This window comes from Podarcis cretensis, assembly GCF_951804945.1.
Source record: "Podarcis cretensis genome assembly, chromosome: 17".
Classification (NCBI taxonomy): Eukaryota; Metazoa; Chordata; class Lepidosauria; order Squamata; family Lacertidae; genus Podarcis; species Podarcis cretensis.
Genome location: NC_137187.1, coordinates 12901830 through 13190187, shown reverse-complemented (window position 1 = coordinate 13190187; position 288358 = coordinate 12901830). Strand labels below are relative to the sequence as shown.

General features: G+C 44.1%; 4 protein-coding genes and 4 long non-coding RNA genes across 16 annotated transcripts in view; 2 read left to right on the top strand and 6 right to left on the bottom strand.

The window, feature by feature from the left end:
• Positions 1-2717, bottom strand: part of TAL2 (TAL bHLH transcription factor 2) — a 13000-nt gene extending 10283 nt beyond the window's left edge. The window contains exon 1 of the mRNA XM_079959898.1: positions 2368-2717. The gene's annotated coding sequence lies outside the window, so the exon portion shown is untranslated. The remainder of the gene's footprint in view (positions 1-2367) is intronic.
• Positions 2718-38726: 36009 nt separating this feature from the next.
• On the bottom strand, positions 38727-54054 carry FKTN (fukutin). 2 transcript variants are annotated; one of them, XM_079959584.1, is made up of 10 exons: positions 53928-54054; positions 51824-52027; positions 51281-51340; positions 49653-49856; positions 48792-49069; positions 47599-47731; positions 44512-44641; positions 43921-44054; positions 41699-41826; positions 38727-40957 (listed from the first exon to the last, which is right to left on the bottom strand). In XM_079959584.1, the coding sequence occupies exons 2-10, from the start codon at positions 51926-51928 to the stop codon at positions 40744-40746; spliced, it is 1386 nt and encodes a 461-aa protein (XP_079815710.1). In that variant the 5' UTR covers positions 51929-52027; positions 53928-54054; the 3' UTR covers positions 38727-40743. The 2 variants fall into 2 exon arrangements, with proteins under 2 accessions (XP_079815710.1, XP_079815711.1); XM_079959585.1 differs by lacking the exon at positions 53928-54054 and adding an exon at positions 52275-52805.
• A 2116-nt stretch (positions 54055-56170) lies between these two features.
• Positions 56171-88846, bottom strand: FSD1L (fibronectin type III and SPRY domain containing 1 like). Of its 3 annotated transcripts, XM_079959931.1 has the most exons (14): positions 88654-88846; positions 82651-82746; positions 81902-82033; positions 78583-78684; positions 75113-75135; positions 73535-73656; positions 70959-71168; positions 70531-70629; positions 66838-66967; positions 65075-65107; positions 62972-63072; positions 61572-61823; positions 61337-61425; positions 56171-59829 (listed from the first exon to the last, which is right to left on the bottom strand). In XM_079959931.1, exons 1-14 carry the CDS (start codon positions 88666-88668, stop codon positions 59707-59709), a joined length of 1527 nt encoding a protein of 508 aa, XP_079816057.1. In that variant the 5' UTR covers positions 88669-88846; the 3' UTR covers positions 56171-59706. The 3 variants fall into 3 exon arrangements, with proteins under 3 accessions (XP_079816057.1, XP_079816058.1, XP_079816059.1); XM_079959932.1 differs by lacking the exon at positions 65075-65107; XM_079959933.1 differs by lacking the exon at positions 65075-65107 and having other exon boundaries at positions 62972-63069.
• On the top strand, positions 61830-63073 carry LOC307206666. Its single transcript, XR_013834469.1, has 2 exons — positions 61830-62701; positions 62829-63073. It is a non-coding gene; the product is annotated as an uncharacterized lncRNA (long non-coding RNA).
• Positions 88847-117402: 28556 nt separating the features above from the next.
• On the bottom strand, positions 117403-277421 carry LOC307206637. The gene is made up of 2 exons (XR_013834444.1): positions 277217-277421; positions 117403-120355 (listed from the first exon to the last, which is right to left on the bottom strand). It is a non-coding gene; the product is annotated as an uncharacterized lncRNA (long non-coding RNA).
• SLC44A1 (solute carrier family 44 member 1) lies at positions 121815-205000 on the bottom strand. Of its 2 annotated transcripts, XM_079959382.1 has the most exons (16): positions 204844-204998; positions 178987-179076; positions 176597-176739; positions 167378-167514; positions 160445-160538; positions 150568-150737; positions 147198-147287; positions 144042-144181; positions 141788-141974; positions 139213-139378; positions 135665-135821; positions 134274-134357; positions 133405-133542; positions 131388-131624; positions 129466-129546; positions 121815-121889 (listed from the first exon to the last, which is right to left on the bottom strand). In XM_079959382.1, the coding sequence occupies exons 1-16, from the start codon at positions 204871-204873 to the stop codon at positions 121866-121868; spliced, it is 1968 nt and encodes a 655-aa protein (XP_079815508.1). In that variant the 5' UTR covers positions 204874-204998; the 3' UTR covers positions 121815-121865. The 2 variants fall into 2 exon arrangements, with proteins under 2 accessions (XP_079815508.1, XP_079815507.1); XM_079959381.1 differs by lacking the exon at positions 121815-121889 and having other exon boundaries at positions 129242-129546; positions 204844-205000.
• Positions 208151-224680, bottom strand: LOC307206567. 5 transcript variants are annotated; one of them, XR_013834353.1, is made up of 7 exons: positions 224515-224680; positions 223951-224071; positions 219567-219929; positions 210581-210707; positions 209952-210167; positions 209139-209234; positions 208151-208630 (listed from the first exon to the last, which is right to left on the bottom strand). It is a non-coding gene; the product is annotated as an uncharacterized lncRNA (long non-coding RNA). The 5 variants fall into 5 exon arrangements; XR_013834354.1 differs by lacking the exon at positions 219567-219929 and adding an exon at positions 212090-212295 and having other exon boundaries at positions 209952-210280; XR_013834355.1 differs by lacking the exon at positions 219567-219929 and adding an exon at positions 212090-212295.
• LOC307206643 lies at positions 234257-238523 on the top strand. The gene is made up of 3 exons (XR_013834450.1): positions 234257-234298; positions 234573-234723; positions 238258-238523. It is a non-coding gene; the product is annotated as an uncharacterized lncRNA (long non-coding RNA).
• Positions 277422-288358: the final 10937 nt, after the last annotated feature.

The window sequence follows — 288358 nt, the reverse complement described above, 5'->3', positions numbered from 1 at the left end:
TTGGCCTTAAAAAAAAGTACAGTAATAATGATTTCCCACCATCATATCCAGTTTAGGGTGAAATGAAATGAGACAACGGGGATGTGCAAATAGCTCTTTGGTCTCTGTGAACTTTTACAAACAGCTGTGGCACGAGGGGGGGGGGTGCATCCAGATATAGGGCCACAACGGGGCAGAGACTGTTCATTGCTTCCCCCTCCACTGCATACAAACTGCTCTTCCTATCGAGCTGCTATTTGCCCTGCAAGGAAAAAGCACACATTTTCCTAACAAGCCAAATAACAGCTTGGGAGGTGGCGGTTATAAGGAACAGGACAAGTTAACCCCCTCCCTCCCCGCAATGCTACATTCTCAAACGGATTGCCCGACCCCCTTGCTGCCAATATTTGCAAAGGTTTGCAGTTCTATTTTTCATTATTCTTATTTTATCGCCGAAAAGGATAACCACCTAAAATTCGGGAACCATGCAGATCCAGAATTAAATAACCACCCCCCAAGTCATCAAAGGAAAATAATATCTAAATCACATGGGATGCTTGCTGTATAGTGTTAATTATATTTAATATTTATAAGCTGGTTTTCTATGTGTGTGCACACACAGGCTCAAGTATAAAGAGTTTTCTCTCTGCCCATATCCAGTTTGGCCTTTCTGATGAGAGGGGGCCAGTTCTGAGATTTTTCAGCCAAAAGGTGTTGGCAAATTCTAGCTATATCAAAGTACCTTTTTAAGGTTGGAAGAAATAAGTATGTGCTTAAATCTCTCCTGCTGATGTCAACAGTATTCAAAGGTGTTTCTCCTTATCTGGATTTTGCCCCACATCATAAAAACGTACATATATTATGGAACTCAATTCTGTATATAATAAGGTACTGCCCGTGCTTTTTGGGGGGTAAAAAATAAAAATTTAGGTGCCTTGATAAATGTGCTGTGGGTGCCAGCCCATAATAGCTGCCATGGGCAGGGAAAATAAGAGGTACTCTGTATTGGAAAGTAGGATCACAAAAAAAAGCACTGGGTATTGCAATATGACCACAGAGAATTACATTTTGAGCTGATGTTTTCCACTGGACACTGTATTTATTTTAAGTGGGATGAAAGTCCAAGGACTCTGTTGTTGCTGTTGTTATTATCTTTTAAACGGTGTTTAGGAAAGAATTGACAAAGATAGCTAAATAAGCTATCTTCATATATGTATGCACATACAAAGAACTTGCAACCCAGGCAAGGAATTCATAGCTGTCACTGTCATATACACTCGAAGGGGAGGAAATTCAACAAGACCTGCAAACTGCTCCCAAACACTTTATAGGGAAATGCCATCGAAAGTCCTTTAAATGGAAACATACCCACAGATTTCGGTAGGATAGTTCCATGTAGTATATGCTTAAGACAAGGAATGCAAAGCTACAGATCTGCCTCTTGGGGCACTGAGTGAATCTGTATTAATTAAACACTATAAAAATATTCCACAAGACACATAATGAGCTAGCTACCTTGCATGCTAAAGCATAAGAATTTGTTGCCTGAATATTTCAATAATAAATACGACAGAAACTGTTGAGGCTGCTGTGGTTTAAGAAAGTGGCCCTATCATGTTGTATACATCGCATGTAATGGCATGTAGAATGTAAAGGAAGTCTCAAAGTGTCCGGTTTAGTGGCATTTTCCACCCAAGGGTGTACGTGATTTTAACACACCACATGGTTTTAAATGCTAAACTCTTGAAAGCTTCCAGAATTTCAGTCGGTTGTTGATATTCCCTGTTTCTTCACAATTGTCATTGTTATTATTATGCATTAAATTTGTATACTATCCTATACCAGAAGGTCTCAGGGCGGTTCACAACATAAAAACGCAAAACAAAAACAAAAACGAGAACAACCCAATAATACCCACCTCCCCGTCAAATTCCATGCAATCTCAGCTGTGGAATGTTATTCAGACGGACAAAATGAGAACAGTTCCACTGCCGGTCTCTTAACTGCAGTGCTTATGCCACAATGTCAGCAGCAATGTGGGAAAGAGCAGAGGATACAACCGTCTCACTCCAGGTCTGAATTTAGTCACCTGTGAAGGAGCAGCCCTTTTCAGACATAACCGGAGCCATGTGCCACCATCACCTGATGAGTGTCAAAAGGAAGCCGTCAAGATTCTTACTCCTTCCCCAGCACCAAATTCAGCACGGATGTCTAAAAAGGCATTCCAGGGAAACCACCCAGCAATGCCCACAAAGCCTTTTGGTTTTGGGAAAAGTGGGAATGTGTGCACATTTGGGAAAGTTGCATAAAAGACTAAAATGCTTTAAAAATAAAAATATAAATCTAAGAAGGAAAAACCACACACACATAATAAGCAAAGTAACTTACCTTTTCCAAAGCTGATCTTGCAGAAGTGTTCTCCTGCAGTCCAAGTTCGCTCTGGCTGCTCCCGGTACTTTGCTCTCCCAGCTCTGAGACGCAAGAGCTGCTCTCTCTCCTGACAATCCAGCCAATTGCCGGTCCCTGCCTGCTGCCTCCTTTATAGAACGCCAGATCCTTTGTCTGGCGCGTGTCACCACTAGTGCTAGCGATCCAGGGAGCTTATTCCGTATCTCCTGGGAGATCCTTTTCATGCTGCAGCTTCTTGCTCTTCCTAGAATTCTAGCCCATGCTAGAATAGGTGGACAAGACAGCTTTGGAGCTTTGTTCTGAAATGCCAAGAGGTTTGGATTCAAACGCTAAGGGGGGAAAAACACCAGACAGGCTATTTTTGCAAAAGGCTGTAAGTGGCTGGCGGTTGGCAATGTGATGCTTTCTAGGTGTTGTTGGACTCCCATCAGCCCCCAGCCAGCATGGTCAATGGTCAGGGATGATGGATGTTGGGGGTCAGCATCTTGCCTTCCCCAGCCATAGCCTATTGAACTCAGCAGGGTTTTATAGGAGCTGAGCTTCGTTTAAGTCTGGGCTTAGGAATCAGGCAGCGGGGGGGCAGGGGGGGGCTCAGCCCTGGAATTGATTTCCAAGTGCCTGGAGTGTTAGCATGGCAAAGGAAGCACCTCTGAGCATGTGCAAAGTATCCAGCAACCACCAAACATCATTGTGCGCCTGGCCTTTTGAGCGGGGAGAAGCTTGGAGACCAGTAAGGGCAGCTTGGAGTCACGCTCAGAAACCTGGCAATGCTCTTTTTAGAAACTAATCGCCAGAATACAACACTTGTGGGAAAACACCGGTGTGGAAAATGCCTCGTGGGATGTAATTTTTTTAAAAGGAACAGGAATGGTTGTCGAAGAAAGCAAAACAAAGGAGACGCACGCTACTCTGGAGACCCGCGGAGGCTGTTTGTAATCACAACGTTTTTCCGTGTATCGTTCAGAGATGTGTGCACCAAATAGTTCACATAACTGCAGCCCAGGGACACATGTACATAGGTATGCAGCTACAAACAGGGGAAGGGCTGCAGGTCTGTTCAAGCTCAGACCTTGTGTGGGGTAACTCCAGTTTCAAACCCTGGCACCCACATTTAAATGGGTTTGGGGGGGGGTCCTAGGTATTCCTCTGGTCACAAACCCTCAACAACATGGGTAGGCAAACTAAGGCCCGGGGGCCAGATCCAGCCCAATCGCCTTCTAAATCCAGCCTGCAGATGGTCTGGGAATCAGCGTGTTTTTACATGAGTAGAATGTGTCCTTTTATTTAAAATGCATCTCTGGATTATTTGTGGGGCATTGGAATTCATTCATTTTTTCCCCCTTCAAAATATAGTCCGGCCCCCCACAAGGTCTGAGGGACAATGGGCCGGCCCCCTGCTGAAAAAGTCTGCTGACCCCTGCTCAAGAGCTTCTGCCACCTAGACTGTAACTGAAGGAGATGCACTGATTCTCTGACCTCCGGCTTATAGTATGGCAACTTCAAAATGTTCAGTCGGTAACAACCGTCACACAACAACTCAGACGATAGCCACCCCCACCCTTGGTGACTGGCCTTTAGTCTACAGGGTTTAGATGTTGGTTGCAGCAAAGCATGAGAGGAGAAAGAGCTTCCCTCCTCTCAGCCATCCTCTGTATTGTATTACTATGCTATGGTGTTCAATGCTTGTAAAGGTAAAGGTAAAGGGACCCCTGACCATTAGGTCCAGTCGTGGCCGACTCTGGGGTTGTGGCGCTCATCTCACTTTATTGGGCGAGGGAGCCAGCGTACAGCTTCCGGATCATGTGGCCAGCATGACTAAGCCGCTTCTGGTGAACCAGAGCAGCACATGGAAACGCCGTTTACCTTCCCGCCGGAGCGGTACCTATTTATCTACTTGTACTTTGACGTGCTTTCGAACTGCTAGGTTGGCAGGAGCAGGGACCGAGCAAAGGGAGCTCACCCTATCGCAGGGATTCGAACCACCGGCCGAAATATTGGGAATTAATAGAAAAAATTGGAGACAAATGGAGGTTGCAGAGCTTGGAGAAATTAAAGAATAAGGTGCAAGATTGGTTACATTACGCCCAAATCCAAGAGGTTTTTAAATTGGACAAAAAGATAGGATTCCAGGTGGAGAAGTCGAAATTAGAGACAGAATTGTTGGAACCAAAGACTAAGGTATTGTCGAGAATGTATAACTTGCTGCTTAAATGGAATACACAGGATGAGACTGTTAAATCAGCCATGATAAAATGGGCCCAGGATATAGGGTATAACATTATGTTTGAGGACTGGGAAAGGTTATGGACCACCGGAATAAAATTCACGGCATGCAATGCTTTGAAGGAGAATATTATGAAAATGATATATAGGTGGTACATGACCCCAGTCAAGCTTGCAAAAATATATCACCTGTCTGATAATAAATGTTGGAAATGCAGAGAGGCTGAGGGGACATTCTTTCACCTCTGGTGGACATGCCCTAAAGTGAAAGCCTTCTGGGAAATGATCTATAATGAACTAAAAAAGGTATTTAAATATACCTTTGTTAAGAAACCGGAGGTCTTCCTCTTGGGCATTGTCGGCCAGAAAGTGTTAAAGAAGGACAGAAGCTTCTTTATGTACGCGACAACAGCAGCAAGAATACTCATTGCAAAGTACTGGAAGACACAAGACTTGCCCACACTGGAAGAGTGGCAGACGCAATTGATAGACTATATGGAACTGGCTGAAATGACTGGCAGAATCCGAGACTTGGGAGAAGAAACAATGGAAGAGGACTGGAAGAAGTTTAAGGACTATCTACAAAAATATTATAAGTTGTATGAATGTTAAGTATTTGCACGATTTAGAAAATACCAGCTCCAGCAAATAGGCTTTGTAAAATAGAAAATTAAGTTATAAGTAAGAAAAGGTCAAAATTTAAGGCAATACTTTGTTTAATTTTAAGGTATGAGTAATTGATAAAAATTACTTTAAATTTAGAAGTATAATATTTGGAAAGTACAAAATAAGGTATGAAATAAGGTAATAATTTGCTGACATTCTGATTATAAATAATGCAGGGTAAGGAGACGCGAGGAAGTCCAGTTAGTTATATAAGAAAAGCTTTATTGAACGGTTGGTTATATTTTTCTCTTCTTTCTTTTTTATTATGTATTTTGAAAATTTAATAAAATATTTATAAAAAAAAAAAAAGGGATTCGAACCACCGACCTTCTGATTGGCAAGTTCGAGGCTCTGTGGTTTAACCCACAGCGCCACCCGTGTCCCTTCAATGCTTGTAGAAGGGTGCTAATAATTTTGTAAGTAAGTCCAATAGGTAGACTGATACCTTGGATAAGGTGTGTTCTGAAGTGCCTTGAGGCAGACCTTCTCACCTGGCACACTGAGTTGAGTGAGCTCTGTCCTGCTGCAATAGCTAAAAAATTAACTCCAGGTCCCTAAATCTGGATGCTGGACTTGGAAATAATTTGCTTGGTTCTGTGGTTTATTCAACAGGTGGTTGTTCCTCACCTGGCTAATGAACAAGGTGGTGATTTTCTTACCACAGTTGGTGGCCCGACAGTGGAAGCCGGCCGGCCCACGAGGGCAAATGGCTCATGCCTCACCAACCTCTCTGCTCTCAGACAGCCCCCACCTGCCTGTCTTCTTACTTAAATCCAGATGAGGGGAAGTCGCTGGCTGTCAGTCTCAGTATTTCGCTGTACAGAAGCATACCCTCCAACATGCCTCAGATGAAAATATGAAGATTTCTCACCCTCCCCAACTGCCCCTCCTCAACCCCCCATTTTTTGTCTTTCCCCCAGAGCATTTCCTATCAGAAACAGGGCAAGTGCCACCACCGCTTCACCAAAAGGTAAAAAAAGGTAAAGGACCCCTAGGTGGTTACATCCAGTCAAAGGCAACTATGGGGTTGCAGCGCTCATCTTGCTTTCAGGCTGAGGGAGACGGCGATTGTCCACAGACAGCTTTCCAGGTCATGTGGCCAGCATGACTAAACCGTTTCTGGCACAACAGAACACTGTGACGGAAACCAGACCACCGTGTGGAAACGCCGTTTACCTTCCTGCCACTGATGTGCTTTCGAACAGCGAGGTTGGCAGGAGCTGGGACAGAGCAATGGGAGCTCACTCCGTTGCAGGGATTCAAACTGCCAACCTTCCGATTGGCAAGCCCAAGAGGCTCAGTGGTTTAGACTACAGCGCCACCCACATCCCTACACCGCTTCACCAATGAGACACAGCACACATGCCTTCAGCCATCATGAGAAAACCCTTAACCTCAATTTTATTCTGTTTTATTCTTTGGTAGATATACAAAGAGAAAAACACACACCCATAAAAATTTTTTTAGAAAGGGGCAAGATTAGACACAGACACACAAAATATATATTTTAAATAAAGAAACTCCCCCTTTCTTCTCGTCCAGGATGGTCCTGCCCTCTGCCTGCTCCCCAGAGGTTGCACGTCACATGCCTCAGGTTCAGCAGCCTCTCGTCTGTTTCGCTTGCTCTCCAGGAGTTGCTACAAGCTGCCCAAGGAAGGAGGCCGACAGCAGTCGCCATGGAGTGGCCTTGAAAATGATTCTCCCTTGCCACCACAGCTACTTGGGACAAGGGCCGGCTCATCTTCCTTCCCAAGCTTGACAGCAGCAACACTGGCAGGAAGGGGAGGGGGCGTTCCAGGGTCAAATCAGAAGCCAGGATGGCTTTCATAATTCCAGGACTGTTGCTGGAAAATCGGGACACTTGGAGGGAGGAGAGCAAAACTAGAATTAGCTGGCTCTGCCTGTCATTGGCTCCTGGCTCTAACCTGCTGTGGGTCTCCCAGTCTTAGCAGCTACCAGTCTCAAAGAACACACAAGATGTAACCTGTTATGTATTGAAGTTCTCACCCTGGGCCAGCAGGGGGATACTGTAGATAGTTTTCACTCAGGTCCACATGTGCAAATAAGGGATTGAAAGTGATGTTCAGTGATTGGATAGTTACAGAAAGTGGTTACTGTTGTGTTGTAGTGGAGCTCTATATAAGCAGGCTGGCTGAACCCTTCAGTTCAGTTCTGTTCTGGCCTGTGAATAAACAAGAGCTGTTTGAAGAATTGCTGTGTTGTCTGATATGTTCACCCACAACTTAACATAACCGGCTGTACTTTTGAATAAATAAGGTCTTGTCTTAGACTCTGTGAAAGGATTCTGTGGAACTGTAACAACCCTTCATGTGGATTATTGGACTCTATGAACAGACAGGTGGAATAGATATTTATACATGTATGGACCTTATGCATGAACTGACTAGACAATGAACTGGTCCACTGGGTCTTCTGCTTTTTTCGTTGAACTTTATGAGACTTCCGTTGAAATCTACAATTTGACACAATGAACAGTATACCTTATTTATTCAAAAGTACAGCCGGTTACGTCTCGTGTGTTTATTGAGTATGTTTCATGTAACCACAGGTTTGTTGTTGTTGTTTTACCAGTCTCAAAGGGCACCAGCCACCACTGCAGTTCCAGTTGCGTTGCAAACTTTGCTGCCTCTGCTCCTTGCAACCCCCTGGCTTTTCTGACATGGGGCGGGAGGGGTGAAAATGAGCTGGCTCCCTCCTCTTATGCCTTGAGCTGATGCTCATTGCGCAGAAACCAGCATGGAGATAAATAGCTAAATAAATAGATGTGATTGAACACGTTTGTATGCCTCTCTTCAGTAGGGAGGCGGGAGCCAGACACAGCTTACAAATATCAATAAGAAAACAGTCCCTGCTTTTCACATTTATAACCCTTAAGACTTGGTGCAGAAGGAAAGAGGATGGGGAGGGAGGGGGTCAGACCCCGGATCTGAGTTACAGAGTTATTGTAACTCCAGCTGGAATGGAAAGAGCTCAAGGATAAGAGGAGCTGGAGGCTGCTGGTCTCTTTGCTGAGCTGATGGGGAGGCCCTGCATGCAGCCCAATCTCTCCTTCTTCTGCTGTAGCCTGACAGAGTGGCTGCTGTTACCTCTCCACACCGAACGGCTGCAAATGAAGCTGCTGCTCAAGGCACAACAGCAGAGGTCAGCTGTAAAGCAGGCTACCTTAGTGGCATATCGTGGATTGCCAGTGCCTGGGGCTGCATGAAGGGGGTAGGAGGGAGGGAGAGGTCGCTTCCTGGTTATGGAGAAGCTGTTTTCAATGACACCCAGCAATGGAAGCGCCCAGCGGTACTGAGGCAGCACCAGGTGTTGAAATTTTGCTCCCCTAAAATTTTTGTGCCCAGGGCAACTGCCCCTGTGGCCCACCACCACGCTATGCCACTGGGGTACCCTATCTGATACTAAGCAGCTTGGCACCTATTATTACTCCTAGTCCTACTCCTACTTCTCCTTCTTTGGCTGTCTTGCTTTTAATGCCCTTTTTTGTAGCCAAGCCTGCACACCTGGATTGGTCCATGGTCCACCTGACATCAATTGATCAACCTTTGATTTTCAGTCCTGAGCAGGCAGCAGAAGCACGGCTTACTGAGCCCCTGACAAGCTGCAAGACCTGGGTGGCAAGCCACATTCAGCTTGATGAATGACAAGTTGTGGCAGGCCTGCCCTGTGGTACGAAACAACTAATCCTTAAGGTTCATTTCATCTGATCCTGACTCCCTTTTCACTATCGTAAGTGCCCAGAAGGTATCAGGCTTGGAAACTCAGGAAAAGTGCAGGAGAAGTTGAACCTGGCTTAGTTAGCATGTCCCAGAAACACAAACTATACTGTACTGCCTGGAAGCCCACACCTTACCATGATGTGCATACCAGACACACATTAAAACATGCATTTTGAAGCATGTAGCTGAATCCTACCAACTTCAAAAAAAAAAAAGGTAAGCACAGACCCTCCAAGTGTTCCTATTTTCCAGAGATGTCCCTGATTTAGAGAAGCAATCACAGTTTCTGATTTGATCTTGGAATGTCCCACTTGTCCTTAGGATGTCCCGTTTTCAGTGGAGAAATGTTGGTGGCTGTGGAGTTATCTGACCCCCGAGCTGTCTGAAGGCAATCCTGGATAGGGAAAATTTTTAAATATTTAATGTTTTCTTATGTTTTTTTATATATATTGGAAGCTGCCCAGAGCGGCTGGGACAACCCAGTAAGATGTGCGGGGTATAAACAGTAAAATTATCACTAGGGAATGAGACCATCCCTAAGGCTGCCTTTAATTAGAAGGAGGAGAGTTGTCCTAGTGGGCAACAAATAGCCAGAGAAAAAAATAATGGACCTTTCTTCTCCAAAACTGACCTAAAGCATTTAAGCTTCTTCGGTTCTTTTTAAAAGGGATTGTTCTTTTGCAAGCTCTTCAAAGGAGAAAATGTTTTCTTCTTTTCAGAGAGGGAAGGGGTGGAAAAAAGAAAGTAGTGGAAAATAAGAAAAGCTACACTTCTTTGAAAGGAGTTGCAAAAGGAAGTTACCTCTGGAAAGAGCTAAAGAAACTCAAAACAAATTCACTCTGCAATCGTTTTGCATGTGTCCTGCCACCGAGTCCAAAGAGAGCTGCAATCCTATGTCACACTCATCAGGAAAGGTGATATAGAACGGCAAGTTCGAGAATAAAAAGCAGGGCTTTATATTTATCTTTCTTTGGTCCGAGCATCCTGAATTGGTGCCTCTGCCGTGAAATAAAAAATAGTGAAGGCAGAATTGAAAACCCATCCACCTAGATCATTGAAATAAGTCACCCACGAAAGGGTTTAAAACATCTTGGTTTATTTTAACACTGCCCAGAATGTCAACACTTCAAATTTCAGTGGTTTGGAAATACAGGCCACACATTCTTGTGATTGCAAGTTCCTTCTCCTGCAGGACTAAATTGAGGCTGGTCTCTTTTCTCATGGTAAATTAGAGCAGCAGCTCTCCCCTCTGAAAGCTGTGTCAACTGCTTCATTTAGAACAAGTGTTATGTTAACTAATCCCCCACTAGCCCATTTGAAAAGGGCCTTTGGCCTCCACAGAAGCCTCATTTCCATCTAATTTACATTGGAAAGTTGCCAAAAGCACCTCCAGTGTGTAACCTCCTCCAGATCATTATTTACCCACAGCCTGCAGCGCTGAGATATTCCAGCCAGGAATATCTAATATGGGAGAGAAGGTTTGCTCTGTACGAAAAGAGATGGACAACCATTTGCATCTGTAAAATTGTGGACGAGCAAATCTATCCTGCCTCCTGACGTCCCACAAGCAAAGGTTTCGACTTCTACTGAATCCGCTGAAATCATTTAAAACCACAAAAAATAAACTGAGGGTCCGCTGAGATGATATGGTACTACAGTCGTACCTTGGTTTTCAAACAGCTTAGTTCTCAAACGTTTTGGCTCCCGAACACTGCCAACCGGGAAATGACTGTTCCGGTTTGCGAACTATTTTTGGAAGCCGAACATCCAACGGGGCTTCCACGGCTTCCGATTGGCTGCAAGAGCTTCCTGCGGCCAATCAGAAGCCACGCTTTGGTTTCCAAACGTTTTGGGAGTCAAAAGGACTTCTGGAACGGATTCTGTTTGACTTCCAAGGTACGGCTGTACTTGTAAACATTTTGGCAGAAATCATGAAACACATTTAGCAGTGATCAGATGTGCAAAGGATTGCATTTTCTTCCTATAATGGAATTTTGAAGTTTTCCATGAGGACTAGTGTACTGCGGTGGTTGAGAGAAAGGTAGACAGACTAGAAGTCTACAGTTCAAATCTTGCCTCTCTTCCAAGAACTGCCCAGGTAACCTCACACCAGGGGTCAGCAACCTAAGGCCCATGGTGGCCCAACAAGTGGCCCATGGGGGTTGTTTAACCGGCCCATGGATCCTTGCTCCGTCAGCTCCCATGCACCGTGCTAAACCGGCATGGAGCAGAGCAGGAGCCGCCTTGTGGGACGCTGGCCGGCTTCCCATTGGCTGCAGGAAGCTCCTGCAGCCAATGGGAAGCTGTGCACACCTCCTCTGTGCTGGAAGGAGCGCCAGAAATAGTGTTTGCGCGCACATGCATGCATGTGTGCACACACACACTCCGGTCCACCGCGGCGACAGCGGGACTCTGAACCGGCCCAAGCCCCAAAACCTTTGCCAACCCTTGCCTTAGACTATATTTCAGTTCAGCTCAACCCTCAGTAATACTGGCGTAGAGGTTTGAAGTTTCAAAACTGGTTGGCGTCCATCTATCTTGGGGGACAATGGAAGAGTGCACATTTGAGGATGAAGTCAAACTGCTGGGAGACTTACAGCGCCTGCCGTGGCTGTAGAGACTGATACGGGAGAGACATGTTTTGTTGCAGCTGGGGCAGATGAAGGCATCAGGTTGTGCTGATGCATAGGTGGCAGCTCCTGAGGGCTAAGGCACTTTGGAGCCCCCAAATGTTTTTTTTAAGGGGCCCGGGGCCCCTCAGTGTTCAGAGGGCATTTGGCTCTGCCCCCTGTCTCCTCGTGACGTCACTCACGTAACATCAGGACGTTCTGCATGTGACGTCAGGATGTCCCATCGGGTCCTCTCAATCGTCTTGAGAAGCTGGCACCTCTGCGCTGCTGCATGTGAATCACTGCATTTCTTCTTCCTGCACTTTCCCCAGATATCATTCCTCCCTCTGGTCACAAGGGATACAAGACCTGGCCGTCTGTCTCCAGGCACTGCAGTTGTCTGCAAGGTATTCCCACATGGCAGAGTTAACGCTGCCAGCCTTCATGTCGTGTTTGCAGGCGACTTTTGCTATGTAGCACCGGTGTGACTTCTTTACCTCTCTTTCCTTATTAATTTGTCACATACCGACTTTGAAAAGCAACAGAAGCACACACAAAAATTCCTTAGTAATCATTTTCTGCAGTTTGGCTTCTCATTGCTTCAGCTCTTTGAATGAGAACACCCAGCTCCTGTTCTTCTGCTACAATGGCATGCTCTATTGTCCATGCCAGAAGTGGATGTCAAGGGGAGAGGGCTATTGGCTTGCTTCTGTTTCATTACGTAGTTTGTGTTCTCATTTTGTATTTTTATGTTGTAAACTGTCCTGTGATCTTTGAGGAAAGGGCAGTTTACTAATTTAATCAATCAATTAAATTAATTACTAATTTACTAAATTAATTACTAAATTAGAAGGAAGGAAGGAAGGAAGGAAGGAAGGAAGGAAGGAAGGAAGGATAACCTCAGCTCCACCATAATCCATAATGATGGAGTAAGAGCAATATTCACCCACCCAAGCATATTTTCCCTGCTCTCTTCTTAAATTAAAGGAATGCATCACCCTAAGTTTTCATTGTTATTTTACTGAAAAAGACTTTTTAATGGGTTGGATCTAAAATGTCACCTCTTCCACAAAGTGCAACTCTGTTGAACAGACGTTCCTTCGGTTCACAAATTGAAAATGTTGGATCCAGCGCATTGTTGTTTCATCCTTCATTGTAAATAACTTTGGAAATCATTTCTGAATGTGAATGTAAAAGCTGCATTATCACTAGATTACCTGACTTTAAAAAAAAGAAAGTTTGGAGGAAGCCACTGAGGCCAGGTCTATTACTACATGGTAGTTGAACAGAGCCTCCTTATTCAGAAGCAAATACACCGATTACTGGGGGCAAACGGAGAATGGCTGACACCTTCTGCTAAGCCTTTGGGAAGACTGGATGGTGGAAAAAGGAGGAGGAGGAGTTTGGATTTGGATATCCTGCTTTATCACTACCCTAAGGAGTCTCAAAGTGGCTACCAATCTCCTTTCCCTCCCTCCTTCCCTCCCTCACAACAAACACTCTGTGAGGTGAGTGAGGCTGAGAGACTTCAGAGACGTGTGACTAGCCCAAGGTCACCCAGCAGCTGCATGTGGAGGAGCAGGGAATCGAACCCAGTTCACCAGATTACAAGTCCACCGCTCTTAACCACTACACCACACTGGAAACAGAGTGTATGACTAGTTGGGCCTTCAGTCTGAAGCACTAAAGCAAATGATGCTTCTTATTCTCCAGACGAGCTCTATAGTTGTCCCATTGTGGATGCATTAGGTACTGGCTGATAAATGCTTCCTTTCCAGGGGCACTTTTACAGAGGGGAAGGGGGATGAAGTTTCAGGATGGAGGAGCAAGATTCTCAGTTAGATTCATTACATTCAGGATTTAAGTTTTATTAATATTTTTAATTATTCATCAATTCCACCCTTGAAATATTGTTTCCCCCGGGGCAGCTTCCACAAATGGCATTTTGCTTTCAAAAGCATCCGTTGAATCTTTACACCTCCTAACACGCTTAGCTATGTGCTCCACGTTTTGCTGGTGGTGGTGCAGTTGCCAGTGAAGCAAAAGGAATTTGCTGTTTTGGTAAAGGTAAAGGTAAAGGTACCCCTGCCCATACGGGCCAGTCTTGACAGACTCTGGGGTTGTGCGCCCATCTCACTTAAGAGGCCAGGGGCCAGCGCTGTCCGGAGACACTTCCGGGTCACGTGGCCAGCGTGACATCGCTGCTCTGGCGAGCCAGAGCCGCACACGGAAATGCCGTTTACCTTCCCGCTGGTAAGCGGTCCCTATTTATCTACTTGCACCCGGAGGTGCTTTCGAACTGCTAGGTTGGCAGGCGCTGGGACCGAGCAGCGGGAGCGCACCCCGCCGCAGGGATTTGAACCGCTGACCTTTCGATCGGCAAGTCCTAGGCGCTGAGGCTTTAACCCACAGCGCCACCTGCGTCCCTTGCTGTTTTGGTAGGTGCATGCAAATAGTCGTCTGTTTCGTTGTTTCTAGCAGTATTCAGGAATACACGTGGCCTTGAGAAATAAATCTTATGAGATCTGAAACCCGGAGTGTGGAATGGCAGAAGGATACTTAGGGTCAGCTTCATATTCCCCCTAAATTGTATGCCCCCCAAACTATCTAAGGAGTATGAACTCCAAAGTTACATACTATGGGGTCAGTGGAATCAACTGGTCGGGGAATAATTCTTTATGGGCAGAAGACAGATCTATTTGTCAGTGGAGACTGGTCCATTAGAGTGAATGGGACCCTCCTCCAGCAACCGGAGCCTGCAATCAGCTAGTTCAGTCGCCTGTTTATCTTCATACTTACAACCATGTGGCACTGGATGTCAACAGCAAGGAACATGGTAAAAAACCAGAATTAGTTGGAACTGTCATTGGCTCCACCTAGGGGTGGTGTTAAGACTTCCAGAAGGCTGTTCCTCACCTGGTTGCAGCAAGAGCAGAGCAGACACTGTAGAGTCCTTTTAAATAAATTTATTCATTCATAACAGCAAAAGAGAAAAAAACGCAGCAAGCCCTGAAAATGGTATTGCTCCAACTAAGCTCCTCCTCCCTTCTTCCTAGCAACAGCATCTCCCAGTACAATGGCTGCTCGTAGCCCATTGTCTCTGAGTCCTCTCTGTTCCTGCACTCTTCAAGAACGCCGAGTTCTGGGAGAAGGGGGATCCCTTTATTGGCGGAGGGAGCCGGTGTACAGCATGTGGCCAGCATGACTAAGCCGCTTCTGGTGAACCAGAGCAGTGCACGGAAACGCCGTTTACCTTCCTGCTGGAGTGGTACCTATTTATCTACTTGCACTTTCACGTGCTTTCGAACTGCTAGGTTGGCAGGATCAGGGCCCAAGCAACAGGAGCTCACCCCATCGCAGGGATTTGAACCGCTGACCTTCTGATCAGCAAGTCCTAGGCTTTGTGGTTTAACCCACAGCGCCACCTGTGTCCCACCCTTCGTCTAGTACTTCCCAGCTTTTCGGTTCATCTATGTCTGAGCGGTGACCTTCCTCAGCCCCCTCAAACCCCTGCTGTAAATCAATGCTGCGTTCCTCTTCTCCTGCAGTGTCAGGTAGCAGGATTTCTACCATTCCTCCTCCATCTCTCCCTCTTGAGTCCAATCCCTGACAGGTGGCCACTCTGCCTTCCATCCCACCTGTCCCAAGGAGCATCAGCTACCACTGCTCTTGGTGAGCTCACTGATTTGCTTTTAAAAATAAGATTACGGCTAACCCTTCTTTTGAGCTGAGTCCAATTTATGAGTGTGAGGGGAATGAACTTCATTAGCCAATGAGAAGCTTGTTTCACAAACGACCAATGCCGTGTTTACCCTTCACAACTGTTGGACACCTCCCATCATCCATGGCTGGTGGCCATGCTGTCTGGGGATGATGGAAGTGAAGCCCAGCCACACCACTGCTTTATACAAGAAAAATAATAATCACTACTGGCACCATCGCTGCCCATCCCGCTCCAATGCGTGGTAACGGGCAATGCTTACCAAAGGAGGAAAGGGCACTTGCGCTGATTCACAAGCTCTGGGGCTGAGCTTGGAGCGATTCATTAGCAACGAGAGCTTGTTCAGGCTGAACTTCAAGCCTGGCATCAACTCACGGGCTTCAACATTAATGTGCAGGATACATTAATGTGCAGGATTGGAATTCTCCTCTCGTCATTCAGCAGCGCAGCACATGAATACTAGTAAGGAGGGAATTAAGATCCTTTTCTTTTTGTGATTGCTATGGATTCTCCACGTTTTGGAAGCTCTGTCCATAATAGGTAAGTAGACTACCTATAAGGCAAACATGGAGCCTGCCCCAATACACTGTCAAATGAAAATCCCAGTGGATAGCAATACACTTCTCACAGGCAACAAATCATAGATAATCCGACACATTGGTGGACTGAATTCATCCCTATCAAAACAGCGCCATCTGCATCACAACGTACCTCACATTAGCTTGCTTCAATTATCTTATTCATTAAACGCAGAAGGGGATTTTTTTGCTATCTGGCAACATCACATCAATGCAACGCCATGTGGTTTCAACAGGAACCAGGATGCCTTCCTCGTTTTGTCCTGCTCACCCAGTGAATGGCTGCATCGCCTATACAGTCAAACCTTGGTCGTCAAACACAATCCGTTCCAGAAGACCATTTGACTTCCAAAACGCTCAACAACCAAGGCACAGCTTCTGATTGGTTGCAAGAGCTTCTTGTAATCAAGTGGAAGCTGCGTCAGACGTTTGGGTCCCGTAAAACGTTCGAAAACTGGAGCATTTACTTCACTGTTCAGGAGGCAAAATGTTCGAAAATGGAGCAGTTTGAGAACCGAGGTTTGACTGTAATTTCCCAGACTAGAGGATAGCAACCAAGCCGTACTGACTTGGGAGCAAGTATCATTAGGTTCGCATACCCTCCAACATTTCTCTGATGAAAATAGGGATGTCCTATTCCATAATAATAATAATAATAATAATAATACAGTGGTACCTCGGGTTAAGAACTTAATTCGTTCTGGAGGTCTGTTCTTAACCTGAAACTGTTCTTAACCTGAGGTACCACTTTAGCTAATGGGGCCTCCCGCTGCTGCCGCACGATTTCTGTCCTCATCCTGAAGCAAAGTTCTTAACCTGAGGTACTATTTCTTGGTTAGCAGAGTCTGTAACCTGAAGCGTCTGTAACCTGAAGTGTCTGTAACCCAAGATACCACTGTAATAATAATTAATAATAATAATAATTTTGTACCCCGTCCCCCTGACTGGATTGCCCCAGCCACTCAGAGGCTTCCAACACATGTAAAAACACAATAAAACATTTTTTAAAAACTTCCCTGTACAGGGCTGCCTTCAGATGTCTTCTAAAGGTTGCATAGTTACTTATCTCCTTGGCTTAGGGGTCGCATAACTCTATACCCTCCAACATTTCTCCGATGAATATAGGGATGTCCTATGGAAAAGCGGGACATTCCGGGATGAAATCAGAAACCGGGATGGCTTCTGTGAATCTAGGACTTTCCCTGGAAAATAGGGACACTTGGAGAGTCTATGGTCCTTCCCATTGGGTATCTGCTGAGACACTTGGCCCTACAAGGGGTGCAATGGTCTCGATCTGGAGTCTCCAGGTCCTGGTCCTCTTTTCTGTCACTGCCAGTCATCTCTAAGCATGCAAGCAACTGCCTATTTCAGACATTTTCGCCCTCCAAACCAAAAGCAAGAAAGAACCTAAGAGTCATGCTTTCGGCTGTGGTTGTTAGGATATAGTTCCATTCTACCTTAAGAGGGACAGGCATAACTGTTGTGTGTCACATGCCTGTTTACTTCCAGCACAGTCTGCTGGGAACTTCCGTTTTGTATATTGCTATTTGCTCTGACACGAAGGGAAGCAGATATGTTTTTCCTTTGTTCCTGCTGCTGAATAAATGCTGTAATATGCTTACACATATCTCTGTCCACCACTTCCACTGTGAGGATTTATCACTCTGCTGATAAGAGCGTGCACGGCTTCTAAACGTATCTGAGGCTCGTGTCGCTGATTGATGCTATACCGGAGATCACTGTGCCGCCGGCCGGTGACTGGAGCAAGCTGGGGAACCTGCCAAATGCCCCCGTCTCCCCGGCAGTATCCCAACGTAGTAGCCTCCACATGAACCCCCTGTACCACATACTGCATTAGGTGAGTGTTGAAAGGGTGAGTAGAGTGTCTGAACCAGGATCAAGTCTCTACGACAGGGTTTCCCCAAACTTGGGCCTCCAGCTGTTTTTGGACTACAACTCCCGTCATCCCTAGCTAGCAGGACCAGTGGTCAGGGATGATGGGAACTGTAGTCCAAAAACAGCTGGAGGCCCAAGTTTGGGAAGCCCTGCTTTAGCGTACCACCACATCTTGCCATCTTCTGTCATTTAAAGTGGCCCAAGCTTTTATTATGGCATCCTCAAGGATAATCCAAAGAGATCAGTTAAAGGTCACACACACACACACACACACACACACAGATCAGTCCAACTTCGATAGCCACCTTCCTCCCTCTGCTTGGCTCTGCCTCGCCTGCACAGCCCCCACCTGCCACTCTTGAAGGGCTTGGCAGCCCTGCAGGTGCAGGTCTCTCTCTCCAGCGTGGTGAGAGCTATGAATAGTAAAGGTTTTTCGCTCAAGCACATGGAGGCTGTTTAGCAGCCATTGGATAATCCCCAGTTAATCAGATTATGCAAATTCTTCCTTCAAGCCCCCTCGCCCTTCTCCCCCACTTTCTAAAATGAGAAATTTAGCCGTGCTAAAGAAAAACCTCAAGTAGCACGAAGATTCGGCTCTGCCAACTCCACGCTTTCACCCACAAATGCATCCTCCCACTATATATATATATATATATATATATATATATAATCACTATCTATCTATCTATCTATCTATATATATATATATAAAAAATCACAAGGCCTCTAAGAGAGATAGTAGCCACTCTGTAAGAATGAGCAACTGGAAGCCTTTGGGGGGAAACCCAGCCCTATGCTTTGTGCCCTAGTTGTGAGACAGGAGACAAAAGAGGTGCAAGGCAGGGGTGATGTCTATATTGGTATTAGTTGCTATTTTAAAAAACAGATTTTAAAAATTGCTTGGCACAAGATATCAATGGAGCACACAAGATAAAACACAAAAGGTACAAAAGTCTAAAAAGACACACATACCAAAACCCATCACTATAGCTCTGCATCTAATATTTCACAAATGGCCACGCCTTCTCCGGCAGGAAGGTAAACGGCGTTTCCGTACGTTGCTCTGGTTCGCCAGAAGCGGCTTAGTCATGCTGGACACATGACCCGGAAACTGTACACCGGCTCCCTCGGCCAATAAAGCGAGATGAGCACCGCAACCCCTGAGTCGTCCGCAACTGGACCTAATGGTCAGGGGTCCCTTTACCTTTACCTTTCCTGAATAAGAAATGGATACAGTACACTCCTAAACATTAATTCGCTTTACACCTATCTGGCAACTCATTCCAGAGTGCTGGAGCTGCAGTACTAAAAGCCCAGTTTCTAATACAAACTAAGCACATCTCTGGGATATTTGGTACTCTCAGCAATGCCCTATCTCAGGGGTGTACCTGCTGGGCAGGGAGGCAGTCCTTAAGGTAATTTGGTCCTGAGTTATAGCACTGGAACTGGCAAACACAGCGGCGTAGCGTGGGTTGTCAGCACCCGGGGCAAGGCAAGTAATTTGCGCCCCCTAACTCGGGGCAAGGCAAGTAATTTGCGCCCCTAACCCCTAACCTGCCGCCGCTGCCAGCTTCTTCTTGCTGCTGCCTGGGCTGGGGTATTTACGGTAAGGTAGCCACGGCGGCGGCAGTGGGTCCGTGTCAGGTGATCTGAGGCGAGTTGCCACTGGCGCTGCCGCCCAAACGACGCCGCTTGCCCGGAGGAGGAGGAGGACAGAGAGGCGAGGAAAATGCAACATGGCCCAGCAGCTGCAGCAGCGGCAGCGGTGGGGCTGTGAGGAGGGGCTGCCTGGCGCGCCCTCCAAGGCCCTGATGTGCGGGGACCGCGGCGAGCGCTGAGAGCCGCTGCCTGCCGGACGCCTTCAGCCCAGACGCGCGCACAGCTCGTCGGTTCCATGAGACATGGGGCTCTGCTACAGCCTGCGCCCGAGGCTCTTCGGCGACTCCGGAGGCGGCGAGCGCCCCCCCCCCCCCGATGTTGCACCCGGTGCGGCCGGCCCCCCCTGCACCCCCCACGCTACACCACTGGGCAAACAGGATACCTGGAGCTCTAAGGTTACCAGATTTTCTTCAATGAATCCGGGGACACTTTTCAACTTCAATGGATTTTTGTATAAGGACTGGTTTGTAAATCCGGGGACGTCTGGTAACCTTACATTACACCCCACTCATTTCTCAAAGAGTTATTCTGGCAAAAGTAGTTCCTGAAAGAGATCATTACAGATTTAGATCTTGCTCAAGGAGATATTATTCAAGCTTTGTTTACAGAACCTCACAGACAAAAGATCTGTATCTATATATCTATCAATATCCATATCTGTTCCTGCTTATTTCCCCGTCGTTTATTTATTTGGGGAAAGATGGACAGTGTTCAAAGACTAACTAACAAACTGAGACCAGGTGAGCCCTGCATGCTGTAGGTTCAAGAGACTTCCAGCCCCCCCCCCCCATATCATAATCTCGATTTGGTAGAGTCGATAACATTAGGATTATCACGTCAAAACTTGTATTTCTTGAAACAGGGTGATCAGACTGCTATAGCAATCTCCCCCTACCCCTGATGCAAGTCCTTTCCTCTGCTCAATCCTATCCCTGTTCATATACCGTATTTTTCGCTCTATAAGACGCACCAGACCACAAGATGCACCTAGTTTTTGGAGGAGGAAAACAAGAAAAAAAATATTCTGAATCTCAGAAGCCAGAACAGCAAGAGGGATTGTTGCGCAGTGAAAGCAGCAATCCCTCTTGCTGTTCTGGCTTCTGTGATAGCTGCGCAGCCTGCATTCGCTCCATAAGATGCACACACATTTCCCCTTACTTTTTAGAAGGGAAAAAAATGAGTCTTATAGAGCAAAAAATATGGTACCTGCTTGCAACAGCAGGTGGTGACTAGGCAGCAAAAGGTGAAGAAGATGCAGTTTCTTCATCTCCTTTTTTCAGTACTAAAGAATCTCCAGATTACGATCTGGCAACCCTAACCAATCCCAATTCTAATCAAAAATAGAATGATAAATGTGCATACCTCAGACCAGTGGTCAAAATGAAGGTTTCTGTGCCTGGAAGATGAGTCTGCAAGACTTGAGAGGGTCAAAATAATCCAAAACCGTTGCTTAAAGCACACCTGCAACATCCGTGGGTGAATCCACAAGGCAATTGATCAAAAGATGTTTTGCATGTGCCAAAGGACAGTTGTCCCTTTGATTCATTTTTCTTGTTGTTTTGCACGCAGCTATACTTTTTCATTTGTGCATGGAAATGTCCTTTGGTGTTGCGGTAAATTGCTGGAGGCGCTACAACAGGTGCGGTTTGCAAATCCTGATGTAAAGAGCCCTTGTTTTCCCTCCTCTTACTAGGAGGAATCTCAGAATGCTTCTATCCCAATTTAAGAAAAGGCATGGGGAACTCCAGGGAAGTGGGTGGTGCTGTGGGTTAAACCACAGAGCCTAGGACTTGCTGATCAGAAGGTCAGCGGTTCGAATCCCCGCAACGGGGTGAGCTCCCGTTGCTCGGTCCCTGCTCCTGCCAACCTAGCAGTTCGAAAGCACATCAAAGTGCAAGTAGATAAATAGGTACTGCTCCAGCGGGAAGGTAAACAGCGTTTCCGTGCGCTGCTCTGGTTCACCAGAAGCAGCTTAGTCATGCTGGCCACATGACCCGGAAGCTGTATGCCGGCTCCCTCGGCCAATAAAGCGAGATGAGCGCCGCAACCCCAGAGTCGGTCACGACTGGACCTAATGGTCAGGGGTCCCTTTACCTTTACCTATGGGGAACTCCAGCATAGGAAAGTAGAAATGTGCCTGTGTGTGCGCGCACGCACACACATGCATGTGTACCTATACAAACACCCCTGCACTTCAGTGCCAGATTACCAAATAGGCAGAGTTGACACCGGCCTACGAGCCCCACTCCTAATCTAAATAATATTGATTGGCTCTTGCAAGAAAATTACAATCGAGTTTTCTTAGTTCAGTGTTATTCCACTAGAGCATGTGCACAAGAAACCTCCAGATACAAAGCTTTCTGTCAGTTAGTCTGTCGCGAGTTTCCGTCGACTCCAGATCCTAGTAGAATATTCACAAGTAGAAGCATAAATATTGTTTGTCGTCGCTCTTGTGAGCGCTCCCCCCCCCCCAAGATTTCAACTGCCTAGGGGCCTCCACAGGGTTTAATCTGGCACCCCTGCACTTGAATATAAAGAATCTTTCTTACTGTAGTACACATCAACGGCTGCCACCTGCGTGAAGTAACTCTTTGGATTCCAGTTAATATACTTGCCACAAACCCTACAATCTCCCTCAGATAAGAAGGAGAACATTTCTCACTCCCTGACCCTTCTTGACCCCATTTTCTGTCCTTCCCCACCCTGCACAGCATTTCCTATCAGAAGAAGAAGGGCAAGTGCCACCATTGTTGCACCAATGGGACACAGAACATGCACACCGTCCTCAGAAAACCCCATGGCCCTGATTTGATTTTATTACAGTCGTACCTCGGTTTACGAACATTTCGGAAGTCGAACGCTTCGGTTTTCAAATGCCAAAAACCCAAAGGTAAATGCTTCCATTTTCGAACGCACCTCAAAAGTCGAACGGCTTCCACTGAGTGCCCCCCCCCCCCATTTTCTCTATTGAATTTGCAGGCCGCCCTTTGCGCCTCAGTTTTTGAAGGTTTCGGAAGTCAAAAGGTCTTCTAGAACTGAGTACAGTGGTACCTCTGGTTGCAAATGGGATCCGTTCCGGAGGCCTGTGCGCAACATGAAAAGAACACAAGCCGCATCGGCGCATCGGCGCACGCGTGATTTGCGATTCATCGCTTCTGTGCATACGTGTGACGTCATTTTGCGCGTCTGCGCATGCGTGAGCGGCAAAACCAGGAAGTAACCCTTTCCGGTAGTTCCGGGTCGCCGCGGGTCGTAACCTGAAAGAACGTAACATGAAGCAGACGTAACATGAGGTATGACTGTATGTTCGAAAACCGAGGTACCACTGTATTTGGTAGATTTGCAACAAACAAACAAAAAAAAGGAAAACACACACCATTTTAGAAAGGGGCAAGATAAGCATTTGAAACAATAATAATCACAACTCCTTGCACTCTGCTCTGCCCATTCTTCCTGCCGGGGCGGCCCTACCCTCAACCTGCCCCTCATGTAGCTGGCACATGCTGTGGGGCTGGGGCTTAGCGGCAGCAGCCTCCCCGCCCCCCCTGCCTGCTCTCCAGCAGCCACTACAAGCTGCCGAAGGGAAGAGGCCGGCCACAGCAGCTGTGGAGAAGCAACGAGATGCTCTCTCGCAGTGGCTGGCACCATCATGGTCGTCACTTGGGACAAACGCCGGCTCCTTCTCCTCCCCGAGCTCAGTGCTGGTAGCGCTGGTGGGGAAAATAGGGACATCCCTGGATCAAACCAGAAACCAAGGTGGCTTTGATAATTCCGGGACTGTCCCTGGAAAATCAGGACGCTTGGAGGATATGTTGTTCTGTGCTAACTGGTTCGTGCAGGAAAAAAGGGTATGTTTCAGTTACAGTTGTCCCATGCCATTTAAAGGTTGAAACCAACACTTTTAATTGCACTCAGAAATGCTGGAGATCAGTGCCGCTGTTTAACAACCAGTGAGATGCTACCTACATCCACACCCAGTTGCTGTATTGTGCACTAACTAAACAACCTGCACAGGCAGCCGTATGTGCAGGGCAGGGCACTAACGTTAGCGAGATGTTACCAGTGACTGGGCTCTATCCGGCAGCAAGTACACGTTGGCCGAAATTAAATGAGTTCAAAAGAGCAGATTTTTCACTGCTCGTTGAAAGGCTAATAGCAACTGGGTCAGGACAGAGAGCATTCCAAAGTCGCAGCTTCGCTGAGAAAGTTCTCTGGCAAGATTTGATTTAAAAATATAATAAAATATCCATAAAGCTAGGGCCCTACCAACCGGGTAGGTCTATAATGGATGACATGCTCTTGTATTAAGCTTCTCCCCACATTCTTTTCCATGCTAAATGCCAGCAACTTGCACATAAAAGGGGGAAAGGCTCCCATTGCTATTAAATAAATGCAGTTGGGCGGTGTATTATGTGTTTTCTGAGAACTTCTCAGATGTCTTTTTATCTTCGGCCTCCCGCCTCCGATTGAGCCGAAGCCTACACAAGAGGCACAAAACCCACAGCAGATAAATAAAAGATTCCCTCGAACAGCAGGTACTCTTCGCACCATAAATTCTCAGCCCATGAAAAGCTGCAAACAACAGCCGTTGCTTCCTCACATTGCACAGACACAGTCACACACAAAGCTCCAGCGGCAGAGGTTGCCGTGCCAAGAAGCAGAGGCAGTTGCCAGCCAAGAGGTGGGCCTTTTCAAAGGGCATTGGCCAAGCAGCAGCGTTTGTGAGCTGCCCCTGTAATGCTGAAAACTGTCATTATTCCATTCCTGAAGGATTTACGTGTAAAGGTCAGCTAGCATGAATCCGTCACCTGTTAATCTCGGTTCAGTCCTCTGCTAGGGTTGCGGTTTGAGTCTGGATCTGAGAAATTGCTGGATGACTATGAAGCAAAGTTGTCTCAGGGCAAGTCAATATGGATACAGTGGTACCTCAGATTACATACGCTTCAGGTTACATACGCTTCAGGTTGCAGACTCCGCTAACCCAGAAATAGTGCTTCAGGTTAAGAACTTTGCTTCAGGATGAGAACAGAAATTGTGCTCCGGTGGCGCGGCGGCAGCAGGAGGCCCCATTAGCTACAGTGGTGCTTCAGGTTAAGAACAGTTTCAGGTTAAGAACAGACATCCAGAACGAATTAAGTACCACTGTATAACAAATACCTACATGTGCTAAATAATCAGACATTTAACTGTTCTCAGGCTGTTTGAATTAGCTAGGTTGTAAAACTGTACTTTTCACATTCCTAAATCCTGTTTTGAGGATTAATTTCCCTAAAACGCACAAGCCAGTTCCTCACATTTCAGTAGCAATGCCGTAGTATTCCCCCTACTTTACAATTATCAGCTTCGCTTGTCATATTTAATGGCTCTTAACGCTTGCAAGTAATATTTGCATAATCAATGCAGCAACATTAATGCAATTAACATGAACATATGGCCTATTCGCACAAAATTCCGCAAACCAGCCTTCATAGGGAGAAGCCTCCAGGTGGCTGTAGCAGCTATCATAAGGTATAGCTAATACAGCAGCCTAAAGAAAGCCCTCTTCCACCCCTCACTCAGGAGCATCTCACTTGCTTGTTCATCAGCCATTCACCTTCCAAGGCTCCCTGAAGCAGGAGACAAAAATAAGGACATTTCTGCAGCTTCCTTTTTGCTGTGACGTTCTTGTTCTTCTCTGCTTGCTACTGCCACAAGAAGCTGCATGCAACTCCTGAGCCGGTGCTGCCAGAGGTTAAGCAAATGGATAAAAACTGGAACGCGTCCAGAGGAGGGCAACCAAAATGGTCAAAGGCCTGGAAACGATGCCTTATGAGGAACGGCTAAGGGAGCTGGGCATGTTTAGCCTGGAGAAGAGGAGGTTAAGGGGTGATATGATAGCCATGTTCAAATATATAAAAGGATGTCACATAGAGGAGGGAGAAAGGTTGTTTTCCTGCTGCTCCAGAGAAGCGGACACGGAGCAATGGATCCAAACTACAAGAAAGAAGATTCCACTAAACATCAGGAAGAACTTCCTGACAGTAAGAGCTGTTCGACAGTGGAATTTGCTGCCAAGGAGTGTGGTGGAGTCTCCTTCTTTGGAGGTCTTTAAGCAGAGGCTTGACAACCATATGCCAGGAGTGCTCTGATGGTGTTTCCTGCTTGGCAGGGGGTTGGACTCAATGGCCCTTGTGGTCTCTTCCAACTCTATGATTCTATGATTCTATGATAAGTGGCAGCACTGCCAAGGGCTCTCCATGGGCATGTAGAGCGGCTGTCCAAACTAGTCACTGCTACAGTCACTTAGAGTCTTCTTCACATGTGAACCAGCCGTAGTGACAAGGAGGCCGTCTGTTCTAAAGTACAGGAATTTCAATGGGAAACTGGAAAATGGGAATTGCACGGACATCCTGCAAGCAAGGATACAAATTATGAGATAGTTCAGCAGTGATATTAGCACTGTAGATCATATACCTTTAAATGGATTACTATGTTAAATACGATGTTAAATAAGTAAATGTACAAGTGAGGGTTATTAAACATCAGCACTAGTGCATTTTGGAGTAAATGTGAGAGAATTTACAGTTAAATGAACAAAGTGCACCCGCCATTTGGTATTAGAAGGAATTTTAAATATTTGCTTTTCCATTCTCTGTTGCTGACTAGAACAAAATAGCTGTGGAAAATAAACAAGTGTGCCTTTAACAACAATCCATAACCCACACTGGCATCCTAATTGATGAATAAACTTAAGCTTGCAACTCTTAAAAAAAAAAAACAACCTGACTTATAACATATCAGCTATGATACTGTTAAATCCAAAAACAGATGACAAGGTTTTGCTTTGTTTGTATGAGAACTAAACGTGATTTTAAGAGATTCTGTATTTATTCCACATTTGCCTCTGATAAACAGAGGTTTATGCACACAGGTGCCCCAAGACATTTTTTTCACACACACACTTCCCCCCCAACCCCCCCCCCCCCAAAAAAAAATTACAGCACATAGTACCCAAACCAATCAATAAATTTTGTTACAATGAATTTCATAAGTGCCTCTCTCTGGGTGTCCAAAACACAATAAAAAGTAGACAAACAATGAAACACATAACTTCCATTTCAGTGCACCCAACATCAGCTTACCTGAGATGGTCACCTCACTGAAAACCTAGATGGCCCCTCCAGACATCTTTTTTATTGTGCACTGATGATTATTGGAACTCATTGTGGTATTGGGGTGGTTAGACATAATCCCTCTTTCAATACTGTTCATGCCCTGCAAACGTTTTAGGGCAGTCATACTGCTTCATTTCCCACCTGTCTGTGTTCCACCAAGTCCTGCTGAAATCAGGCAACTCTGTACACCACAAGTGTTTGGGCTTACCGGTAATTTCTTTTGCCTAGCTTTCATTGCACCATAGGACAAGACCGCCCTTCCAGATGGGAATATGCCATGACACTGGGGGAGTGTTGCAGAGTGATGTGTGAATGGTCCAGTATAAATGCACTATTAAGGCAGTGTTTTTGCATCAATTATCTGAGGTCATAAGAAGAGCCAGGGGCGTATGAAGTGGGAGGCGGAGGGGGTGGTCTGCCCCGGGTGCCACTCTTGGGGGGGTGACAAGATGGCCCCTGCCTCCCCCCAGCTGTAGAGTGGCCGAGGGCGCATGCAGTCCGTATGGGCTGCTGCTCTCACACACCGTCTATATGTGTGTCCATATGGGATGCCTCTTGCACGTCGACCATACAGGCTGCCGCGCATGCGCACTCCGTAAAGGATGCTGCGCATGCGCAGTCCATACGGGATTACGGTCGCCGTGCATGCTATGAGTAAGTCTGAAAACAGGACCAGCGTGGAACAACACAGCTTGTGGACTATCCTCACAACAAAAACACAATCATCAGCATGGAGAGGCCTTCTGCTTGCCCAGAGATAACACCGGGGCAAAATAGGAAAGGTGTGTGAACAGGTTGGGAAGCAAAGCTTTTCTCAAAAACCGCCATCTCCAGCCTCAAAATGAATTTTGAGCATTTCTGGCTGTGAAATAGGTATGACATTCCTGTTGAAGATTTTGTGGCTCTGCTATACAGTATACCGGTGTGCATTCATAGGCCCTCCAACTGTCCCAATTTTCCAGGGACAGTCCTAGATTTACAGAAGCTGTCCCAGTTTCTAATTTGATCCTGGAATGGCCCGCTTTCCCTTAGGACGTCCCTATTTTTATCAGAGAAATGTTGGAGAGTATGGAGTTATGCGACCCCCAAGCCAAGGAGATAAGTAACTATGCAACCTTTAGAAGATATCTGAAGGCAGCCCTGTATAGGGAAGGTTTTTTATGTTTAATTAAAATATTTTTTATATGTTGGAAGCCGTATAGAGTGGTTAGGGTTATCCAGCCAAATGAGTGGGGTACAAATAAAATTTAATAATAATAATAATAATAATAATAATAATAATAATAATAATAATACAGTGGTACCTTGGTTCTCAAACTTATTCCATTCTGGGAGTCAGTTCGACTCTCAAAACCTTTTGACAACCAAGACATGGCTTCTGATTGGCTGCAGGAGCTTTCTGTAGAAGCAGCGTCGGATGTTCAGCTTCCAACAAAAGTTCACAAACTGGAAACTCACTACTGGGTTTATCTAGTTGTTCGAGTACCAAGGTACCACTGTACTATTATTGAATAGGACGTCCCTATGTTCATCAGAGAAATGTTGGAAGGCCTTCATTCAAATGTCTGGCTCCCCTTGTTTCTCTGTCTCATCCTTTCCCATCAGCTTGCTCTGAAAATGTGAAGCGACTGTTCAGAAAGCGTAAGGCAGGCCTCGTGTTACATGACTTGAGAAATCAGAATCCCCATTCAGACCGTTGCCAGTAAATGGCAGCAATTGCTAGGGGATTTGGAGAGCGGGGGCAGGGGGGGGAGAGAGAGAGAGAGAATGGAAGGAGGAAGAGAAAAAGTGGAAGAAAAGGAGGGGGGGAAGAGGGTTTGTGTTTGGCTCTTCATTCTCTATTCATTGTGAAATGGGGATCACTCTAGCTAACTGGCCCAGAGAGATAAGGGTTTCAGACAATCTGCGTTAGGCTGATAAGGACGGCTTGCATTGCGGAAAGATTATTTGTTAAGAACCTTGGTGGAGTAAAATATACAGTCAAAGGCCTTATCGCTGGAACTCATTACCCATTCACACACATGGTCACCGTCACCAATTTTTCTATAAACACAAATCATCCGCTTGTAGCCGAACAACACAGGGATGATATACATGCATTGGTTGGGGGGAGGGGGAGACCAGAGATGGGGAAGGGAGGAGAGGAAATGAGCACATGCTTAGGACTCCTACAGCCACCACCATTTCTCCCATTGTTTGAAGCCGCCATTCTCATTTAACCATTTTTTTAAAAATAAAAGAGGACATATTCTTGTCCATCCTCGATGCTTCTTAACCACAGAGCTAGCCAAAGCTGAAAGTTGCTTCTCACTATTCAGTTTTATTTGAATGGTATAGCTCATTCCAGGGGCAGTTCTTTTTCCTTGTGGCAAGAGTGAGTGCTAGAGATTTTCGGCATTTTACAATACCTGTTTCCTTATACAAGCTAATAGCTATGTCCTACCTCCCCTGGCTTGGGAGAAAAGCAATGACAAACCTAGACAGCATCTTAAAAAGCAGAGACATCACCTTGCCAGCAAAGGTCCGTATAGTAAAAGCTATGGTTTTCCCAGTAGTGATGTATGGAAGTGAGAGCTGGACCAACAAGAAGGCTGATCACCGAAGAATTGATGCTTCTGAATTATGGTGCTGGAGGAGACTCTTGAGAGTCCCATGGACTGCAAGAAGATCAAACCTCTCCGTTCTGAAGGAAATCAGCCCTGAGTGCTCACTGGAAGGACAGATCCTGAAGCTGAGGTTCCAATACTTTGTCCACCTCATGAGAAGAGAAGACTGCCTGGGAAAGACCCTGATGTTGGGAAAGATGGAGGGCACAAGGAGAAGGGGATGACAGAGGACGAGATGGTTGGACAGTGTTCTTGAAGCTACCAGCATGAGTTTGACCAAACTGTGGGAGGCAGTGGAAGACAGGAGTGCCTGGTGTGCTCTGGGTCACGAAGAGTCAGACACGACTAAACGACTAAACAACAACAACAACCTCCCCTGGCAAAGGCAGTATGCTTCTGAGTACCAGTTGCTAGAAGCAGCAAGAAGGAAAGGTGCTGTCATGTTCAGGTTACTGCTTGCTGGTTGTGCATGCGCAACTGATTACCCATGCTGAACTAGGTGAGCCACTGGTCTGAACCCATCGGTTTGTCTTATCTTCACAGGATTGCGAAGTTGGGCTCTGTTCCACAGTGCTGATGGTTCTCATTTTGAGTAGATTTTGCCAATGTTATCAGAGGTAGCAAGGCAACATGGACCATCAGCTCCCCGCAAAGTCAGTGGAGATTGCTCCATTAGGGTGAATGGGCACTGCCCCACCCATTCAAGTTGTCTTCAGCCAGTGCTGTTGGTTAGAGCATGGTGCTAATCATGCTAAGGTTGCAGGCTCAATTCCTGTATGGGAAAGCTGCATATTCCTGCATTGCAGAGGTTGGACTAAATGATCCTCAGGGTCCCTTCCGACTCAAAAAATTATATTCTATGATTCTTACAACCCGACAGGCCTTCCAAGTGTCCTGATTTCCCACGGACAGTTCCAGAACTACAGAAGGCATCCCGGTTTTTGATCTGATCCCAGAATGTCCCACTTTTCCTTTTTCCTCCATGTCTTGATTCTGAGTCAAAATGCTTCCTCCGTGTTTCAGGGAATAATTAAAAAGTGATGTTTCTGTAGGTGCAAAAACGGAGTCTGTTTATCCTGGAGATAAAATCCCCACACCAAATGAAGGAAATGGTGAAGCTGGCACACAAAGCCCTCCCTATAATTTTGAAGGAAAATGTCACCAATCCACTTTAAATTATTTCATTGCGATGCTTCTGCTGCCTGCCATTTCTTAGGAAACACAGGGAGTGTTGAGTCCTTTCTTGTAAACAGAGCCTTACGCTGCCTATACTGAAGTAAGTCTCATTGTATTCCATGGAGCCGACTCCAAAGTAACTGGGTCGAGACAGGGGAGCCTTACACTGCAATCTGAAGCATTTTCACTCAGAATCAAGTCTCACTGAGTTCCTTAGGATTTGCGCTCTGGTATGTTCCTGACTGGGATGCGGGTGGCACTGTGGGTTAAACCACAGAGCCTAGGACTTGCCGATCAGAAGGTCGGCGGTTCGAATCCACGTGACGGGGTGAGTTCCCATTGCTCAGTCCCTGCTCCTGCCAACCTAGCAGTTCGAAAGCATGTCAAAGTGTAAGTAGATAAATAGGTACCGCTCTGGTGGGAAGGTAAATGGCGTTTCCATGTGCTGCTCTGGTTCGCCAGAAGCGGCTTAGTCATGCTGGCCACATGACCTGGAAGCTGTACGCCGGCTCCCTTGGCCAGTAAAGCGAGATGAGCGCCGCAACCCCAGAGTCAGTCACGACTGGACCTAATGGTCAGGGGTCCCTTTACCTTTACGTTCCTGACTCAAGGTAGCTTACAACTACAATTTTATTTCATTCCATGCGATAGGTCTTTTGAAAATTTTGATAACCCTGTGGTAGTTTTGGTTTCGCTTTTGTTTGCGGAGCACCAATTGGGAACCGCTGTGCTAAACAACCTGGCTCTTTGACAACCTTTCAAGCTCAGCTGCATAAACCAACCGATCAAGAGGGCACTATATCTCTGCCTCGCAAATGTACAAAACAAGGCCAGAGTCAACAATATGAGCTGTGTCCACCTTGAAACGTTTTTGTTCCTTTTCATGCTTATTTTGCCGATTTCCTATAGAGAAGACGGGCGATTTGGGGAACAGAAGCTGAAAGGCAAATAAATTCCCCAGGAGACCTGGCACCATATGCCTGATGAGCCCACTGAGTCAAACCTTGGACCTGTCCAAATGGTCGGGCTGGGCTTTTGTCTTTGGCGACATCTATTAAAAGCGGCTCTCCAGTGTTTGCTCAGAGCATCCTCTTTCCAGGCAGCTGGGCAAAAACACGACAAAGCGGACAACCCAGGCCGATTAGAGGAGTCCAAAATGTAAACATGGAGACTTTTCATCCAAGAGAAGCAGCTACAGAAGTGCAGATGAGGCTGCTAACACACAGAGAGAGTGTGTGTATAATTGGGGTATAATGTCAGTTCAAGATGAGAGGCTACAAAAGTCAAACAAGCAGTTTGAATCTACTATATAGCTGCACTTAAGGGCCTTGACTTTCTATACCGCCTGAAAGGCCAAAAGTGGCATTAATTAGCTAATTTAGAAAGGGAATGGGGGGGGGGGCAATTCAATTCTGAAACAAGCCTAGGAATGGAAAGAAGTTAATAGGGGCTTTATATTAGGACTGCCATTTCAAAGTTTTGTTGTAAGGGTGGAGAGATTTCTGGGCGAAGGATCAACTCTGAAAATGGAATGGAAATTAAAAGCACCTTCAAAAAGTAGTGGTTGCTTTTGATAGCCAATGCGGGTGGCGCTGTGGGTTAAACCACAGAGCCTAGGACTTGCCGATCAGAAGGTTGGCGGTTTGAATCCCCGCGATGGGGTGAGCTCCCGTTGTTCAGTCCCTGCTCCTGCCAACCTAGCAGTTTGAAAGCACGTCAAAGTACAAGTAGATAAATAGGTACCGTTCTGGTGGGAAGGTAAACGGCGTTTCCGTGCGCTGCTCTGGTTCACCAGAAGCGGCTTAGTCCTGCTGGCCACATGACCTAGAAGCTGTACGCCAGCTCCCTCAGCCAATAAAGCGAGATGAGCGCCACAATCCCAGAGTCGGCCCGACTGGACCTAATGGTCAGGGGTCCCTTTACCTTTACCCTTTAACTACCAAATATATAGGTGTTCATGAGATCAGCTATGTGGGTTCACTGAAAAGAAAGGAAGCGGAGGCAATGTTGGGTTGGGGTCCCATTTGCCTCTCCCAGAATGACATCTTTGGGCATTGCCACTACTTGAAGAGGACATCTCCGTAGCTTTCCAGCCAACGTCTTGCACAGAAAGGCAAGGTTTTCTAAGCAGACGTAGGGCAACCACCTCAGGCTGTGCATTTGGGGTGCCATTGAAGGGTGCAGAGTACACCCGACAGAACTACCTGCTCCATACCCTCCAACATTTCTCCAATGAAAACAGGGGCGTCCTAAGGAAAAGCGGGACATTCCAGGATCAAATCAGAAACCCAGGCAACCTCTGTAAATTTGGGGCTGTCCCTGGGAAGTAGGGAGACTTGGAGGGCCTAGCAGAGCCACCAAATCTTCTGCTACTCAAATCGTTGGAAATTCTGTATAATTCTCCCTCGCTGCGAGAAGTGAGGTTACAGGGAACCAGGCAGAGGGCCTTCTCGGCAGTGGCGCCCTCCCTGTGGAACGTCCTCCGGTCAGATGTCAAGGAGATAAAGAACTACACAACTTCTAGAAGACATCTGAAGGAAAGCCCTGTACCAGGAAGTTTTTAATGTTTTACTATGTTTTTAAATGTGCTGTGCTGCCCAGAGTGGGTGGGGGAACCCAGCAAGATGGGTGGGGTATGAATTATAAAATTATTGTTTTATTAAATTTGAATACCGCCCTTCATCTGTAGCTTTCACAACATAAGAATACGAAATTAAAAAAACACAATAAGAGAGTCTTAAGGTAAAGGTACCCCTGCCCGTACGGGCCAGTCTTGACAGACTCTGGGGTTGTGCGCCCATCTCGCTCAAGAGGCCGAGGGCCAGCGCTGTCCGGAGACACTTCCGGGTCACGTGGCCAGCGTGACATCGCTGCTCTGGCCAGAGCCAGAGCCCGAGCCAGAGCCGCACACGGAAACACCGTTTACCTTCCCGCTGGTAAGCGGTCCGTATTTATCTACTTGCACCCGGGGGTGCTTTCGAACTGCTAGGTTGGCAGGCGCTGGGACCGAGCAACGGGAGCACACCCCGCCGCGGGGATTCGAACCGCCGACCTTTTGATCGGCAAGCCCTAGGCGCTGAGGCTTTTACCCACAGCACCACCCGCCCTGCTCAATTTCTAAGGAACTGAATAAAAACTGGTTTGTGCATGGATCCCTTCTAAAAAGAGCACCCCTTTCACAATTAAAATGTGTCTACATCTGCATCAGCTGATGACGTAACCACATTCATGGGCTCCTGCTTTATGCCAACCGTTAGTGCAAGCAGAGAAATGCATGCAATGACATCAATAATAATAATAATTTATTTCTATCCTGCCCATCTGGCTGGGTTTCCCCAGCCACTCTGGCCGGCTCCCAACAAAAGATTAAAAATACATTAAAACATCAGTCATTAAAAACTTCCCTAAACAGGGCTGCCTTCAGATGTCTTCTAAACGTCAGATAGTTGTTTATTTCCTTGACATCTGATAGGAGGGCGTTCCACAGGGCGGGCGCCACCACCAAGAAGGCCCTCTGCCTGGTTCCCTGTAACCTCACTTCTCGCAGTGAGGGAACTGCCAGAAGGCCCTCGGAGCTGGACCTCAGTGCCCGGGGCTGAACTATGGGGGTGGAGATGCTCCTTCAGATATACTGGGCCGAGGCTGTTTAGGGCATCACAACATGGGACAGGGGAAGCATTTGTACAGACTTCTAAGGGCAGAAGGGGAGGGATTTTGGTGCACGGGTGACATTAGTACGTGTAGCCATGCCCTAAATTAACTGCTTCTGAATCCTCCCTCCTTTCAGTCCATTTGCTTGGTCTTTACAGAGGGCAGAAGTATTTTTAGCAGGACACTGGAAAACCCCAGCAGTACCATATATTTAGATCCTGGACTCAGATTTGCATTTATAGCCAGCCTGTCTAAAGCATCTGGCGTCTCATGACAAATGAAAGTGTCACTGTGCACTGTGTGTTTTGCATAACCTCTCTCTCTCCCCCAGCACCATTTTGAAATTCCTAGCAAGAAAGCCTTGTCTGTGGATATCAGATGTAAGCAAAACATGTGTACATCTATAGTAGATACTGAGAATACTGATGAAAACTGAAGCCAGGATATCTGGTTTCTTTACTTATTTGTATGGCATTGCTCTCAAATATTTAGCATTCAGAATGAAACGTTTTCAAATTATGCAAGGATGTATTCCCTTACCTGTGCTAGTTTCTCCCAGTACAGGTGTGAAGCAACAGAAATGGCACATACCAAACTGCCCGGATTTTGAAGTGCTCTTACATTTTTCTCCAGTGTTGAGATCCTTTTCTCAGTTCCTCAGTTGAAGGCGACCCGGAAACTACAACTAATCCAGAATGCGGCAGCTAGACTGGTGACTGGGAGAGGCCGCCGAGACCATAGAACACCGGTCTTGAAAGACCTACATTGGCACCCAGTACATTTTTGAGCACAATTCAAAGTGTTGGTGCTGACCTTTAAAGCCCTAAACGGCCTCGGTCCTGTATACCTGAAGGAGCATCTCCACCCCCATCGTTCCACCCGGACACTGAGGTCCAGTACTGAGGGCCTTCTGGCGGTTCCCTCACTGTGAGAAGTGAGGTTACAGGGAACCAGGCAGAGGGCCTTCTCAGTAGTGGCGCCCGCCTTGTGAAACGCCCTCCCACCAGATGTCAAAGAAATAAACAACTACCTGACATTCAGAAGATATCTGAGGCAGTCCTGTATCGGGAAGGTTTTAATGACTGATGTTTTAATCTATTTTTAATCTTTTGTTGGTAGCCACCCAAAGTGGCTGGGGAAACCCAGCCAGATGGGCGGGGTATAAATAATAAATTATTATTATTATTATTATTATTATTATTATTATTATTATTATTATTATTATTATTCCTAAGGTTCTGGATTGCATAGCTGCCAAAACACTGCATTCGAGTATTTTCTGGTGTTAAATCCCCCTTGAATTTCAGCATAATTGCTGAAATATCCTCACAAATATACTACCAAAGCTGAACACGCTTTGGTGAGCCACAGTACCACTGGTGAATCCTCACCTGTCATCATCATTTGACTGCCAACCAAAACAGAGAAGCCCTTCAAATATGTAAAAGAAACCATGTTGGCATGCTATTATTTCGAATCTGGGAGACACCGAGCTCTACTTCAGTATGGTATGATTTAAAAAATGAATTCACTTTGAAACACAGTCATACCTTGGTTTTCGAACAGCTTAGTTCTTGAACGTTTTGGTTCCCAAGCACCGCAAACCCGGAAGTGACTCTGTTCTGGTTTGCGAACTATTTTTGGAAGCTGAACGTCCCAGCGGGACTTCCGTTTCGCTTTGATTTCCGAACGTTTTGGAAGTCGAACGGACTTCCGGAACGGATTCCGTTCGACTTCCAAGGTACCACTATAAAAGCAAGGAGGCTTCTTGAGGCCTGCCTCATGGGGGAAGTAGCTGTTGTAGTTAAAACTGGTTGCATAGTGAAGATGTGGAGATGATGTCATAGGGCACATGCATCGAACGGAGTTCATATGCACAGGTACTCTTAGATTTTCTCAGCTGGGTTACTAGGGTCGCAGGGGTGTGGCCAAGTTATGTTCTTTTCTGAGTCTTCCTTCCTTGCAAAGACACTGTGCATACTTGAGCACTGCAGCTTTACAAAAGGCTCAGCACCTAACTAAACTGAAGTGTCTTACTTTGGTTCAAAAGGTGTCCCTGCTATCACAGTTGAAATTCATACAGAGGCCAAAGTCAGAACGCAAGTGCTAAAGACACCAGGTCTCTATGTCCAGATCACAAGCGTCCAGATCAAGGGAAGTAATCGTACCACTCTATTCTGCCTTGCTGGGACCACACCTGGAATACCGTGTCCAATTCTGGGCACCATGATTTAGGAAGGATGCTGACAAGCCAGAACGTGTGCAGAGAAGGGCAACCAAGATGATCGAGGGTCTGGAAACCAAGCTTTACGAGGAGCGCTTGAAGGTAGCTGGGTATGTTTAGCCTGGAAAAGAGGAGACTGAGAGGACAGACGATTTGTTGTTGTTGTTTAGTCGTTTAGTTGATTAGTTGTGTCCGACTCTTCGTGACCCCATGGACCAGAGCACGCCAGGCACTCCTGTCTTCCACTGCCTCCCGCAGTTTGGTCAGACTCATGTTTGTAGCTTCGAGAACACTGTCCAACCATCTCGTCCTCTGTCGTCCCCTTCTCCTTGTGCCCTCCATCTTTCCCAACATCAGGGTCTTTTCCAGGGAGTCTTCTCTTCTCATGAGGTGGCCGAAGTATTGGAGCCTCAGCTTCATGATCTGTCCTTCCAGTGAGCACTCAGGGCTGATTTGCTTCAGAATGGATACCTTTGATCTTCTTGCAGTCCATGGGACTCTCAAGAGTCTCCTCCAGCACCATAATTCAAAAGCATCCATTCTTCGGCGATCAGCCTTCTTGATGGTCCAGCTCTCACTTCCATACATCACTACTGGGAAAACCATGGCTTTAACTATACAGTACGGACCTTTGTTGGCAAGGTGATGTCTCTGATAGCCACCTTCAAATATCCTCCAGGGCTGTCACATGGAAGAGGGAACAAGCTTGTTTTCTCCTGCTCTGGAGAGTAGGGCTCAAACCAGAACTTTCTGACAGTAAGAGCTGTTCAAGAGCGGAATGGTCTCCCTTGGGAGGGTGTGGACTCTCATTCCTTGGAGGTTTTTAAGCAGAGACTGGATGGCCATCTGCCATGGATGATTTAGCTGATGTTTCTCTATTGCAGGGGATTGGACTAAATCAGGGGTCGACAAGGTTTATCTTGCCTGGGCCGGATCGGTCCTGCAGAGATCCCTCTGTGGGCTGGATCATGCGTGCATGCGTCTGCATGCCCTTGATTTTCGGCGTCTGCATGCCTGCGATTTTCGGCACCGCAGTAGTGAGTCCCTGCGCTACACTGCACTGGTTTAGCGCAGTGCGTGAGTGGGCGTTAGGGTCAGGGCGTTAGAGTGGGCCTTAGGTTGGTGACCCCTGGACTAGAAGATCCTTGGTGGCCCTTCCAACTCTACAGTTCTATGATTCTGTATCAAGGCCGTTCTCTAAGACCAAACACTCCAATTCTCCCATCTCAGCTCAGAGGCTTCTAGCATTAGCGGAGAAACACATGCATGCCTTCTCTCTCTTCAAGGGTCTCAATCCATACTTCCAAATACTCATCAAAATTCAGTCATTAAATTAACAGCAAGGCAGTCCTCACTCAATCACCAAAATATATCCATTTTTGACTCTTCATTTAAACCAGTCAGTTAAATACAGTTCATTCGGCAATTTTCAAGGTTAGATTAAATTAATAATTCAAAATTGACCAGCAATAATAAATTCTTCTACTATTAAAGTTCTTCCAGAAATTAATTTCCTCACATGGATTTACTCTACAAATTCATTCATTCCATAATGGGCTCAGAAACCCTCAGCCAAGTCAATTAACTAAGCTCATTTTACCTGACAATCAAACGGAGGTGAGAAAAGCAAGATTTCTGTACTGTGCCTTGACTGGTTCTTAGGAACAAAAATCTATACCTTGTTTTGAAACACACTAAATTTTAAAAATAGAAACGCAGCACTGCAGCTGCATTGGCACTAATAGTTGAAAAGGCAAGCTGGTAAAGGAAGCCTGATCTTACTTAGCATTATATTTTCAGAAATTAAGAAGATAAAGAGGACATATACAGGCTATACCAGGATATATAGCAAGTTTAACTATGTTGTTGTCTATCATGCATGCGTTGTTGCTGTTTTTGTATATATGACAAATGTAACCTTAAAACAAGAACATTGCTGAGCACTAACTGCACATTATAAACATATTTGCCAAAGGCATAGATTTTGATCTTCCATATTCTGAATAAATGTGACATTTTACTAAGTCTCTTTTCATAAGTTTATTTTAAAAGTTCAGAACGTATGTATTAAGTTTAAAGCCTTCTTCAGATTATTTTGTAGTGAGTAACATCCTGAAATCTAGGTTAAAAGCGTACCTCTGCATGACAAGTACATTAAAACCTTCGTCCCAAATCCAGAAGAGTTACTTGATACTAACTTGTCATATTGATTTCAATAGGACAGAAGGAACAACCAACTCTTCCTTGACAGGAGCCACCGACAAGAAGAGCATCATCATACATTGTACAAAACAGCAAACAACTTCGTCAATAAGTTAAAACACAATATTGTACGTGGATCATTTAAATACTATTCGTTTTAGTGAGGGGACATGCATTAGTACCTTCTCTCTTTTTCCTTATACACACAAGATAAATAGTGTTGTTTCTTTAAAAAAAATATTCACATTTTCTGCCCACAAATAGAAATGTCTACATTATTGTGCTTTGTATAACAGAGCTCCAAACAATGCAAAACAGACTTCAGGCCACAGTGAGCCACGTACAAATAAAATATACTGAGAACTTCTTCAGAGATAACAGTATTTCACTTCGTCCTGATCGTCAGTTTCAAATCTCTTTGAACTGCTGCCCATAATAAGGGATGTGACAAATTATTTTTGATTTTTTTTTTTTTTTGGTACAATGCTCCCCCCCCCCTCCAAGTTATCTCCTAACGATGGGGACATGGCAGAAAAGTCTTGATCTGTGGTTAAAGGTCAATGATACACTATTAAAAGCAGCACTATTTTTCTAGAAAAATAGATGCCTGAACTCACCTCGTTCTCTTAGAAGGGGAATGGTGCCCACCTGAGAGTTCCAGCTGGGGGGGAAAACCCTGATTAAAAGTAGTATGGGTTGCTATTTTCCCATGAGTGAAATCCCACTGGGAACATCTGTAAAAAGGAGCCATGTTGGGATGTGGTCCCCTTTTCAATGCTCTATGAGAATAAGAGGCTCTTCTGCCTCCGTGAGTCACCTACCCCTACATCCTATTTCCTGTAATGACCAACTGGGAACCTCAAGGAAGTCCACAAGCTCTTCTTAAATACTTAATGCAATAGACCAAGGGTGGCCAGCATCTGTATTCTGAGCGGCCATACTGCATTGCCAACGAGTAAGCTGCGAAGGGCTCTCACCCGCCAGCAAGGCTCCCTCAAAAGTGGTCCTGAGTGGGGGCTTCAAGAAAAACCTGGACTCGAGAGGTCGGAAAGAAGCTATGAGCAATTTAGGTGAAAGGGGACCATTTGAGTCAGATGGCCATCCAAGTAGGTGACATCATTTCCTCCTACTTTCAGATCTATTAGCTGCTAAAGTGATACCAGACCCTGTAGATTCAAACACAGGCTTTAACTAACAACCCATCTGTGGGATGTGATACATAGATAACAGTCAAATACAACATTCCTTGTTTTCCGAGAGTGGACTTGCAAGGGAATGTTTGGTCCAGCCACTTCCTGTTTCCTCCTGGCCTGGGGCATACTTCCTCTTGCATGTGACCAGAGGTGGGCATGGCTTTACCTGGGCAGGTAACAAAAGCACAAGGCACGCAACCCTCCTCCCTCTCTTTTCCATCTTCCTTTTGTTGTGTGAACTGCGGTCACTGGGATTAACCCCCCCTTATGGGGTAGATCCATATGTATATACTTTGTAACTAAGTCTGCCTTCAGGGATCCATCTGTGAACTGAATGTGTGAGTAAACTTATACACATTACACAAGACTGTGTCGTGTCTATTCTTTTAGGAGGGATATAAAAGGGTCATACCAGGAATCTAATATTGAGAAGCTTAAACAAGCTTGCAACAAGCTATCCGCTGTGCATTTAAAAGGGGAATGTAAAACTCTGCTAAATTACAGAACTTGCTAGCACAAGTTAGGAAGGATATTATTAAACAATATATCCTCTCCTGCCTCCCTGAACATTCCCACAAAAACTTCCATTTCGACTAAGCACCCAAAGCCACTGCTAAATAGTCCATGGCTTGCCATACAACTGGTACCACCCACCTGTGTTTTTCCAGTTCTGGGCAGAGAGTGACACCCAGAGATTCAGCGAGCTGTGGTGTAGACATGAATGGTGGGCTATATTTGGTGACCCTTAGTTTGGGCAGAATAGGCAACTTTTTTCTTAACTTAGGGACATTTGCTGCAACAAATGTTCAAAATGGCCCAGTATTCCTTTTTCCTTACATACAACTTTTATGTAGCTTATTCCCCACCCCGCCCCCCATCCTCAGCTGTAGAAAAGAGTTCTTCAGAGTTCCTGAAGCAGGACATCCATTTGCTTGTGCGTTGACCAACTGAACAGTGAACACATCTTTTACAGCATTTCCTTTGGAAATGGCTGAAGCATTCCACAATCGAAGATGCCTTGTGGGCAACATAAATACATGTCATTGTTTTAAATTGGTCAGTAGAGTTGAATGACTTCTTCCCATTCGTTGATAGGCCAGATCCCATTGGGCTGGACGTTGGGTGGAGAGTTTTTCCAGTCCCACATCTTCACGGGTATCTTCCACTCTTTACCGTAGTTGGCTTCGATGTAGTGGAGAGTTTCACATGGCACACGTACCTTGAGTTCTACGAACTCAGTCCAACATAGCGTAAATTTGGGAAACAGATACCTGTGTCGCAGAAAAAGAACAGGAAGGTCAATGATGAAGGAAAGGGGCTTTGTAATCCAATCAGTGAAATGTGGTGCGACTTCGTAGAATCTGCATACAGATAATGTTGTAAGAATTCTGGGATTGAGTAAAAGTGTCTGCATCCAGATTGCATATTGCAGAATTTGGGCTTAAATGGCTTCTACAACTACGTACTAAACACCTTTGCATGACTTATACAGACGTACCTTGGTTTTCGAACAGCTTAGTTCTTCTTCCTGCAGCCAATCAGAAGCCGTGCTTTGGTTTTCGAATATTTTGGAAGTCGAACGGACTTCAGGAATGGATTCCGTTCAACTTCCAACGTACGACTGTACTGGCAAATTTGGGTTGAACAATTATAGTTAACCAAGAGGGTCCTGCACAACAAACCCACTTCCCACAAATGCCTGAATTTTTGCAATGGGAAAACTCACTAGAAAACGTGGGGAAAAGCTTGCCTAACCTTGCTGCAAACCAATCAGAATGAAATGCTCATTAAATAGCCAACAATGTCCATTCTCCCTGCAAACAAATCGAGATGAATGCTGAACAGGTCCCCCAAAAGTGGTTTGAAAAAGTGGTATGCAATTCCCTCGTGGTTTATGGTTTTTATATTGGTGGTAGAATGAAGCTGCACTACACTAATTGCTAAGAATATCTCATGCTGAAGTTTGTCAAGCTCTATTTCCTTCCCCCACAGACGCCAAGTCTGACTCATACTTGAATTTCTTGCCCGATTTGGCCTGAGTTCCGCCATTCCACACGTGGTCATCCTCTTCATAGAAGAAAAATATATCGAGCTTTACTTCATCCTCTCCTTGAAAGGAGAGCTCCAAGCTGTCTTTAACCTGTAAGGTAGACAGGAAAAAGGCACCTTACATGACACAGATAATATTAAAAGAGGCTGCAAAAGTCAAACACTGCAAACATACAAGAGGGACACATGCCAGATCTTTGTGCAATGATTTTTAGGCACAAATGACATGATACATGTTTGAGTTTTCTTTATTTTATTTTTTTCTGTTACAAAAGCATGCTTAAAATAAAGCAGCATCTGCTGTGGAGAACCCAATCTGCACCACGCTCCCAATCTGGATTGGGGATCCTGCACCAAGTCTCCTGTTGAAAACCTTCCCAGACGACTTGCCTACCCAAGTACTGCTTGCACTATATGGCACCCTAGGGGTTGGGGAACTAGCAGCCGCGGCAGAAAAGGGTATGCTTTGGCAGGAAACAAGAGGCCAGTTGGGACCTCACTCCAGACTGAGAGCTGGCGCTTCTTCAGAATAAAAGAAGATAGTTTAAGCATGCATTTTTAAAAACTCATAACCTGTAACTGGGCTTTGTAAAGAAAACCAAGACTGTTCTAACAGTTTGGGCTCTTTAGTCACACCAGGATTTAATGGCCTGTTCGAAACCACCTTATCCATATACAAATAAACATTTGTTCGTGGTTATCAGGTATACTGTATGAGAAGACTATTTATATATCCAGCCTTTCCCCCAAGAAGCTCAAGGTGGCATACATTTTTGCCGGGCCTGATGCTCAGGATGCCTAGAGGTCTGTGGAGTGGGGGGGGGGTGTCGTTTATGGGTTTGTGTTAAAGTCAAGTTTTAATTTCAGAGAGCCTTCATTTTTTGCTGTTACTGGTATGAACGCTTTGCATCTTTATTGCTGGACTTTATCATGACTTATGTAACGACTGCTTACTTTTATTGCATGCTTGTTTTAATTTATGGCTTATTGCTGCTTTTGCAACTAAGTAAATCTTTTGGTGTGGTAAGCTGTGATATATCAATATATCGCCCAAAACCAGTTTGAAGTCCATATCATGATATTGGTTCCTTAATTTTTGACCTGGCAATATATCATGAATGAGGGTGGGTGGGTGTGTGCACGCGCACGTGCACGCTCTATGCAAAAATCACAATGTGAGGGAAGCTTTTAATGTTTGATGGATTACTGTATTTTACTATTTTGTTGGAAGCTGCCCCGAGTGACTGGGGAAGCCCAGCCAGAAGAGCGGGGTATAAATAATAAATTATTATTATTAATGCCTCTACATAGCTTCATCCTTATTTCAGACATCGTGGTATATCAGAATATCACAATGTTTAATTGTTGATATATCACGATGTTGAAAACCAGAAATTGCCCAGCCCTGTAAGCCTATAAGGAACACGGGTGGTGCTGTGGGTTAAACCACAGAGCCTAGGACTTGCCGATCAGAAGGTCAGTGGTTTGAATCCCCGCAACGGGGTGAGCTCCCGTTGCTCAGTCCGTGCTCCTGCCAACCTAGCAGTTCAAAAGTAGATAAATAGGTACCGCTCCAGTGGGAAGGTAAACGGTGTTTCCGTGCGCTTCTCTGGTTCATCAGAAGAGGCTGAGTCATGCTGGCCACATGACCAGTGTACACAACACTGAGAAACGTGGACAAGTGGTGTATGGCAGCTTCACATGCAAATCACAGGGGGAAATGAAGGCCTTTCCCTCTGTGCTGTACGCCCTCTGTGCTGTACGCCAGCTCCCTCGGCCAATAAAGCAAGACAAGCGCCGCAACCCCAGAGGTTAGGCCACGACTGGACCTAATGGTCTGGGGTCCCTTTACCTTTACAAGCCTATAAGCTGGTTTGAGCATGGAAAGGCAGCATACAAATAAACAATGCTGTTGATACATGGTTCTGTCCTCCCACCCACTTTGTCCTTACAACAATCCTGCAAGGTAGGCTGACTAAGAGTGATAGCGACTGGGACCCTGGGTCACTCAGCAACCTTCATGACTGCGAAGAGATCTGAACCCAGATCTCCCCAGTCCAGCATCTACTGCTCCATGGTAGCTCTTCCAATATTTTCTTGCTGTTAGAGCCTGGCATTGCAGACCCTGGAAAGGAGGGGTTACAAACAGGGCAAAGTGCCCACGTCAAGTGTGTCATCCACCAACCTTGCCAAACTTGTGCTTTAGCGGCAATCCTGCCTTCTGAAATGCTGGAATGATATCTGGCTGGTAGTCTTGAATGAAAATCCCCAAGTCCACATCTTTGCTGTAAGGAATAATATTGCACTGCCTGTACCAACCTGAAAACACAACAGTTTGGTGAGTTTCATGGCAGAAAGCTGGCACAGTACAGACCCAAGCCCACAAAATCTACCAGCCTATGAAGATTTCTCCTAGTTTGCTGGAGACTTGCAGAGGGGATGGCAAAGGCTGTAAGGATATGGTGGCGAAGTGGGGTTAGGGAGTGGAGCAAGTTAAGGGTCGCAGTGCCTAGTTCTCTCCCATCACTACATAAAGAAGACTGATGACCTTCTTTCCAGGGACATTCCAAAATTTCGGCGAGTGCAGGGGTGTTTAAGGCTTAAGCCATTTAACCATACATGTTTCAAGCTGTTTTGGTTCATATTTCAGTTTTGGAATATGAAAATGTGTCTCTGCACGTCTGTGGATTTTGCAGCACCTGTTAAGACACCCCTGAGTAACTGAATGCATTCAGTTCTCAATCTTAGCGACCAAACGTGACCACAAGCTCCTTACCCAGGCAAGTTCCACTGCTCAGCCAGAATCTGACTCCTAAACTGTTTAATGTCAGAGAAGCAAGATGGAGCAAGGCCTTGGCTTTCTTTCTGAATTCGACAGCATCCAGAGATACATCATCAGGGTACAGCTGAAAAATAAAAGGGAAATTGTAAATGACTCTTGTATTATTTTCATACAGTCAAGTGTTTACAGCTCCCACCAAACTACTTTTTTCTGCTGTTCCAGTATTTTAACTTTTGTTATGTTTTAAAGTCGAGTTGTAATTTTCCTTGATTTTTCTAGTTTTATCTTTTTGTATATCGCTTTGAAGTCTTTTACAATCAAGTGGTATATACATTTTCTGAAATAAATAAATCAATATTTAATGAACTTCAAGATATGTTCAAACCCAGGTAAATAACCATTTTTAATACAGATTTTTTTTTCTATGCCAGTATCTACTGCCGTAGCACAGAAGATACTATTATTTTCCTGCTTTCCTATATAAGATAGATTCACCTTTGTTTCCATGCACTGGATTTTCATTCTTTGGCGCCACCAAGTGTTAAAGGATTATAGCAAATCTTATTTATCAGTATTGTACTGTGGCTGGCTTCGGGACTATAATATTATGCTACCAGTGGGCTGGATGGGTAAAGGGGTTCATAGGTTTCAAGCTATTTCCATTAACATTTAAATCTGAAACAGGACTCTGGGGCCAGGAAGCAAAGAACCATGCAGATATTTCTATGTACCAAGGGGAGCTTTGACTTGTGATTCATGAACAGCACTCTTCCACACTTTACAGCAAACAATGTTTCTAACTGTAATTCATTGGACCTTGGAATACATATGAGTAAATAATTATTTAAACATGAGCCACTTAAGAGATCAGAAGCTAGCTTCACCACCATTGCTTATCTCTGGAGGTAAAAAAAAAAAAGGTAAAGGACCCCTGGACGGTTCAGTCCAGTCAAAGGCGACTATGGGGTTGCGGCGCTCATCTCCGCTTTCAGGCCGAGGGAGCCAGCATTTGTTAATAGACAACTTTCCAGGTCATGTGGCAGCACGACTAAACTGCTTCTGGCGCAGCGGAGAACCGTGACGGAAACCAGAGCACACAGAAACGCTATTTACCCTCCTGTCGCAGTGGTATCTATCTACTTGCACTGGTATGCTTTCGAACTGCTAGGTTGCTGGTCGGGGACAGAGGGTGGCGCTTGGGGGGGAATTGTCATCGCGCCACTCCTTGGTGTGTGGTGTGTGGGTGCGATACTCTACCCGATGCTTTTCAACATCTTTATGCGCCCCCTCGCCCAGCTTGTCCGGAGTTTTGGGCTGGGTTGCCATCAGTATGCCGATGACACCCAACTCTATCTGTTGATGGATGGCCATCCTGACTCGGCCCCAGACACACTGACCAGAAGTCTGGAAGCTGTGGCTGGATGGTTACGTGGGAGCCGGTTGAAGCTAAATCCTTCGAAGACAGAGGTCCTGTGGCTGGGATGGGACGATATGGGATTGGGGGGGCAACTCCCATCTCTTGCGGGGGCGCAATTAGTGCCAGCACCGTCCGTTAAGAGTTTGGGTGTAATCTTCGATACCTCCCTCTCCATGGAGGCGCAGATTGCAGCTATAACAAAGGTGGCATTTTTCCATCTCCGCCAAGCTAAGCAGTTGGCTCCTTACCTCTCTCGCCCTGACCTAGCCACTGTGATCCACGCGACGGTCACCTCCAGACTGGATTATTGTAACTCGCTCTACATGGGGTTGCCCTTGAGACTGACCCAGAAACTCCAGCGGGTGCAGAATGCTGCAGCGAGACTCCTTACGGGGTCTTCGCTGCGAGATCACATTCACCCGGTGCTATACCAGCTGCACTGGCTCCCGGTGGAGTACAGGATCATGTTTAAAGTGCTGGTTTTAACCTTTAAAGCCCTATATGGCCTAGGACCCTCGTACCTACGGGACCGCCTCTCCTGGTATGCCCCACAGAGAAACTTACAGTCTTCAAATAAAAACATCTTGAAGGTCCAGGCCACAGAGAAGTTAGGCTGGCCTCAACTAGAGCCAGGGCTTTTTCGGCTGTGGCTCCGACCTGGTGGAACACTCTGTCACAAGAGACTAGGACCCTGAGGGACTTGACATGTTTCCGCAGGGCCTGCAAGACAGAGCTGTTCCGCCAGGCCTTTGGCCAGGGCACAGCCTGACTCCCTCCCTCGGCAATCTTCATGGAGCTCTGGCCCAATGGTGGCCAGTGGCTTGAATTTAATTTTATAATGAATGATTTTAGAGTGTTGTTTGTGTTGTACTTTTGTACTGTTTTATTGTTGCTAGCCGCCCTGAGCCCGGCTTCGGCTGGGGAGGGCGGGATATAAATAAAATTTATTATTATTATTGCTGGGAAAGAGCAACAGGAGCTCACCCCGTCGTGGGGATTCGAACCGCCGACCTTCTGATCAGCAAGCCCAAGAGGCTCAGTGGTTTAGACCACAGTGCCACTCACGTCTTATCTCTGTAGTATCCATATAGCATATATAAATCAGCAAGGCAGGAGGAGTTAAATCAGGATTGCACAAATCACAATCCAGCCATGTACCGAAACAGCTCACTGTCTGCTTGACTACAACCCTCTCCTTTTATTTTCACAATCAGAGGCAAGCCGTTTAGCAGGCCACTGCATGTGGCTCATAGGCAGATTTGGGCTTGGTGGGTCATAGGGTGTGCAAGTCTGCAGTAGGATATTTTCATATGATTCTACAGTCTGGGAACAAAGGCATCCATCCACACAAGTCTAGATCAGTGTTTCCCAAACTTGGGTCCTCCATCTGTTTTTGGTTTTTTTGGACTACAACTCCCATCATCCCTAGCTAGCAGGACCAATGATCAGGGATGACGGGAATTTAGTCCAAAAAACAAACAAACAAAAACAGCCAGTGACCCAAGTTTGGGAAACCCTGATCTAGATATACTAGCATTCCCATTCAAGCATGTTAACTCTGACAACAACAGCCATTTTAACCCTGGGGTGGTGGGGGAAACCAGGCAAGCAACACTGGAAAATATTTCACATTTTGGGTGAAATGCTACTTGATAACCACTAACCTGGAAGAAAGATCGAGCTTCTCTGTACCTACATTCAATAAACCTGGAGTGGGACCTTTCCTCTAGGAACTGAGATGGCTCTTTTGGAATCTGGACTGTCAACCCATCAAGGGAAACACTTATTAGTTCTAGCCTGTAACAAAGAAGGAAAGAGTTACATTAACCTGGCCAGAAAACAAGAGCAACTTTCATGTCTGGAAGGTGAAACGAAATGAAACACAGGAGCAGCTGCAGTCGCTTCATTTGTAAAGGCTGCAGATTATCTATTTTCACCCAACTACTCCAAAATAACTCATTCCATTTGGACCAAACAAGGTGTTCTGAAGCTGTTCAGCCTATCTGCACCAACAAGAAACAAATGCCTGCAATGGGAAGGCGGAATGGAAAGAGTAAAACAGCACCATGCTCTCATCCAGCTGAATCCCTTTAGCCAAATGGATCAAGGACTCTGCCATACAGTGGACTCTTAGGTTATGTTACCTTCGGGTAACATAACTTTCGGGTTGCAAACACGGCAAACCCGGAAGAGCACAGAAGCGCTCTGTGCGTCGTGCGCATGCACAGAAGCACTCTATTGCGCTGCACGTGTCCACAGAAGCAGTTCCACTAGATGCAGACTTTTGGGAGCACATAAGGACCCCCGGAATGAATTAAGTTCATATCCAGAGGGTCTGCTGTACTAGAAACAACCCATCAGATACAAGGGCAGAGGTACATTACTTGCCTAATGAAAGATTTATCTGAGTGCCTTTTCCCCTTGGGGGACCAAACTTATTTTCAGCTACTTGCATTTAAGGATGTGTTGCAACATGATGAGCAACAAGCTGTTTATTTCCCAGCTATTTCTTCTGTTTGGCCCCGTTTTGAAGCCTCACAGGCCAGTGGCAACCACCTCCTGGTGGTAAAGGATTTCCCAAGTTTAAGATGCATTTATCTGGCCTGTCCTGATTTTATAGCCAAACATCATCACTGCACGATTCCCTGTTCTAGTATCATGCATCAGGTTGGGAGAAGAATATTGTCGGATCATGAATGTAAAACTTTTCTCCATTGCTGTAATCTCATTGACTTCAGAAATCCTGCACATCTGATTTCATTCGTCGTTCAGCAAGGATACAAGGCAAGCTGTGTGCTTTGTATGAAAAACTTGTGCATCAAATAGAAACAGAAAACACTGCCCTGCCATTTCTTACTTGTCGTAGGCTCCCGGGTAGCGGCCAAATGGCAACTTCCGAAAAGGTACAAACTTCCGGTCCATATGTCGCTTCAGCCGCAGCTGTCCGTGCCAGAGGTAGTTCCCGCTCCTCTCATAAAAGACCACCAGATGGATGGCATGCGCTGCCAGTCTGAAAATGTAGTGTAAGGGAATCTCCGTCCCAGAGAGGTCGTCCATCCCTTCTAGTCGTGGGTCTTTGCTCTGAATCTTTAGCCACTGGAAACCCACTCTCTCAGCAGCTCGAAACAGGCCCACCTGAAATTGACACACTGCATTTTGGCTCAGTATATTAAACACACACACACACACACACACACACACACACAGTCCTGCTTTGCAAAGCACTTGCTCTTCTGTTTCAAAATGAAACAGAAACCCCTCTCTATGGTAATGCAATTATTCTTACAATCTCCTTTTTAGTTCTAATAAATACACTTAACCAACTTACTTGGCTTCACATAGTTCTCTGAATACCACTTAGCATTTATTTTCATACACTTATTTAAGTGTAAAAAGTGTATTAAAACCTCTTTTGTGCTTTTCTGCAGTTTTCCTCCTGAGTAACAATACCATCTGTTAAGATATGAAAGCCAAAACAAAAAAAACCACAACCTTCAAATATGAACCACAGAGAGACACACTCCATCTGTTGCTGTTATGAGGTACCTTCTAAGAAACATTTGCCTTGTGGTCAAGTCACTCACCATATGACTCCCCCTTTCTCAAAAATTCCTGAGAAATGCACCATAAATGTTTTGATATTTTGTCTCTATGCTTACTCAATCTAACAGTTACAAAGTTCAGCATAGATAGGTAAATGAAGATGAGACAAATTTACCTCAAGTTTCCAGGCTTTGTCCAGGACGGCAAAGGTGGTGAAGTCCCGTCGAGCACAGAGGTATCTGCATTCTGAGTGTCTGCTATCAGGAGAGGTCCTGAGCTGCTTCAAGTCTGTGTCAATTAGTCCCAGAAGCAATGGATCAATCAGATGCACAGGTATGTTGTGACTGGACATCAAACTAATGAATTTCTTAACAGCGTGCTGTGTAAAGAGACAGGAAAGGGGAAAAAATATCTTTAAAAAGCTTTTGAAGACCCCTAAGTCAATAAAGTATAGGGACGCGGGTGGCGCTGTGGGTTAAACCACAGAGCATAGGGCTTGCTGATCAGAAAGTTGGCGGTTCGAATCCCCGCGACAGAGTGAGCTCCCATCGCTCGGTCCCTGCTCCTGCCAACCTAGCTGTTTGACTTGCACGTCAAAGTGCAAGTAGATAAATAGGTACCCCTCCGGCAAGAAGGTAAACGGCGTTTCCGTGCGCTGCTCTGGTTCACCAGAAGCAGCTTAGTCATGCTGGCCACATGACCCGGAAGCTGTACGCCGGCTCCCTCGGCCAATAAAGAGAGATAAGCGCCACAACCCCAGAGTCGGTCACGACTGGATCTAATGGTCAGGAGTCCCTTTACCTTTTAAGTCAATAAAGTAACAATAATGGGTATCATACTGATCAAAGCAGCAAAAGAGATCTTATACATCTTATACTCAGGGCTGCCTCTGAGGACAGTTCAGAAACTTCAGCTAGTGCAGAATTCAGTGGCCACGCTGCTCACTGGAGCAAGACGGTTTGGGCATATTACACCGATCCTGGTCTGACTGCGCTGGCTACCGATTAGTTTCTGTGCCCAATTCAAAGTGCTGGTTTTGACCTATAAAGCCTTAAATGGCTCAGGACTGCAATACCTCTTCCCTGTGCCTCCTCCTTGAGAGGTCCAGAGGGTGGCAACATGAGAACAGGCCTTCTCTGCAGTAGCTGTGGAATGCTCTCCCTAGGGAAGTTTGCCTGGTGCCTTCATTATACACCTTTAGGTGGCAGGCAAAAACATTCCATTTTAACCAGGCCTTTGGCTGACCTAATCAACATCCTATACCCTTTAAAATGTGGCTCTTTTAGGGGGGTGTTATTGGGACGCAGGTGGCGCTGTGGGTTAAAGCCTCAGCGCCTAGGGCTTGCCGATCGAAAGGTCGGCGGTTCGAATCCCTGCGGCGGGGTGCGCTCCCGCTGCTCGGTCCCAGCGCCTGCCAACCTAGCAGTTCGAAAGCACCTCCGGGTGCAAGTAGATAAATAGGGACTGCTTACCAGCGGGAAGGTAAATGGCGTTTCCGTGTGCGACTCTGGCTCGCCAGAGCAGCGATGTCACGCTGGCCACGTAACCCGGAAGTGTCTCCGGACAGCGCTGGCCCCTGGCCTCTTAAGTGAGATGGGCGCACAACCCCAGAGTCTGTCAAGACTGGCCCGTATGGGCAGGGGTACCTTTACCTTTACTTTATTGGATTATTGTTTTTATTTTTATTTCCTATATTGTGACCTTTTTTGTGACCCGCCCTGAGACCTCCAAGTGTGGGGCGGTATATAAATTCAATAAATAATAAAAATATAATAAAAATACTTTCAGAGCAAAAGTACTTACCCACTGACTACTGTCTTGTCCTGCTTTGTTCCCTTTAAACTTGGGGAAAACAGCTCCATTCTAACAAAACCAAACAACAGAGAAGAGGCTTTGCAAGTCAAGTCCTGGTGCTACCACCAAGACAAATGAGAAGTGAAGCCTTGGTGATATTTTTCAAAAATATTGCATTTTTTAAATATATTTGAACTAATCTATTTTCAGCTCAAAGAGTACACACTTCCTCTGTTGACTAATTTTCTGACATACTACATTGGAATCAAACTATAAAGATAGCAATGGAGCTAGAAAGCTCCACTCCACCTGACCAGAAAATGGCCAGACCGTAACCTGGAACATATGAAATCTGACTTTAACCATGTTTAAGCCATATTGATTTCATTGGAATTTACTACCAAGCAAGAATATTCAATAACAAGCAAGTCTCAATCTCGCGTCTCCCATCTTATTTTAACAAATCATTATAAACACTTGTTTGGATTCGTTCTGCTGAATGTAGCTGTGTGATGGTGTTGTTGTTTTTAAGTGGGCTGCCAGAGTTCTTACCCTTGGTGATAAATAGTATTTATAATAGTACAGCTGGAACAGGAGAAAGACTGAGCTTGTCAAAGTAAGAAGGCCCAAAACCACGTTCTTGTTAATTCTCTGCATTAGTCTTCAGGGCTCTCTTGACTACCAGTTGAAAGCAGGAGCTTCGTTCTTCTCATCTTTTCAAGTAGCCTACCAACGTCTCTCCAGTGGAAAATAAAGCTGGGGAAAAGGGGAGGGGGGGAACTTGAATTCAATGAAGTGTTTGTAACAGTTTTATATAAACGAGAATCATTGTTGTGTGCAAAGAACATTAATGCTTGTTCGAATTACTTTTAAGACTCTTAACAATGAGAAACATCGAAGTGCTTGTGTGAATCCCTGTTGGTTAGTAGCATAACACAGCTAGGTTCTCAGATTCCCCCCTCTCCACTTTCTCCCAAAAGTGTTTGAAAAAGGAAGAGCTAACCTTTTTTGGGTGCTTGAAGACAACATCCCTCTAGGGAAATGCACTATTCAGGGGGTTATATTCCCCTCCTGACTCATTCAGTGATCAGTCTGATGACAGGGACAGAGAATTTGCATCCTCATCAGGGTGATGGGCAGAGCAGAGAGGGATAAACCTCTCCACCAAATCCCAGTGCCATGTCTACTTTTAATCACTCCCTCCCTTTAAATTATTACTGTCTGTGCTAAAAATCAATGGGGTTTTGCTGGTGGTAGTGTCACATTGAGTAATTCCTACCTGCAACACACTATCAAAGGTACAAAGCAATCATAAACCAAGTTTGTTATTTCGGGGCTTGTCATGGGCTCCCACATCCGGTGCTTAAAGCACATTCAATGCACATCTCTCCCCCTGCCTCCAAAGAATCCTAGAAACTGTTGCTTAAAGGTGCTGGGAACTGTAGCTTTCCCCTCACAGAGCTACAGTTCCCAGCAGCTTCTCACGTACACACGCCCTTCCATCAGATGTCAAGGAGATAAAGAACTACACAACCTTTAGAACACATCTGAAGGAAAGCCTTGTATCAGGAAGTTTTTAATGCTTGACATTTTACTATGTTTTTATATGTGCTGCGCTGCCCAGGGTGGCTGGGGAAACCCAGCCAGATGGGTGGGGTATGAATTATAAAATTATTTTATTTTATTACATTTGAATACCACCCGTCATCTGCAGATGTCACAACATAAGAATACGAGATAAAAAAAACAAGGGGATAAACAACTGCACAACGTTTAGAAGACATCTGAAGGCAGCCCTGTTTAGGGAAGTTTTTAATGTTTTATCGTGTTTTTAATACTTTGTCGGAAGCTGCCTTAGAGTGGCTGCGGAAACCCAGTCAGATGGGCGGGGTATAAATAATAAATTATTATTAATAATAATAAGCTAAGCAGCCAAACGGCTCCTTAAACCAGAGTTACAGTGGCCAAAACACAGTGCCTGTTTGCCATTTTGGAGCCGAACAGCTCAAAAGCTGTGTATTTCCAATACAACTTTTGGGGGTTTCCAGTTGCGCAGGTAAAAATGTTGTGGATAGAATTCGACAGGATGTGTTGTTAAGTGTGTGGAAACTGGGAAGATCCAAGGCGCCTCCAAGGTGGCAAAATGCGCCTGGTGAATTTTGAATGGGGGCGGCGGGGTTGGGCTACATGACCTTCACGGGTCCCTCGCAACCTTGCAACTTCTCTCCTCCTCAGCCGCCTCTCAACATCTATTATCATCCTCCTCTGATGAGGCTGGATTTTAATATTTTAATATTTTAATGTTTCAATATTTTAATGTTGTATTTTAATCTTGTTTTTAAGTTGTATTCATTCAACTTGTTTTTATTATTGCTTGTTAGCCGCCCTGAGCCCGGCCTTGGCTGGGGAGGGTGGGGTATAAATCAAAATTATTATTATTATTATTATTATTATTATTATTATTATTATTTATCCGCGGGGAAGAAACCTCCCCGTTTAACTTTATTTAGCAGCTGCTTCATCTTGTCGCCCCCCCCCAACCTTGTCCCTGGGGCAGCGTTAAAAGAGGAGCCTGAGGCGAGCCCAGCGAGAAAGCCGCCCCACTAAAAAAGCAAACACGCCTCATAGGAACTGCCTTCCTCCCTGTCCCTCTTACCTGACGGTGCGCCAGGAAGGTAGGAGCCGAGCGACGGGCTTCTGCCGTAAAGCGAAGCCCGCCCTTTACGGCACCGGCAGCCTCAGGGCGGCGCGAGGAGAACATAGAGTTAAGACGGGAGGGAGGGAAGAGTCCGTTTACGAAGGCGCGCAGGTTGCCTTTTTTTCCCTTGAAACCTCATTTCCGGTTCCCGTTTGAAGGGCCTCTCTGTTTGCAGGGAGGGACGGAAAGCGGGGGGTGGAGTTGTGGCCCGCACTGTTCGGTGGGGAGCCGGAGGTGTTGCGTCGCTGCACTCAGACCCTCTTTTTGGGGGGGGGGGGAATTAAAGCTGACGCCCGGTGTGCGCGTGCGTGGAAGATGCTGCGTCCTCAGCTGTTCCCAACAAGCCGCAGCTCCCAACGTGTCTGAGGCTGCTGGGAGCATAAAGGGGGCGGGGGGGGGGGAGGTCCCTTCGGTTTGACTTCACCCCCTGGAGGTGCACTGCGTTGCCTCTCGATGTAGATGGAGGCCGACATCAGGCGGACCTTTTGGTTACCTTTTCATAGATGTTTGACAACTGGATACACTAAAAATAAAATTAATAATAATAAACTATATTAGCAAAGTTAAGAGGGGACACCCACCCTGAAATCTTGCACTCAGGAAGTATGTGTTTATTTTTGCACATGCTGTGCGGAGTCCTGCAGCTCTTTTAATAAATTAATAATAATAATAATAATAGTAATAATAATAATAATAATAATTTATTATAATAATTTATTATAATTAACACGGTGGAAGGCACCAGTTTGAAAATGGGAAACACACATTGAGGCAGCTACACCTCAGTTCATTCATTCATTCTGATCCTAGAATGGTATGAGTTGGTCCAGTTGGAAGGGACCCAGAAGTAGACTAAAAAGCATCCCTGGCACGTGGCCATCCAACCACCGATTTAAAAAAAAACCTTCAAGGAAGGAGAGTCGTCCACCTTCTTAGTCGTCATTTTGTAATTTCATACGATTTTTATACCGCTTGACTTAAAAACAAAACAAAAACTCGCACACCTCAAAGTGGTTTACTAAAAGATGAAAAAACATGGGGGGGGGGGGAGATGACCACAGTCCTACTTTAAAAGCATGCAAGAGAAAATACTGAAACAGATTAAAATTACTTAAAACTTTCTAAGGTAGGCTCATCTAGACAAATGTTTTCCGCAGGCACCGAAAGGAGCACAGCGAAGGGGCCTGCTTTATTTCAATAGGCAGAGAGTTACATTTTTTCAGGTGAGGTTGCAGCGCAAGGACTGGAAATGCTACTTGTAACAACTATTTGCAAAAACAAAACCCAAAGCACCATGCAATCCTAGCAGCTGTTCTAAACTCAGGTCAAGCAGGACACCTTCATCCTAGGCTAAAAAATGGAAGAGTCTAATCTACACTTAATTACTGACAAGCTGTGCCATAATAGTAGTTTAAAAAACAAAAACAAAACCCCATTTGGAACTAAATCGGTTTTTCTCATCCGAGAGCTACTGGAAGCCTGATCCAGCACTACAACTATACAAATAATATGGTTCCCCAATACATATCTTTAAACTAGTTAAGCCCCATGTCTGAAAAGATTGAATATGTGCACAGCAGCCTCATCGGCAATTACTATTAGCCCAACAATGTTTTCGGTTGTTTCCCCTTCACTATTACCTATGTTACTACCAATAGCACCGTATATATTAAGCCGTAGCTGTCAACTTTTCCCTTTTCTTGCGAGGAATCCTATTTGGAATAAGGGAATTTCCCTTTAAAAAGGGGAAACATTAACAGCTATGTATTAAGCACCAGATCAATAACTCACATACATTAAAGACAGCAAGTGTCACTCTATTTTCAGATACAGTTGCCCTCTCTGGTGAAAGAATGAAAAGGTGCAGGAATAATTCAACTAAATATTACTAGCCTCCCTATTATCCAAGTTTGCTTTATATGTCTGCTAAAACCGCCCAAGAGTTAAAGCATTGAGTTACAGCATTTATTTACAGCATTTACTATATATTGTTTTTCAGGCAGACCTCCCAAAGCAGTTTACATAAACATATTTTGTTGTAAAATATAATTACATAATATATTAAAATACTTGTTTAGGAAAAGCTGTTACTGCTGCTTCTCCCCTCCCAAGGCAACAGCAATGTTCAGGCAAAGATCTTCCATACCCAAAGAAAGCTACTATAGCATATTATCCTCAGAAAAAGCACGACAAAAGATGTATACGAGTTTTCAAAAGTTTATTAATACAAAACCCCTGCAAGATGTGTTTGACTTAAAGACACAGCAAATTAAAACACTCCATGGGCTCTAAGGCACCCCAGTTGTACAGTGTTGTGGTAGGTAGGGTTGTTGTCCGAGGGTACTTGACAAGGATGAAGAGCAAAGCACTGGGTACCTGAAGTCAGTGCACAATTTCCCCATTTAGGAAGTTCAATGTGACAGCAGAATATCAATATGCTTTCTTATCTCAATACTTTACACTAGGAGAGAAATAAGAGCCATTTTGAAAAGGCACATGCCGAAGTGTTTTACCGGTGGTGAAAACGAGCAGCCCACCTGCAGAGAGAAGCCGCTGATTTGTACAGTACTAAGGGAGGAAAACGCGGCTTAAGTTTCCCTTTCAAGTCAGTAGTCTTCCAGAACACTTCAGTTTAATTCCAAGGACAAAAGTAACGACCAGAAAATATAGGGTCAACCAAGTGTGCCAATCGCATAGTAACAAAGTCAGTTGATATACCACACCAAGTTCTCACTTGCATAATTAAAATGCCAACATTTGCCGAATTAGTTTGCCTCAAAACTGTTCCTATATCACAGAAAGGAATCCTGTCCTAAGAGGCAAGGGAGAGAACAGGCAGCCTTATAGGAGTATTTCTGCTTCCTTTAATAAAAGGAGAATGTATTATGTTCATTACATAGCCCTCAAACTTAAACTGAATTATTAAGACTGTATTGTATAGTCACTGTATAACCATTCCACTCTTACACCCTTAAAATGCCATTCATAATACGGTTTTGTGAATTGGGCTTTCAGCTGCTCTTCAGAAACCTCTAAGCAGATTCACATAGTTTTGGATTTAAACCCAATTGTGAATTACATTTGCTACTTTATTATACAAAAGGGAGTCAAGTTGTGTTACATGATTATGTCACAGTAGACAATTCCATAATTTCTGTAAACTAAATTAACAATACACGTTTTCTTCTTGCTGTAAATATACAAAAAAAACCACCTTTCATTAGCTACAAATACAAAAATACTTCAAATTTTACAACGAGTAAGCAGACAAATTATATACACACTATGCCTTGTTTGTAACCAATCTAGCATATCTACCTGAAGAGTAAACACAATCAAATAATTGTTTTGCTCAAAACCATCAAACTGAGTAATTTGCTTTGCTCAATTGCACCAATTTCTGCATGCTTGCCACAGAATGCAAACCTATCAATGTTGTCAGTTCAAGTTTCATAAACAATATCTAAAGTGCTTAAGGCATTTCCTCGTGTCACCATACTCTAATTCCTTAAACTGATATGGAACTACCCAGCTGGGCAGCCAACAGAAGCACCTATGCCTCAGATTGTTCCACTAGCAGTAATGTTCCTCCGATAAGGATAACCCACCGCTCCAAATGTATGTTTCCCAATACATGTCAAACCTCTAAACACTAGTACTGCATCTGGAATAAATATTGCAGATCCACTGAGTTGTGGAAAATTCACAGAGATGCCTGCATAATTCAGTAGAACTTGCAACTGTGAAGTATTCAGTCGATTCAGAGTCTGGATCACACTTGACAGTTAGCAGATGCAACCATTTTAAGACAGTTAAATGCCTCTATTAACTGTACATAGAACAAAGGCCTTACTCCAAAATATGTAATTCCGAGAGTATAGCAGCTTGATTCTGACTAGTTAGAAGCCCATTTATACTGGTCAAAGCATCATAAAGGTATTTACCACATTATATTTTCTTCCTAGAAGTAGTTGTCATGTTATCTGCATTGGGCATAACAAGCCAGTTATCAAAACATCTTTATTTCACAAATCAAATATGCGAAGAATAAAAATGTGAACTTAAGTGCTGCAAATACAAAGGTATACAAAGCAGAACTACATTAAGGGTCTTACAGAACAAACACATTATTACAATGGGATAAATACTGGGTTCCTTGATTGTTAGAAGACTGGGTAGAACATGGTGTTTAAGGAGTTCTTAGGACATGAGACATTTTACTGTGATTTGCTACTTTTTTGCAAGAGGGACAATTGAGTAAACAGACTGGATTAATGTAGCCATTCAGGGATTCTGAGGAAACAATTTACATGGTTCAGTTGGGAAAGTTGAACATTCAAACTCAATTCTTAACACTTCAAAGACAACTGCAGGTAACCATTTCTCACGAGTGAAAAATGCTCAGATGCACTTTATTTAAAAGTTTGTTTCATACTATTCTGCGAAATTTCTCAAGAGTGAGACAGTAGATCACAGAATGTAAAAAACAACAACACCCCAAAACCCTAGTACCAGGTTCTATGATGGAGAAATTAATAGGGAGCCAAGCTCAAAATGTTCAAAGGTTGGAAGTTACCATAAAATCTGAACATGCCTCTACATTCTTAATATATGCTTCCGACATCACGCAGGAAACTCAGAACTTATGGTGCCTTTAAAACTGGAATGTACAATCCACTTTCAAAATCTACAGGAAAAGTGCTTTAGAGGTTTGAAGATAACATCATTCCGGACATTTACCATGTTACAAAACTAAGATGTCTGATGCATCTAGCAGTTGACTAGGTACAGTATATTATTTTGAGCCTCTGGAGCAGTTTTCAGGGCACAGCCTAGAAACTAAAGATGTGGCAACAAGCCATTAACTTACAGATAAGAATGGCTGGCGAAACATGACTTAATTCTAAGCGTACACTTAACCTCAAAAAAGTGTACCATGTGAAGTACACACTGAAACTGGCTGACAATACAAAAAAATGGGACTTAAACTGCCTCATTACTGAGCTCAGGTGATTTAACAGAGGAAAATGGAAGCACTTCAAAAAGCTCCTTAAGCTGACTAGTCAGAAATACTACAATCTCTTCCATTCCTCAAAGCCTTTTTCATGGTTAATGGACACTGTCCAAATACCAGTTTAAAATGCACTACTTGAGATGACTGTGTAGTTCTCGGCAATGTTATTCATGGTGCCCAACTGCGTAAAAACTACCCTGAATCAAAGGACAGTGATCAAAACCTAAGTATTTGTACCACACACCACCACCACCTTTTCATTACACTGAGTTATGGAAAGTTAGACTGGCTTTTTTAGATGGCTCTCATTTTTAAAGCTTCTGTGTATTACCCTCCAGCTCATCTCCTTTTCCGGGGTCAAGGAGTGAGTGTTAGAAACCTAGACAGAAGAAAAGCAAGGAAGGCCTTTTAGACCAAGATCATACTTGCCTTTGTTGCGTGTTATACTGAAGTTATCTGTCAAGAATCCGTAAGACAAGTAGTCAAACTTAGTCTAACAGTAGTAGATAGCTACAATCTCAAATACCCAATTCTCTTTTTTAAAAAAGATCAGTCTATTTTCCTATTACACTGCAGATTCACAGTACACTCCTGCTAACGTTTTGGTTCAGCCCCACTAGTGGTGCTTAGGCCTCAGAAGTAGCAGGAACACATTAAAGCATTGCTCAAAAGCTCTTTGAGTAACACCTGCAAAGAAAAAGCAGTTAACATGAAGTGAAAATATCATTGGGCAACATTGGTTAGGCTGCTGGCTGAACCGCTTAATCCATTTTCGCTCTTCTGCAGTGTTTTCACGGCACTTGGCACCTGCAGTCCTGTTGTCAAGGTGAGACCACCACACCAAACCTAGAAAACCGATATATAAAAGATGAGGGGTCATCAGTGCTCTCTTCTTGCTCAGAGTCAATTAAAATCATGGCAATCACTGTATATCACAGCATTTTTCTGTCTGTTCCCCGAGTATGTTGAAACCCCTATCTTCTCTATAACTGGCCCTGTTTCACCAAAGAGCTGACCAGGGGAACAGTGAGAATGACAATGATTAACAGTGTTGTCACTTTTTGAAAAATTAAGAGGCTCAAATCCAGTTTAGCCATAGTTATATTCTGAAACAGTTGCTCTGAACTGCTTAAACAGTGTCGCCTTTTCTACTTTTAAAATCTACTGTAAATATAAAACTAAAACTCAGGTGAGGAAATTCTCGCTATCTATCGTATTTTTCGCCCTATAGGACGCACCATCCCATAAGGCGCACCTAGTTTTTTGGGGGGGAAATAAAGGGAAAAAAAATTATTTCCCCCCAGGCGCGGGGCTGGGGCGGGGGAGGCCCAAGCTTCCCCCGACCCCAGTCCCCAAACAGGCAGCTCTCTGCAAGCCGTGGGAGCCCAGCGCTGGCTCCCGCTGCTTACTGAGAGGTCCGCGAAGCCTGGAGAGCGAGAGGGGTCAGTGCGCACCGACCCCTCTCGCTCTCCAGGCTTCAGCAAAAGCCTGCATTCGTCCCATAGGACGCACACACATTTCCCCTTCATTTTTGGAGGGGAAAAAGTGCGTCCTATAGGGCAAAAAATACGGTATATAGAGAGGAGGCTGACAGTTTGGCATTTTCTTAAGTTTCTAACACAAGGTGGGGTGGGGCGGGAAGTCTAGTTTCAACAGTGTTCTATATTACACTCCAGCTCCCATTCAAGTTTGTTTTAAGGGAGAAAAATTCACAACTCTACTTTAAAAACATACAAATGTTAAAATACTAAAACAGATAAAATTACTTCAACTTTCTAAGTATCTGGGTAGGCTCATCTAAACAGGAGAAGGTCTGTGATGTATATTCAGAACAAATATAAAATTCTGCTCCCAGGCAATTTTGTATAAGTTATGCACATTGTTTTGCAGCTACGAGTGCTAGAGTTATAATACATTGCTTTTTTCAAAAGTGTAAGCTAGAGATTTTCAGGGATCTGCGCATCTTGTCCTCCTCCAAATACTGCTGGACTCCAACTCCCATCAGCCCCAGACAGCACAGGCAAAGGTCAGGGATAATGGGAGTTACAGTCCAGCAACATTTGAAGGGTTAGCCACTCCTGCATTTCCCCATTTGAGGTTTCTCTTCTTCAGGCATATACAGAGCCCTGGAGGTAGTCATCAAAGTGGCTGCCAGTTTTTCCTGGAGCAACCAAGTTTAATAAGCATATAAACATGTTTAGAGGTCAGACAGTGACGCATCAATAACCCGAAAGCATCTGTGACATTCGATGCAAGTCTTTTCCACATTATGAAATTATTCCTAAAAGTAACTGTAGAAAAATAGCCCTTGAAGCAGAAATGATGGAATGAGTTAAATTAGGTAGGTACTGACCATGAAACCTGGTAGTAGCGGCTGGGTGAATTTTGTTTTGAAGGTGTACAACAACTGCTTTGAGCTTGCGTTATAGAAAGAGAGCTGACCTGCAGAGATAAAAGCATGTTAATACTTCTAAAAGAGTTCAGGTTATGTGTAACATTTGTCTTTTCCTTAATACACGTTCTCAGAAGGTAAAGGAGTAACACTATTTCAGCTCTCTCATGCATAGTTCTGAGGACTCCCAAGTTACCTCCATCAAAGTCGCAATAGACTCCTATCCTGTCTGGAACCAGGACATCTAGCGATTTTGCTTTGTTGTTGTGTTTGGCTGCAAATGTAGTCTGCAGCCAGTTGTTCACATGCACGCACCAGCTTGTATTAGTCTTCCCTAGCTGGTCAAATTTCCCCAAATTTTTATACGCTACTCCCACACTATAGGATTTGCAATCCTTCTGGGCTTTCACTTCCCAGTAGTGTTGCCCGTTCTCAATAGTAGTATCTCCTGTAATGAAACAGAGAAGGAACAATGAACACTTCCAAATAAACTTGTGCTGCCTAGAGCTCAAGAGTAAACACAAATTGTTCAAGGATAAGACCCATAACTGATTGAGTAGAGATTTCATTAGCCAGTGAAAATCCCCAATCTTTTTGGTGTTGTAGAAATCGGGCATAGGGAACCTTTGGCTCTCCAGATGTTGCAGAACTACAACTCCCAATATCCCCAGCCGTGCTTGATAAAGAGTTGGCAAGAGCTGTAGTTCAACAACATGGGGAGAGGACCAAAGGTTTCCCACTCCAGTGCAGATCATAATGATAAAAACTAAGAAAGCTTATCCCCCCCCAAAAAAAACACCCTTTCCCACAATGCACATGACAAGGAACTCCTAAGTCACTTACTCTCAGCAGCTAAAAATATCATAACCAGACCCTATCAGGAGTGAACATAAACCACTGGTACCAAAAAGTATGGGAAACTGCCCTACCAGAAAAATTAACCAAAAAATGTAAAACTAGCATGGGGACAAGCAAAAGAGGACACCTTCGCGCCGGTGTGGCTTCCCTTTACCACATATATAGCACAACAAGATAATGACCTACCCCCCGCATACAAATTAATATGGCTAATCTGGACACAACAATCCTGCCCCCCCCCCAAACAAACCATACTACAACCAACCAAACATAAGCAAGCAAGCTTTGGGCCCTCCCATCTCTCAACATGACAATAACCCCCCCCCCAAATAATTATATAAAGAACCTACCCACGAGATGCTGCCACAGAAACTCTGCATTATACAATAGAATGAAAAGACCATTATCCTCCTCAACCCTCTTCCTCTTTTCTCCCAATGTCTAAGGAAATAGTGTCTCACACCAAATGTAAACAAACTGAAAATAATAATAATAATAATAATAATAATAATAATAATAATAATAATAATAATTTATTTGTACCCCGCCCATCTGGCTGGGTTTCCCCAGCCACTCTGGGCGGCTTCCAACAGAGATGAAAAAGATTTTATGAATTGAAAGTGGAGGTGCTATATGTACTTTTCCTTGTTTGTTTTTTTTTGTATCACAAATAATTAATAAAAATTTAATAATAATAATAATAATAGTTTAGAAGTATTATTTTTAAAAAAACCTTACCCAACACTGTGTACGATTCCCCAGTAAATCTATCTCTGCTGCCCCTTATCAAAGGTGAACGTGAGCTAACAGATGATCGCTTTGGGGAAGGAGTTCCACTTCTGTAAGATGACAAGAAATGAGTTTGTTCTGCACTGCAGTATGCAACCATGACTACAACAGCATACAAGCAAAGGCACCAAGTTAGTATTTTTAAAATCCAGTTTTAGACTGTTTCACAGAAGCATTTATGGTCACAGATGGCTCACATGCTGTTAGAGGGGTCTGTTCAGGTAGCCATGCTTAAAGTCTCTATATCCATACAAATAGCCATGCACAGGAGAGGCTACCAGTAGAAAAAAACATGCTAAGACAACAGAAAAGCTACTATTACTGAAGACTAGGAGGGATATGTGCAGGGTAGGAATGAGTGAACTTGAAGTGTAATTCTGGGGGGGGGGGGAGGTGTCCCATTGATCCGATTAGAAATGAGTTATTTTAAAATAAGATAGAAACCCAGTCCCAATACATTAGCCATCTTCCCCACACCTCTGGTCGCATGAATGTTGAAGTGGCATGAATAGAGCAGATATAGCATTTACTGTTTTCAGAATGAAGTTCTACTGTGAATTCTTAAGACATTTAAACGCAACACTGAAAAGGCCTTTGAACAAACGAAATGTATTAAAGGAAAGTTACTTACCAAAAGAAAAAAAGAAATAAGTGAAAGCATGAAAAGACAGCAAAGCCAAGAAATTAAAAGCATATATTCAGGGGGGGAAAGGAAGGGGACACACCACAGTGTTTGACCCTACTCCAAGTACATTGTTACTAGGAAGCCTACTACTTTCTGCTTTCTATCATAAAAGCAACACGTTAGGTTTGCTGCCAGGTTATGTAGAAAAATAGCATGTTTGTCCAAAAGATGCTGCAATTGATACAAGGAAGGCACAAACTCAGAATAACTTCCCGCTTCTACCAGATCTACCAAAATGCTGACATGCTATTTTTCAGGTAAGTGCTCCAAGTTCCCTTCACCCAGAAGATGTCCTTAATATTAGCAGCCTTTACAGGTACACAATTGCATTTATAATATTTTATATTTGGTACATTTGAAGACATGATTCAATACAAGCCGAATTCTCTGCGTTTAATTGTACTGTTGCCATGCCAACATGCATGCTGGTTTTGTTTTGATAAGCCACTGTGGAACTAACTAATGCAATTTCTATGGTGTTTTATTTGTTCGTGTAACATCAAAAAATAGCAAGTTCTTTGGACAACGTGCATTCTCAAAAGAAAAACACACATTGTAATTGCAAAATGCCAAAATACTCGCTTGGCCCGGAAAGCCAGTCTAACTTCCAATTCTGTATGCCTAACTCAAGTACCTGCATCTCCAGAGGGAAGAATACACAAGGGCTGAAATCTATACTGCAGGTGATACACGGAGACCAAATAGCCTTGTCCCCTTCTCCAGTAATGCTACAAAACAAAGCATCATGCTGCAAAATGATCCACCTCACTTGATTGGCTACTGCTTGCAGAGGTTGGGACCATGCAGTGCAAAAACTCAACGCTCCTTCTTGAAATAAAATTACTTAAAGCAGAGAATGTAAGACTGAAGGGCAGGGTCAGAAAAAGCCAGAATCTGCCTTTAAAGATTGTGAAGGATTTCTGTATTTAAAGGATGCAGTTATGTCTGTTTAGTGCTGGCAGAATCAAATATCCCCATTTATTGCAGACTACAAAGTGACAGACTAGGCCTATGGTCCCATTACAATTGGGGAAACAGCCCAGTGTGTACCATAAAATACCAGAGGCATTAGCTTGCTGGCAACTGGTGCATTTTGCGCTGCCTATGTTTAATGTTAGCGGTTCTCATTTCTGTAAATTGTCGAAACTTATATACTGACTTGGTGATTTTACAGAAAGGCAGTTTGAACGGTAAATACAAAAGTTGACAAATAAGGGGGGGAGAAGGATCTAAACAACAAACAGTAGCTTGTCTACTGGTAAAGGCTGCTGGATTGATTCATGCTAACTCTAGAGAGCAAGAATTGAAAGGAAAATATTGGAGAGTAAAAAGCTGAACCCTATGGCTATGAAGAGGCACACTGTCACCTTGTATTGTTCTTCAGAAGGGTAATCTGGCAACTGTCAGACAAAAATAGGTAATTAAAAAGCTACTTCGTGGCTACACACAGACTTATTTTTAAAAATATATATATATTTGTATTTAAAACCACTACAAAACTATTCTGATAACTATTAATAACTGTATGCTGTTCACAGACTTACAAAAAGAAAACACCCACTTGCTTACAAATTGAAATTTAACCAAAATGGTTTAAGAAGGCTGCATAAAATAGGTGTGGAATCTATTAAGCCCTATTTGAGTTTTATAGCCTTTTTACCTCTTGAACTTAATGTGTTACCTGTTCCCTGTTCACAGCTGGGGTGGGGGTGACATGAAATACGTTCCTATTACTGAGACTACGGATGTATAAAGTTTCCCAGGCCTGGAGCCTCCTCCTCCCTCTTACGAAAAATACTTCCTGGGAAGTAAAAAAGTGGTCTGGGTATTTGGGGTTGGCAATAGCTCACTTGACAAGAATACATCTACCTGCTCCCAGACAATACTATTCCTATAGTGTAGGAGAGCACATCCCTGTCACTTATGCAATACACTTATGCAACAGCTTAGTTGTCGAACATTTTCCGGAAGCCGAACATCCGACGCGCCTTCCGCTTGAGTGCAGGAAGCCCCTACAGCCAAATGGAAGCCGTGCCTTGGTTTTCGAATTGTTTCAGGAGTCAAACGGACTCCCGGAACAGATTAAGTTCGAGAAACCAAGGTACCACTGTATTTTGGTATGTGGCAATTGTGGAAGCTTATGGTATGCCAACAAACCCCCAACATTTGAATCCACCTTGGAGGAGGAGAGGACAGAGGGTGAAGAAAGAGCCATGAGTGAAGAGGGAGCCTTTCCCCATCCTCAGGACCCTCTGGGAAACTCCACTAACCTGGGTGGGGAGAGAGCAGCTGAATGGGACACAGGATGAGAGTGAGGATGTGCCAGAAGGAAAATGAATTGATATTGATTCATATATGTTAGTAACTTTGTACTAATGTAACCTTTTCATATGTAACTGAGATTTTGTAATATTTTGTTTAATTGGCTGTTGCTGCTCCTTTTTTTGTACAGCACTTAAGAGCTGTTTTTAATATATTAAGTGGTGTAGAAGTTAAATAATCTAATCTATTTGGAGAACATAAATTATTATTTAGGCCAACACAATCATCTCAGAAAAGCTCCCCAACAGATTTTGTTTTTGCAGGCCAGACTTTCTAACTTGCTAGAAATATATCAAATGATTTTTTTTACAAAAATAAATTAAATTTCATTTCTCTAATTTACACAGAAAAAGATGCTTCTAGAGAGCTCATGATTTGTGCATAGGTCATATGACTGAATCACATAAGGGTTAAATTCTTAACCCTAAGAAGAATATGACTGCTAGTATTTTTCAGCAGGGGTAATCGTTTTTAGTAATTTGCCCATGTTAGGGAAAAAACAAAACCAGAGCTACCTTGCAACACTGTCACTTTTTCCAGAAAAAGAAATTCCCCATTTCCAATACAGGTTTCAAGGTTATTCTCTTCAATAGCTGCCTCAAAACTTTACCAGCAAGTATGCTATAGTGCCAAATACATTAAGTTTAGTGTGAATGGATTCATTAAGTTTATAGCAAAATGAATAATCTCTTTTGCATAGGAAGACTTCCTACCTGATAGACCAAACTTCTATTTGCTGCAACAGCCTTTAAATATGACATCTACAAGTTACTTGATTTGATCAGAGGAGGAGCTCAGTTTCCCTTACCTGCCTTTGTTCTCTTTTCCTTTAATTTTGTTTTCTTGGCTTTTGCCTCCTGTAGAATCCCACTCCACATAGGAATCTTCAACTTTCAAGTTAAGATGAGACGATGAACCATCCAGGTTAAATATAAGAGCTGCCCAGAGAAAAGATGCAGATCAAAAGGTTTGTCACACCTTTTCTGAATGCAAAGAGTGAAGAAGTTAACATATTTAGATAGGCTGCCCAGGTTCCCTTCCTAAGACAAGTCTACTTCTGATGCTATACTTCCAATTATTATTTTTTAAATGCTTACTCCACCTGCCTGCTTTTATTTTAGAGAAAAATCAACCATAGTGCCCTAATTCAGAATATTGCATCATAGGACCACAGAATCGTAGAGCTGAAGGGACTCCCAAGGGTCATCTAGTCTAACCCCCTGCAATGCACGTGGCCTGTATGGGAATTGAACCCATAACCTTGGCATTAACAGCACTACACTCTAACCAACTGAGCTAACTGCTGCTTGCTTTTGATCTGGATTGCATGAATTAATATTGCTCCCTCCCACTCTGCTCTGAACCCGCCTCCCCCCCCCCAAAAAAAAAACCCCTGATATCTACTACAAACAGCACCTTGGGTGCGAACAGTCTGGAAAGTGCTGTTTTCTGCAGTAAATCAGCACTGGAGCATGTTCTAGATTAGGGGCCCTTGGCTGCTTTGTCTCCAAATTATGAGCATGCTTTTTGAAAATGCTAGCTAATGTCCTGTGCAGTTTGGCCCTTAATTTACAGTGACAGGGTGTGCATTTTGTTCTGAAAGGTAGAGCCTAGTTCTCAGTTTTAATCTGGGGAGGGGGGAAATCAGTATGTAGGGCAATTCTTTATGTTAACTGTCAAGGCTGTCGGTTTGCCAGCAGAGCTGCACAGCAGGGATGGGGGAGCTGGGTCCAGCCAGGGGACCAGATCGTTCTCTCTCCCACTGTCCAAGGATCCATCTGTCAATCACCTGACATCACAATGCCAGGTGACCTGCTTTTGTTTGCAAGGCTTGAAATCAAACTGAGTAGGTAGAGACACAGCCCACAAAGCAATGCTGATCAGCAGCCCCTGCAAAAACCCTTTCAGCTTAGCTCCACATCTGATATCATATATTGACACCACGTACTGGGCAAATGGGCATGGCTTGGCTAAAAGGGAGGCCTGTAGGCTTGTTGTCCCACAGCATTCTTCAAGTAATAGGTTTATAAAAGTTCTTATGACTAAAGGCAGAATACAACAAGTTATTTTCAAAGCCAACTAAGAGATGCCACTGTAAGCAAGCATGGTAATTTGATCGGCAGAGCATTAGAAGATAGAGGTTATTAAAAAAAGTACTAGCATCAAATCTTTCATGGGTGAAGCCAAATGTGTAACAGGCAGAACTTAATATATGGAAGTAATATAACAGAAATAGCTACGTTTTACCCAAGAGATATATTCAAGAAGCTTTCTAGCTTTTACTGACACTCAGAAAATGACAATGAGGTAGGTAGTAACTCTTCCAGAGTTTTTAATACAACAAAGCAGTCAGACTGAGTCACTGCTCCTCGCTGGAATTTGTTGTGGGGTAAATTTAATCTTTGTTACTGCCAACTAAGCAGAATAATTGAGGCTATGTTGCTGTGTTTGCCTTCATTTTTGGAAGCTAAACAATATGTGTCACACTAAACAGACTCTATTCAATTAGAATGCATTAGACACGGTTCTTTAGTATTTCACAGAATACAAGAATTGAAATTCCTCTGTGAAAGGTCAACAGTATGTTTAAGCAATGCCGAACTTGATGATTCTACCAGGCAAATGCTCACTAAGAGCACTGTAAACGCATAGTTTTGAAGGTCAACTAGAAATGCTCACCTATCACCAAAATGGGAATAAGGTACAGCTCTAAGAGTGGCATACGTTGAAAAGGCTTGAATAGTTCCAGTTGTTATATAGCAGACATGGAAAGTTTTCCTAATGCCCAAAGATAGTAGATGTGAAGCTGAGCAATGCAACTCCCTAAAATGTATGGCAATAGTTCTAATTTTAGAAGTGCAACATTTGGTGATACAACCCATTACAAATATAAATCTGCAAGCTCATTTGCCGACAAGCCAAGTTCTTTTTAAATATGGAGATTGTTATGGAGATTGTTGCCTTGCACTCTGTTTTTGCCTTGCTAGGATTATAATCCAGTGCTTCAAAGATGTCCTCTGACTTAAAAATTCAGAGTGCTTTTTTATACCTTACAGTAGCAATTTACCACTAAAAGCTTTCTAGAATTTTTCTTTCACCAATGTGCAAGTACAGAGACACAACTGGTAATTTCATATGGAATAAGTAAACTGATCTGACTGATCTGTGCATTAGCCCTCTGCTGATGACATCTTTAGCACACTCACATGCAACCCAGGCATGTACAAGTTGTCATAAATTGAAAATAAATCCCAAAGCTGGTTGGGAAAACTGACCCCTATACTAGTGGTGCACTTTGCAAGCCACTCAATGACATCATTAAGAACACTTCTCATCTACTGGACTACACTGGCAGCGCTTCTGCATTTCAATGAATCGTCCTGCTATTTTTAAAAATATAAACATTAAAATAGATGAGCAATATAGGATCCGTGGGCAAACAATCTGCAGCTTCTTGACTTTTCTGAAGAAATATCCTGAGCATGATTCAATACGCTGGGAGGCTGCTTGCAACACTTCTGGTAATATTTATGCAGCCATATTATGCCACTCAGGTGGAACTGGTGATATATGTGTTTGTGTCACTCACAGGGTGAGAGGCATTTTAAGAATCAACAGAACATAAGGTTTCAACACTTATGACAGACAATGATCCCAATCTCTATCATGGGATAGGAAGAAAAGGTACCAGGCTCTTCACTGTTATATCAAATGCACCAATATGAGGCCATAGCAGGATAAAAGTCTGAGAAAGAATCAGGCACATCAGCAAAAAGCCATGTTGTTTTACCTGTCCTCAAGTAAGTGAGCTAACAGTGTGAATCTGCTTTGGCAACATATTCCAGTCTGCAGCACTGAGACTTCATAAAGATGGCAAGAAAGCCATTAATGCCTCCCTAGCAGCTGACTAACTTGCAGGCCAGGAAAGCTAACAAAATCTCACTACTGTTTTGGCTCAAGTATAGCACAAAGAAAGCTAAAATATTTTACTGCTGCAGGGCCACAAACAAATCCACCATGTGCCTCACAATTGGTTAAATGGTTGCATGGCTTTAAACAGATGGCTTAAAATTGGTAAATTTTTGTCAACTGCATATCATAGCAGTTATTTACTGAAGGGCTTTAGGATGAAATAATCTGCACCGTTTATCAAGTGGGAGTGGCACTACTTAGCACCTCCATCTCTAATCAGTGCCATCTCCCTATGCTAGAATTTGTTTAGAAGGCGTATGTGCCCTCAGGTTAGTGTTTCTCCTGGTACCATGTCAACAATTTTAAATAGCAGCCCTTTAGACAGTGCAAATACTGTAGTCCTCTGCTTCAATCCTTTCCTTCAATTCACTTAAATCGGCTTTTGGGCCTAACAACTGGAGGTACGTTAAGGTACACAGCTGCTTGTCTAAAACAACACTGTACATTTTATAGCCAAGATGGCATTTGAGAATGCATTTCCTATATTCAAGCCACTATATGGTCCTAGTTCTTAGCTATCCAGTTTTACCTTTCGTCTCTAAAGTCACTGGATCAGAATAATCCCCAGCCACGGCCTTGTTGCAAGCTCTGACACGGAAGTTCATGTATTTTGAGTCAAACCTCAGACCTGAAAGAGAGAAGCTCTTCAGACATCCACTACCATTAAAATGAACAAAAAAAATTTAGCCCTATAAAGGAGGAACGGTATATGTATACTGTTTTAAAGTGCTGCTTCTCCCAAGCTACAGACAAATTTAAGTACTATATCAATATTAGCTGAAGTGGAGGAAACTGAATGAGATCAGATCTCCATTTATCATGCTGGGAGTGCAAAACATTTGCAAATGCAGGCTTCAAACCAGATGGGGGAGCTGACATTAAAAGATTCCCATGAAAAAGTATGAAGCTCATGTTACAACTCAAGTCAATTTGGAGGGAACAGAAAAATAAAATTACCTGATAATGTATATTCAGTGCCCTTAATGTAGTCCACAGATTCCCAGCACCTCTCGTCCTTTATTCGAGGAAGCCCATCAAAGTTGGTTTTCCTGTATTCTAGTATATAGTGATCAATTTTGTTGTCTTCTTCTGTCATTTGCCATGAAATCGTTACGGAGTTGTCAGCCACAATACAATCTGCTAGAACTATCTCTGGAGCTCTGGGCACTGTTAAGGAAATAAAACAGATCACTGGTAAACCCAACTGCCACCTACATACTGATCTTGTACTCTTGGCAAGATCCAGAGGGGTGAGCACTGACTTAAGCACAAAAAGACAGACTTAACTCAGCTAAGATTAAAAACAAAATCCTATGGCTAAGGTTTGACCTGATCACTTTTATGTACTGCCCGATCCTATGCATTAATATTTAGAATTAAGTCCAGTGGGATGGTGTGCGCACAGTTCTAAACTATGTGCATTCGTTCTGTGATGAGTCTTAAAGTGTTTTTGCCTGCCTTAGTTATTGACTTCTGTTTCAGGTTGACCTTTTTTAAAAACGCAATCCAGTAAGGCTTGTGCTTAAGGGATCAAACAGCTACTGGAACAAATATGCAATGCCAAGGAACATTCCCCAAAACAGTTTTAAAGGTTTGGTGTTTGAGTGCCACCATGTGTGAGGAATGCAACATCTTCCTCTCATTCTCTCTCACACACAGAGAGGAAGAGGAGAGGTAGATGGGGAGGAGGAGGGAGAGAGCAAGGTTCCCTACAACTATTATAGCACAGCAGAGTAAGAGTGTCCCCTTCTTCAGGGGTAAAAGCCCCAAGACTTTTAGACTAGCTAAATATTTAATCCCAGAGATTACTATTTTCTCTTAATTGGGAAAGCTGAAAAAGAAGTTTGCTACATTCAAATTCAAACACGGGGTGGATAAAGGTCTGTTTCTGATATATATATTTTTGTTTTCTGCTAGAGAGGGGGAGAAAGAGAAGCAGGAACAATGAGAAGCTGTCAAAGACACAAATCAATAAGTATTTTGACATTCTGGACTGAGGTGTCAGCAAGACAGTCAGTATGAAATGTCAAAAGTTAGGAATGTCAGAAGACTCACTTTGGGTTTCATCATTTAAAGCTGAGCTGTTTTAGCCATCAGTTAGAATTAGTGTCCAATGCAAACACTCAGAACTGCACAAAGTCTTTATACCAAAGGATCCCAAACAATTAATCATCCACAAGATAAAATCAGATTTGAAATCCTGACAGTTTTAATTTGATATTTCAATACAAAGTCTTAGATTATCCTTGCATGAGCAAACTCAGGCACAAAAATACTACTTGCGGAGTGGCTGTGCAAAATAGGGGAACTTGTATCCTTGCCAAACCTCTGCAAAAATACATTTGCAGCATCTGAGTCTCAGTGGCCCAGAGTGCCTTCCATCAGCTTCGGCTGGTGATCCCACTATGCCCCTATACACCTTTAGGCGGCAGGCAAAAACGTTCCTTTTTAACCAGGCCTTTGGTTGCTTTGATTTTAAAATGTGGGTTGGGGGGGTAGGTTATTGGGTTGTTATTTTGGTTATATATTTTGTCGTTTTATATTTTGTTCTTTGAACCGCCCTGAGACCTCCAGGTATAGGGCAGTATACAAATTCAAAAAATAAATAATAAAATTAAGATAAATAATAATAATAATAGTCTGATGGGCAGCTTAAGTAAGCTCCAGTATTATATCTGTGAGCTATGAGTTTAGACCCAGAGTGGCTAGCCCTTTTCTGGCAGAGGGTTGCCATAATCTATGGACAAGACCCCAGCACCTGCATGTCGAAGCTGTCATGTTGAGAAATGAAGTTTTCAAGGCTGCCTTCAAAAAGGCTCCCCCATCACCTATTTCAAATTGCTTCTCTTGTTCATTATTCATGATAACTCAATGAAAAATAAATTTGAAGAACCTTAAAAATAAATTTGGGGAAGTCAGCCGGGGGGGGGGGGTTCCAAATCCCTTTGGTTCGCTGCAGAGGACCCACAGAACAATCTGCTTTAAAAAAAAATTTTTTTGAAGTTTTAAATGGAACAAACTTAGGGAGGATTTTCAGGTGCACAATAAACACAAGAACTATGGAAGCAATTAAGAAATAGTTAACCTTTTAGCATCAAAGCTGGGGAATCACAGAAGTAGTCAATATTAAATAATATTCTTACTTTTTTCAAAAGTAAGAAATCTGGGGGGGATCATGGGGGCCACAAAAGACCTTTGGAGGGCCAGATACAGTCCACCAACTAGCCACCTCTTGTTGAACTCTGTAAACTTACAAATGTATTTCTTGTTTGTCATGTACACAGCTACCAACCTCTCTGCCACTCTCCCTTTGCCGATATGTCCTATCTGGATGTGAAGTGAGGAGAGTGTTCACCTTTGTCCCACACTCACTTTAAATATATACAAAACGATACACTGTGGGAAGTGGGAGGAGAGCATTTCACACTCACCCATAGGCATCTTTACAGCAAAAGGGAAGATTATTCCTCACCTCTTTGGAAACACGGCAGCAGTATTCCAAAGAGCTCAATGCTGTGCAGACTTATTTTTACCTGGCAAAAACTTTAGAGCCTGGAGCATATGCCTTTCTTGAGAGAAGTCCACCATCAGGTGCGTCATGTTGTCACTCACTTTGGGTTTCAAGGACAGGCGGAACGCTGGAGCCATTGTGACTCTAAAGGGTAGAAATCAGGTAAAAATCATTCAGGCAGGAGCCAAAAACAACAGACAGGGAAGACAGGGGTTTCAATGTTTTAAAATGTCTAGATAAAAAGTGAAGCCGATACTGGAGCTTGGCACTTCACCAAACTATACCAAAACCTTTATTTAGATTGACTACTGATGACAAGTTGAGTCAGAACAAATCTTTTGAGGGGCTTCAGGCTGGGGGATTTTCCATAGACCTCTCAGCCACCCAAGCTACCATGCTGAGGGTTTGTCTTTGTAACTATCCACTTCTGCTCCTGCAACATCTTAAGGATAGAGTGTCGGAAATCAAGCCTATATCGGGAGTAACTGGCAACACTCCCAGGCACCCGGCTTCATTCAAAACCACTCTGTGGAAGCTTCACAAGGCTTATAACTTCTGGACGCCTGCTGATGCTATGAGCAGCAACTTGGCAAGTTTCCAGGACCCCACTCTAAAGAGGCATGAAGGGCTCAATGTGATGGTCAAGTTGCACACAATGCCTCTAACCCGTTAACATAAGGTTGACTATCATCAGCTGGTGTTTTCTTGGCAGCATGCTCCTAGTAACCAATGCCTGGCTTGGCCCTTAATAGTAAAGACTCGTTTCAGAAAGAGGAGTCCATAGATGATAAAGCTTAAACATAAAAGTGAGCATATGAAAGAGCAGGGAGTCTTGGTATAACACAATAGTAAGTGAAGTGTCTATTAAGCAAAAGCTGAGAAATGTTCTTGAGTGCCACTGGAAGTCTTCTCAGTCCCTGCCCAAATCTGAGCATAATTCAGGTGTATGACATGGAAGTATTATGTCTTACATGTAGCCTATCTTTCTCTATTCTTAGCCTGAGGTATTAGAATAATAACAAAGGTGAGCATTACAAGTTAAAACTGAAAAGTTTTACATTTCTGCACTTTGGATGTTTGGGGGCGGCACCAAATTCCAACTATACATATGTGAACGTGTTTCAATGGTTTTGGGAACAGATAAGGGACAAGTGTACCATTTTCTGATTTTTCTAGTAACCATGCTGTTTAACTAAAATCCAGCTCAAATTATGTTGCCTTAACAAGTTATGATATCCCATAAGTGAGGCCTACATACCATATCAAACCAACATTGGCCTCCTGTGCCACTTCCAAATTAAATTTGAAATGGCACCTATTTTAAGGGATCAGCATTAAGTATCATTTTTTCCCCTTCCAAACACATTTGTTTAAAAATGTGCCTGTGTTCTTTTGTCGCTGAATGAAATTTCACACACCACACAGGGAGAAGGAAGTGTAAAGCCAAAACACAGCAGTGTTGTCCTATCAGCATGCAAAACTTAATTTAATATTTTAGTTGCATGAATCTTAAGTGAAAACTGTTAAGAATTACTTAGCCAGAATCTTCAACGACAATTATGGAAGACTAGGAACAGAAACAAATAAGTTGGTACTGTACCTATCCTTGATCTGTCTGGCAGCCTTGAGGTGCATCAGGAAGAAGAGAGAGAAGGTAATTAATAGTTTCATGCAAGTTTCATCTGCAGTAACATGCAAGAAAGAGTTAGAGTTATCAATCTCACAGATGTCCAGCTCGGTTTCAAAAACCAACTCAGAATTTTACCACTGAAGACCTGCCTCATAAGCCATTGTTAATACAAAGCTATTAGAAATTCAGCAACAAGCAAAAAAATAAAAAGGAATTTCAACAAGCCACGCTAAACTAATTCCGTATGACACTGTCATCAAATCTCTGTGCTCTATTTTTAATGTGATCGGGCCAAGTGACATTTGAGTGTTTCGTTGGGCATGTCAGCAATTAGGTAGTGAGTAAGTGTTAGATTTGTGCCAGAGTTGAACCATTTCCACCATACTCCTCCATGAATATTAAGCACAATATCTTTCCACAAACCGCCTTGATCAAAGCAATTTTTGAATTCAGCGAGTTTTATCATTCAACTGGCCCTAGGCAACAAAATGTTGTTATCGGTGGCAAGAAATACTGGAATGCACCCCAAATTCTTATACTCTAGTGAACATGCTCTGGCCTGGCTAGATAGGGTTTCTTGTCTGGCCCACAGATAATTAATGTTTCAAAATAGTATAACAAGTAAGTGACACAACATAGAATCCGAATTAAGAAACTAAAACATCAGCTTCATATACGTTTAAAAGTTGTTTGCTATTACAACTATCACAAATACAGTAGAAATTAGGACATTGCCATCTCTGTTTGCCAACAAAAATTAAAGAGTTTTAAATTTTGATCTGCGGTCCCTTTCATGGCACGGGGGTACTTTGCAAACATTTTTATCTTCATTCCTTATGTACTGAACACAGGAAAAGACTATGTATTAAGATTTTATATGTTATCACCACAAACAGTGTCTTAGGTGATAAGATGACCAATCGGAACAAAACAGAAAATAAAACATCCTCACCTGTCATCTGAGATACTGTGAACCACAACAACTTGCCCAAGATCACTAACTTCAAATTAGGGAAGCTGTTGCTTCCTGCATCTCAAACTCAATGCTATCTGCACCATGAATGAAAATGCTTCCACAATGTTTTCCTCTCCTATCTCCCAACTAGACCATCTTAAAATGCAAGTTACAAAACCAGAAGCAGATATTCTAAGCAAAGTCCCCCTGCAACCACCCAGAATGGTTGCTTAAGTTGCTTATTGCATAAATAATTAAAAGTTGTTAGATCAAAGCAGAGATTACTATAATGAATTTAGCTGGAAGGGAATGCAGTCTTCTGCAACAAGCATTGTGTGTCTGCTACCTCAGCAGTTATACGTAGTGCAGTATCTTTCATGGCAAATTTATTCACCATTTACTTTGATAGTCACAAGGTAAGGCTGAAGAGTAGCAATTATACATGACCATTGAAAGGTATATAAAGTCCGCTTTCATGATAAGTCTTTACTCTGACCACAAAAGCAACAGCAATCCTTTTCTCTCTGAGCTACCCTATCCCTCAATTCAACCCAGGTGATTTTCAGAATTGCTTCAGAAAATCTCAGTATGAAATGGCTACCCTGAGAATTATTTGAGAGCCAAATTAACCTTGTTACAGCAGGCAAGTATGATTTGGTCATAGTCCACAAATAACTTGCTAGTACAGAAAAGGCTGAAAAGCAACTTTTCAAACATGCAGACATGTATTAAAAAAGTTTACAAATCCAAGCTATTTTGTATCTATGGCTGTTTGGCAGGCACAAAAACATAGGGCAAAAAAATCCAATAATTAGGATTTGTTGTCGGGCATAGCAAGGTGGAAACAATCCAAGAACTGAGAACAAGGAACCTGGATGAAGTCCAGGGGAAACAGTGTAACAAATGGAAAGGAACTGTGATGAAACAGTGTAGCATCAGCTAGCCCTAGTCAAAAACTAGGATAGGCATTAATGGTGAACAAACAGAACCTGAGGAGCAAGTTTCATAATTCTGTTTTCGCCTTGGGTTTAATTTCCAGGGAAATAACGCAAACAATTTCAGATGAGCTTGTTAAAAGTATAAAAACAAAGTTCAAATGCAGCCCTTCAACAAAAGAGCAGAACAAATTCAGATTTTGATGGATCATTTGGAATTCTTTCATATATCAGTTTAAGCATTGCCTGCCCTTGATTGGATCATTCAGCTTCCTTTCCAACCAATGTACAAGGAACATGGTTCGGAGTCAATGTAGCATTGCTAATGCACATCAGCTGGAGGCATGATGCACTGACTGGCAAAGCCAACGTAATAAATCTATTTAACACACAGAGGCAACTTAATGCATTGCCAAGTTTGTGTTTCTAAAAGTAGATTATTTTGCCTACTATATTCCCATTTAGCAGTTAGTCAATCATTTTATTAGCTGGATCTACAGAAATGCCAGAAGGGGCCCTCTCCCTAAGGTCAGAAGATTCTGCTGTTTTGAGAACCATCAGAAATATCAGGCAGAGGCACCTTCCAAGAATAGAGAACACAGTCACAGAAGGTGGCTCTGCCTAATTTGGGGGTTTCCTCCTCCCCCCAAGCCCACTCCATTCATGAAGGTTCCCTGATCCTGGTAGGGTAGGCAGAGGGCTGCTGGGAAGGTTTGTGGCAAAAAAAGTCACTCCCTTCTACCAGTGTTTCTCCGGATCCAACCATATAGCAGAGACAATACTGATGACCTACTAATATTGAGCACAACATGCTTGCTGTGTGTAAATTTTCTATCAAGTATGTGAATGAACAAACGTAATTCTCTGCAGGTACCTAATAAAATTATGCAAGCATTATGTCATCTTAATTTTCCTGTTAATTTTTTTTAGCAACTGAGCACTCTTAAAACACTCTGAACTATAATTGCACAGACCAATTCAGCTTCTATGGGTGTTAGCCTATAGGCAGTATCCAACTAAACAGTTCCACAAGCAAAGCACTTTTGGCTGTACAGTCGTACCTCGGTCTAAGAACAGTCCTGTTAACGAACGATTTGGGCAACACACTCTGCAAAACCAGAAATAGGTTTTTGAACGGAAGCCGACTGGTGGAAGGAAGCCTCATTGGGGAAAGCGTGTCTCGGTTTAAGAATGTTTTTGGTGTAAGAATGGACTTCCAGAACGGATGAAGTTCATAAACAAAGGTACCACTGTACAATATAACTTCTCCTCCCACTCCTCAAACACACCCTATAGTTCTCATTTCATTCATGAAAACTACTACCTACTGATTACAAAACCAGTAATCAGAATAGTACTATTATCCTGGGGTAGTCTGAATACATGTACTTGAAATGCTCAGAAGGTAATGTTGATCACTCCAGAGATTCTAATCAGCTCCACAATAAGTCCTCCACAATGTTTACTACACAATGTATAAGTAGTTGCAGGCAAACGGCATGCAATTAAATAGCATCTCTCCTTTTCTTCATGTCAGAACACTTTTATACCTTTGAAAATTCCTCAGGGTCCTTTATGTCCAGTGAACGAGCAGCAAATTCCAACAGTTCTTCAGAGTTCTCCAGGGCATTACTACATTGGCTAAGTTGATTCTAGGAACATAACAGAAAGCTGTTCAGTAAGCCAGTCCATACAGAAGTTATTAAGAGAGCACAGGGCTATCTTCTCTCCACCCCAAAAAAAATTCCAGATGCCCATTACTGGCAAATGGATGAGGCCCTTATGGAACACATGCTAAAGAAGGTCTCAAGTTCAATCCTTGGCGTATTTAGTGTAGAGTGTAAACAAAAAGATATTAGCATGAAACACAATAAAAAAACCCGAACATGCAGTATTGGGGGAGAAAACCTTTCTGGCAGAGGAAAATAAGACAGAGTTCTCTCTGCGGAACTCAGCCCCCTCTGCAATCAATTGTACACCCACACAGGTTTATTCCCCACCCACCCCATAAATGTATGAACATAAAAAGACACTCCCGGCTGAGTACTATGTACTTTGGCACGCCAAATTCAAGGTAACACAGCTTTTTATCTTAGTCTATGAAGAGTGAAGCTCAATAAAAGGTGTGATCTACTCCAGGAAGTGCACCAAGTGTAGGCCGGAGAATTCTGAAGAAGTGTGTTCTAGAATGCCTGTTCTTGAGTTTTCACAGTTTTAGATCCCAGCGTCTTTACTCCCTTACGTGATGCTGGATACGCGACTATAAGGTTCAGGGGGTGTCATAGGCTATTAGGTGACAGTATAGGCATACAGTATTAAGGTTCCATGTCATGTTGCTCAATACAACAGTACAGTATTGACAAACAAGGTTTCCAACTACCTGAGTCTTGGCAATTCATGAAGCAGAGTTCTCTTTCCTTGCTTACTGTATTGCATGGTGAGATTACCAGACATTTTACTATCTAACCCAGGGTGGTCCAACTCACGGCCCACGAGGACTTTTTTGGTGCCCTTGGCAACATTCAAGAAAAATCATATTGAAAGCTTGGGGAGGGGGAGTGTCATGCATTGTTACCGAAAGTGCATAAATCTGTTTGTGCATTAAACTTGTTTAAGAATTTTAGGGATTATATTTAATATACTACTGATAAATTTAATTAAATATAGTAACCGTGTATATTAAATAATATTAAATGTATCACAAACATTTTAATTTACAATGTGGAAATTTAATTCAGTGTGGCCTATGAATTCTGTGTCAAAGTCTTCTTACGGCTCATGTTTGTTGAGACTGCCCTGATCTAACCAGATGCTGTTGGTGTGTTTTAATATTTCAAATACTGTATATTCATCGCTGGAGAGACAGGTCAGCTGCTGTATCTGTATTGTCAAAAGCCACATGTGCACCAGTGATTTAAGAGGTGAAGTTATTTGACAGCATCTGGTACACCAAGATTCTGAATTATACCAAAATTCCATGATCAAGTTGAACTAACTAACTTTGTATACATTTAGCACGTTTTACTGTGTGATAAGCTTTAAGCTGTCAGAAGGAGGTATAATTCTTTCAAGGAACAGGGTGAAAGAATCAGCTATGGTGACTAACACAGCCATGAAAACACAACTGTGGCTACTTGCAAACCATGAAAAATTGTGCTCTACCAAGAACAGCTCGGATAATTCAGTTGGAAGAGCATTAGACTCAGGGTTGTGGGTTTGAGCCCTACGTTGGGCAAAAGATTTCTGCATTGCAATGGGCGGGACTAAATGACCCTTGTGGTCCCTTCCAATTCTAATATTCGATGATTCTTAGCTAGTACAAGCACATTCCAGTTCTCCTTTGGTATGAGGCCTCACAGATTGCCAGGATTACAAAGAGAAGTCAGATGCCATGTTTCCAATACTGTTTTACACACACAGTGAAGCTGTAGACATGAGGAGCAAGAGCAGCCCAAATTAATCTCACATTTACTAATTCCATTCTGTACTTCCATCTGCTGGCCATACTTAGACTTCCAGCCCTGTGTCGATAAATCTCTGAATCCATTGAAAAATAAGTTGGAGACATTAGGGAAACCTCCTTTCCTCACTTTCTGCCCAGCCTATATATTAGAGCAATGCTGCTCCCTGTAAAAAACTGAAGAGTGTCCTTTCTGGACAGCCTTGGGACAGTTTTGTTTAACCACTATTGCAGGAAAATACTGGACTCCAATATGCTTTTTCCAAAAAGTTCTAAGCAGTTTGTTTTGTTTTCTGCCTTTTGTGGTTTGTCACATATTTTATTGAAACATGGGAAATGAATATTTTAGTAAGACAAATAAAAATAGTTAAGGAAATCTAGGCAACTAAGCATCTGAATCAATTTGCTCCAAAAATTAAACATTACACGGAGCAGACTGAAGATAACTGCCTCCCTGGATAAGTTACATGTGTAAAACTCAACTCAAAGAACAGAACTGGATGCAATCAATTTAAGTCTCATATCAAACTCTTAAAGCATAAGTGCTAATCAGAAGTCTGGAAAGTGTAACTGCTTTTCATATATGAAAACTGAACTGTGCAAGCTATCCAAGCCTACTGGCTTCTATTTCATTTAATTAATGTGCTGACAAAGGGGTTTTAAGCACGTTTGGTACAGAGAAAGGCTTTATGCAATCTAATATTGGCAACTTAGTGTTGTTGGCAGCTTTGGTCATTGCTGTATTTTCCTTCAAGGATAATGCGGCATCAGCCAAAATAATTTGATTGAGATGTTAAAAATATGTGTATAAACCATGTACATTCAAACAGAAAGCATTCTGTACACTATGCCTATTAGCTAGCATTTTTCTTCATTTTTTAAGTCTGCCACAAAGCTTGAATTCAGAGTCCTGTATTGTAGCCCAGCAACTAAAGAAACAAGAGTTACACATTCCTGCTGCCTACATGTAGCTGACAAGTCTTTCATGCAGGGAACACAGGGCCAAAACTGAAAGTCAATTTTTAAGTTTGCTCTCTGCGCTTGTTGGCAGAAATAAAAACTCCAGGAGTCTAATAGGAAGAGGCATGCACCAAGGCACGTGAAGTAATCCTCACTCACTCAAGAGTGCTCCAGGAATTCCAAAGAACTGAGAGGGGTTGTGTGGTCATTTGCATGTCAACATTCAAAACACAACCTACTTTTACAGAAGTACCACAGAGAAGGTTACGACAAGTGCAAAGCGAGTGAAATGTTTGCAGAAGCTTACAGAATTTAAAGTGTTTTAGAAAGCAAACTTGTGCTGCGTGCAAAGCTAATTAAGTGACAGTCTACTAATTTAATTAGCCCACATTTCCCTATCCTAACAGAGCTTGAGAGTTCTACTACAAAATCATCAGAAACCTAATTACCTGAAGTTCTTGGGTTTTATGAGCTTGTTCTTGCTTGATACTAGTTGACATGCTCTCCTTCATCTCGTCGAGTATTGCATATAAGCCATCAAACTCCTCATCCAACTCAGCAATTACATTGGAAGAATTAGCCTGTAAACAAAATTTCAGTTATGAGTTGTGCTGTCAGATTTTGTCTATTTCTTCAGCACAAACTATAAAATGTAATAAGCATCACAGAACCTTGTTCTTATCACAGTAGCGTACTTCCATTTCCTTAATATAATAAAGGATACTGCAGATCATTATCAATACATATAGTAATATTCACAGGCTTGCCCTTTTTCTTTAGTCATCCTGGCCCAAAGAAATCACTATCACACGGGTCCCTGGCTGTTGTTGAACTACAACACCCATCATCCCTAGCTAGCAGGACCAGTGGTTAGGGATGATGGGAGTTGTAGTCCAAAAACAGCTTGACTTAGCAGTATTATTGAATTATTTTGACACATTTTCATTCATATACACACACACACACACACACACACACAGAGAGAGAGAGAGAGAGAGAGAGAGAGAGAGAGAGAGAAAGAAACAGACCTGGCTTCAGAGAATAAGGATGTGTACCCATGAATAAACTCACATGACTTGCACAGCCATTATCTAGGTTTGGCCCTTGGCCTATATGGTTTGCAACTGCAGTATTAAAGAAAACGACACTGTTTAGAGAAGCCCTTTCAGCTTTGAACGTAATGAGCTCTACAACCTACCTGTACACCTTTTAAAGTGTGATTTAGAGTTTCAATGAAGTTTTGGATTTCATCATTTTTGTGGGCCAATGTGGAGATAATCCTCTGCAGAGCTTCCTAGAATTAGAAGAGTACATTTAATTAATATATGCAAGGTCATATTACCTTGGTGTATATACCCTTCTTGCTTCTGTACTGTGCTTTTGCACTATACAAGCCTGTAACTGAAATAATTTCATTTGGTTACATTTATTGTTTGTAATGTTTAACAAAAACAACAATGTCAAAAACTGTTTACTTCAACGCAGCAACACTGGTGAGGTCAGACAGACTTGCATGTTTAATAGCAAGTGGCTTAATAGCTACCATAGTCAGGTGTAATTGGAACCAATACTATTCAGAGTTATTGACTTGTTTGTTTTTTGCAAATGATTCAGTTAAGACCTTTTTTAATTTAAAAGCATTGATAAACTCCTTAATATTTTAAAAATCTCTAAGCACTGTAGAACACAAAAATGTATTATTAGAACAAATGTGGCACATAACTAGTAATATAAAGGCATACAAACACAAAAGCAAGAAGTCAGTGAATTCAAACAAAGAAAGACAGGGACCAATATTAAGCGTCAGGGAAAGCCTGGAGCAACCCAATGTGCTTTTACAAGACTTCTGAAGCAACTGACAGTTGTTGCTGCATGTATGTTGGAGACAAGGGAATTCCGCAACTGTGGAAGATGGCCATTTTTGGGTCACTGGCATATTATATCCTACAGAGTGCAGAACCACTAGCACAATTTCCCCAGGTGATCTAAGTGATATTATATACCTCTTAGGTTAAGCCTTAGTTCCTATAAGCATAACTGTCAGTTTGTACAAGTCAGAACACGCTCATCTGTTCTTATTTGGATTTATTAGAACCCATTTAGTCTTACAACATAGAAATAGTTTTATATCCATATACAGAGAAGCAATAGCTAATTTGAGGGCAAAGATTTCTATTTGAAAGGTGCCAAGACAGTTCATTGCACAGTCAACTCCTAAAATACAAACATACCATGTTGTGTTATTTTCATTTACCAACTGTCTCACCCTAAACAAGGTTTGAGAATGAAGCTTAAGTTAGAAGATGAACTTCATCAAATGAAAGTACAGACAATGAAGAACAACTTTTACATTTCAGTGCTGGTTTACTGTGTAAAACAGATGAAAACCCTACAGTTAAGTGCTACTTAAGCAGCAAGCGTGGTAATTTGTCATTTTCATACATGTAGTAATACAATTTTTTATAACAAAACGTACACCATTATAGGCATATTGTTCTTATTCTCTTAAATCACGGGTGTCAAACACAAGGCCCGCGGGCCAAATCCGGCCCGCCAGACCTCGTCATGTGGCCCGTGTAGCCGCCGCCAGCCTTCACCTTTTATTCTTTTTTTTTTTTGACACAAGAAAGCCGCCTCTTCAGCGCATGCGCGGCAGCCTACAAGCCAGAGAACGTCTACCCTCTAGCGGCGCCGGCCATTCTACACAGGAAACCTCCACTTTACATGCATTCAGGAAACCTCCACTTGTTTTTATATTGAGCGCATGTTGAGTCCTATAGATACAACCGGCCCTTTGAGGGTGACCAAACTGCTGATGCGGCCCCCGATGAATTTGAGTTTGACACCCCTGTCTTAAATAGATCCAGCAATATTTTACTAGCTAGATTAGCACTGAAGTTATGTGTTCTAAATACAAGAAGCCACAAGGTAAGGTTGTCCAGTTCCCTCTTGACAGTTTGAGAAGAAAGTGATTACCTCTGGATGAATCTACTACTACTCATGCATTATGCTAGTAAGAGAACCAAGAAATTCATTAGAAAAACCAGACATCAACCTCTGTACATAGGACCAGACTAGGTTCTAATTCTAATTATTCATACTAAATATTAACCAAGGCTTAAAATTAATCCATATATTCATGATCACTTCAGAACAAAAAACTAGAGTTGTAGCCAATTTCCACATTAACTGGAATACAGAAACAACTAATACTTTTACAGTATAGAAAGTCATGCAGCTAGTATCAGACAGCAACTCACTTGATTTAACTATGCTTTTACCTGGGCAATTCCCAAGTTACATCCTCTTCCGGTGGTCTGATGGTAGCATATTTCTTCCTCTAGATGCACACATTTAACCTTGCTCAACTTGCTTTATACTGAATTATTAATAGGAGTTTCTTCTGTTGCCTAGCACATTGTCCTACTTTATCAGGTCAGTATATTCACATATAAACATGAGATTTAAGAAGATTTTGTAGGATTATATATGCAATGGTCTCCTTCACTGTGCAACTCAACTCTCACAAAATCTACCCCACACAGCTATATATAGTTATTTGTCTCATAAAGCCTCTGGGTCAAAGGGAATCAGGATAGACATTTAATGTACTATCATACAAATAGTTCATTCCTTTCTAAATTACAGTTTGATGATGTATCCAGTATAAATGGATTAGCAATTGAGTATTTTTCTTTATCCCAAAGTATCGGGCTCTCTTCCACCTCTTGATCTAAGACAATAACCATAAATTCTGCACACTCTGTGCATATTGCACTCTTTGTTGGCCAAACACAGCAACAGCTAGGAAACATGTTTTATTTAAATACATAATCACTACAAGATCTACTATGATGTGTGGTTAAGTGTTACATCATTGGTAGAAAGGAAACAGCATCCTATACAGAGCCTAGCAGCACAGGAATCTTAACCTTTTTCTATGACTTTAAAAGGATGGTGCCACTTTGAGATGTAGTGTTTTCTCCTGTGTACAAGGTAGAGTAGCCAACCCCACAATTACTCTACTGGATGCACAATCATGATCAATCACGAGAAAAAAATTAAGCCAGTGCTGTATAGTTGAGCAAGTATTAGGAAGAATCCAGTATTAGAGGTTTCAGGTGAACTGTCTAAATATTCATTTGGTAGGTTATGAAGTGATCCACATATATTCCCCAGCCTATGATGTCAGATGGTTGAAGGCAACATAAGCAGATTCATTTACCAGAAAGGTTATTGACATATCTAACTGCTCTTTCCCCTACTTCCCCCTTTCCTTCTTGAAGAGGCAGAGTAAAGCATCTCAGAACTGAATGGTTCAGAACTGAACAAAATTAGACAATTAGATGTTTCAGGAGTCATCCCCCTGCCAATCCAGTCTACATCCACTTACTCTTTCCAATGAACTTCAAGCAGCATATATTAAGTTCTTACTACGAAGCAAATCCCTGTAGTACAAATAGAATGCAAATAAATTTAGAGTAGTTGTTCATACTACAGAGCAAACCGATGTGGGAATAGAGAGGATGTCAAGCACCCATTTTTCCAGCCACCAAAATTCACTTTAACATTTGAAAATTCTTACCCTCCTCTTCAGCTAAAAGGCTCCCAGAGTGGCTCAGATAGATCAATTGCAAGACAATACATATTTAGTTATGTGCTTTAAAACACTGCTTAAATAATCTGCCCTAAACACTTGTAACCCTTTGGTGTGTCCTTTCACCAGAAGTCTACATAGCCCCACTTTGCTGACCTTTTAAGGATATTCATTCTGGTCTGCCTTTGGTTAATGTTAGTTCACCCTGTATGCTTTTACCTGAGGCTGTATCTGCTGCTATTCCAATATAACTATTTGTTGTTTTAATGTTTCATGTATTGAATTTTTACTGTTTTTAAGGTCTGTTTTGTATTTTAAAGTGTGCTGTGATTTCCTTTGTGAGGACTTTTACCCTAAAAAGTAAACTAAAATTCTATTCAATAAAGAGACAGCCAGCTGTTTCGAGTACAGATGTCCTACTTGGGATTCATTTACCCCCAAATAAGAATGTTATCCTCATTATACGCTGTATGTTTGAGAAGATTTATCTGTAATGAGGTTACAGCCAATTTTCAGTGCAAACCCAACATTCTGGGTTTAAGTTTACAATACCTTGTTAACCCACAGATTTCAAGTCACGCATCCAAATATGAATGTTTTGGTTACACAGCCTCAATACAGCTACAGTCTGCATTTCTTGCCAATGGTTTAAATGAAATGCAAGGTGAATGGCCCTTACTGTAGGACAGAACACATGAGTAGAATGCTTGGGAAATTAGAGAAAGTCCTATTTAATATTAAAAAGTGTTTAATAAGTACTTTAAGGCAGGGGTTGTCAATACCGGCCCCTGCAAATGTTTTGGAATACAACTAATCAGACTCAGTCAACACATCTGATGATCAGGAATGATGGGAGTTGTAGTTCAACAACATCTAGAGGGCAACACATTAGCTACTTCTGTTTTAAGGTCATAAATTAATTCATGCGAGAAGTGAAATTAGAACCAGTACTTCATATCTCGTGGCTCATTTTCTTACCCAGTATATTAAAATAACAGGTCAAATTACAGTTCAGTCCTATGCATGCCAACTCAGAATCCTGTTCCACTGAGTTTACTTCCAGGTAGTGAGTACAGGATTGCAGTCATACGTGAAATATTTCTATGCTGCTTTTAAAAAAAAAACAAAAACAAATTAAACTGACAAATAGTGACTGATTAGTCCTTCGCTTCCATTGTCACCAACTACCCAAAAGGTTGTATTTAAAAAATGAACCTCAGAGGTTTACTTAAATCACATGGAAGTATTACAAATGTACTTCCTATGTGCTGCTCCATGAAACTGGGAAACCCACCAAGAATAAAATGATATTCCACTAAAATAATTAAGTCATCTTAGCTAATAAGCAGTTCCATTTAAATTGCTCATGCATGTTAGTAAACTCAGTGTGGAGTAAGTAAAAAAAGTGACACTGTTGACAAATGTTTTATGATTCATATGTACTGACACAGATGCGTATTTTGAGAATCCTAACCCAACTTTATTTGAATACTTTTTGCAAGTTATAATGCGTAATTATTTTCTCCTTGTTTAGTGCAAGAAAAACTTTGCATCACTCTTCAGTTTTTTAAGAAGAAGAGACAGGCAGGAGGAGGAGGAGGAGATTGGCAACCTAACTCAGAAACCTTACTGTGTTCAAGCGCACACATACTTGGTAGTCCAAGCGTGTTTACTCAAGAGTAAATTCAGCACGGCCTACTATGTAGTCAATGGATTTAGGATGGCAGTCTAGCACCGCAATCCTATGAATCCCTATTAGCTAGCACGCTGAACATAACGGTAGCAAGAAGGGAAAACAGTTGACATCATACCTTTTATTGGGATCAACTGAAAAGCCACAAAAACGCTGAGCAAGCTGTTGTAATCACCGGAACTCTTTGTTAAGCCAAAAAACAAAAAAAAACCAAACACAAAGAAGTGGGGGGGGGGGAGAGAGAGAGAAAGAAAGAAAGGAAGAAAGAGGAAAAGGGTACTGCTGTGCAGGGAAACGCCACATTTGCAGGGTTCAAAACAAACGGCTTTTAAAAGAGGTGGTTCCCCGCATTTCAGGTCAAGGAGGATAAAATAGGGTCCCCGAAAGGCGTGGGAAAGCCGCAGAAGAAAGCGGGTGGGGGGGGGGAAGAGGGCTAACAAGACAGAGGCAACCCGGCAAGCCACTCATTCACACCCTCCCCTTTCCCTGCATGCACAATCCGCCCGCCTCGGACACCATCCCCGGGGCTTGCTTACTTAGCCTGCAAGGTGCAACGACAAGGAAGCCCGGCAGCTTGCATTGCTGGGGCGTGAGCGCGCGTATATGCTCGCAGGCAGCAACAACCATTGCAATTCCATTGTTTTTGCAAGCCACCCGTGAATGCCGCGTTCCCACGAGCATTTTGCGCGCGTCAGGGGTTCCGCGTAAAAACAAAAAACGGGGGGGGGGGGGAGATATCCACCACACTCGTCTGAGAGACTCCTCCAGACACTCGCGGGGTGGGGAGTCCCCCCTTTCTCCTCCTGAGGGGAAAAGGCGCCTCTTTCCCCTCACAAACCAGAGCGGTGGGAATAGCTCCTGCACAAGACGACGACGACGCCCACCATGACCAGCCCCTCAAACCCGCTCACCTTCTGCGCCTCCATGGTGCGGACGAGCAGGAGCTACTCCCAGGGGTTTAAAGGGCGGGGGAGCAGCGAAAGGACGAAGGCCGACCCGCCTCCCTGAGCCCTGACGGCGAATGCTTCGCGGGAGAGGCGCGCAGGGCTACTAATAGCGGCAGCCGCGCGACCCCAGCAGCCTGAGGGCGGGCGTCAGAGCGCGCCACGCCCAGGACGACGGCGACGCCGCCGCCGCCTTGCCCTCGCATGCGCAGTGGCGAGCGGCGCCGGGAAGGGAAGGAGGGAGGGTGGGGCGCGCAGTGGAGAGCGCATGCGCGGGTGTTCTGTTGCTGAGCGCGCGAGTGTGTGTGGTGTTTTTCCGCTGGTTTGGTCTCGCTTCTCCATACCTGATAGCACTTTTTGTCTACTTGATGAAGCCATGGCCCGATCTGAAAAATACAATTTTTTAGGTTGCAAAACTACATAAAAATAAAGAAAAATTAAGTTTGCAGAACAATAATTTCCATGTGGTTAGGGGTAGATCTGTAGCACCCTGCTTGTGGTTAACGCTTAGCTGGAATGAAATATTCAACGCAGCAATAGAGAAATTAAAATAGTAATTTATTTGTCAGACAAATAAATATGAGGCACAGTGGTATATGGTTACCAAGCTCTGGCCTGGCCTCTTGCCATTCTGGCCAGCACTTATATTTCCTTAATCCAGCCCCCTTGCTCCTCCTGTGGCTGCCTCTGTCCAATCAGCCTGGTTGAAATTCCTATTGGCTGTTTGCTAGAACCAATCACAAAAGATACACCCATTTCCTCTTGCCTTTTATGGAAAATAAAAAGCTATATATTCTTCTATCTATAAATGACAAATAAGTAGTAATATATCTTACATGTGTCTCAACAAGGAATCTTAATTACCAGCTCACCTCTTGCCCTCCTTGCCCTCCAAAACAGATAATTAATCTTGAATTTTTATCTTATGCATGTCAAGGATTGAGTTCACATCAACATTGAGAGATCTCCTTCATTTGAAGGTTTCTAAACAAAAGGCCTGACAACCATATATCAGGAGTGCTCGATTGGCGTCTTCTGTCTGGCAAGGGGCTTGGCTGGTGCCTGACTTAATTTCAGGATAGTTACAACTCTTACAACTATATGAAATAAGAATCTAGCATTTCTTAAATCCTTTGCATAATTATATTTAAACTAATATATTTAATACATAAACAACCTTTTAAAAGGAAAAGAAATCTTAAAAGGATCTTAGTTTAAGAAAGAAACAGCTTTAGAAAAGTCTTCCAAAAAATGTTCTCTTTCTGCCAGCTAGATGCTTTTTCACTGCTCTTGACCTTCTTAACCTTAGGAAGAAGATATGGCTCATTTTACTATTTATCCACCCTTAATTTGTAGGGTCAGTGTAACCTTGGCTGTCAGCCTGTAATTCCCTTTTTACGACTTTGAGAATTGTTTTCTGCTATAAATCAGGGGGGCCCCTTGTCTAGGAGTAAAAATATCTTGCCAAGGTTTTTAGGCAACTGGTCTTCTGCCTGGCATAAAATATTTGAAAATCATTAAGCTTTTTAAGATACAGGCCCTGATCAAACATATAAGCTTTAATAAAAATGCAGGCTTATGATTAGATGCCTCAGATCAACGGATCAGTGCCATAGCTGTCAACTTACAGATTTGAAAATAAGGGACTAGCAGCCTTGAAAATAAGGGACCAGCAGCCAAAATAAGGGACCTGCAACCTCACCTGTTCCAGGCACTCCAGTCTTCCTGTCCCCCTGCAGTCTGGTCAAACTCATGCTGGTAGCTTCCAGAACACTGTCCAACCAACTTTGTAACCAGAGGTTCAACTGAATAGAATCTGAATCACATGCACCACAAGGCCTATGCAGCCTCAATTTAAGATGGCTCCCCGGCCTGGCTTTGCACTGCAAAGTTTGCAGCAGCACGTGCAACAAAATGGCATCCAGCATTCAAAAAACCCCTCAGCTTGCATTAACTAGCCACACACAAGGCATGCAAGCTCCACCCCCCAGTCGTTCTTAGACTTCTTATTGGGTGAGCAACACAGCCAAGCAACACAGTGGCCGGCAGGGAGGGAGGGAGAGGAGCTGCTTCCTTTGAAATTTAAGGGACATCATTTAAGGGACATTTAAGGGACATCCATAAATAAGGGACAGTAGCGGGACATGGCGCTGGAATAAGGGACTGTCCCTTCAAATAAGGGACACTTGACAGCTATGATCAGTGTCCGCTTATCCTCAGTGTAAATATGACATATCAGCAAAAGGGGGAAATTGTAAGTTAACTATAGCATGTACACGAAAATTGATTTCAGATTTGAAATCAGCATTGAAAGAACATATAAGAACAGTTGAAAAATTTCATGCAACAGAAAATGGAAAAAAAAAATATTGTTCCCCAGTGTAGGCAAACAGCAAAGGTCGGGCACCTGCCCTACCTGTCTGGTTATGAGAAGTGTTCTGTGCATGGAGAGAGAGGGCAGTTCTTGCTGCTGCTGCTGCTGCTGCTGCTGCCCCCTTGCAGAACAGAACTGTTCCTAAGCCAATAAATAAATATTTTAGAGCAGTGGTTCCCAATGGGTGTAGCCCACACAGTGCAGGATTTACATACAGTATAAGCTAAACAAGCTATACCTTAGGGCCCTGCTCTCTTGGAGGCCCCCCAAAAAATTAAAGGAAAAAACCTGGATGTACATTTCCAAAATATAAGATAAAAAACAAATGAAATAAAACCTACGTACAGCAACAGTGGCAAATGGCTTTAGATACTTATTAGGTCCGTAAATTACCATATAGCATATATTCAACACAAAAAACAACAACAATTTGCTGTTGGCAAAGGACAGCTGGACATATAAAGGGCCCCATTACCTTCAGTAGCTTCGGGCCTCATCAAGCCTAAATCCAGCCCTGAGTCCACCTATGGTGTCTGTGGCGTAATAGATAAAGTGGACACTCGGGTTGCAAACGTGATCCATGCGGGAGGCACGTTCGCAACCCGCAGGGCTGGGTCTGCGCACGCGCGGGTTGTGATTCGGCATTTCTGCGCACGCGCGACTGCTGAAACTCGGAAGTAACCCGTTCCGGTACTTCCAGGTTTTGGCGCGTTCGTAACCCTGAAGCATCTGTAACCCAAGGTATGACTGTACTACCGTAGAGATATCAACATTTTTAAAAGTAGAGGGTCCATGGCTTGACTGGGGGGGGAGGGGGTGTTCTACAGTACTAACCTAATTGGGAACAGCTGTTTTAGAGTTTGGGTGGATACAGAAAAGTCCCCAGCCCCATTGTTTTAATTATTATTATTATTTTATTAGATTTATATACAGCTCTTCATCACAAGATCTCAGGGCGGTTCACAAGATAGAAATAAAAGGTAAAAGCACAAATAAATAGTTAAAATGAAAACAGTAAAGCACTAGCACTCCCACAAACACACTTTAAAGGCAGAGGAATATTAAATCAGCCAAAGTCCTGGTTGAAGAGGAATGTTTCTGCCTGGCCCCCAAAAGTGTATAATGAAGAGGCGAACCTCGCTGGAGAGAGCGTTCCACAAACGGAGCAACTGCAGGAAAGGCTTGTTCTTGAAAGATTGCATATTACTACTACTACTACTACTACTGAGGGACGCAGGTGGCACTGTGGGTCAAACCACAGAGCCTAGGAACCTGCCGATCAGAAGGTCGGCGGTTCGAATCCGTGCGACGGGGTGAGCTCCCGTTGTTCAGTCCCACTCCTGCCAACCTAGCAGTTCGAAAGCACGTCAAAGTGCAAGTAGATAAATAGGTACTGCTCCGGCAGAAAGGTAAACGGCGTTTCCATACGCTGCTCTGGCTCACCAGAAGCGGCTTAGTCATGCTGGCCACATGACCCGGAAGCTGTACGCCGGCTCCCTCGGCCAATGAAGTGAGATGAGTGCCGCAACCCCAGAGTCGGCCACGACTGGACCTAATGGTCAGGGGTCCCTTTACCTTTACCTTTGCTACTACAGTGGTACCTCTGGTTATGTACTTAATTCGTTCCGGAGGTCCGTTCTTAACCTGAAACTGTTCTTAACCTGAAGCACCACTTTAGCTAATGGGGCCTCCCGCTGCTAATGCACCGCCGCCATGTGATTTATGTTCTCATCCTGAAGCAAATTCCTTAACCCGAGGTACTATTTCTGGGTTAGCAGAGTCTGTAACCTGAAGCGTATGTAACCTGAAGTGTATGTAACCCAAGGTACCACTGTACTTGTTGTTGTTGTTTAGTCGTTTAGTCGTGACCCCATGAACCAGAGCACGCCAGGCACTTCTGTCCTCCACTGCCTCCCGCAGTTTGATCAAACTCATGCTGGTAGCTTCAAGAACACCATCCAACCATCTCATCCTCTGTCGTCCCCTTCTCCTTGTGCCCTCCATCTTTCCCAACATCAGGGTCTTTTCCTGGGAGTCTTCTCTTCTCATGAGGTGGCCAAAGTATTGGAGCCTCAGCTTCACAATCTGTCCTTCCAGTGAGCACTCAGGGCTGATTTGCTTCAGAATGGATACCTTTGATCTTCTTGCAGTCCATGGGACTCTCAAGAGTCTCCTCCAGCATCATAATTCAAAAGCATCAATTCTTCGGCGATCAGCCTTCTTTATGGTCCAGCTCTTACTTCCATACATCACTACTACTATTAAGTTTGTATTCCACCGCTCATCTGTAGGTCACAGGGCGGTTTGCAACATAAAAATACAAAATGAAAATGCTTAATACATAATGCATAATAAAGCCAAAGCAAACCAATAACCAACTCCCTCCCACAGGCATATTTCAAAGGTCATAGAATGTTAATCAGCCAAATGCCTGGTTGAAGAGAAACACTGTCACCAGCCATGAAGGTACCAGGTGAGCCTCCTTGGGCAGAGCATTCCACCAGTGTCATATTTTGTTATCATCATCATTAAATCCTTGCATGTTGTGAAGACTCGCTGTGCAGCCAGCAAGGCACTCTTGGGGGCTGCTTTCCCCTTTAAACCTGCTGTGATACGACACAGTGGGCTGATGTTGCAGAAGCAGAAGCACAACGCCCTCATGGGTGTGTGGAATTAAAGCACACCTTGGGTTCTGGCCATTAAGGGGGACAGGGAGGGGTGGGAAGATGATGTGACTTGATAATGGCAAGCTTGTTCAAGGCATTTTATATGTTCCTTATTCATTGGCATTTCTAAGTTGTGGGTATCAAGATAAACAATAGATTCAACAGAACTAAGATTCCTTCAAGAGGCCCTGGTAAAGGACAATCTGAGAAGACCAGTGGAAAGAGGAAGTTTGAAACACAGCTGAAGAGCATTTAATAGTGGAAGTAAAGCAGCCTAGTCTTCTACAAGGAAGGAAATGCATCAGAAAAAAAAATTGCCAAAAAACAGGCTTTTGCAAAAAAATAAAAAAATAAAAAATGGCAGCTATCTTTTCAGACTGGCAATCAGCAGCTAAGAATCAACAGAAAATTGGGGGGGGGGGGTGTCAATAAACCTAACTGGAGATTATTAATGAAGGGAATGCTGCCAATAAGACATCATATAAAAGTGAAAATGGAAAACTATGCAAAAAAAGGCCACATGGGCTACTCTTCATTTTCTTCCGCAGTTGCAGTTGATAATGACAAGACGCTTCTAGATGTTTCGTGGAACTGCTGCTCTTTGTTCACACAAAACTTTCACAGCATCCACACATCACCACTGGCACAAAAATGCCAGGCCATATTTGATTCAGATATATTTTAATGGAAAAGCAGATTTTTTTGAAATAACAACAGCTGTCACCAATAACCCACTTGCAATATCTGGGCAACCCATTTGCTATCAGAGACACGGAAATCTAGGAATAATACTGAATGTGACCATAGAACTTAATGGAGTCCTACTATTCAGCAAAATGAGAGAGAGAAGCAGAGAAGTCTACTTCACTGCTCTTGGAAACTAGAGACTGTGGTGACGACAGAGCTGATGAAACAGAAAATATGGATTGTGGCACAGTTGTGCTCCCTCACCGAGCCTGTCACTTAAGGATTTCCCAGTGCCTTATCCTCCATTCCCTACAGGTGCAGGAGTCGCCTCCAATTCCCAGTGCATATGTTGAGGAAAAGCTGCTGTCTGGCACCTTGACAGCCCATCCCCTCCTTGCCATGGCCACCTGGCATGCTTCATCTTCATGCCCCTGGCCATTTTCCTGGCTGGGTAGCATTCATTCTATTGGCTGGACAGAGCCACTTGCCCACTGGAACCCACTTGGATAAAAGGCTCCTAAAACAAGTTATGTGCCAACATCCTTTTCTCTTGACCCCCCTCCATCTACAACTGCTGCCAGAAGCTGCCAATGCCAGAGGTGACTGTTGAGAGTTAGTTTTGCTATGTCATCTTGCATAGACCAAGATGCTGGTGTTTGGTTTTATTTTCATTTTGATCTGCCTAGTGCTGTTCCTCCATATTTCCCTGTCCTGACATTTATCCAGTGAAAAATAGGGATTTCCTATTCCATAATTTTATTTTTATAATTATTATACCCCACCCATCTGATTGGGTTGCCCCAGCCTAGGGCTGCCATACGTCCTGATTTTCCCAAATATGACCAGGATTTTATAGGCAGAACTGAAATGGCAATGAATCTCCAAAAGGTGGCGCTTATTATAAAAAAACACACAAAAAACTCAACAACTTTCAGGATGTCCTGGTTTTTACTTTTTGAAATATGGCAACCCTACCCCAGCCAGGCTTCCAACATCTATTAAAAACATAACAAAACATTAAACATTTAAAAACTTCCCTATACAGGGCTGCCTTCAGATGTCTTCTGAAGGTTGTATAGTTACTTATCTCCTTGGCTTGGGGGTTGCATAACTCCATACCCTCCAACATTTCTCCGATGAAATTAGGGATGTCCTAAGGGATGACTTCTGTAAATCCAGGACTGTCCCTGGAAAACAGGGACACTTGGAGGGTCTGGAATTGGATGTCTAGGCAGTTCTAGTTTCTGGACACACTTCAAGGCCTGCTGTTTCCCCCTGTTGCTCAGACCCACTGGGACACAAGACTGGTTGTTAAGGTGCCAGGGAGAGTAAGAAGGGAAACAGGCTCAAGTTCCCAAGCAGGGGACTTGGAATTTCACCGGCTGTTTCCCTACTCCTGAGGAGACCACTGTGAGTCAGTTGAAATCTGGTGCCCCATGCTCTAGGGGTGGTGGCAAGCAAAGAGAAGGAGAAATAAAGGGCAGTACCATCTGCTACTTGGACAAGAATATCATGAGAAGAGAAGACTCCCTGGAAAAGACCCTGATGTTGGGAAAGATGGAGGGCACAAGGAGAAGGGGACGACAGAGGATGAGATGGTTGGACAGTGTTCTTGAAGCTACCAGCATGAGTTTGACCAAACTGTGGGAGGCAGTGGAAGACAGGAGTGCCTGGCGTGCTCTGGTCCAGGGGGTCACGAAGAGTTGGATACGACTAAACGACTAAACAACAACAATCAGTGTTACCACTTTCACTAGAAAAGATGGAGGACATGAGACAACAAATGTAGTTTCACAGCTGCAAGGAAGTAACCGTCAACTTACCTACTATTACAGACCATATGTGGCACAATAAATCAGCCTAGCAATGTAGAGAGAGAATTTTTTGAATCTGTTGCCAGCCACCAGAAACAACATATTTATTTTCAGGGCTCTCAAAGCTTATTAAATGAAAACAGCAGAGTAGAAAGTGTGACTTTAAAAACAGTTGTTTTTCAATGGGGAAAAAAAAATCTCCCCCCAGTTACTTTTCCTGAAAGCAACATTTCTTGTGCTTTCTGTTCTAAGGGACATTTCTGTGTGAAGGATATCTCCTCATCAGATTTTATTTGCCCAGTTGTAAGTTGCTCTTACGACAACAAGGAACTTTGCTTGTTTTTATCGTGTTTTCTGTATGTTGCGTTTTGCCTGTACCTCCTGCATACTGCCCTGGTATCTCCGTAAATGAAGAGGAGTTTATTTTTTAAAAAAAACCATAATTGTCCTACAGCATGCTTTCAAAATACATCCCTGTCAATTGCACTGTATGAAACGGCAGTCTGCACACCATTGCATGATGCCTTTGTGTTTGTGCACATCCGCTTAATATGGGTGTGCTCTGGAGAGAGGATAATCCACTCCCTCCACTTAGAAATTTAACTTCTAGGATATACTGAGAGGCAGCTGAGCCCTGATGAATGACAACTTGAGCAACTCACACTAATAAGGTTTTAATGAGGTATCCCCAAAAGGCAGAAACAAAGGAGGAGGATTTACCAGGGACAAGGATCAGGAAAGAAGGACTGTCTTCGGCATATGGGGACAACATATGCAGCATGAGAACTGGCGCATCAAACACTTCATAGCGCCATTAATGTTCATGCCTGTTTATTTAAGGCAAAATAAGCATCAGTTGATGGCTCAAATGATTATTTCTTTTTCAAAACTGCAGGAGAGAAAAAAATACCATATTTTTTGCTCTATAAGACTCACTTTTTCCCTCCTAAAAAGTAAGGGGAAATGTGTGTGCGTCTTATGGAGCGAATGCAGGCTGCGCAGCTATCACAGAAGCCAGAACAGCAAGAGGGATTGCTGCTTTCACTGCGCAACGATCCCTCTTGCTGTTCTGGCTTCTGAGATTCAGAATTTTTTTTTTATTGTTTTCCTCCTCCAAAAACTAGGTGCGTCTTGTGGTCTGGTGCGTCTTATAGAGCGAAAAATACAGTACCTTCCCGAGTTCTGCAGAATGGCAATATCTTCTGCAAAAACATCTGTTCATCTGATATGGCCATGAGGACCTTAGTGCCTCTGAATCTATTGGCGGGGCCTAGCTGCCTCCGTGTTCTGAGCCTGGACTATATTTATAGAGAACGCTTTTGGATAAGGCTAAATTTGACCTCGGTTGTTGAGGGTGAAGGGCATCGTTGAGCTGCAATGCCCAGAGTATGGAAGAAAATGGGCCTTCAAAGTGTGGTTGACTTCCGTGGACATCAGGTTTCCTTAATGTAGCAAAAAACAAATGAATAAAAAACACTTATTGCCTGTTTCAATTACATATTTCAGGTGTGGACAATAGTTGGCACTGTGGCACATCCCAGTGGATTTACTCCTGAGGAAATATTAGCGGAATTATGCTGCATGGCCTAAACCACTCTCTTCCAAAGTTTCCTGCTCCCAGCACCCATTAAGCACCTCATAGTGCTCGACACCTCCATTAAACTGTATGACTTGAACAGTTAAGCAGAAGCTTCCCACCATGTGTCTCTAGGCAGAAGGTTTTTCTGCTTTCTGTGCCAGAAATATGTACCAGTAAAAGCATGCAGACAGTTACAGTGGCATATATTTATAACACTGGGAGCAAATACAAAAATAAAACTGGCGTTCTGTATGAATTTCTACATGCAGGTCTAAATATAAAATCAATTCCTGTAGATCTCAGCATGTTTAGGATTGCAGCCTCAACTCCCAGTCTGAAAAAGAAAAATTATAATGAACAAATGTGCCAGCACCTGCACACTGCCCTCTGCTGTTTGGACTATTCATTGGGCTCTGTGCTTATTTCAGTGGGGATTGCTTGCTAATAAAGGTTCGCAGCCAGGGCTGGCCCACCCATGAGGCAAGGTGAGGCAGCTGCTTCAGGCGGCAGAATGAACAGGGGCAGCAGATCTGGCCTCCAAGGAATGCTTTGCCCACTTCCACAGTGGCAGTGACGGCTGTGGCGAGCTCCTTCCAGGTTGGATCTGCTGTCTTCTCAGCTGTCTCCCACCCTTGTTCCTGATGTAGATCTTCCCTCACCCCTTCTTCCCTGGCCAGGGGTGGGGATGCCATTTTGTGGTTCGCCTCAGGTGCCAAAATGTATTGGGCTGGCCCTGTCCACAGCACTGCAAGTAATTCTTCCTGTCAGCCTTCTCTCTGCAACAGAAATATTTAAACAACCAATGACATCCAACAACTGTTAAAAGTGTGTTGAGGAGGGATTATTGAGTTGCTCTTGTTTTTTGTAAATGTATTTTGTGTTTTTATTTTGCAATTTTATGTTGTGAACTGCCCTGAGACCAGCAGGTATAGGGCGGTATGCAGATTTTAACAACAACAACAACTCTATAAGGTAGGTCAGTATTTAAGATTATTGAGAGACTGTGTAACTTGCTTAGAACACACTAAATGAATGCTAATTTTATGCATTGCCCTTTTCCTATATGGACAAAGTGCTTCAGGCACATTAGGAGATAAGTAACTATGCAACCTTTAGAAGACATCTGAAGGCATCCCTGTACTGGGAAGTTTTTTTTAATGTTTAATGTCATATTATGTTTTTATATATGTTGGAATCTGCCCAGAGTGGCTGGGGCAACTCAGTCATGTTGTTGTTGTTGTTGTTGTTGTTGTTGTTGTTGTTGTTGTTGTTACTATTATTATTAAAATTTGTATACTGTCCTATTCCTGCAGGTCTCAGGGCAGGTCACAAAGGGTGTTGGATGTCAATCAGCCCAAGACCTAGTTAAAGAGGAGCATTTTTGCCCAGTGCCTAAATATGCGGGGTATTATTATTATTATTATTATTATTATTATTATTATTATTATTGACATCCCTATTTTCATCAGAGAAATGTTGGAGGGTATGCATTATTTCAGTGATCTTCCCAACAGTCCTATAAGGGACACATGTATGAACGGCCACAGCTACCAGCGTTGCTCTCAGGAAGAAAAGAGTAGTATTCTAGCAATGATGAAACATGTCTGTGATATGAATGATGTGTAGGACTTTGCTTTCCATACAAGTCCAAACACTAGTGAGTGTGGAGCAAGACTGAGCAGAGGAACTGTGGCTTTCTCTTACGTGTGCTGTTAATATAAAACAAACTTGTTAAAATTAGTCATAAGTACATCTTTCCATGCCTCTTACTCTTCCAACCCAGGGGAGGCAGGGCGTGGAGCATGAAGGATCTTCACATACATCACGGATGCCCAAATGCTAATATTCCTGTAGGGCCAATCTTGCTATTTGTGGCTTCCTTCAGTAAATAAACAGTCTCCAGCTGATGCTGCAGTACTAGGCTCTGGAAACAAATGTTTCAACCAATTAGAACACAGGATTTCCTAAAGCTATTATGCAACAAGGATTATCCGCTGCCCTGTTAACAGGCTGAAGCCACTCTAATCTTATTCTTGCCCTGCAGGCCAGCTCCTCAACCTCTTGAAAAACTGAGAAGCTAAATATATATATTTGAGCTGTGCATATAAAGAGCTGTTGAGCTAGGATACGATCTAAACTAAAGCAAGATAGGAGACAGGATGCCTGTTTTGTTTTGTTTTTGCACCCGGGCCTGTTTAGAGTTCCCCAAAGTTTCTCATCAGGCTATAAAACTTAAAGAAGACATAGAAAGAATTGAAAGTACTATATTTGCTGAATCTCATTTTTCTATCTTTCTCTTTTTACCTCTTTTCTACTCTTATTTGTTTATTTCTTTTTCTTTCTCTCCCCCCACCCCCGACTTTTTGTGTTTTTATTGTATCTAGATAAAAGTCTTGGTTTGGTTAAAAAAAGGGGGGAAGATATTAAACTTTGTATTTTTCTCTATAAACCCTAATAATTTTTTAAGGCTATAATACTTAAAGCAGAGGTTTGTGAAGCTTGAAAAGCTTTAGCACTGTATTGTCATATTTAACAATACAGGGGTATCTCGGTATACAAACTTAATCCGTTCCTGAAGTCCATTCTTAAACTGAAACCGTTCTTAAACTGAGGGGTGCTTTCCCTAATGAGGCCTCCCACTGCTGGTGCCCTTCCACCGAGCAACGGGAGCTCACCCCGTCGCAGGGATTCAAACCGCCGACCTTTTGATCGGCAAGTCCTAGGCTCTGTGGTTTAACCCACAGCGCCACCCGCATCCCTTCAAGATCAAGTAGTTGTAGACAAAACACGTTATCTATTAGCCTCCCCTGTCCCTTATTTTGGGGTCTGCCTCAATATGTCTTGGGTTACTAGTTGGCGTCTTCATTGTGCGCTTTGCCGCTGCTGTGATTACATGATTGTGGAGCAGGTTCAACTGTTATAGGTCCCTGGCAATTTATGAGCCTTGAACTACCACTTAACATTTCAACCAGCACTGTAGCGAAACCCTTAGGGGGAAATGCAGGCTGTCTTAAGAAATTTGTCACAGGGAAAGTTACTTCTACTTGGGCAGCTGTAGCTCTTGTACAATGCCTTCCAGCCTTTGCCGATGTACTGAAATGTTCATTCCTCTGATGTTGTCCTTATCCTAAACTTAGAGCTCAGGTGATAAATGAAAACCGGAGTAACCTTTTCAGCAACTAATGTTTACCTTTTTAAAAAAGTCCCATCGAGTACAATGAGAGTGTCAGATAAAAGTGTGCTTACCAGCAAAATCCTTTACATGTCTTCTCAGAAGTGACTCTCAGACTTATGTCTAGGTAAGTGTGCATAGCATTGTAGCCTAAATCTGACATGTGTAGGATTTAACTTTGGCCGGCTAGTGCTTCAAATAATAATGTTATTGTTTGTACCCTGCCCATCTGACTGGGTTGCCCCCAAATAAATAGCATAGGATAGTCAGGGGAATTTAGAGTTTCTCAGACAATAAAACGTTTTATAAGACAATGGTGGGAATTTGATGGCTCCATGAAATGTCAAACAGATTGCACAATTTATTTCAGGTTTAAACTCCTTTTTAACCTCCCACTCCACCAGTGGTGCCAACTTGAATGAAATATTTGGGGGACAGCAGGTAACCCCCTCCCCTGCATAATTGATCACATGATGTACTGCATGCACACCATTTGAATAACAATGCTTATCAACTTGGGGGGGGCAAAGACCCCTCCGCCTCTGGGAGTTGGCTCCTATGCACCCCAAATAATAATAATAATAATAATAATAATAATAATAATAATGTGTTATTTTACCCCACCCATCTGGCTCTGTTTCCCCAGCCACTCATTAGATCCATACAAATAATATTTTCTTATTATCACAACAGCTTTACAAGAGAGATCACTGCCCCTCCCAATTTTTAGCTAGACAATTAAGCCTGAGATAGTGACTGCATTCAGGCTTAACAGCAGAGCTAACCCTAGTTTATTGATATATGTTCAGGAAACCATGAGCCTTTTAGTTTGCATGGAAGTTCCTTCCCCTTCCTTCCTCTGTATATAAGGGGCGAAAGTTGGAAGCATTTGCTTTTCACAAACAGGAAACTATACTTTGTTGTTATGTCTGAATGTGGCAAACTATGCTTTGTACAAAGCAGAATCAAATCAAGGTTTGGGGTCCTGATTTCTGGCAATCTGTGTGGAATCTATGGTTTGTACAAGCCATAGTTTATTGCATTCGAATGCAGTGACAAACTACGGTAGTTGCAACTAAGTAGAAGTTGGAGTTTTTAGTCTCATGCATGGGGGAAGGGAGGAGGGATCAGCAAGCATGAGGCATTTCTTGTGCAAGAACTGGCAACCTATTTTTTGCTGCTAAGTCCAAATGCAGCTAGTAACTTTTGCCCCTTAATTCCTCCAAGTAAGGCTGAAATCCTCTACCCACATACCTAGGCACAAGCCCTATTGAACTTAAAGGGACTTAATTCTGAATATACATGAATGGGATATTCAGAGGAACAGTATATTGTCTCCAACAGGGGAGGGGGAGCATAGCCACTGTGGCTGGTAGCCCCCAATGGCTGTATCCCTCCGTGAATTTGCCTATTCAAGTCCATCCAAGTTGGGGGCCTCCTCCCCAACAGCTTGTGTGTTTGGGGAGCGTATTATAGATTCAGCATTTGATATTGCAGAGTTTATGGTGTCCTTTCTGGACTCTGCAGTGGATTCCTCATCCAAGATGCCCTAGGTGCCAACTCTTTTGTTTATTTGGATGGCAGGTTAGAACACGGTTGTTTGCCTAGGCTTTTGGAAACGACTAGTGTGTGGCTGGGATTTTTACAGAGATGGTAGTTTTAAGCAACTTTATAATTTTATCTGTTTGAATGTTTAGCATTATGCACTTGTCCGTTTACGTACGTTTTATTGTACCCTGCCCTCAGATCATGTTGGGCTATGAATATTTAAAATAAAATTATCAGACAATAAGACGAATACCCAGCAGAGGGTGCTATGAGATTACAACTTTAATCTTGGTAGGTAGTTCATTGCTCATTTTGGGTTTTCCAGGAATTGTGGACTTAAAAAAATGTAGTAATCAGAGGTGGCCAACGTGGCACGTTGTCCCAGATGTTGTCAGACCACAGTTTCCACCATCCCTCACTATTGGCCATACTAGCAAGGACTGATAGGAACTGAAGTACCCTGGATATGTCTAGTGAAATGGATCTCCTCATTTCTAGGTCTCTGTTGACTTCTCATGGTGGCCTGAGCATTAAAGGTAAAGGTAAAGGGACCCCTGACCATTAGGTCCAGTCGTGGCTGACTCTGGGGTTGCGGCGTTCATCTCATTTTACTGGCCGAGGGAGCCGGCGTACAGCTTCCGGGTCATGTGGCCAGCATGACTAAGCCGCTTCTGGTGAACCAGAGCAACGCATGGAAATGCCGTTTACCTTCCCACTGGAGCGGTACCTATTTATCTACTTGCACTTTGACGTGCTTTCGAACTGCTAGGTTGGCAGGAGCAGGGACCGAGCAACGGGAGCTCATCCCATCGCGGGGATTTGAACCGCCGACCTTATGATCAGCAAGTCCTAGGCTCTGTGGTTTAACCCACAGTGCCACCCACATCCCAGCCTGAGCATTAGTAATATATAAAAGGTTTCTCAAAAACCTAAACTGATGGTCTGTCTTGTTAACCACCTGATTGCTTCCTTGAGCAAAATCTCACTGGGTGAACTAGGATCCTTCATCTCATTTAGAAAGCTCAGACTCAGGTGGATGTACAAGGGGAAAAGTCTCAGCACTTTTACTCCCTCGAGTAACAGGGCTAGGAAGCAGAATGGAGGCAGACAGGGTTTGCTTCGTTCAGCAGGATCTCTGCTGCAACCTGCAGGGGGCAAGCGCTGACTTCAGTGCCACTGCAGCAGCTTTAGCCTTGATGATGTTGATTTAAGCATCCAGAGACCATGCAGTCTTCTGATAAACTAACAGACCTGGTCAAGGACTGCAAAAGAGGCCAGGTCATGTCCCCGCACAGCTATTGCAAGGAGAATGATGAATTCTCTCCTGATCTTGTGTCAGGCCAGTCATTGAGCAGGATCTTATCTGCTCTGGATACTTCCAGCTCCCATAGGGTCCTTGATGGTCTGGCTAGGGCTCAGATCAGGCACTTGGACAACTGTCTGTGGGAAACAAATATTGACAGTTAACCCTTTCTAAAACGGGAGTAGACCGGAATTGGGTCAACGACTCGTAGGAATTATAGTGTACAAAAAAACAACAACTGCTGAGTCTGCCAATGTCCTATCAGATGATACAAGCCCAGCACTCTGTCTGCTGCATTACTCTGGATTACTGACGTTCATAAAAGCTTGTGCCACAATTAACATTTTTGTTCTTATGGGTTTTGATAAACACATGACGGATGTAAGGAAGTTGCAGTTTTCAGCACTTTATATTATAATAATAATTATTATTTTTTAAAAAAGAGGTCTAGTGCTTCCAAGACAAGGACCTAGATATTGCAAATATGACTCAGTCAGTACACAGTGTTTTCTACTAATGTTTATGACAGTCTGGGCGTTTTCTGGGGGTACAGTCCAACGTTGCACTAAAGCGATAGTCCCATCATTTCTGCTTGCCAGATGGATCAACCTCTCTTCTCCCAGTATGCCCTTTGGTAGCTGTTATGAGAATTCTAAGGTCTAAGATATAAAATAAATGTTCAGAAATGTACCAGGCAAACACATACATAAATATATAAACCACATGTCTGAAACAGTACATGAAAACAGTCCTAAAGCCATTTTGACTCTTTTGACCTCATTTTGACCTCGAATATTCCTCTGCAGTTTGGATGGAAATGGGAAAAGCCTCTCCATTGTCTCTGTGATGACAAATCCTGCCTTAAGGGCACATTTGGGTATGAACAGGGTGAGCCTGTGACCTGGACTCAGGAATTAAGTATTTATCATCACAAAAGGATGGCCAGAGTGTCCAGGTAAACCCATTAACAGGTTTCCTGCCAGAGAGGATTCTGCTGTAGACTGCCCCTTCTGTGATGTATTGTGGGGTGGCCTTGAGCTACAGGGTGGCAATTTCAAAAGTCTATATAAGGGCTTGCACACCATTGTTCTGGGTTCCTCCTCCCTCCTGCGTGGGGAGGGGGGTGAGCACCCTGTTGCATCAGTTTAATAAAGATCAGGCTTACTAGCTGCTTTGCTTCTCAATATTCTCTGGTTGGCCTCTGTTCTTTTCTCCTACCAATAGGGAACCCACTTAAGGACTCTATACGGCTCTTGGGTACGCCATAAGGGAAAAGGAACAGTTTTTTTTTTCTTATAACAGTAGCCTTTTCCTCCATTAGTTTGCCTAATTTCACAGCTGTCCAAACTGGTGACTGTCACTATAACCTGTGGGGGCAAATGCCATTGGCTGTGCAACTGTGTGACAAGTAAGTCGATAAGTCGATCCGACACTTCCTCTAGGTTTCTCTTCATGGAAATGTCCTGTCCAGGGAGCATAGACAGAGTTGCATGAAGACCTAGAGTTACCCAGAGTTCTTGGGTTGTGGTGGACTATAACGCTAAAAGGGGGGAAGAAGGGGGGGTGTTAGACAGAACCAAAATAACTTGGCCTCCTTTGATTACAGAGATACGGTGAAAAGCAGGCATAGGCAAACTCGGCCCTCCAGATGTTTTGGGACTACAACTCCCACCATCCCTGACCACTGGTCCTGTTAGCTAGGGATGATGGGAGTTGTAGTCCCAAAACATCTGGAGAGCCAAGTTTGCCTATCCCTGGTGAAAAGGGTGAATAGGATTTTTCTGTCTATGTCCAGCTAATGCATTTCGCTTTGCCTGTGGTCAGCCAGCCAAGGACAGTCAAAGTTTGGCTTTGTGTTTGCCACCTGACAAAGCATGTCTAGAATCAGGACACTTCAATGCTCAATTCTCAGTGTGTTGCTAACCGGCTATTTTACAACTTAATTTGCAAAGGCTCATTGCCTCATTCACACTTGCGGTTTATCCCTACTGATCTGCCATTCAGTCTTAGCTGGAGTGTGAACACAGCTGCTCAGGCAATTGACAATGCCACATGCATGCGAGATCCGGCAGCTTTTCTCCCCAGATTAATTAACCTGAAATAACTTGGGAGACCCATTACATATTGGCATGCACCAAACAGGTGGACTGTCTAGGCAGCTCCTTAGCTTGTCTTTAAGGTGCAAAGCCATGCAAACTTACCTAGGAGCAAGCCCTGTTCAACCCAGTGGGACTTATTTCTGAGTAGGCAAGCATAGAATTAGGCTGTTAAATGCCGTTTTAGGAGACTTTGATCTTTCATATTATTTTTTTCAGCTGAATTCTGCCTTTCCTCCAAAGGGCTCCGGGTGGTGTGCAGGGTGTTATTCTGTTTCATCAAATTGATCTTATGAGGTGAGCTAAGGTTCGCCAGAAGTGGCTTAGTCATGCTGGCCACATGACCCGGAAGCTGTACGCCGGCTCCCTCAGCCAGTAAAGCAAGATGAGCAGCACAACCCCAGAGTCATCTGTGACTGGACCTAACAGTCAGGGGTCCCTTTACCTTTTTTTAAGGTGAAAAACAGGGACTAGTTCTTTATCTCTCTCCTTCCACCCAAAAGCTGCGATAAGGTGGTGAGAAAACATGACCAGCAGTAGAATGAGCAAGAAGGGCCTTCTCTGTAGTGGCGCCCTCCCCGTGGAACACCTTCCCTTCAGATGTCAAGGAAATAAACAACTATCTGACTTTTAGAAGACATCTGAAGGCAGCCCTCTATTGGGAAGTTTTTAATGTTTGATGTTTTAGTATGTTCTGATATATGCTGTGAGCCACCCAGAGTGGCTGGGGAAACCCAGGCAGGTGGGTGGGGTATAAACAATGAATTATTTTTATTATTTTTATTATTTTTATTAATTATTACCCTTTCACCTCACACACAGCGTTCCCAATGCAAATTGTGCCCCTTTACATTTTGGGGGCTGGGAAAGAACCCAGACTTACAGGCTGTTAGAAAGGTAGAAAGTTGTTCTGGGACTGGGTCTGCGTACAAAGCATGTGTCTAAGCCTGCATATTTAAAACACGTGACTTTTCCAAAGAAATCCTGGGAATTGTGCCCTTTGAGGGGTAAACTATAGTTCCCATGATTCTTGGGGGGGGGGACACACTACTTTGTAATTTGGCTCTGGGTAATCCACAAATTGTTTCGCGCAAGTACACAGCCAGTGGCGCCGTCAAAGTGAGGCTTTTTGAGAAGATGTGTTTGGGTCACATCTTCACTCAATGCATCAGGACTGACTGACAACATCTTGTAAATAATGGTCTTACAAGGGCCTCTCCACTTAAGTCCAGAGTGGAAAAGAGAGATGGGGAACCTTTGCTTCAGAACTCTATAAATGAAAGTGGTGCCTTGGTAGACTTAAGTAATTTTAGAACCTTTGCACACATACACCCCATATGTTTCTGAACTACAACTCCCATCAGCCCTAGCAAGCAAGGCCGTATGCAAGCTTTTGATTTCTCCAGCATTCTTCAACAGGCTAAATAGCAAATAAATGGGCCAGTTATGTGTGTAGTTTTGACTGATGGTAATGCTAAATCCCTGTCTGCCTCCTGTAAGTATCTTAAGATGGATAGACTGGGAAACAGCAGACATTCAAATTATGCTGCATTGGGTACCATTTAATATAAATGATGTTGCATTAGAGGATCAAACCTATCCATTCTGAAGGAAATCAGCCCTGAGTGCTCACTGGAAGGACAGATCCTGAAGCTGAGGCTCCAATACTTTGGTCACCTCATTAGAAGAGAAGACTCCCTGGAAAAGACCCGAAGTTGGGAAAGATGGAGGGCACAAGGAGAAGGGGACGACAGAAGACGAGATGGCTGGACAGTGTTCTCAAAGCTACCAGCATGAGTTTGACCAAACTGCGGGAGGCAGTGGAAGACAGGAGTGCCTGGCGTGCTCTGGTGCATGGGGTCACGAAGAGTCGGACATGACTAAATGACTAAACAACAACAATGTTGTATTATGTACTATTTAGGCATCATGTTGCACTGATATCTCTTCTTGAGAAACAGAAGCATGCAGAAGTCTGTTTCCCTAGCTGGGCAAATACAAAACCCTGCACTTATCTAGGCCTCCTGTTCTGAAGGTGAAAAACACAGGCTCCTTTGGAGGTGGATAAAAAGAGAACAGAGAAACTAGCTTTTGTGTTATCAAAGGTAGAGCTTAATTGTAGGTGGACTGGATGTGTTACGAAAAAACAAACAAACCCAAATGAAACCAAACTCAGTAGCTTTACTTAGCAGGTGGAGGAAATTAACATAGTTAAACTGGTTACCTATTTGCAGCAATGAGGTTGGTTGTATTGGAACCACCACAATTAACCCTCTCTCACCTGTTTGCCATCAAGCCTGCCGAAGAGTTTTGGAGACCTTGGAATCTTGAACATAATTCTGTGATGTTCTGGCCAGCCAATTAAAGGCATTGCCCTAATGTGAAGTTTTCAGAGCAGCCGAGTCACTTCGCTTTCCCTTTCCTTTCCATGCTTCAATTTTGTGTCAGTAATTGCCATCTCAGGCTAAAAACTATTTCATGCCCACTTGCAATGCAGTGATTGGCTAATCTAGCCATTTAGCTGGAATCTTTGTAATTCTCCCAACTTTTTAGCATCGCCAGACACTGTGATTACTGGACCAAGGAAATGATATGAGATTAAGCTGTGCCCATTTGAAAACACCACGATGCGCAGGCCTTATCACATTTGCCCTGAGGCTGCTGAATATTGGGAGCACGCATTCAGATAGTTGTACACAACTGACCCCCTCACACCCAGGCTGGTTTTTCCCCAGGCAGAATATTTTTATAAATAATATCTGTATCACATCTATATCACATTGAGTTTACAGCTGATTTACAATGGTTACTTACTCCTATGACAGCTTTTGGTAGTTGCCACCACACTGTTGAGTTTTCCCGTGATTACATACCCTTCAACATTTCTCCGATGAAAATAGGGACATCCTATTCTATTATTATTATTATTATTACCTGAAGGAGCGTCTCCACCCTCATTGTTCTGCCCAGATGCTGAGGTCCAGCGCCAAGGGCCTTCTGGTGGTTCCCTCATTGCGAGAAGGAAAGCTACAGGGAACCAGGCAGAGGGCCTTCTTGATAGTGGCGCCTGCCCTGTGGAATGCCCTCCCATCTGATGTCAAATAAATAAACAACTATCTGACGTTTAGAAGACATTTTTAATGTGTGACATTTTAATGTATATTTTTAAACTTTGTTGGAAGCCGCCCAGAGTGGCTGGGGAAACCCAGCCAGATGGTCGGGGTACAAATAATAATAATTATTTATTATTATTATTATTATTATTATTATTATTATTATTACCCTGCCCATCTGACTGGGTTGCCCCAGCCACTCTGGGTGGCCTCCAGCATATATAAAAACATAATAAAACATTTAAAACATTTAAAAAACCTTCCCTATACAGGGTTGCCTTCAGATGGCTAGGTGGGCAAATAACTCCATACCCTCCAACATTTCTCCAATGAAAATAGGGATGTACTAGGGAAAAGCAGGACATTCTGGGATCAAATCAGAAACTGGGATGGCTTCTGTAAATCTGGGGCTGTCCCTGGAAAATCAGGACACTTGGGAGAGTCTGAGGGTGGGGCCTGGTAAGAGGCCCAGGGGCCAGATAGGGCACATTTGGCCCCACTCCTGCTCTACTGACTTGCCACTTGGCTTTTCTCCTCTTTTGAGGAATCTTGCAGCCTCTCTCCTCATCCTAAAGACCGAGAAGTGGAGCAGGAAAGAAGTGGAGGGTAGCTTTCTTTTCTTCCTTAGATTAAGCCATAAAGTAACTATCAGTAAGGTAATTAGCAATTAAAATAGCTGCTCATTATGTAATACATTCTTTCCCGTATGAAATATGTAGGCAATGCTTTCAAGGTAGCAGATTAAAAAAGAAAAGCAGACATTAGCTTGCTTGGAGACTTAGGAAGAACAGCAGCCTCTGTAGAGCGACACCTTTGCAGTTCCCCTGTGGGCTCTTGGCTTCTTGCCTAAAGCATATTAAGTTACTACGGAGGCACTGCTACACGAATTCTAAGGTGTCAAAAACAATAAAATAAATGTTCATAAATACACAGCGTGGGCACACATACATAAGGTACATAAACCATATTCTGAAATGGTGCAGGCCAGCAATCCGGAAGCCATTTTGACTCTCTTAAATGACCCCAGGTATTTCTCTGCAGTAGAAGGATGTATCCGGGAAAGAATGCCTTTCCAAAATAGTTCTTTTGCCTGTAAATCCTGTAAATAAATAAATTGCTATAAACTGCTTGGGTTTAAGGGACTTGTCCCTCTGCAAAACTGAGTCTGGCAAGTATCTGTTAAGTGGAGCAGACATGTCAATAGAGCATCTTTCTGTGTATTAATAGGTGTAAATTTATGAACGGGGATTCAGGAACTAAGGTATTTCCCATTTCGAAAGGATGGCCCAGATTGGCTAAGATAGGGCAATCAGCAAACCTTATCGGATATCTTGACAGACAGGAGACAAGCCACACTCTCAAATTTCTGTTGCAGACTGCCTCTTTCTGTGACAAGTGTCTGATGCTCTTTGGGTGGTCCTTGACTAAGGGGCAGGGCAATTTCTGAAGCCTTTAGAGTTCTTGCATACCTTTGTTCAGGATCCACCTCCTACCAAAGGACAGGGAAACTTGTTGCAACAGAATAATAAAGATCTGCCTTGCTTTCACCAAATCCCATCTCAGCTCATTGGTCTGACTGATAATAAACTTGGAAAAATCTGACTGATGCCTATCTGGAGGCATGCTATGGAATGCCTTGAAGTGAAAAGGAATCTTCTCCTGTGTGGTGTGCATGTAAAACTGGGGCCATAGGAACAATTTGTTTCAAAGCTATCCTTCTTTTGGACAGCGTTGGTCAAAAATGGCCACATTTAGCTCCAGGATCTTGGGAAATTTTCTAGGCAAAGCACTAATGCTCAAACTGCAACATTGGGAAATGGCTGCAGGTCAAGCCTAGATGTTCTGATGTTCTGGTACTTGTTCTGATGTAAACAAAATCTGCTCCTTTTCCCTTATGGGGTGTCCAAGAGCCCATATAGAGTCCTTAAGTGGGTTCCCAACAGTAGAAGAAAATAACAGAGGCCAACCAGAGAATATTGAGAAGCAAGGCAGATAGTAAGCCTGATCTTTATTGAACTGTTGCAACAGGGTCCTCACTCACCACATGCAGGAGGGAGGTGGAACCCAGAACAGTGGTGCGCAAGCCCTTATATAAACTTTTGAAATTGCCACCCTGTAGCCCAAGACCACCCCAAAAAACACCATACATACATCACAGAAGGGGTGGTCTAAAGCAGAATCCTGTCTGGCAAGGGTCAATGATTGGATTACCTGGGCAGTCTGGCCATTCTTTTGTGATGGTTAATACTTTAGTTCCTGAATCCAGGTCACAGGCTCACCCTATTCATACCCAAATGTGCTCTTAAGGCAGGATTTGTGAGCACAGAGACAACGGGGAGGCTTTTCCCATTTCCACCCAAACTGCAGAGGAATATTTGAGGTCACTGAAAGAGTCAAAATGGTTTTCCTATACTGTTTCAGACATGTGGTTTATATATTTATGTATGTGTTTGCCTGGTACATTTATAAACATTTAATTTATATATTTGAGACCTTACATTCTTATAACAATTATTTAAAAACAAAATAAGTGGAACGCTTCCAGTTTTACTGCCAGCCATTGAACCAGGTAGCAGAAGCAAGTGTAACATGCCAACAAGGCCTAAGGACTGCAGCCTCTAGCTGGCCCTGCCTTCCAAGATGTTGCCTTTGTAATTAATAGTACCAGATACGCTGCTGTGTTTCTAGAAAGCTGGCAGGGCTGAAGTTGACAGAGCCAAGTGGTTTCAGCCTTGACAAACTGTGAATGACTTCCGAACCTAAATAGAAATCTCCTCAGGGCACCATTGTACAAATTAGAAGGCACTGAGACTTGAAGCAAAGATAAATGGCATTGTTTGGGCCACGGAGAACTTACAAGGCTGTGCAGAAGCTGGAATCCTCTACCTCACATCTGATGGAGGGGTCTCTAGCCCACAAAAAGCGATGCCTATTGGTGGTTAAGGGGCCAGAAGACAATGGCCTTTGCCACACATTTTATTATGTTAATAGTAATGTTGTTGTTGGCGTCGATCTGTCTCCAGAGACAATGGAGTCTCTGGGAGTGAAGTCAAATGTCTGCATTAGCAGCAGCGGAGTGAAGCAGACCTGGGCGGTGTGTATGGATGTCCTGGGCTGCCCAGATGCCAATGATGCTCCGCTTCATTGATGTGATCCAAAGGAAAGCAGAGCAATATGTTTGGCACTAGCTTGGCTGCAAGGAGTTGCTGGAAGGAGGTTACCATCCAAAGCACCAGCCAATTGTCTTAGGGACCCCAATCTGGATTTCTGTAGGGTTCGCCAAACTTGGCCCTCCAGATGTTTTGGGACTGCAACTCCCATCATCCCTAGCTAACAGGGCAGGTCAGGGATGATGGGAATTGTAGTCCCAAAACATCTGGCGGGCCAAGTTGGGCCATGCCTGGTTTAGCCTTTTATTTCTCCCAAAGTGGAGGTGTCATAGTCCTATGCTGTCAGCCATGGCAGAGCTCAGTGGAGGGAGAAGCCAGCCAACCAGTCGAGTCTCAGGGGGATACTTGCCTGGAGGCAGAGTCTGTATACAAGGTGCAGTCCAGTCCTATCCTAAGGTCAGGAGTATCTCAGTTCACATAGTCAGATGATCGGGGCCAAGAAAGCCAAGGGTCCAAGTCACAAGAAGTAGCAAGGTCTGGCCATGGATGATGAATGTTGTTTCCAGCAACTAACTGAGGCTGCTTAAGAAAGCTGGAGCCAGCTGGTTCTCAGGAGGAGCAAGAAGGCTGATCAGCAGCAGGTGGAGTCACTTCTGAGCAGGTGAAGCCGACTCCTGGCCCATGGCAGGAGGCAAGGCAGTGGGTATGGATTTTTCCTTAGCCATTCTTTCCTGAAGCCTTTCTTGTGGATGAGTATGGCCACAAGGTAGTGGAGGTTTGGTATTGGAGTTTTTCTTCTCCTAGATGGGCTAACTTCCCAGGTTGATGAGCCCCACCTGCCCCTCTACATGCAGAAACCACCACCTTGACTGTTGTACCTACTATTGGTCTTGTCCATCCAATCTGCTGGAGCCTCTTTTCACATACAGGGGATGTCCCTAACTCACCAAGAGTTTGAGACCCATTGACTATCCTCTCTTGGTTTAGCTAGCCTGTCAAAGCCATTCCTGGGGTGCGGTCACCGTTGCATGCTGGCAGCTTCTAGGAGCCACAGATGCATGCTCAGTGCAAGGTGAGGACCAAAGGGGGACAAACTACCCCAGAAGGAGCACGATGTGTCCCCCACCAGAGGTACTACCCCTCCTCTGACACCCCATACACCCAATGTTGATAGTAGTAATAACAATAATGCTAACCGTATTTTAAACTTTTGCCCTTGGCTGATGTAAAAGGTCCATTGGTAAAAATGTGCATTCATCTGTATATAAAGGCCCATTCCTAAGCTCTGTCACATGATAGCAACAATAGCAATAAAAATGAAGGAACCATAAAGTTGAGGGCTATAATACAGCAAGGATGGTCCACGATGGTGCTCATGACATTCTAGACAGGGACAAAACCTGCAATCACAAGGGACACATTTAGTCTGCATCTCAGGGCTGATCTTAAGTACCGTATTTTTCGCTCTATAAGACGCACCAGACCATAAGACACACCTAGCTTTTGGAGGAGGAAAACAAGAAAAAAAAATATTCCGAATCTCAGAAGCCAGAACAGCAAGAGGAATCGCTGCGCAGTGAAAGCAGCAATCCCTCTTGCTGTTCTGGCTTCTGGGATAGCTGCGCAGCCTGCATTCGCTCCATAAGACGCACACACATTTCCTCTTACTTTTTAGGAGGGAAAAAGTGAGTCTTATAGAGCAAAAAATACGGTATAACCTTTGGCTTTCATGGGACAAAGTAGAAAATGATTGCAATCTAGACCTTGAAACTTGCTGAAAACTAACCGTTTCTTCCCAAAACTTGATGTTCCGGACACCAGGAAGACATTCAGCATTTACAAAGGCCATCTAACAAGACTAAAATGACATGGGCCCCTATAACTTCAAGCAGGCTTCAAAAGTCGTCGTCTTTTCCACCCCAAGCATCACTGCTTAACTGGTCATCATTCCTCTCTGTCCCAGCATTGAAGTATAAGATAGTACACTAGCCAGGACTGAAGTTGGTACCAGGTGCGCTGAATAAGGTTGAATGTGATTTCCCCCTCCCCCTTTTTGCATGACATGGGCCTCGGTATTTGGGAAACAAGTGATAACTGCAAGTTCACCACCTAAGAGGTCTGTGACGTGTCTCTGTGCTCATCACTACACTGGATGCTCCAGGTTCTTTGCGGTACATTGGCCCTTGCCGTACCCTTGGCTAGAAAGCCTTATTTTTTGTCAAATGTCACATTCCTTCTGCAGAGAGGGAGAGAAGTGATCTGTTGGACAGAACCATGAGCATCAAGGCAGAAGCCAGCAGTGGCGCAACCAGAGCCAATAGTACAGTGGTACTTTGGTACTTGAACGGCTTGGCTCCTGAACAAATCGGTGCCTGAAACCTGGAAACGTTCCAGTTTGCAAACGTTTTTCTTTCGATTGAGTGCAGGAAGCTCCTGCAACCAATCGGAAGCCGCGCCTTGGTTTTCAAACAATTTCAGGAGTCGAACGGACTCCTGGAACGTATTTAGTTTGAGAACCAAGGCACCACTGTATGTGTCGTCTTCTTCTTCATCCCTCTCTTTTCACCATCCCTTCCCTCTTTCTTCTTTGGGGATGGCCAATCATTTTGCCAAGGATCTGAACTAATCATTTGGCCAAGAACCAGAGCTTTCCCCCCCCAGCCCGAACTCTCTAGAACTCAGTTCTGGCACTTCTCAGGTGGTGGACACCATTGCCATTCTAAGAGAACAAGGGATGTGTCCATGTTGAGTTCCAGCACTTCTTTTTCTACCCTTCATCCTTGAATCCTGTACTTCATCAGCCACCACTGGACATTTTGAAAGTTCAGTTTAAACATGACTCACTTCCACTTTCTATCTCATATTTTAAAAATTGCTTATGAAAACACCCTCTGGTCTCGGTCCCCCCCTCTCCAAAATGGTTATTGTATTGCACTCCGGAATGCTGTGTGCCTCAAACCACCACCCTAAAAATGACATTTGACAGATGAAATAAACTCATTTAGGAGTAGTTAGTTCCACAGCATGTGGTTCCCCAACATATGCAGGAGGCCTGAGTTGCTTGACTGGTGTGATGAAAACCATCCATAATTCAGCGGATTTTCGCAATGGTCTGGACTGCACGCAACACTCTCCGATAAATTAAAACCCCTTAGGTGAGAAATCCTTGCTTAAGTGGCTTGCGGTAAACAAAGGAGGCAGGAGATGGCTCCGCTCGGCTTGTTCCAGTTAATTAGACCATTTGGGAGGAGCAAATGAAGCAAACATACACCAGAAAGGTTGACAGAAATGCCCTACAGAGCAGACAACGCTACACGGATGGGAGATGTGCAAGTCTTTCTCTGATTGGGCTGCAACAGAGCCAAACTCTTTGCCCTGCAAATCAGTGAATAGCTTGGTTCATTGCTGAACCTATTCAGGTAGCTGCTCGAAACAGAGCACAGCAAAGTGAGGGAGACAGCGCTCTGGGGCTGCATTGAAAAATTTATGCCTGGAAAACTCTGGATGGGGCCCAAAGCCCATCCCATCCCCTTGGGTTGCGGGGAGCAATTTACTCTTAGGGCTTCTTGCAGGGCGCTGGCTTTTAAAGTGCACCTGCTATCTGCCCTCTAGCAAACTCACAAAGACCTTGGGAGGGCAGATAGGCTTTCTGCTTGTTAAAGATGAAAGGCAAAATCAATCCAAGTTGCTTCACAGAGCTGATTGAAGGCAGCTAAGAATACTACCTCATCAAGCTCTTCCCTCTCTGCCCACTTGCAAACTACAGAGCCAGATCCTTAGATGCAATCAAGGCAAGCAGCTCATCAGATGGTGGAATTGTTCCTGGACTGTACCACTTCAGGCCGAAGGTGGTCACTTACATGAGTCAGTTATCTTCCGCACTGAAACCAAACAAGCCCATTCGTGGAAAACTAGATGGTCCAAGAGAATGGCTCAAGTCTAGCTTTATTCCCAGTGTGTTATCTTTCCATATTTTCCATGCGGAAGCCTGAAAATGCCACCCCTTATCTGCAGTCTGAAGTAGTTCAGCCTGGAAAAGTTTTAGCATGTCGTTAACCTATTATATAGACCAGGTTTGCACCAGGGGAGCTACTCTGCTCAAGGCTTTTTCTCTAGGTGGTTTAGTTTGGTCAGAATCCAATATACACTTACCAGAAGTAAATACATAAAAAGATTTATAAAAAAAACCCTGTCCAGTAGCACCTTAGAGACCAACTAAGTTTGTTCGTGGTATAAGCTTTGGTGTGCATGCACACTTCTTCAGATACACTCTAAGCTTTTCGTGCATGTACACGAAAGCTTATACCAAGAAGAAACTTAGTTGGTCTCTAAGGTGCTACTGGACAATTTTTTTATTTTGTTATATATTTCGACTGCATCAGACCAACATGGCAACCTCCCTGAATCCAGAAGTAAATACATTAAAAAGATAAAGGTACCCCTTCCCGTACGGGCCAGTCTTGACAGACTCTGGGGTTGTGCGCCCATCTCACTTAAGAGGCCGGGGGCCAGCGCTGTCCGGAGACACTTCCAGGTCACGTGGCCAGCGTGACATCGCTGCTCTGGCGAGCCAGAGCCGCACACGGAAACGCCGTTTACCTTCCCGCTGGTAAGCGGTCCCTATTTATCTACTTGCACCCGGAGGTGCTTTCGAACTGCTAGGTTGGCAGGCGCTGGGACCGAGCAGCGGGAGCGCACCCCGCCGCAGGGATTCGAACCGCCGACCTTTCGATCGGCAAGCCCTAGGCGCTGAGGCTTTAACCCACAGCGCCACCTGCGTCCCGAGCGCCACTGGTAAATGAGCCACCATAGCCGTGAAAAATTGTGTCTTGGGCTTTTTAGACTCATCTGCCCACTTAGTATCTGAAACCAAAGGGCCAGATGCGAATTTTGTCCCAGCTCTACTACCCTACTGAGAAAACACAAAAGGGCTGCACTATTTAATTGTTCTAATCATTAGATTATGAATCTTAAACTTTAAGCGATTAATTGGAAGGGGCTGAGACTTAAGGACACACAAGTTAAGGTTAGTGTTCTAATACATTAATACTTGGCCAAGTATACTGATATGTCTACACTCAGAAGTGTATCTGAGAAGTGTCTGGGCTTCAGGTAGCATGACCAGAACACCTGCACATGGATGAACACCTGGGGGCATGGGTTCACACATCAGCTGCCATTTGCACCGTAGCGTCTTTTGAAGATTGCAGCTGCCTGAGGGAAGTAATAGCCACAAAACTTTTTAAACACCATGTTAAGAAACCAAATTTATTTGTAAAACAGGACCTGTATATAAAAATGCTGCACAATCAAGGTATACAAAAATACAAAATTTTTGTTTCTGATTACAATTCTAGTTGCAAGTTCAAACTCCGGAAAAGCATCTCTCTTTTCCAAGGGCTTCCGACAAGCAGGGAACACAAGCTGGTGGGACCTGGCAACGCAGGTGTTCGGATGATGTCCAAGGTGAGCCAAATCCAAGCCTCCCGTCTCGAGTGATCCTTTCTAAAACAGGTTAACGGCAGTTAACCTCAGAGGAGCTGCATATAAGTGACCCATTTTCCTTGCTTTGGGATCCAGCCTCTGTGGTTTTCAACCTGCTGAGCCCAGGTCTTCTTCCCACTGTTGTTGCCATACTCCTAGTAACCGAAGCAAACGGTGTCCAAAACCCAGTGCCACGGCAGAGCCACGGCACTTCCTCCAACAAATTAAGGCTCCTCTTTATTCTCCTCCTAAATATCCTTACAGTAACATGTAATATATACATTAAAAGAGACTTAAAGCAGTGCTCTAGTTTAAGCCTAGACTAACGCCTTGGTTCCTGCTAACACACATGCATTCAATGTTGATTCATGTCAAAACACCTAATGAAGATTTCATGGCAATAATTATGTTGGAAAAGTTAAGCACGTTGGGTTATAGTGTTAGCAGGAACGGAGGCTAATCTAGTTTCCTAGTCTTAAAATGTACTTCCATGATTGGTTTCTGTGACCGACCGAGAAAGGATTATTGCCCCCCCCCCATTTTTTAAAACTTGTCCTGAAATTTATTGCAAGTAGTCTGAAAAGGTTTTAAGATGTCAGATGATTTGTAAAAATGAAACTGAACCGTTTAGTTACACAGCAAAGACCACCGATTAATTACAGAATGCTATGTTTCCTTCAGCAGCAATTTTAAAAGGTCTGATCCTTTGAAAGGAAGCACAGAATCAAAACAGCCATTTATAATAAAAAAATTGGTGGCCATTCAACTCTACTGGGTGTCTGCACCCATTTAGCTAAGCTTATCTAGAACAATAGCTCTCTTTTTCCAAAAAAGAAAGAAAGAAAAAGATTCTCTTAAGGAGTGATCCATCCATTGAGGCATTACTTCTCTCTCTCTCTCTCCCCACATTTGCATTTAGTGCAATAAAGTTTAAAAATTCTGCTCTGAAATATTTAACTTTACATTAACAAAAATAGTTCTTTTAAAAAAATTGTAACAAAACGGAATATATCGCATAAACAGATCATGAAATTATTCTCTGCAATTACACTGTAAGCATTTACTATTACAATAAGCCAAACAATGGAATATTAGCATTCATTATGTAGTTTAAAGTCTCAGGAATGAAGAAAGGAATTTAACACATATAAAAATGGTCAAGTTCTTATTACTGGATAAATGAAAGCTACTTAACTCGTAATGAAGTTCTTCAGGAGGCCTCTGTGCATTTGCATTAATGGGGATTGAGCCCTGTCAAACTTTGGAAGCTTCTGGAAAGCAATGTCTATCTGTAAAGGTCCCACTCTCTGGCCTACACAAGCGGCAGGTGCGGTGCCTACAATTGTTCCTGTTCGACTTCAGACTACAGGGCGAGATGTCAGGGAGAAGAGTTCTAGCCCAGCCTGACATGCTAGTCTTCTACATACGGTGACTGGGCTTGTTCAAACATGTGACCTACACACACAAACACAAATACGCCTTGCTATTTAAAATGGTATAGTTCAAAAGCAGTCTTGCTACCTGACCTGCTGTATGAGAAAGCCATGTAAGGAATGCAGAGAGCACTCTCAGTTCTTTCCTACGAGAACCTTGCACTGTTAAACTAGGACATACCGTATTTTTTGCTCTATAAGACTCACTTTTTCCCTCCTAAAAAGTAAGGGGAAATGTGTGTGCGTCTTATGGAGCGAATGCAGGCTGCACAGCTATCCCAGAAGCCAGAACAGCAAGAGGGATTGCTGCTTTCACTGTGCTGCGATCCCTCTTGCTGTTCTGGCTTCTGAGATTCAGATTTTTTTTTTCTTGTTTTCCTCCTCCAAAAACTAGGTGCGTCTTGTGGTCTGGTGCATCTTATAGAGCAAAAAATACAGTACATTTAATGGGAAGCCTGTCTACCTAGAAAGGGCTCTCTCTCTCTAAGAAATCCCAGTTACTTAAAGAGCTGGTGTAGTGTAAGATTTTAACCTCTGAAGGAATTTCGAGGCACCAGATCAAGCCTTTGAAAGTTAGGCTCTCAGGGATGGGCGAAAATGTTGCCTTTTAGTTTCAGAGAGCAGGCAGCAGGTCTCTCATTTCCCGTCTTAGTGGTGCGTAACCACAGCGCTAAGATCAGAGATAAGCCTCTGCCCGCTCTCTCACAGCAAAAGGCAGCAGCCAAGATTTCCAGTTAATGTTAGTGCTATGGTGCTGAGTGCTGAGACCCCATATAGGAGAACCAATAGCATTAAGGGATCTTAACACTTAAGCCGTCAAGTGAGTGACAGGTAGACGCAGTTGGCCCAAAATGGCCTTGCGGGTTAAATTCAGGTGGCCTAGCAGTTCCCCGCTGCTGATCTACAGGCATAAAATGGCTGTACTGTAAACTGAACGTCCTCAATTCTTTCAATGAAGAACCCCAAGAGATATTCCCACGTGTTTTCACTATGGTAAGGAACAGCCAGAAACGAACAGCAGAACTACGTCCAAGGATAGGGGCTATACCAACTTCCTAGGGACTGGAAAGATCGGAGGCGATTTAAAGTGCAATATGGGTGGAGTAGAAGGGCCACTGAACCCTTCTCTCTTAGCGTTTTTTGTCTCTCATCTCCTTTTCTCTGGGTGGGGACCAAGATTTTGGATGGGGGGCTATGGACTGAAGCAGTTTTTGGAGGGGGGGGGAGCATCAACATCCTTCTGCAAGCCAATGCCATGCTTCAAATACCCCACTCCCTATACAGTGGTACCTCGGGTTAAGTACTTAATTCGTTCCGGAGGTCCGTTCTTAACCTGAAACTGTTCTTAACCTCAAGCACCACTTTAGCTAATGGGGCTTCCTGCTGCCGCCAGAGCATGATTTCTGTTCTTATCCTGAAGCAAAGTTCTTAACCTGAAGCACTATTTCTGGGTTAGCGGAGTCTGTAATCTGAAGTGTATGTAACCCGAGGTATAAGCATTTGGTGTGCTCAAGCATACGGCCTCTGCCACCACAACATGTGTCTCACCACTCCAATAACCAAGATAGCAGCTCGATCCTTCCTTCTCGGAGTGTGGGAAAGGTAGAAAAGGACAAAAATATTGCTATCTGGAAGTTTCTGAAGTATTCATGTGGCACTCAGGTACCATGAGCATTGAATGCACAGAGGCCACTTCAAGAACTGCTTTAGATACTAAGGCAGTGACATTATTCCCCACCCCACCCGCAAAAGATTTGTCTGCTCTTCCCCACCGTACTCCACTAATAACCAACCGTACAATGAAAACCAAGACCGAGAAATGGTTTCAACCGTAAAGAGAAACTTAAATGACTTACAGTACATAATTTTTCTTTTTGTGTATAGTTGTGTATGGTCTCTCTCCATGAGGTCATGGATGAACAGTAATGTATATATCTGAGGCCGAGCTATTGAAGCCTGCTGTCCAACTGCTTATTTAAAGAGTTTGCGTAGTTCAAAGGAACAATGATGTGCAAAGGACGATACTGAACTCAAGGGGAAATGATAAGGTGAAAGAGGACAAAAATTGCATAATATAAAACTCATCCTCCCTCATATGCCTTTAGTTTGTCCTTCACAGATTCAGGGGCTGTCTCAATATCTAAATACCTGAGGAGTTGGTTAGGTTTTCTTAAAAATGTGTTAGATATATATTGTCTAATGTGTTAATGAGGAAAAAAACTGGATTAAGTTGAACTTACTGGATCTTATTACCATCCCATCGCGAAAAAGCAAGCAAAATCCAACCTGATTAATGTATTATTCATCCCAGTTCTTTTTTTAAAAAAAAATCTATGAAGGATTTCCCCCTCCAGAACAGTCATTATCCATTGAGTTTTAAAGATTTATGCTCATTAAAATAACCACGAGGGAAAATTATTTGACCCACTTACGTTATTCCAAATCGGCAATCTTACACGATTCTTTTAAAATATTATGGAATCCTTCTCCAACTTGTGAAATATCTCAGTCAGATTACAATCATAGCACTGCCACAAACCACAATGGTTTAGAATTTGAAATGGAGCAATGATAAAAGTTGCTTGTAAAAGCCACCCGTATGAAAAGAGTACATGTTTCACAAAAATAATCATTAAAAAAGTATTAAATCCCTGTTCCTTTTCTCTGATTTTGGCTGCTTTTTAAATAATATATATATATATATATAGATATATAGAGAGAGATAGATAAGATAAGATAAGATAAGATAAGATAGATATTGTTTTGGAATGTTGATGGTTTCCATAATGGCTGACCAGCTTCAAGATGAACTTGCTCCAGAGGCCTGGAAAATATAAATAAGTCAAAAAGGAAGTTAGGAAATGATTAAAAAAAGACACTGATGTTTACAGGCAGAAAAGCACCATCATAACCAGCACAGTAATTTTGAAAAGTTATCTGCATTTGAAATTCAAGCCGGCAAATTTAATGTAGTGGATTAATTTACTAAAGAATTGGAGGAGGGGAGAGAAATGTTGGTTTTTGCAACAGAATATCCTCAAAAAAATGTGCGTACAGAAGTCTCGCTATATGGCAGTTCTTAGGAAATTCTACAATGTTTCATTAATTAATTGTGCTGGTAACTTACAGTGTGCTGTGTAATTACCAGGCATTTAATTTAATAATGCTTGTCTGATTTCCCCTAGTATTCTGATATTAAAAAGCCTCCATATATATATATATATATATATATATATATATATATATATGAGAAAATGCCTTTGTGGAGCTCTTTTGAAACTTTAGCAATCGACACTAACATAAAGGAAGCATAATACTGTACAAAATTCTCAGCAGGCAGAATATTCCAACAGTGGGAAGAGGCGATGGCACATACCTGGCTTTCTGCTTTCAGTGTTGCTATGACTTACTGGGAGGAAGATGGGCAAGGCAGGGGCGCAGTGCAAACACCAGCAGGGGGCACTGGATTGGCTCTGCCAGTGCATTTGCACCATGCTGAACCTCACTGGTGATGGAAAATCAAGTAAACTCTGTTGCCCCTTCTTGCTGACCAGGGACCTGCATTGAAACTATGGTTTTATTCTAAGGGATACAGTCAGACTGGCTCATACTTTCATCTAGGGTGAGAATGTCCAACAATGCAGGAGTTTGGGGAAATGGTTGCTGATTACTACCAGAATTTTATCCAGATTAGTCTACTGCAGGTAACTCCCAAAGCTATGTTTCCTCATCATTTTGAACCTAATGACCATGGATTCCTGCATATACCTTCTTAAGCAATCACATACAGCAACAAAGTTTCATATAGCACGCAATCTAAAGTGTCCAAACAACCATCTAAATGCCAGTGGCTGAATAAAATCTGGGAGGCATATGTACAAACTTAACCAATGAGGAATCCTGGTTTTTAAAAAGATATTATGGTACCATGGTTTCTGTTCATTTTCTATATGCAAACCCTTAAAACTTCTAATCAAATTTCAATAAAGTACAAATGTCCATCTTATACTGATATACATGCCATATATAACTTATATATAAACACCCTATGGTGTTTGTGGGAAGGGGTTTATTGGTTTGTTTTTGTTATGCATTTTGTGTTCTTGCTTTGTATTTTTTATGTTGTGAACCACACTGTGATCTTCAGATGAAGGATGGTATACCAATTAAATTAATAATAATATAGTTAGTGAGCTAGTTCTCCCAAAGCACAATATATAGTAAGGATTGTAATCAGTGAGTTTCTTAATTCCTTTAGTAACCTTGCTGTGTTGTGCATATGTAGAGCTGAGTTTGGGTTTCTTTTTAACTCTGTTTCAAAATAAAATTCCATTAAAGTAACACACACACACACACACTTTTTAGAAATGATACTGTTCGTATATGCTTCTTTTTTCAAGCCACAGCAAAGGCCAGGATCCAAACGTCTACTTTTCATGTCTGGTGGTGTTTAAAAAACAACAACACCTCAGAGTTTCAAAAACGGTTTGCCACAAATTATGGTGGAGCTGCTTTTCAGGAAGCAGAAGACTGCATAGCCCTTGTCTGCGCAGAACCAGTTCTCGGAATCCTGCTCAAAGTTAAAAACAACAACTAATTTTAATAAACTTGTGAGCCACGAATTAGGGACACCGAAAAGCTCTCTGAGAATCAAAATTCAGTCAACAGCCTACAACCCCCCCCCCAACTTTAGAATTAGAAGGCTTTTCACCAAAGCCAGACTAAATGTCTTCCCCTCTGCAGTGCTGGATGGTAGGTTGAGAGGAGTTCCCTACCAGGACAGACTTTGCTCGTGTGCTCAAGACATCGATTCCATAAATCATATTTTGTTGCATTGTGCGAAGTATGAGCAGGCCAGGGCTGAACTGATACTACCGTTGCTGGTGCCTTTCCCGGGAAAATCAGAGGCTCACTATGTCAGGTTCCTACTGGAAGACCGGACAAAAGCTAGAACGTTGGCAGTGGCAAAGTTTTTATTGGTGGTTGCAAGAACAAATGAGCCCTATATTCTAAACAAAGTGCTTGATTAACCTGGAGGTAGGCTGTATGAACTCTGTATTGATTTGTAATGTTTTGTTGGGTCTCTGGACCGTAATAAAGATTGTTGTTGTTGTTGTTGTTGTTAAAGATTGTTGTTGTTGTTGTTGTTGTTGTTGTAAAATTTAAAAAGTTCACCACCCTAGCATTTTGGAAAGATGCTCAGATGCCTGCCTTGGTTGAATAATTAGATCAGTTTCTCTACTAATTGAACGAAGTGGATCCAAACGAAACAAACTACTGTATTTTTCGCTCTATAACACGCACCCGACCATAACACGCACGTAGTTTTTAGAGGAGGAAAATCCGTAGGCATGCCACCCGTAGGCATTCCCTCCATAACACGCACAGACATTTCCCCTTACTTTCTAGGAGGAAAAAAGTGAGAGTTATGGTGCAAAAAATACGGTACTTCATGTTTCAAATGCAACAGGCTCTCACAATCTCAGAAGGCTCTGGAAAGCATTTTGCTTGTCTATCAACTGAGAATTTACTAAAGCCTATTTCAGATTTGTAGGTGGCTCTTCATTCGGTGAGCTGAGGTTGGCTTATGTGATGTTGATCCCATTTTATCCTCACAACCCCATGAGGCAAGTTAGGCTGAGAGAGTGCCGGTGGCCCCCAAAGGCACCCAGCTAAGCTTCTTGACAGAGCTGGTTGTGTTCCTGATCCAAAGCTCACACCTTGTCCACGTCACAATACGGAACCACACGGTCTGTGATACACAACCATGTGACGGAAACAATTTGAACACTTCCCTGCTTCCTCAGCTTTTGTACAGGTGTGTGAGAAAATTCTCCCTGTTGCTTGGCAGCAACGGAAGTCATCAACATGCATTCTGTGGTAAGTCATCATTTGGTAAATGGTCAGCTGCATTCAGTCTTTGCTTATTATATTTATAACTTTATTCAGTTGCCTTCACATGTGAACGACAAGCATTAATAAAATGTGCAAGTAAAGAACAACTAGCCAAGTGCCATGGAAAATCAATTGGTCTGGTTGTGAAAAGGTGCCTTATAAATAGTTAAGTTAATAAATAAAATAGCTACAAAATATATGTAGGCCTAATCAGTGCTTTTTTCCTTAAAAAAATGTTTAGGGTTAGGTACTTTTGGCTGCTCCCTCTCTCCTCGCACCCTTCCTCCCCTCCCAAACCCTGGATGAGGGACTCGAGGTGGCGGCGCTGAGAGGATGGGACCCCAGCAGCAGTGGGGTCGGCTTGAGCGAGGAGGGGCGAGTGTTCGCCAGCTTGAGCGAGGAGGAGCAGTGCCAGTGCCTCCACTACGGCCACCTCAGACTCCCCTCCCCAGGCACCAGCGGGGAGAATGATGGAGCTCCAGTCCGCCCTGCTACTGGGAAGACAGCTGGCATTTCGGTCCATCAGTTGGGGCAACACTAAATGTTTAGGGGTACGTGTACCCGCCGCGTACCCCCAGAAAGAAAGCAGTGGGTCTAATTCTGATGACAGAGAATCTGCTTCCGTGTGGCTTATGCTTTTTGCCATTTGCATGAGAACCACTGTATGCATGTACCAACACCTATAATAAGTATTACGTCTGTTAATAGCCCAGCTTCTTTCTTTTCTTTTCTTTTTTTTGGCCGTTTTATTTTTAATAATTGAAAATAACCAATCTTCCCCTTAAAATAAAAGTATGACATTTTAAAATTTCTAGTATTATCTAAAAAGTCATGAAAAAAATATTCCTGGGTAATATTGTATATATTTATGTGCTAGTGTACATAATATATACATACACAGACACCTTTTAAAATTTTAGTCAGTTTTAACACAATTTGTATAAACAATCAATCTGATCACATCGTAAACATAAGAATCTCACACTTTTCCTGCAGTTTCCTTGAATCCTTTAACCCAATTATACATTTTGCCTAAGGATCCCAACAGTGCATTAATTGTTTTTACTACAAAGTACTAGTAGAGATTATTTTTCAGAACAGTGTATATTTAGAACATAGATTCATAAGCATAATTGAAAAATGTATGCTGCACTGACACTAAAAACTTTTCTACAGCATCGGTTTTCAGTCCTTGGCACAATAAACAGAGATTTGATTGATACGAGAATGAAGATCTGAAAAATTAGACATATTAGTCAAACTTTTTCCAATGTGGATATATATATATATCTACATAGTGTGATTTTTCTCTTTGGCTGAACCTAGATAAACCAACAAGCTGCACTAGGTTTGTTTGTACAAAGCTGTGTGCCCAATTAATAGCCCAGCTTCCCCAAGCACAGTTTTAGATGCGGTAGTGACAGCATTTTTTGGAAGGATGCTACATTGCCCTGGTCACCATGGGTCACGGTTGGGCCTCCGAGTTTATCTGCATGCTGCTTCCCTCTCTCTCTTTTCACAGCAGCAGAAACAGCAGGGTTGTGGCTGGGATGGGAAAAAGAAGAGGAAGGGATGGGTGGAGAAGAGGAAACTGGCGAGAGCAGTGGAGGGAGCAAGACTGGGTCTGATCAAAAGAGTCTGTGGACCTGCTGATTAGACCTAGAGGCCTCTCCACTTGTTTATTTTGTCTTTTTCTTTTTTGGTGAACAAGTCAAGATCATAAAACACATTTTGATCTTGGCTTGTTTGAACTAACTCTAAGCAGTTTGGGTTTGGATGTATCAGGAAGCAAGGGCTTCTGATCTTCACACAGCTACGCCAAGAGAAGAGAGAAAGGAGCAGCATGCAAGCCTGAGGACTGTGCAGAGTTATTTGTTGTTTAGCATTATGTTCCTAAGAAAATAATGTTAATTTTTAGCTTCAGCTTCAAACTGTAGCAATCAAGGATATCGAGAGAATTGGCAGATCCCTGAGCAAACATGCGAAAGGAATATTAGAACTTCCTTGCTGAATCAGATCAAATATCTATCTAGTCAAATATTCTGTTTCCAGCCTTGATCATGCAGAAGCTCCCAGAAAACTCAAAAGCAGAGCACCCCCTATTGCTGGCCCCCAAACATCTGGCACGCAGTTATTAGAAGTCTACAGCCTCTGCACACTTAGGTCTCATTCTGAGTTATCATTCATTACTAGTAGCCTCTGAGAAACCGAACTTTCATGAATTTATCTAATGACTTTCAGGAGGCATCTATGTTCATGTTTAATACAGCAGCTACGTCAATGTGTTAATTGTGCTCTATGAAGCAATATCTCCTTGTGTTTGGCATGGACCTACTGCCAATCCGTTTTATTGAGTTCTACTGTTCTAGGGTCTCTCACAACTTCATAAACATGCATTGGTGTTGCCCTCTGTTTTGAGTGCTATTCCGTGGTCACCCTACCATATTGTCTTCAGGCTAGTTCATATCCTCAGACAAATTAGCCACATGGGTGCCAGCACATGGGTACACTTTTAGCAATTATTACATTAATTATGTTGTATGCTTAGTTAGCCAGCAACTAGTCTTTCATTTTCAGCTCCTTAGACCCCCTAAAGTCTAATGCATGGTTTAAGACCATTGAAGAGCAAAGTGCAGGATCTTCTCAATTAACTCTCATGTCAGACTTAGAAACTATTTGTGATAGCTGTCATTTACACTGATTATATCAACTAATCTTACAAGCTAGTTTACAAATGCATTTGTATCAACTCATTTTTTGATAACCCACAGCCAAACATTAGACCTGCTTTGAGTGAAAAGGAGGGATCAAATTATGGGGAGGGGGGGACCCTTAATGAAATCCACAGGCCCCTGCCCCATGTCAAATCATGCCCACCTATGCATTTGAAAAAGAAGAGCACTGCCAACTGAGCACCGGTGAAAAGGAATCAGTTAATACAGCTTTTCCCAATTTTGGGTCCCCAGGTATGAATGGACTACAAATCCCATTATCCCTGACCATCAGCCATGCTGGTGGACATGATGGGGGTTGTAGTTCATTAACATCTGGGGACTTGAGGTTGGAGAAACCTGGTTTAAGAGCTGGGTTAAGAGTTCTCAGTTTTTCAAGGGAGATTATAAGGGTCCAACATCTAATTCTGAGAGGTATGAGCTCATTTGTATGTTATTCTTGCCAAGTCAATGTATCTGGCTGCAAAAATTTGACCCAACATATAGTATGGACCAGCCACAAGTATTATATTGTGGCAGGGGGACGGGACATGTTGCTTCAGTATCGCTATCAATATGGAGTACATGGAATATATAATTTCTTCACACTGTTTCCTGGCTTTCTCTTATCACCAAGAATTTAATGACTTATCAAAAAGTTACTGCATGTTAAAATGGAATAAGGACGTGTTTGAAGTGAGGGAGCCCAAATCCACATTTCTCCACCAGGCACAATGTTGAAACGCAGAAAGAACAATGACAAAGAGAGAAGAATTAGGAGAAATGTTACTTTAGCAGGTTGAAAGGAGTAACTGTATCAACTTCCTTGATGATGGAGGAATGCGTGGAAACTTAAAAAAATGAGTGTTTAAGCATCAAAATCAGGCTGAAGTGAATTGGCTTATGTGGCTGGAAATAAACAGGGAATTGAACAAGCTAGAATCACTCCAAATCACCTCAGAACTTATCAGCCAGATGTATCAGGTACCCAGAGGCAGCAAAGTGGAGTGGAGGGAGGTCAAGTGACTCACAGAGATAGCCACTGTGCCTTCCAGAATCCTATTAGCAACTCAGTGTAATATCTTATTTTCCAACAAAGGGATGGTAAATGTCAAGTTAAAACCATGGACTAAGTTTTGAAACCCTACCACAAAAGGATACCTGGGCACATAGTTATATATGTTTCATATTGACTGTTTCCCTCACTCTATGTATACAACCCAAAGGTACCGTATTTTTTGCTCTATAAGACTCACTTTTTCCCTCCTAAAAAGTAAGGGGAAATGTGTGTGCGTCTTATGGAGCGAATGCAGGCTGCACAGCTATCACAGAAGCCAGAACAGCAAGAGGGATTGCTGCTTTCACTGCGCAGCGATCCCTCTTGCTGTTCTGGCTTCTGAGATTCAGAATATTTTTTTTTCTTGTTTTGGTCCTCCAAAAACTAGGTGCATCTTGTGGCCTGGTGCGTCTTACAGAGCGAAAAATACGTAATTTTGAGTACCAGTAACATCACTACTGAGAGAATTCGGTTGTGCTCTGGGGTTAGAGAAACACAGTAGAAGCATGAAGATACAGTTCCTTTCAGCTTACTTTTATGGGAGATGGTCTCAGCTGTGACAAAAACTCTGCCATCCAGGTGATAGGCAAGCTCACAAACAAAAAAAGCAGAACATCCTGAGTGACACAAACGACAAAGACTTCTCCTGAAGAAGCATAGTCAGTGAAAACAGAAAGGGACAGGAAGTACACGTGAAACTCTTGGAAGACAGCAGCCACTTCTTCCAGAGGACCTACCATTGGTTTGAGCTCCCTGCCTTCGGCTCCAACTCCCCTGCCAGCTTCCTTCATTGCTTTTCTGCTGTTCTCCACAAATTCCTGAAAGACGGTAAGGAAAAGGTCCTCCATCATGACTCATGATCATAGAAAATCATTCTTCAGTTGGGAGGGTTGGGGCCCAATACTGAGCCTCATCTAAGATGGGTCACAATAGCAGCAGTACTGCCAACCTAGCAGTTCGAAAGCACGCCAGTGCAAGTAGATAAATAGGTAAAGGTAAACGGTGTTTCTGTGCACGCTGGCTTCTGTCACGGTGTCCCGTTGCGCCAGAAGCGGTTTAGTCATGCTGGCCACATGACCCAGAAAGCTGTCTGCGGACAAATGCTGGCTCCCTCGGCCTGAAAGCAAGAGGAGTGCTGCACCCCATAGTCGCCTTTGACTGGACTTAACCGTCCAGGGCTCTTTTACCTTTACCCTTTTACTACTGCCATGTAAGCAGATGATAAAATATTTAAGAAATGGTTCCCCCAAATGCGTGTTTGGGTTGGATCTGAAATGGTTGAAGACTACAGTTTTTGGAACACTGGAGAAGATGGTGGAGAGAATTTTCCTCCCTTGATTTCACTTCCATGCTTTTTAAGAGCTGCCAGGAGGTATGATAGGTACTCGGTTCTCTTCCCCTGTGTTACGAGACCCGGGCTTCCAGATAGGGAAATCCAGTCTCTGTCAGCCAGACCACAGAACTACCACCCACTGTCCTACTATTTTCATGACCTCTCCCCAGTGCCAGCCGGGTTGCTTGGGCAAGGGGTACACTCCTGATATGCTTGTTGGGTACCCTCCTCCTCTGGTTGCCCTGGGACATTATTGCCCATGCTCTTGTAAATATTACAAGATGATGAGTTGGCTTGCAAGTAATGTCAAACCACACTTTGGTGCTGCAGGAATAAATCTGGTACTTGTGCACCCTCCCTCCCTCTCTCCACATGCTCTCTGCTTTAATGATTGTTGTTTGTTTATTACACTACTATCCACTCTTCCTCCAATGAACTCAGGGTCGCGTGCAAGGTTGTCCATCTCCATGTCAGTCTCACAACAATCCTGTGATGTGACTGGCCTTGAGGCTCCCCAGGGAACTTCATGGCCGAGTGGTGATATATAAACCACTTTGTCCCCACTCCTAACTTGACACTCTTGAGCATTAGTTTTCCATTAGTTGTGTTCTGGTTTGTGTCAAAGAACAGTTTACCACAATATCTAAAGCAGAAAACCATGGTGCAGTGGTACCTCGGGTTACATATGCTTCAGGTTACAGACTCTGCTAACCCAGAAATATTACCTCGGGTTAAGAACTTTGCTTCAGGATAAGAACAGAAATTGTGCTCCGGCAGCGTGGCAGCAGCAAGAGGCCCCATTAGCTAAAGTGGTGCTTCAGATTAAGAGCAGTTTTAGGTTAAGAACAGACCTCCAGAACGAATTAAGTTCTTAACCCGAGGTACCACTGTATGCTGTTTCCCTGCAAAAATATGGTTGAGGGTCCAGCAAGATTCCCTTGTGCTTGCTTCTTCAGCAGAGCAAGCAGCTACAGCACAGAACCCTCAAAGAAGCAACTGATTGAGTACATGGCTCTCTCCCCCATATATACTGTATATCTTTATCTTACTGGACTGTTGCCATTAGGATCTATCTATCTATCTATCTATCTATCTATCTATCTATCTATCTATCTTTCTGGACTGCCATCACAGGAAACAAGAACTGAACTTTCAAGCACCTTCCTACGTGCTAGATTTATATGCTAAGAAAATACAGTGGCCCACAAATAGACAAGCCAAATGATGAAGCAAACCAGAACAGAGTTCCTCCTATCACTACTCTTAAGCTCTTTTCACTACACGATTCCTTGTATTCAGAAGCACACCACATTCTAAAGAACTTACCATAAGAACTTTATCCATGTAGAACTCCTTCCCAGGGCTGCCATCGTTATACTTGGTGTCAATGGCAAAACATAAGAAGAGGACGTCCACGACCATTTCATAAATGGATAGGAAGCAGTGAGCGACTAAGAATGCAAACAGGCAGACAATGATGAGCGGCAGCACCCACACCGTGTAGTCCCGTTGGTAGTTCAGCAGCATGATCCCTGCCAGGCCCGTGCAGCACACTATTAGAACCTGAAGAGCAGACAGAGAGCAAACACAGTTGATGAGGAATATCACAAGCTTCTCGGTGTTGCCAAGCCTCCACTTAAACCAGATCTGGAGAAGAGAGGGAGATACAGAAACCTCCCTGCAGAGGCAATTGTGGTCCTTTGCCTTTTTAGAATGGGTGGCATACGCATGTCATAAAATGTGTATGAAACACACATGGAGATTCATTATTTAATTTCAAAACATTTCACAAATACACACACTGAGGGGTAGCTGAAGTTGTTTCTTAAGTCATACCTATTCTAGAGAACAGCAGCAAGAAAGCATACTGTGATCATTTCGGTAAAAAAATGGGTATGGGTGTGTGGCAAGTATCTCAAGATGACGACTACGCTGCTCTCTGAATCATTAGATTTCTCCGATCTCTTTTCTCACTTGTAGAAGGAAAGTGCTCCTTCTCCCTAAGAATCTTTAGTACATGTTTTTGAAAAGTAATGGAAACCATTTCAAAGTTTCTTTCAGAAACATTTCCCCAAGAAATACATGTTAGTTTCATAAAACTTGATTTTCAGTGCATTTCCCGGCACAAATCTTGTTTTTTTAATGATAACATCGTGCAGAAATAGATCGTTGCATCTTACTTCCATCTGTATCTTTGCTTAAGTTGAAAAGCAGAGCTCGTCTGGTATGGGTGGCAGTGTTTCACTGACATTAACGGAGAGTGTTCTGCAGAGCTAATGTCAGCATTTCCCATCGTTCTTTTATTTTCAGCCATCTGAAAAACGTGTTCCCCCTGCCTCAAGGGAGACCTTCATGGTACATGTCAAATCCATTCTAAGCAAACCTCACTGTGCACTCCAGTCCCCCTAAGGCCATTATATCTAATTATGCGCTCACTCCTACCGCGACTTATTGATTTGTTTATTTGGGGGATTACAAAGTCTCCGCTTGGAAGTTGGGTTGGTTGCAGTACGAATTAATGCACAAAGAGCAGGAGGGAAGGAATTCATAAGTAGGACCCTAATGCCATGAGGTGGCGGTAGACATATTTGTCTTTGAAGACTGGTGCAAAGAGCACTGCAGTCAAAGAAAACGTGCTTTGAAATAGGAAAAAAAAATACGGTTTGCAGCAAAAGTTAAGATCAAAACTGAACCATCTGGGACTTCAGAAAGAGACGTTTTGGAGTCAAGGGCCAAATCATAAACTTTCAAATATTTAGAAAAATAAAGGCTCCTTTTTACTCCTCAACATGGATAATGTCTGCATTCCTATAGTCATTCATCCTGGCCAGTTCCTCCTAGCTACAGCCATTGAAATGGTCAGACTGGCTCATCCTTTGGTTTATCTTCCAAGAGGAAAGTGAAAGCAAAAGAACACTAGCTGGGTTGGGTGAATGCCGTGATTCTGCAAAAGTACAGGATGTGGTCTCAGGTGAAGAATTCAGCTTCCTAAGAATCTCAGTCTGCAATTAACTGCCCCCCCTGTCAGAATTATCAGAATTTCTTCCCCCCACTTTGGGCTCGACTGAGCAATTGCATGGTGTTTCTCTTTCTGGATTTTAATTGTTTGATTAGTGATGATTTGTTTCACTGTTGTTTGTTGTTAACCACCTTGAATATTACTCTGTTTGTTGTTAACCACCTTGAATATTACTCTGGTAGGCAAAAAGGCAAGAGGGAAATTAGAACTGTGCTTACAAGCAATTACCAGTGTTACCCTCTGGGCACAGAGTACAGACTGCCCTGCAGTGTGCAAGAGAAAGAGACTGTTTGAGGAGAACTTCCATTTTTTGCACAGCCTTACCTTTCCTAGAAAGAGCATGAAGTCTCCCACTGTGTTTATGGCAGCCACTCGCAGAGCGTTCTCCACTAGTATCACAAAGGCATCCTTTGCTGAGGTGCAGAAGTTGGTGCTGTTGATAGCTGTGGCTGTATATGCATTCTGGGGAAAGAGAGGCAGAATGCCATTTGGTTAGATTCTCTTCCACTCAAACTCCCTGACATCTAAGACCTTCATAGACATTAACGTGAGTTTTTGATGGATACAACCCTTCACTTAGTCACCGTCGTAGCAAACAGTGAAGGTCTGTGCAAGATCTGATGAACAGACCAAAAAGATAATCTAGATAAATTGGGGAGGGGGGGTGTTATTATCTGGCCCTTCCTGCACATAGAACAGGACGCAACACGCCAGGTTCACCATTAAACTGTCCATTAAACACCCACCCACCTCCATGTTATCAAAGGAAACTTGTGTATGATATAGTTTGTCCACTGCAATTCATTGTGGGTGTTCTGCAGATGAGGACCATCCACAAATGCTCACTTTCTAAAATGCCTGGTGTTTTAAGATTTTCACTCTTATTGCAAGGCATACAAACTGTAATAGACCCATATTTAAGCATTGCACAAAATGTGCTTTAGCTCATATGCAACAGTGTCATGATGGCTTCTCCTCCAAAACATTAGACTTGTTCTTCTTTACAGCCAAGGAACCTCTGAGAGACTACAATGCACTTTAATTTCAGTAAAGGCTCTATTCTTGCAGTCCGTACCTGCATTCAAACGTTAACATACCATTCAGCATCTTTCAGTTTAGAGCCGATTGCAAGAAGGTTGAAGTTAAACTTTCCAGCTTTTGAAAAGGAATGCCAGGGAAATATAAATTCTTACCTGATTTAGGTAAGTCAGGCACTTTTCTAAACACCAAAGGCAGCAAATGCAGGCTTTCAACATACATCTAGCGCAGGCATTTTCCTAAGATGGGGAGAACGGCGACAACAAAATGGAAATAATAATCAGAGAAAACATTAAATTGCATTAAGTGCTAGGGCATGGGTTGGTATCTAAATGGTAAGTAGTTTCATATACAAGTCTCAATTTACACATATGCTTCCTCTGTAACAAAGGGTTCAGAGCCCAGCTTTAATACAATGGCTCCTGTAATTGGTGGTCACGTAAGACCAAGTCAAACATGCAAAAAAAGCTTCTTTTTCCCGCCATGAGGGAGAGAAGTCATGTGGAAGTTGGGATCAGGCAAAGAAACCTAAGTTTAACCCAGGCAGTACACGGAGACAGTTCATAGCTATTTCCACAGTTGTGGTGACCAAAGTTATTCCTGCAATTGTGGAAATGGCCCTCTCTGTGTCTAGCCTGGTTCATGTTGAGACACCATCACTCCAGAGGAAGAATTGTGTGGTGGAAAAAGTGGTTGGTGATCATGCCTGAATCAACCCACAGATCATACGGGACAAGGCTTTGGGGCACACCCTCCTCATTATCTAGACTCTTGTAGTGGCCAAGAATCTCACCATCCACTTTCCTGTAGAAAGTCATGAAGAAAGCTTGCCAAAAGCTCTCAGAAGCCTGGCTTCATTTCTTTATCCACAACCTGAAAATTCTGCTGTGTTGACAAGAACACTGAGATCCCTCCTTTGTATTTGAAACGGCCAGCCACATCATACTGTGACACAGCCTTTATTTTTGACAACCCCTTTTTGAACAGGCTGAGCTTTAAATCATTACAGAAGTCTAAAAAGGTAGTACAAGAGTTTCTGCCAACATCTGGACCAGTGTTTTCCAAACTCGGGTCTCCAGCCGTTTTTGGACCGCAATTCCCATCATCCCTGATCACTGCTCCTGCTAGCTAGGGATGCTGGGAGTCCAAAAACAGCTGGAGACTTAAGTTTGGGAAACACTGATCTTGACTATTAAATTGTCCAAATGACATTCTAAAGATATATGTGCATTTTCTAAATGTGCATTTAGTTAAATAATAAAAAAATCAAGCCCCAACAAAAACTGTTTTTTGCCCCTTTTCTGCACTACCCCCAAATAGGTGTTTTTGCCACTTTTGCTTCAGAAGGCTTGTTTTACTCACGAGGGAGAGAAGGCAACTCTCCCTTTTAAACAAGAGGTATATCTGGCCTGTCACTTTGGGGAGCAAAATGCTGAACTAGATCAGTTTTGGGGACCCAGCCGGGCTGTTCTTATGCTCTATTTACATTTTTCATCTGTCAGTTCCACCAATGGCCCACACCTCTATAGCAAAGTGTTCCCCTTACTTTTCCTTTGACTTGGGTATGAATATACATGAGTATCATTCGTGGAATCTTCACTAAGGTAATAATGAAAGACCCTTTAGCCACAGTTCCTAGGTGGTAACAAATCAAGCGATTGACAGACGCCAGAATAGGTGTGAATGGCAGATTCCGTTTTTCTCTGTAGAGAGAAATTTAAAAATACAAAAACAGTGACAACAGATAGCATCAGCAGACAAAAACAGGTAGCAACAATGTTACTCAGAGGCCAACCTGAGATGTGAAGGACCCTACAATGGTAGTTCTGTAGTGAGTCTCAGCAATCATTAAGACCTCTGTCCATAAAGCCCAAGAAACAAAGAGACTAAAGGGATTCTTGATTAAGAAGGCAGAACTATCTAGTAACGTGTCTTGTCCATTGCAGCGTTAACTGATATCATGTGTTTTCTTGTTCAAATTAATTTTTTACATATCGCATTATGGCAGCCCCTTGCTGGCTTTGAGATGGCTATGAAGTTCTGCTTCATTAACAGAAAATAAGATTTTGATTTCACACAGAACTGATCCAATCGTCTCCATATACTACGGCAGACAAAATGATGGCACCAATTTCGTAAAAGTATCAAAAGACACAAACCAAGCTAACCAGGATCTGAAACCAGGATTTTAGAGCCTGGTTAGTAAACTGAGATCCAACCACAGTTTCCCCATTCAGATGTAACAGGAAACTGTGATTTAGATTATCCACAACAGAAGCACATCATTTATTAAGCTGAGATTTTCCATCTGGCTGTTAAAGGAGATCCAGGTGTGTCATGATCTTATTGAAGGAGTGAAATTGATTCAAAGAACTGATATGTGTGTTTAGCTATCTAGACCAAAACAATCAGAGTGTCAGGTTATACATATTACGGGGCTAAAATAAACTAACAGTTTAGATCAGTTTTTCCCAAACTTGGGTCTCCAGTTGTTGTTGGACCACAACTCCCATCATCCCTGACCATTGGTCCTGCTAGCTAGGGATGCTGGGAGGTGTAGTCCAAAAACAGCTGGAGACCCAAGTTTTGGAAACACTGGTTTAGATGAAAGACAAACCTATCCACTTCAAATTAAACCACTAGTACGCTTGGGTAAAAATCCTACAAACCGGACACTAGTTTTCACCTGTGCTTAAAACATCTCATGTGGTCTTTATCCTCTGCTCTGCCTCTTTGCCCATTCTTCTCCTTTCAGATAGGACTGCAATTCATTTCTTAAAAACATAGCTTTAAGAATTATGCAAGTATTCTTGATGAACACTCACAAAAAGTCCCTGACAGAAATAGCAAAGAACATGCAAAATTTGGGTTGTTTACAAACAGGCCTGTGAATGAACAACGGCTGAATTCAAGAGAGAGAGAAGCTTAAGGCATGGTTAGGCAAACTAAGGCCCAGGGCTGGATCCGGCCCAGTCGCCTTCTAAATCTGGCTCATGGACGGTCCGGGAATCAGCATGCTTTTACATGAGTAGAATGTGCCCTTTTATTTAAAATGCATCTCTGAGTTATTTGTGGGGCCTGCCTGGTGTTTTTACATGAGCAGAATGTGAGCTTTTATTTAAAATGCATCTCTGGGTTTATTTGTGGGGCATAGGAATTCGTTCATTCCCCCCCCCCCAAAAAAAAATATAGTCCAGTTCCCCACAAGGTCTGAGGGACAGTGAGTGGACCGGCCCATGGCTGAAAAAGCTTGCTGACCCCTGGCTTAAGGTATATGACAGAAATTAAACCACGCGAAGTCACAATGAGGAACCTGTTTCCTCAGGAGCCCAGGATGTAACTTTCATCCATTTTATGCACTTGGGAGTGGTCCACTTGTATGAGGAGCATAAAATGAGAGAGACTGTCAGAGAGACAGCCAGAGACTGTGGAAGACGCCAGTGGACACATACTGTTCTCATAAAAACAAAAAAGCCCTCTCTGGTGACACCTGAAGATGTCTAAATTCACGAAGAGACTGGAAAGAGAGTCAATACCCTCATTTAGGGGAATACTTTCAATCTACAAGCAGTGGTTTGTTGGTTTTAGTGTGCTTTCAGCATTTTAAGCTGCTGTAAATGGAAATGTTGCATTGGTATAGTTCATTCCCTTGAGTTTTACAAGCAAAGTGATTTATAATCATCATCTTTGGGTGCTTTAATAAATGTAAGAGAACTTTTGATTTAGAGTTATATTTATAATATAAATAATATCACATTTGATAAATCCCCCCTTCCTATACTGAATTTTATTCACGTTAGACAGGGAACTACTCCCTTAAACCCTGAAGGGAACAGTCTTCTGTCTAACTTAAATTAAATAATCTGAAGAATGGTGATTCTTAACAAAATGCACCCTCTCTCATTTGAGACTTGTTTTGACCCACTGCATAGGTCAGGGGTCAGCAAACTTTTTCAGCAGGGGGCCGGTCCACTGTCCCTCAGACCTTTTGGCGGGGGCCGGACTATATTTTGAAGAAGAAAAAAATGAATGAATTCCTATGCCGCACAAATAACCCAGAGATGCATTTTAAATAAAAGCACATATTCTACTCATGTAAAAACACCAGGCAGGCCCCATAAATAACCCAGAGAGGCATTTTAAATAAAAGAGCACATTCTACTCATGTAAAAACACGCTGATTCCTGGACCGTCCACGGGCCACATTGAGAAGACAATTGGGCCGGATCCGGCCCCCGTGCCTTAGTTTGCCTACCCATGGCATGGGTCATACAGATCAGAACAGCGTAACTGCAGGGGTGGGTGGACGACAGTGCTCTCTGTTGCTCATCTAACATACAATATATATTTTTTGTACTTAGCATTTTTTCATATTTAGCCTACAGGCCTCAGCAAACAAAGCACCACACCCAGCAGTATTGAACTTTGATCACCTCTGATATAGTCACACACTAGTCATATGCTAAACAGTCACTGCAGACGTATCAGATCCAATATTGACCAAGGTGCTGTTTACACAGAAACTGTGTCCTAGGTGAATAATCGAATGGACTGTATTGGAGCGAATGCATTTATAACAGATCAAAACCAGCCAAGCACATTACTGGAGGCTTTGCCTTTGAGTTTCATATTCTCATTGGGACGCGGGTGGCGCTGTGGGTAAAAGCCTCAGCGCCTAGGACTTGCTGATCGAAAGGTCGGCGGTTCGAATCCCCGTGGCGGGGTGCGCTCCCGTCGTTCGGTCCCAGCACCTGCCAACCTAGCAGTTCGAACGCACCCCCAGGTGCAAGTAGATAAATAGGGACCGCTTACTAGCGGGAAGGTAAACGGCGTTCCGTGTGCTGCGCTGGCTTGCCAGATGCAGCTTGTCACGCTGGCCACGTGACCCAGAAGTGTCTGCGGACAGCGCTGGCTCCCGGCCTATAGAGTGAGATGAGCGCACAACCCTAGAGTCTGTCAAGACTGGCCCGTACGGGCAGGGGTACCTTTACCTTGACCTTCATATTCTCATTACACCATCTGCCCATGCCCTGTTTACTTCTGAGGTTTTAGAGAACCAGCCTCTCGTGATTAAATTGCCCCGGAATCGCTCACCTTGTAAAATAATATGTCACAACGGCTCCTGCTACAGTCATCTGTTGACAGGCAAGGATGAATTCACTGATCCAAACTAATCCCACGACGTGATACCACCACATGTACCTCAGTGGGCCTGCAACTTGGAACTCTACAAAGCCCTGGTCGTTTTTGACAGGGCTACCTAGAAGCAGAAATAAGGAGCAAGGGAGAAAGGCATTCAAAATAGCCATTCCACAGCAACACAACATGTTTAATATCGGCACAAAAGAATTATGCTCATGGAGCAACTCCTCGCTTTATGAGGCAGAGGTATATTCTACAGGTATTTCAAAAATAAAACAAAAACAAAAAACCACTGTCTTTCTGTCTTTTAAAAAAAAGAACTCCAAAGGTGGCAAACGTATCTCAATTTTTTAAAAAAAACAAACATTATGACAAATCAAGTAACATTAAGATTTGCTAAATTACACTTAAAGCAGCCAGGATATAGACACTACATTATCCTATAGCCTCCACATGCTCTATAGAATCATAGAATTGTAGACTTGATAGGGTCATCTAGTCCAACCTCCTGCAATGTGGGAATCTTTTGCCCAACATGGGACTTGAACCCCCGACCTTGAGATTAAGAGTCTCATGCTCAACGGACTGAGCTACTGAGGCAGAAGGCCAGCAATAATGGGTCCAAAAGGGCTTCTTTCAGGAGGCCATTTCAGAATGATGGTGCCACAAAGCAGAAATGTCCCTCTGCTAACTCATAAAGAGTGGGGAATGCAGAAGGATCTGAACTTAATCTAAGCTGGGCTGGGGTCCCTCCTGCCTGTGGGTCTCATGGCGGCTAACAGATTGAGATTGAATCCTGACAAGACAGAAGTACTGTTTTTGGGGGACAGGAGGCGGGCAGGTGTGGAGGATTCCCTGGTCCTGAATGGGGTAACTTGTGCCCCTGAAGGACCAGGTGCGCTGCCCGGGAGTCATTTTGGACTCACAGCTGTCCATGGAGGCACAGGTCAAATCCGTGTCCAGGACAGCTGTGTACCAGCTCCATCTGGTACGCAGGCTGAGACCCTATCTGCCTGCGGACTGCCTCGCCAGAGTGGTGCATGCTCTGGTTATCTCCCGCTTGGACTACTGCAATGCGCTCTATGTGGGGCTACCTTTGAAGGTGTCCCGGAAACTACAACTAATCCAGAACACGGCAGCCAGACTGGTGACTGGGAGTGGCCGCCGAGACCATATAACACCGGTCTTGAAAGACCTACATTGGTTCCCAGTACGTTTCCGAGCACAATTCAAAGTTTTGGTGCTGACCTTTAAAGCCCTAAACGGCCTCGGTCCAGTATATCTGAAGGAGCGTCTCCACCCCCATCGTTCTACCCGGACACTGAGGTCCAGCACCGAGGGTCTTCTGGCAGTTCCCTCACTGCAAGAAGCCAAGTTACAGGGAACCAGGCAGAGGGCCTTCTCGGTAGTGGCGCCCGCCCTGTGGAACGCCCTCCCACCAGATGTCAAAGAGAACAACTAGACTTTTAGAAGACATTTGAAGGCAGCCCTGTTTAGGGAAGCTTTTAATTTTTGATGTATCACAGTATTTTAATATTCTTTTGGAAGCTGCCCAGAGTGGCTCGGGAAGCCCAGCCAGATGGGCGGGGTATAAATAATAAATTATTATTATTATTATTATTAGGCCTACCAAGCTCCCCCACCAACACCTGATATATCGTGCACACGTCTTACACCTTACACGATACATGACATCAGGTTTGGAGTGGGTAAAGACCCGGATCTGCCAAAGGGGGTTTGCAGGAACCGCCAATCAGCTGATCAGAGGCCTGGGCAAAGGCGTGGGCACTGCAGGCTCCGACGATCAGCTGATTGTCGGGTCCGCAAAGCGCCATGCACAGCAATGTGCAAGCGCTCATGGTCAGCTGGTGGTTGGGTCTTGCAACCCGCAGTTGCACGGTGCTTGCTGTTCTGATTTCAAGCAGTTTTTGACTTCAAACTGTGTGTGCAAAAACATGCTGCCCACCTGTCAGACTTGGTCTGGGGGTGAGGTGAGGGAGATAGAAATCTGGCCTGCCAGCCAGAACCAGCTCCTCACCCCTGATTAGGCAGGTAAGAGACAATCCTTCAGCTATTCTAGTAGTGGACTGTTCAGGACCTTAAAAGCTAAATCAGCACTATAATTGGGCTAAGAAACAAATCAGCAAAGGGTGAAGAATTTTAAATATTGGTGAAAGGCATTCACTATCGCAGATCACAGAAAATAAAAGGGCTGTCATATTCAGGATTGGCTGGAGTTTTCAAATGCTTTTCCTGCAGACACAAAGCAGGAAAGTTCAGTGCCTGCCTTTAACATCCATGCGCACCTGCTGCAAAGCCACAGCTCAATATGCTCATACATAAAGATCAGCCATGCTGCATTTAACAGTACTCATGCCTTGTTTTGTTTTCATTTATTTTAATGCAGACTCATTTACTTGGCTGAATTTCATTTGATTCAGTCAATAGAGAAGAGCGACACTAACACTTTATGAGGTTGCCAAAAAGAAGGAGAAAGGAATTATGAAATTGTGCGGGATTTATATACCTGTGGTTCCTAGGAAGAGCAAGACCGCAATCCAATAGATCCAGAAGAGCATGAGGGCAAAAAACGTCCAAAATGGCTGGAAGACGAGTAGTGGCAGGTGAATGAAGACCTTGCCAGCCACGTGGAACAAGGCAATGGTGAGAGATACTCGCTTGCGCATAACTAACATTATCAACAGTAAGATAACCTGCAAAAGGAAGGAGAACTTGATTTAGATGAATTTTACCTACTGAGACAAGACTCAAAAGTCTCACCCACAGCTCCGAAATTTAATTTTATATGTAATGTTCCTAGCCTTAGTCTTCATTACAAAATGTATGAAGTCATCCTGACTTCATGAGCCACCTTCTAAAATAATGGGTGCATTTATGGGCATCACAGCACATCACTGGTCAGAGAAACCTGAGCCCGCCCACCAATTGATGCAGCCCTTTTGCTGCCCACCAGTATTTCAAAAAGTGGTAACTTACTGAAGTGTGTATCTAACCAAGGATATTTCACTATACTTCCACTTCCTTACATTTCTGGTTTAAGAGCAATGCTTACAGTCATACCTCGGGTTGAATGCGCTTCGGGTTGAGCGCGTTCGAGTTGTGCTCCGCAACGGAGTGCGTTACTTCCGGGTTTCACCGCTTGCGCAGACGCTCAAAATGACGTCACGCACATGCGCAGAAGCGGCGAAAAGCAACGCGCACATGTGCAGATGTGTCATCGCTAGTTACGTTTGCTTCTAGATGCGAACGGGGCTCCGGAACAGATCCTGTTCGTATCCAGAGGTACCACTGTACATCACTATGCAGATGAACACTACCACTAGCTTCATATGTAAATTTAAGCTTTTATTATTTTATATATCCCTCTCCTTGCCTCCAAACTCATCCTTCTCATGCTAAAAACAAGACAAAAACCCTTCAGTACCACTGACACCTGTCCATCTCTCACTCACACAGAGAAACCAAACAACCATAATGTTGGTATAACTGCACTGCTGTCAATGGATTTCTATGGGCTGGTTCACATAAGATCTCAGTGTCAGCAGCGGAGAAAGCCACTTGGGCGCCTGGGGCGGCACGCCCATACATACAGAACGAGGCAAGCCTGTGGGGCCACCAGAGTCTGCCTGCCTCCTCCCAGTCAGCCGCCTTACAGCTGGGGGGGGGGGAGGCAGCGGGCAGCGTGGAGTCTGCGTGTGCCCAAGCCACCGCGTCACTCCCAGGAGAGACGTGTGGCTCGGGCGCGTTGCAGGCCCCATGGTGAGTGCCACCCGGCATTTTGTCACCCCCCCCAGTGGCGACACCCGCACCCCCTTCTTCCGCCCCTGCACAGTGCTTAGTTTCACATTTGGCAAAATGCAGGAGCAAACATTGGCTTTGTGCACTTTCCCTACCAAGTACAGTGGTGCCCCGCAAGACGAACGCCTCGCAAGACGGAAAACCCGCTAGACGAAAGGGTTTTCCGTTTTGGAGGCGCTTCGCAAAACGAATTTCCCTATGGGCTTGCTTTGCAAGACGAAAATGTCTTGCGAGTTCCTGCGGGTTTTTTTCCCTTTTTCCCCCCTTTACCTAAGCCGTTAAGCCGCTTATCAGCTGATCCGCTGATAAGCCGCTTAACAGCTGATCGCTAAAAGCCGCTAAACCGCTAATAGCGCTAATCCGCTAAGCTGTCAATGGGCTTGCTTCGCAAGACGAAAAAACCGCTATACGAAGAGCCTCACGGAACGGATTAATTTCGTCTTGCGAGGCACCACTGTATAGAGCTCATAAGGTGAATTGGGAGAAAGGGGCACATGGGTGACATGAGAGGGACATATGCACTACGGGTTGCATCAACTAATTTTTACTCAGAAAAGACCCATTGAAATGAATGCATCTTTGCTGATCGTGTCCATTAATTTTCATTAATTCCAGAATCTCAGTATGACTGATGTTGGATACAGTCCAATGTCCTAATTGATGCGGCAGGTTCCAGGCCCTGTGGAAGGCAGCAAAAAAGCCTGCCTGCCTTCTTCCTGCACAGAAAACCTACCTGATACTCCACAACATACGAGGGTTGCTTCACTTTTTCCTACAGGGACTAGGGGGGAAGGCCCGTACCTGTGTACAGCATCACACATATGAATTGCAAATGCTTACTGCATGAATGAGAAAGCTGTCATTTGCAGCCGTGAAGCTGAATACTTTGCTTCCTGCTCTGGCCTACACAGATATGCAGCATGTGTCAAGGAGCCCTGACTCCACAGCTATTAAATACGTACCGTGAAGACTGTAGCTGCAATGGCATAGATCAGAAGGGCCTGACGATTGTCTTTGGCTATTTGAAGCTGATCAACTGTAAGAGTATCGCTAGGAGACTTCCGCTGCTTGGCGTACAACCACCACAATACTCCTGTACCACCTGTGCTCACGAAGAAGAAGATATTGTGCATTTCAGTTTCACAGCACATGTGTAATAACGTATAAGGAGCACAATTATCTTGGCCAGTTTCATCCTTTACCAGGCTGGATTCAGACTTATCTGCTGCAACATAAATGTCAGGACGGTGTGGCATTCTGATATCGCAAAAGACAACTGATCAAAGAGGCCTTGCTTTGTACAAGACATCTTGCCACAGCTATGTTGCTGTTCCGTAATTAGAAGCTGAGGAGTTCCAGGCAAGAAAAGGTTATACACAGGAATTATTAACTAAGACACTCAATAGGCTAGGATAGGATGATCGGCACGAACCAGAATCGCAACTGGCACCTCTCCCTGAAGCCTGCTCATAGATGTCTCTCTATTTCTTGAGGCCTTGCTTTTCATTCCACCTTCATCACTGGTGAGAACTAAGAGGGCTGTGTTTTTTTAAGCTGGGATCAATGGAGCATCCATTTGCCCTCCCCCCCCCCAATTCATTTTTTACCTCAGCTGAACTTCTCAGTTCCCTTGGGTGGATGCTGTTTTTGCTGCAATGATAACTTGACAGGAGACAACCATCTTAACTGCTTAATACTCTTTCAACTATTGTTTTCCCTGGTCCTTTGTATCCTGCTTTGAGCACATTCTGTTTGCTGGAAACTGAAACTCAGAATTCTATAAATAAATTGCCCTCTTCTCCGATCTCCAAATCATCTTGCCCAAGGATCCTGAGGTGGGAAGGGTTATCTGCTTCCTCCTCCAACTGCTGGCTTGAAGAAAACTGCTGTTTGTGGGTGGCTTTTCACAAATGCCTCATGCCAATATTGATGCAGCGCAGCAATACAATTAGGGCAAAGACAGCCAAAGAACACTCTTGTAATTTTATTGCTTTTTATCTTGTATCGCTATATTTCCCTTGCCTGCTTCTTTTGCACTTTCCTATTCAGTGAAGTCTTATTCCCTGAAATCATCAATGGGAGGTGATTGTGGAATGTAAATATTGCCAATGCTTTGTCCCTTTATTTTTCTTCCTAATAATTGGCCGCATCCTCATTCAGTCCCATAAATCCTTAAACCAAATGGATATTGCTCCCATGGGCATAGCTTTAATAGTGCTACAATGGCTGCAAATCAATTGTTTCTGAAGTGGAAGGTGAATGGTTTTAAAGGAAGCAAGAAGGACAAAGGGAAGCATCACTTCCCTACTGATCTCTTCCAGTGTCTCTCTTTAAAGGCAGGAAAATGAACTCCCATCTTTGCAATGCTCATAGAACAACCCAGGAGGACGTATGCGCCCCATTCTCGAGTCATGCCTCAACATTTGCCTGAGCAGACAAATGCCAGTGTGTGGACAGAGGAAGGGAACATACACAAGCCCCACTTCAACAATGCCATTGTGTGCACCCCCCCACCCTTGGCTCTGTCCCTGACCTTCCCAGCGTTGCACAGGCTTCACTTGAACACAAGTAAAGTCTTCTAGGTGATCAGGGACCCTGCTTTATCTGGGACTCTGATCACTCATATTCAAATGTACACAAGTAGAAGCTCCATGCAGTGATTACCTGTGCAACATGGGAAGGGCAGGGGCTGGATGAGGCCCATTACAACGTTGGGAACGAGGCTTGCACGTGATCTGGATTCTGGCAGATAGTTAACCATAGCTAAGGGACCATTTGGATAGAGGGTGTCTGGCATAGGACCACACTAGTTAAAAAACCCACAAACACACAAACATATGGGATTTTCTAAATCCATTTCAATTGGGGTTTAGGCCCAGTTCTGGCACATAAACTGCTTTGGTCGCCCTGCATTTGTTGGGGGAGAGACAGGGGAAATATGTCCTAGTTAATTCTCCTCGAACTCTTAGCGGCTTTCAGTATCATCAACCATAGTATCTGCCTGGAGAAGCTGTATGAGTTGGGGGTAGGTATACCTGTATACCTGAAGGAGCGTCTCCACTGCCATCATTCAGCCCAGAAACTGAGATCCAGTGCCGAGGGCCTTCTGGCGGTTCCCTCATTGTGAGAAGTGAGGTTACAGGGAACCAGACAGAGGGCCTTCTCGGTAGTGGCACCCACCCTGTGGAACACCCTCCCTTCAGATGTGAAGGAAATAAGCAGCTATCCTATCTTTAAAAGACATCTGAAGGCAGCCCTGTTCAGGGAAGTTTTTAATATTTAACACTGTATTGTTTTTAACACTTGATTGGGAGCCGCCCAGAGTGGCTGGGGAAATTCAGCCAGATGGGCGGGGTATAAATAATAAATTATTATATTATTATTATTATAGGTGTCATCACTTTGCGGTGCTTCCAGTCCTACTTGGGAGCTCAACAACCAGAGGGTGTTGCTTGCGGAGTGCTTTTCAACCCCATGGAGCCTTCAGTGTGGAGCTCCTCGGGGCTCAATTTGATCCCCTGTGTTATTTAACATCTATGTGAAACTGCTGAGTGGGGCCATCCAGAGTTTTGGAGGACGTTGTCAGCAATATGACGATAACATACAGCTCTACTTCTCCGTTATGTCTGCAGGAGAGGCAGTGGATGTGCCTTGGTAATGGATTGGATGAGAGCCAACAAACTGCAGCTCAATCCAGATAAGACTGAGGAACTGTTAGTGGGTGGTTCCCTAGACTGGATGGATGGGAGGTTGCCTGCTCTTGAAGGGGTTACACGCTCTCTGAAGGAGTGGGTATGTAGCTTGGCAGTACTCCTGAATCCTTTGCTGCCGCTTGAGGCTCAGTTGGTTCCTTCACTGCAAGAAGTGAGGTTACAGGGAACCAGAGAGAGGTAGTGGCGTCCGCCCTGTGGAACACCCTTCCATCAGATGCCAAGGAAATAAACAACTATCTGTCTTTCAGAAAACATCTGAAGGCAGCCCTGTATAGGGAAGTTTTTAATATCTGATGTCTTACTGTGTTTTAATTTGTTGGAAGCCACCCAGAGTGGCTAGGGCAACCCAATCATCATCATCATCATCACTACCATCATCATCATCGACCAGCTTCAGCAACTTACCAAGTGATCCCAGAACAACAAGAATTGTTAAAATCCAAACAAGTACTCTTGAAATGTATCTTATTATCACCATCATAATCATGGAAAGCACTGCAGAAAACAAAAGAAAATAAGAAGGGTAATTATTTAAAATGGAAACAGCAAAAACAAAAAAAGGAGACTTTATTAATACAAATACAGTTGAATTCACTTTTTAACTGTTTGTACAAAAATGTACAAGATAAACTAGCTATCCTACTCAGTGTCTGATTTGCCAGTTAAACAAACCAACCCTATATGAACATTTACACATCATGGGACATATGTATATAACAGAGAGATGCAGACACATACAATGACAGAACTAATGTTGACATGATAGAACTGCAACTTTATTATCATGAGTTGCAAAAATACTGCACAACTCATGTTGAGCACAACCCAAAAAGTTGCATGCAGACACACACATGCTCAAAAAGCACAATTATTATGACAAGTATGAATTAAGATGTCAAGATTGTGATAAGAACCACATGCTACTTTATGCTTGAGCTGCGTTTTTCAGGAGAGGTCATTAAATAAGATCTTTTCACTGTCAATCTTCTACTTGTCTAGCTCTTTGTTGATTTGGAACATGAGGGTCTTGTCTCTTGGCACTTAGGATCATAATGCCATCAAGGGCGAGTTTCTCCTACAAACTACACTGCCTTGGAAAAGCATGAAGGAGCTTCAATGGCTTCCAGGCTGCAGGTATAATTTGGGAGGTGGCCACTATTCCTGAAAGGAACCTGGTTGGTCATTCACATCAAACAAACCAAGTTTGTTTATGTGTGTGCAAATGTAGAGGTATACTATAGCAAAAGCCTAAAATTAGCAAGTATCCAAAAACACAGAAGAACAGGTGAATGCTGACAATCACTTAAATCTGACTCAGAACATACACCAGTGAATACTGATAAAATGGGGAAATGTCTACCTGTTTTCAGACATTTAGTAACTTCAACCGGGATTGTCAACATTCACACATGCATGCCAGCATTCACCGACATTTGGAATATTCACTGCTACATGAAATGTGAAGGCTTTTAAGTAAAAATCAGCTACACTGACCGTAACTTGGCAACAATCATGCAAAATCAATTTAACTTAGTTGCCAAGTTTCAGAGGTCTACATTTCCACTATTCCTCCCAAGGAGATGAGTTTAACATGCTTGTGCTTCGTGGTTATTTTAACTGTCTATTAATCTTATTGTAACAGGCCTTGATCAATAACTGATGTAATCATCCCCCCCCCCCATGGGGGTATATAACAGCTGGGCCAGTTTGGTTTCCATTTTTAATCAATGGAGTTTTCCATCGGCTTTTTCTATTCTATTCAGTCATCAGATTAGTATATGTTTAAACAGAAACTTTAGTATTAATAATTAGGAGCTGTAGGTGAAATTCTGCTTGCGTGACAGGATTTCTTCTTCTTTTACCCCTCTGGCAAGTCCTCCATGTGCCGCGATCTGCTTTAGAGGGTCTCTCAACTTTCTGAAGCAGATTTGAGGGGACTGCAGGTGGAATGAGAGGTCCACAAGCAGAGTCTCATCTGCAGACAAATGGGCACCATTGGATACTATGCAATATGTTTTGGCAAAGGATTAACACTGGAATTGCTGTTGCTGGCTTCTGTCTGGGTTAATTCATACCAAAACTCCAATGTCACGTAATAATGCAAGTATTGTTTTTATTCCAACTCTGCACAAAATTAAGAAGAGGCTTTAGCTACGGCTGCAATCTCTAATCTATTTAATCGATTATTCAAGTAAGTAGTTGATCAATCACTGAAAGCCAATTTTAATTAAAACTGCACTGAATGTTCACCCTTGAACATTTAAAGTTAAAGTGAAGTTTTATAGGGGGACGAGCATTCTGCCCAAACCTGCTCTTTATTGCAGTCTTTTCCTCTCTATTGCTGTTTCTGTGCCATTTTTTTAATTAAAAAAAAAAAATTCTTTCTCCTTTGCTACATAATCTCAGCCAATTGAGGATCATGTAAAATGATAACATCCTAGAGCCAATCAGATTTGACTACAGGGTGATGCCAAGGAAAGCAAAACTGTGCTGCCCTCATTCTAAAGCCAACCCAGCTGTACCCATGCCAGAATGTGCTTCAGAATGCCCATTCAAGTATGCTGTGTCTCATTGAGAGCAGGCAGAGAACGTCTACACTTGGATGAACATCCCAGGACACTTTCTGATGTGCATCTGGGTCTGTGCTCTCCTATTGCTGCATTTATATGACTTCATTTACCGTATTTTTCGCTCTATAAGACGCATCTGACCATAAGACACACCTAGTTTTTAGAGGAGGAAAGCAAGAAAAAAAATATTCTGAATCAAATGTTGTTGAAGAGGCTTTGCGTGGCTATCCCTGAAGCCAGAACAGCAAGAGGAATTGCTGTTCTGGCTTCAGCGATAGCTGCACAGCCTGCATTCGTTCCATAAGATGCACACACATTTCCCCTTACTTTTAAGGAGGGGGAAAGTGTGTCTTATAGAGCAAAAAATACGGTATATGACTTCAAGTGTCCTCTCAACTGTCACTGAAAAGGTTATATTTTGAGGGGGGCATGTGTGTGTCAGCTCTGCTCTCATTTGAAATAATCAGATAAAATTTTAATTCATGGGACTAGAACATAAGGTACATTTAATTCTTTTTTAGGGTTAGTTAGGTATGTTTCAGAAACAGAGAATAGGAGAGTTATGAAATATGGGCCTTTTCTTCCAATAATGATTGATAGCCTTTGTTTATTAAAGTGCAAGCTCCACAATTCATGCAATCATGATCAAAAAGGGCAGCTATACTAAAGCTACGATAATGTTCACATTTACTTAAATGATATTTTCATTGACTTCTTGTTTTGCTTTGCAAGATCTCTGAGGGAGCACCTTACATGTGGTTCTCAGGCGATCTCCCACTGAACTGGGAGACTGATCAACTAAATAAAAGAATAAAAATATCAGCCCTACTTTTAACCCAAGTCCCTGAAGATATTAAGGGTTAAGTATCAACATTCACTTAGCAATCTGAACCCAAAGCTTAAACCCAAGTCTTATGAATACTGTACACTTGGGAGGTTGTTTTAAAGGAAAGCAGAGGGTTCAATGACAGTGACGCAGAGCTGAGTCAAAATCCCCACATTAGTTACATATAAGGAGAGTCAAATGCACATACATGTTAAAAAAAACATTTAATTCAGCTGCTGGGTAGGAAATATAATTTGGAATCGTCTGCTATAATAGCGAATACTGAACATGCTTTATTTCCACATTGTGGGGACAGAAGATGTTCACATTCTCCTGTTGCAGTACTGTAGAAATAGCTAAGAACGAGAAAAACAATTACCTAGTGATAACAAGCAAAGTCCCAATATAATCTCTCTGCAGGTCATTACTCCACTAATCAGCCTGTGCAAGACACTACTGTCACTGACAAAGGTGATCAGGGCCTCTGCAAACTTGGCATAGCAGGAAATGTTCACAGGAGCACAGCGATGGAAGAATGGAATAGGTGCACTGGTGATACAAGGAAAAAAAAAATCAGAAAAAAAAATTACTCCTAGGTAATATAAATGCCACATCAACACACAAATGGAAGGTGGAACTGATGCAGTACACTCCACCCTCGTAAACATCTAACCAAGAGCTGCAAGGTTAACGGAAAGGTGCTGCTGTAAATGGAGATGACTGTAATGGGTCGTGATGCCGTTTTTAAAAAACCAAGATATCCCAAGAAGAGGGTGGAGTGCACATTCTGATGTTTCCCGTCCCATCAACTCAGAACACAGAGCAAAACCCATCAGCCCCCAATACAATTTATTTATTTATTTATTAAAAATACACCGCTAGTCCAATATGTCTAGATACAATTAATTACGTGTAGCGTAGAAGTTTTGAGACATTTCCAGAAAATATTCAGAGTGTGGTGAGCCTCGGGCAGACAATTTTCTGTAACTCCCAGAAGTAAGGCTGCTCACCTTAGACTCTACAGAGACTGCAGCATGACATAAAGGAAGTTCAGGGCGTTTACATGTATACAGTGGTACCTCAGGTTACATACGCTTCAGGTTACGGACTCCGCTAACCCAGAAATAGTGCTTCAGGTTAAGAACTTTGCTTCAGGATGAGAACAGAAATCGTGCTCTGGCGGCGCGGCGGCAGCAGGAGGCCCCATTAGCTAAAGTGGTGCTTCAGGTTAAGAACAGACCTCCGGAACGAATTAAGTACTTAACCTGAGGTACCACTGTACATACCAGGGACCAGGACAATTCCCCTGCGGGCAGCAGCTAATACATTCTCCACCTACAGCGCCACGTACAATACTGAATACTGCTCCGAAAGCTCTGTCGATATTCAGCGGCAGGTTGGGTAAGGGAAAAACAGAGATAGGGCTGTGGGGGTTGGGGAGGGAGTCCTGGATGTTCTCGGTGCACATGTGCATATGATTATGGTTACCAGATTTTTTTCAATGAATCCGGGGACATTTTTTTTTTTTGCAGCTGAGTAGCAACAGGGAGTCAGTAGTGGGGATGGTGAGGCAAAAGACCCTGCGCCCAAGCACACATGCATGTTGTATAAAAGTGCAAAGCCCTTCTTTCACACCCTGTGAAACATAAATGCGCAGAGTTTTTTTAAAAACTGGGGAACGGCATGCTGCCTACCTGTGACTCCCGAGGCTTCCCTGATCTCCTTCCCCCTTCCCCCTTTGTTTTGACAGATCAGGGGAGGCTCAGGAGTCATGGATGGGTGGCCGTTGCCCAGGAGGGGCCAGCCTGGTAGTGCAGTTGGCTCTGGCTGGCTTCAGGAGCTGCTCATTGCCGTGGCGCAGGAAAAATGGTGGGCGCCATGGCAGCGGGCAGCTCCTGAAGCCAGCCAGAGCCAACTGCACTAACAGGCTGGCTCCGGGCTGCCGAGGCTGCCACTGCCATGTTTCCCGGGGACAGATTTGCAAATTTGGGGGCATTCCGGGGACGGAATTTGTCCGGGGACAGATTTGCAAATCCGGGGACTGTCCCCAGGAACCGGAGATGTCTGGTAACCCTAATGTAGATCTCTATGTAAAACTCCTTAGATCAAAGTGGGCAACCTTTTAGCCCCTAAGGGCTATATGGGCACACAGGCGGTGCATGCCAGTGGTGTGCTCTGGGCATGCACGCCCACACACACTCCACATATCTCACACAAACATTATTCCCTCCACTCTTTCACAAACACCCTCCACACACCGGTGCAATATACCTAGAATTCCAGGCCTAATTCTGCAGCTACCAAGCCCAAAGTCTCAAACACAACCATTTGTTTTGCTTTATCCTTATCAAGGAGTCTGGTTAATGACTGTTTCAACTCCGCTATAGCCAAGCAGGAGGGGAAATGCCTTCAAAAGCAGGGGTCCCAATGGCACTAGCCTCCCGGGGCAGAGAAGGGAAGATTTCCTTCCACCCCAGCACAGAACAGAACGTGTTCCTCCCAGCCTGTCAAACAGTTGTTTGGCAGGCTGAGAGGAGCATGATGTACACATGCACCTTCTCATGATTTATGTTGATGTCCTGTGCTCTTCCTTGCGATTGTACTCAGCTCAGCTTGGGCAACTGGCAACACTCTTTACAGGATGCTTGGGCCGGCTGCATGGGAGGCCTGTGTCGATCACATGAGACCTGCTGGCCACTGATTGATTTAGATCATGGGTAGGCAACCTAAGGCCCGGGGGCCGGATCCGGGAATCAGCATGTTTTTATATGAGTAGAATGTGCCCTTTTATTTAAAATGCATCTCCGGGTTATTTGTGGGGCCTGCCTGGTGTTTTTACATGAGTACAATGTGTGCTTTTATTTAAAATGAATCTCTGGGTTATTTGTGGGACATTGGTTCATTTTTTTTAAAAAATCAAAATATAGTCCAGCCCCCCACAAGGTCTGAGGGACAGTGAACTGGGCTCCTCCTCAGTTAGGTCCTGGTTTTAAGATTTCCACTGATGTTAGAACAAAAAGGTGTCCAACAATTGTAGCAAAATATCATTAAGAAAGAACTGTGTCGGAATGCCAAACATAGCTGACCTTCCCTAAATATTTTATTTCAATGCTGAAGTCTCCTACTTTGACATACCATAGCTAAATACAAATTTTGGTCCCAGTTTATAATATTATTCCATGTGCTGCAAAAGCATTGCTGAAGTTGTGCTTCGGCAGTGGTGCCGAAGTACCAACTTCTTGCTTTTGCAATAATATCCAAATCTCTACCGTAAAGAATGTTATGGAAATTCCACATTTCAGTCATCAATATGTTGCATGGAATTAGGGCCTACGGATAAAAGCACAACTTCCTGGCGTGTTAATGTTCCCATCAACCCCCATTCTTCCTACACAGAAAGCAGCATTGCTGCCACCAAAATATATACCAGACTGTCAAACCTATTTTTATTTCCCTTTGCAAAGAGAGAAGCTTTCGCATTTCTATTTGCAAGACACTCGACTTTCTAATTGGAATCAATGAACAGAATTACTCTTTCATATGCAAAGGGAGCTTTATTTAACCTCTAGGCTCTTCTGTCTCTGAATCAGTTCCTGCTGTCTTGCTTGCCAGGTTCAAGCAAGTTATGGCAAGCTGAGTATGCAATGCCTTTTGAGTCCTCGATGGGAAGTCTTTCAAAAAATGCTCAACCTTCGCTTCATGCAGGCAGAGTTGAATATGCTGCCTTCAACAAATCCCTTTCGCGATTTATTACTTAATCACTCACAAACATACTTAACACTCATTGTCTAATTATTATCCCCAAATTGAGAGGAAATTGCAACTTGCCACATCTAGAGAATTTTTAGAGCCTCCATTTCCACAGAGCTGACAAGCAGTTCTAAAGTGTAAGCTCTCAAGCGAGCTGCAATGACTAAAGCGTAGTTTGTGCAGATGGGAGTGCTAAAACTTCCTTGGCTTGTACAACTTCAGATTGCAAAGGCAAGCGAGGCCACAGAGTCAGCAGCACACCTTCCTGCTCCTCTAGGTAAAGGGACCCCTGACAATTAGGTCCAGTCGTGGCCGACTCTGGGGGTTGCGACGCTCATCTTGCTTTATTGGCCGAGGGAGCCGGCGTACAGCTTCCGGGTCATGTGGCCAGCCACTTCTGGCGAACCAGAGAAGCACACGGAAACGCCGTTTACCTTCCCGCCAGAGTGGTACCTATTTATCTACTTGCACTTTGACGTGCTTTTGAACTGCTAGGTTGGCAGGAGCAGGGACCAAGCAACGGGAGCTCACCCCGTCGCGGGATTCGAACCGCTGACCTTCTGATTGGCAAGTCCTAGGCTCTGTAGTTTAACCCACAGCGCTACCCACGTCCCATGCTCCTCTACTGAAGCCCTATTTAGGAGTTCATTTCCAAATGCCTGAAGGGGCCAGTGAGAACCTCACCCTTTCTACATCATGTCCACCACCACCAACACCCTCCCCAGCAAAAACGCGATCACCTCAGCCTGAAGGGAGCTGTTCCAGGATGCATGGAGTTCCTGATGCTGTCCTGTGCATGATGAGGGGGAAGATATAAAATCCCTGAAGCTGTTTGTTTTGCAAAAAGCAATTCTAACCGTAAGTATTACCATTATGTAAGAGTCATTTCACTTAATTCGGAATACTTTCTTACGAAACACCATACTTTCTAAAACTTTAGCTGTACAGTCAAACCTCGGAACCCGAAAGTAATCCGTTCCAGAAGACAGTTCTATTTCCAAAATGTTTGAGTTCCTGGGCACGGCTTCCGATTGGTTGCAAGAGCTTCTTGCACTCAAGCGGAAGCTGCGTTGGACGTTCCGAGTTCCAAGGAAAGTTTGAAAACCGGAACACTTACTTCTGGGTTTTTGGCGTTTGGGAACTGCAACGTTCGACAACTGAGCCATTCAAGTTCTGTGGGTTGACTGTATATAGAAAATATACACTTGAGGCAGGAGGATCCCAGTTTCTATGGAAGAAATCTTACCTAGCTCTCATACAACACTGGAGAAAAACACTCAAATATATTGTGGCATTAGGTCCTGTCTATTAGCAACTGCTTCATCTGGATACACCTGAGGAAGCGACAAGATAGTAGGCCTTGTTCTACTTGCTTGGCTATGAAACTAGCTGCATTTGGCTCTTCTCCTCTTTGAACTGTCACCTTTGGGCGGGGGGCCATTCCACCGGGCTACATTTGAGAGAGAGAGGGAGAGAGGTGAGAGTGCTTCTGTTTGAGCTGGCTATCGCAAGAATGATTTGGGAAGCTGAAGAACTGGGGTCGAGATTTACCTCTCTGTCCGCTTCTCCTTTATTAAAATGTGCTTGTTTCATTTTACAATATTTGCAGGACACCCTACAACAAAACGTTCAATGCGACTAACAATGTAAAGCAGAACAAGTAGGAAGCCAAAACAAAAACAAAAACAAATAACAGGAAAGCAAATGTGTTCTGTCTGCTATATTGTAACGTTATAGGCTGACATTATCTTGTTTTTTTATCTTTGTGCAGCGCTTGGGATACTTTAGATGTTATTTAATAATAATAATAGTAGTAGTAGCAGTAATAATAATAATAATAATAATGATGATGATGATGTTATATCTATTATTACTATATTTTACTATAAATATTATTACTATATATATTTATACTCTGCCTTTTTCCCTGACATGAGTCAATATAGCTTACAGATAAAAACAAGAATTGCCAAAATATAGGGGGGAAATCATTAAAAACAAGTGAGCATTAATAGAATTAAAAATATATAGATTTAAAAACATACACATAATTACAGCAATAACAGCACCTGTTATTAAAATAATAAATGAGTAACATAAAAATAAACATGAATAAACATTTTCATTACTTATGAATTCACAACTTGACTGAGAGAAAGGCACATGAGTCGAAACATTAGGTACCAAATTTTAGGATTCTTCTCCACCCAAAATACTCACTGCTGAGAGCAAAGTTTTCACAATTTCCTCCCTATAAAGGGATTTTTGTGGGAAGCAACATATTAAAGATAAAACTTATAAAACTTTGCTCATGTAGTGGGCAGTGTGAACAAATGCTCTTAAACGTGGTTTTGTTTTTCTATCTTTACAATGTGAACAGCAGATTCACAACTTCTGTTATCAGAGAATTACACAAATGTCAAAGATTTGCCACTAGCCAAGGCCCATGAAGTGGAATAGTTTGCACATGATTTGCATGTTGGTGCAATTTTACGAGGAAATAATTGTTTTTGAAGCAGCATAGCATAGGTGAGCTGCTCCTCCTGAAACTTCCCTCCATTTTGAAAGCAGTCTGCTATGCAGCACTGGGCGGCTTGACTTCTGTTTGAGGAAGAGCAAGCGTAAAGCCACCTTGGCGTCGCTAAAACCAATTTCATGGTTGTTTAGGTACTAGCCACAACCCTTTGTTGGTAGGGCAGGCCTGACCCAGCATAAGGCAAAATGAAGCAGTTGCCTCAGGCGGCAGATACTGAGAAGCAGGGAGTGGACACAGATGCATGTGTTACACAGCCTGCTCCATGCCCTATAACATGGGCAGGCAAACTAAGGCCCAGGGGCCAGATCCAGCGCAATCGCCTTCTAAATATGGCCCGCAGACAGTCTGGGAATTAGCGTGTTTTTACATGAGTAGAATGTGTCCTTTTATTTAAAATGCATCTCTGGGTTATTTGCGGGGCTTAGGAATTCATTCATTTTTTTTCTTCAAAATATAGTCCGGCCCCCCACAAGGTCTGAAGGACAGTGGACCGGCCCCCCGCTGAAAAAGTTTGCTGCCCCATGCCCTATAAGCTAGCCTGCTGTCCTCAGGTGCAGTGGAAGACAGTACAGTGGTACCTTGGGTTACAGACGCTTCAGGTTACAGCCTCCGCTAACCCAGAAATAGTGTTTCAGGTTAAGAACTTTGCTTCAGGATGAGAACAGAAATCGGGCTCCGGCGGTGCCGCAGCAGCAGGAGGCCCCATTAGCTAAAGTGGTGCTTCAGGTTAAGAACAGTTTCAGGTTAAGAACGGACCTCAGGAACGGATTAAGTACCGTATTTTGCCTTCTATAACACGCAGATTTTTTCTCCTAAAAAGGAAGGGGAAATGTCCGTGCGTGTTATTGAGCGAATGTGTGGTCCCTGGAGCCAATTGGTGCGAGGGGAGGCAAAAAAAAGCAGGCAAAAATCAAACCGCTCGTCTCCTAGAAGGAAAACTTGAAAAGAGGAAGCAGCTGCTTTCCTGCATTCTGCCTCAGGGTCTTACTGCCCACCCACCTCTGTTTCCTTGCTGTGTTTGCTCAAACGGAACAAAGAGCAGGGAAAGCCCCTCCCCTCCAGGCAAGCAGAGGGGAAAGCTGAAAACATGCAGAAGGGAGAGAGAGAGAGAGAGAGAGAGAGAGAGAGAGAGAGAGAGCGTGAGCTGGCTGGCTTGGGTGGGTAGGTGAGGGAAAACTTTTGCCTTCCTTTCCTCCCTACCCCTCTCCTGCATTCTTAGCCAGCTGCTTCTCTGCACACCCCTCTCCTGCTCCTTGTCCCTTCTGTGTTTTTCCTTCCCTCCCCACTTAAAATGTGGTTAAAAAGCATGGATCCACATGGATCCTCAGGATCTTTGCATTGGGTCAGCCCAAATTCACCATCAGATCACATAGCATGTCCATGGCTACAGCCTGCCCCCCCAAAATCACGCACCCACTGTTGCCTGGGGCTGCAATGGTGCAAAAATGTGGTTAAAAAGCATGGATCCTCAGGATCTTTGCATTGGGTCAGCCCAAATTCACCATCAGATCACATAGCATGTCCATGGCTACAGCCTGCCCCCCAAAAATCACGCACCCACTGTTGCCTGGGGCTGCAATGGTGCAAAAACGTGGTTAAAAAGCATGGATCTACATGGATCCTCAGGATCTTTGCATTCAGTCACCCCAAATTCACCATCAGATCATATAGCATGTCCATGGTTACAGCCTGCCCCCCAAAAATCACGCACCCACTGTTGCCTGGGGCTGCAATGGTGCAAAAACGTGGTTACAAAACATGGATCCACATGGATCCTCAGGATCTTTGCATTGGGTCAGCCCAAATTCACCATCAGAGCACATAGCATGTCCATGGCTACAGCCTGCCCCCAAAAAATCACGCACCCACTGTTGCCTGGGGCTGCAATGGTGCAAAAACGTGGTTACAAAGCATGGATCCACAGGGATTCTCAGGATTTTTGCATTGGATCACCCCAAATTCACCATCAGATCACATGTCTGTGGCCACAGCATGAAGCACAAAAATGATACATCCACTGTTTCATTCAGAATGTTTTTCCCCTTGTTTTCCTCCTCTAAAAACGATGTGCGTGTTATGGTCAGGTGCGTGTTATAGAGCGAAAAATACGGTACTTAACCCGAGATACCACTGTATTCTGGCCCCATTGTTAAAATAAGATTCAACTGCCAATCTGGCCGGCTTCTGTAAATGGCATAGGGGTAGGTGCCATCTTGTCCTTTGCCTCAGGCGGCAAAATCTCTTGATCCAGGACTACTCTTGCTCAGATACGGCCTTGTCCTCTGCAACCCCAAATTTACCATAGCTAGCCATTACTACACTGAACTCCCTTTTGCTGAAGCCAGGGATTATCTACTACCTGGTTTTATGTGTAGGAGACAAAATCTAACTTTGCTATAATGAATAAAAAATGAGGTCAGTGGTTACTACATGATGTCTTGGAATAAATGGGACTCTTGAGAATCCAGCGCATGAGACTAATTTCTATTTCAGGAGTTCTGACTCTGGTAGGTGTGAGATGTGCTGCCCCTTTTTTTAATAACGAACAGAATAATAAATTTATTCAAAGTGACCCTCTGTTCTTTTATTAATGGCTGTTGATTATATCCAGGGATATTACATGTCTTAATGGAATTGCAACTTCTCTCAAGTATAATCCTTCGTTTAATAATGTTCTGAGCTCTGTATGGGCGGGAGGGATTCTACATTAATACACACACACACACACACACACACTTACTTTCCAACACATGGATGCATACATACATATTCAGACCTTCATTTTTACCACGGCATACAAGGTTTTTTGGGAAGGCAAAAGCTCCATAAAACATTAGCATCAAAAATGAGCCTGAAAAACAGAAAGAAGTCTGGGGGGGGGTGGAATTCTCCCCCTGTGCCCATTTCACTTTTCAAAAGCTTCCTATCTGGCCCCTTATTACACTGTTTTGCAGTTATTTCAGGGAAAATAAAATATAACCTATCGCTGTCACTTTTACTAATAATAGGTTTTCTTTAATCCAAATTATTGGATCAAATAAACCATAACACAAACTACAGAACTGGTTAGGGCTGCCATAAGTTGGGGGTTTTCCTGGACGCTTTACACTTAGGAATACGGGGAAAGAAAATGAAATTAAAGTTTCTGAATTTAAAAATTAAAATTGAGTTTTGCAGATATCATTCCCTAAAAGCTTTGTTTACTTTCTGTGCTGATGAGGGGAAAAGGCTTGAATGCAAGAGAACTGCTCATAAACTCAAGCAATCCAACCATTTTAGAGATTTGGGGATTAGAATCAGTCAGAAATTATCTGTTTGAATGTTCAGACCGAATAACCAGTTTTAATTTTTCATTAAGTGGCCTTCACTTTCCTTCAGTTATGAGGCTATATGCTGATCAGACAAGCTCAGTAAACTACGAGCAGTGTCAAAGGTTGTTTCCAGATTAGATGTTAAACCGTGGGTACAAAGGGGATCCCTGCATAGCTATGACTCTAGTTTTCCACATTCTAGACTGAGAAACTCAGGAGCAGGATGTTAGGGGTCCAACAAAAACCAGCCAACAAACCAAGTGTCACTCAGTGAAATAAAAGAGAAGACACAACAGTTCTGTCACAATTGACAAAGAACCATTCTCATGCACGTGCATCAAACACGCCCCTAAGCTGTTTATAGCAGAGCATCCTAAAAGCGCTAAACTCCTCCAAGTTCCAGGCTGAGTGGTGGCAGCAGTATCAATATAAGACATTTTCCAATGTATTTTTAAATGCTGTCTTAACTTGTAAAGTGTATCAGATAAGAAACTGGTCCTTTTCCTTAGACAAGGGCATTAAAGGGAACACCTATAAATATACCCTGTGGCTCCATGCTGAACTAGCAATAAGGCTGCTGAGTCATTTTATCTCATATTAACAACAACAAAAGTTATGTTTTGACACAAGAATGAGACACAAAGCAGTCATTTCATTACCTCTCCGGAACTGGGAGCTTGGGGCAAAGCTTGGCAGCCCTTGGGTCTGTAGTGTATTCAGATGGCTTTAGTTCATAACTACACAAAGTGGAGCCTGTTTAAAGAAAAAAGAAAGGGAGAAAATGGAAAACATGACTTGAGGAGGAATGATCCACCACATCCATTGATATTATAAGCATGAACAGCTTTAGCGGCAGGGAAGCTAGATCTACAAAATACCAATTTTTCAAAGCTAAAGCCTCCCCCCCCCCACAAGCCTAGTTCTCCCCAAGAAAGAACTGGTGTAGTAGTTTACACCTGCAATAGCTCCCCACCCGCCTCTACGAATAAAGAGAATCAGGATCTAACCCAATGGATCAAAAGATTATGGAACTCTCCATTCCGCTAGCTGAGTTTGAGCCCCATAGCTAGTGGAGATAAAGCAGCATGCTTCTCCTAAATAATGCCACCCTCTGTGAACTGAAGCAAGCCACCGAATCCCATAGCTTTAAACTTGTATCAAGGGGTGACAAGTTATAAGTAGGAATGGCAGAAGGGCATTAAACATTCATGCCGCAGAGCTCACAGTAGATCAAGTTTTTTTATCACTGTACATTTTAAGCGTGCTCCCTTTTATCAGCTGCAGAGCCCCTAGGCCTAGTGTGTCTATCTGGAGGCAGTTACGTTTCTGGGTTGCAAGAAAGCCGCTGAAAAGGCTTCCCTGAGTAGCAAGGTCTCTGTGGGGAAGAAATGGAGATGGCACAATCTATTTGCACATTCAGAGCTTGTTGTCCTGGCAGTTCTCAAACTTTCGCATTTCCACTGAACTCTTTGGACTCTCCAGCAACCGCTCAAGAGAAGTGGATTTCAAACTCCGTGACCTTTTGGAAACCCGTTCTGTAGCTACCGTATTTTTCGCTCTATAAGACACACCAGACCATAAGACCCACCTAATTTTTGGAAGAGGAAAACAAGGGAAAAAAATTCTGAATCGCAGAAGCCAGGACAGCTGCGCAGCAATCCTGCTGGCTGTCCTGGCTTCTTGCTTGGCTGCGCGCAGCCTCTCCCGGGCAGGGGATGAAGGCTCCCACTGCCCAGGAGAGGCTGCGCATGCTAAGGCTCCTTCAAGAGCCATGCTCCCTTTAAAGAGCGTGCGGAGTGTGTGTGTGGCTCCTCAGGGAAAAGCCCCCAAGAGCAGCATACACGCTCCATGCGGCTCTTTAAAGGGAGCGCTGAGCAGAGCCTCCCGCCAGCATTCGCTCCATAAGATGCACACACATTTCCCCTTACTTTTAGGAGGGGAAAAGTGAGTCTTATAGAGCGAAAAATACAGTATTTATCAGTGCAGGAACCACTACACCGAAACCCTGCACGCTACAGGTGATTCGGACAGTGGCATAGTGTGGGGGTGGCCACAGGGGCAATTGCCCCGGGCACAAAATTGTTTGGGGGTGCAAAATTTCAACACCCAGTGCTGCCTCAATACAACTGCATGCTTCCTGTGCTCCGTTGAAAATGGCTTCTTTAAGAAGTGACCTCTCCTGACAACAGAGTGACTCTTCTTATCCCTGCAGCTGCAATCTCCTGGGTGACGCAGACACCATTAGGCTGTTGAACGTGCATGCCTACAGTTTTGCTCCCTCTCACCCCCCCCCATCCATGTGGCCCCGGGCACTGGTAACCCATGCTATGCCACTGGATTCCGAGGCACTTACTGGAGTGCAGTCTCCATTTGCGGGACCTACCAGACTTTCTGGGGCTACAAAGAGGACAACCTAAAGCAAACCCACCCTTCTCCATGACCTGTGCATTTTGGTCAAAGATTGGTTATGGTGGACAACTTAATTTTTGCCGTTGCTGATATTTTTCTGGAAGAATCTTGATAAAACCCCTGGTTCCCAGAAACATGGTCCTTGCTACTGACCGCACACGAGTTTACACAAGACTTACCAAATAGAAGCTCTTCTCCATCATTTTTCCATGGTGAAGCTTCATTGAAATGAACAGATTGTTCATATTCATATTTTAAGAATTATTGGAAAATACATAGTTATTTAAATTCCTCTTCTTACAGTGATCCAACTCTGCTGAAGCATATTCACAACAAAGCTTTACCAAGAAGGAATGAGGGAATTGTCATCACATGCCGACATTTCCTTCTTTTTACATGATCACAGATTCCTTTGGAATTACTCCACAGTTGTCAAACTCCTGACTCAAAAACTAGCTTCACAACAGAGGTTAATACAGAGAAGATTTTTTTTTTAATTACAGCAGACAAAAGTTGTACCAGAATACTGCAAAGAAATCCTTTTTTGACCAGGTAAAGACCCTAAACCCTAGCTACCGAGACACAGAGAATCAGGGTGGAGGGAGGAGAGTATCAAAAATAACAGGAAAGTTTATGAAAAATCTTTGCAAGGTTTGTGATCTTCAAGTCATCAAAAAGCACCTGCAGGTTGAGCGTTTTAGTATAAGAAACAGTCCAATTTCTCCCACTTCTTGACAATCCCTCTGTACATTTTTAATGGACCTAAAATGTGCTCAAAAGTGTTTTTCGTTCACTTTGTGATAGGCAGTCGCTGATATAAACACGATCCATTAAGAAAAGGTACCGCCCCTCTCAGCAGCCAAGCACATTGTTTCAAGTTTCTTTCCCCCACAAAGTCTTTTTATATTGTCTCTATAAATGTACATGACAGCACTGACAGATACAGACAGTCCTAGGCTATTACGAAGGACGCTGAAGAAGACCCCCATACAATACCACTGAACCGTGAAATATCAAACCAAAACATCTTATGTATCCATTACAACTTCTCAAAATTGCATTTCTGTTGAAATGACAGCTTGGGGGCTACATGCCATCTGGCAAAAATCCAAAGGTTACAAGAAGCCGTTTTCCCCCATAGCACCTTTGACTACTTCTCCTAGGCAACGACCCCATTCACACCGTATTTTTCAGTGTATAAGACAATGCTTTTTGCTAAATTTTGTTAGTCAAAAATTGGGGGTCATCTTATTCATGGAACAAACGGTATTTCCTTGATTTTCCCACGGCTGCCGTGAAAGCTTCTGCTTCACTCAGTGGGCAGCATTGGTGTCCTGCGGAAAGCTCAACAACTTTGAGTAACTTCTTAAGTTCTTAGTTTTGGATTTTTTTAAAAAATATAGGTCATCTTATACATGGAAAAATACGGTACTTATGAGAAAATATGGCAGAAATTAGCAGGGTTTGCTTAAAATAACCCCATGCCTAGGACTGATTTGGTACTAAGAATTGCCTTCGGTGACAATTTATTGGCTCTGATATTAAATTTGATTGGCTTTGATTAAATTTGACAAGTTAAATTTAATTAAAATGCAACTGTTGTTCACCTTGGGATACTCAGGTCTAGATAATGCCGTACTAAATCTAGCATAGATTTAAGCCTCTCTCTTCTTAAACCAGGAGGCTCTGTAATAATTTTCTCTAGAGACAAATACAACTCGGTTACTTAGACATCGGTAGCATATCTTAACATCTCTAAAGGATTTCCAGTAAACCAGAAGCATGGGATATGTAGACGTGTCACTTAAGACCGATTCTCACAACTCCCACTGAAAGTTTCAAACTATCTTAGGTCACAAAGAAACCTTAAAGGTGGCTCTGCAGCCAAATCCAGGAGTCAAAGATGCAATTCATTCCGTTTCAAGTCTCCATTGGTGGGAAAATTGCTGAAGCCACAACAGCTCAATTTAACATGGATCAAAGCAAGAAAGTGATTATATTGTTGTTTAGTCGTTTAGTCGTGTCCGACTCTTTGTGACCCCATGGACCAGAGCGCGCCAGGCACTCCTGTCTCCCACTGCCTCCCGCAGTTTGGTCAAACTCATGCTGGTAGCTTCGAGAACACTGTCCAACCACCTCGTCCTCTGTCGTCCCCTTCTCCTTGTGCTCTCCATCTTTCCCAACATCAGGGTCTTTTCCAGGGAGTCTTCTCTTCTCATGAGGTGGCCAATGTATTGGAGCATCAGCTTTAGGATCTGTCCTTCCAGTGAGCACTCAGGGCTGATTCCCTTCAGAATGGATAGGTTTGATCTTCTTGCAGTCCCTGGGACTCTCAAGAGTCTTCCAGCACCATAATTCAAAAGCATCGATTCTTCGGCGATCAGCTTTCTTTATGGTCCAGCTCTCACTTCCATACATTACTACTGGGAAAATCATGGCTTTAACTATACAGACCTTTGTTGGCAAGGTGATATCTCTGCTTTTTAAGATGCTGTCTAGGTTTGTCATTGCTTTTCTGCCAAGAAGCAGGCGTCTTTTAATTTCGTGACTGCTGCATATATATATATATATATGTATGTATGTATGTATGTATGTAGTAAGAACCAAAATCAATTTTTTAGAAGTCAACGTGACTACATATTTTTATATTCCAACACCACAGGGCAGAGAAAATCCTTCACTACTGTTGGTAACATAATAAATTAAGTGTTGAATGATTGGTTATGATTATAAGCTGTGGGAGATGAGAAACTTCTCAACTTGTCTTTTGTTAGCCCAGCTAATTGAAAATGCCTGTATTTAATAACTCCAGGTTTTCCTTTCTTATGCCTGTATTTAGTAACTCCAGGTTTTCAATCAGTCAAACTGCCACTACGGTGGCAGGAGAGACAGGTTTTATTGAAGGTGGGGAAGATGAAGGCATCCAGTTTTGCAGCTACAACCTAATATTTATATACCCTTTAATGATATTTCACCTCCGTTTCATTTTGCTGCAAACCTAATGCCCAACACTTCAAGGCACTGAATTGCTTCAGAAACAATGCTAAACCATGTTTTGGTGTTAATACCAAAAAAAGTCTTAAGTCTTGGGTTCACATGTGGCCTCCTTCCCTCATGTGCAGTGATTTCTGCACTTCCTTTGTAGTTCTTCACAAACCCTTGTTTTGTTATTTTCTCTGAAATGGAAAAAATGGTTTGTTTCAAGCCTGGTTTGTGGTCTTGGATTGTGGGCAAACAATGGTTTGCACAAACCATATTTGCCTGGTTTGAATGTAACTGCAAGCATGATTTGCTACTTAAACAGAAGTGAGGGAAGAAAACAGGGTATGCAAGGGAAGGAGAGAGAAGAGACTACTCAAGCACGGGCTTCCTTCATGTTGCACCAAAGCATAATGGCCCACAATTTATTGTACCTATCTATTAAGCAGAAAGTCTGTAAAAACTCAATTACAAACCCTAAACCAGAAATTTTCCCATTTCTACAAGGCAGTCAAAATGTTTCCAGTTAAATAAATCAGATTCCAAAGTATTTTAATTATGAAAACTTAACTAAGTCTCCCCTAACAATAATGTCCGTAAGAAATCTTTCAGTGATATTCCATTTTTCTTGATTACTTTATCAACACGTTCAATGCACCCAGTGGTTTGTCCCAACCCTCAGCGCTTGCATCTACTTTCTGGTACGCTTACTTCAAACACAAGCAGTTGCCCCCGCAAGGTCACACAAAGTGAAGAGAGATTAGTGTGTCTTTTCTGATAAAATCCAATGCCTTGGTTTAGGATTAACGTGCTAATGCTAATTTAAAAACCTGAGAGGGCTGGCAGAGGAGAGCAGAACTCTGAGGGAAGGGGAAGCTTTTTAAAATAAGAAGAGAAATGGGAATATCACATTATTAAAGAAGCATTTTTCAGCAAAATATTAATATTGTTCGTTTGTCACACAGAGTCAGAAATACTGGTTTTGGGCTAGCAGAACATGATTATTCTCACAGAGGCCTGGGCATCTCCTGAATCAGGGGAGACTATCATCATCATCATCATCATCTGTACACCTCCCTATTCCTGTAGATCTCAGAATGGTTCATAACATAAAAAAGATGCAGGAACTAGGGAGAGAGCCTGTTTGGGATAGGTTGTGTCCCCCTGAAGGAACAGGAATGTAGCCTGAGGATCTAACAGACCAGGGATGTCCAACAGGTTGATCACGATCTACTGGTGAGGTTTTGGGAAATCGCGGTCGATCGCTGGGTCCCTTTCCTTAGCATTGGTAAAATGGAATCTTGCATGATTTGCAGAATGGAAGATGGAGTACACTCAGTGAAGCTGTTTGTTTCCCCAGCCTAAAAATTAGGGCTTTCCTCCTCCCTAAAAAAAAGGTTAACAACTTTGAACCCCCCAAAAAACAGGGGTAGATCACTGCCAGTTTTTAATTCTGTAAGTAGATCGCAGTCTCTTGGTAGTTGGCCACCGCTCTAATAGGTAATCAGTGCCGTTCTATCAACACCAGTGTAATATGTGCACTTCTCACAAATGTCTCACAAAGCATCCTAGCAGCTGCATTTTGCACTAACTACAGCTTCCAAACCAGATACAAGGGTGGCCCCACATACAGTGCATTACAGTAGTCTGTAATCATGCACACACATTATAGCAGGAACTTAGAGAAGCAGAAAAACCTCTTCTTAGATAGTGGACCACTTTGTTTACTTTTTTTAAAAAAAACATGCTCTCTGATTAATTTATTCCATGAAAATTTCTATACTGCTGGCTTGTAAGAAACAACAACCAACCTTAGAGGGGTTTACAAAAAGATAAAGCAATAAAACTGACAAAAATTCACAACTGTACTTTAAAACATACAAAAGTTTTAAAGGGACAGTTAAAATACAGTGGAACCTCTATTTGCGACCATAATCCGTTCCGGAGGTCCGTCTGGAGGTCGAAACGGGTCGCTGGGAGAGGCGCCATTGTGCGCAGGTACGGGTGGCGATTGCCCGCTCCTGTGCATGCGCAAACGGCGGCAAACCCACCGGTTACTTCCGGGTTTGCCACGGTCACGACTTGCAATGACTGTAAGAAGAGGGGGTGGTAAGTAGAGGTTCGACTGTACTAAGACAGTTTTATAGCCCTCTATAATACTGAGCAGAAATAGAAACAGCACTGTTGTTGTTTTTTTGCCTTACCATTAATCTCTGCAAAATTCTGAACATCAGCCAGGGTTTTCAACTCCTTCCGTGGACATGCTGATACGCAAAGAGCGATGGACTTGATCTTCCGTTTCACCAGATCTACATTGCATGGCTCCAAAAAGAACACGTACCTTTAAGAAAACACACACACCGAAACATTCAGAATGGATCAAAAACAGACTTAAAAAGGATTTCTGTCTAGAGATATCCTACCAGTAAGGAAACTCCCAAATCGCTAAACAAACTTTCTTCATTTTAAAACTTGTAACCTTTCCCTTTCAGAAGTACGCTATTCACCCAGAATTTAGTAGTGGCTTCCCCCTGCCCCTTTTCCTTTCGAAATGGCACTAAAATCTTCATAAGATGAAGTGCAGCCCCTTCACAATGATGGCTGCATGTCTGGCTATATAAACCATCACCAAAAGGCAAAGAGATAATATATGGAAATAAGGCACTGTTGGCAACTTACATCTCATCTGCTAAAGTACACCATTATCTCTCATTCCTCCTTGGGCTCTCAGGGGGCAGTGGGATGTGTGTGGCATTTCTAGCTACATTTTAAAGGAACACCATACTTTAAAAGTTTATTTCTGGGCGTACCAATAGGATATTCAGCAAAAAAATCTGGCAGCCACACAACACCTGAAGCTGACCATAATTATTTCCTAAATGCTTTTCATTTTCCTGAGAATGGACTCAGCGAGTGCCAAGTTTAGAGAATGATTCACCAGATACTGTAGCAGGGAAGCTTGAAATGTGATACAGAAAAGTAGCAACTTGCTGCAATCGATTGTTCACAGTTACAGATTGATCTCTAGCACATTAAAGAGGATGCCGTCACACACAGCTCCATCTATCCTTTGTAATTGAAGTCACAATGTAAGCACTGAGTGTTTACTCCACATCAATGTCTTCAGGATGATCCTGGCCATCCCACCTCACCGCCCACCCACCCCTGTTAAAATACCAAGCAAAAGTCAATTAGTAAAATTATATTGGTAACTTGAAAGCAAAACAGAGATCCCAATGTGTTCCGATGGATAAGCATTACGGAAAACAGCTTCTTATTTTAAATAGATTTTCCACATGACTGATTTGTAATTCAATGGGTAACTTCAGCACATTTTCCCGAAAGATAACTTCGGGTACCCGATTCCCCCCACCCCCGACAATAGCTTAAATTAACTTATCTTAGAAAACTGTGTGATTTTCGTCGTTTAACAAGTTTTGTGAAACCAGCAGTAAGTGCCAGAACCCAATGTCAACTGGAATTCATTTGGATCTATAAAATAATGCATGCACTTTCCTCGAGAGAATAAATATGAACTGATAAAAGCTTGTAAACAAAGGCAGAATCTGTTTGCGCACTTTTTAAAAAGAAAATCACCAGAAGTGTGTTATTATAATATATGGTTTTATTTACACATATATACAATCTGGGCATAGGATGGAAGGACTTAGAGCATCAACACTCCAACAGATCTTGGCTCCCTTTGGTTTCCAGGGAGGCCTCTGAATCCTGAGAAAGTCAAGCTTCTACGTCTCCTTTTTTTTGTTTCCAGGTTCAGCTACACTCATTCCTGGCCTATTGTTCTCCTTCCTAGGATGAGTGGCACCTAGCCAGTTGAGGTGAGAAAAGGCACACTCCCGGAAACATTTCCAGTTGTCTCTATGGAAACACATTTGTTCTGCACCAACTTCTTCACACGTGCAGACAAGATGCTTAACAGATTTGGCCAGAGCCAAATGATCTTGAATTCCCTCTGCTACTACCATAGGCTCGGTTGGGATCCAGGGGCATTATCTAAACCAGAGGGGTCCAATGTGTGGCCCTCAAGGACTTCTTTGGTGGCCTTCAGCAGCATTTGACACCCACCCACACTTACACCCTGCAGCCCTCATGCTGGTTTCCCAAAGCCAGGGAAGCAAGGCGCTGGGCTTTGGGAAGGAGGCATGAAGGCTCCAAGAGGGTCCTAGAGTCCTCCCAGCTTCTTCCCAAAGTCTAGTTAGCACTTTCGCAGCATTGGGAAGGAGTTGGGAGGGCTCTAGGACCTCCTCACAGCCTCACACCTCCTTCTGAATGTCCCAGAGCAGGCATCCCCAAACTTGACGCTCCAGCTGTTTTGGGACTACAACTCCCATCATCCCTAGCTAACAGGACTAGTGGTCAGGGATGATGGGAATTGTGGTCCCAAAACAGCTGGAGGGCCGAGTTTGGGGATGCCTGCCCCAGAGCTTGCTTAAGACAGCTTTGGGAAGGTAGCATGAGGGCCGGGGAGGGGATGTCAATTTTGGGCCTCGTTACCTGCACCGCTGCAATGTGTAGCCCATGGGTTCCATGGCAAAGTGGCCCGCTTGGTATGAAAAGTTGGACCACCTTGTTAAACCAACCCCCAGTCCTATATCACTGCACCTGATCATTTATTTCCTTTGCTATTATAGTATCTGTCCCACAGTGAATATTCCCCAGCCAATCAACAGCCTGCACATTTCCTTTCACCTACAGACATGGCGCAATTTGATTGCAGAGGTTTCCTTTTAAAGCACAAATTTACTGTGCAGCATTTCGTTAAATATGTACAAGGCTAACCAAGATTTGGGGAAAGAGTTCTTTAGCTCCTTCACTTGTATTACGGTCATGCTACTGGGAAAGGATGCCTTATGCGCATACAAATCAGGAATCAAAAACTTTTCCACATTAACGATTTAAGAGCTTGCCTATTTTAAGTCGGGAACACGACTGCAGTGACCAAGTCCGTCTTGAATCTGAGCTTTAAGGTACATGCTCCCTAGGTTTTCCGATTTCATTGATTTTCTGCAATTCCTCTAGACAGCTCTATACTGTCAAATGAGCATAGCGCAGAAACACCAAACAGTTTGCTCGATTAGAGTCTCAGGACAATTCCAGAGGCAAGCGTGGTCATATAACGGCTGCTTTGCACACATCGCTAAGCCTTGATTTAGCATTACGCAGACAAGTCTCAGTCAGCATGAGTGAAGTGTGCGGCTTGCATGCATCTCCTCTTCTATCCTTCTGCATGGACAGGAAAAGATCTTCTGGGGAGTTACTTTCACAGAATCTTGGCTTAGTTTTATCTGCAAACCAGGAATACTGGTTGAAAACAAACACTAGTTAGCTGCTAAACAAGTCAATCTTAAACCACAGGTTTAAAAACTTGCTTCTTTAGCAGTTAACCATAGTTCCTTTTAAATTGGGATTCTTGGTTTGCATGTAAAACTAAGCCAAGATTCTTTGAAACTGAAAGTAAACTTGGCAAAACCAAGTTTTTAAATCACCAGATTAAAAAAATTGCTCATATTCTTAGATAAGAGGGGGTGAAGCTAAAAAATCAGGACTGTTGCCTAAAGCCACTTGATAACTTTGAACGGGGATTTTCCTAGCTCACAGGCCATCCATGGCACTCGTTGCTTCTGTGTTACACTAGCTCTCTTCGAAACAAATTGCATATCAGTTTCATATATTCTAGGGTATCTGAAGGGACAAGGAAGGCAATAGGGAACAGTCATTATGATCTCCCAGGGTACTGGAAGAGGAGATTGTCCAAAGCAGCCTTGCCTTAAATGTTGCTCTTCAGATGTTGTTGGAGTCCAATCCCCATCAATCCCTACCAGCCTGGAATGATGGGAGCTGTAGTTCAAAAACATCTGGAAGGCACCAAGTTGGTCCAAGAAGAAGAAGAAGAAGAAGAAGAGTTTGGATTTGATATCCCGCTTTATCACTACCCGAAGGAGTCTCAAAGTGGCTAACATTCTCCTTTCCCTTCCTCCCCCACAACAAACACTCTGTGAGGTGAGTGGGGCTGAGAGACTTCAGAGAAGTGTGACCAGCCCAAGGTCACCCAGCAGCTGCATGTGGAGGAGCGGAGACGCGAACCCGGTTCACCAGATTACGAGACTACCGCTCTTAACCACTACACCACACTGGCTCAAGGGATGGGGAGTTGGTCCAAGGGGGTGGGTGGGTTTAAGTTTAAAATGGAATTAGAAGGGTTCTCAGGCAGAAACCTTTTTCATTTATTTTTGAGAAGGAAAATAAGATTTCTGTGTTTCAAATTCACTAGATGTTCTGAATCATTACATTTTCTGAAATGGAAAAATTCTACCCATCGAACTATTTTACATCCAGGGATAGTGGGAAGCAAGTCAAGAAACTCGCAAAAAAGAAGAAGTTGTGGCCTTTTTGCTGCCTGTCTTCAGTTACACGTAATATTTCCATCTCTTTAAGAAATAAGCATTTTTCACATTCTGCCTTATATGGATGGAAAAGATGACATTTAAAAAAAACAGATTTTTAATAAACATTTGGACCAAAAAAGGAAGAATATGAAAAAAAAATCTGTACAATAAAAATCTTGCAATAAAACCATCTGCTACGTTAGCTGCTGAGCAGATGGATAACTTTTTGTGGCAATCTCAAGGAAATATATAGTGTATTAATTGCTAGTACTGTTTTATGGAGCACATTTTATTTCCTATAGGCCAAAAGGTTGTGTGTTCCATGGAAAGGTGATGACTGATATAAGGCATAAATAATTTGGTAAGAAGTGACTAGTACTTGTCTTTTGAGATGGGTCCCTGAATATAAATTAAACAAGCTCAGAGTAGGGAGCCTCTTTCGAGCTAGCTGACCTAACCGGAAGAGTCTGCGACCAGAAGGAGGAGGAGTATCAGGAAGAGTGGATTAAATTTAATCATTATTTAGTTAAATATGTTAAGTTAAATTAACTGAAAACAGCTTGCAGATACTTAATTGGCTTAAGATTTTATTTATGTTAAGTGATGAAATAATATGTTTAATTTCATAAAGTGAAGATTTAAGGATGTTAATGTTTAAGTTAAATTTTATAAGAATTGTGATTTGGGAAACCGTTAAAAGGATATGCAATGAAATTCAACCAAGGGGAAGTGGGGAAGTCACTTAACAAAGTTAATAAGGGAAATTTTTCAATAAGGCTATGATTTATGTTTGTTTGTCTCATGTGTTTGTTTGTTTATAATACTGTGGAAACCAATATTTTTTTTTTTGGAAAAAAACCCAAAAAAACAGAGTAGGGAGCCTCTAGTCCACAAGCAGAAAGTGACCCTCCAGATTTCTCCTGGTACTCACCCTAGGCCACGCCCCTCTCCCCAGTTCACACCCCCAGGCCACACCCCATTCTCAGGCCACACCCCCTAAAAAGCCCTGATCTGTGTCCCCCTCGGGGGCTTTTGTGTCAATGAGCTGGGATAATGTCTCCTGCTTACCTGCAGCTGCTGGGTGGGGTTGCATGGCTTTTGCATGGTTGGAAGGTAGCTGTGGCGATCACACAGGGCCCCCGGACGTTTGACGGCCTATTGACCCTGTGCCACGACTGTCATTGCTTTCTTCACTGCCACCAACCCGTTTCTCACGAGGACACACGGAGTCCAGTCAGTTGTTAACATTAACAAATAATCAAGCTTATTTTTATAGGCATGAACAAGCATATAGTTACAGGTTTTTTTTCTTGGCAGTTTCTTAATCTTAGTTCCTTAACTGTCCTATTCGTTCCTAACAACTTCAAACTGATTATCCCAACTAACTACCGTATTTTTTGCCCTATAGGATGCACCATCCCATAAGGCGCACCTAGTTTTTTTTTTTGGGGGGGGGGGAATAAAGGGGGAAAAAATTATTTCCCCCCCAGGTGCAGGGCTGGGGCGGGGGAAGCCCGAGCTTCCCCCGACCCCAGCCCCCAGAACAGGCAACTTTCCACAAGCCGTGGGAGTCCGACGCCGGGCTCCCACGTCTTGCGGAGAGCCACGCGAAGTCTGGGAGTGCTGAACGCAGCGTGCCCAGCCTTCAGCATGCAGGCAACTCTCTGCAAGCCGCGGGAGCCCGCCGCGGGCTCCCACGGCTTGCGGAGATCTGCGCAAAGCCTGGAGAGCGAGAGGGGTCAGTGCGCACCGACCCCTCTCACTCTCCAGGCTTCAGCGAATGCCTGCATTCGCCCCATAGGACGTACACACATTTCCCCTTCATTTTTGGAGGGGAAAAAGTGCGTCCTATGGGGCGAAAAATACGGTATCTATCTGACTCCACCTAACAATTCCTCTCACTTCCTCACAACACAACTCCACCAACCCACAGACTATTCCTCCCTCTTCCTTCTCCAACTCCCCACTCTCAACTGACTTCCACACAACTCCAACTCTCACTCTAACTCCTCCTATCAGTTTCCACTGGCCAATCACATCACACTCATTTTAACCCTTTCCTTATGACCCACCTAGGAGGCAAACGCCACAGTAGCCTACAGTACAAAGGTAAGAATTGCATCTGTTGCTCTCCCCATGTCTGGCTGCAGCCAGCGGTGGAGCTAGCCGCTCGGCTACCCGGAGCAGCCAGATGCCGTGCACTTGGGGGCGGGGCGATCTGCCCGGAGGGGGGGGGCGATCAGCGCGGCAGTGATCCACCCTGGGGGGATTTTGTCACCCCCCCCCCAGGGATGATACCTGGGGTGAACTGCCCCCACCTTGCTCTGCCCCTGGCTGTGGCTCCACCCACCACTGGCAATAAGCTCCCAGAAGGCTGTGCATAGGGAATAATAATAATAATAATTGTTATTTATACCCCGCCCATCTGGCTGGGCTTCCGCAGCCACTCTGGGCAGCTTCCAAAAAAAATATTAAAATACTGTAATACATCAAACATTAAAAGCTTCCATAAACAGGGCTGCTGTTTCCGAGCACAATTCAAAGTGTTGGTGCTGACCTTTAAAGCCCTAAATGGCCTTGGTCCAGTATATCTGAAGGAGCGTTTCCACCCCCATCGTTCTACCCAGACACTGAAGTCCAGCTCTGAGGGCCTTCTGGCGGTACCTTCACTGCGAGAAGCCAAGTTACAGGGAACCAGGCAGAGGGCCTTCTTGGTAGTGGCACCTGCCCTGTGGAACGCCCTCCCACCAGATGTCAAAGAGAACAACTACCAGACTTTTAGAATGAGACCCTCAGGGGGTCCCAATCTGTACTATCTAAGTCTCTTGTCTTAATCCCTGTCTGGGGTTCGCTGTGTACTTTCCTTGGGGAGAAATTCTGGGAGGCTAAAAACTGGAAAGTTCAAGCGCCTCAGACCAATGAAAACCCCATTTTGAAGACAGAGTCAAGAATCAGTTTCTTTGTAGCTTTTCGAAAAGTGGTAGTTTTTATTACTTCTGCACCGTTTGCTCCCTGTGTCTCGCTTTCAACATCTGAACTGCACACAGGGTAAAAGTCAGCATAGCCATATTGTCACTGCACTAAAACGTGACTGAAGTTGAAAAGGGGTTGAATTCTGTTACCACACATTATGCCACAACGAAAGGTAGCGCAAGAAGAAATTTCACAAAGTCATAGAGACAAATCTTGTTTCTTCCAAGCATCATTGCTTTCTGCATCAATGCCTGCATGGCTTCTATCAAATTTCATTTTCTCATTCACTGAATATATATTTTGCTTTTCAAAGGACTCTGAATTTTAGAGAAAGGAGGAAAGCCAAAAGACATGCCTAATAATGGAAACTGATAGAATCCAACTGAATTATAACCTATCTTTACCGTATATTGCATCCACACCTTTGACCTTCCCCATTATGCTGCTGCTGCTCCCTTATTCCTTTCATTTTGGGCGACTTTTGGCCAGCTAACAATGGCAAGCAGTTACAGGACTAAACAGGAAGGTACCATAGCATGGTTCTCTTTGACTGCAATTAATGCTGTCTTAGTGTGTCCAACAGTTTATATCCTTGTTACTTTACAGCATATCTAGAGCTAAAGCCCTGTATATGCACACACACTCAGTTCTAGTGACCGGCCTAGGTCCAATACCTATCCCTGTTCCTTTGCATCATCTCTATTGTTTGATTTTCAATAGGATGTCCTTCACATTTGCAATGGAAAGGACTTAGGTCGTTCTTAAGTATTGTTCCTCAAAGGTCCACATACATACACTTCAGCTATCTCAGAGCCCTTTAAATGTTCTTGAGCTACATAAACTCTGCCTTGCATCACATGACCCTGAAAATATATTCCAAGGCTCCCATAATACTAAAACAGCTAAGGGCTTTTCTACAGCACAAGCTCAAGCTGATTTGTTGTTGTTTAGTCATGTCCGACTCTTCCTGACTCCATGGACCAGAGCATGCCAGGCACTCCTGTCTTCCACTGCCTCCCGCAGTTTGGTCAGACTCATGCTGGGAGCTTCGAGAACAAGCTGATTAATGGTCTTTATCTATCCTCACTGAACTGTAGTCAGGTAAGCAACAGAGAATTCACTGCATTTTCAGCAATGATGTGGGTCTTCCAGAAAAGCTTGAATTAGAAAAGTTGCCTTTAGGTACTTTGCATCAGAAAATGTTCAATTTGGTTATATTGTCTAAACACCAAATCAGTTATTGCATATGTTACTATTATGAAAAGTCAATTTTTTGTTTTACAGCTCTTATTTTAGAAAAGTGTTGTTTGTTGTTCACATTGCTAAATTATTTTTAAATGGGGATATGTTCAATTTGCATCAGAAAATGTTTGTGATGTCCAAGAGAGTAATCTGATTTAGCATGCTTATTTTACATATATTTAGTAAAACCAAAGCCTCTGAAACTGCCTTACTTAATATCACATTTGCAACTGGTATCAATTCACTGTTACTAATGAACTTATGAACTTCACTGTTCATTCACCATTCACTGTTACTAATGAACTAACGAACTTCGCAGAAAAATTTCAACCCCATGCCACTACTTCACAGAAAACAATTCCTTTGGCGAAGACTAAACTGGCATATCACTAATATAAGTGCTAAAATGGTGTGTAGCATATATATTAATATGAATTCTCCACAACAGAACTGAATTACAAAAACATAATTTTGTAAGTAGTTCAGGAAACCCTGGAGAGGTACTAAGAACTCAGCACTATCTAAACACACAGAAGCATCAAAGGGATTCTAAATTGAAATTTCAGAGTACATGGTTCACAAGTATGAAAGCCAGGAACACATTAAAGATGCACAAGTACCCAGGTACAAGAAGTGTTCATGAGAAAGTGACCACTTGACATAAAACTATGGCGTCCACACTTACAGTAAGAAATGCATTAATGTTCTCCCTAATCTTGCCACCCACAGCCAAAATGAAAGAAAACTATATTCCATCAGTTAATGAAACAACTGTAGCAGTAATTGGACCCCATTACTCACTTCTTTTTTGTGAGGTCTAAGCCACTGTTGTCTATTCCATCTATTTTTATATTCTTCTGTCCACAGATATTTCCGTAACTATCATATCCTGAAACCAATCTTGCAGCTGCTCCGGTAGCTATTGAAAAGCCACAAATAAGACCCTGGGAAGAAATGAGATGAGAATGAAAGCTTTCCATGGCAAACTGTATTAAAAAGGACCATTCTTTTTAACAGCAGCTTTGTGATATGTTCCCCACAGAGATATATAAAACAAAAATTACTCCTATCTTGCTTTCATCCTTATTTCAGGATCTTTTAAAAAGGAAAAGTGCCCCCCCCAAAAAAAACCCTCTGTAGCATCATGCGAAGTATGAATATATACCAGTTACATAAAGGCGGTCAAATTAAAACTCTGTGTTGAGAGAGAGAATCTGATGCATAAGAAATCTAGATGCATCTTGCTCTGAGTTGTCACAAACTTCCTAAAATAGGTTTGTGAACTGCATGAGTTTTAAAAACAGGGCTGCTTTCAGAAGTTCAGGTAATGGTGGAGACCAGCAGTACACATTATAAGTCATATATAATATGGCTGGCTGTGACCCCTCCTTTCGGATAAACATCTTGCACTAGTGGTGCTCATGCCCTAGGGATTTTCAGGCTGGGCTACAGGCACATGATATGGGGCTGACCCATTGCACTCTATATGAGGCTAAGCTCCTGAAGGTACTACAGAAGCAGCAGCTAGTGCAGAATGCAGCTGCTGGCCTATTGACAGGTACAACAGGCAGAGAAATCATGTTATGCCGATTCTCAGCATTTGCTACCATTTAGCTTCTTGGTGCAATTCAAAGTGCTGGAGATTGTTCTTAAACCTCTAAACACTTTACATCTATTGATGGGGACCACCTCACTACTGGAAAGACTCTGTTCCACGTGCCTTCTATTAAAGGTAAAGGTAAAGGGACCCCTGACCATTAGGTCCAGTCGTGGCCGACTCTGGGGTTGCGGTGCTCATCTTGCTTTATTGGCCGAGGAAGCCAGCGTACAGCTTCCGAGTCATGTGGCCAGCATGACTGAGCCGCTTCTGGCGAACCAGAGCAGCACACGGAAACGCCATTTACCTTCCCGCCAGAGCGGTACCTATTTATCTACTTGCACTTTGACGTGCTTTCGAACTGCTAGGTTGGCAGGAGCAGGGACCGAGCAATGGGAGCTCACCCCGTTGCAGGGATTAGAACTGCCAACCTTCCGATCGGCAAGTCCTAGGCTCTGTGGTTTAACCCACAGCGCCACCCACGTCCCAGCCTTCTATCAGGAAGGGAAAAATGAAGAGTGATGAAAAGGAGTTTCCTCTGAGCCAGTGTTTCCCCAAACTTGGGTCTCCAGATGTTTTTGGACTACAACTCCCATCATCCCTAGCCATAGCTGTCAAATTTTCCCTTTTCTTGCGAGGAATCCTATTCGGAATAAGGGAATTCCCTTAAAAAAGGGAAGTGTTGACAGCTATGTCCCTAGCTAGGAGGACCAATGGTCAGGAATGATGGGAAATGTAGTAAAAAAACCCCAAACAGCTGGAGACCTAGATTTGGGAAACACTGCTCTATGTGATCACATGAGAACAACTGAAAAGTCTCTAGGACTCATCTGGCAATATTCTTGCACTGCTTTTGAGTGGAATCCAGCAGAATACTAAGGCACAAGGGTTTCCACTTGCACAGTGGAACATTGTCCCCCAACTACTGCCCCTGCACGCCCCAAAATTCTGTTCTTGGAGTTCCCTCAATGCTCTGGAGCAGATTTGGGAAGCCTGCAGGGCACAAATGGGGAGAGGAAGAAATTCTTGCACTGAGAAGTGAATACCGTAGTGTATTCCCCCAGGCTTTTAGCATTCAAGTGTTAACTTTGGCATGATGGTAAGGAGAGGGCAATTGTATTGCAATGGTGCTGGATGCAGTACTTAATTTCAGTATGTGGTTTTATTGTTGTATTTTAATGTATGCAACTGCCTTAAGGTCTTAAAGAAAGGCAGTCAAAAAGTTCTGAAAAATAAAAGCAAATTGTAGTTCAATGAAAGTTTGAGAATTTTTTTAAAAAAATAATTGTTGGTGCCAGCATGTTTTAAAGCAGTGTTCAGATAAGTAGGTCAGCATTCTACAATAAGAGGTGTGTTGGCAGAAGGGGAACTGTTGTGTAATTTCTAATGCACAAAATACACTGATCTCAGAGTTGTGTGGAAGCCAGTCACATTAGTATTTTATCACAGCCATTTAACATCACACACAAACACACACACACACACACACACACACACACACACACACAACCCTGTACCCTAAATAAAGGTTTCTACAAGGAGCCCCTTAAAAAAACGTCCTGCGCTGATTCCCCTTTAGAGCTGTGTTACTTACCATGCCGACACAAAAGAGAATGAACAGCAACAGCCATGGGATATCTGTGCAGCTGCGATCCTCCAGGGGCTTCCACTCTCGCTTGGAGCTCTAGTATTTTTGGACGGGACAAGGAGAAAAAGAGGATGGAGAAAAGAGAAAGGTTATGCAAGACTAGTCAGAGTCAGACTGTTCTGCGAAAAATAAAAAATGCAACTTAAATAATATTCTCAGACACCGAGTCTATCACTGGTTATTCTACTGCAGACCTCCTGTTGGGTGGGCTCCAACACTGCTAGGCTTCAACGTCCCAGAACAGCTGGAAATTAATTCCTATGCTTTTTATCACTGTCAGGAGCAGCAATAAAACCACCAGTGCAAATAGTTCAACAGCCGGACACTAATTCAGACATGCGTGTGTACCACCTGATGGGAATAAAAAACAGATTGTGAAGCTGTGCTAGAAATTATTTTTTTTACATCTGTTTTTGATCCCTTTTGTGAATCATTTGATCACACGGCATCTGATCATCAACAAAATGTAACTGTCTGATCTGCAAATGTTCTTTTTACACATGGTACAATAAGCATGTCAGTGATCAATCAGAAGCACTGCATTAGTAGTGAAACCCTAATGTATTTATTCTTGTATAAATATTCAATGTGAACACAGCCATGGACCTACATTAATTTTCAAACACATATACATCAATTCTTCGATGCATGAAAACTAATGTCAAGGCTATACCATCATCAAACTCGCATTCTGAAACATGTGACCTGGGCAAGATTTTTGTGCAAGATAAATACCCTACCATCTCATACACCCTTAGGTAGAACTTCCAATATTTCACCATTGTGCTTTTAAAAAGAGCAGAATTGAATTTGGTGGGAAGTTATCTAGTCAAGGCACTCCAGCAAGAACCTACCAAAAGAGCAAAGGGAAAAGAAGGCAGGGGTGAAAGACATCGTTTCTGTATCCCTGGCTGGAGCAGAAAATGGGAAACCAGCCTGGTCAATCAAGACATTAGTAATTTCAGCATCCCTCCGCAGCCTCTGTACATACAGTAATCTTCTTTACAAGAGGGATAAACAAATAAGCTATTCACAAACTCCTCAGTCTGAACACTACAGGCAGGATTAGCTGCAATAGAGACAAAAAGAGACATACAACTAATAAAAGGAATCGTTTTTCATTGCTGAAGATGAGGACGGGGTGCTTTTGCAATTTTTGGTGAGCAGGAACAAAGGAGGCCAAAGCTTAAAGGGGTGAGATTGAAAACAATCCACACTATTTAGATTGGGCCACTTGATGATTTTAAGGTATTATCTTTAACAGCAAAATGAAATTAAGAAGGTATAATAAGACAAGATAATACTCAAACTTGTCTGAATCTGTGGCAGGTGCTCAATGAATGCAAAGCTACTGTTTCTGGTAGCTAGAATTTCTCCATTAAGGCTCATTTAGATTTATAGTCAACTGTATCAGGCTCTAGACAAGTAGCAATACTTCATCCACCATCACAAAGCAAGGGATCATTATTATTGTACTACAAATGGAGAAACTGAGTTTTTAGTGACCACACTCCAGATGCAAAGGTCGCACCAACCAGCCATTTTGTTTGAACTGCATTTTAAATTCTTCTGACAACTCAAATGTTTCCTCTTTGCTTCCTCCTAAGCAACACTCACAACGAAGTTCTAAACTATTTATTAAAACATGCTTCGGGGACATAAGTAATGGGAGCACTTCAAAGGAACCCCAAATGATAAGCATGTTCATAATTTGCACATCCAGATCAACTAGCAAAGAGTCAATAGGTGAGCTGGAATTCAAACTCCAGACCCGTTTCAATTAATCACAAGCACTTTATCCTCCTGCCCAGAGACCTGCTAGCTAACAAGCTCCTTAAGAGGCTTTCATTTTCATGACCACCTGTCTTCTATTTATCCATGCATGCCATGTGCACATACATCCACACACACACTAAAATCCTTTACTAATTGGAGAACCACATGCTAGATGTAAGCCAAATGAAAAGTGTGCATACAGATTATAGCTAAGTTGTCAAGAGGTTTTATTAAAAACTGACATTTCTTACCCCACATATTTTCCTGACGCTGTTTCTTTACCAGCAGACGCTGCTTGTGCAAGATCCTCTGATCAGCAGGTGCTGACAGAATGGGGGCGAGGAAAGGAGAAGGCAAGCTCCTTCCCCAGTCATGGTGGCAGCTGACAGCGCCAGGGGATGTGTAGTAGAAGGACTAATTTCTCTCTCGGTGTTAAGGAAAGAGGTAGTCCAGCTAGCTCCAGGTCTGTAAATGTAAACGTGCAAATCCTACTCCAACCAGTGCGTGCTAATTCTTAATATATACTCATACAATGCACCTGACAAAGCTGGCCTCAATGTGAACTCCAGCAATAGCCTATTACACTAGATTTATGCCGAGTGAACTTCAGCTTGCTCTGCTCTGCTGACTGTACCCTGGGCAATAAGCCACGGCATTTTGCAAAGCAGTTTCAAAAGCATGACTCTGAAAAAGCAAATGCTATTTGATTCATTTTTTCCTTCTTATTCTGTACACAGCCATTTCATGTTGTCCATGATTCCTTCTGTCCAATTACCAGCTCCGCCACTTTTCTTTTTCTAGAAAAAGAGGTGCTGGAACTCACCATGAACTCTGCTCCTGTTCTCTTATAATGGCAATGGTGCACACCTGAGAGGTGCCAGAACTGAGTTCCAGTGAGTTCTGGCTGAAAAGAAGCCCTGACTCCATCATTGTTTTCGGCAAGCTGATCCCCTATCCCCAAAGTTCTTCTGTAACTGCTTAAATAAAATAATCGTAGGTTTTTTTCCAGTTTACCCCTATCTCCATTCTGCCCTCTATTGTTTCCCTTGTGTCTATATTTAGATTATAAGCCCCCCAGAGGAAGGGACTTGTCAAACCTGTTCTTTGTAAAGTGCAGCCTTTGGGATCAGAGCCACTCCACATTTTTCTGTGTGTTACAAGATGCGGTGCTGCAATCAGAAAGGCTTCAGGTGGCCTGAGCAGAGGAGACAGGCAGGTGTAGAATTTGTAATACATGGGCAGACCAAGAGGAAAAGAGCAGATCTAAAACTAGCAGAAGTGGAGCAGGGTTGGCTCTTCATCACCCGCCTTAAAGATTCAGGAGGATTCTGGCTAGCAATGTCTGCTGCCCAGCTTAAAATGCTGAAGTTCTCTTCACATACTATGGCACAATGGCACAGGCAATAGGGAACAAGAATATGGTCCACAGGGCTCCTGGCTTCTTGGAACACCATTGCATTTAAGACTGGGCAACTTTCTCAGCCCACATCTTCCATCTACCGCATTTTTCGCTCTATAGGACACACGTTTTCCCCTCCAAAAATTAAGGAGAAATGTGTGTGCGTCCTATGGAGCGAATGCAGGCTCTTTGGCTTCAGCGATAGCAACGCGAAGCCGGGAGAGCAAGACTCTCCTGGCTTCAGCGAAAGGAACCTGAAGCCTCCAGAGCGCAGCAGGAACTCGCGCTGCGCTCCGGAGGCTTCGGGTTCCTTTTGCTGAAGCCAGGAGAGCAAGACTCACCTAGCTTCAGCAGAGAGGGAGAGCTGCGCAGCGCCCCTTCAGTGAAGCGGGAGGAGAAATGGAAGGGGCTCCATTTCTCCTGCTGCTTCGCTGAAGGGGCGCTGAGCAGAGAGGGGGAGATTTTTTTTTCTTGTTCTCCCCCTCTAAAACAAGGTGCGTCCTATAGAGCGAAAAATACAGTATTTCCTTGGTTCAGAAGTGAGTGCCATTGTTTATGCAGTATAAACAGCACTACTCAGCCACAGAGGGGAGGTATCATCATGCTCGGGGGGGGGGGGGGTGACAGGGGAGAAGACAACACCCATGTTTGCAGGAAGTAGCAAAACACATTTAGGGGAACAAAGCCTAAGGAAGTGGGAGAACCCAAAACAGCCTAACAGAGTGTGCTCAGTGGGGATGTGAAACTAACTATTGGGCGCGGGTGAGGTGGAAAGCCAGTCAGGAGAAGGGATGGAATAGTGTATCATGGAGAAGGGTATAGCCAGGGGTGCCAACTTGAATATAATATTCAATGCATGCACACCATTTGAATGGCAATGCCCATCAACTTGGGGTGGGGGGGCAGCCCTCTCAAATATTTTATTGGGAGGACCGAAGGGACCTCGACCCCTATGAATTGGCTCCTATGGGCATAGCTAAGCAGCTACAACAATGAACATATTCTCACTGAAACCCCACCTGTTTATAACCCGAGTACTATAGAAGCTTAATATTTAGGTTTTAGCCATTTTTGAACCTATCTTCTGCACTATTCTTTGTGTTGAATGTTGCCACTGTACATTCAACACTGTGCTGACCTTTAAAACCCTAAACAGCCTCAGTCCTGTATACCTGAAGGAGCGTCTCCACCCCCATCGTTCAGCCCAGACAATGAGATGCAGCGCCGAGGGCCTTCTGGCGGTTCCCTCATTGTGAGAAGTGAGGTTACAGGGAACCAGACAGAGGGCCTTCTCAATAGTAGCGCCCACCCTATGGAACACCCTCCCTTCAGATGTGAAGGAAATAAGCAACTATCCTATCTTTAAAAGACATCTGAAGGCAGCCCTGTTCAGGGATTTTTTAAATATTTAACGCTGTACTGTTTTTAACACTTGATTGGGAGCCGCCCAGAGTGGCCGGGGAAACTCAGCCAGATGGGCGGGGTATAAATAATAAATTATTATTATTATTATTATTATTATTATTATTATTATTATTCACTGCTATTCTCTGTATCTGAAGCCATTTAGTTTTCTGAAAAGAAAGAACCTTACGAACACCTCACCAGGAGGTAAGTTTTCATGGGCTAGCATCCACTTATCATATGCATGAAGTGTAATGCTTGGCTGACAGGAATATATCCAAATGAGCGTAAGGGGTGTGTGGAATGCGATAGCTGAAGTTAAATGGAAATGAAATGTAAAACTGCGGCAGTTCAAGCTGAGCTTAAACATAAGCAAAATAAGCTCAGTGACCCTTCACAACAGGAAACTATTGTCTCTGTTGAGATCCCAGTAAAGATAATTGAAATCACGTTGCAATTCAGCAGTTTCATGATGGGGTTTCCTTTTCACACTCCTTTTGTTCCGTCAGTAACAATTGCAGTAGGCTTAAATGTCCTAATACTACTGGTTTCTATTGCCATTTCCAATGTCAGGTTTGTGTCCATTTATTCTTTTGCACACAGCCTGGCGAGTTGCAACGAGCCCAGCTACTGCCCTGGAAACTGACTGATCTGCGAAGTCTCGCAACATTCCTACTAAAAAAAAGGAGCGTTTGGAAATTCATATGGCAATTCCTCCAAAGGAAGAAAGCAATAACAATAAGGCTTTCCATTCTCTTGTGCATTCCACCTGCAAATGCAATCATGTAATAGGATTTTTTTAAAGCCAATGAATGGAAAAGCTGGAAAGGGATTTGGGAGTTCAAGCAATCGCTCGCAGTTACCCCTGCGTAATCCGCTTCATTGCTTGGTCCATTGAGAACAGCTCACTTTCAAAGGGGGGGGGGAAATAGGTGTGGTTCTAACAGGTGGTTGAAAGGTCACATGGATGAATTAAATCCACACCCATGATTTTCAACGTTGCGTCACATTAAGCCTTATTGCTACACGCCCCCCTGCACTTGCATGATTAAGACTGCAGATAACCCTGCTAATCCAAGCTATTTAACCACTATTCCCTTTACTCCCCGAGACATCAGAAGTGCTGAAATGAAATCGTGTGTGCAATAAACACAAAAATACTTCCCGGCTTAAAACTATGCTCATTCCAGCAATTTTAATATTTCATTTATGAACAACACATCGTTTTAATCCAAGTATTATTATTACACGCTCTGCAGCAGTTCATTTTGCCCTTTCGTTACTGAAGCACCATAAAGCCGCAGCTGACAAGCCTGGCCAGCTGCCCAAAGTGATTTCAGCCTCTCCTCTCAGCACAGACCAGAATAAGCACTACAGTTTGCCCTGCCAGTTACCACAGTGAAACGGTTTCCCTTCAAAAGGACCCACGCATGGGGTGGGGTGAACATTTCGTTATGGCCTGGAGATGCAGGGGGAGAAACCCACTACCCAGACCCCACAAAGTGTGCCTATTTTCCAGTCCCAGATTTACAGAAGCCGTCCGGGTCTCTCATTTTCATTGGAGAAATGTTGGAGGGTATGGAGTTATGAAACCCCAAGCTATCTGAAGGCAGCCCTGTATAGGAAATGATTTTTTTAAAAAATGTTTAGGTTTTTTTTAATATGTTGGAAGCTGCCCAGAGTGGTTGGGGCAACCCAGTCAGATACGTGGGGTATAAATAGTAAAAATATTGCTGTTGTTGTTAAATAAGTAAAGGTAAAGGGACCCCTGACTATTAGGTCCAGTAGTGACCAACTCTGGGGTTACAGCGCTCATCTCGCTTTATTGGCTGAGGGAGCCAGCATTTGTCCGCAGACAGCTTCCAGGTCATGTGGCCAGCATGACCAAGCTGCTTCCGGCGAACCAGAGCAGCGCACGGAAATGCTGTTTACCTCCCCACTGGAGCGGTACCTATTTATCTACTTGCACTTTGTTGTGCTTTCGAACTGCTAGGTTGGCAGGAGCATGGACCGAGCAACAGGAGCTCACCCCGTCACGGGGATTCGAACCGCCGACCTTCTGATCGGCAAGTCCTAGGCTCTGTGGTTTAACCCACAGCGCCACCCACGTCCCGTTGTTATTAAATAGGACATCTCTATTTTCATTGGAGAAATGTTGGAGGGTGTGCATTACCATGAGGGGGGAAACTGAGGTTATATTGTATAACATGCTTGATGATGATGGAAACTTTCCCCCTGTATATATGTACTTCCAGGCAAAATTTCATGAGATTTGCTCGACCCAATCAGAAGCAGCATTAGACCATAGCAAGCAGCATTCTAAAACAGAAGCTTGTTAGCCCGGACAATAGAACTGAGAGTGTGTGCATATACAGGACTTTAGCCCTGGATATGCTGTAAACAAGGATATATACTGTTGGACACATTGAGACAGCATTAATTGCAGTCAAAGAGAACCATGCTATGGTACCTTCCTGTTTAGTCCTATAACTGCTTGCCACTGTTAGCTGGCCAAAATTCACCCAAAATGAAAAGAACAAGGGAGCAGTGACTGTAAAATGGGGGAATGCAATATATGGTAAATATAGGTTATAATTCAGTTGGCTTCTATCAGTTTCCCTTATTAGGAATGTCTTTTGGCTGCCATATCTAACTATAAACACAACTAAGGCAGTCAGAAACATAAGTGGGCTAAACAAAGGAAACAAAATGTAGCTAAACACCACCAATCGATCCTCTAGTTTTTCAAAACAGACAAAGCTTTCTGTAGTCTGGCTCAGGCAATATAGTAACTAGGGAAGTAGATGAACAAAAACAGTATGTAAACGATTCCAGTGTAGGGACCGTGTCTATGGCAACTGATGAGGAAGCAAAGTTGCCAGATAAAATGCCAATTATATATATATATATATATGTCTCTCTCTCTCTCTCTCTCTCTCTCTCTCTCTGTGTGTGTGTGTGTGTGTGTGTGTGTGTGTGTAATAGCACCATAAGCAATGTTAACATATGATTTTACAATGAAAAGATCTAGAAAAATAAAGCTTTAAAACCGTCTTTGTGTGTGTCCCAGTCAGCATGGCCAATGATTCAAGGATGGCAAGATTTGTAGCCCAAAATTTCTGAAGGGCACCAAACTGGAGAAAGTTGCTGCAGAATCATTCGTCTCATTCCCACTGATACTTTTTTTTAATACAGCCATGCAGGAGCACGGAAATACAGGTGCTCACTGAAATTGCTTGTGAGCACCTGTGGTGCCTGGAGGAAAGACAGGTGACTGCAATAACCCATTTGATACACTGAACATTGCTATCACAGTGGCAAAAACATGCTGGGGGAGCCACAAGAGACATCAGCAGCAGTCCAGGTGTGAAAGTGCCATCCTATTATGATGACTCTTCTGTCTGCTGCTTGATATGGCCCAGAGGTTCAGAAGCAGAGCAGCGTGTGAAACATCTGGAAATTGGGCCAGGGGAGACCTGAAAACACCGTTTCCCTTGTGACTCTTGCATCTGCTGCCAACAGCTGTAAACCTCATAACCGGCAGCCCAGGTGAGGAATCCCTGCCCCGTGAGAGACATGAACTTCTATTTTCATCATTGCTAAATGTTGTAAGCCACTTTGAGAACTTCTGTAATTATACGAGATATAAGTATTTAAAATAAAATATGAATGAAGTGTGAAACTGAAACTCTTTCTAGTGGGTTCTTAATCTTAATGCCTCTCTACCTTTCTCTGCTGAATGCCAAGATCATACACCAGCCGCACATGCAGACACATTTCTTTATTCCAGACACACTCTTGTGACTGATGTATTCCCCATTCTCCAGAGTTTTAAGAGCAGTGTGAACTGCATTTTAGCCACTAGATTTACAGTAGGATTACTTGTCTTTGTTCTCAGCAAATGTATCCGAAACAGGAATGGTTCTTATGCAAAAGGAAAGGAAAAGGAAAATAGCAACATGGTTCTCAGCACAGATGCTTGCTCTCACAGTTATTATGCACACTGGAATATATAGCACAAAGTGTGCCAATATATTTTTAGTTTTCCTTTTATTTGTTTTCCTCTGATAAACACCTGGGGCAAGTCAGAAGGAGAGCATACAGGGCAAAGTTCTTAAAACATCACTTTGAAAGTTGCGTGTTCTCAAGTTATACAAGGTAAGAATCATTCTCATCATCAACGAAAGCAAAGGACTTATTGGCCCCCAAATGTAGATACGACAGGGGAATAAAATAGACTAGCAGCAAAATTACTGAAACTGCATAGTAAAGAACGGAGATAGGATTTTGGATAACCATTACTGTAGCCAAAGTGCTGCTAATGTTTTCCCCCCTCCCTGCAAAGACTCAAGAATTGTGTCCCAAATATGCATGAAGGACAGAAGTCAGTGTGGAAATCAGAAGAATTAGTGGGACACACATAGGAAGAAGGGAAAAAAACATTGGGTGGAACAGAATATAAACAACTTTTAACAGCAAGTAACATTTAGATGATAAATAAGGAGGGCTGTCAAAGTTTAAATATAATACAAGCATGTTTTGTGGTAGGGTAGTTTCTGGGGGAAAAGTCATTTTCTTCAAGAATTAGCCTTGGATTCTTCAAACAGTGAACATAACTGAGAAAGAAGATAACAATACGTGTGTATAAAATGCCTTTTCCATTAATACCTTTGTAGACCGACCTCCCCTTCCTTTGAAAGAGTGAAAATTTTCCTTATATTCTAAGAGTACTCTCTAGCTGTTCAAGAATCCAGAAATTACTATGCAACTGACTGCAATAATTCCCCAAAGAATTAGCCTTTTCAGTAACACAGAATGGATTGGAGCAAAACCAAATGCACTGGAAAGAAGACTGACAAGGCAAACTAAGATTTCTACACCCAGGGTTCCCAAAGTTCTGCTGTCCCGTGGGAAACGTTACTAGAAAAGACAGACACTTTATACACTGAACCTTTCCTCACGGTCCCAAGCAATCTGAAGAAACATGTTCCAGTAAAAGAAAAAAGAAAAAAGGCCGATGCTTCAGAATAATACAAAAGCACAACAGTTTTATCAACTAGACCAGAAATTTGGACTCAGACTGCCTTTTAGTAACCCAACACTGGAGCTAAAGCGCAAAAATGCAAAAATCTCAGGTAGGAGATTAGATAACAGTAGCAAGGCTGTATGACTCAAACACTGATAGACACAAAATGAAGGCATAATAAGCAGTGATCCAAGCGCAGTAACACAAAATGCCCTAGAGTTGAGCCTTCTCAGTACATGAGGCTCAAATTGAGGAGGGGGGTGTGCATTCTAGGTGTGCCTTTTCCACCCCTGAACATGGCCGGCCCACTCATGAGACAAGGTGAGGTGACCACCTCAGGCAGTGGGATCCACAGGGGCATAGATCCAGCCACCAAGAAAAACATTGCCTGCTGCTGCCGCCGCTGCCACCGCAATGGCAGCAACAGCTGTGGTGTGTCCTTGGGGGCCTCCTCTTCAGCAGCGCCCCCCCAATGCCGCCTCTACAATGGCCTCTTGGCAAATAGGAGGCACCGCTGGTCTCCTCCCATCCTTGTTCCTGATGCAGATCTTTATTCCCCCCCCCCCCTTCTTTCCTTGGCCAGAAGAAGCAGGAAGCATTTTGTGGTTTGTCTCAGCTGCCCAAACGCCCCTGAACTTCCCCCACTGAGTGAGGTGGTCTGAAAGGGGCTCCTTAGCTCCTTCAGGGGAAAGCATGCAAAAGTCTCTGCGCAATGAGGAATTCTGTTATTGCAGAATGCCCTATTGCAGAGAGGCTTCCAAGCAGATTTAGACAGACACACTTAGAAGATCCCTTCCGATCATCCCACGCTAAAAGGGAAGGTGGAATAGGTGGGGGCACCCTCCCCCCTTGTGGCGTTCCCATGGAGCCCCCGTTCGTCTCATGGGCTACTGACCCGTACACCACTAATCCGCTGCCACCAACCAGGTCCTCCCTGGTAAATCACTTCAGTCTCAGTCAGGTTCTCAAATAAGAGTGTAGTTTATTTCAGACACAAACAAACTTTAACTGCATTCCAAACGTTGTTACTCTTTACCTTCTTAGTCTTGTTTTATCCTGTCTCTCTCTCTCTTCTACGCCCTCACACAAGAACCCACTGCACTGTCTCTCTATTTCCAACTGCCTGCCAACTGCTTTTCCAACTGCCTTTCCCAACCAACCCACCCACTAAAACCAACAAACTAACCACCAACAACTAACTCAAACCTTGGGCTAAGCCCTTTTATATACGGGAAGGCTCTGCCTCCGGCTTTCCTATTGGTTTACATATTAACTCTTTCTCTCTCCCTGTACAGACATTTTTCAAACGAACGGGCAAATGCCACACCCTCTTCTCTAGTTTGAGCCCTCACATGCCAAATTTCGCTCTGAGGGAAAGGGAACTGGCAACTGTGCATTCATAGTGCAACTGCCACGTACAATGAGTTTATGCAAGACTCACATTACGTACGTGGCATACTGCCTGCAATTTGAACACTGCCTGCAATTTGAACACAACCTCCTGCATGCCTTTTAAAACTTTGGTCTTTATCGCTTCACTCCAGTATGGGAATCTTCAAGCAGTCATTAAAAAAAAACAAAAAAAAACCCGGACTTGTGAACTTCAGGAAAGTTGCCTTCTCCCTTGGCTCACAGCAACATCCCACTATTTTTAAAAAGGGGGTTGTTTTTTATGGTTCCCCAATGACTCCACACTTCCTCCTCACACAGAAAACTCAGGAACTTAATATATGGCTATTTTGTCGGGACACACAGAAGGAAGCATGCAGTTGCTTCCTAAATTCACTGAACTCTGGGGCGTGCTGTAAAATATCCAATATGTTCCATCAAGGACAGTCTTGTTCTTTGATGGGCAATGCAAATCACGCCAGGGTGTTTTTCTCCAAATGTTTTCTCAAGGAAGAAGAAGAAAAAAACCTCGGTACTTTCAGCTGTTTAGATCACTCCACTATTGATCAAAGAAACGTTCATTCTTTATGAGTTTTAGCTGAAGTTAACAAGATAAGTACTATCCTGAGGCAGTGCTTCAGAGGCACAAGGAATCATTAGGTGACGAATCTGAAAAGTTGTGCATGCTTTGTATTGTCATGTAATTCATGCCATGCAGAGATGCTAAGCAACCTCCAATATTTCAAAGCACTAAAAGGAGTGCATTATTACTACAGAGCATTACACGTATACATCTGAGAGTTCCCTTGCTCTGTACACTACTTTTGGAAATGCTTGGCATCATTTAAGTGGAATTTTGAGAGTATGACCTTGCACTTAAGGGATGTATTATTAATGGTGATAATGAGACTGGGGAAGCGTGTTTACAATCGAGTTGCCTATTTCCATCCGTTACTGTCATGCTCACCCTGTGCCTCGATATACCACCTGCTTGTCAGCCCCTCGGCTGAGTCAATCACATTATCATGTTCTCACCAGGTTAGTGCATCCAATTGCAGGCATGACAAATTATGACTGTCTTTATCAATTTGGAAGGAAATGGCATTCAAGCCATCCTCAAAGCACGGAAACGTGCAGTTCAGGTAACCTTAATGAAACAATAACAGCATACTTCTGCACTGTGACTTTCAGAAATCAGAGCGGGGCAGGGGAGAGATGGAAGGGCAGTTAAAGGGACCCCTGACCATTAGGTCCAGTCGTGGCCGACTCTGGGGTTGTGGCGCTCATCTCACTTTATTGGCCAAGGGAGCTGGCGTACAGCTTCCGGGTCATGTGGCCAGCATGACTAAGCCGCTTCTGGTGAACCAGAGCAGCGCACGTAAACACCGTTTACCTTCCCGCTGGAGCGGTACCTATTTATCTACTTGCACTTTGACATGCTTTCGAACTGCTAGGTTGGCAGGAGGAAGGGCAGTTATATCATTGTAAAAGAGCTCTAGCCTGAAAAATTAAGCCAGTATTAAGTAATTTTAATTCATTCAGGAGCAGATATCTCCCTATTGATGATTCAAAACAATCTCTTTTATTTGCAAGGAAGGAAGTAGAAACTGGATCCAACAGAGCTTTGAGCATGACCCAAGTGTAAAGGTAAAGGATGCCTGGATGGTTAAGTCCAGTCAAAGGCGACTACGGGGTTGCGGCGCTCATCTCGCTTTCAGGTCGAGGGTGCCGGCGTTTGTCCACAGACAGCTTTCCAGGTCATATGGTAAGCATGACTAAACCGCTTCTGGCACAATGGAACGCCATAACGGAAACCAGAGCGCACAGAAACACCGTTTACCTTCCCACCGCAGCAGTACCTATTTATCTACTTGCACTGGTGTGCTTTCTAACTGCTAGGTTGGCAGAAGCTGGAACAGGGCAACAGGAGCTCACCCCGTCGCAGGAATTCAAACCGCCAACCTTCTGATCAGTAAGCCCAAGTGTAGATAAGCTTCCCCATTCAGTTCAAGAGCTGAGGAATAATCAGTGTACACATCTGCTCACATAAGGATCAACTCACTTCCACAAAGAGGCTTAGTATCCCTTCTCCCTATCAGCCTAGATAGCTTAGTTGGTTAGAGCAGCCATAGGCAACCTTGGCCCTCCAGATGCTTTGGGACTCCCATCATCCCTGACCACTGGTCCTGTTAGCTAGGGATGATGGGAGTTGTAGTCCCAAAACATCTGGAGAGCTGAGGTTGCCTATGCCTGGGTTAGAGTGTGGTGCTGATCATACCAAGGTTGCAGGTTCATTCCCTGTATTGGACAGCTGCCTGTTCCTGCACTGTAGCAGGTTGGGCCCTCAGACCTATGATTCTATCAGAATACTTTTGAGCATGCCTCAGCTGAACAACAATCCCCTGGGCAAGCTCCACTTCTCCCTTTCCCATGGAAAGAAGCTGGCAGGATTCCTGGCTGCCCAAAGCAGCTCAGCTCCACAAAAAAGCTAGGGATTTGAAAAACACAATTTTTCATTTGGCAACTGAGGCCAACTACGAACTGTGGACACTGCATCTTCATTATCAATATTTTTTTGATGAAAAGATACTAAGTTGCTCTTACAGATCGATAAATATGGTGGTAGCATACCAAGGTTCTGTATATGTTGAACCTTTGGGTCATGAAAAATGCACAAGGATACAGGAGAGGTTAGGAGGAAAGGATCAGCAGGAGTCGCGGGCTGTAGCAAACCTCCGTCAAATTACTGTATTTTTCGCCCTATAGGACGCACCTTTTCCCCTCCCAAAATGAAGGGGAAATGTGTGTGCGTCCTATGGGGCAAATGCAGGCTTCAGGAAGCTATCCGCAAGCCGTGGGAGAGCTGCCACGGCTTTTGGAGAGCTGTCTGCACCCCGAAGCCTGGGGGCGCACTGATCTCAGCGCCCCTCAGGCTTCAGGCTTCGCGCAGCTCTTCCATGGCTTGTGGAGAGCTGCCTGTTCTGGGGGCTGGGGTCAAGGGAAGCTCGAGCTTCCCCCGCCCCAGCCCCGTGCTTAGGGGGGAAAATATTTTTTCCCCTTTATTCCCCCCCCCAAAAAAAACCTAGGTGCGCCCTATGGGCCGGTGCGCCTTATGTGCCGAAAAATATGGTAACTTGAAAAGGCTTTAGCAATATTGTTAAAAAGTTACTTAACAGTAACATCCACACACTGGTGACATTTCAGTTCAACAGCACACAGAGAAAATGTGCAATTTCACCCTCGGGGCCAGGGTTTAAAGAAAATTCCTGACCAAATGATATCCCCCCCCCCCCTTCCTCAGGTTGAATGAGTCCTTTGTCAATCTGGAGACATTTCTTACCCTTTTGTGATTTTTAAGGCTAAAATTTCAGGAGACAAACCACCATAATTTTTGTGAAACCTCGTGATCCCATTCTATACTGCAGAAGAAGTAATGATCTTGCCATCAAATGCAGGCTCCTTTCAAAGTAATATTTCAGCAGTCTTTGAACTGATTTGTCAATGGGAAGAGAATGCTGAATAAAACCTGACAATTTTAGAAGCAGGCTGTGAACTTTTAATTCAGGGAACATTTTGTTATTTCTGCTACCTGAGACTGGTAGTGTGAAGTTTGTCATGGTGACAGTTTTAGGCATTACATGGAACTTCGACTAAAATAAGACACGTAGTTCTTGTATTTTCTGTTTCAAGTGACTGTGGCTTTATGGTCATAACATGACCACTATAAATGGCTCAAGAGGCGAGTGAAAGGAGATATGATAGCCATCTTCAAATATCTGAAGGGCTGTCAAATGGAGGATAGAACAAGCTTGTTTTCTCCTGCTCTGGAAGGTAGGACTCAAACCAATGGCTTCAAATTGCAGGAAAGGAGTTTCCAACTAGACATACGGAAAAGCTTTCTGACAGTAAGAGCTGTTTGACAGTGGAAGGGTCTCCCTCAGGAAGTTGTGCTCAATCCGCTGCAGCTGGTCTTCATATGCAGGGAAAGTCCCTAATTCACCAAGGACCCATCAGCTACCCTCACCTGGTTTAGCTGGCCAGTCAAAGCCATTCCCAGGGTGTGGCTGCTGTTGCATGCTAGAAGCCACAGGTGAGAGCTGAGTTCAGCGTGGGGACGAAAGGGGGACAAACTACTCCAGAAGGAGCATGATGTGTCCCCCACCAGAGGTACTGCCCCTCCCCTAACACCCAATATACCCAGGCCACAAACATCACAGCTGCAAACTAACAACATTCACAGAACTTCAGTCTTCTTCCCTTGATAAACTATTCTGAAACAGGTATCTGAAGAAGTGTGCTTGCACACAAAAGCTTATACCAAGAACAAACTTAGTTGGTCTCTAAGGTACTACTGGACAATTTTTTAATTTTTTAAAAATATATTATTCTGAAACAGTTCTCAGAGTGACTGTGGAGCTATGGATTAAAGTCCCATTGATTCCCTCCATTCTTTTTTTAACCCCCTAATCTATCAGGTTACAATTTGTTAGTATTCAAGCAGCAGTGACAATAATATCTGACAAATAATGTTTCGCAATTCAAGGGGAGGTTGAGGGGGAATGTGTATAGTGCTGCAGAATACTATTCTATTTATTTAATGCTCATCATGCTCATTAAAGAGCAGAGAAATAGCCTTGCCCCTGACCAAAATGCTTACAACTCAAGGTAGACAGGACAAAGCCGCCTGAAGAACAATTCTTGCTGTCATCACTGGATAGTGCAAACTCCTGACACACTTTTTTCAATACCTGAGAACTGGCAAGCTATTATCTCGTCTACTCTCAGTTAAACATACTTACGGTAGTTGCTTCAGCTTTCTCTGCCATTGTTCTGTCTTTTCCTGAAATATGTTTAAAGTGTCAAATCTTTCTAGAGTTTTGAGAACAAAGTAAGATGCTTACATTTGATCCAGTGAAGTTTTGGAATCAGTGCTATATAAATCAGGAATAGTGTATCCTAAATCTTAGACCAGTTGCTTCTATTAATGCAATCTAAAACTGATTAGCCTGTTGTGTTATTCACTCAATAACTTTTCAAACCTACTTATTAATGATTCGGCTTCACCAGTTATTTTCCATCTGGAGGAACAAACCTGGGTTTATCACAGAATGTTTGGCTGCAGCTGCTTGTGATCTGATGACTGTAACTGTATGATGTTCCTTCAAATATTTCCATCTCACAGTTTCTTTAGGTATACCTCTGTGATTGTCGCAAGTGAATGATTAAATCTATGCACATTCAATTTATCCTGATTGATCATTGTTTTGGCAGCCCTGCTTTCTAATTTAATAAGATAATTTTGTGCTTTGACCAGTCCTTGCAGCAGAAACTTGGGTCATTTCACAAATGGGGAAATGTACACTGTCTTACCTATTTAACCACCCCAACCAATGAGGTTGATGTGGACCTCATCAGCCATACAAAATATTTGTAAAAATTGCTAGAAAAACTGAACCACTTCATATTCCAGGTACTCCCCAACAATTATGGGGTCAGTTTACACATGATAATAGCATTAATTTACAGAACCAGTTGCTGGCAGCATAATAATGGAAGATTTCTTTGTTTACTGTAAGTCCATTTTCTTAAGCGTTCCAAGCACGCCGTCACTTATATTTTACAGTCGCATTTTATAGCTCAACTACGTGGCATTCTTCAGTGCCCCATAACTGAATTTAATATTACTGTTTATCAATAAGAATCCCAAGAGTTGCAATCTCCCCGTTGTTTTTTGCACTTGGGTGCACATGTCTAATATTTTTACTTACTAAAAAGGAGATTTGCAAAGCTCTCACAGTCAGTTTCACCTTCAGGATATCTTAATCAGATAAAACCAAAGACAGGTAATTTCCCCTTGCATGACACCCAATTACCTATTTCCCCTCGGAGCATTTCCTCCTAAAAAGTGTATTATGTATCCTATGAAGGCTCACACATTAATTCAAGAATTAAATAGATGGTTGGAGAATTATTTTCAAAGTTCAACGCTCCACCCCGAACAGACCACATGAAAGAGGTTCGGCTGGTTGCTGTGGCATTTATATCCGTCAGGGAAGTTGATCAGCAGATGGTACCATACTGTGGACAGAGATAGTGCCCTGAAGCCATCGTGATTGGCATGGTACTAACAGTCTGAAGAAAAACTGTCAGACTACTTTAAGCCATTAACATCTTCTTCAATTATCTTCTATTGCCACAACTGTTTCATTACAAAGAAGGCAGAGAGTTTTGGAGCTAAGCTAGATGTGACGGGGCAGCCATCTAGTTGTCTGGCCTATTCACACATGAAGTAAGGAACATGCTGGGGGAAGAAAGTAAAACATGCCCCCTGCCCTACCATGCTGTGCTCGGTTACTTAAAAAGCACTTTCCTCCCATCCTGCCACATTTCCAGGATGAGCAAAACTAGGAGAAAGATACTTAAAGCAGTGGAGCACAGATAAGAGGAACAGGGAAAAGGGAGAAGGTTTTGCTCTCTCCATACTGTCTTTTTCAAGGACTAGACAACTCCACCAGCAGGAGGGGCAGAACGGGGGTCCCTGAATGGGGGTGCCTGGTTCGCGCCCCCTCAAAATTGTGCACCCAGGGCCACGGCCCCCCTTCCCCCGCTTACTACACCCCTGCCCTCACACTTATTTAGCCCTAAGTTTCACATTTCAGTTGTTACCACCTAGAGCAGAAGACTCATGTACACTACGTAGAGTTGTACTGCCTGCACGTGCTCTTGTTGCGTCTTAATTTCCCACCAAGAAAGGTTTGAGGTATTCCAACTTTCATTATAAGAGTCAAACAACAGATCCATGATTTTCAAGCTTTATACCCTCAGGGAAGAACCCTTTCGATCGTCCGGCTACAAATCCCTGTGGGTTGCAGAGAATTCAGACATGCATTCTAAAGCATATTTCCAGTTTATCTGGGACATCAGCCAGGCCTGCGGAGCCTCACCACTGCCCTAAACACGCAGAGACATGCCCAATAATTCCCTGCTGCTAGGTATTGCTGGGGAAGATCTGTAGAGGCAGGCAAGCTAACCTTCAGGAAAGCTGAAGAACTCCAGGATTCCCAGGAACACAGCTGGAAGACGGGGATGGATTAGATCTTATCAGCCAACTCCACCACCAGCTCAGGCATTGAAGCTCTAAGAACAAAGCCTTGTAGTCTAAATAGCCTTGTAACATGCTGGAACAGAATACCAATTCAATATCTACCGGTATGTAGATATACCTAGACTCTCTTTTTTTAAGTAGATAAATAATTTGTTCAAATTTTAGATTAATACAGTACCTGCTGTACTGTCTAGACACTGGCAAATTATAGGTATACTACTAGTTCCACATTTCTATGCCATTTTCCCCAGTCAAAATCTTAAAGTGAAAAAAATCTCAGTCACTTCATCAGGCAAAATAAATCAAGTATGAAACGTATCAATTTATTAGAAGAAAAAAAACAGAGAATTACCCGGTAAGTTCAGTACCACAAAACTCCCACTACTTTCTTTAGAAGATGAGTAGCCCTCAGAACCTTTATAGACTACCTGGAGGCCCCTCATCCCAAAAACAAATTAAATGGGCATGGTAAGAGTCCTATTCAACAGGCAACCCTACAAAGGTTGCTAACATCTAAGCATTAGGACTAAGCATCTCCAAGCATGCACACAGAGTCTTTGTTAGGTGAACGATTCTTTGCAAGTGCCCTATAGAAACTGACGTTTTGTACCACGGCTTTCACTGAGAATGGCAGCGGCCCAACAGGTGAGTCCTGCCTGAGAAGTGGCTGGTAGTAATTAGACAAAAATTCTAACTCTATTCTGGCTGGACCAACTGACTAATTTATCCAGTATCTGGGAGACCACCATTCAGCCTCCCTGAACAGCCCTTACAAATAGTTCCCTAAGGGCAGAGTTGCTTGGAACGGCCTTGACTTTCACAGTATGAAGACTTCACACAGCAATTGTCTGCACCGAAGTACAACTGCAGCCACAACTAGACCTGTGAGTTCTTCCTTCAAACACACTCCTAAGCCCCATGTTCCTGTCCAGAGACTGCAGAAACTGAACAAATGACAAATAGAACAGATGAGGCAATGAAGTGGTGTTGCGAAGGCAAAGTCCAGAAGCATTTTGGAAGGGGCTCTAAGGGCAAGTACAGTGGTAGAACTCCATCTTTACTGGAGAAGTGAATTTCACATTTAATGAGACCACTGGCGGAAAGACTGCATTATAAAATAAAAAGCCACATTGCTAGGAATGACTGGAAAATCATCAGTAAGGAGAAGAAAATAATATTTGAAACTTCAGAAGGAAGCAGCATTCAAAATTTGCCAGGCGCATTTTGCACCTAGCTATCAGCCACTTGAGACGAAGCGAAGATGCTTGGGTGCCAGAATGGCGCGTGACGACTCCACCATCTGGAGGTACATGCCTGGGGATCCTTGGATCTTGACTGTTTTCACACACAAGAAACACATCCTTCAGAATTCTATGCATTATATTTTATCTGCACAATCAGAACGAATGTCAGGAACCAAAAAGTCATATTGAAAAATACGACTTTCGAGCTGCCTGGCCCAAAAATCTCAACCAGGCATTCCATTTTGGCGACTGCAACCCTGATTTAAGGAGTCACTTGGGGCCTAGCTTATATATCTGAGTTTCTATCACTGGAAGGAACCTATAAGTTTTTTTAAAAAAAGCAGTGGCTAAAAAGCACAAGGCTAACAAACAAAGCATCTTGCAGCACCTCAAAGATTTAATGTATTTATAATACAGCATAAGCTTTTCGTGTAGTACATTGAAATGTATCCTGAGCTACCAGAATATATATGCATAGTTTGCAGGAAAGATTATAAACAGAGGTCAGAGAAAAACGAAATGCAGAAAAGTACACATAATTACATAATTTATTTTCTTTACTTATTTTTAAAATGTATTTATACCCTGCTTTTCTCCCAGGCTAGGATAATTAACTGTGATAATTCACAAAGAGTTATTGATACATCCTGGACACTTAACATATGTTATAAAAATCCTTTGTCTCCATTCAGTCCTCAGCTGACAGCCCTGGACTTCTTGCCATATAGCAATTCAACACTTGCACAGCGCAGCCTCCCTTTGAAGTTCCTATTTTTTCAAGTGTGGCCATTTTAAGGTCATTTACAAAGTATCCTGGGAGGATGAAATGTCCTTCTGCTGGTTTTTATAATACTGTCACACCAGATCTGTGCCCATTTGTGGCCTGTTTGTGCTATGTAGAATGTGCAAAGCATTGCTGGCAGCCCTTTGTGGATGACATTTTTAAGGCCTGTAATAAAGTTGCCAGAGTAAACCTAGGGGTAGAGTTGGCATCTGGGTCTGCTGCAGAATTGCCACAGGGTGTATGTTATCAACAACTGTTTTCATAGAATCACAGAATGACCACCACCACAAAAGGTGACAATGCCACGCACTTACCGTATTTTTTGCTCTATAAGACTCACTTTTTCCCTCCTAAAAAGTAAGGGGAAATGTGTGTGCGTCTTATGGAGCAAATGCAGGCTGCGCAGCTAACCCAGAAGCCAGAACAGCAAGAGGGATTGCTGCTTTCACTGCGTAGCGATCCCTCTTGCTGTTCTGGCTTCTGAGATTCAGATATTTTTTTTTCTTGTTTTCCTCCTCCAAAAACTAGGGGCGTCTTATGGTCTGGTGCGTCTTATGGAGCGAAAAATACGGTATATTACCTGTAACTCAGGATCTGATGAAGTGTATGGTCACTTCATGCATCTGATGAAGTGGCCTCTTGCCCACCAAAGCTTATGCCATAATATATTTGTTGGGTCTTTAAGGTTGCGCAATAATTCATTGCAACAGGGGTGCCTGTTGGGAAAGAGATTACAAGGATCCTACAAGGCTGGATGACACGGCCAACTCCTTGTAGAAAGTGCCTTGCAGACCAGAAAAAGGTCAGGACGACAGCAAGCAAACTTGAGCAAAATGGAGATTTCATACAAGAATTTCAATGGAAAAGATTAAGGGAACAATCCCAGCTCCTGCCTGGGAAATGGCGGGTCTGAATGGAGCCCTGGAGCCACTTCCAATGTGGCGATCTGCTGCTCATGATGCCAAGGATGGAAGGTGAGGGAGAGGAACCAGCTCCAGAATGGCACAGAAGACAGATCTGGATCAGATAAGAAGAAGAGTTTGGATTTGATATCCCGCCTTTCACTCCCTTTAAGGAATCTCAAAGCGGCTTCCATTCTCCTTTCCCTTCCTTCCCCACAACAAACACTCTGTGAGGTGAGTGGGGCTGAGAGACTTCAGAGAAGTGTGACTGGCCCAAGGTCACCCAGCAGCTGCATGTGGAGGAGCGGAGACGCGAACCCAGTTCCCCAGATTACGAGACTACCGCTCTTAACCACTACACCACACTGGACTGTAGTAGCTGGACTGGCTTAAGACTCGTCAGATTGTTGGCTGGCCAGGTTCTACCCCTTCCTCACCCCAAACTGCCCCATTTTGGGAGATTATGCTGACTACTGACTGTGATACCTCCCTGCCTACAAAGGGATACTTCCACCACGTTCAAACCCTTGCTAGTGGAGCAAATCAGTGGTTTGGATCCATGGAAGAGGATTCCCAAATTAAGCTGCCTGAAAAACATTAGCAAACATGATCTAAGACAGCAGGAAAAACCAAGTATGTTATTATATCGTAAGAAAGCCAAAAAAAATACTTGTACTGCAAGGATAACAAAGCAGAACAAAGTACGGCAGAAAAAGCTTTACATGAAAGAATAAGGAAAATTAGATGGGTAAGCAAATATTAATGACAAGGTTTCTTGCCTTCTCCTACAGCAGATTAAATTCAACCATAGTTTATGTTTTTAAAGGGTAGTTGAGCAAAGATCAATAAATTCAGAGTAAGGAAATAAATTTGAGTGTAGGCTGTTGTTTTTAACTACTATTATGGGAAGGCAAAGGAGAAGAACATAAAGAAAAGGAAGAGCCTTTGAGACAAGAAGAAAGACTTGAATAACAAGGTTATGAGCAGAACAATCATTGAGAACAATCATCTGCAAACAAGCATAATTGGAAATACTACTTCCACAAAGCAGTAGAGGCAAAACGCACAAGAATATTGTAATGGTCAAAATTAGAAAAGGGGGTAATCTAGCAATTTGATAGAAGAGACAGATACAAGCAGGCCATGAGGCACACAGAGGATTCAACCTGAGGAGAAAGCCAGACAGAAAAAGAAAACCCCGAATGTTGAAAAACTGTGTATATCATGTAAAGAACATGTAATAATAAGAAGCAAGGAACAAACTGAACAACCTGAGTTGCTAATATTAAGCCGCTATCAGGAAAGTTAATTTGTTCAAACTTACTCAACTAATACATGTTTGTTTTTCAACACTGTTGATTCAAAAATATGGAATTATGGAGCTGAATGGAACCAAAAAGCCACTGAGTGATCCAGTGCCTGCTGTCACAATGCAGGGCCATCTGCTGATCAATCCAAATCACAGGGGCACACGGTCTCATAATCACAGAGCAGACACACTGCATAATGGATGCCAACCAAGCAGAGAGTTTTAGAAGGTTCAGAGAAGTGAATCACACTACATGGTATAAGAGAAGGCAAAAATATGCTCACTGACATTATGAAAAGGAAGGGAACCATTAAGGGAAGGGGATAAGAAGGTTTTGGATACCAGCCTCCAAGACTAATGATGGTTAAGATGATAGCAAGCTGAGAACGGGCTAGGTCCAATTTGTTCAGCCGTCAACAACTTGCAGGTTTTAAAGCAGTAAATTGGAGTAGTGAGTGGAGTTATTTACTGTGGTTTGAATCTAATAGGACGACAATATAACCATGGCAAATAAAAATTGGCTAAAGCTAAGAGAAGGAAAAGAGAATGGGCAGAAAACCAGAAGCCCCTCTATGCATGTTACTTGGACTGAAAAAAGAACAAGAAAACCCAAACCACTTGGGTTCAAACCTCTAACTTTTCTGAACATAAAAACATGCATGACTAAATATGTATCGAATGGATCAGTGCAGGGATCAGAAAATGATAGTCATCACAATGCTGCTTTATCACAGGTTGGGTGCTGCGCATTCTAACAGGTACATTATGTTTGTAGTATATATATTCCAACAGCAGACCTAGGTTCCCACGCTTATTCACAAAGATGCTACCATTATACAGTCTTCTTGTCAGTTTCGTCATTGGCTACTGAAGTCTCTCTCCAGAGGGCCTAGAGAAAGATGGCATTCTACAGAAGGAATAGATGAGTATGGATAGTGGGAGAGATAGAATACAATACACTGACAAATTGCCTCTTATTCATACAGGCACAAAAATGACAGAAAATAATCTGAACAGAACTGTAACAAATTAGCCTTGCCTATCATTAGACAATGAAGACTTCACACCCATCCTTCAAGAATGGAGAATGTATCTACAAGTTCATCTGTTATCCTTATGAATATTCCACCTGGTAAAGTTACTGGCACCTCTCTAATGCTGTCCTCACAATGCTATCCTCACAATTACTAGCACCAGTTTTGAACATGCTGTGGAAGTAATCCACCCTTTTACCACCAAGGTTCCATGTAGAAAAATCAAAATGTCTTAAAACTTAAGCGATAATTAGTCCATGTGAAGAGGTCTTGAATGCCTCCCTCAGAGAGTGCCAATAAAGGTAGACAACAAAAGTCCTGTTGGATTATAGGAATATGGTATAGTGGTTAGAGGGCTGTACCTGGATGTGGGGCATTCTGCTTGGCTTTGGACAATTCATTATAGTTCAGTGGAGCCTACCTCAAAAGATTGCAAGGCTAAAACAGAATAAGAAGGATAGGATCTAGATCAGGGGTCAGCAAACTTTTTCAGCAAGGGGCTGGTCCACTGTCCCTGAGACCTTGTGGGGAGCCAGACTATATTGGGGAAGGGAATAATGAACGAATTCCTATGCCCCACAAATAACCCAGAGATGCATTTTAAATAAAAGCACACGTTCTACTCATGTAAAAACACCAGGCAGGCCCCACAAATAACCCAGAGATGCATTTTAAATAAAAGGGCACATGCTACTCATGTAAAAACATGCTGATTCCCGGACCGTCCATGGGCCGGATTGGAAGGCAATTGGGCTGAATCTGTCCCCCGGGCCTTAGTTTGCCTAACCATGATCTAGATGAAATAAAGAGCAGGATGCAGGCATGCTTCTCATGAAGGATGGATAAGCAATGTGGGTTGTTAAAGCAAGCACAAGTGGTATAATGATGGGATGGAACTGGGGTGGGGGGCACAAAGTAGATGAAGAAAGATAAAAAATGGCAAGGATACAGCTTTGTGGAGTATTTCAAAATATACAGGCACTGCTGCAGAGAGTGAGGCAAAGGACATACTCTTACAGAGGATGAAGCTGTCAGTGTGGCTACCAGCCACAATAGCTATGTTCTGCCTCTGCTGTTGCCTCTGCCGGCTGCTTGGGATCACAAGAGAGAAGCACACGGTTGCAATCACTGGCCCCTGTGAGAAAAGGATGCTGGACTAGATGGTCCTTTGGCCTTATGGATATTAAATTAAGCAGATGGGGATGGGTTAGGAGAAAAGGCACTTTTTGAGTGTGTCTGGCAGTGTGCAACAAGGCTGTGCACAGTTTAGCAAGAAGGCTAAAGCTTAGGAAGGCTGCTTATGAAATGTTCCCTAAGAGGTGACTTGGAAAGAGACATTTCAACACCAGGGTTCCTACAGGCCAAAGGGGAAGGCATGTAGCTCAGTGGCAAAGCATCTGCCTTGCATGCAGAAGGCTCCTGATTCTATCCATTGCATCTTCCAGTAGGACTGGGAGAGTATCTTTGCCTGGAACTCTGGCAAAGCCACTGCCAGTCAAGTGTAGACAATTCTCTGCCGGATGAACCAATGGTCTGACTCAGTGAATAAGGCAGCTTCCTATGCTCCTAAGAAACACCACACCACAATCCAAAGGGTCCACGTATGCAGCAATGGGTCAACGAAAGTTCATACGGACTCAAGGAAAGGAGAACTGCAGATACCAAGGCAGCAAAAACAAGAGGTGAGACAGGCATCCGTTTAGCGATTCGAGCGGGGGAGGAATTGCTTATGCTCATTCCTCCTACCAGTTGGTAAAGAAACACTTGAAAACAAGCAGCTGCAGGAGGGATGCATTTGCAAGACTGCTTTTGATTCTGTTCCCTTCTCCTTTAACGTGCGCTGTCCGTTTCGCCTCTCCTTTGCTTCGGGCACTTTTAAAGGCTGCCCCCCCCCAACCGATATTATTTATAAATTAATGCCAGGGTCAGAATGGTCGTGACTGGAGGGTGGCAGCAGCGGCAGAGACAATCCAACTGCTAGATTATGACACACCAGGGTTGCAACCGGAGAGTCCTTTCCGAGCAGGCGTGGGTGACAGTAGATGATGGGGCTTAGGAGGCTTCTCCCCCCCCCCTGAAAAAAAAACCAACCCAAAACCAAAATCCTATTCCATTTCGGTTGCATAAGTTTATGCCAACCTAGTCCAGAATCTCCAGGAAGAAAAGGAGGAGAAATGAGGGGGTTGAGGATGTAACCAAAAAAAAAAAAAAAAAAAATCTGGATAAATATAAACATGCCAAGGTGTAAACTGGGAAAAGGGGGGGGGGTGAAGAATTGACGCAAATTGGAAGGGGATGGAAGAGAAGCGCGGGCAGGGCAAGACTAAGAACCTGGAATAAAATAAAATAAAAGGTGGAGGAGCTTCTATTTGGGGTGCTGTTAAGGACGGGGGGGGGGGGGTTCCTGCCCTCGCCTCCCCTCCTGACTCACCTGAGAGGCGGCGCTCCCGCAGCAGCCCATGGCGGGCTCGGGGCTGGGTCTCTGCCGCGGGCTCCCGGCATCCAAGCGCCGCGATTCCCCGGCCGCCCGCCCGGCCCCAGGGCGACGGCGACGGCGGCGGCAAGGCGGCGGGGAAAGGGCGGAGGAGGGAGCGGGAGAGAAGCGGGGGGGGGGGGGGGAGAGCTGGGCTGCTGGCTCCTCCGCCGCCTGCCGCCGCCCCGAGGGCTCGCCCGCCCGCTTGTCCGCAGCGGCGCCCCGGAGGATCCCTTCGCCGAGGCGGCTCCTTAGCTCCTCAGCATCCCTCCTCCTCTTCCTCCTTCTCCTCCTCCTCCTCCTCCTCCCGCATCCCGGCGGCAGCGTCGCGCGGCGCTCCTGGGGGCGGGGCTTGGCGCGGGCGAGGAGGGAGGAGGGAGGAGAAGCAGCAGCAGCAGCAGCAGCAGCAACACAACAGCAGGCGGCCGCCTTCGCCAGCCAACCAAACCAACCAACCAGGCAGCAGCCCCGCGACCTAGAAACAGCCCCGGAACTCTCCGCCCCGGGGATGCGGGGGAGAGCCGAGCCCAATTGCGAAGAGGCACAAGAGCGCTTACTGCGGGCAACGGGAAGGGCTATACTATAGCGCCGCAATGGAACGTTATGAAGAGCGGGCGGGCGGCGAGCGCGGCGGGGGTGTCCCGTCCGCTAAACGTGCCCGGCTCACTTCCGGCGTATCATTATTGCTTGCTTTCCCTTTTTCTCTCTCCTTTTCTTCTGTTTCGCTTGACGCACCTCCTGCTTTTTTCTGTTTCCTTTTTGCAGGAGGGGGAAAGAGTGGAGCGAAGTGCTTAGCAGCGCGCTGGCTCGGGACAACAACGGTTGTTGTTGTTGTTGCTATTGCTGCTGCTTTAATCTCCTGATATGATGCCTGCGTGACCTTGGGAAAGCGCCTTGCACTCCTTTTTCCTGTGTTATTCATAGGAATATCATTTCCCTATACCCTTCGGTTGCGTCGTCACCTTTGCGTCTCTCCTATGGCGGACAGGTTGGGAAAGGAGCAGGGGAGCGAGAGGGAAACCGGGGTGGGTGGACGCAGAGGCACAGCTCGTCAGAACCCAGTGATTTTTAAGGGGGGGGGGTAGGGAAGTCAAGTTGCTCATTTTTAATTCGAAAGGCAGCGATCGTGGTTTTAAAGCTAAAAACACAGTGGGCAAGGACCGTGGTTATTTTAAGTCAACGGAGAGCAATCGTGGTATTAAAGCTGTAACAGATCGGCTATCCTTTTGTGGGGCGGGGGGAGGAACAGGGGTGTTCTCGTCACAATTATTGCCAAGAAAGCTTTAAGTTTATTCCAGACTCAAAGAGCAGAGAGTTTGCACCTTCGGAGAGGTTTAAAATGAATGCACACCATGCATTTAAAGCACATTGCCTCCTCTCCCCCCTCACAAGAATCCTGAAAACTGTCATTTACCCTTCACAGAGTGACAGGTCCCAGCTGCCTTAACAAACTATACTTCCTAGGGTTCCGTGGGGAGGGTGTCATGTGCTTTACATGTACGGTGTATACACTTACTGGGTTTACATGTTTAAATTGTCACTGTTTCGGTGCATGTGTGCACGCATGAAGCAGCTTTGTGGATTTCTCAGCAAATATCCAGATCACCACTCTCCACCTGCTGAAAAATCTTAGAAAAAGTGGATTGCATTTACAATGAGAAACAATTTGGGCACATACAATATTTTACAAGACCACAAACCTATTGTGAGGGTCAACCCATGTTGACTCCAAAGCATGAAAACGGGTAATGAGAAATCTTCTCTGTATAACATTTCCCCCTACAGGGTGTCAAACATGAGGGAAAGGCAATTCTGAAATTACAAATGCTTATATCTTCACCTGCATTATCCTTGCCTTTCTACATGAATCCCAAAGCCATGCTTTCGTTGATTAAGCAGTATGTAACTCTCACTAAATAAATACAGCACCAGAATTCTTATCAAACACAGATTTAAAATCTGAACCAGAGAAAACTTCCAAAGTTTTCTTTCCCTACCCACCATCCACTACCCTTCCCCTTAAAGCTCTTTTTGACTGAGCAGTGGCAGCATATGATAGGCATTGTTTCAAAATAGATTAAGGGTGGGGGAAAGCCCCACTGAACACAGTGAGACTTACTTCTGAGCAAATATGTATAAGATTGCTCTGCAAGTGAGAGGCATAATAGTCAAGATTAGACTGTATGAGAATAAGCCATTTGGGCACATCTACACAACAAGCTTAGGACATCCCTACACATGTCAACTCAGAAGGAAGTCTCGTTGAATTCACTGGGACTTATTCTCAAGTAAGTGGACACGGAACAGCAGCCTCAATAATCATTTGCTCTGTCTAATGAATCCTATAAACTTGTATTGTGAGAAAAGCTAAGGAGCATTAACAGAATTCTCAGCACTCACACCAAACAGCAGTTCCCAGTATCCTTTAGGAAAGCCATGAGAGTAAATATGTTATATAAATGGCACTGCATTTATAGTGCAGAAAGAAGTATGAGATCATTCACAATGTAATAAATAATTATCTCTCTTTTTTATTACTGTAAGCCACCAAGCCATAAACAACTCAGAAACTGACAAATGTCTCCTTAACGTCCAACACCCTTCTGAAAAGGCATTTACTGTATATTTAGCATCTGGTAATATGCAGATTTATATAGATCTGTTGATTGCCTTGTAGCTGATTAATTGATCAACTAATTAAAACATTCTTTAATTGATTGACAGCTCTAGTAAATAGTCTTCTTGTGACAGACACCTTAGAAATTGACTCTAAATTGATAGAAGCCTATAAAAATGCAGCTCACGATAAATCTCTCTCAGGGATCCTGCATTCTCAGCCTGTCGCCAGGCAAAGCAGTCTGTAGGGCATCATGAGGGAATCCTAGTCATGTTTAAAGGTAAAGGTAAAGGTACCCCTGCCCGTACGGGCCAGTCTTGACAGACTCTGGGGTTGTGCGCCCATCTCACTTAAGAGGCCAGGGGCCAGCGCTGTCCGGAGACACTTCCGGGTCACGTGGCCAGCGTGACATCGCTGCTCTGGCGAGCCAGAGCCGCACACGGAAACGCCGTTTACCTTCCCGCTGGTAAGCGGTCCCTATTTATCTACTTGCACCCGGAGGTGCTTTCGAACTGCTAGGTTGGCAGGCGCTGGGACCGAGCAGCGGGAGCGCACCCCGCCGCAGGGATTCGAACCGCCGACCTTTCGATCGGCAAGTCCTAGGCGCTGAGGCTTTAACCCACAGCGCCACCTGCATCCCTAAGTCATGTTTACTAAGCAGTAAGTTCCACTACAGTCAGTGGAGTTTACTCCCTACTAGGCCTGCATGATATCTGGTTTTCATCATCACGATATATCACCAGCTAAATATATATCGGTATCTCGTTATATCACAATATATATCTGCAGTGACGGAGGGCCTCTCTGGGCCTCCCTGTGGTGGCAGAGGGGCCTGCCATACCTTCCTGCAGCAGCGGAGATTGTGCCACACTTCTCTGCAGCGGCAGAGGCTCCCTGTGGTGGCAGAGGGTGTGGTGTGCTTCTCTCATCATCTGAAAGCTTTACAAGGTGGGGTGGATCCTCAGGATTTTATCACTATTTGGTGAACTTCCACAACACATATGAACAAACAATCACTTTGTCTCATGTATCCATGCAAGTATGACTTAACTTGTTGGAACTTGTAAGATACTTTCTTTTGGTCCAGGCGGGTGAGCAATATCTTGCCTTTGTCTGCTCTGTCAGGATCTATACACAGGGGGAAAAACATTATAAATAAGTCATAAATTAAATTGTTATAACAAAGGGGGGGGGACGATGTAAAATCGCATAGACAAAGTTTTGTATTCTACAGCACCATCTGGTGTCACATGTTTATAACATAGTTATACCATTGTAACGACAGGACCCGGGTGGCGCTGTGGGTTAAACCACAGAGCCTAGGACTTGCCAATCAGAAGGTTGGCGGTTCGAATCCCCGCGACAGGGTGAGCTCCTGTTGCTCGGTTCCTGCTCCTGCCAGCCTAGCAGTTCAAAAACACATCAAAGTGCAAGTAGATAAATAGGTACCGCTCCAGCGGGAAGGTAAACGGCGTTTCCGTGTGCTGCTCTGGTTCGCCAGAAGCGGCTCAGTCATGCTGGCCACATGACCTGGAAGCTGTATGCCGGCTCCCTCGGCCAAGAAAGCGAGATGAGCGCCACAACCCCAGAGTCGGCCACGACTGGACCTAATGTTCAGGGGTCCCTTTATCTTTACCATTGTAACATGGCTAATGTAGCTGAGTCATCTGTCTTTGACAACACTCTTTTTACCTGGTCATTAACCCTCACACTCTTGTCTTCTTCAATAGCACTGTGAAGGAAGAACACAGGTTTCTCTCTTTATTTCTATGCTGTATCCTTACATTTTGTATACGTACAGATATATTAATAGAAATAAAGAAACAACAGAAGCAAGCAACTGAAGGCTGGAACTAGAATACTAATGAGGCAGGCACTACTACTCAAGAACCAATGTGGTGTGAGTGGTTAGAGTGCTGGACTAGGAACCCTGGGAGGCCAGGGTTCAAATTTTCAGCTTATTGGATGACTTTGGGCCAGCCACTGTCCTTCAGCCCAGCCTATCCTGCAGGATTATTGCGAAGATCAGATGGAGAGGGGAGAACCACATACACCACCCTGAGCGACTTGAAGGAAACGTGGTGTGTAAATTTAATAATAAAGGTAAAGGGACCCCTGGCCATTAAGTCCAGTCACAGACGACTCTGGGGTTGTGGCACTTATCTCACTTTACTGGCCAAGGGAGCCGGCGTACAGCTTCCGGGTCATGTGGCCAGCATGACTAAGCTGCTTCTGGAGAACCAGAGCAACACATGGAAACGTCGCTTACCTTCCTGCCGGAGTGGTACCTATTTATCTACTTGCACTTTGACATGCCTTCGAACTGCTAGGTTGGCAGGAGCTGGGACAGAGCAATGGACCGATCGGCAAGGACCCTAGACTCTGTGGTTTAGACCACAGCGCCACCTGCGTCCCCCAAATGTGATAATAAACTTAATGAAATAAAGACCTCAGTAGGGTTCTGGACAGCACTGAAGCAGTACCCTCTTTGTCTCAGAACTCCTGCAGGTTCTCTGTAGCACCGGATCCCTCCCCGATAGCCGCTTCTTGCTGCTGGTTAGCTCAGGAGATATTCCATGGCCTGTGAGTTCACAGTCTGAATACAGGACAAGTCGTTAACCTGGCTCAGTGGCAGGATAACTCAGTCAAACTTACCCGAAACGCACTATCAGAACGAGAAGACAAGACTTGTATTATTATAGCCATTCTATAAATACAGACCAATCGGAAGCGCAGAGAAGCCAGATGACAGGATGATAGAATCATTTTGCAGTCATCCTAAATAGAACAGATTTGCATGTGAGGAATGAATCATGATGGGAGAAGAATCCTTAGATGCTAATAGCAAGTGTCTTCACCTCTTTGGAATTAGCCCTGACACCTTTTCAGGAGATACAGAGCTTCTCCTCCTCTTAAAACCTAGGTGCTCATAACACTGTCAACAGAAGGTATGCAACTGAAGTGTCTTGCCCTCTGTGTGATGCTAATACACTGGTAGCACAAATATCGCTATTATGGCGTGGTTAAGTAGTGATTTTTTTTGCTAAGATTAGGACGTTGCCATTGGCTTTCACTTACCCTAATCTGATCTGCCTAAAGATCAGTGGTTTTATCCTTTCCCATTGGTTTTCGCTTGCCACTAAATAACTGGTTACATTTCACCGGGTCCAGAGATGATGTGCCAACAAGCCAGAGAGACCCAACTCTGGAATGATATAAAGTACCTTTCATGTTTGATAAGCATTGTATATGTGGGCAGGAGAAAGGATCTCACCCTCCTACTGTGCTCTCAACAACTTCCTAACTATTTTTATTCAAGAAAGCAGAATATGGTGAACAGGGGGCAGGGGAGGCAGCAAAGTCCTCATATATTTTGTGCTATATCTTGAATAATAGTCTGAAGACGGGCACCAACTTATTTATTAAAGTATCTAATGCAAATGGTGTGGTATTAAACAGATAATCAACCTATAAAGGTAAAGGTACCCCTGATTGTTAGGCCCAGTCGCAAATGACTCTGGGGTTGCACGCTCATCTCGTTTTATAGGCCAAGGGAGCCGCCGTTTGTCCACAGACGGCTTCCGGGTCATGTGGCCAGCATGACTAAGCCGCTTCTGGCAAACCAGAGCAGCGCATGGAAATGCCGTTTACCTTCCCGCTGCAGTGGTACCTACCATATTTATCTACTTGCACTTTGACATGCTTTCGAACTGCTAAGTGGGCAGGAGCAGGGACCGAGCAATGGGAGCTCACCCCGTTGCGGGGATTCGAACCGCCAACCTTCTGATCGGCAGAAGGTTAAACCTAGGCTCTGTGGTTTAACCCACAGCACCACCCACATCCCTCTCTGGGTGGGTTACGCACTCACAAAATGACTGAGGCAGGACTAAACCGCTTCTGGCGCAATGGGGCACCATGACAGAAACCAGAGCGCACAGAAACGCCACTTGCCTTCTCACTGCAGCGGTACCTATTTATCTACTTGCACTGGTGTGCAAGACTCTCCCGGCTTCAGCGAAAGGAACCCGAAGCGTTTGGAGCGCAGCACGAGGTGGGACCTCGTGCTTCACTCCAAAGGCTTCGGGGTTAGCTGTGCAAAGCCTCCGCAGGGCAGCGGGGTGAAGGCTGTCTCTGAAGCCAGAACAGTGAGACGGAGCGCTGCGCAGCATCTCGCTGTTCTAGCTTGGAGATGCCGGGGATTTATGGGGAAACCCCGGGCTTCCCCCTTCAGCCCCGACACTGATTTGATTCAAAATATTTTTTGCTTGTTTTCCTCCTCTAAAAACTAGGTGCGTCCTTTGCTCAGGTGCAAAAAATACGGTAGGTACCACTGCACGGGAAGGTAAACAGCGTTTCCATGTGCTCTGCGGAAGCACAGTGTCCCAATGCACCTAAGACAGTGGGTGAGGCACTCCAGGAAGCAGAGCCTAGTTCACTAGCTGGCCAGGTGGGGAAGGACGCAAGTGATTCCTCAGCTGGGGCACCTGCCTCATCAAGCGCAGAAGCTGCAATCAACAGACACAATATAAGAAGGCAGCAGAGCTGAGGTACTGTGTCTATCCACCTGCCCATGTTGAGGGACCTCACCTGGGATTCTCCTCAGACCTTCATGGGTTTCTACTTCCAGATTGACTCTGGTCTGTATCCTGACTGCTGAACTGCCATACTGGCGTACTTGGACTGACCCTGGACTGCGTTTCCTGATCTTTGAACTTGGCTTGTATGGATTGGCTTTTGGACTTGGAACTTTGCCTTGGCACGCTGTCCGCCAGGTAGGCCAGGGGATCAGGACACTTGAAAAGATAAAATACAACAAATAAAGCCAATTTAAAAACAGGGGTGGTGTGGTGTTAAAACTGTGAACAATACAATTACATAAAAAGCATATTCAGTAAAATATGAATAAGGACAAGTCCTATCCACCCTGCTAAAAGATAAGCACAGCCATAGGAAACAATAGTAATAGCTTTATTTATATGGTGCCCATCTGACTGGGTTGCCGCAGCCACTCTTGGCTGCCTTCAGATGTCTTTATTGCCAAAGGTCTTGGTAAACAAAAAAGCCTTCGCCTGGTGCCTAAAGACCGACAAGAATGGCACCAGGCATGTCTCCCACCACACCATAAAGGCCTGTTCTCATGTGGGCACCCTCTGCACCTGTCTTGGGTTGGGCTCCTGGAGAAGGGCCTCTGATGAAGACCACAAGGTCTGGGCTGGTTCATATAGGGAGAAATAACCTCCATGTTCAATTGCCTGGTCACTTCAGTGCTAAGCCTGAACCCCTGCCAACGTACCAACTACCCAAAGCTTCTCCACATGTCTCCATGCGGAGTCTGAGGCTCAAAACTAAGTTATGTCCCTTAGGGACACTTATGTGGAAGGAAATCCAACTGAACAGAGTACAAGATGCTCTCCATGTCACACATGAGGGGCAGGACTCGGGAAGTTAACACACCTCCTCTGGCTCTTAGAACAATTTCTCTGCCCCTTGTTGTTGTTGTTTAGCCGTTTAGTCGTGTCCGACTCTTCGTGACCCCATGGACCAGTGCCCTGCCCCTTAGCTGGTCCTGATAAGATGCTTCTCTCTGTTACTTGTCTCCTTCTACTTCCACAGCGTTCCCATTTCATCAATTTGGGCTTCACTTAGCCCCTCCAAAGGCCTCAGCTAGCAGGAGAGAGACACATTTTTATATGTGGTTCATTTGGAACAGGCCACTAAACATTTGTCACTGCCTATCATCCTGACATATTGAATCTAAGGCACCAGGAACTATATACATATACATAAACACACACACATCTTCCTCAGAGCAGCTCCTTGTGAAAGTCAAACTCATGCCAGATAGTGACAGGATAGCTGCCTTATTTTAATTTATTTGCTGTTGCTTAATTTACTTGGCTTGCATGCACAGCCAGGAAAACGCCATTTGTTTTGGCGAGGTGAGGAAAAGTTCCGTGTGACCCAAATGAGCTGCTGAAAACGGAACACAATCTTTCTTGCGCAGACAGTATCATCATAATACATTATTAGCCATTGTGATCTTCTATCATTCCACTCTGGGAGAATTATGGCTGTGGCACTGAGGATGTAAAGCTACAGGCTGAGCACTGCTTGCTACAAATCTCTCGCAAAGCTCTTGCAATAAATCTCCAAGAGAAAAGTCATTTAAAGAAAGGAGCGGGGGGGGGGGGTGTAGGATGACACTAAGGGGAGCTGTCATTTGTTTTCTTAGGGAAGAGGGGACAAGCAGCTGTGAAGGGACACTACGTACTCTTAACGTCGCAGAAGGTGGCAGCATTCATCACGGCAAAAGCAACGTTCTCGGTGGAGGGCAAGCATGGAGGGGAAGCAATATCCAGCCCCCTTGCCCACAGACCTGTGAAATAAATGGCTCTTCTTGATAAAATCATTTCTCTTCCTTTTATTAGCTACACAGGAGACCACGAGTGATTTGGCCATTTCCGACGCTGAGAACCTGTGTGCGCACACCTTGATGGAATTCACCCCGCAAAGAATCATCCGCCGTTCCCTCGTTGGCATGCCTGCTCACCAAAAACTATAGCAGTGGCTTTTGTGGGGTTAAAACAGAATTACGTCGGAAGAAGAAGAAGAAGAAGAAGAGGAGGAGGAGGAGGAGGAGGAGGAGGAGGAGGAGGAGGAGGAGGAGGAGTTTGGATTTGATATCCCGCTTTATCACTACCCTAAGGAGTCTCAAAGCGGCTAACATTCTCCTTTCCCTTACTCCCTCACAACAAACACTCTGTGAGGTGAGTGGGGCTGAGTGACTTCAGAGAAGTGTGACTAGCCCAAGGTCACCAGCAGCTGCATGTGGAGGAGCAGGGAAGCGAACCCGGTTCACCAGATTACAAGACTACCGCTCTTAACCACTACACCACACTGTCTCTCATAGGTTTGGAAGCCTATAAGAGATTCCTCAACAAAAAGGTAAGCAATTACACTCGAGCCACATCCTACACAAAGCTGTCAGATCAGTATTATTTACCTGAACTTTAGAAGAGCTCTGCTGGATCAGCCCAAAGGCCTGCATTCCGTTCTCACTATGAGCAAGCAGATTCCTAAGGGAAGTCCACCGGTACCATAACCTGCTCCCAATTCTGCCAGCTGGAATTGAGGCAGACTGCCTCGGATGCTGAAGGTCAGAGGGAGCCTTCTGAAGTCCTACCCTCCCATTTTATTTATTTTCATTTATTTATTAAATTTGTAGACCACCCTTCATCCTAAGATCACAGCATAAAACTGCAATATAAAAACACAAAATACATAATAGAAACAAACAATAAAACCCACCACAACAAACACATTTAAAATGACATAGGATGTTAATCAGCCCAAGGCCTGGTTGAAGAGGAATGTTTTTGCCTGGTACCTAAAGGTGTATAACGAAGGTGAGCCAGGCGAGCCTCTTTGGGGAGATTATTCATCATCAACAATTTTTAAAAAATTTATATGCCACCTATCTGGAAATGTAGGGGACAGAACGTGAGATTGAAAAACAATTAGGAACGGGGAGAAACTGAAATTCTCATATTCTCTCATCCCTGTAGACATATGATTCTAGGTCTTCAGTATGACCCATTGGCTAGGCTCCTGTTACTCTCAGGTGCTAGGACAAAGTGGATAAAAAGTGCTACCTATGAAGTAGACATGAATGCCCTTCAACAGGCTGAAGCCCACATAACTGATAAGCTGCTCAGCAGGAACACCTAATCCCAAAGCCAGTAATTCCTAAAGTGTTGGGATGTAAGAGTACTGTTAGAGTGTCTCAGGAATTAAAGGCCACAGGTGAAAGGTGCAACTTTCTCAGTGCATGTCAGCATGCTTCATTACCCTGGAAGGAGAAGCCCCATCAGGAAGAAAACATCTGGAGAGAGAGAGAGTGAGTTTTGGGGAGGCTGCATGGGTGAAGTTCGGCACCCTCTTGATCCAGCCCGTATTGTGCTGGTGCCATTTAGCCTCTTTGTCCCCTGCCCTATCAAAATGTGCAGTGAGATGATTCTGACACACAGGTCTATCACCTGTCACATCTGCTTTGCCCCTTACAAGCACAAGATAAATTGTTCCTGAAAGCCCAGGGCTTTCCTGTATCCCTTCCCCCCTCCGCCTCAAGGAGCGTAAGTCCTGATCGTTTTGTGAACATCCCCTCCCTGCTGCCCTGCTCTATCAATTCTTGCTTATCTGGAGACTGTATTAGATATCAATTCTTTTTTAAAAAAAAAAAAAATTATTAACAGGCCAATCACATCACATTATCCAAATCACATTAGTTCCAAATTATACAGCCAAATTTTAAATTTTGTTGGGGGTACCCATACATCAAGCTCCGAACGAGTCCAAACATCACTTATACTGCTGCTTTAATTAAACAGTTCTATCCAGTTCAATCCAGATAGTCCTTTATTACTTTCTTCATCTTCTTGTTGTTATTGTATATTCCTTTCTTTGCGATCTCTGATAATTTTCACAAGCAGATTGGAAACAGGCATCCTCTGTGTGGGTTTTGCACTCTCCAAAAATCATATCGCTCAGGGACAGCCGCTATTCCATGCTTCCATAAAAAAATAAATCTTCGGTCTGTCCTTTACTTTTCTCAGACTTGCCGAGTATATCAGGAGGCTCTGTCAGGTCAAGATTACATTCCAACATTCCTTCTCATTCCAATGGTCCTGATTCTCCTCCCCCTGTCCTTCTTTCTCCGGCAAGCCTGTCTTTTTTATATATATATATATAATTTTTTATTAGGTTTTCACATTTTATACACACACACACAACAAAAACAAAAACAAAACATATATAATTTCATACTCTTACTTTCTTTACCCTCTTTCCTTGACTTCCCCCACCCCCTCTTCATACATCCCAATTCCAATAATTAATTCAGCAAGTTCTTATCTCTCATCTTTAACATATTATTATTATTTTTAAAACTTAACTCTTTTTACTTATCCACATTTAACTTATCCAATTCTCTTATAAACATTAAATCTTTTTTCTAAGGTCGACCTAATTTCCCTCCCACGAATTTCTCCCTTTATATTTTAATTAATTATATGTCATAATGGCCAAATACAAAAATCATAAAATTTTAAAATTCTGTTCTCCCCTCCCTCCCTACCCCGGTTTCCATCCCTTATGTCCACAGAAACAGTTCCTAGCCCGGATTCCTCACATCCGAGGCCTTCAAGTCTCTGTCAGTCTCTCTCCGCCGATTTTGTTGGTAACCCTTTTTGTTGGTCCTCAGGTCTCGAAGGAGTTCAGTCGCAGTCACACCAAGTTTTCTTCCATCCAAAATACTTAAAAGCAGTTGCTGCAAAAGGTCAGCTGCTCTCCCATACTCAAAGAGGAAGTCCCAATCATATTTCTTTATTCTTTTAAATTCCAGTATTCCAGGTACTCCAGGGACTTCCTCCTTCATCTTTCTCATCTTTCTCAGATTTGTAATCCGAAGATCTTCTTCTTTATTTCCTGACAATATAGGCTTCTGATTGGTATTTTCCTTTTCCGCTCCTTCTTTCCTCTCCACCTGTTCCAAAAATGTCTCTTCTGGTTCAGCTGCAGATTTCTTATTAGTCAAATCCTTTATGCATTCAGCAGAGTTGTTTGTTGTAGAATTCAAGGTCATAAGTTCTTTGTTCATAGCCGTACTCTGCTCTTGCAGGATTCCCACGAGAAAAAACATTTTTTCTATCTCTGCCAGTAATTTTCCCTCTGCAGCCATTGTAATGTCTCTAGTTCCCCCTAGGGGGATTCCAATTACTTGATAGTCCTTTTCCAACAGTCCGTTACTTATTGTTTATAGCTACATTGTTTCCAACCACCTCAGTTCAAATGCAACACTTTTAATTCAGAGAGTTATTAAGTAACAAAGTTCTTAACTTTAACCGCCCGTTTGACAGCTCCTTTGACAGCTGTCAAACTCCTTATTCTTTTTCCTCCGGCTTACGCACAGGACACTCCCGGGTTCGGGGGGGGGGTTACACAAAAGCTTCCAAAATTCCTCACTTTCTCTCCAGCACAAAGACTTCTTCTGTCAAATTCATTGAAGTATCTTTTATCTGACACCAAAAACAATACTCTCCACCTTAGTTCTCCAATCCTTGCTTTAGATCGTTTGTAGGTAGGGGGGGTGCGGACTTCCCTTTAGCACATCCCCCGATTGTACCGAATTCAAAGGTATAAATTTTAAAGTCCAGATTCCAATCTACTCACGGGTTGTTTATTTTCCAGCTCGAATTTTGGGAAAAAAGTCAGCGCTCTCCGACCATGGCTCGCGGCTACGCTCCACTGAAGTAGCGGTCTACTCACAGCACCACGCCGCTCCCCGTACCCTCTCCGTAGCCTTTAAAAAGGCTCTTCGTGGGTCGGGGAAGGCGCTTAAAGGTGCCCGCCGAGTCACCAAGTCTGCAGGCTTCCGCGCCTGCGGTTTCTAAGGGTCCCCGCGTCGCCGGCGCGGTAAGACCCGTCCTCAGCAGAGCCGATTCCCTCCGTAGCTCGGAGGGAATCCGCCATTAATCCGATCGCGCTAACCCGGAAGTCCTCCGGCAAGCCTGTCTTGGTGAGACACCATTTTTTACTGCGTTATAAAATTTTCCTCCGTTCTCATTGTTTACCAATCCTCTCTTTAGCTATAATCCATCCCACACAGTTCTTGAATTCCTGCTTGTGGTTAGTAAAACGCAACGATCTTATTTCTTTCTGGGGTGGAGGGTTATTAATATCACATAGTGCAAAGAAAAAAAGTTTTTTCCTCCACCCCCCCTTCATTCCAAACATACAGTCTCATAATGGTGGTTCATCAGAAGATTTATTTATCCATCCATCACTCCAGTCACAGAGATCCATTAGTCAGCAGTCTTATCTCCCGAGTGATGCTTGATGTATGTTCTTTAGCTTCATTCCAATCATATGTTTCCAGTTATAATTCCGAGCTAAAGCAAGCCAGCACGCGCTAATTGGAACCGGCGTCAGGAAGAGCTGACCTCATCGAGGGCTCGTGCCAAGTGTCTGGCACCCCCATCTCTCAAATCCGGGGGTGCATTGTGGGCACCACTGGCAAGTCAGCCCCTCATCTCCTTGGGGAGGGGTAGGAAGACTGCATACTTCCCATAGCAACCTCTTAATTACCTCGTATGGCTCAGAGAGATGTTATTGTCGGCCATCTTCCAGTGCGCCACCTGGTGCCCCCCCCCCGTATTAGATATCATTTCAATGGACGTGAGTAAACACAGTTGCCTGCTTGATGCTCCCATGGTCCACTCAGCCTTGGTTGGTGCTGTGGTCTAAACCGCTAAGCCTCTTGGGCTTGCTGATCGGAAGGTCAGCGGTTCAAATCCGCACGACAGGGTGAGCTCCAGTTACTCTGTCCCAGCTCTTGCCAACCTAGCAGTTTGAAAGCACACCAGTGCAAGCAGATAAATAGGAACCGCTGCAGTGAGAAGGTAAGCGGCATTTCTGTGCGCTCTGGTTTCCATCATGGTGCCCCATTGCACCAGAAGCGGTTTAGTCCTGCTGGCCACATGACCCGGAAAGCTGTCTGTAGACAAACGCTAGCTCCCTTGGCCTGAAGTAAGATGAGTACTGCAACCCCATAGTCGTCTTTGACTGGACTTAACTGTTCAGGGGTCCTTTACCCTTTTACCTTTCAGCCTCAGACATTTTGTGGGTGCGTAACCCACCCAGAGAGGGATGTGGGTGGCGCTGTGGGTTAAACCACAGAGCCTAGGACTTGCCGATCAGAAGGTTGGCGGTTCGAATCCCCACAATGGGGTGAGCTCCTGTTGCTTGGTCCCTGCTCCTGCCCACCTAGCAGTTCGAAAGCATGTCAGAGTGCAAGTAGAAAAATAGGTACTGCTCTGTTCGGAAGGTAAACGGTGTTTCCGTGCGCTGCTCTGGTTCACCAGAAGCAGCTTAGTCATGCTGGCCACATGACCCAGAAGCTGTATGCCGGCTCCCTCGGCCAATAAAGCGAGATGAGCGCCGCAACCCCAGAGTCGGTCACGACTGGACCTAATGGTCAGGGGTCCCTTTACCTTTACCTTTAACCCACCCAGATATCTTCTCCACTCCTGTCTGTAGCATTCGACGAAATGTCCAACAAAGTACAGGCATAACATCTTTGAGATAAATCACTTTATAACAGTCAAGCTGTTGGGAAGTCCATGAGGATAATGCTTTGTCTTAGGACTTTTGCCCGTATTCCTGGTATACTTATATCGGGCACTGTGTCAGCTGAACAAGGGGGAGAAACAGTTCATCTGCATTTCCAGTGTTGGGAAACAAAGATCAATGACTCCTTCCAAAAAAAGAGGCATCATGCGAGCTTCTAACGCCACATGTGGTGTTATTGGACTCCAGCTTTCAAATTTGCAGATGACACCAAACTAGGGCTGGTGGAGGGAATACCCTCTTGCTGTTCAGTTATGGAGAGAAAGAATATTATGTTCAGAAGTGGCTGGTTGTTCCTAGATCACAGGAATATTTTTTTGGAAGGGGTTCAGCCTCCAGCAGCACTCACAGATGGGGAAAGTAGACCACGCACATATTCAGCAAAAATAGGCCACGAGAGTGTTTGGGGCATAGCCTCCAGGATTTGTTTATTATGTCCATGATGGAGTGAACAACTTGTGAAGCTGTTGTTGAGTTACTCTTCAGCCCTAGGGTGATTTCTCAGACTAGCATCTGCCTCTTGACAACACATTGCTAGGACACATAAAGGCAACATGGAGGCCATCCCTGCAAGTCATCAGGCTTCTTAGGCTGTGGACATGTTGCCATTTTCTTGGGCTCTGCGAGTGGCACTGTGGGTTAAACCACAGAGCCTTGGGCTTGCCGATCAGAAGGTCGGCGGTTCGAATCCCCGCACAGGGTGAGCTCCCATTGCCTGGTCCCAGCTCCTGCCAACCTAGCAGTTCGAAAGCACGTCAAAGTGCAAGTAGATAAATAGGTACTGCTCCAGCGGGAAGGTAAACGGCATTTCCGTGTGCTTCTCTGGTTCTCCAGAAGTGGCTTAGTCATGCTGGCCACATGACCCAGAAGCTGTAGGCCAGCTCCCTCGGCCAGTAAAGTGAGATGAGCGCCGCAACCCCAGAGTTGGCCATGACTGGACCTAACGGTCAGGGGTCCCTTTACCTTTACCTTTACACATGACTGTAGCCACAATCCATCGCATCCTGTCACTTCTTGAGTACTGCTGATAAATTTTCCCTCAAACCAGCTTCCATCCGATTTGAAAACGTCAGCTGCAGTTAAGCCAGTGTTTCCCAAACTCGAGTCCTCCGCTGTTGTTAGACTACAACTCCCATCATCCCTAGCTAGCAGGACCAGTGGTAAGGGATGATGGGAGTTGTAGTCCAACAGCAGCTGTGAATCATCTAGTCCAATGCTGGCCAAACTAGGGTCTCCAACTGTTTTGGGACTACAATTCCCATCATCCCTTACCACTGGGCCTGTTAGCTAGGGATGATGGGAGTTGTAGTCCAAAAACAGCTGGAGACCCAAGTTTGGCCAACAGTGATCTAGTCCAATGCAGGAATCTTTCACCCGATGTGGGGCTCAAACCCACGGCTCTAAGATTTAAGAGTTTCATGCTCTACTGAGTGCCCAGATGAGAAGTGGAGCTGAAGGTCTTGCGGGTGGGGTGGGGATGACAAATCAAGTTATTCATACTGGGTGACGACATCCTTGTCCTCTCTCTGCTGTGTACAGCAAAGTAATAATGCGAGTTGAAATGTGGGGGGGGGGGAGAGAGAATGACCTCACTGTGTTTCAAGTCACTAATGTGTACATAGCCTCCACCCCCAAATAGTAGAGAGAGAGAGAAATATATGTGTGTAAAAAAACAAGAGGTTATGTGCTTGTCACTTGAAAGGGGGCACTGAAGAACCATTGCCCAAGCAGGAGGCTCTGATTCCTGGAAGATTATCTCACTTGCTCCCTAGCCCCCTGGTCTTGACAATTTATTAAAGTGCCAGTGAAGTCATCCTAGCTGAGCACTAGATGAAAAGGACATCATCTGCAGCCAATGGCAATTTATGCCTGCCTCTCTTTTGGCTCCCCCACCAGTGCTGCGAACGTATTTAGTATTGTCTTGTGTGCATTTCGAAGACTCCCATGGGGGGAACGAGCGCTAAGGTGGAGAGGCCACAGCTGTGCCTGCTGTTAAAGGGAGACAGAGACTATTGTGCCACTTGGAGATCTTTCTCGAAACCAAAAATGCTGAGGTTAAAATGATTTGTTTCTGCAATCATGCCTTTGGCAGAATTCCAAGAGGAGAGTGGCTGGGAGCGCGAAGCCATTCCTTTCATTCGGCTAAGAGCTTCTGTGGATTAATGGTCTGCAGAGCAGCGTTGACGTAGGAGACCATTTAAACATAAATAAGGAGTTTGGGGTTTTTTTGGTGTGTGCAGTGATATCTAGTGCACCGATATCAAATGGGCCGGTGGCTTAAAAAGATTATAACAGGGCACAGCCCAGACGTTGTGGAGAGATGCAGAAAGGGTGTGCGAGAAAAAGAGTTGTAGAAACCATTAAGAAGAGTTTGGATTTGATATCCCGCTTTATCACTACCCGGAGTCTCAAAGCGGCTAACATTCTCCTTTCCCTTCCTCCCCCACAACAAACACTCTGTGAGGTGAGTGAGGCTGAGAGACTTCAGAGAAGTGTGACTAGCCCAAGGTCACCCAGCAGCTGGATGTGGAGGAGCGGGGAAGCGAACCCGGTTCACCAGATTACGAGTCCACCGCACTTAACCACTACACCACACTGGCTCCTTAAGTTTTGTTGGGTTGGAATGTACTTTAATATATAAGCAGGGGAGCCAACCCGCTAGATCGGTGTTTCCCAAACTTGGGTCTCCAGTGGTTTTTGGACTACAACTCCCATCATCCTTGGCTAGCAGGACCAGTGGTAAGGAATGATAGGAACTGTAGTCCAAAAACAGCTGGAGATCCAAGTTTGGGAAACCCTGATCTAGATGTTGTTGGACTCCAAGTATTTATGGGACCACCTCTCCTAGTATGCTCCGCAGAGGACCTTAAGGTCCATGAATAACCATAGTTTAGAGGTCCCGGGCCCTAAGGAAGTCAGACTACCGTATTTTTCACTCTATAAGATGCACAAGATCACAAGACGCACCTAGTTTTTGGAGAAGGAAAACAAGAAAAGCAATATTCTGAATCTCAGAAGCCAGAACAGCAAGAGGAATCACTGCACAGTGAAAGCAGCAATCCCTCTTGCTGTTCTGGCTTCTGGGATAGCTGCGCAGCCTGCATTCGCTCCATAAGACGCACACACATTTCCCCTTACTTTTTAGGAGGGAAAAAGTGAGTCTTATAGAGCAAAAAATACGGTATCCTCCACCAGGGCCAGGGCCTTTTCAGTGATGGCTCCGACCTGGTGGAATGCTCTGTCCCATGAGACTAGGGCCCTTCAGGATTTAACCTCCTTCTCTCGGGCCTGTAAGACAGAGCTATTCTGCCTGGCCTTTAATTTGAATTCAGCCTGATCTTTTATTTCCCTTCTCTTCCCTCCCCCTCCCCCTTTATGAAGATTACCCACTCTGGGACCCCACAGCTAATTCTCTCCTGGCCTCCTCACTGGCCCAAGTAGGACTAATTCAGCCAGCTAGCCCTGATGACTATCTAATGCTTATTAGATGGATTTTCCCCAAATTGATTTCTCAACTTTGAATTTTATTGTTATTCATGTTTTTATAATGTATTTTATGTTGCTGCTTCTACAATCAAGTGTTTTAGATTTGTTGTTAGCTGCCCTGAGCCTGGTTTTCTGAACCGGGAAGGGCGGGGTATAAATAAATTATTATTATTATTATCATAGCTGTCAAGTGTCCCTTATTTGAAGGGACAGTCCCTTATTCCAGCGCCATGTCCCGCTGCTGTCCCTTATTGATGGATTTTCCTTAAATGTCCCTTAAATTTCAAAGGAAGCAGCTCCTCTCCCTCCCTCCCTGCCGGCCACTGTGTTGCTTGGCTGTGTTGCTCACCCGGTAAGAAGTCTAAGAACGACTGGGGGGTGGAGCTTGCATGCCTTGTGTGTGGCTAGTTAATGCAAGCTGAGGAGGTTTTTGAATGCTGGATGCCATTTTGTTGCACATGCTGCTGCAAACCTTGCAGTGCAAAGCCAGGCCGGGGAGCCATCTTAAAAATTGAGGCTGTATAGGCCTTGGAGTGCATGTGATTCAGATTCTATTCAGTTGAACCTCTGGTTACAAAGTTGGTTGGACAGTGTTCTTGAAGCTACCAGCATGAGTTTGACCAGACTGCAAGAGGACAGGAAGACTGGAGTGCCTGGAACAAGTGAGGCTGCAGGTCCCTTATTTTGGCGGCTGGTCCCTTATTTTCAAGGCTGCTGGTCCCTTATTTTCAAATCTGTAAGTTGACAGCTATGATGATGATTATTATTAATCTCTTTACCATTGCTCATTCTAGCTGGTGCTGATGGAGTCCAGGAGACTCCACCCTAGGAGACTAGGGTTCAAATCATCCACACAGCCATGAAGCTCTGGGACCAGTCACTACTTGTTGTCAGGATAACCTGAAGCAGAGGATAAAACGGGAAGGAGGAGAATTATGCATACCATCTTCAGCTCCTTGGGGGAAAGGTGGGATATAAATGTGAGAAATAAATTAAATCATTCAATAAATCTGAGAGCAGTCATCCACCTGGCTCACTATTGTCTACACTGACTTCAAGCCGCTCACCAGTATTCTGGACAGGATCCCCTCACCCCATCATGAGATACAGTGGTACCTCAGGTTATATACGCTTCAGGTTACATACGCTTCAGGTTACAGACTCCGCTAACCCAGAAATAGTGCTTCAGGTTAAGAACTTTGCTTCAGGATGAGGACAGAAATCGTGCTCCGGCGGCGCGGCAGCAGCAGGAGGCCCCATTAGCTAAAGTGGTGCTTCAGGTTAAGAACAGTTTCAGTTAAGTACAGACCTCCGGAACGAATTAAGTACTTAACCTGAGGTACCACTGTACTAGGAACTGAACTTCAGACTTTTTTGCTTGTGAAACATCCACTTTACCACTGATGTATTGCCCTTCCCCACAGATCATACCCACACCATGCATTCAAAACACACAGCCTCCCTCAAAGAATCCTAGACACTGTAGTTTGCTATGGCTGCTGAAAACTGAAGCTCCATGAGGGGGTGAGCTAAGGTTCCCAGGATTCTTTGGGGGACAAACCATGTCCTTTAAATGTACCGTATTTTCCCATGTAAAAGACAAGGTTTTTTTATTATTAAAAAATGCTAAAAATTGTGGGTCATCTTATACACGGATAGTGCAGAGGTCGGATGGGCAATTGGTGGCTGCCATGGGCAGAAGATTGGGTGGGTGATTGGCGGCTGTGGCAGGGTCTGCTGTCGATTGGCTGTTGCGGCAATTGGGCGGGTGATTGGCAGCTGCTGGCAACCCCCCCCAAAAAAAAGCTCAACAAGTCTGAGCATTCCCCCCAAAAAAGCTTATCTATCTGGGCAATCTCCCTCCATTTCCTCCCAAAAAAAAAGAAAAAAGAAAAGATGTCTTATACACGGGGGAGTGTTATCCATGGAAAAATACGGTATGCTGTGGCTGTGATCCTGAGAGTACCTATATAATACTGTATATGGTATTTTAAAGAACACAGGCTATATAATAAGCACATCCTGAGTGCACAACTGGGGGTGGGGTGGAACAGTGTGCCACAGGCCTTTGAAACTTGTTTTCTGTGGTTTGTAAAAAGAAAGAATAATTTTGCTTTCAGGGGACTCTCTCACTACTTAGTATTACTCCGCCCTCTTCATCAACAGCGTGTGTATTAAAAAGTGTGCCAACTTTTGGCTCCAGGCAATTTTGTCTCTTACAAAAAAAAAGGAAAAGGGGGGGAAGTAGCCATATACATACACAACATAGCAGCTGTTCTCCCAAAAAGAAAGGATAATTAGACACAGCTCAGATCAAAACTCAGCCAATAATGCCGTCAGCTATAACTGTTCTGCTGCTCTAGATTGTGGCTTTGATAACTCTATCCACATCCAGGTATTTCCCCTCTAGGTGCTGTAGGTAGCTGTGGAGGAAGCCAAAGAGGAGACAGCAAAGCAAGAGTGGAAGGTTTGCTAGGAGTCAATAAACACAGAACTACACCATTCTGGAATGCCTCTCCCTACATGAACCTACCTGAGCCCTTAGATGTTCGTGTGAGGCTCTTCTCTAGCACATAACTGTCAACTTACAGATTTGAAAATAAGGGACCAGCAGCCTTGAAAATAAGGGACTAGTAGCCAAAATAAGGGATTTTAGTGAACCAGCTGAAATACGAAGTTAAAAGGGACCATATAATTTTGGAGAGCAGCGCTGGTTTTTAGCCCTTTGTTTCCAGAGGTTGCTGCTCAAGACACCAGTCGATGAAACACTGCAATTAAATAACTGCAAGCAGCAACCACTTTTCGTGCAAAACGAAGTCCAAGCTACAAAGATGCTGCTGCAGTTCTGTATCTTTTCTCTCGTGCTCCATCTGCAGCTCTCAGTTCCATCAGGTGGGGCGGAAGGAAGGAGGGGGGGAATAGCACCCAAAGTAAACCTGCAGATCAGACCATCTATGCTAGTCTACTACAAATCTATGGGAGAAGCACTTGCGGTCCTTCCCTTGTAGCCCTTGGAACACCTGCCCGCGCCTCCGCCTCTGCCGCCTCCTCTTCCTCCTCTCTGAACTACTTTCTCTATGGTTGCCCTCGCTCTCCTCTCAAGGCTCCTCAGCAATTCATAGCCCATGCCAGGCTGCCCATCTCATCCGGGTCCTTTGGTGGCACAGCCGCAGTATGGCCTAGTGGGAGCAGGAGCGGGGGCGACGGGCAGAGGGAAGGCCCCAGGCAGAGATACTCAGTTCAGTGGCCGCGAGGAGGATGGCGGCGGAAGGGCCCGAGGTTCCTGCCAGTCCTGGTGGGGAGGGGTTCCCGGGGGCCGAGGCTGGTGAGAGGAGGCCGGAGGGCAGCAGACCGGGCAGCCAAGCAACACAGTTGGAGACTCCCTCCTCCCTGGCCGGCAGGGAGGAAGGGAGAAGAGCTGCTTCCTTTGAAACCTGGGAAATTTAAGGGACATCCATCAATAAGGGACAGCAGCGGGACATGGCGCTGGGATAAGGGACTGTCCCTCCAAATAAGGGACGCTTGATAGCTATGCTCCAGCATCCCCATCTGAGAAAGGCTTGGAAGGTAGGGAGAGGGCCTTTTCAAGTGTGGCTCCCCATCTGTGGAATATTCTCCTTTGCAACATCCACTTGGTACCTTTGCTAACATATTTCAGGAGCCTTTCTCCATGCTGGAAATGTAAGCAGGTAGATGGGCCATTCTTCCATATGTGATGGACAGGGTGGATAAAAATCAATGATTTTTATTTTATTTTAAAAATGGGATTTTTTTAAAATTTAAATCAGATTTTTTAAAATTTAAATTGGATTTTTAAAATAAAATGCTTTTGGAGGAAAAATCTTTCTAAATATAGTTTTCTATTTAAGTTACATTATAGTCCAAAGTTTTTCATGTGTGCTAAAACTCAGTCCAAGGTTTTTGTTTTTTAAATTGTTTAACCACATCAGTTAACAAACATGGATACATATGCTATAATGTTATTGTTTTAGTTAAATAAATTGTTTAAATTGTTATTAAGGAAATGATTGTTTTTCTCCTTCTAATAAAGGGTAGCAGAAAAGTTGTCCTAATATAAACAGTTAACTTAATAAACCTCACAATAATTTCATAATTATCTGTCTATGTATTTCTAATGGTATAACCAAATCAGTAATTTTTGATATAACTGTAAATACTACTCTGAAAAATTATTTTTCCAAAAATGAAACCTTCATCTGATTGTAAATATTAAGATTATACCAGCAAGAATGAGTCTTTCTGTAAAAAAAAAAGATTTAAATCAAGTCTTACTGAGTAGTGATTTAAATCGTGATTTAAATTGATTTGATTTAAATCAAATCCACTCTGGTGGTATACATGCAAAAAAGCTAAAGGCTTTGGAGAAATCATATATAATGAAACGAAGAATGGCCCGCTTTTCCTTAGGATGTCCGTATTTTCAATGGAGAAATGTTAGAGGTATGGAGTTATGCGATGCACTGAGCCAAGGAGATAAGTAACTATACAACCTTTAGAAGACATCTGTATAGAAAAGTTTTGTTTAATGTTTAATGTTTTATTATGTTTTTATATATGTTGGAAGGCACCCTGAGCGGCTGGGGCAACCCAGTCAGATGGGCAGGGTCTAAACAGTAAAGTTATTATTTTATTATTATTTTAATAATTATTATTGAATAGAGCATCCCTGTTTTCATCAGAGAAATGTTGGCGGGTATGGCTTGGAGAGGGCCATGCGCAGCAAAAGCCCTGGCAACCAGGAACTGAGGGAGCTGGAGGAAACATCTTGCCAAATCCAGTTCCACATCACTGCCCTGCATTTTGTAGTTCAGCAGAGTTTAGGCCATTTATGAATATGTGGGAAATCATTAAGCGTAGAGGTGGGGAAACCTATGCCTGGGTTAATGCAGCACTGGCCAGCTGTATATCCAAATATCCATCACGATGATCAGATACTTCTGTTTCAAGTAGAAATGTCAATCAACATTTGATGATCTCCTTCTACCAGTCCACAATAGAAAGTGTCCTTTCATACTACATCACGGTGTGGTACGCTGGTTTGACATCAACTGATAGGAAGTGCCTACAGAGGGTGGTGAATACAGCACAAGATATTATGACTACTAGGGCTGCCAGCTGACCAGAAATAATGACCTAAACTGCTCCTACGCCTTTGAAAGCAGCCTGGTGTTCAAAAATCAGAAGCTAAAACTTTTCATAGCATGGATGCAGACATTATAATCTGCCAATACTTGTTAAAGGCACAACAATATGGACCTTTTGGAACAGTTGGCAACATTTATTATGATGTCAGAAGTTCTGAGTAAGGAAAGGGGCTGACCCATTTTGAAAGTCCGTTTTCCAGAGATGAATCTTTACTGACAAAAAATATGAAGCCTCATCCTTTGAAGACATAATCAATGTTTTTTTCCTCCCCCGTCTCCACCAAAACACGGACTGATAAGCCTTGCATGCATCAGAGCTGATGTTTCTGCGGCCTTCACAGTGCAAGCCATTCTTCTTTCTGGTATGAAAGTTAGAGGATTTCAAAGGGCATCAAAGCCGCAAGGAGATCCGCTGCCAAGTATCACAATATTTATTTTCTCCGACTTGAATGGATCCGCGAGTCCAGAGGCGAGCAAAAATAATGCGAGGCACGTCCATCGCCCTGCTTAAGATTCATGAGTCAGAGTTCTCTAGGAGGATTCAAAAGAGGAAAAATGGAGCAAATATCTAAATGTGACAACATCACAGCCCACGTTTGACTTTATTGTCGCTTTGGGTGCCTCTGCATATTCCACCCCCCTCCAGCCCCCTTCAGTCCCACAGGCAACTGAGACAGTCAACATTTGCTTTGCTGGAGTAGAAAACATTCCCCCCTGATTGCAGAGCAGCGAAGCCCAATGAGATGAGGGTGTGCTGTGGTTTTAAAAGAGAGATCTAATATTTAGCAGCAAAGAGCCTGCATAATAGATGGAGAAAGGAGGAGGGTCAGTAAACATAGAGCTTTACACCTTGTAAGGGAGAGGAGAGGTTCAAGGTAACCTTTTAGTGACCAATTGGGAGAGTAGCCCAGACCCTACAAGTGTCCCTATTTTCCAGGGGCTGTCCCGGATTTACAGAAGCCATCCCGGTTTCTGATTTGATCCCAGAATGTCCCACTTTTCTTTAGGACGTCCCTGTTTTCATTGGAGAAATGTTGGAGGGTGTGGAGTTATCTGATTCCCCCCCCCCCTCTGAGCCAAGGAGATAAGTAACTATACAACTTTTAGAAGATATCTGAAGGCAGCCTTGTACTGTATAGGGAAGGGGTTTTATTATTAGTGTTTTATTATGTTTTTATATACAGTGGTACAGTGGTAGCTCAGGTTACAAACGCTTCGGGTTACAAAGGCTTCAGGTTACAGACTCCGCTAACCTGGAAGTAGCAGCTCGGGTTAAGAACTTTACTTCAGGATGAGAATAGAAATTGCGTGGCGGCGGCAGCAGGAGGCCCCATTAGCTAAAGTGGTACCTCAAGTTAAGAACAGTTTCAGGTTAAGAACGGTTTCAGGTTAAAAACGGACCTCTGGATCGAATTAAGTACTTAACCAGAGTTACCACTGTACCTCGGTTTTCGAACATAATCCGTTCCGGAAGACCGTTTGACTTCCGAAACGTTCGAAAACTGGAGCATTTACTTCTGGAAGCATTTATTTACAGAAAACTCAATACGGAAGCCGCATGGCACATTCGACTTCCGAAAAGCATTTGAAAACCGAAGCAGTTACTTCCGGGTTTTCGGCATTCGAAAACCGAAACTTTTGACTTTCGAGATTTGAAAACTGAGGTGGCGCTGTATATTGGAAGCCACCCAGTGTGGCTAGGGTAACTGAGCCAGATGAGTGGGATATAAATAATAATAATAATAATAATAATAATAATAATAATAATAATATGATGATGATGATGATGATGATGATGAAATAGAATGTCCCTATTTTAATCAGAGAAATATTGGAGGGTATGGCAGCCATGTGTCCTGCCTTGCAGAGGGTATTCCTCTGCCTGATGTCATCAGTATTTGAAGCCATCCTTTATTTGAAGGGTTGGCTGATTCAAGTCCAGTTTCAGGATTAAGAATCCCAAGAAGGGACAGCAGGCAGCCCTAGAGATTGCTCCATTAATAGTGAGCACCTGAACAGCAGACAGAACAACAGCGTTTCTGTTTAGATCACAGCAATTATTTCTTACACCTGCTGCTCTAGACATAAATTAGAATATGCAAATCTTACTGAATTTTATATCCTGTTTTCTGCTGAAGTGGCTCCTGTCTTCTTCTTATTTTGGCACTCTGTTAAGTCATCACCCTATTGATCTTGGGTATGGCTTTTGGATCAGCAACTCAGGAACCAAAACCATGCTTATAATTAGGGAGGGGGACCTTAATAGCATTCACAAGCCCTGTTCCCCCAATTCCTCCCTGTCTTGGGCAAATCACGCCCTCCAAAGCTTTAAAAACAGAGTCGGCAAGGGGGCCCATCACAAAACCAGCCCCCTTCTTACCTCTCCTGTAATTTAAGAACTTATGAGTTTAGAGAAAAGGCAAGTAAGGGGATAGACTCGAGGTTTGCAAATTTATGCATGGCATGGAGAAAGCAGATAATAATAAATAATAATAAATAATAAATTTTATTTATACCCCGCTCTCCCCAGCCAAGACCGGGCTCAACAAAGGATTAAAATACAACTTAAAAACAAGATTAAAATACAGCATTAAAATGCAGCCTCATTTCAGTAGAAACTCAAGATAGAGAGCAGTTTTCCTCCACCTCTCACAACACTAAAATTGGTGAAGTATCCAATGGAGCTTAATGTTGGAAGATTCAGGACAAAAAGAAAAGAATGCACTTCTTTACACAATGCGTAGTTAAATATGAACAATGCTCCCACAAGAGGCAGCGATGGCCACCAACTTTGATGGCTTAAAAGAGCATTAGACCAATTCATGAAGGAGAAGGCTGCCAATGACTACTAGTGACAATGGCTGCACGCTGTCCCTAGTTGGAGACAGTATACTTCTGAATCCCAGTTGCAGGGAAAAGCAGGAGGGGAGATGGGTGTTGCACTCAGGTGCTGCTTGAGGGCTTCCCTCGAGCATCTGGTTGGCCGCAGTGAGAGCAGGATTCTGGCTTAGACTGGTCACCGTCCTGATTCGGCAGAGCCATGGACAAACCAGCTAAATTCTTTTTCAGTCTCTGATGAAATTGTATCATGGGTTCTGATTTAATATTGGCCACCGAAGATAAATCACGCTGCACAAAAATATCCTTCAACCTGTTTTTTTTTAAATAAAAAAAAAAATCCAGTTTAGCATCTGACATTTTAGACTGTCGAAAACAAATCTGTGGGAAAGCCATATAATTGGATTGGCTGAGCTATTTCCCGGGATCCAAATGGGCAATCTGGAGGCATTTGATTGTAATTGTTCTTGTAGACGGAATCTCAGGAGCACATAACTGGCGTGCACGTTAATAAAAGCCAGTGGTTAAATAGGTACAAATATATTCTTTTGGAAACATTCATTTCCCGCTTCTTAGCAGCGCCAAGAGCAGACCCTTTGGCACAATGATGTTTTAGAAATTACCCCAAGTCAGATTTGTTTGGAGAAAGGAGACTTCAACACCAGCTCCAACCTGTGGACATAAACTGGTTTCTAAGAATTGTTATGATCATCACAACTTGTCTTTCCCTGTAAGACTCCAAAACTTTAGTATATACCAGAGACCAACTATACTACCTAATACATTTGCACAGGACTGTAGCCTTTAAAGAAGTGATGATGAGGATGATGATGATGATGTTTCAACTGCTTGGCACATTAGTAGTCTTGAAACAACTTTAAGAGCATAAAACATAACATTTTTTTTTAAAAAAGGAACAATACATTCCAAAAGCTGCAGCAGCAAATAAATAATAATAATAATAATAATAATAATAATAATAATAATAATAATAATAATAATAATGTATTTATACCCTGCCCATCTGGCTGGGTTTCCCCAGCCACTCTGGGCGGCTTCCAACAAAATATTGAAATACAATCATCTGTCAAACATTAAAAGCTTCCCTAAGCATATCACCAATAAGCAGCAAAACCATCATAATCCATCAAATTGCCTGAGACCAGGTGGACTAGATTGACGGATTGATCATCATTTGCAGTTGCTCTAGTGAAAGAGGGTGGCAGGTGCAACAAAGGACAAGGTCCCTGCACCTTTTGAGGCTGAGTGGGAAACAGCACTATCTGTAGGTGTCCTGATTCTGTGCTTTTAACAACTTGCCAAGCAAGCATACAAACAGGGAAGTGGGTGCTTTTTGTGGCAAGGAGGTCAGTGCTCCTGGGGAATGTTTCAGCTGTGTCATTCTGGGTGCAGGGATGTTAGGGAAGGCATAGGAGCCAGGAGGAAAGGTGATGATCCTGAATTCTTGAGGCCAGATCTGCAGATGCACCAGAACAGGCCTAGGCAAACTCAGCCCTCCAGACGTTTTGGGACTACAACTCCCATCATCTTTGACCACTGGTCCTGTTAGCTAGGGATGATGGGAGTTGTAGTCCCAAAACATCTGGAGGGCTGAGTTTGCCTATGCCTGCATCAGAACAAAGTGACAGAGGTGGTATAATGGATGGATGCAGGTGTCCCCCCCCCTTAAAAAAAAATAGCCACCCCATTAAAAAGCAAACAAAAAGCTTTCGGTGGAAGCAGAAAACTAGCATAGCAAGCGGAAAAGATCCAACCTAAGCTGCTCCCTGCTGTATATTTTTTCTATTGAGGCTTAAGGTGTTGTTGGAGGTTGTGCGATTTGTTTGAATGTTCTCCTATATATTTTAAAAGCAAACACGGCATTCTCACCTTCAGCCCGAAGTGCAATTTCACTTTTCCATCTGAGTGTGTACACTTAGGCATAAATCAGTTCTGAAATTACAGGAGAGGTGGAAGGGAGCTGTCGACTGTAAGCATGGGCTTACAGTCCCTTATTCTAACTTCCAAACAACTGCCTTTCCCTCTCTTTCCAGAGCTCAGCACTCATCCTGCTGTATCTCAGTTAGGCCATGCCTTGCAGCTCCTAGGAGAGATTTTGTGCTGGTCCCGAGGGGTTAACCGTGCGGCAAGGTCCAGTCGAAGGTCAAGGATGCGGTATGGAGGCCTTCCGTCAAAGCTGAAGCAGGGTCCAAGGCAGGGAGTCGGGTGACGTCAGGAACTCTGGCAGAAGAGCAGGACAGGGTGCAGGCAGGAACTGGCTACCAACAATGTTGCTCCCGCAACTTGGGACTGCGGCTGGCTGGCTTTTATCTGCCCTGAGGCATAGGGCGGCCCCAGTCCACAGGTGACTCACCTCTCCTGGCCTGGAGGCGAGCACTCCTCCTGCGGAAACTTAGTTCCCTCCGCCTCGCTGCCCTGAGCCTCTGCAGCTCAGGAGAGGCTGGAGGGTTACCAGACCCAGAGGCAACCTTAGATTCCCCTGACGGGGCTGAGAGTGGAGCACCTTCAGGCAATGGGTCCTCCATCACCTCAGGAGCCAGAGCAGACTTAGCTGGTGCCTGCACTTGAGGATCCAGCACAGGTGAGGACCCTTCAGGCTCAAGCCCCAGCCCCGGCTCAGCTGGTTCTGGAGGCGGGGACTCCTGTGCAGGCTGGGATTCCTCAGGTTCAGCCTCCGAGTCCGAATCCCAGGCCATCACAGGTTTCCACTTTCACCTCCTCCTGCAACTTTGCTCAATTTCTTCTTTCAAGCAGAGAAGCAGCACTCCAACACTCCATTCAACTTAGCAGTGTTCACAGTGGATTCCAAAACACAGTCAGCTTGCTTCACATAAAAGGGAGTCTCTCCTTCACTAGGTGCCTCCCATGTGACCAACATTAGCCAAATCATATGAGAACTACTAGAGACGTCTCTAGAATTCAGTGACCAACCAATCATATTTAAACACATGGTAATGCATACAAGCATTTGCAATCTCAGTGAATTACACTACTGTACTTAACACACAATGATCGAGGGTGTGGAGAAACTCGCCTGTGAGGAAAGCTCAAAGGGGGCGCACATGATTCCCCCCTCACTGAACCCCCACAACAACCCTGTGAGGTAGGTTTCTATGCCAGGATAATCGGCACCTTCTTAATTTCTACAGGTCAGGCTGCCACTAAAAGCACAATGAAAAGTTGGCTCGCCTAAATGCATTAATTACAAAGCTATAAAGCTCAAGCATAATTGTCTGAGTAAGTGCTAATTTGAATTAAGGTGCTTCAAGTTAATCTGAATAATTGTCTAGTCAATTTGATTTGCGTACTTTAAAAATCCCCCCCCCCCTTTTTTTATGCAATACAGTGTGCTTACATAATTGCCATGCCTTTTTCAGCAGGTTTCCTCTACCTAGTAACAGCCCGACATTCAACAGATACAACATCCAGACCACAGAGAGATATTGCGCAGGGGAAATCCCCTGCTGCAAGCCTGTACAAGTCTACTCAGAATCAAGCCACGCTGAGCTCAGTGGGACTAAATCCTAGGTGAGCATGAGTGGGATTTGCAGCCAAAATGTATTGCTGTAGAAAATAATGCCTTGTAGGACTTCCCTGGGTTCTGATGTCTCAGTTTTCCACATTTCCTTTCCAGAAGAAGTCAATTACTCCCACACCACCATCCTTGACCATTGTCCATGCCATCTGCAGCAGACAGAAAATGAAATTCAACATCACTAAAAGGCCACAGATTGCCCATCCCTGATCTAAACACACTATTACAGTGGTACATCGGGTTAAGTACTTAATTCGTTCCAGAGATCCGTTCTTAACCTGAAACTGTTCTTAACCTGAAGCACCACTTTAGCTAATGTGGCCTCCTGCTGCCGCCGTGCCACCGGAGCATGATTTCTGTACTCATCCTGAAGCAAAGTTCTTAACCCGAGGTACTATTTCTGGGTTTGCGGAGTCTGTAACCTGAAGCGTATGTAACCTGCAGCATATGTAACCCGAGGTACCACTGTACTCTAGTCATAGGCGCCGACTCCATGGGGCCTGAGGGGGCCCGAGCCCCCTCAAAAATTCTTTTGGGGGGCTCTGCCCCCCCAATAATTTAAGAAAAACAAAGCCACTCCCGATCTAGAGAGGGGGTGGGGTTGCAGGCTCTCGACCCATCAACAATCTCGCGGGGCTGGCGTCAGCCCCGCGAGAAGCGGGGATTCCCCCTAGCTCATTAATATTCACCGCCCACGGCGGCAGCCAATCGGCTGCCGCTAAGGGCGGGCCCTCACAGGTTCACTTAAGGTCGGGGCAGCCCGGGGCTCGCCCCTTTCATTCCCCCAACAGCAGCGGTTTGGAGGTCTTGGGCCCCCCCAATATTTTTTATAAGTCGGTATGGGCCCCCGCCCCCCAATATTTTTTATAAGTCGGCGCCCCTGACTCCAGTTGTGTCTGTGGCTAGATCTAGACGCATTTAAAAAAAAAACGTTTCAGGAAAATGCGTTGTAAACATCATAACGGGAAATCACGTTGTCGAAAGACAGAACTCTGCAGCGCCATCTGGTGTCTCAGTGTTACAACACATTTAGAATGCTCCCCCCCCCTCTCTCTTTTTAAAAAAATAATATTTATTAAAGTTTCCAGAATAAAAAAGGAAAGAAAGAAAAAAGAAAAGGATACATTTTACACTTAATTTCATTGACATTTTTCCAGGACTCCCCCCCCCTCCCCCTCTTGTATTCCATTTTCATTAAATTAATTCCACAAATTCTTACCCCAAATTTTAAAGCCTTGTTATAATTATAATTAGCCCATTTATTCAAAATTAATTTATCTTATTTAACCATTTCTCTTTATATTTTTTATACTTCCTTAAGATTGACCCCAGTTCCCTTCCACGAATTCCCCTATTTTTATAAAACAAGAAAAAATAAAAAAAGGAAAAGAACAGATATATAGTTTTACAGCCTTTGGGTTCCAAATCTCCCTCCCCCCTTTCCCGGTTTCGATCCCCAAAGTTCATCCATCTGTCTACTGCCAGCCTGGAGAACCCACGTCCATGTCTAAATCTCTCACAGTTCCACTTTGCTGTCTTTTTGGTAGCTTTTAATTACAGAAAGTCCAATCTCGGAGAAACTCTCAGAAAAGATCATTCTTCTTCCATCCAGACCTCTGTGTTTAAAAGTATAACTCAAATTCTGTTTCTTGATCCTTTTAAAGTCTGGATGTCCCAAATGTTCTAACTTCGAATTTAGTCCAGCTCTTATTCCTCATGTTTCTTTTCCTGTTCTGCTGCAAAAATCTTCTAATTCAGAAACTTCTGTTTCCTCTACAGAGGCTTTATTTATTCAGGAACATAAACTTACGTCAAGTCCCTTCCTTTCTTCAATAGATAAATCCATTGTCTCCTTTAGTGTAGAAACCTCTGTAGACAAAATAATGCTTCATTTTTGCAGCTTTCCCAAGAGATAACAAATCCTGCTCAATTTCCTAGTATTTTTCCACTGGCTGCCACTGTTGCAATGTCCCGAACTCCCTCTAGAGGGAATATGGTAACTTAGTTTCTTTCCAGATCAGACCCAAAAGTCAAATAACTTGTTGCCTTTATTTCCAATAATTTATGTCCAAATTGTAACAAATCTAACCAGCAAAGCCATCGTAACAAAGTTCTCTTTAATTTTCCTGCTTTGACAGCTACTTTGACAGCTGTCAAAGTTTCTGTGTCTCTTCACCAGTCTCTCATGACGGATCGCTCCCGGTTCCCGGGGGGGGGGGGGGGGTTGCATTTTAATTCTCACAGACCAATCTTCTCCTCCAGCACAATTACTTGTAATTTCCCTTCGTGAAATTTCCCTTCAAATAAACAAGTTCATCTCTCGATCTTAGTTGTCAAATCCTTGCGTTAAAACATCTACAACAGGGGGGGGGGCGGACTTCCTTTTTGCACCTCCCCCGCTCGCTCCAAATTCGTAAATCAAATTTTTCCTTTTAAGTCCGATAAATTTACTCACGGGTTGTTCTTTTTAATCCAAAATTTTCAAAAGAAGAAGTCGTTGCTCTCCGTCGAATGGCATGTGGCTTCGCTAGGCAGGGGAAGCAGTGGACTCATAGCACCACCACCCCCCCGTCACCCGCTCCGCAGCCTTTAAAAAGGCTCCTTCGCGGGTCGGGGGGGCGCAAACGGTGCCCGCCGAGTCACCAAGTCCATGGGCATCACCGCCCATGACTTTTGAGGGTCCCCGCGTTGCCGGTGCGGCAGGACCCAACCCCTACCCAGCAGGCTCCCTCCGGAGCTCGGAGGGAGTCCGCCATTCGGCGATGGCGCTGACCCGGAAGTTCGTTCCCCCAGCAGCAGCGGTTTGGAGGTCTTGGGCCCCCCCAATATTTTTTATAAGTCGGTATGGGCCCCCGCCCCCCCAATATTTTTTATAAGTCGGCGCCCCTGACTCTAGTTGTGTCTGTGGCTAGATCTAGACGCATTTTAAAAAAAAACGTTTCAGGAAAATGCGTTGTAAACATCATAGCGGGAAATCACGTTGTCGAAAGACAGAACTCTGCAGCGCCATCTGGTGTCTCAGTGTTACAACACATTTAGAATGCTCCCCCCCTTTCTCTTTTTACTAATGTAGCTGAGTCCTGTGATTTGTTTTAAGCTGCTTTTAATACTGTTTCTTTTTAAAATATATATTGCTGTAACCTGCCCTGGCACCTTCTAATCATCATCATGGTTGTGGGCATCTGATAAGAACTGAGAACTGTCATTTCTGCTCGTCCCAGAACTGTTAAAGGGTATTTATTGCAAAAGAGAAGGCAGCTGCTCTTGTCTAGGATCTCCTCAGCCTGGCTCTTGTGTCTTCAGCCCTTTTCACTTGCTGAATTTTTGTGTGCTGAGCGACTGACAAAATCGCATGAGAAGCAGGGCCTCATTTTTTATTTTTTATTAAAGAGATGGCAACCCTAAAAGGAAATGATGGTTTGCAAACTCTGGGGTAGGGGCCTAGAGCCCCAGAACATTGCCACCCCTAAGGGCCCAGTATTTTTCTCTCTGCAAGCCTGACTGGTGTTAATTTCTCCTTTCTTTAGGTCTGCCACATTTCTAACATTGACACTGAACAGGTGTGACTGTGTGACCGGGCAAATAAAGTCCTGTTTCCTTACAGCTCGGGAGGAATGGCCTCTTAACGCTTAACCACAGGCTCGCAAAGCAAACTCCTGGGAATTGAGCTGTTGAGAATCTGAGCCATCCAGGCAGAGATCAATGGCCAAGAGAAGCTAGCAAGACAGCATCTATCATGTGGACGTCGTCTTGCAGAATGAGAGGAAATAGAGACTCTGGTCTGAATGCCATACTGTGCCTCATCCTCACTCGTTCCATTGCTGCCTTCTCCCACTCTGTCTGTCTGTCCGTCCTGGTACTTTGCTTGCTATGATGAGGGGCAGGGGGAAATTAACAGGTTGAGCTATCCCGTTCAATTTTTCCCCATGCTGGCAATAAACTTTCCCTGCTAGCTCTTGGCATCATCAGCTGCTGTTAATGGCCCAGGACTGGTAAAAAGAAGAACAATGTTCTCGTCCATGGGTAGGCAAACTAAGGCCTGGGGGCTGAATCCAGCCCAATCGCCTTCTCAATCTGGCCCGCAGATGGTCCAGGAATCAGTGTGTTTTTACATGTGTCCATTTATTTAAAATGCACCTCTGGGTTATTTGTGGGGCCCACCTGGTGTTTTTACATGAGTAGAATGTGTGCTTTTGTTTAAACTGCATCTCTGGGTTATTTGTGGGGCATCTTCTGCTCTGCTCAGTTGCATGGGAGCCTTTCGGCTGCAAGATGGTGGCATGCCGACGGCAGCTCCAGGTTATAATGCTTTTTACATGAGGACGTGCCCTCACCTTGATTCTCTGACTGTGGGGGCTGACAGAAATCCGGCTTGGTGAAGGAGGTCTCAGCTGACACCAAATTGTTCTGGCAAATGTAGCGCTGCTCTGCTGTAAATCACTAGCAGGCTGCAGCTGCAATATTTATAACCTCCTTTTTGCCTTCACAACACTTATTGAAAGTCTCTTATTTAAGGCCCTCATAAATTTTAACGGATACGCTGAAAATTCCATTAGGCGGGCTTGCCTGGATCATTCTCGCACCTGCATTTATGTCAGAAATTCATATTTAGTATTTCAGCTACCACCGTTTTTAATTTTACTGTTGTCGTTGCTTTGATGTCAATATTTAAGCACCTAAAAACAGCATGATGAGCTACACATAGATTTCATAAAGTAAAAAGGTAAAGGTACCCCTGCCCGTACGGGCCAGTCTTGACAGACTCTGGGGTTGTGCGCCCATCTCACTTAAGAGGCCAGGGGCCAGCGCTGTCCGGAGACACTTCCGGGTCACGTGGCCAGCGTGACAAAGCTGCATCTGGCGAGCCAGAGCCACACACGGAAACGCCGTTTACCTTCCCGCTGGTAAGTGGTCCCTATTTATCTACTTGCACCCTGAGGTGCTTTCAAACTGCTAGGTTGGCAGGCGCTGGGACCGAGCAGCGGGAGCGCACCCCGCCGCAGGGATTCGAACCGCCGACCTTTCAATCGGCAAGCCCTAGGCGCTGAGGCTTTAACCCACAGCGCCACCTGTGTATGAATGAGATTTCATACTCATTCACAACTGCTTGTCATGCGAAGGAGGGTTGCCACTTTTTAAAAACTCGCCATGTTTCTGACAGCAGCCTGACACACGGGAGTTTTAGCTGGCGAAATGTTACTCACCACTTAATCACCAGGCTAGGAAATGCTTTGCCTGTTAAAAATTTCGGTTCCAAATTTCCTCTCCAAGAGGATCATGTAACAAATGTGTACTCACGTTGTCATTGTGAACGAGTCTTTTCAGGATCATTACCCACTGACAACAAGAATTTATATGAGTGTAGTAACTTCCATCCCTCCTCAGCCATATTTTTAAAGTACTTCTGCCTCTAAGCAGTTCTTTAAAAAAAGGAAAAGAAAAAAAGATTGAGGTGAAAGTAAGGTTGCCAGCATTTTAACTGGCCTCTGTAGCTGTACTTTTAGCTGTGGTGTGATCTGCAGACAACAACAACAATAATTTTATTATTTATACCCCACCCATCTGGCTGGGCTTCCCTAGCCACTCTGGGCGGCTTTCAACAAAATATTAAAATACAGTAATGCATCAAACATTAAAAGCTTCCCTAAACAGGGCTGCCTTCAGATGTCTTCTAAAAGTCAGGTAGTTGTTGTTCTCTTTAACATCTGGTGGGAGGGCGTTCCACAGGGCAGGTGCCACTACCGAGAAGGCCCTCTGCCTGGTTCCCTGTAACTTGGCTTCTCACAGCGAGCGAACCATCAGAAGGCCCTCAATACTGGACATTAACTGGTGTAATACTTAACTTTTTGTTGTGAAAATCAATCAGCTACTAAGAGCAGAGAAGCAGAGGCAATTCCCCCCGCAACTCTCAGAGTAGCTATAAAACTGCTGAGACACCCTTTTTAAAAACTAGTATACCCTGCAATGTAAAATTATTATCAATTCAGAAGCTGGGATGGCTTTCATAATCCCAGGCGTGTCTTTGGAAAATAGGGACACTTGGAGGGTTATAGCAGCAGCATCTTCTGTGGCCTGAGGACAACATGGCACATGCAGCTGGCTGTCTGGCACACATTGCTCTGTCCTCTAACATCTCAGTTTTGATCCCCGCTGCTTAGTTTCCACCCCTGAGGCAGCTGCCTCACTCTTCCTGCAAATATGCGCAGCTCTGAAATTCCTTGGACTTAGCTACTGTCAGAGAACTGCCATCGGCTCAGGGGTGAGAGGGGAAAAGCCAGATGGATTACCAATAGCCCCCAAAGATCGTGGGAAGCAGCACTTCCTCAGTAGAGGAAGGTAGCCACACCTCTAGTGGAGAGGAGATGCAGGGCTCGGAGGAGGCGAGGCAGTGCCAGGACACCTTGCCTGAGCAAAGTGGGGAGGAGAGAGGTCCCCCGTTACCCACGCCTTCCTTGCGCAGTAGGCTTCCGCGCAGAGAGGGGAGGCGCAGACTGGGCGTCAAGAAACTACTCTGCTGGGGAAGGTTTAAGGACCGCCCACTCTCAGATTCTGCCAGTGAATGTGTTATGTAGTGAAGTTTCACGCTGGGCCAGCAGGGGGATACTGTATATAGTTTTCACTCAGGTCTGTAGATAGTTTTCACTCAGGTCCACGTCAGTTATTTTAGGCGGGAAACGCTGGGCTGTTGTTGCTACAATGTTGACAGCCGGCTGCCTATAAAAGCAGGCCGGCTGAGCTGTTTGCAGTCAGTTCTATTCCAGCTTACAAAATAAAGAGCTACTTGGAGAAATCGCTGTGTCGTCTGCTATGTCAACCCACAACTTAACAGAATGAGCAAGACATGAAATAGAAGCGCTCTGCATTCCAAAGGTTTTTAAAGAAAGCTTTAAAACAGACTATTGAAGCACATTGCCTGATTGCTCTGGAGCAACCAACCTATACCTCTAACAGCTACGTTAGGAAAACACACACGTTTTAAATGTGTTATAACACTGTGGCACCAGATGGCGCTGCAGAGTCTTTCAGCAACGTGATTTCCCATTATGATGTTTACAACGCGTTTTCCTGAAACGGTATTTTCTTTTTTTAATGGGCCTAGATGCAGCCCTTGTTTCCTTTTCCTCTGACTTTTACAAATATGGCCAATGACCTCTTGCTCGACTTAGGAATGTTTCAACTTCTCAAAACTCTTTTGAAAAAAAGTTGGAGGTTGATGGGCTCTGTCCCCCCCCCCCTTTTAAAAATCCTATAGAATCAAACAGATATATGTAGGTCAGCTGCAAAATAAGTTTGGTCCTGATAGAGGCTACTTCTCCTCAATCCCTCCTCTCTTTCCCGCCCCCCTGCTGTTCAGGAGATAAAGACTGACACTAAGACAGACCAGAGGAGACAGTTAGTGAAAAGTGAGCCGAATGAATGTGACTCTTGTAACAAAGCGTTTGAATTAGCAGCAGATGAAAAGTAAATGGAATTAATTCCAGCGTTCAAACATCCAGTAGATGTTTATCAGTGTAAAGAAACAGATGCCGTGAGAGGCTACTGAACTGCGCAGTGATGCAGAAAACTGGACTGTAGTTTTGCTTTTGAAAAAACAGCAGTGGGAGAAAAGACTTGGTTACAGAATAAGAAAACAACTAGTCAAGAAATGACACTCCTTGATGTTGCAAGATTCCACTGAGGCAAAATTAAACTTTGCCTACTTTTACAGAGAGGATTCATTCCGCTAGAACTCTGCACATGTTCCATGGATTTAATTTGAGTATCGCACTGAAGAGGAAGCACAGTGATAGCACATGTAATCAGAGGATGCTCAAGCCAGGTATAAGCTAAGCTTGGGGAAAGTCGCAGTAAAGGGTAAAGGGACCCCTGACCATTAGGTCCAGTCGTGGCTGACTCTGGGGTTGCGGCGCTCATCTCGCTTTATTGGCCGAGGGAGCTGGCGTACAGCTTCTGGGTCATGTGGCCAGCATGACTAAGCTGCTTCTGGCAAGCCATTTACCTTCCTGCCAGAGCGGTACCTATTTATCTACTTGCACTTTGACATGCTTTCAAACTGCTAGGTTGGCAGGAGCAGGGACCGAGCAATGGGAGCTCACCCCGTTGTGGGGATTTGAACCGCCGACCTTCTGATCGGCAAGCCCTAGGCTCTGTGGTTTAACCCACAGTCGCAGTAGTTCCTGTCAAATATCTTCCTCAAAATGACTTTCCCAGCAGTGACCTGGAACTTGACCATCATATATGGATCACAACATTATGTGCACGTTTAAGTCATCACCCAAGCCACTGCCATTTCCAGTGCAGAAAACCCCTTGCTTGCAAGTAGTGCTTTCCCTCCAACAAACCTATTCCACAGTTGTTTCCAAAAGCTACGCTCAGTTCCTGAAGAGTGGATGTCTTAAAACATGATCCATGTTGGGTCACAACTGAGAAACTGAGCTGTTGTGACTCGTGACAGCTGCCTTATGACCTGCGTCCTTTGTTATTTAATGTCACTTATGCCCATATCAGACGTTAACAGGCTCACCTTGCAAATTTATTTCAGCTCTCACTGATAAGCCACCATTTGGGTGTCAGGGGCTGGTCTGAGGAGGATTGGTGGGGACTGCCCCCCCCCCCTTCTCATGAACCTTCTGGAGAACAGGAGGACAGTATAGATTCAGAACAGTGGTTTGCAGAAGGGCATAGTTCAGAGGCTGCAGAGGGCAGAAGCTGGGAAATATTGAGGAACAGCAGGAAGAAGCAGCAGTACCACTGGAGAGATAGCTGACAGACTAAGTGTCCTTGGAAAGGTTGGAGGGTTTGCTCTTTCAAGTCCCACACTCGACAATTTGCATGTGAACTTTCCCACTTGCTGGGTGATCCTAGCCTCCTTTCAGTTCTTCTTTGTTTAAACGTCCAGCACAGAAATCCATAAAAGGCCTATATTCACATATTCCTATCGGGAACTGCTTACGTGCGTGATCCAGGCAACGTGGGGCAGGTAATTTGTAATCACTATCCCTTTTATTCAATTATGTTTCTGCACTGGCCCTTCAAGCTGCAAAGGCCATTTTTACTCTCAGCTACTTTGTGCATAAGGGACGCAGGTGGCGCTGTGGGTTAAAGCCTCAGCGCCTAGGGCTTGCCGATCGAAAGGTCGGCGGTTCGAATCCCTGCGGCGGGGTGCGCTCCCGCTGCTCGGTCCCAGCGCCTGCCAACCTAGCAGTTCGAAAGCACCCCCGGGTGCAAGTAGATAAATAGGGACCGCTTACCAGCGGGAAGGTAAACGGCGTTTCCGTGTGCGGCTCTGGCTCGCCAGAGCAGCGATGTCACGCTGGCCACGTGACCCGGAAGTGTCTCCGGACAGCGCTGGCCCCTGGCCTCTTAAGTGAGATGGGCGCACAACCCCAGAGTCTGTCAAGACTGGCCCGTACGGGCAGGGGTACCTTTACCTTTACCTTTACCTACTTTGTGCAAATAAACACTCTAATCGAAACAAATGGCGTGGTTCTCGCTAATTCCCCCAAGCAAACAAAAAATAACATTGGCATTTATTGGTCGCTGCTGGATTCTCCCCAAAGTGAGCAAGATAATATTGCTGTTTCCTAAGGTAATTGCATCCATTAGAAAGTCTGCGCTGTGCAATGATTTCCAGTAAAGATTCTCAAATTATTAGTTCTATAAACAAACGTATACGGTTCACAAATGTGTGTGTACAGACACACTACCTCGTCTAGTAACGCCTTGCTGAATGGTGGAGCAATTCTGATAATTTCAGAGTCTTAATTCCCATCTTCAGTCAGGGAGTCAGGGTGCGGAGGCAAGGCAGCTCTGTGCAGAGAGTACACACAACCTGTTGCTCCATCTGTCTAGCATCTAGTTGGTTTGGAGCTGCTTGGCTGCTGCCAGCAAAATAAAAATAAAAAGGTGGGGTGGGGTTTTACGGAGATTGCAAAAAGGCAAGTGGCAGCACCTTTGTTTATAATATTGTTAGGAGTTCCTGACTCCCCCATAGCTGTCAACCGTCCCTTATGTGGCGGGAAAGTCCCTTATCCCAGCGCTGTGTCCCGCTGCTGTCCCTTATTGATGATGTCCCTTAAATTTCCTGAGTTTCAAAGGAAGCAGCTCCTCTCCCACCCTGCCTGCTGGCCAGGGAGGAGGGAGGCTCCAACTGTGTTGCTTGGCTGCGTTGCTCACCCAATAAGGAGTCTAAGAACGACTGGGGGTGGAGCTTGCATGCCTTGTGCCGATCAAATCGGCCGCGTTTCCTGGGGACTCGCCTTTGCTCAGCGCTTCCCAGCGGAGAGGTGACGGTGGTTTTCCTTGCTGCATCCCCTTTGCCAGGTTGCTGCACTGTGGGAACCACCGCTTGAGGCTTCGTTTGGCTTCTGGCTGGGCTTTCTGCCTTTGGCTTGGAGGGGTTCAGAAGCTGAACATACCTGTGCTGAGAAAATCCCTTATTTTGGCTGCTGGTCCCTTATTTTCGAGGCTGCTGGTCCCTTATTTTCGAGGCTGCTGGTCCCTTATTTTCAAATCTGTAAGTTGACAGCTATGGACTCCCCTGAGTTCCTGGATCCAGTAACTGCAGGAATTTCATCAAGCTTCCTGAATCCCTAGATTTAACTGATTGATTCTCCTGCAACACAATCCTAGGCGAGTGAGTTTGTATAAAGTTGCAGCCTCAAATGGTCTGGGCTGCTGTTTACAAGTGGAAGAAAATTTAATTTAATTTAATTGTTTGTTTGCTTGCTTGGTTAAGATGATGAACCTGTAAATATGCAAACAACGACAAAGCAATTTAGCTTAAATCTCAGGTGGAGCAGAAACAGACGGACTCTGACATATTGGGTGGTATTTTACTAAGTTTTGTGCAGAGTTCATTAATTTCGAAGGGTCTACTCTGAGCCAAGGGGACGCGGATGGCACTGTGGGTTAAACCACAGAGCCTAGGACTTGCCAGTCAGAAGGTCGGCAGTTCGAATCCCCGTGACGGGGTGAGCTCCCGTTGCTCGGTCCCTGCTCCTGCCAACCTAGCAGTTCGAAAGCATGTCAAAGTGCAAGTAGATAAATAGGTACCACTCTGGCGGGAAGGTAAACGGCGTTTCCATGTGCTGCTCTGGTTTGACAGAAGCGGCTTAGTCATGCTGGCCACATGACCCGGAAGCTGTACGCCGGCTCCCTCGGCCAATAAAGTGAGATGAGCGCCGCAACCCCAGAGTCGGCCACGATTGGACCTAATGGTCAGGGGTCCCTTTACCTTTACTCTGAGCAAGGTAAAAGGTAAAGGAGCTCTGGACAGTAAAGTCTGAGCAAAACTCAGTTGAATACCACGTTTAGTTTGGATTCATTTCTTCAGTCACTATCTACTCAGCAAAAATAAAGTCCCATTCAATGACACTTACTTCCACGTGACGTAAACTAATTTTGTAGAATTATAGAGCTGGGAGGGATTCTCCAGGGGTCCCGACCAAATCATACCTAAAGAATCATAGAATTCCTTACGGATCATCAGACAGAAATTTCTGTGCAATGTCATGATTTTGCACAGTTTGATGGAATTAATAAGGAAATAAGGGTGCTGTAACCCTGTAACGAAACGAAGCTCTCTTTTTCTCTGTTGTGTCTTGTTCACACAAATTGTATGTTGTGCGACCTCTAGTGGAGCTTTGAGACAAATGACACACTGTGCTATTCCCAGAGTTTCCCAGACTTCTGGCAACAAGTGAGACAGAGGCTCCCTTTTTAAATCTGAATTAAAATGTAAGACACACTTCAGTTTTATACCCGAAAAGCTTTAGTTTTAGAGCACAGGTGAGGAAAAACTAATCAGTACATACACAAAGTATCAAATGTAAAACAACAACAACACAAATTGGCTTATAAATATAAAACTAAAGTATAAAGCTAAAGTGCCATGTGCAAGACAGATACTGTAAACATGGAGTGGATAAATGTACAACTGTATCTTAACGGGTTGCCATTCTGTGATTGGACTTATGCTACTTGTTGAACGGTTCATTTATCCAGTCTGTATAACGCTTACTGCACATGTAACTCGTTAAGATACAGTTGTACATTTTTACAGTATCTCCAGGCTTTGTTTTGTACATGGCACCTTAGTATGTTTGTTGTTTGAATGGTTACAAGTCTATCTCTATTCTAGCTATTATTCTAGTAAATTTGGTTTTATACTTATAAGCCAGTTTGTGGTGGTGTTGTTTCGTTGAGGAAAAACTAATCATCACCACATCACCCTGCTATCCAATGGGGCCCCAGGGTAGCTTAACACAAGCCGCAAAAAAGACGATAAAGAAAATTACAACTAAAACCACAAGGCAAGAATATTCAAACACCACAGTACTAATGAGCAGCATTAAAGCAGTCAATGGGGATTAAAACAAACCCCAAACAGCATAAAACCAGTGGGGAACCTTAGAACCCCCCAGATGAACTACAATTGCCACCAGCCATTGTTGCTCGGGCTGATGGGAAATGTAGTCCAGCACCATCTGGTGCAGGGGTCAGCAAACTTTTTCAGCAGAGGGCCGGTCCACTGTCCCTCAGACCTTGTGGGGGGCAGGACTATATTTTGGAAAAAAATAAAAATGTACGAAGTCCTATTCCCCACAAATAACCCAGAGATGCATTATAAATAAAAGGACACATTTTACTCATGTACAAACATGCTGATTCCCAGACCATCTGCGGGCTGGATTTAGAAGGCGACTGGGCTGGATCTGGCCCCCGGGCCTTAGTTTGGTGTAACAAAGCCCCTCACAACAACAAGAACAACAATTTATTATTTATACCCCGCCCATCTGGCTGAGTTTCCCCAGCCACTCTGGGCGGCTCCCAATCAAGTGTTAAAAACAATACAGCATTAAATATTAAAAACTTCCCTAAACAGGGCTGCTTTCAGATGTCTTTTAAATATAGGATAGCTGCTTATTTCCTTCACAGCGGAAGGGAGGGTGTTCCACAGGGCAGGCGCCACTACTGAGAAGGCCCTCTGTCTGGTTCCCTATAACCTCACTTCTCGCAATGAGGGAAGCGCCAGAAGGCCCTCGGCACTGGATCTCAGTGTCCGGGCTGAACGATGGGGGTGGAGACGCTCCTTCAGGTATACAATACCCAATAAGGGAGGATTTAAAAGCCTGGAAAATGTCAGAACATTTGTCTGGTGCTGTAATGACATCAAGGTAGGTGCCTTGTGAGCCTCCGTCAGAAGAGCATTCTACAAGTGGGGTGCCACCCCTGGATGGCATCATCCATCCTATGGGGAGTTCATCTTAGAATCATAGAACTGTAGAGTTCAAAGGGACCCTGAGGATCATTTCGTCCAACCCCCGGCAATGTAGGAATATGCAGCTGTCCCATATGGGGATAGAACCTACAACCTTGGTGTTATCAGCACCACGCTCTAACCAACTGAGCTATCCAAAGGAGGTGTGTCTGCATGTTTCTGATCTGAGCATATGTCAGGTTCAGATAGAGGCAAACCCAGACCATAGACCCATGCAGAGATGCTACAGGCAGCACCATCTGAGATCAGGCCATTTGGCTGCTTTCTGAATTGGGAGGGATAGAATGATATGAATGGTGTCGTCGTCATGGTATGCCACCTTTCCACAGTTAAAACCATGCTCAAGGCAACATGAAACATGACAAAAGTAGTCACAAACAACAAATAAAACACATCAAAAAATATGCAACCAAACCGAAAAATTCCCACATAAATCATAAAATAAAGATACAAAATTTAATATCAATAAAACCACAAAGAAACCCAACAGCAGCCCTAAACAGTATCCCAGCCCTGAGTGGCTGGGGCGACCCAGTCAGATGAGCGGGGGTACAAATAATGAATTTATTACTATAATTTAAATTATTCTGTTCAGCAGCGTCAGCTTTTGTAGCTGGAGTCAGTCAGTCAGTCAGGCCAGGTGGAAAAGGCCTGCAAGGCAGGGAACAGATCTTCCAGGACTCATAGCGAAGTCAGGGTCATGGCAAAATTCCTGACGGGAATCCACCTCAACACCCAAGGAAGTAGCTATTAAGTGAATGGTTGCCACAGGCAAGCCAGTTCTTCTTTATCACGTTTGTTGTTGTTGTTTAGTCGTTTAGTCGTGTCCGACTCTTCGTGACCCCATGGACCAGAGAACGCCAGGCACTCCTGTCCTCCACTGCCCCCCGCAGCTTGGTCAGGGCTTTCTCTATTCTCCATCATCCACTAGGCTTCCTGATGCAACGCTGCCAAGATCCTAATTAAAATCCTGCTGTGTGGGTTTGTTTATGCCTCCACCTTTCTTGGAGCACATTGTTGTGAATGGAGCCAACCTCGACCTAAGCCTGGAGGCAATTGAACGAAATGTATTCCCCCAACGAAGATTAAGAGCAAGGTGCAAACGTCATTAGAGTTCACAGACAATCAGCTGTGGTTAGTCTTTGCCCCTTGCAGATCTTCTGTTGGCGAGAGGAGGAAATGTTGGAAGAATGAATAATATAGCTGTTAACTGCATGTGTAATAATAATAATAATAATAATAATAATACACAGGGCTTTTTTTCCCCAGCCTGTGGATCTTAATCTCAGAATGCACTTGTGCCAACCTAAACAGCAGGAATTTCAGTACAGTAGTACCTTGGGTTAAGAACTTAATTCATTCTGGAGGTCTGTTCTTAACCTGAAACTGTTCTTAACCTGAAGCACCACTTTAGTTAATGGGGCCTCCCGCTGCCGCTGCGCGATTTCTGTTCTCATCCTGAAGCAAAGGTCTTAACCCAAGGTACTATTTCTGGGTTAGTGGAGTCTGTAACCTGAAGCGTCTGTAACCCGAGGTACCACTGTACAGTGGTACCTCGGGTTAAGAACTTAATTCATTCTGGAGGTCTGTTCTTAACCTGAAACTGCTCTTAACCTGAAGCACCACTTTAGCTAATGGGACCTCCCACTGCCGCCGCGCAATTTCTGTTCTCATCCTGAAGCAAAGTTCTTAACCCGAAGTAATATTTCTGGGTTAGCGGAGTTTGTAACCTGAAGCATATGTAACCCGAGGTACCACTGTATTAGCAAAGTACTGTCTGCACTGAAGTGAACCTGCATAGTTCACGCCTCTCTGCCCTGGCAGTGGAAGGGGCAGGAGGAACAATATCACTGGAATAACCTGCTGCTGCTGCTCCTGCTGCTGCTGCTTGAACAGGGCAAATATGAACGCAAACTTTCATCATCATCATCATCATCATCATCATTATTATTAAATTCATGTACCACCCTTCCTCCGAAGATCTCATGGCAGTTCACAAGATAAAAACACAGGATCAAAGCGCAAAATAAATAGCTAAAACAAAACCACCAACACAATTAAAAGGTTGTGGAATATGAATCAGCCAAAGGCCTGGTTGAAGAGGAATGTTTTTGCCTGGCACCCAAAGATGTATAATGAAGGCAACAGGTGAATTTCCCTGGGGAGAGAATTCCACAGAGCCACTGCAGAGAAGGCCCGTTCTGGTTTTGCCACCCTCCAGACCTCTTGTGGAGGAGGCACACGAAGGAGGGCCTCAGAAGACGATTTCAGGGTCTGGGTAGGTTCATATGGAGAGAGGTGGTCCTTGAGTTAGTGCGGTCCTCAGCTGTTTATCTGTAAATGAGGCTTTGACCGGACAGTCCTTCATACAGAGGCCTATCCTTCATACAGTGGAATCCACAGCCCACCTTGTTTCGGGTTCAACTTCAAATTCTGATCAAGAAAGTGGCTTGATTCTTAAAGATATTATGAAGACTCCAAAAGTTCCTCATTTCTCAATGGTTTTCTTTGCAGTGTCGTGGAACCGCCTCAAAGTCTGTGACCCCTGGAGAGGCAAATGATGCTGTTATACTCGTCTACAATAACCTGAAGATGTTGTTGTTGTTTAGTCGTTTAGTTGTGTCTGACTCTTCGTGACCCCATGGACCAGAGCACGCCAGGCCCTCCTGTCTTCCACTGCCTCCCGCAGTTTGGTCAGACTCACGTTTGTAGCTTTGAGAACACTGTCCAACCATTTCACCCTTCGTCGTCCCCTTCTCCTTGTGCCCTCCATCTTTCCCAACAGCAGGGTCTTCATCCACGGAGTCTTCTCTTCTCATGAGGTAGCCAAAGTATTGGAGCCTCAGCTTCAGGTTCTGTCCTTCCAGTGAGCACTCAGGGCTGATTTCCTTAAGAATGGATACATTTGATCTTCTTGCAGTCCACGGGACTCTCAAGAGTCTCCTCCAGCACCTGGAGGATAACCTGAGGATAATTAACCTGAGGATAATTGCACTCTAATGCAGTGACCCTATGCATGTTTGCTCAGAACCAGGTCGCACTGCATTCAGCGAGGCTTATTCCTTTGGGAAGGTGTGCACTGGATTGCAGTGTTAATCTGTCCTTGCCTGTAGACACCCATTTCAGGAGGGTGAATCTGTGCAAGAGCGATTATCACTCAGGAACGCCTCTATTTCTCACAGTCTCCTTGGCCCTGTACCCTGTGGTTGTTATGTACCTAGTTACATGGGCCTGTACAATCACAAATCACTGTGCATTACAGGTGGGTGGGAAAGGGATGAGTTCTTGTTCCGAGTCAGTAACAGTGTTTTTTTTAATTGTGCAATATAAAAAAGGAAACCTCTCTACCCTTTTTTTCCTTCCCATTTTATCCGTGAAAGTATACAGAAGCAGGCTTTTTGACCTTGCAAAATCTGAAATGGCATTTCTCTCTCTTTTTTTTAATAATATTTATTAAATTTTAGTTTAACAATAAAATACATAGATAATAACACAGTCTTTTTCAGTATCCACATTTCATATTCATCTTTGGACTTCCTCACAACCCTTGTTCCTGCTTTCTAAACTCATAAATTTTACCAGCAAATTATTAAAGGTAAAGGTAAAGGTACCCCTGCCCGTATGGGCCAGTCTTGACAGACTCTGGGGTTGTGCGCCCATCTCACTTAAGAGGCCAGGGGCCAGCGCTGTCCGGAGACACTTCCGGGTCACGTGGCCAGCGTGACATCGCTGCTCTGGCGAGCCAGAGTTGCACACGGAAACGCCGTTTACCTTCCGCTGGTAAGCGGTCCCTATTTATCTACTTGCACCCGGAGGTGCTTTCGAACTGCTAGGTTGGCAGGCGCTGGGACCGAGCAGCGGGAGCGCACCCCGCCGCAGGGATTCGAACCGCCGACCTTTCGATCGGCAAGTCCTAGGCGCTGAGGCTTTAACCCACAGCGCCACCTGCTTAATTCATATAATATAATTTTCCAATATTTAATATCTCAAATTTTGGGATTTAACATACTCTTATTGAAGCTTAATCATAAAATATTACTTATCCACAATTTATCTTTTCATCTTCCAATTAAGTTTAAATTTATATTCTTTATAACTAGTTTGTTGGAGCCATGTTTTTGCTAATCTTACATATTTCTTAACATTCATACAATTTGCAATATTTCTGTAGATAGTCCTTGAATTTCTTCCAGTCTTCCTCCACCAGTTCTTCTCCCAGGTCTCGGATTCTGCTGAAATGGCATTTCTCTCCCCACTTACCTTCTTCCCACACTTATTTCCCTAGATTAGGAGTAGAGAACCTACTTTTTCTGTCAAGGGCCACATTCCCTTGGAGACAGTTGGTTGGGGGCCACATGCCACAGTGAGCATGCCTGGAACAAGCCCTAACAGCAGTTGAGGCCAAAATAAACAGTTCCCTACCGCTGCTCTAGATTTTATGCTTCCCATTTCACTCTAGTGAGAAATGTCCCTATTTTCATCTGATGAATGTTGGAGGGTATGCAAACCCCACCTTTTCTGTCAAGCCCTTGCCATGTTCTCCTAGGTTGGCAGGAGCTGGGACAGAGCAACGGGAGCTCATACCATTGCGTGGATTCGAACTCCCAACCTTCTGATTGGCAAGCCCAAGAGGCTCAGGGGTTTAGACTGAAGGACCACACATATCTGCTCTTGGGTCCCTGAAGCACAGATTCACACAAAGCGGCAAAACGTCATTGCAGGTTATTAACAGGATTTTTATTTGAAGTGCATATGCAAAACAAAGGTACAGAGCAATAAGTTTGCAATCTGCACCCCCTAATCAGGGTGTGCCCCCTTTACAGTGGTGCCTGGCAAGACGAAATTAATCCGTTCCGTGAGGCTCTTCGTCTAGCGGTTTTTTCGTCTTGCGAAGCAAGCCCATTGACAGCTTAGCGGATTAGCGCTATTAGCGGTTTAGCGGCTTTTAGCGGATCAGCTGATAAGCGGCTTATCAGCGGATCAGCTGATAAGCGGCTTAGGGCTTAGGAAAAGGGGGGGAAAAGGGGAAAAAAACCCGCAGGAACTCGCAAGACATTTTCGTCTTGCGAAGCAAGCCCATAGGGAAATTCGTTTTGCGAAGCGCCTCCAAAAAGGAAAACCCTTTCATCTAGTGGGTTTTCCGTCTTGCGAGGCGTTCGCCTTGCGGGGCACCACTGTATATAGATTTGCAGAATAGAATACCACCTGATCTTTTGTAAACTGAAAGTTATGGCAACTTCCTATGTCCTTACATGGGCTTGCCCCCCCCTCTTTCCTTCCTGCACCAGCCTCTCCACGCCATGAACCTCAACACATGTTCAAATGTAAAACATGTGATTTATACTAGTGGCAATAAAATCCCTTTCAACTTGCCTCCTCGTCTTCAGTCTCCCCCTGTCTGGGGCCAGAATGAAACATCCATCTAGCCTTGCTCTTATCTCTCACCCGCCTAGGCCTGAGATAGGCCTATTTTCATTGTAACATCTAAGCAACAGAAAAAACCCCTGTCCCTGTGGCTGGTGTAGAAAAACCTCCCCTTTTGGGATAAATAGAACAATATTGTAATATGCCCCTTCACCCCTTCAAGACCACAGCGCGAGTTTGGAAGCACACCAGTGCAAGTAGATAAATAGGTACTGCTGCGACGGGAAGGTAAACGGCATTTCTGTGCACTCTGGTTTCCATCACAGTGTTCTGTTGCGCCAGAAGCGGTTTAGTCATGCTGGCCACATGACCCAGAAAGCTGTCTGTGGACAAACACCGGCTCCCTCGGCCTGAAAGCGAGATGAGCGCTGCAACCCCATAGTTGCCTTTGACTGAACTTAACCATCCAGGGGTCCTTTACCTTTACCTTTAATGTTCCTCTAGTTCCCATGTCCACTGAGCCTGTAACAAAACCAAAGAAATAGCAGGTAGTGGGAAAGACAAACTTTTCTTCCTTGCTTACTCCTGCTGCTACTTCCTGCCCTCCTGTGTCAAATTTTAGATTGTAAGCTTTTTTAGGCAATGACCAACCCTCCTGTATTCTGCAAAACTCCATGGATGTTTCCGTCTAAACCTGTTTCACACAGCAAACTAAAGCGGAACAGGCTACGTACGAATGAGGATTGATGAGATTTTGCCCACTTGTTTGCTTTGTTGATCTTAAATGTTTGCATCCAGCTTTGCACTGAGGTCAGCCCCTCATGGTGGCTTAGAATAAAAACAAAACCTCAGAATGGCATAGAAGCTAGTCCTAAACAAGTAAACATCATGAACCATTAAGATGTACAGTGGTACCTCGGGTTACATGCTCTTCAGGTTACATACACTTCAGGTTACAGACTCCGCTAACCCAGAAATAGTGCTTCAGGTTAAGAACTTTGCTTCAGGATGAGAACAGAAATAATGCTCCAGCGGCGCAGCGGCAGCAGGAGACCCCATTAGCTAAAGTGGTGCTTCAGGTTAAGAACAGTTTCAGGTTAAGAACGGACCTCCAGAACGAATTAAGTACTTAGCCCGAGGTACCACTGTAGTTCAAAAACAGCAAACATGAAATGCAGTTTTGAAACGCAGCATGGAGACAAGTCAGCAAGGAGAAAGGCCGCTTGAGACAGATGGCTCTGGTGTTGACAAAATATTTTCTTTTAAAAAAAATTGTCAGTTAAACTCAAATTAAAAAAGAAATAGCCTAATGGACTTCTCTGAAGAAGAAAAATTCCATCGTTTGAGAGAAAGCCTTGCTTCTGCATTTCTCAGTCTGGCCTCCAGATGGCAGCGGCATTTGCATCAAAGATGGATTTTTGGCAATGGTTCAAGGTGGGTGCCAGCCTTCCTAGATAATGGGTGAGGTTGCCAACTTTCTAATTGACTGTGCGCTTTATCTGCCATAAAGTGATAATGTTTATATCCATGCTATAAAAAGAACCATTTGCTGACTTCTGTTTATCAGAGGCCCAAGAGAAGGTTGTTGCGTTTCCCCCCTCTGTATACCTGACAGGCCTGCTTATTCGTTTAAATTCTGGGTTATTAGATTTCCGTTCAAGGCACAAGACGAGAGAGGCAGTGGAAAACAAAATAAAAAATGGTTCTATTAATTATATAATTCTATTTGAGGTATTAAGTTTGAGAGGGCCCTGCGGGACTTGACATCTTTCCGCAGGGCCTGTAAGACAGAGCTGTTCCACCAGATTTTTGGTCAGGGCACAGCCTGACTCCCTCCTTTGGCAATCTCCACAGAATTTTAGCTTAATGGTTGCCAACAATTTGATTTTAATTAATTTTTATAATGAAATGTTTTTAGAATCCTGTACTATTTTATTGTTGTTAGCCGCCCTGAGCCCGGCTTCGGCTGGGGAGGGCGGGGTATAAATTTATTATTTATTATTATTATTATTATTATTATTATTATTATTATTAGAGCTTCGATGGCCATCGGTTATGGATGGTTTAGTTTAGATTCCTGTATTACATGGGGTTGGACTATATCACCCTCAGGGTCCCTTCCAGCTACACAGTTCTAGGATTCTAGGTAATAACCCAAATTAGAGGGATGCATTGAAAGCAGGGATGGGAAACTTGTGACCCTCCAGTCAGTCACAATGGGACCAGTAACTCCAAGTGTACCTATTTTCCAGGGACATCCCTGATTTAGAGAAGCCGTCCTGGTTTCTGATTTGATCCCGGAATGTCCCACTTTTCCTTAGGACGTCCCTATTTTCATCAGAGGAATGTTGGAGGGTATGGAGTTATGCAACCCCTGAGCCAAGGAGATAAATAACTATACAACCTTTAGGAGACATCTGAAAACCTTGTACAGACCTTGTACTGTATAGGGAAATTTTCTAATATTTAATGTTTTATTATGTTTTTATGTATGTTGCCAGCTTCCCAGAGTGGCTGGGGCAACCCAGTCAGATGGACGGGTTATTAATAATACTATTAATATTTTAATTGAATAGGACGTCCCTATTTTCATTGGAGAAATGTTGGAGGGTATGTGAGACTGCACATCCCATCATGCCTGACCCTTGGCTTTGCTGGTTGGGGCTGGTAGGAGTTGGAGTCCAATGATATCCAGAGATCTACAGGGTCCCCTGCCCTGATCATGGGGGTGGGGTGGGGGGGTAATGCTTGAAGGATTTTTATTTGGAGGTGGGTGGGGGAGCATTTTGGGTTGTTGTGAACGAAAGGCAAGCGACATGGGTTTGGCAGGACAAAAGCACTCACTTCCCCCTGAGAATTCTTACGGACAGGAAACAGGCTGGCTGAGTTATTTTGCCTTGTGTTTCCTGTCCTCCATCCTCTTCATTCCACACTCTGAAAGGCCGCAGGTGGTGCTTATTTTCTCTTGATTTCCAAGCAGTTGGAATTAGCACTCTAATGCATCTAAAAAGACTCTTCAGATAACAGAGAGGACATCTCGTCCCACATGACCTGAGGTTAACACCCCTATTGCACCGCATATTTCCTGGCATGCTATTTCTGGACTGGACTCAGAACCTTACAAGAAGCCCCTTTTTTGCCTAAAGAGACTACAGTCATACCTTGGGTTACAGCTGCTTCAGGCTGTGTTTCTTCAAGTTGCGGACCACCGAAACCTGGAAGTACTGGAACTGGTTACTTCTGGGTTTTGGCGGTCACGCATGCACAGAAGCGCTAAATCGCTCTTTGCACATGCACAGAAGTGTCGAATTGCAACCTGCGAGTGTGCAGATGTGGGTTGCGAATTCTGCAGGTTGCAAACATGCATCCTGCACAGACCACGTTCGCAACCTGAGCGTCCACTGTATGACGTTTCCAGGTCATGATATGGTTTACTCCACCAAGCTAACCCCTCTAAAAGAGAGAGAGGTGTCAGGGGTGGGGGTGGGCTGTCCCAGGTGTCACCACTGAGGGGGGGATGACAAAATGCCATGTGGCCTTTATCACGGGGCCTACAGTGCACCCAAGCCACATGTCTCTCCTGGGAGAGGTGCGGTGGCTTGGGTCCACGCAGGCTCCGCGCTGCCCAAACAGTCCGCCCGCTGCCTCCCCCCCAGCTGTAGGGTGGCTGAGTGGGAGGAGGCAGGCAGACTCTGGAGGCCCCGCGGTGTGCTCCGTCCCTATGGGCAGCTCACAACACCCCTGAGCGCACTGCCCCAAGCACCTGAGCAGCATCCTCTGCCACTGAGAGGAGTAGGAAGTTTGGGCATTTTACAAGCTTGATATTCATAGGATTATGAGTTGGGGCAGGTTGGGTCTTGTCAGGGAACTGCCATCGGAGCCAGAGGCAGAGAGAAGGCTCCAGAGGGATGCCGGAGAGGGTCCCAGTAGGGAGAGAGGCACCCATCCGCTAGGGAAGGAAATCAGCGTAGCACCAGTGGAGGAGGGGGGCAGATGGGGGAATCGGAGAGAAGGCTCCAGGACTCCTCACCGGAGAATAGCGGGGAGAGCACGGGTCCTCCGCTGCCCACACCCTCCCTGCGCAGAAGACTTCCGCGCAGGGAGAGTAGGAGGAGACTGGGCGTCAAATAACTTCTTTGCTGGAAGAAGTTCAAGAAACGCCCACTGATGGATTCCGCCAGCGATTGAGACAGCCACGGATGGGTGGCTGTCCGGACAGAAAGGGTTCACCCAGGTAACCCAGCCAGGTGTGGCGCCAACTTACGCACGAGCAACCCCTAGAACCATTACAGGTCTAAAGATGTTTGCCCTCTGATTCGGGCATCCAGCAAGTGTTAAAATCTAATCGAGTCTTCTAATTCTTGGAATAGCCAGGCTAACCTCTTGGTAAGGTGTAAGGAGAACAAAGGAAGAAGCTCTGTGGGAGATACCAAATGGGTGGAAACTATCCCTCAACTCATTAAAAACCAGAGCCAACCCATCTGACTGGGTTGCCCAAGCCACTCTGGGCGGCTTCCAAAAAAATATAAAAGTGTAATAACAAATATAAAAGCAAATTTCAGGTAAGCACCTGGAACCACTAGAACCTCGCTGCACTTGGAGATTGGGGTGCCGTGCAACAATATGAAGGTTTGCAACGCTTCCCTGTTTTGAGGATGGCTCCCTTCATAACAAGAAGTATTGTGCTGCAGGCAGTATAGGAGAGCGAGTGTCTACAGCAGGCTCATAGACAAAGGACACGGGAGGCACTGTGGTCTAAACCACTGAGCCTCTTGGGCCTGCCAATCAGAAGGTCAGAGGCTCAAATTCCCGTGACGAAGTGAGCTCCCGTTGCTCTGTCCCAGCTCCTGCCAACCTAGCAGTTCGAAAGCACGCCAGTACAAGTAGATAAATAGGTACTGCTGTGGCAGGAAGGTAAACAGTGTTGCCGTGCGCTCTGGTTTCTGTCATGGTGTTCTGTTGCACCAGAAGTGGTTTAGTCATGCTGGCCACATGACCTGGAAACCTGTCTGTGGACAAACGCCGGCTCCCTTGGCCTGAAAGCAAGATGAGCACCACAACCCCATAGTCGCCTTTGACTGGACTTAACCACCCAGTGGTCCTTTATGTTTACCTTAGACAAAGGTCGTGGTTGCTTTGCCTCCTGTAGAATCAGGGAAGTAAAAGACAGATATATGGTCTCTAGCCTGAGACTTGGTACCCTTAGGCCATGATGGCATTTACGCACGATGCCTGTGATGGGCAACAGCCCCTTTATCTCCCCTGTTTTCCTCAGGTGAAGTGAATCTTCCATAATCTTCCTCACTTTCCTCCTTCCATCGTTGTTGCTTTGCTTCTTTACCTCCTCTCTGATGTTTTTCCACCTTCCCCTTCTTCTGTTCTTTCTCTCCCACTATGAACAAAATATCAGAATCTTATATGTCAAACCTCTTGGGCAGGGAACTAACCTTTTGGGTGTGTTTTTTTTGCTTATGGGACGCTAATGGCACAATATAATGACAAACAATAAGCACAGTGACTCATTTGGAAAATTTTCCAGGACTCAAGGACAACGGGAAGGGATGCCCTTTGATCTGGAAGCCCTGCGACTTAATCCCAGGTACGTGTGAGTGATGGTTGCGGTTACTGAGGTTTGTGTGAGAACTTGGAAGTTTCAATGCTGAAGAGTGATTATAACCAGGTTACTAAGATTAGCTCAGTAACCCCCTGCAAAACAGCTCATGTTGTGTTCTAAAGGTAAGCTTTGTTTGGAAGCAGGGTGGGGAGAGGCCTTGGTTTAGCTTTTGATTTGACTCCCTCTGTTTGGAACAAAGTCAGTCGAAACATAAAAGAGGATGCCTCCTCCTTTAGCTTCAGATCCACCTTTTTTGGCTCTCAAGCCCCTCATGATGTCAGAATAATTCTGTGAAGTTCTGAATCTGCCACTGGTGATTAGAGAGCTTCTGAGATGGGGTGGAATATTCTGTTATTCTCTTTAGATCATCAGGGTATATTTAACCACGCTATAGATTTGTTCGCAGAGATAGTAAATGTGCAAAACTGGTGAAATGCAGTGAGTATTTTGCCTTCAGCATAATAAAGCAATGCAGTTCACAGCACTTTCCTCCGTTTGCCCGGCCATCAGGGTCCAAGAGGTCAGCTTGCAGGGACTGCACCCCACTTTCATTCCCGCAACCAGCAATCCTCTTTTATTGCCCTTCATTTTGTTGACCTTTTCCTTACCCACCCTCCATAAATTTCCAGCTGCCGTCCTTTCCCTATTACCCAACATTTTCTGGAAAATAATTCTTTCAACTTTTTTCCTTTAAGTTGGATTTGCTTTAGCTGCGAGCTCTTCTCCCTTTTCCTTACAACAGCAGTAGAGCTCCAGAACCATGTTTTCCCCATTCTCAGACAGTTTCACTTTCTGGGTACATCAAGGACCATGTACTGTTTTGTGGTCTCTCTCATCTTCTTTCTGGGCACTTCCCCACCCCATTTTTAAAAAGATATCACCCATGTTTTGAAAAGTTCACAGAGTGAGGGAAAGAGGGCTTCTTTTCGTAGCTTTAAGGGCAGGAGAAGTTAATCATGGTGAGGTAACCAATTCCTGTTTATATCCAGAGGGACCAAAATTTATTTTTAAATACAGACATTTTATACAGAAGCAGTTTTGCACAAAAATTGATAGCTAGCTATCCATCTATAAAACACACACAGTGTAAACGGTTTGCACATCACCTCTTGCACAAATGCACACACAGAGAGATGTGCCTGTAGCAGAGAGGAAGATGGAGTGAAGGAAACCCACCACTCTAACATCGTTCATCTGGATTATTCTCTTCATTGCCACTGTCTTGCCACAGCTGCAGTCGTTCTTCAAGTCGTTCAACCCAACTTATGTTATTTTTAGTGGAATGCTCTGCACAGGAGTTTTGCACAGAGCTGGTGTATGAGATAATCTGTGCACGATGAACTTCAGGAGCCCAAGGAAACAGACATACTTGCCTTGCATGGGCCACAAGAAACAAAACTATTGTGTTGTGTTCAGGTGAGAAGAAAACAGAAGTGAAAAAAAGGTAAAGGACCCCTGGATGGTTAATGTCCAGTCAAAGTCGACTCTGGGGTTGTGGCACTCATCTCGCTTTCAGGCCAAGGGAGCCAGCATTTGTCCACAGACAGCTTTCCAGGTCTTGTGGCCAGCACGACTAAAGTGCTTCTGGCACAGTAGGACACAGTGACAGAAGCCAGCATGCATGGAAATGCCGTTTACCTTCCTGCTGCAGTGGTACCTATTTATCTACTTGCACTGGTGTGCTTTTGAACTGCTAGGTTGGCAGGAGCTGAGACAGAGCAACGGGAGCTCACCCCGTCATGGGGATTCGAACCTCTGACCTTTCGATTGGCAAGCCCAAGAGGCTCAGTGGTTTAGACCATAGCGCCACTCAATGAAAAGTTGCAAGAAGCGCAACGGTCTGCCCAATACTCTGAATTCCCATTAAATGCCTTATAGGAAAAGTCCCTAATGCCAATTGTTTGGAAAAGCACATTAGCTAGATCACCCACTAACTAATTTTTCTTCAGGTTTCCAAGTCTACGCAAACATTTGGCTCTTGTAGATACCAGAATATTAGCTACCAATCTACGTGCTAATTAACTCCAACAGGCAGGATTGCTTCATGTTCGCATGCAACTGAGACTATGATAATAACAGTGTAAAACAAGGTAGGCACATAGCACTTGTCCACACCTGAGTGTACTGTGTGGTTTCAGCGATCTTCATTCCCATTTAATTTGTGTAGTTCACCTGACATCACCCTCAACAGTGATCTCGATGCTTTCCCCCTGTAAATTCGGGTTTACCTGACACAGGGATAATCCAGTAAGTGGAGGGAAATCAGGTTCTAAAGGGCTGATCTCCCAGGGTCACAAATGTTTTGTTTTGGTACTTCAGAATGGGCAGATCAATTGTCACTTTCTGTTCTTTCACTTTCCATACTCGCTGCTTCCTCAATGCTTTTGTTTCTTTTCTGGCTGTGCCCATAATTATTTCTGGTGCACTCACAAATAAAGATTGTCCCCCCACGCCACCCATCTTGATCCCTCAGATTTGCACAAAACCAGAAAACTACACAAGTGAACCACATTAAAAAAAAAAAAACCACATCGGAAATATTAGGCAGCAATCTAAAAACTCTGTGCAGAAAATGCAGCGCTTTAGTATATTTTATTGGTATGTCAAGAACGGCAAACATAATAAAAAGAAGGAAAACAAAATGTAAGGTACAGCACAGTTCCAGAGGAATAATAAGGTATTGACTCATAAAGGGATTCCCTTTACAAATATATGTAAAATAAGTTTTCCCCCATCTGTAAATTTCATCGTTATTGAAAATAAAAGTTATGCAAAGTCTTAGATCAGGGGTCAGTAAACTTTTTCAGCAGGGGGCCGCTCCACTGTCCCTCAGACCTTGTGGGGGGCCGGAGTATATTTTGAAGGTGGGGGGAAGAACGAATTCCTATCCCCCACAAATAATCCAGAGATGCATTTTAAATAAAAGGACACATTCCACTCATGTAAAAACACACTGATTCCTGGACCATCCGCGGGCCAGATTTAGAAGGCGATTGGGCCGGATCTGTCCCACGGACTTTAGTTTGCCTATCCATGTCTTTTAGATGAACCAGACCTTTGCATATACTGGTGAGACTGAGCAACTTTGAGCCTTGATATTCATATAAGAAAGCACAGAATCATAAATTGTAGAGTTGGAAGGGCCCATGAGGGTCATCAAGTCCAACCCTCTGCCATGCATGCCATATGGGCGGAACCACCATTTATGGTACACTCTGCCCTTTAGATACCTTCAGTTTATGAGATAGCTTTCCAAGGAGGGCAATTTGCCAAACCCTAGATATCAGCAATCCAAATTAGGGCCGGATTTAGGTTTGCTGAGGCCCTAATCTATTGAAGGTAATAGGGCCCTTTATATGTCCAGCTGTCCTTTGTCAACAACAAATTGTCACTTTTTTGTGTTGAATATATGCTATATGGTAATTTATGGACCTAATAAGTATCTAAAGCCATTTGCACATTACAAAATATTTATTTTATCAAGGTAATTGTTGAGCTGAAATACAATTAAGAAGAAGTGTATTAATAGTGAAATACAATTAAGAAGTATATTGGGGGGGGGGCAAGAGAGTGAGCCCTGAGTTATAGCTTGTTTAGCTTATACATAAATCCAGCACTGATCCAAATTATGGATGCTGAAGGTCTTATCAATGGAGCCCCAGGCTGCTTTTAAGAGATGAGAAATAAGTTAATTACTTTTCAAGTCTCACTCTGTTTTCATATATAGGTTCTAAAGTACCGCATTGGAAAGATGGAGCAATAGTTTGCATTGTTATCAAAGAGTTTTCATATATAGGTTCTAAAGTACCGCATTGGAAAGATGGAGCAATAGTTTGCATTGCTATCAAAGAGTTCTCAGCAAACACCTTATTTCAAAATTAAGCCTCCTTGAGACAGTCCACCACATGTGCTAGTATGTACCAGCTACGCAGCAGCCATCTACTGAGAATGTATCACTGCTTTCATTTCTTTTCCAGAATGCTAATAATGCATCAGGAGCTTAACTATTTATAGATATTTCTTTTGAGCTTCCAGATTTGCACAAAATCAGAAAACTGTGCAAGCAAGTTTACAATTGCCTAACTGCGCTTTCCCACACATCTCAGACTGTTATCAGGTTTCAAACAGCTCCATAGTTCAATTCATATAGCTTATTTGAGCTTGTTGTTTTGTAATTTGAACCCCTAGGTATAATGATTTAAAAAATAAATCAGGTAAGTGGGAAACTAAAGATGAAGAGGTTAAATGTGCAATGATTAAATGGGCACAAGATTTAGGGCATAATATACAAATGGAAGATTGGGGGAAATTATGGAAAGTGAATTTAAAATTTACTGACTGTATGGTGTTGAAAGAGAATTATATGAAAATGATGTATTGATTGTATATTACTCCTGTTAAAATTGCAAAAATGTATAGGGCAGTTGGCTCTGGCTGGCTTCAGGAGCTGCTCGCTGCTGTGGCGCCCGCCATTTTGCCTCGTCGTATGATGTGTCTTGTGCCATTGAACCCATCACGCAACATTCATTCCCTACTAATAAATCTACAACACTTAAACTATAAATCACAGGACAATAAATGAAATCTGGGGACGTTCTGGGGACAGATTTTGTCCAGGGACAAATTTTTGAATCCAGGGACTGTCCCTGGGAAATGGGGATGTCTGGTAACCATACCCTAAGAAGACCAATGTCCCATCTAGCGCAGCGTCCTGTTCTCACAGTGGCCAAGCAGATTCCTGTAGGAAACCGGCAAGCAGGAACTGGACTCAGGGGAGAAGCCAGCTGACAGAAAGCTCAACAGGGTGTGTGTTTCTGAGCTGCTCCTTAGCAGGGCAGGGGAGAGGACTCGTGACTGGTTGAAGAAGTCCAAAATGCATGTGTGCCTGCTTTTCAATGACTGCATGAGGTCAGGCGTGCAGGGTTCAACCCAACTTTGTGGGTGTCCAGTGTCTGGCGTCAAATGCAGTGGAAAGGACTGAACACCTTGCCACAGCGCATGACGCATTGGGTCGCCCAGCCAGGTACCCACAATGAAAATTTTGTGGGTGCCCTGGCACCCAGGGTCCCCTGGCAGCCATGCGCCTATGCATGAGGTGCAGTATCATCTTGGGGGCTTCGTTCTTCCCCTTTACTGTCAGCACAACACGACTTTCAGGTATGGCAACTTCCAGTCTGAATTTTGCCACCACTTAAATTGCTCCCCCATCTGCTGCCTGAGGTGGCAGCTTTGCTCTACCTCACGAGTAGGGCAGGCCGTGGACCAGGCACCTTTCTGCTGAGGAACGCCTCTCTCAGGTCTTTAAATATAATTAGTTTTTATTATGTCAGTCAGTTTTTGTGGAGCCTTTCCCTTTATGTAGGTCACAGTCTAATTACTTAGTGTTGAAATTGTTCAGGGTTACAAGAAGTCATTCACCTTATACACTGAATGAGACAATGCGGGAGGAGGAGGAGGAGGAGGAGGAGGAGGAGGAGGAGGAGGAGAAACATGAAGGAATGTATGAATGTATTTTTGGCCCCTGGGGCTCATGTCCTGTGCCTATGGGTTTGCTTATCTTTCATCTTCATGTGTTCAAGAGATCAGCATTAAGCAGCTCCAACTCTTGATAACTGGATAGCCAGAGTGGTTTAGCACAAAAAAGGGCACCTCCCACCTTTGACTCATGATGACATCATGAGTCAAAGCTGGAATCATTAAATATTTGCAGGAAGGAAACAGGAAGGTAGAGTGTAAAATTAAGAGAACTCAAGTGATGCACATGCTTGCATCTAGTGCTGTCCCGATACATTCTGCTGTCTGAGGCAGAGGAGCAAATAGTGCTCCCTGCTATCGTATCATAAACATCTCTCCCGCCTCCCCACCATCCGGGGGCAAAAATTACAGTGATAAAAAATTAAATAACTAGTGACTTGCTGCCCTTTCATGACATCAAAAATCAGTTGCCTCAGTCTGCCCAATAGTAGGGACCGGTTCTGCTTAAGTTAACTAGCCAAATTTACCATGGATACTTTAGGACTCATGCACATGATGCAAAGATTTCAGACCGCAGATTTCATTTTCTGCAACTTTATTTTCTTGGAAATTCCAGAGAAGTAGACACCAAGGGTCTGATGAAGCTACTTCCTTTGAGAACCAAACCATGTGATACATGCATCATACTTGTACTTTTCTCCACGTTTATTCCAATACGCATCTGGGAAAACTGACGTGGCTTTGTGGAGAACTGGTTGCACATTCACATATGTCATGTTATATATATATATATATATATATATATATATATATATATATTCATACTTTTCCGTGTATAAGACTATTTTTTTTTATTATAAAATCATGTTCAAAATTAACGGCCATCTTATACATGGGTAGTGCATTGTGGGGCATTTTGATTGGTTGCTGCCGTGAGTTGGAGATTGTTATTGGTGGCTTCTGCAAGGGCTGTTGTTGATTGGCTGTCGCTGCAGCAATTGGGCGGCTGATTTGTTGGTTTTTTCAGCGACAGGACAGAGGATAGGTTGCTTTGGTGACGCGCGCGAGGGGCGTTGTCGGTCTGGCGGGTGAGCATTTTTTGGCATTCCCCCCCCCAAAGAAGCTCAACAACTCTGCCCCCCCCCCAAAAAAACTCAACAACTTTGGGGAATATCCTCCCCATTTTCTTAATTTTGAGTCCCGCAAAATAGGTGGCGTGTTATACATGGAAAATTACGGTATACGTTTTCCATAATTTTATACATCCATTATACAATTGTCCATGGGACGCAGGTGGCGCTGTGGGTTAAAGCCTCAGCGCCTAGGGCTTGCCGATCGAAAGGTCGGCGGTTCGAATCCCTGTGGCGGGGTGCGCTCCCGCTGCTCGGTCCCAGCGCCTGCCAACCTAGCAGTTCGAAAGCACCTCTGGGTGCAAGTAGATAAATAGGGACCGCTTACCAGCGGGAAGGTAAACGGCGTTTCCGTGTGCGGCTCTGGCTCTGGCTCTGGCTCTGGCCAGAGCAGCGATGTCACACTGGCCACGTGACCCGGAAGTGTCTCCGGACAGCGCTGGCCCCTGGCCTCTTAAGTGAGATGGGCGCACAACCCCAGAGTCTGTCAAGACTGGCCCGTACGGGCAGGGGTACCTTTACCTTTACCTTATACAATTGTCCTATATGCTTTGGCTTCTCCACACATCCCTCCATGGGTTCTTGTTTAGTCCTTGTTGAGTTGCATCTCCTTAGATACGACCCCTCTTCTAGTTGTTTTTAACTGCTGCTCATATCTGTGGCCCTACTTGGAAATTTATCTGGTCATTATATTTCTTTAACTATTCACCAAAGTATTCCCAATCCTCCCTTTTATCAGTCTCATCCTGATTCCTTCTCTTTACAGTCAACATTGCTAATTCCGCATATTCTATTAACTTGCTCCGCCATTCTTCTTTTGTAGGATTATTTTTGTCCTTCCACCTTTGAGCATAAATAATTCCAGCCGCTGCTATTGCATATAGGAAGAGACCAAGTACTGTGTTTTTCTGTGTATAAGACAAGGTTTTTTTTTACTATAATTGGGTGAGTGACTGGTTGCTGCAGCAAGGGCTGCTGTGGATTGGCTGCTGCTGTGGCAATTGGTTGTGTGATTGCCGGCTGCTGTTGGCGAACGGACAGACGCTTGTTGGCTTCTGCGATGCGAGCAATTCAACAACTCTGGGCAACCCCCCTTCCTCAAAAAACTCAACAACTTTGGGGCATCTCCCCCCATTTTCTTAATTTGGAGTACCCAAAAATAGTGGGCATCTTATACATGGGGGTGTGTTATACCTGAAAAATACGGTACTTTCTTCCGTATTTCACCCTCTATAATGTTCAATAAGAATGTCTCCGGCTTAACATCCTTGATGTACGTCATGTGACTTTCATGCCACGCTGCACCTCACTATAAAAAATGGAGAAGCAGAAGCATGGAAAAAGAAGAAAAAAGAGCACAATCCTGGCTGGGGTGATAGTTGTCTATCGGGGGTTCATGACCAGCAAGGAGCCAACCGGTGCAGTGATGGAACAGTCGCCGCATTCACAAGGGCCATGTGGATTGCTCATCAAAGCTACTGACTGACAAAATTCATGCGCAGGCACTGGATTAGAACCTTCTCATCCTACCATTTTAGCTTGATTGGCTTAGGATGGCAAAGGTGGGTGCCTGGACAAAAACAAGGCTTGTGACATCGTCCTGGTTTGCCTGCCCCCCCCCCCCCTTTGCAAGCTTTTTTTGGATGTGTGTCTCTGATCACCATGGTTCACCAGCCATGACTGGAAGGGCCAGTTTTACCATTTTCCAGACCCGCCTCAAAACCCAATTTATTTTACATTGGGGATGCAGTCCCTCTCCCTCCCCTCCCTGGAGGTACGGATTCCTGCTGCTCTACTGCATTTTTAGTGTAATGTAATGGTTTCATGGTTTGTTTAGTTTATTTAGATGGCTTATTTTAGATGGGCACGTTAATGATTTGCTATATGAAGCCACTCTGTGCTCTGGGTGTGGTACAAAAACACCCTGCTAAATAAATATTATGGCCCACCTATCCAATTCCCAAACCTTGCTGGATCCGTTATAGTGCTGATTGTTGGCATATGTTGGAAGGTTAGCAACAGAAAATAGATGGGAAGCTGGAGAAAACTGTATGCTAAGGATATTCCATGGTGGTGCTGCTCCTTCTTCCTACTTCCATGTCATGCAACATTTGCAAGCACTCACAACGTGAGTCACATTATGTTGCAATTCTCCACATCCCCATTCTGAATTTGTCTGTGCTTGCTTGTGTGTCTGTGTGACAGACAGACACTCATAAGATGGAGGTGAGTCATACAGTGAATTATTGCTACATTTAAGATGGGGGGGGGATATTTTGTGTATAACATTTCTCTGATGAAAATAGGGACATCCTATTCTATAATAATAATTTTATTATTTATACCCCTGTGCATCTGACTGGGTTGCACCAGTCATTCTGGATGGTTTCCAATGTATATATAAATATAATAAAACATTAAACACTTCCCTATACAGGGCTGCCTTCAGATCTCTTCTAAGGGTTGTATAGTTACTTATCTCCTTGGCTCGGGGGTCGCATAACTCCATACCCTCCAACATTTCTCAAATGAAAATAGGGACGTCCTAAGTAAAAACAGGACATTCTGGAATCAAATCATAAACCAGGACGGTTTCTGTAAATCCGGGACTAACACAGCTTCCCCTTCTCTTCCTACCATTACGCCCCTAAACATGTTCTGGGGGTTCCTCCAACCCTCCAGAGCACATTTAGAGGGCACAGTGGGAGGAGAAGTGTGGAAGTCCTGTTGCACAATCAGATCTCGTTCTGTGCATGCAACAACTTAATTGAATCCTGCCCCCTTTCTAGCTGTTGCAGAACCTGAGATACGAGATGAAACATGCAGGCACTATTCATCTTTCTGCAAGAAATTAGGCTGCACCCCCTCACCTCCTTTCAGTGTTTTATTATGCCCTCCATCCCGTCTAGATAAAATTCCTGCAGCTGCCCATGTCTCCTGCCATAGAGATTTTGTTAGGGTCTCACTCCTGTGGTACATTGTTTCTTAGCTGCAGTAATCTTACGGAAAGAGTGAATGTTCACTACAGAACTCATGGCAGTAGTAAAGATCTAAAGTTGAGTGTGGTTCACCATTCAGGTTCAGCTCAGGAACTGAGAGTGAAGGTTGCTAAGATCTGACAGAAGCCTGGCCTAGACAAAGCAAGAATTTGAACCTATGTGCTCCCCAGCACAGCTTTCAGAGGGGATTAGTGCTGCATGGCATATATTGGGTAAACATTTGTTTGTTTCCAGAAATTGTATGGCCAGTTAGATTTTCACTGCTGTCTTGCTCCTAGAATTGGTGTTCCTTGTTACAGCTGCAAGTTGATTCTGTTTATCAAAGCGTAGTTTGCTGTTGTCTGGCAAGAATGTGATAAAATTAGGAGTGCTTAGGGGAAAGTGAAAATGGAGATTAGCAAAATAAGACACATACATATGGCAGGATTTTCCTAAGAAGTGCTGTAAAAACTCGTGCTTCTAGCATGCATTGTTTTATTTCATAAAAACCACAAAGCAGTTACAGCTATATGGATGCTCCTCATCCTATATTCAAATTCCAGTCCAATTAGTCAAGTGCCATAGCTTATGTAATCAAAATAGCAGCAGTAGAGAAGATATTAAAAGACTTAGCCTCACAATAATGCCCCACTATACTTTCTCAGTGTATGTGCAAAATCAATATGACACAGAGGCGAATAGAGGAAGCTTTTCACCAACCCCTGTGTGATTTCCCAGTTCTTCCCAAAGCATGCTCAGGTCTGCCCTAGCCTACCCGCCATGCTTCAGATTTTATTAGCAACTGGCTTTGCATAAAACCTCTGAGTGCAAAGAGATCACTGTTATGTTGTGGGTGAACATATCAGATGACACAGCGATTCTTCAAACAGCTCTTGTTTATTCACAGGCCAGAACAGAACTGAACTGAAGGATTCAGCCAGCCTGCTTATATAGAGCTCCACTACAACGCAACAGTAACCACCTTCTGTAAATATCCAATCAATGAACGTCACTTTCGATCCCTTATTTGCATATGTGGACCTGAACTATCTACAGTATCCCCCTGCTGGCCCAGGGTGAGAGCTTCAGTACATAACAATCACCATTATTATTTGTTGGGATTTCCGATTATTCAGCTCCCATAAAACAAGCAAATGAACCCAATAAACAAAGAACAGTTATGGAGATAGGCAGGAGGAATGTGTGGAGTTGGGGAGGATTTTTCACAGCGCATTCTTCAGAGTGTTCATGACTATCTGCCTACTGGAACAAAGTTACGGGTGTACATTTGATGCAAGCAGCTCCTGGCTCTCAGAGAACAAGCTTGTTCTGCTGAGGCCAAGGAAGTTGACCCAGAGAAGCTGAGAGAGAGATCTGTGGGTAAGGCCTTCATAAGGCGTCCTCCTCTGTGTACAGATCCTACCTCCAGCAGCAAGCATCTGAATACCATCAGCTGAGGAACGGGCAAGTGTTGCCAGGTCCCTTCCCCCCGACCCCCGAATCCTTTATTATTTTATTCACATAATACACATTCATTTCAACAAACAACTCCAAAATAAACAGACAACTGCAAAATAAAATCATACGTAACAAAACCGTAAGTCTCATGTTTTCATTTACACTGATCTCTCCGATACCTTTACTTGATATTTCTTGCTGCTTTCTGCTTCCCTTATAGAATCTTTATAAAAATTTAAATCTCTTAAATCCTATACTAATCTTTAACAATTTCAATTAATCCCTTCACCTCCCTCCTCACAGCCCACCCGTGTGCGATACTTCTTTACCTACTATTATTTTTGTTATTGTTGCGTTAGTCACTTTATTTGTTATTCCATCCTTAATATATTATTATCCTATCTCCTTGAGCCTTTTAACCAGGTCCCATTTTTGGTCTCCCCTTAAGCATCCAAGTTGGCCAGTCTGCGAAAGGGGGTGCTGGACTCGAAGAGCTTTTTGTACGAACCAGCACAGCACTTTTTATGTTCAAAAGTCGGCAACTCTAGTTCTGACTAGCTTAAGTGATACTGCTCTTAATAAAAGTTACTCATGACTAATTTTTGCCTTATTGGAGCCAGATGCTATTAAGCAAAAATATCCCAAGTTCAGCCTTTACTTACACTTCCTCCTCTCCAAATCCTATTGCTCCTAAAATTGTAAACAACTGAAGAAAAGATTAAGGGAAAATAACGTAAGAATGTTAAAGCAACTTTGTAAGCAAACAGAAGTTAGAAGAACTTGCTTGTATTCTGAGATCCTTACATACCCTCCCTGCATTTTCAAGCCAATTTAAAGAAAAAGGGTGTGGATGTTGATTTCTTTAAAAAGTTACACCACTCCTTGCCCATCTGATGCCAAAGCAGCTCACAACCAAATAATTATTATGATATTAAACACATAGCTGTTGTTGTTGCTTTAATGAAACAGAAGCAGCAATAGAATAATGACAAGTACGGACCTGCGAAAGAAAAAAATGCACCTCAAAACAGCAGTTCAGAGAGCCGCTAATGCCCTCTGAAATCAAATTGCTTTTACCTGCTCCTAGCAACAAGGTATAGGAGGAGACTTCCAACATTTGATACCACTTGTCCTGGGTGGCTCCTCAACTCTCAGAACTGGTGAGAAATCTGAAATCAAAACCTCTGAAGCAAATTATAATGAATAGGTAACCTCATGGGAATAGGCATTCCCAGCTAATGCCCTCCCACATTTAGTATCTAGTGGGCGAGGTGCTATCTACTTTGTGGAATTCCACAATGGCTAAGCTGCAATTATCATGGCATACTTTGACTAACTGCGTCCTCTGATCAAGGAGGGCCGGATTTAGGTTTGATGAGGCCCTAAGCTACTGAAGGCAATGTCCAGCTGTCCTTTGTCAACAACAAATTGTTGCTGTTTTTTTGTGCTGAATATATGCTATATGGTAATTTATGCACCTAATAGGTATCTAAAGCCATTTGCACATAATGAAATATGTATTTTATCAAAGTAATTGTTGAACTGAAATACAATTAAGAAGAAGTGTATTAATAGTGAAACACAATTAAGAAGAATTATATAGGGGGGCAAGAGAGTGGGGCCCTAAGTTATAGCTTGTTTAGCTTATACATAAATCCAGCACTGGTCCAAATTATGGACGCTGAAAGTCTTGGCGATGGAGCCCCAGACTGCTTTTAAGAGATGAAAAGTAAGTTAATTACTTTTCCAGTCTCACTCTGTTTTCATATATAGGTTCTAAAGTACCGCATTGGAAAGATGGAGCAATAGTTTGCATTGTTATCAAAGAGTTTTCATATATAGATTCTAAAGTACCGCATTGGAAAGATGGAGCAATAGTTTGCATTGTTATCAAAGAGTTTTCATATATAGGTTCTAAAGTACCGCATTGAAAAGATGGAGCAATAGTTTGCATTGCTATCAAAGAGTTCTCAGCAAACACCTTATTTCAAAATTAAGCCTCCTTGAGACAGTCCACCACATGTGCTAGTATGTACCAGCTACGCAGCAGCCATCTACTGAGAATGTATCACTGCTTTCATTTCTTTTCCAGAATGCTAATAATGGTTCAGGAGCTTAACTATATATAGATATTTCTTTTGAGCCTCCAGATTTGCACAAAATCAGAAAACTGTGCAAGCAAGTTTACAATTGCCTAACTGCGCTTTCCCACACATCTCATACCGTTATCAGATTTCAAAAAGCTCCATAGTTCATTTAATATACAGTGGTACCTCGGGTTACAGACGCTTCAGGTTACAGACTCCGCTAACCCAGAAATAGTACCTCGGGTTAAGAACTTTGCTTCAGGATGAGAACAGAAATCGTGCGAGGCAGCAGTGTGGCGGCAGCGGGAGGCCCCATTAGCTAAAATGGTACCTCATGTTAAGAACAGTTTCAGGTTAAGAATGGACCTCCAGAACAAATTAAGTTCTTAACCTGAGGTACCACTGTATGTACCGGTAAATCTAGCACTGGGGATGAGGCACAGTTTGAAAGCTAAGAACCAGCAGCCATTGCTTATTGAAGAGCTCCCCTGGCCCACCCTTGAATGTGAATGGAACTCTGCCTCTTTAAAGCTACAATCCTAAACACGCAGCAGTGAGCTCTGTGAGGCTTACTTCAGGGTAGAGTCATGTAGGCTTACACTGCCAATTTATTTCAAACAGCAAGGAGGGAGGAGTGAAGAAGGAAATTTATATAACTCTCCTCCCCTCCTGCCCCACAACTGTTTCCCAGTTAAAATCACACAAATACACCCCTGCTATCTGCCCCACAGCCAAAACATGGGCCTATTATCACCCATTCCATGAAGAACTGCCCAGTTATTATATGAATACAGTTTTCTCCCTTCCAAGTCTTAACATAAAATGATCTTTATGTATTTTATTAAAGTCTGAATTATCCAAGATATTACAAATGACTTCATGGACCCTTGTCCCCTCTACTCACCTCCCCTTGAAGCAGTCATCTGAGAAAGAAATGAACTCATTTACAGTTATATCTTTAATGACTTTAAAGTGGTACTTTATAGAAATGATCTGTTAAATACATTGTTCACTGATTGTGCCTTTGGAATCTTTCCACGACTTGTCATAATTCCAGGAAAAGCTATACCTGCTTGATTTTTTTCTGTGGCGGGCTGCTTTTAAAGACACGTGAGCAAAGACAGTAGGAATGGTGCCAATCTAACACCATAACGGTGTGATTTTGTGTGTGTAGGTGTGTCAGGCAATTGTTGTGCTCTTGGGAATATTAGTGCCAATTTTGAGTTCATTTTAAATGCAAGCCTATTAACCATGGGTAGGCAAACTAAGGCCCGGGGGCTGGATCTGACCTAATCGCATTCTCAATCCAGCCTGCAGACGGTCTGGGAATCAGCATGTTTTTACATGAGTAGAATGTGTTCTTTAATTTAAAATGCATCTCAGGGTTTTTTGTGGGGCCTGCCTGGTGTTTCTACATGAGTAGAATGCATGCTTTTATTTAAAATGCATCTCTGGGTTATTTGTGGGGCATAGGAATTTGTTCTCCCTCCCCCCAAAAAATATAGTCCGGTCCCCCACAAGGTCTGAGGGACAGTGGACCGGCCCCCTACTGAATAAGTTTGCTGACGCCTGCAGTATTAACCCAGAAAATTGCAGGAGTAAAGTGATGAAATTTGGGGTGGCATTTCAGCATAAATTTCCTTCCTGCCATTTTGAATCATGGGCAAACAGAAGCACACATGTAGAGGAGGGGTGGGGAAAGAGTGGTGTCATCCAATGACATTTGTTGCAGTGTCACAACACACCCACCGGTCTGAATGAAAATTAGTGCGACACACACTGGCATATTGGTCAAAAAGCCACAGTTCTAGAAAACAGCATGTGAAAGGAACATTAGAAAACAGAGCAGAAACACTAACACCATACAGTGGTACCTTGGTTCTCAAACGCCTTGGTACTCAAACAACTTGGAAACCAAACACTGCAAACCTGGAGGTAAGTGTTGTTTTTAAAAATCTGGAACGGATTAATCCATTTTGCATTACTTTCTATGGGAAAGTGCGCCTTGGTTTTGGAACGCTTTGGTTTTGGAACGGACTTCCGGAACGGATTAAGTTTGAGAACCAAGGTACCACTGTAATCAGGAAAACTAAATATTCCTCATTTCTGATTGCACCCGTAGGCTGCTAAGTCTATGCTACTGGTTGTTAAAAGTGTTGGCAGAGCAGAGGGGATGTGGGCTGAAGCTGCCATGCTGGAGAGTTGAAACGGAAGAGTCTGTTTCCTTACTCCTGAGGAGGCCACCCATGCAAGACACCCCTGGCATTATGTGACACATTAGTGGGTAGTGGCAGCAGAAAGGACTGGGATGGGTTCCCCAGGGCTATTCGTACCGGATAGGACTGACGCCCCAAACCTCCCTATCACACAAACAAACCAGGATGAAGGCTCAACAAATAGGTCATCTGGAAGCATAAGAAAAACATCGGAAAGCTCCATGGTTTCAATTTTTAAAATGCTGCTTTAAACCACATGTAGTGGGGGGGGGTGTGCATGTTTGCTGCATAAATGTTCCAATTGTTGTAGAAAAAATTGGGGTTTTCTTTTGCTACCCAACTCCCCGTGGGACTCTGAGTCCCCTAAATCCAAGATTGGATGGAGGCAGGATCCAGCGAAAGCGAGGCAGAGGAAACAGTTGGGGTTATTAAGAGTCAAGATGATTTCAGGATTGCTCTCCTGCACTATTTCAGACATGTGCTTTATATACTGAAGCGTGTGCATTTGCCTTGTGCATTTGTGAACCTTTACTCTATATCTGAGACCTCATGATTCTTGTAACACCAGTGAAATAACCTTACTATAAGAGGGACCCAAGAGGGAACTGACTTTGGGACTCGCAAGGGGCGGGGCGGAAACCAACAGGGAAGTTTGCTTTTTGCTCAGATTAGCTGAGTGAAATATTCCCATTCGTTATGCTAAACCTGTTCTTATTCCGATGAGTTAAATTTGCATCAATTGTGCATTTCGCCTGCACCATAGCCTATATTTGGATTATTTCTGCCAGTAAAGCCGAGGGTTTGGGAGAATTGTTGTTGTTTAGTCGTAACCAACTCTTCGTGACCCCATGGACCAGAGCACACCAGGCACTCCTGTCTTCCACTGCCTCCCGCAGTTTGGTCAAACTCACGCTGGTAGCTTCGAGAACACTGTCCAACCATCTTGTTCTCTGTCGTCCCCTTCTCCTTGTGCCCTCCATCTTTCCCAACATCAGGGTCTTATCCAGGGAGTCTTCTCTTCTCATGAGGTGGTCAAAGTATTGGAGTCTCAGCTTCAGGATCTGTCCTTCCAGTGAGCACTTAGGGCTGATTTCCTTCAGAATGGAGAGGTTTGTTCTTCTTGCAGTCCATGGGACTCTCAAGAGTCTCCTCCAGCACCATAATTCAAAAGCATCAATTCTTTGGCGATCAGCCTTCTTTATGGTCCAGCTCTCGCTTCCATACATCACTACTGGGAAAACCATAGCTTTAACTATACGGACCTTTGTTGGCAAGCTGATGTCTCTGCTTTTTAAGATGCTGTCTAGGTTTGTCATTGCTTACTCAGATTAGCCGAGTGAAATAATCCCAATCGTTATGCTAAACCTGTTCTTATTCTGATGAGTTTGCATCAGTTATACATTTCGCCTGCGCCATAGCCTGTATTTGGATTATTTCTGCCAGTAAAGCCGAGGGTTTGAGAGAATCACAAGGGCAGCTTCACGCTGGGGAACCTGCCTGCCTGCAAATAGGAGGTGAGGGGGGGCGCAATCTGAAAACAGCAATAAATCAGCGCAATGGCCCTGGATTCCTCGCAACTCTGTAGCAGAGCGAGGGCTCATCATCAACTCCCTGAGCCTTGAGCACGGGAATCTCCAGCAAGGAAAGGGGGGTCGTTTTGCTGGGGAAGGGAGTGCGCGCCCGGGCAGGCCGCGAAGGCGCATGCGTAAAATGCTGCGGCTTCCACGCGGAGCAATGACACCGGGTTGCCTTTCACCTACTTCTGCCTCCCCCGGCTCGCCTCGGCGACGGGGTAACTGGAGTTCAAGCTCCGGCGGCTGCACTGAGCCTGCGCGCGGTGCGAGGGAGAGCAGACGGCGCGCGCGCCACGGAGGCCGGCACGTCCTGGGCTCTGCAGCAGCAGCAGCAGCAGCCGCCTCTCCGCGCTCAGCGGCGCTGGGGGAGCTGGCAGAGGAAGGAGAAGGAGGGGGCGCTTTGCTGGGAAAGGGGACGGAGCAGTGGCGGATTTATATATCAGCTAAACAAGCTAGAGCTTAGGGCCCCACTCTCGGGGGGGGGCTAAATAAATTTAAAGGGGGGGGGAACCTGGATGTACATTTCCAAAATATAAGATAAAAAACAAATAAAATAAAACCTACATACAGCAACATTGGCAAATGGCTTTAGATACCTATAAGGTCCATAAATTAACATATAGCACAGGCATCCTCAAACTCAGCCCTCCAGATGTTTTGGGACTACAACTCCCATCTTCCTTAGCTAACAGGACCAGTGGTCAGAGATGATGGGAATTGTAGTCCTAAAACATCTGGAGGACAGAGTTTGAGGATGCCTGATATAGCATATATTCAACACAATAAGCAGCGACAATTTGTTGTCGGCAAAGGACAGCTGGACATATAAAGGGCCCCATTACCTTCAGTAGCTTAGGGCCTCAGCAAACCTAAATCAGGCGCTGGGATGGAGGCTCAGTCACACACACACACACACACACACACCCATATTTTCAGTGGGAAACAGAAATGCAAACATAGTGAAATTGCAGAGGAATGGAACAGGTCCAAAACAAAACAGCTGCAGCAGCTGCAGCAGTGGTTAGAATTCCAGATACAGTGGTACCTCTGGTTGCGAATGGGATCCGTTCTAGTGGCGCATTCACAACATGAAAGGAACACAACCTGCAGCGGCACGTCTCCGCGCGCGGGGATTGCAATTCGCTGCTTCTGCGCATGTGTGTGATGTCATTTTGTGCATCTGCGCATGCGCAAGCGGTGAAACCCGAAAGTAACCCTTTCCGGTACTTCTGGGTTGCTGCGCGACGCAACCTGAAAAAAATGTAACATGAAGCAAACATAATATGAGGTATGACTGTACAGTGGTACCTCGGGTTACATACGCTTCAGGTTACATACGCTTCAGGTTACAGACTCCACTAACCCAAAAATAGTACCTCGGGTTAAGAACTTTGCTTCAGGATGAGAACAGAAATCGTTCTCCGGCGGCATGGCAGCAGCAGGAGGCCCCATTAGCTAAAATGGTGCTTCAGGTTAAGAACAGTTTCAGGTTAAGAACAGACCTCCGGAACGAATTAAGTTCTTAACCCAAGGTACCGCTGTACTATATATAAAGATAGTGTAGGTATATAAGCTCAGGATGGCTCAGTTGGGGATAGCATGAGGCTGTTAATCCCCAGGGTGATGGGTTCAAACGCCACTCTGGGCAAAAGGGGGTTGGGCTAGATGACCCCTGGGGTCCCGCCCAGCTCTGCAGTTCTACGATACGTGTATTAAAAGGCTGGAAGGAACATGGGCCTAGCCAGGATTTATGTTAAGAGGGGTCTGGACACCCACCTGTCCTCATCCTCTGTCTGGCTGATGGGGAACGAAACATCTCCACAGCAGTTATTTTGAGTTACTTCCTTTGGACCCCATGTGGTCGGAAAAATCTTATCAAAATCTACCATTTCTGACTTTTATTAAAGTATTTTTTATTTACTTACTTGATTTAGAGAGGGCAGCTGCACCCTCTGCACCCCTGGCTACGCCCATGGGAAGGAATGGAATTGCCTTTGCTGCCATCAGTATGGGGGCCAGGCGCATCGCTGATTCACATTTAATTTGCAACTCAGGGGTAGGGGGGTTTGCTCAGTGGGCAGAGCCCATGCATTGCACACGGAGCGTCCCAGGGGAGTGTACACGGCAGGGTTGGAGAACCTTTGGCCCTCCAGAAATTGCCAAACTACAACTCCCATCACCCCTAGCCATTGGACATGCTTGCTGGGGCTGGTGGGAGTTGTAGTTCAGCAACTTCTGGTGGGCCAAAGGTTCCCTGCTTGTGGGCTGCAGATCCCCTGGTTAAGCTAAGAGACTGTGAGGCTGGTCAGAGACTGCATTGTATGCTGAAGGGTCTGCGTTCAAATCCTGGTAAGGGCTGGGAATGTCCCCTGCCTGGAATCTTGGAGAGTCAGTGTAGACATTGGTGAGCTAGATGGGCCAATGGTCTAACTCTGTATAGGGCCGTTTCCTGTGTCCCTAAATATTTTTATTTACAGTGAAATCTATAAATTTCTACTCAGAAGTAAGCCCTGCTCTGTTCCGTGGGTGTGCACAAGTTTCCATCTTATCCCCTAACATAAGTATGTTTAAAGCTGCAGTTATGAGCAAGAGACTCTTAATCTCAAGGCCACGGGTTCAAGCCCCATGTTGGGCAAAAGATTCCTGGATTGCAAAGGGTTTGGATTTGGTGGCCCTCGTGGTCCCTTCCAACTCTGCAGTTCTGTGATTCTATTTCTAAACCCGATACAGACTCACAGTTCTGAAACTGAACTTCAGTAACATCTGAGATAACGAAAAAAGAACTCTTCCCTAATCCACATCATGCTTCAGTTTTTCCCTTGTAACAAAGTTGCATCCATGTTAAAGGAAAAGAAATGGAGATAACAAATTCAAAAGCATTTTTTTAAACAAAACAAAACTGAAAGGATAGTTCCACACATCAGTATGTAGCAGTTGGGATAAAATGAGAACACACACACACACACACACACACACACACACACACACACACAATGTTTCTAAATGTTTATTCTCTTTGGTTCAAATCCCATTTCCCCCTGCTCCATTCTCCGAAAAGGTTATATTTTGCATAGCTTCGACTGCACAGAGCTTCCTTCCTTGATCTTGCTGAATGTTGGCAGCAAAATAGCATGTTTTCAATTCTTGCTGAGTATATTTCTTTGTGTGCTTGAGGTTACTATCGGTCAAATCTTCAGGGTGTGAGTGGTGCCTGCAGCTAGCAACAACCCGATTCCTTTTACAGGAAATTGTAGCTTCATTGTATGTATTGGTCCAGAAGTTTTATCTCTTTCTCTCTCTTGCTACTTTCCCCCTCCCTTGTTTATGGTAGCGACTGATAAAATCTTGCAACACAGAGAAATTTCCCAGATTCATCCCTATAATTATCTTTTTAAAATATTTTGTTCCTTGGTCCAATGCTCCCGCCTTTTTTAATTGGTACATGTTGCAGGGGAGACACACTCTGCTCCACAAAAAAGGAACAGAAGTCCTGTGATAGTGTAGAGATGAAAAACATAACTTGAAGATGGAGGCCACTGCAAATATTAAAAATTTCCTGGCCCATTTTACACATTTTACACAGCACCAAATCCATATTTGCCATGAAGGACGTGGTTGGCGCTGTGGGTTAAACCACAGAGCCTAGGACTTGCTGATCAGAAGGTCAGTGGTTTGAATCCCCACGACCACTGCTCGGTCCCTGCTCCTGCCAACCCAGCAGTTCGAAAGCACATCAAAGTGCAAGTAGATAAATAGGTACCGCTCTGGTGGGAAGGTAAACGGCGTTTCCGTGCACTGCTCTGGTTCACCAGAAGTGGCTTAGTCATGCTGGCCACATGACCCGGAAGCTGTACACCGGATCCCTCGGCCAGTAAAGCGAGATGAACGCCGCAACCCCAGAGTCGTCTGCAACTGGACCTAACGGTCAGTGGTCCCTTTACCTTTATATATGTTGGAAGATGACCAGGGTGCTGGGACAACCCAAGAAGATGTGTGGGGTATAAATAGTAAAATTATCATTATGGAATGGGACATCTCTATTTTCATCGGAGAAATGTTGGAGGGTATGTTAGTTTTGCACTGAAAGTGAAATGAATCTCTAAGGGAAAGTATGCACCAGAAAGAGTGGCTTTTATCGTCACAGCAAGGTGGGCAGGATGAAGTAATGGCTTCGAAACTGCAGACATTTAATGTTGCACTTAATGAACAAGACAGAACTGCCAAAGCTAAAAATAGTGCCTTTAATGCGCAAGTAATTTTTTGCATCCTTCTTCTAATTAGGTGTAGGTTTCTGGCAGGGAGTCCCAGTACCTTCCTCCAGTAATGAGGCATATAGAGTCAACTTGAAGGAGACAGGAAAGGATTTATAGGCACTTGAACTAATGAACACTGTAAGAGCCGTTTCAGGTCTGTAGTATGTTACAGTGGGTTGGTTATATTTCTCCATAAGGGAGCCTTAAGCAGAGCGGGGAGGGTTTAAATAACCAAGGAAGGGGGGGGGAGGAATCCTGTCTTTGACATCTGAGTTCTGCATGCCAAAACAGCTGAGATGTGGACAGAGACCTCTGAGGTCTTACGGGTCGGAACTCATTCAGGGTAAGCCAAAATGTTTTGGCTGTGATAGGCTTGGTCAGTGCGGATGGTTCTGGTCACGCATCCAAGGAAAAAATTGGCAGCATCAACTAGGTCCCAGCTGTGAATTCAGGGAGTCGAGGGCAAATGCATAACATGGGTCAATAAGATGTTTGAAGAGCCTCTTTATACAATCAAGCGAAACAAGTGATCAAGATTTTCCTGGACTCTGTTACTTTAGGCAGATGGAGGGGCAGGCATCACATGTTCGATGGCACTCATTTTTTTTGGGGGGGGGGATAATCAACACACAAAACTGTACCAGCACAGGTAAAGGTAAAGGTAAAGGTACCCCTGCCCGTACGGGCCAGTCTTGGCAGACTCTAGGGTTGTGCGCCCATCTCACTCTAGAGGCCGGGGGCCAGCGCTGTCCGGAGACACTTCTGGGTCACGTGGCTAGCGTGACGAAGCTGCTCTGGCGAGCCGGCACCAGCGCAGCACACAGAAACGCCATTTACCTTCCTGCTAGAAAGCGGTACCTATTTATCTACTTGCACTTTAGGGGTGCTTTCGAACTGCTAGGTGGGCAGGAGCTGGGACCGAACAACGGGAGCTCACCCCGCCGCGGGGATTCAAACTGCCGACCATGCGATCGGCAAGCCCTAGGCGCTGAGGATTTACCCACAGCGCCACCCGCGTCCCACAGGCACAGAGACAAGTGTAAAACCAGCATAAAACTATCGCAAGGAAGATAAGATCAATAAGAACATATCTTGCCAATTATCTCACCATCAATAAAACACTCCCCCACCCCCAGGCATAATTAGACAGGATCTTTTTAAGCTCCAGAGCCCTAGGCAGCCTATTTTGAGGATTGCCTTCTGCTCCTCAACTTTTCCCATCCTGGCACCCTCCACCAGGTTTGTTGTGCCCTCTAACGCTTGGGCTACAATTCCCATCAGTCCCAGCTAGCATGGCCAATGCTCAGGGATTATCAGAGTTGTAGTCCAAAACATCTGGAGGCCTCTGGTTTGGCGAAGCTAGCTGTCCCATATGAACTTGTCTGGATGCTGAGATACACTTCTGAGGCCTGGGGTCAGGAGGGACTAGAAACAGGCTCAGCTCTGATTCCTGTGCATTCCTTCACCGCTTCCTGTATAAGTGAATTGGTTGTTACTCACTCCTGTGAGGGGGAAAAAATACAGTGCTGAACTTAGGAGGTATCCTCATCGGAGCCACAGACAGGATCCAACAGGTGTGTGATGCATTACATCTTCAAGAATCCATGTGTTTTTGCTAGTTTGTTATATAACTATGTATCACAGTGGAACCTCGGGTTACAGACACTTCAGGTTACATATGCTTCAGGTTACAGACTCCGCTAACCCAGAAATAACCCAGAAATAGTACCTTAGGAACTTAGGAACTTAGGAACTTTGCTTCAGGGTGAGAACAGAAATTGTGCTCTGGCTGCACGGCGGCAGCAGGAGGCCCCATTAGCTACAGTAGTGCTTCAGGTTAAGAACAGTTTCAGGTTAAGAACGGACCTCCGTAACGAATTAAGTACTTAACCCGAGGTACCACTGTATGCCTAAGAAGTGAATGCGTTGATGCACATTCTGTATGTTAAATGCCAAAGGTTCACCCTGCTCCATTTGTAGTTACAAAAAGTCCAGCTCGTGTTTCAAACAATGGTTTCATTGCAAGAAATATATTGCTGTTCAGACCTCATCTCTAGGAGCTGGAGCCAGTTCAGGACAATTAACTTGTTCACATGTGATTTCTATGGAGAATTGTGCTTTGCAAGTGGCCCTAGTCACTTCTACCTAGTCCTCCCCCCCCCAACCAAGAGCAAAAAGAGACTGAAGTCCATTTTCTATGAACTGCTTCTCTCTTTGTTGTACACAATAGCCTGCGTGTTAGAATGAGAGGACTGGAGTGCATAAGCGGATGAAGTCAGTATCAGGGAAAAAGAAAACAGAAACACAGTGAAGAGCTACATTTTCCAGTGCACTTCTTGCCTATAAAAGATAGGGCTTCCACATCTTCTTAAAAGGGCAATGGGTTTGCAATAAAAGCATTGACATAAAGACAAACATTCTCGCCCCAAAAGCTGGCAGCAAGCTTGAAAGGATTTCTGTTTGTGATATGTATACACCCATCCCACTTTCACCTCTGGTAATTATGTTTTTGCACCGTTTTAAAGACATTGCCGTGGAACAAAAGAAGTGTGTGCATTCATAAAGGGAAGTAAACGAAAATCTGGTGACCACAGCAGTTGATAAAAATGCATGTGAAGCTGTGCTGTGCTCAATTTAGGAAAAGGGTTTGCGAAATTGCTCTTGCCTCATGCTTACTGTTATATGCTTACAGTGGTACCTCGCAAGACGAATGCCTCGTAAGATGAAAAACTCGCAAAACGAAAGAGTTTTTCGTTTTTTGAGTTGCTTCGCAAGAGGGATTTCCCTATGGGCTTGCTTCGCAAGACGAAAACGTCTTGCAAGTTTCTTTCCTTTGTCTTGCAAGTTTGTTTCCTTTTTCTTAAAACCGTGCATTCACTTCGAGGAGCAACTCATAGCACGCGGTGTGGTAGCCTTTTTTGAGGTTTTTGAAGACTTTGGTGATTTTTGAAGCTTTTCCAAAGTCCGTGCTTCGCAAGACGAAAAAATCGCAAGACAAAAAAACTCGCGGAACGAATTAATTTCATCTTGCGAGGCACCACTGTACTGTAGGATTTACAGCCAGGAGGGCGAACCTGCTGCCCGCCCCCCCCCCGATGTTGTTCGACTCCAGCCCCCATCAGCCCTAGCCAATGTGACCAATTGTCAGGTGTGCATGCAGGAGCCAGGCCCTATGTCTAATAGGACTTCGCAGGACTGGGGCCTTTCTAAGTTTGTTCTGGTGAGGCTGATTGGTGACTCACAGCACCTGGTGCCAAGAGCTAGGAAGGGATATAAGGTCAGCATTTTCCCTTTGGCTCTTTGCCACAGCAACACGCTCCCTGCCTTGCTGCGTTTGGATTCTTGCTTCCTGATCCTTGAACCTCAGCTTCTTGACTCCTTGCTTCTTGATCCTCGGACCCTTGGCTTCTTGACTCCCAGCTCTCTAACCCTCAGACTCCTGGCTTCTGGACCCCCGTTCCTGCTCCCACCCTGCCATCTTGCCCTCGGTCCTGACGTCCCCTGCCGGGACTTCAATCACCTGTGAACCGGACCGTGACACCAATGTTGAGGGATCATGGGAGTTGCAGCTCAGAATCTCTCTGAATCTGGAAAGTCACAGATTCAGAGAGATGGAAGGGACCCCAAGGGTCATCTAGTCCAACCCCCTGTAATGCAGGAATCTCAGCTAAAGCATCCATGACAGATGGCCATCCAACCTCTGCTTAAAAGCTTCCAATGAAGGAAAATCCAGCATATCCTGAGGGAGACCGTTCCACTGTTAAACAGCTCTTTCTGTCAGAAACTTCTTCCTGATGTTTACTTGAAAGCTCTTTTCTTGTAACTTGAAGCAATTGGATCAAGTCCTAACCTCCAGAGCAGGAGAAAACAAGCTTGCTCCCTCTTCCATGTGACAGCCCTTGAGATATTTGAAGATGGCTATCCTATATCCTCTCAGTCTCCTCTTTTCCAGCTCCCTCAACTGTTCTTCATAAGGCTTGGTTTCCAGACCCTTGGTCATTTTGTTTGCCCTCCTCTGCACACATTCCAGCTTGTCAACATCCTTGTTGAATTGTGGCACCCAGAACTGGACACAGTATTCCAGGTGTAGTCTGACCACCTTGATGCTTGTGCATGGGATGCTTGTGCACAAATTTGTACCGAATGCAGAATAACAAAATCCTGTGAATCCCAGTCTTCATTGTCTTTAGCAAGTTTCTAGTCCCTGGGTCAGTGAAGAGAGGGTTGGAAGATTGTGAACAGCACCTGGTTAAATCCAATATGCCAACCATTCACTCGATGGCACAAATCATGCCCAGATGGCCACAGGAAAGCAATCCAAACTCTGAAACGCTGGCACAGTCTGACTTTAGTTAAGGGTCTTGGATAAATGTTTGGCAGTGATAACCCTATTCTGTCCCCCTGCTCTCAGGCCCACCAGGTGCTGCCTCTGTTTCATTCTATGTTTGCTATTTCACCTACCGTGAGCATTTAAATCCAGAAACACGATAGCCAAGGATCCCAATCTGGCAGGCACAAGAAAGTCAACAGTTATGGCAACAGTTTTAACTGCTGCCCAACTGCTGACTGTATGCTGCTGCTTTGTATTAACGTGGCATTTTTTATATGTAATCGTGCCTTTTTGCTTAGCTATGGTCTTCCCAGTAGTGTTGTATGGAAGCGAGAGCTGGACCATAAAGAAGGCTGATCGCCAAAGAATTGATGCTTTTGAATTATGGTGCTGGAGGAGACTCTTGAGAGTACCATGGACTGCAAGAAGATCAAACCTCTCCATTCTGAAGGAAATCAGCCCTAAGTGCTGATCTGGAAGGACAGATCCTGAAGCTGAGGCTCCAATACTTTGGCCACCTCATGAGAAGAGAAGGCTCCTTGGAAAAGACCCTGATGTTGGGAAAGATGGAGGGCATAAGAAGAAGGGGATGACAGAGGATGAGATGGTTGGACAGTGTTCTCGAAGCTACCAGCATGTGTTTGACCAAGCTGCAGGAGGCAGTGAAAGACAGGAGTGCCTGGCATGCTCTGGTCCATGGGGTCACAAAGAGTCGGACACGACTAAACAACCAAAAAATTGCTTATTGTTGCTTCAGTTTTCTGTACATCACATAGGAGATATTTTTAATACATTAACTGGTGCAGAAATCAAACAGTCACCTAGATGGAGAGGGCATAAGCTGCAGCCAACCGTGATGCCGACATGGCAACAGTAAGAATGCCTTGAAATAATTGCAAGAATTTAGAGGAAATCCGGCCTTTGGTCTACTTGTGGACCTGGAGTGTCGCTGCTCTTAACAACCTCCATGGTAACAGGAAAGCAAACCATAACATAGAAACATAGAACAGTAACCATCCAGAGAAAGAGCAGTTAATATTCACAGGCTTCCCCCCTGAAACTGAAATGCTGAGGCTGCAATTTTGTACACAGTTGGGCTGATCAAATTCCACAGACTTTGATGGGATTTAAATAGCGCAACTGCACGCAGGATTGCTGCCTAAATTTGTGGCTGGCCTGAATGAGAAGGAATCACTCCTCAACTGTTCCATTTATGTTTCTTCAAGTGCTAAGTTTATCTCAGGAGGTTTCTGGGCAAGATGACAAGTGTTCACGCTGTGGGGAAAAGAATAATGAAATGCTTTCTGTGGAATCTCACAGGTGTTTTTGAAATTAACAAAGAAGCAGGGTGAAGTAATTTTTTATTATTATTATTATTATTATTATTATTATTATTATTATTAAAAATCAGTGTGGCTTGCAGTAAACGGTGACCTAACCCTCTCAAAAACATAAGATAAAGGTAAAGGTACCCCTGCCCGTACGGGCCAGTCTTGACAGACTCTGGGGTTGTGCGCCCATCTCACTTAAGAGGCCAGGGGCCAGCGCTGTCCGGAGACACTTCCGGGTCACGTGGCCAGCGTGACATCGCTGCTCTGGCCAGAGCCAGAGCCGCACACGGAAACGCCGTTTACCTTCCCGCTGGTAAGCGGTCCCTATTTATCTACTTGCACCCGGAGGTGCTTTCGAACTGCTAGGTTGGCAGGCGCTGGGACCGAGCAGCGGGAGCGCACCCCGCCGCAGGGATTCGAACCGCCGACCTTTCGATCGGCAAGCCCTAGGTGCTGAGGCTTTAACCCACAGCGCCACCTGCGTCCCCTCAAAAACATACTTTTCCATTTTTCCATTTTTCCAACTTTTCCATTTTTAACCAGTGGTCAGTGTTGATGTAAATCGTAGCCCAATATCATATGGAGAGCATCACATTGGCTACCCAGAGATCATAGACTGTAGAGTTGAAAGGGGCCATGAGAGTCATCTAGTCTGCCCCCTGCAATGTAGGAATCTTTCACCCAACCCGGGGCTTGAACCCACAACCCTGGGATTAAGAGTCTCGTGCTCTACTGACTGAGCTATTCAAGATCAGAAGAATCTGCACACAGTCTTCTATGTGTTTCTGTTCCACCTGCCACTATTCTCCAGCTGATGAATGCAAAGGTGCTGGGTTGAATGGCAGCATCTTGGAATTTTAATTTTTTATTAAAATGATACACTTTAGACTAGTGTAAGTGGGATCCTGCAGTGAAATTTTGCAGCATGGAGGATTCTGTTCAGGATTCCGGCTAGTCCCTTCCGTTTGATTCCACCTCTGGTTTTCCAGTTCCCTCCCACAACAATCAGTCAGCATTCCATGGCAACTGAGCATGCACAGGCCTAACTGGGAACCCTGGAGAGCTGCTGCCAGCCAGAGTAGGCAGTGTACAGGACCTCGTTGCGCCAATGGTCTGACTCAATAGAAGTCAGCTTCCAGTGTTTCTAGACATGTTTAAACCGGCTCTAATGCTAGCTCACCAACACACAAATTATAGTTTAATAATGATAGTGTGCTTGTCAGAGTGATTTCTTTTCTTGGGTAGCTTTGGTTGCAAGATCAAGACTTAACCTCAAGAACGAGCCAAGGTCAAAACTGTTTAACATGCAACTCCATTTTGCATAATTCCTTGAGGTTCCACTCTCTTGGAGTCTCAAATGGTAGAGGAATGTTGCTGGCAGAGCTTGCCTGATCAGTCAGCTCTGTGAGCTGAATAGCGGTCAGATTGTACCCCTTTTCAATATATATATTTAAACCCCATAGCTTTCCAGCTCTTTAACTCCCTTCAGATATTTAAAAGCAAAACTTTAATGCAGGACTATGTGTGTAATTATAAAAGTGAATTACGAGTACCTCTTGTTGGCTACTCAGAAAGCACCATCAAAATGCTTAGTTCTTGCTTAAACAGCATATCCCTTTGGGAATTCCTTTTTCAAATCTCCTTACGAGTTTAATGAAGTGATTAAAAATTATTTAACACTTCAAAGGGTCTTTTCAGAGTTTGGAATCTTTCAGGAAGGAACAGAACTGAGCTCAGTTTGTTATTCTTACTTGTGGTTAAGGGGATGAGAAAAAGGAGGTTGCCTTAATTTTTAAGTGTTTTCCTCTCTGCTGGTAAGAATTCTAGCCAATGGCTAGTATACCAGTCTTACTCCATCTTCTGGTTGTGCAAATCTGAACACACCTTCGTTTACAGTCACACTTCTTGGTGTGCATAATGAACTGAGGTTGGCATAACAACAAATAGTATTTCTCTGTATGAGATTAAACACCCCAGCTGCAGGAGGTTCTCAGGAGACAATATAAATCAAGCCCACTTGTAAACTTCAATTGCCTTCTCCTAGTTTTGTTCTTCTGACCACCAGCCTTTCCTTTGAAGTAGATTGTTATTACTATTATTCTTTATAATTTATATGCCACTCACATGCCAAAATAGCTCCTAAGCTATTTACAGGTATGGAACAAGTTGTAAATCCCACACACAAGGATAAGGCTCTCATGTGCAATTTAATTGTTGCTAATTGTGTGCCTGTTGCTCAAAGGAGGAAATAGGTTACCACCCACAGTGAAAGAATGGCTGGCAAAAATGTGGAAGATAGCAGGCATACATAATTAAAATGCACATTAAAAGAATCCCATCAAAACATTAAAAGCACCCGTAATTACTGTAAAATGTACAGTGAAGCAAGCCCTATGGAAAGGCATGGCGATTTAAAAAGTTTAAAGTGCAGTTAAAACCAGTGCAGGTTCTGGGGATACTTGACTTAAAAGTTACATCTTGAAGAGCATGGGTAGGCAAACTAAGCCCCAGGGGCAGGATCTGGCCCAATCGCCCT

Excerpts from the sequence above, each read along its gene's own strand:
- FKTN (XM_079959584.1), bottom strand. The coding sequence starts at position 51,928 with ATGCAGAGAATTAACAAGAACGTGGTTTTGGGCCTTCTTACTTTGACA. Across the intron at positions 47,732-48,791 it reads TACCCGGGAGCCTACGACAA|GCTAGAACTAATAAGTGTTT; the intron begins GTAAGAAATGGC and ends TCTTTGTTACAG. Across the intron at positions 40,958-41,698 it reads AAATCGGGCAAGAAATTCAA|GTATCTGTTTCCCAAATTTA; the intron begins GTATGAGTCAGA and ends TCTGCGACACAG.
- FSD1L (XM_079959931.1), bottom strand. Across the intron at positions 66,968-70,530 it reads AGTGACTTTAGAGACGAAAG|CTCTTATATTTAACCTGGAT; the intron begins GTAAAACTGGAT and ends TTCTCTGGGCAG. Across the intron at positions 63,073-65,074 it reads CTTCTGAAGAACAATACAAG|AAGTGGAACTCCTTCCCCAA; the intron begins GTGACAGTGTGC and ends GTCATCTTACAG.
- SLC44A1 (XM_079959381.1), bottom strand. The coding sequence starts at position 204,873 with ATGGGCTGCTGCGGGAGCGCCGCCTCTCAG. Across the intron at positions 144,182-147,197 it reads TGTTGTTCTGGGATCACTTG|GTGGTACAGGAGTATTGTGG; the intron begins GTAAGTTGCTGA and ends TCGTGAGCACAG. Across the intron at positions 133,543-134,273 it reads GCCTGACTTACCTAAATCAG|AATGCATATACAGCCACAGC; the intron begins GTAAGAATTTAT and ends CTCTTTCCCCAG.